The sequence below is a fragment of the Homo sapiens genome, chromosome 17 (assembly GCF_000001405.40).
Source record: "Homo sapiens chromosome 17, GRCh38.p14 Primary Assembly".
In the NCBI taxonomy this organism is placed as follows: domain Eukaryota; kingdom Metazoa; phylum Chordata; class Mammalia; order Primates; family Hominidae; genus Homo; species Homo sapiens.
Window position 1 is genome coordinate 31,810,022 of NC_000017.11, and position 243,793 is coordinate 32,053,814.

At 43.7% G+C, this 243,793-nt stretch overlaps 5 protein-coding genes and 2 pseudogenes across 18 annotated transcripts, besides 20 other annotated features; 3 read left to right on the top strand and 4 right to left on the bottom strand.

Annotated features, from left to right (window-relative positions):
- Positions 1-41,849: 41,849 nt before the first annotated feature.
- COPRS (coordinator of PRMT5 and differentiation stimulator) lies at positions 41,850-49,223 on the bottom strand. 2 transcript variants are annotated; one of them, NM_018405.4, is made up of 4 exons: positions 49,080-49,223; positions 46,778-46,844; positions 42,791-43,009; positions 41,850-42,287 (listed from the first exon to the last, which is right to left on the bottom strand). In NM_018405.4, exons 1-4 carry the CDS (start codon positions 49,176-49,178, stop codon positions 42,118-42,120), a joined length of 555 nt encoding a protein of 184 aa, NP_060875.2. In that variant the 5' UTR covers positions 49,179-49,223; the 3' UTR covers positions 41,850-42,117. The 2 variants fall into 2 exon arrangements, with proteins under 2 accessions (NP_060875.2, NP_001317105.1); NM_001330176.2 differs by lacking the exon at positions 49,080-49,223 and adding an exon at positions 48,737-48,941.
- Positions 48,210-48,884: an enhancer, noted in NCBI's record as "H3K27ac-H3K4me1 hESC enhancer chr17:30185250-30185924 (GRCh37/hg19 assembly coordinates)". NCBI's record gives its function as "activates a minimal SCP1, AML or CMV promoter by ChIP-STARR-seq in naive and primed H9 embryonic stem cells {active_cell/tissue: H9 hESC(naive and primed)}" and the evidence as "EXISTENCE:reporter gene assay evidence [ECO:0000049][PMID:30033119]".
- Positions 48,944-49,373: a silencer, noted in NCBI's record as "silent region_8414". NCBI's record gives its function as "represses an Ori minimal core promoter by ATAC-STARR-seq in GM12878 lymphoblastoid cells {active_cell/tissue: GM12878}" and the evidence as "EXISTENCE:reporter gene assay evidence [ECO:0000049][PMID:35858748]".
- On the bottom strand, positions 50,883-91,687 carry UTP6 (UTP6 small subunit processome component). Of its 4 annotated transcripts, NM_018428.3 has the most exons (19): positions 91,515-91,687; positions 89,625-89,709; positions 84,949-84,990; positions 84,624-84,716; positions 82,726-82,773; positions 82,239-82,302; positions 79,264-79,382; positions 77,215-77,292; positions 75,959-76,040; positions 74,403-74,484; positions 70,552-70,733; positions 68,681-68,760; positions 68,229-68,306; positions 65,213-65,392; positions 63,652-63,732; positions 63,357-63,466; positions 58,025-58,091; positions 55,345-55,417; positions 50,883-53,495 (listed from the first exon to the last, which is right to left on the bottom strand). In NM_018428.3, exons 1-19 carry the CDS (start codon positions 91,604-91,606, stop codon positions 53,338-53,340), a joined length of 1,794 nt encoding a protein of 597 aa, NP_060898.2. In that variant the 5' UTR covers positions 91,607-91,687; the 3' UTR covers positions 50,883-53,337. The 4 variants fall into 4 exon arrangements, with proteins under 4 accessions (NP_060898.2, XP_011523299.1, XP_047292346.1 ...); XM_011524997.4 differs by lacking the exon at positions 55,345-55,417; XM_047436390.1 differs by lacking the exons at positions 79,264-79,382; positions 91,515-91,687 and having other exon boundaries at positions 89,625-89,695.
- Positions 79,922-80,101: an enhancer, noted in NCBI's record as "active region_12020". NCBI's record gives its function as "activates an Ori minimal core promoter by ATAC-STARR-seq in GM12878 lymphoblastoid cells {active_cell/tissue: GM12878}" and the evidence as "EXISTENCE:reporter gene assay evidence [ECO:0000049][PMID:35858748]".
- Positions 91,162-91,311: an enhancer, noted in NCBI's record as "active region_12021". NCBI's record gives its function as "activates an Ori minimal core promoter by ATAC-STARR-seq in GM12878 lymphoblastoid cells {active_cell/tissue: GM12878}" and the evidence as "EXISTENCE:reporter gene assay evidence [ECO:0000049][PMID:35858748]".
- Positions 91,355-91,946: an enhancer, noted in NCBI's record as "H3K27ac hESC enhancer chr17:30228395-30228986 (GRCh37/hg19 assembly coordinates)". NCBI's record gives its function as "activates a minimal SCP1, AML or CMV promoter by ChIP-STARR-seq in primed H9 embryonic stem cells {active_cell/tissue: H9 hESC(primed)}" and the evidence as "EXISTENCE:reporter gene assay evidence [ECO:0000049][PMID:30033119]".
- Positions 91,632-91,681: an enhancer, noted in NCBI's record as "active region_12022". NCBI's record gives its function as "activates an Ori minimal core promoter by ATAC-STARR-seq in GM12878 lymphoblastoid cells {active_cell/tissue: GM12878}" and the evidence as "EXISTENCE:reporter gene assay evidence [ECO:0000049][PMID:35858748]".
- Positions 106,687-107,344: an enhancer, noted in NCBI's record as "H3K27ac-H3K4me1 hESC enhancer chr17:30243727-30244384 (GRCh37/hg19 assembly coordinates)". NCBI's record gives its function as "activates a minimal SCP1, AML or CMV promoter by ChIP-STARR-seq in naive H9 embryonic stem cells {active_cell/tissue: H9 hESC(naive)}" and the evidence as "EXISTENCE:reporter gene assay evidence [ECO:0000049][PMID:30033119]".
- Positions 107,345-108,000: an enhancer, noted in NCBI's record as "H3K27ac-H3K4me1 hESC enhancer chr17:30244385-30245040 (GRCh37/hg19 assembly coordinates)". NCBI's record gives its function as "activates a minimal SCP1, AML or CMV promoter by ChIP-STARR-seq in naive H9 embryonic stem cells {active_cell/tissue: H9 hESC(naive)}" and the evidence as "EXISTENCE:reporter gene assay evidence [ECO:0000049][PMID:30033119]".
- Positions 126,877-127,336: a silencer, noted in NCBI's record as "silent region_8415". NCBI's record gives its function as "represses an Ori minimal core promoter by ATAC-STARR-seq in GM12878 lymphoblastoid cells {active_cell/tissue: GM12878}" and the evidence as "EXISTENCE:reporter gene assay evidence [ECO:0000049][PMID:35858748]".
- Positions 126,877-127,662: a biological region, named in NCBI's record as "H3K27ac hESC enhancer GRCh37_chr17:30264117-30264702".
- SUZ12 (SUZ12 polycomb repressive complex 2 subunit) lies at positions 126,986-191,017 on the top strand. 7 transcript variants are annotated; one of them, XM_047435704.1, is made up of 16 exons: positions 126,986-127,499; positions 130,233-130,311; positions 130,401-130,465; positions 137,596-137,664; positions 156,126-156,175; positions 163,125-163,210; positions 165,461-165,692; positions 166,500-166,593; positions 172,978-173,083; positions 178,299-178,476; positions 183,221-183,312; positions 183,844-183,987; positions 184,543-184,700; positions 185,543-185,741; positions 186,777-186,856; positions 188,637-191,017. In XM_047435704.1, exons 3-16 carry the CDS (start codon positions 130,431-130,433, stop codon positions 188,980-188,982), a joined length of 1,869 nt encoding a protein of 622 aa, XP_047291660.1. In that variant the 5' UTR covers positions 126,986-127,499; positions 130,233-130,311; positions 130,401-130,430; the 3' UTR covers positions 188,983-191,017. The 7 variants fall into 7 exon arrangements, with proteins under 7 accessions (XP_047291660.1, NP_056170.2, NP_001308136.1 ...); NM_015355.4 differs by having other exon boundaries at positions 130,265-130,311; NM_001321207.2 differs by lacking the exon at positions 137,596-137,664 and having other exon boundaries at positions 130,265-130,311.
- Positions 127,077-127,662: an enhancer, noted in NCBI's record as "H3K27ac hESC enhancer chr17:30264117-30264702 (GRCh37/hg19 assembly coordinates)". NCBI's record gives its function as "activates a minimal SCP1, AML or CMV promoter by ChIP-STARR-seq in primed H9 embryonic stem cells {active_cell/tissue: H9 hESC(primed)}" and the evidence as "EXISTENCE:reporter gene assay evidence [ECO:0000049][PMID:30033119]".
- RNA5SP437 (RNA, 5S ribosomal pseudogene 437) lies at positions 153,784-153,912 on the bottom strand (annotated as a pseudogene).
- Positions 169,117-169,218: a non allelic homologous recombination region, noted in NCBI's record as "sub-region R268011', recombines with sub-region R268011 within the SUZ12P1 PRS4 recombination region". NCBI's record gives the evidence for it as "EXISTENCE:nucleotide sequencing assay evidence [ECO:0000219][PMID:22837079]".
- Positions 169,117-170,993: a biological region, named in NCBI's record as "SUZ12 PRS4 recombination region". NCBI's record gives its function as "recombination_partner: LOC108783652".
- Positions 169,346-169,420: a non allelic homologous recombination region, noted in NCBI's record as "sub-region R53327', recombines with sub-region R53327 within the SUZ12P1 PRS4 recombination region". NCBI's record gives the evidence for it as "EXISTENCE:nucleotide sequencing assay evidence [ECO:0000219][PMID:22837079]".
- Positions 170,161-170,385: a non allelic homologous recombination region, noted in NCBI's record as "sub-region BR5', recombines with sub-region BR5 within the SUZ12P1 PRS4 recombination region". NCBI's record gives the evidence for it as "EXISTENCE:nucleotide sequencing assay evidence [ECO:0000219][PMID:22837079]".
- Positions 170,741-170,993: a non allelic homologous recombination region, noted in NCBI's record as "sub-region BR6', recombines with sub-region BR6 within the SUZ12P1 PRS4 recombination region". NCBI's record gives the evidence for it as "EXISTENCE:nucleotide sequencing assay evidence [ECO:0000219][PMID:22837079]".
- LOC124903972 (uncharacterized) lies at positions 191,623-197,686 on the bottom strand. 2 transcript variants are annotated; one of them, XM_047437248.1, is made up of 4 exons: positions 197,355-197,686; positions 196,586-196,684; positions 193,087-193,304; positions 191,623-191,737 (listed from the first exon to the last, which is right to left on the bottom strand). In XM_047437248.1, the coding sequence occupies exons 1-4, from the start codon at positions 197,684-197,686 to the stop codon at positions 191,733-191,735; spliced, it is 654 nt and encodes a 217-aa protein (XP_047293204.1). In that variant the 3' UTR covers positions 191,623-191,732. The 2 variants fall into 2 exon arrangements, with proteins under 2 accessions (XP_047293204.1, XP_047293203.1); XM_047437247.1 differs by lacking the exon at positions 191,623-191,737 and having other exon boundaries at positions 193,003-193,304.
- Positions 196,363-197,285: an enhancer, noted in NCBI's record as "H3K27ac-H3K4me1 hESC enhancer chr17:30333403-30334325 (GRCh37/hg19 assembly coordinates)". NCBI's record gives its function as "activates a minimal SCP1, AML or CMV promoter by ChIP-STARR-seq in naive H9 embryonic stem cells {active_cell/tissue: H9 hESC(naive)}" and the evidence as "EXISTENCE:reporter gene assay evidence [ECO:0000049][PMID:30033119]".
- Positions 197,328-197,377: a silencer, noted in NCBI's record as "silent region_8416". NCBI's record gives its function as "represses an Ori minimal core promoter by ATAC-STARR-seq in GM12878 lymphoblastoid cells {active_cell/tissue: GM12878}" and the evidence as "EXISTENCE:reporter gene assay evidence [ECO:0000049][PMID:35858748]".
- On the top strand, positions 197,362-243,466 carry LRRC37B (leucine rich repeat containing 37B). Of its 2 annotated transcripts, NM_001321350.2 has the most exons (15): positions 197,362-198,111; positions 207,951-208,033; positions 210,676-210,782; positions 211,372-212,804; positions 214,690-214,761; positions 217,748-217,819; positions 220,635-220,706; positions 221,357-221,437; positions 224,889-224,960; positions 225,544-225,618; positions 235,679-235,797; positions 237,740-237,880; positions 239,081-239,373; positions 239,982-240,086; positions 243,245-243,466. In NM_001321350.2, the coding sequence occupies exons 4-15, from the start codon at positions 211,372-211,374 to the stop codon at positions 243,305-243,307; spliced, it is 2,598 nt and encodes an 865-aa protein (NP_001308279.1). In that variant the 5' UTR covers positions 197,362-198,111; positions 207,951-208,033; positions 210,676-210,782; the 3' UTR covers positions 243,308-243,466. The 2 variants fall into 2 exon arrangements, with proteins under 2 accessions (NP_001308279.1, NP_443120.2); NM_052888.3 differs by lacking the exons at positions 197,362-198,111; positions 207,951-208,033; positions 210,676-210,782 and having other exon boundaries at positions 211,087-212,804.
- Positions 197,418-197,767: a silencer, noted in NCBI's record as "silent region_8417". NCBI's record gives its function as "represses an Ori minimal core promoter by ATAC-STARR-seq in GM12878 lymphoblastoid cells {active_cell/tissue: GM12878}" and the evidence as "EXISTENCE:reporter gene assay evidence [ECO:0000049][PMID:35858748]".
- SH3GL1P1 (SH3 domain containing GRB2 like 1, endophilin A2 pseudogene 1) lies at positions 230,315-232,811 on the top strand (annotated as a pseudogene). Its single transcript, NR_033412.1, has one exon. The product of NR_033412.1 is annotated as an SH3 domain containing GRB2 like 1, endophilin A2 pseudogene 1 (transcript).
- Positions 233,081-233,164: a non allelic homologous recombination region, noted in NCBI's record as "recombines with the NF1-REPa UWA160-1 recombination region". NCBI's record gives the evidence for it as "EXISTENCE:nucleotide sequencing assay evidence [ECO:0000219][PMID:15236313]".
- Positions 243,467-243,793: the final 327 nt, after the last annotated feature.

Genomic DNA, 243,793 nt, shown 5'->3' on the forward strand with positions numbered 1-243,793 from the left:
CCAATGTAAGCCTTTGTAAGTGAAAAGGCACAGCCTCCTAAGGTTACTAAATGCTTGTCTATTCTTGGCCTGGAGTGATCAAGTGAATAACATGCCCAGCTGAACTCGGGGAATGCAATCAAACTTTTTTTTTTTTTTTGAGACGGAGTCTTGCTCTTGTTGCCCAGGCTAGAGTGCAATGGCGTGATCTCAGCTCACTGCAACCTGCACCTCCCGGGTTCAAGCGATTCTCCTGCCTCACCCTCCCAAGTAGCTGGGATTACAGATGCCCACCACCATGCCTGGCTAATTTTTGTATTTTTAGTAAAGACGGGGTTTCACCATGTTGGCCAGGCTGGTCTTGAACTCCTGACCTCGTGATCCCCCTGCCTCGGCTTCCCAAAGTGCTGGGATTACAGGCGTGAGCCACCATGCCTGACCAACAATGAAACATTTTACATAGAGATATAGTTGATGAACAGTGGTGGAAACATGGGTAACTTGTTTCTTTCTGCTTTACTTTATATCCCAGATTTTTAAAAATGACCTTTTTCTTTTTGAAGAGAAAAATATATAAAAAATATTTTTAAATCAGTCACCATAATAACACTTTTTAATCTAAAATTATATTCCCCAACTTAGTAGCTCAACAAATTGCTTCCTAGAGAAAGAACATGGTCAAGGACCAAGCAGAGGCTTTGCGTTCAGACAGACCAGAGTTTGAACCCCAGCCCTATTACTGCAACCCTGCACACTGGGCAAGCCCTTACCCTCTCTCAGCCTCAATTCCTTCCTCTGGAAGGGAACTTATGTGTCTTCCTTCTTCACACTCCTTTATTAGAAGATGCAGTGTGGGTAAGCCCTCTCATTCCATTTTGTGCTGGGAGTTTCTAAAAATCAAATCTACATTCAGAAGACAGACAGTGGCCATAGCTGAAGAAATTCAAAATAATGACCTGGGAAAGTCCCCAAAATGAGTTCTAAAAAGCTCTTTGGCAGCAATTCCTCTTGCAGGCATATGCCCAAAATAATGGAAAGCAAGGACTCAAATATCTTTGTACGCCCATGTTCTTAGCAGCATTATTCCCAGTAGCCAAAAGGTAGAAACAATCCAAATGTTTATTGACAGATGAATGGATAAACAAAATATGATATGTACATACAGTAAAATCGTATTTGGCCTGAGAAAGGATGCATGTTGACACACACTAGAGCATAGATGGAGCTTGAGGACATTGCGCCAAGTGAAATGAGCCAGACAAAAAAGGACAAATGGTATGATTCCATTTACATGAGGAACAGCACATAGTCAAATTCATAGAGACAGAAAGTAGAATAGAGATTGCCAAGGACTGGGGGGAGGAGGAAAAGGGAAGTTAGTGTTGGATGGGTATCAAGTTTCAGTTTGGGATAAGAAAAGTTATGGAGATGAACAGTGGTGACGGTGGTACAACTATGCGAATGTACTTAATGCCACTCAACTGTACATTTTAAAATGATTAAGGCTGTGGTTCACGCCTATAATGCCAGCACTTTGGGAGGCCGAGGCGGGAGGATCACGAGGTCAAGAGATTGAGACCATCTTGGCCAACATGGTGAAACCCCGTCTCTACTAAAAATACAAAAATTAGCTGGGCGTGCTGGCGAGCGCCTGTAGTCCCAGCTACTCAGGAGGCTGAGGCAGGAGAATCGCTTGAACCCAGGAGGCAAGCTTGCAATGAGCTGAGATCTTGCCACTGCACTCCAGCCTGGTGACAGATTGAGACTGCATCTAAAAAAAAAAAAATTATTAAAATGGGCCGGGCATGGTGGTTCACGCCTGTAATCCCAGAAGTTTGGGAGGCCGAGGTGGGCAGATCACCTGAGGTCAAGAGTTCAAGATCAGCCTGGCTAACATGGTGAAACCCCGTTGCTACTAAAAATAGAAAAAAAATTAGCCAGACATGGTGGCGGGCGCCTGTAATCTCAGCCACTCGAGAGGCTGAGGCAAGAGAATCACTTGAACCTTGGAGGCAGAGGTTGCAGTGAGCTGGGATCATGCCACTGCACTCCAGTCTGAGCAACAGAGCAAGACTCTGTCTCAAAAAAAAAGGGGTGGGGGTTAAAATGGTACATTTTATGTTATGTATATTTTACCAAAAATTTTTAAATAATTTTTTAAAGCCTCCTTGCAATGCAGCATTATTATTAATATTATTATTATTGAGACAGTGTCTTTCTCTGTCACCCAGGCTGCAGTGCAGTGGCACAATCTCAACCCACTGCAGCCTCCACCTCCCCAGGCTCAAGTGAGCCTCCCACCTCAGCCTCCTGAGTAGCTGGGACTGCAGGCGCAAGCCACCACGTCTGGCTAATTTTTGTTGCTTTTCGGTTTTGGGAGGGGTGGGTTTTGGTAGAAGAACGGTTTCTCCATGTTGCCCAGGTTGGTCTCAAATTCCTGAGCTCAAGTGATCCTCCTGCCTTGGCCTCCTAAAGTGCTGGGATTACAGGCATAAACCACTGCACCTGGTCACAACACAATATTATTATTTGAAACACATGCAGGAAATAAAGCTGAGCTACAAAAGATGTTTCTCATATAGAGAAGCAACTTGTGAAATTCGTTGCATTTTTTATAAATTCAATTATAAAAATAAGAAAGTCATATGATTTGGCTCTGTGTCCCCACCCAAATCTCACCTTGAATTGTACTCCCATAATTCCCATGTGTTGTGGGAGGGACCCAGTGGGAGATAATTGAATCACGGAGGCAGTTTCTCCCATACAGTTCTTGTGGTAGTGAATAAGTCTCATGAGATCTGATGGTTTTAAAAAGGAGGCCAGGCACAGTGGCTCACACCTGTAATCCCACCACTTTGGGAGGCCAAGGCAGGTGGATCACCTGAGGTCAGGAGGTCAAGACCAGCCTGGCCAACATGGTGAAACCCCATCTCTACTAAAAATACAAAAATTACCTGGGCATGGTGGCACATGCCTATTATCCCAGCTACTTGGGAGGCTGAGGCAGGAGAATCACTCAAACCCAGGAGGTGGAGGTTGCAGTGAGCCAAGATTGTGCCACTGCACTCCAGCCTGGGTGACAGAGCAAGACTCCATCTCAAAAAAGACAAAAAAAAGGAATTTCCCTGCACAAGCTCTCTTCTCTTCTCTGCTGCCATGTGAGACGTGCCTTTCACCTTCCACCATCATTGTGAGGCTCCCCCAGCCAAGTGGAACTGTAAGTCCAATAAACTCTTTTGTAAGTTGCCCAGTCTCAGGTATGTCTTTATCAGCAGCATGAAAATGGACTCATACAAGTCACATGACAGAAAATTTTAAAAATTAATAAAGAACCTTATACCTTCATTTCTTCCTTACAAGATGTTTTTAACCTACTTGTAATCATCACCTATAAACCCTACGCCTTCTGAAGACAAGTCCCCAAAATCCAGATGCCCCACTGGCAAGGCACAGGAGCAAAATGGACACTGTGATTCTTCTCCAGACATTCAGCTGTGCTTCCCCCAGGGTGGGAAGCCTCCAACACTCTTGTAGATGTGAAGGCAGGGCAGCCATGGCATGGTGGTGGTGGGAGAGGAGGCTTGGAAAAGAGAAAGCTAATGGCTGTCTATGTTTCCTCTATCCTGGTGTGGGGACATTGGTGCACCCATGCACACGTGCACAGTCCCTCCATGCTGAGGCTCTATTACCTCCCATGGCTCCTTCAGAATGGAGTCCACCAAGAAGAAGGAACTGGTTGTTGAGGCAGCCCCAGGCCCTTGGCCTGAGAAGCATCTGGCTGATCGCTGAGGCCCCCTGTGAGGAGCCCAGGACCAGGTCCCTGGGGGAAAATGAGGCAGAACTATGGCCTCTAGTTCAGTCTCACTCCCATCAGGATAGCAGAGGGCAAGTCTGGAACTGGGCACATTCAGGTTTGAGTCTTGGTACAGCCTTATGCAAGTGACTTCAGTTCTCTTGAGCCTCGGTTTCCCTAGCTTTACAATGGGAATTCTATTTCCTACCTCTTGATGGTATGACAAGGGCTGAGAGAAAAATCTATATGAAGTGCTAACCAGATGGAGTGTGTGCTCACTAGATGGAGGCTCCATCAGCTACAGCCCTCCTAAGGCTCCAGAAGCAACTTCATTGAACCAACCCATGAACAAATTCTGAGAACATTTCCACCATGAACCTGGTTGTGAACTCATTAGAAGAACTCACTGAAATGGGCAGGGTGTGGTGGCTTGCACCTGTAATCCCAGCAATTTGGGAGGCCGAGGCAGGCAGATCACTTGAGGTCAGGAGTTCAAGACCAGCCTGGCCAACATGGTGAAACCCCATCCCTACTAAAAATACAAAAATTAGCCGGGTTTTGTGGTGGGCACCTGTAATCCCAGCTACTCGGGAGGCTGAGGCAGGAGAATTCCTTGAACCTAGGAGGTGGAGGTTGCAGTGAGCAGTGATGGCACCACTGCACCCCAGCCTGGGCGACAGAGCAAGTCTCCATCTCAAAAACAAGAATAAAAGAAAAAGAACTTACTGAAATTATTTTAACATTATAAAGGAGGGTGGGTGCAGTGGCTCACACCTGTAATCCTAGCACTTTGGGAGGCCGAGGCAGGAGGATCACTTGAGCCCAAGAGTTCAAGACCAGCCTGGGCAACGTAGTGGGACACTGTACCTACAAAAAAAATAAAAAAATTAGCCAGCCATGGTGGCATGTACCTGTGGCCCCAGCTACAAAGCAGGCTGAGGCAGGAGAATCACCTGAGCCCAGGAGGTGGAGGCTGCAGTAAGCCATGTTCGTGCCACCGCACTCCAGCCTGGGTGACAGAGCAAGATCCTGTCTCAAAAAAAAAAAAAAAAAAAAATTTGCAAAGAAACACTTGAAAGACTTAATAAAATGTTTAAATATATATTTCCCCAAACTAGATTATCATCAATTTCTTAACAAATAAATTGATCTGGTTGGAAGAACAAATTCTGGAAATTGCTTCAGATGATCTCTTGAAACAAAATATATTGAACAGAAGTCACATGTATCAGTGTGATTAGAAATTTATTTATTTATTTATTTATTTATTTATTTAGAGACAGAGTCTCACTCTGTCACTCAAGCTAGAGTGCAGCGGCACAATCTCAGCTCACTGCAACCTCCGCCTCCTGGGTTCAAGTGATTCTCATGCCTCAGCCTCCCAAGTAGCTGGGATTACAGGCACGTACCACCATGCTCAGCTAATTGTTTGTATTTTTAGTGCAGACGGGAGTTTCACCATGTTGGCCAGGCTGGTTTCAAACTCCTGGCCTCAAGTGATCCGCCCACCTCCGCCTCCCAAAGTGCTGGGATTACAAGCATGAGCCCTCGTGCCCTGCCTAGAAATTTATTTTTAGTCTCTATGTAGACTGACACATAGACTCCAGAATGTCAGTGTCTTAACACAATAGAAATGTATTTCTCACTACTGTTAATTTCAGTGGCCCTGGTGGACAGGCAGCTTTTCTCCACGTGGGGTTTAAGGGACACAGGCTCCTTCCTGTGGCTCTACTGTCCCCTGGGGCCTCTTTATAGCCAATGTAAAGATAACAAACAAGTGGAAAAGCTTCATTATGTCTTAAAAGTTGACCTAAGAGTCACACATATCACTTCCACTCACATGTCATTGATGGTTCCTGAACTAGTCCTATTGCCACAGTAGGAGGCAAGACTAGGAGAAAATATTACAAAGCATATATCTGACAAAATTTTTATATCTAGGATATATAAAGAACTCTGGTAACTCAATAATAAGACAGACAATTGAGTTAGAAAATGGGCAAGAGAGGCTGGGTGCGGTGGCTCACACCTGTAATCCCAGCACTTTGGGAGGCCGAGGCAAGCAAATCACGAGGTCAGGAGATAGAGACCATCCTGGCTAACACAGTGAAACCCCGTCTCTACTAAAAATACAAAAAATTAGCCTGGCGTGGTTGCGGGTGCCTGTAGTCCCAGCTACTCGGGAGGCTGAGGCAGGAGAATGGCATGAACCCAGGAGGCAGAGCTTGCAGTGAGCCAAGATCGTGCCACTGCACTCCAACCTGGGTGACAGAGCGAGACTCTGTCTCAAAAAAAGAAGAGAGAAAATGGGCAAGAGATTTGAACAGACACTTCACCAAAGAAGATATACAGATGGCAAATAAGCTCATGAGAAGAGGCTCAACATCATTTGTTATTAGGTAAATTCAAATAAACCACCATGAGATACCACACACACCACTAGAATGACTAACATTAAAAATACTATTTCAAGCCAGGTGCGGTGGCTCACACCTGTAATCCCAGCACTTTGGGAGGCCGAAGCGGGTGGATCACGAGGTCAGAAGTTCAAGACCAACCTGGCAAGATGGTGAAACCCCGTCTTTACTAAAAATACAAAAAGATTAGCTGGGTGTGGTGGCAGGCACCTGTAATCTCAGCTACTTGGGAGACTGAGACAGAGAATTTTTTGAACCCGAGAGGCAGAGGTTGCAGTGAGCCAAGATCGCGCCACTGCACTCCAGCCTGGGCAACAGAGTGAGACTCCGTCTCAAAAAATAAATAAACTAATAATAATAATAATAACTATTCCAAGTGTTGGCAATGATATGGAAAAACTGGAACTTTCATATGATGCTGGTGGGAATGTAAAATGATGCAACCTCTTTAGAAAACAGTTTGGAAGTTTTCTTATATATAAGATGTTTAACTTTTTAAAGTGATATAAATCACTGCACCCATCTATTTTAGAATATACATTTCCCAGAAATACATAGAATACTTAAGAAATTTAATTACATTCAGGTCTCAACAAATTTCAAAGGACTGGTATACTGGTATCCTATAGACCACTTTCTCCAACAACAATTAAAAATGCAGAAATCTAATTTAATGGTGAAGCATTGAATACTCTCCCTTTGAGACCAAAGAAAAGAGTGCCTGCTTATAACATTTTTATTCAATATCATATTGGATGAAGAGAAGAATAATAAAGGCATAAGAATTAGAAAAGAATAAAATATTCGTTATTCATGTATATGATTGGGCTACATAGAAAACACAAAAATCTATAAAGAAATTATTAGCTTTAATAAAAAAGTTTAGCAAGTTGCTGAATAAAAAAATTAATATACAACAGTCAATGAATTTCTACAACCAGCATCAAATTACAAAAGTAATTTTTAAAAAGATAATCATCGGTTGGGCATAGTAACACATGCTGTTGTCTTTACTCAGGAGGCTGAGGTGGGAAGATTGCTTAAGCCCAGGAATTTGAGTACAGCCTGGGCAGCATACAAAGACCCCATCCCTTGAAAATAAAAAAAAAAGATAGTCATGCTAAAAAGATAAACTGAAATGAATAAATCTAACAAAAGTGATTTATGGAGAAAATTATAAAATCCTTTTGAAAATCATTAAAGAAACCTAAATAAATGGGGAGCTTCCTGGATATCTTTTAATTTTAATATACTTTCTTCTAAAATATTCAAAATTAAAGCTAGGCATGGTGGTTAACGCCTGTAATCCCAGCACTTTGGGAGGCCGAGGCAGGTGGATCATGTGAGGTCAGGAGTTCAAGACCAGTCTAGCCAACATGGTGAAACCCCATCTCTACTAAAAATACAAAAATTAGCCAAGCATGGCGATGCACACCTGTAATCCCAGTTACTGGGGAGGCTGAGGCAGGAGAATCACTTGAACCCAGGAGGCAGAGGTGCAGTGAGCCAAGATTGTGCCATTGCACTCCAGCCTGGGAGACAAAAGCGGAATTCCATCTTGAAAAAATAAAATAAAATGAAATATTCAAAATTAACTTTTGAAAACACATATTAAAACAATTTTAAGTTTTTATGTTTTTATTATATTCATTCAAACATCACTGGTCCATTTACAGAACATCCAGACACAACTATGATTAAGTTTGGTCATGTTGATTATCTTTCCAATTTCAGTAATGTGAATTACAGAACTTTATATATTGTTTCTTTTTTTTTTTTTTTTGAGACAGGGTCTTGCTCTGTTGCCCAGGCTAGAGTGCCATGGTGTGATCATAGCTCACTGCAGCCTTGACCTTGTAGGCTCAAGCAATCCTCCCACCTCAGCCTCTTTGAGTAGCTGGGACCACAAGTGCACACCACGATGCCCAACTAATTTTTCAATTTTTTGCAGAGACAAGGTCTCGCTATATTCATCAGGCCTCAAACTCCTGGGCTGAAGCGATCTGCCTACCTTGGCCTCCCAAAGTGCTGGGATTACAGGCATGCACCACTGCGCCCCGCCTAGCTAACGAGTTTGGGGTTCATCATCCCATTCATTTTAAGGGCGAAGGAGTGACATGAAAAGCACAGCCTTAAGCTTCATTTGTCTCCTCTGTGCCAGGTGAATGGAGGGGGCACAACTAGGGGCAGGGTGACAGTGGGCCAGTGAGGAAGTGCCCAGCATGCAATGATCTGGCCTTATGGCAGGCTGTTGGCAGTCAAGATAGGAAAGAAAGGATGGTTACAAGAGCTGGGAAAAGATGGATGGAATGGGCTCACAGCTGGTTGCCTAGTTGAGGGAAACTAGTTAAGATAAAGACTAGAGGCCAGGCCTGGTGGCTCACACCTGTAATCCTAGCACTTTGGGAGGCCGAGGTGGGCTGATCACTTGTGGTCAAGAGTTTGAGACCAGCCTGGCCAACATGGTGAAACTCTGTCTCTACTAAAAATACAAAGATTAGCCAGACGTGGTGGCAGGCACCTGTAATTCCAGCTACTAGGGAGGCTGAGATGTGAGAATCACTTGAACCCAAGAGGCAGAGATTGCAGTGAGCCAAGGTCTCACCACTGCACTCCAGCCTGGGCAACAGAGCAAGACTCTGTCTCAAAAATAAATAAATAAATAAAGACTCGGAATAATACTAGGGTACTGCCACAAAGGCATTGTAGCCTTTACAAATGATAGTTATAGGCTTCCCTGGTCACACTGCCTATGGGTAGCCCTGCTCCAGAAGGAGCAGTTAGAAAAAAAAATGATAGTTACAAGAACTACATAGCAATATGACTGGGCGTGGTGGCTCATGCCTGTAATCCCAGCACGTCAGGGGGCCGAGGTGGGCAGATCACTTGAGGTCAGGAGCTCGAGACCAACCTGGCCAACATGGTGAAAACCCGTCTCTACTAAAAACACAAAAATTAGCCAGCATGGTGGCATGCACCTGTAATCCCAGCTGCTTGGCAGGCTGAGGCAGGAGAATCGACTGAACCTGGGAGGTGGAGGTTGCACTGAGCCAAGATCGTGCCACTGCACTCTAGCCTGGGCAACAGAGTGAGACTCCATCTCAAAAGAAAAAAAAATGCTACATAGCAATATGGGAAAATGCTTATAATATACTAATAAATGAAAAGAAGAGAGTTTTTTAAATCACATGTACCTATGGTTACAAATATCTTTTTAAGACATGAGAGAAAAATAAACTCAAACAAATTAATCATTCTACCCCAAAAATGTATTCCTACTTTGTTAGTGTCAGGGTTGAATTGTGTCTCCCCACAAATTTATATGTTGAAGCACTAACCACTAACGTAACTGCATTTGGAGAGACCACCTTTAAGGAGGTACATGAGGGTTAATGAGGTCATAGGGATGGGGCCCTAATCCCACAGAACTGGTGTACTTATAAGAAGAGGAAGAGACACCAGTGATCTCTCTCCACACAAGCAGTGAGAAAAGGCCATATGAGGACACAGTGACAAGGCACCACGTGCAACCTGAGGCGTCAGCAGAAACCAACCCTGCCGGCACCTTAATGTTGGACTTTCCAAGCCTTCAGAACCATGAGAAAATGAATTTCTATGATTCAAGCCACCTAGTCTGTGGTATTTTGTGATGGCAGGCTAAGCCAACTAATACAGCTAGCCAGCCAGTCACCAAGTCCTACCAATTATTCCACTGCAATTCTCCTTGCAACCATTCCTCACCATTCCGCACCGTTCCACTGCCAACCTGGCTCAAGATCGTCTTGTGCTCAGATGAATACAATAGACTCCTTTCTCTTCCCTGCCTTTATACTTCCTGACTTGCTTCTCATATTCCCAGCACCAGTTCTTATCTTGCCTCATCCTATCATTTCAAACGTCTGAGATGTTTGAATCTGACAAGGGATATTTTCTCCTAGTACCAACCCTTGGTTCCCTCTCTCTGGAATTCGCTGTGCTCATCTCAGACGTGAAGTTCTCTGGCCTCCCCTGGTGCACCAGAGTTCTTCCATTATAAGTGCAGAAGGAAATCCAGGTCGATGAGCACTCAGATGACTAGCATAAAGACCATCCCTTTCCCCCTGTCCTGCCTCGCCTGTGTGTCTTTTCTTAGTTTCATATTCCCAGGCTTCTACTGCAGGCAGCTTTTTCCACATGGAGGAAAAGAGACCAGCCAGGCACGGTGGCACATGCCTGTAATCCCAACACTTTGAGAGGCCGAGGCGGGTGGATGGCTTGAGCTCAGGAGTTCGAGACCAGCCTGGGCAACATGGTGAAACCCTGTCTCTACCAAAAAAAAGAATACAGAAATTAGCTGGGCATGGTGGCACACACCTGTAGTCCCAGCTGCTTGGGAGGCTAAGGTGGGAGGATCACTTGAGCCTGGGAGGTAGAGGTGGCAGTGGGCTGTGATCATGCCACTGCACTCCAGCCTGGGTGACAGAGCCAGATCCTGTCTCAAAAAAAAAAAAAAGAGGGAGACCACCAAGAGCTTAGGCCTAAATCATCCCCCATTACCAAGCTTCATGGGAAATCTAAGTTTCTTTCTCTCAGCATACGTATGTCAAATCTCAGGAAGGACTGACTGGTCATTCTTGGGTCATACCCACCCATGAGTCAGTCATGCTAGCCAAGAAGAAAGGGGATTCTGGTAGGTCAGGGCTAGCTCATGACACAGTAGTTCGAAAGGAAGAAAGACACCCCTCTCAAGAGAAGAGGAAAGAGATGTCGAGCAGATATAAACAAGTATCTGTTCTTTCAGGTAACACCCATTCTGATGCAGCCCAGCACACAAGACCCTTCCCAGTGTCACCCTTGCTGACTTTGCCACGTCCCATTGAGAGTGAATCAGACAGTACCTTCCTAGGCAGAGTGCCGCCCCACACCTCCATGGACATAGGTAATCTATTCCAATTGGTAATACAGTTGAGAAGCATTTGAGCACTTGTTGGAACAATGGCAATCTTTTTTTTTTTCTGTAATGATTCATACAAACTTGGCCATGGGACTTTACAAAGGAAGGAAAATAGACATCAACATTTCTGATGCAGAACTCCTAAGTTCTTCCAGAATAAAGTCAGGCCTCAATTTGACAGGAAGGATTTGTTTTGCAATACAAACCTGGCTTTGAAGGTTAGGTTAATACTGGATTAGAGGACAGAATAAATCTACAGAAGCTACATCCTGGGAGATTTTTTTTTAAATATGGTAAAGCCAATGCTGGCAATGGAAAGGGAATTGAGTACACATGTACGTCGTTGGTGGAGTTGTAAAGCAGTATAAGCCTTTCCAAGAGCGATTTGGCAATCGTGTCTTTAAAAGTCCAATACCATTTGATGGGCTAATTTCATTTCTAAGCATCTGTTCTAAGAAAATGGGCTGGGCACAGTGGCTCACGCCTGTAATCGGAGCACTTTGGAAGGCTGAGGCAGGTGGATTGCCTGAGGTCAGGAGTTTTGAGACCAGCCTGGCTAACATGGTGAAACCCCATCTCTACCAAAAATACAAAAATGAGCCAGAAGTGGTTGCGCACACCTGTAGTCCCAGCTACTTGGGAGGCTGAGGCAGGAGAATCGCTTGAACTTGGGAGATGGAGGTTGCAGTGAGCTGAGATTGTGCCACTGCGCTCCAGCCTGGGTGTCAGCAAAACTCCGTCTCCAAAAAAAAGAAAACGATCCAGGCCAAGATGGGTGGATCACCTGAGGTCAGGAGTTCGAGACCAGCCTGGCCAACATGGTGAAACCCCATCTCTACTAAAAATACAAAATTAGCTGGGTGTGGTGGTGCACGCCTGCAGTCCCAGCTACTCGGGAGGCAGAGACAGGAGAATTGCTTGAACCTGGGAGGCAGAGATTGCAGTGAGTCGAGACTGTGCCACTGCATTCCAGCCTGGGTGAGTCAGAGTGAGACTCCGTCTAAAAAAAAAAAAAAGAAAGAAAAAGAAAATGATCCAAAAAAACAGAAGCAGACAGAAGATATATGCAAAAAGATGACACTAGGTATTATTGATAACAGTGAAAGTTTTGAAACAACATAAAAGAATTATTAGATACACTTTGGTAAATCTCCACGGGCTATTTCTCAGCAGTTAAAAATGATGTCTAGTCAGTTCACAGAAATCAAAATGTAAGTGGCTTTGAAAGATTATTCAGCCTTTTTTTTTTTTTCCGAGATGGAGTCTTGCTCTGTTGCCCAGGCTGGAGTGCAGTGGCGCGATCTCAGCTCACTGCAACCTCCACCTCCTGAATTCAAGCAGTTCTCTGGCCTCAGCCTCCTGATTAGCTGGGATTACAGGGCACGTGCCACCAAACCTGGCTAATTTTTTTTTTTTTTTTGAGATGGAGTCTCACTCTGTTGCCCAGGCTGGAGTGCAGTGGCTCTGTCACCCAGGCTGGAGTGCAGTGGCATGATCTCTGCAACACCTCCTGGGTTCACACCATCCTCCTGCCTCAGCCTCCCGAGTAGCTGGGACTACAGCTGCCCGCCACCATGCCCAGCTAATTTTTTTGTATTTTTAGTAGAGACGGGGTTTCACTGCGTTAGCCAGGAATGTCTCGATCTCCTGACCTCATGATCTACCTGCCTTAGCCTCCCAGAGTGCTGGGATTACCGGCATGAGCCACTGCACCCAGCGACGCCTGGCTAATTTTTGTATTTTTAGTAGAGACGGGGTTTTGCCATGTTGTCCAGGCTGGTCTTGAACTCCTGACCTCATGATCCACCCACCTCGGCCTCCCAAAGTGCTGGGATTACAGGCGTGAGCCACCGTGCCCAGCCTATTCAGCCTTTCCTATAAGAAAAACTTATATTAAAACAAAACGGGAATACCATTTTTACCTTTCAGTTTGTCAAAGATCAAAGATGTTGTTTACCCTCTGCTGGTATGGAGAAACAGGCACTTTTATACATTATTGGGTAGAGTTTGAAGGCAATCTGATAGTGTCTTCCAAAATAAAATGTACATTTTAAAATGCATTTGCTGACCTAGCAAAATTTCAGTGCTAGGAATTTATCCTACAGAGACTACTCACACACGTGCCTAAAGGGCAAGACTGCTGCTTGCAACATAGTCTATAGAAACAAAAGCAAGGACTGGATAATACATTATGGTACATCCACACAATATATACTATTAACTATTAAAAAGAAAGTCCATGTTAAAACCGTATGTGCTGTTATGGGATGGTGTCCAAAATATATTAAGTGAGAAAGACAAGAAAGCAAAGTGCAAAGCAAGATGAATGGTATTCCAATCTTTATTTGTGTAGAAAAGCTCGCTTCTGTTTGTATTTGCATAGAACATCTCTGGATCCACAAGGAAATGGTGACCACAGGACTGTGGGGAGGATTACTGAAGCCAAGGGTGGAAAGGAGACTTTTCATTGTTCTTTCTGCACTATTTGAATTTTTTAAAATCATAGGTATTTTCTTTCCAAAAAGAAAATAAAAAATAACAAAATACGTGGGCTGTCAAAAGGATATCTATATATGCTTATAATTATATAAATACCTGTATTGTTATGTTAAATGGAAAAAGATAAATTGAAAATTGTTTATATAGTATAGTCACAGCTATACGAAAGGAGAAAAATGTTTGGAGAAAAAACATTGGAAGGGGGCTGGGCGAGGTGGCTCACACCTGTAACCCCAGCACTTTGGGAGGCCAAGGCAGGTGGATCACTAGAGGCTAGGAGTTCGAGACCAGCCTGGCCACCATGGTGAAACCCCATCTGTACTAAAAATACAAAAATTAGTCAGGTGTGGTGGCATGCACCTGTAATCTCAGCTACTCGGGAGGCTGAGGCAAGAGAATCACTCGAACCCAGGAGGCAGAGATTGCAGTGAGCCGAGATTGTGCCACTGCACTCCAGCCTGGGCAACAAAGCGAGACTCTGTTTCAAAAAACAAACAAAAAAAATTGGAAGAAAATGAGGATATGTGCCAAAATGTTAGCCTTGGGATGATCAGTGATTGCATATCTTTCAACTTTTTCTATAGTTTCAACATGTCTTTACTAATCACATTTTACTCTTTTTTTTTTTTTTTTTTGAGTCAGGGTCTTGCTCTGTCGCCCAGGCTGGAGTACAGTGGCACAAACACAGCTCACTGCAACCTCTGCCTCCCAGGCTCAAGCTGTCCTCCCATCTCAGCCCCCAAGTATCTAGGACTACAGGCACACACCACCGCACCCAGCTAATTTTTGAATTTTTTGTAGAGAAGGGGTTTTGCCATATTGTCCAGGCTTGCACATTTTACTCTTGTAATAGAAAAAAATAAACTTTTTAAAAATTATGTTAAATTAAAATATAACATCCATCCACCTTTATAGTTCAATTGCAGATGGTAAAAATCAGGGGGAAGAAAAAGTTAATAGTCTGCTCAAGATCTTTTTCAACACCATGATTCTGCACTAATGAAGTTTGTTGTAGTTTCTCAACTCCTTTTAACTTTTTTCTGGTTTGGCAACTGATGCTGATAAAGACAAGACATAGCACATAAGTCAGCCCCCCCCAAAAAAAAACTGTATTTATAATACCCAATACCAATAAATATGCAGCTGGATGAGCATTTACAGGCATGACTACACTGCAAATTGATACCACCCTTTTGGAAAGCAATTTGGCTATACGAATCTGAAGCTATAAAAAGTGTTTACACCGTCTGACCCAGTAACTTGACTTCTGGAATCCATCCTCAGGAAAAAACGGGAAATGCTGGAGAGCTTTATTCATAAAGGTCATAATTAAGGATGGTATGCAGCCATAAAAAAAATCACAATTGCCAATAACATGTAGCCACATGGGGTAACATTTATGATATGCCGCTAAGTAGAAGAAAAAGAATACAAAACTGCGTATATCCTGTAATTACGACCACTTAATAAAATGCATGTGGAAACCCTGGAAGGAAGTGCAGCAGCATGCTTGCTCACAGTGCTTACATTCAGGTGGTGGGATCGTGAGTGAGTTTTTCCCCCTCCTTTTCTCTTCTCCAAAATGTTTATCATGTATTCTTTTTTAAAAGAATAATGTTTATAAAAACTTGAATATGTGAAGTCTGGACTGTTCCACAGGAAATGAGTCTTCTCTATGTCCCCTGTCTATATCCTTTGAGAAAAAAAAGTAAGTCCTTGCATCTCATATAATAATAACATTCACTAATATTTATTGAGCAACTCTGTACCCTTTACATATTTTAGATCAATGAGCCAAATGAAGTAAAAATCCTTACTACCATTTTGCAAATGGGAAACTGAGGCCCAGACAGGCTAAATGACACAACTCAGAGGTGACAGCATCAGAACTGAAACCCAGGTCCACCACATCACAATAAGCACCCAAAACAGTTCTTGGGGTCCTGGGTGTGCCAGGAAGGGTGCTAACACTCTGTGCACATTTTCTCATTCAATAATCCTGTAGATGTAGATGGTATCCTCATTTTACAATGGGGAAACAGCAGCTAAGGGAAGTCATGTTACCAGTACTAGATGCCAAAGTTAGTCAGAAGTCGAACTGGGATTCGAACCCAGGTTGGTCTGTGTTGGTAGCCACTATGCTGTCGTGGTTACCAAGACAAGGAAAACCCAGAAACTCTGAGCCTGGGACACAGGGAACCATCCCTGGTGCAGGCACCATCAGAAAAAGGAGCATCTGGGCCAGCCACAGTGGCTCATGCCTATCATCCCAGCTCTTTGGAAGGCCGAAGTGGGAAGATTGCTCGAGGCCAGGAGTTTGAGACCACCCTGGGAAACATAGTGAGACCCTCATCTTTACAAATAAATAAATTTTTTTAAAAAAATAGGAGCATCTGATAGGAAGGTGAAGGCAAAAGGAGTGGGCTCTGGGGCTGTCCTGAACTGGGTGGGGCCTGGCTCTGTGCACACCCGTGCACCTGACGCCTGGGGCCGGATGAGCTGGCTCTGTGCAGAGACGTCCATGTGGCCTGGCCTAGGGCCAGCACAGATGTCACGTCCTCCTGCCAGTACTGACAGTTCTGGTGTTCACCAACCAAAAGGCCTCAAAAAAAACCATGAAAGCCCTCTTAAGGATTCCTGGTTCTCAGGGCAGGAAGAAGGCAAGGGGATGGGAAGACACTGTCTCCTGCATGATGGAAAATTCCAGTGCCACCTTGCTTGGGTCTAACTTCCTTGACCACTCTGGAGACACAGAGCCCTACCAGGACCCAGAATCTGGAGCCAAGGCTGGAGCTCTGTGCCCGGACCCAGGGCTGGAGCCAACAACACAAGCACGGGCTTAAACGCTCAGGGAAGCCGGAAGTCCAAGTGACTAAGCTAGAGATACTCAGGCCAGAGGCCAAGTAAGGCCTGAGCGCTGAGTACGGCCAATGGCCTCTGAGATGTCGACATAGCTGAGGTGAAAGACAGACCAGCACCAAAGACGGCTCTGAGGATATGGAGGGGTGAGGACCCTCATACATGACTGGTGGGAGTGGAGACGGACCCAAGCCTTTGGAAAACAGTTTGGTATCACCTGGAACACATACTCTATGATCCAGTAAATCCACTCTTCATAAGACAGCTGGAGAAACTCTCCCACCCATGGGCCGCAGAATGTTCTTAGCAGCACTGCTTATAAAGGCAAAAACTGCAAACAGCCCAAACCCCCACGGCCATGAGAATGGATTAAAAAATACAGACCATATTCATACAATGAAATACTGTATAGTGGTGAAAATGAATAAGCTAAACTGAATGAATGAATCCCATAAACACAATGTTGACTGAAAGAGGCAAATCATAACATAATGTGCATTGTGACCTCACTCAATAGAAGCCCAACAATCTCTCCAGACTAAACAACATATTGACGTATGGGGCATATGCCTATGTGGTAAAACCACAGAGAAAAGAGAATGACAGACACAAAATTCAGGATGGTGATGACCTGCCAGGGACAAGGGGAAAAGGTGGGACTTAAGGGGAAGGGAGCACCCAGGGAGGTTTAGAAAGTATTGAAAACATGGAATTGTTCGGTTAGGTGCTGGGAACATGGGCATTTATTTTCATTATTATCCTTCAAACTGACCCCATGCGTTATATACACTCATGTATGTATAAAATGTTTCAAATTGTTTAAAATTAAGAAAAGTTTTTAAAGACCAGGCACAGTGGCTCACACCTATAATCCCAGCACTTTGGGAGACCTAGGTGGGAAGATTGCTTCGGCCCAAGAGTTCAAGACCAGCCTGGGCAACATGGCGAAACACCATCTCTATGAAAAATACAAAAATTAGCTGGATGTGGTGGCATGCGCTTGTAGTCCCAGAGACTCAGGAGGATCACTTGAGCCAGGGAAGTTGAGGCTGCACTGAGCCATGATCATGCCACTGCACTCTAGCCTGGGTGACAGAGGGAGACCCTCTCTGATAAATAAATAAATAAATATTTAAGAAAAATCTCGGTGGAGAGCTACTGCCTGCTCCATGGAGGTGGCCCAGCACCCAGCACCTGCCTGGCTCCGACCCACCCAACTGACTGTGAATGGTCCAAGAGGAGGGTAGGGACACCAGCTCTGGTTGGCCTGCATAAAAGGAGTGTGGAGGAGAAGGTGCAAGTCTAAATCAGAAGGATAAGTTCAAATCCCATCTTTGCCATTTATTGGCTATATGACCCTGGGCAAGTAACTAAAACTCTCTGAGAGTCAAGTCCTCATCTGCAAAATGAGCACAAGCTAAGAACCTAGGCTTTGTTTATGAATTCCTAGCACTTAGCATCTTACTTGGCAGACAGTAAAAAATAGACATCAAGCATCGGTCTTGTCGTGAGAAAAACAGACAAATTCCAATAGTGGGAAATCTTACAAAATATCTGACCAGCACTCCTCAAAACTATCAATTTCAACAAACAAAAGAAGAAAAAGAGAACAAATCTGCAATGATTCCACTTATATAGGATACCTAAAATAGTCAAAGACAGCAGAAAGAGGCATGCTTACCATGGGAGGGGCAGGAGGAAACAGGAGTGTTTGATGGGTACCAAGTTTCAATTTGAGATGATGAAAAAGTTCTGGAGATGGATGTGGTGATGGCTCTACACAACATGAATGTGCCACTGAACTCTACACTTAAAAATTGTTAAAATGGTAAATTTTATGTTATACATGTTTTACCCGATTTTTTTTTTTTTTTTTTTTGAGAGAGGGTCTTGCTCTGTCACCCTGGCTGGAGTGCAGTGGCACCATCTCAGTTCACTGCAACCTCCACCTCCCATGTTCAAGTGATTCTCATGTCTCAGCCTCCCAAGTAGCTGGGATTACAGGCACGTGCCACCACGCATGACTAATTTTTGTATTTTTATTAGAGACAGGGTTTCGCCCTGTTGGCCAGGCTGGTCTCGAACTCCTGACCTAAAGTGATCCACCCGCCTCGGCCTCCCAAAGTGCTGGGATTTCAGGTATAAGCCACCACACCCGGCCTAAATTTTAAAAATCAAACAAAACAAAATAACCAATTAAAAAAAGTCTGAGAAGCCACCACAGGAGGCTAAAGGGATACAACAAATTGTAATGAGGTATCCTGGACAGGATCCTGAAAGTGAAAAGAGACCAGGTAAAATGTAAGGAAATCTAAATAAACCATGGACTTCAGTTAATCATAATGTATCATTCTTGGTGCATTAATTATAACAAATGTATTATACTAATGTAAGATATTAATAATAGGGGAAATTGGTGTAGGGTATATGGGAACTCTGTGTGGTGGTTTCTCAGACTTTTCTTCATTGTTTTGTCTGAATTTTTTTCTTTTTTTTGAGACAGGGTCTTGGTCTGTTGCCCAGGCTGGAGTCCAGTGGCACAATCACGGTTCACTGCAGTCTCAGGCTCAAGCAAACCTCCCATGTCAGCCTCCCAAGTAACTGTGACTACAGGTACATGCCACCACGCCCAGCTAATGTTTTTATTTTTTGTAGAGATGGGGTCTCACTATGTTGCCCTGGCTGGTCTCAAACTCCTGGGCTCAAGCAATCCTCCTGCCTCAGCCTCCTGAAGTGCTAGGATTATAGACATGAGCCACTGTGCCTAGCTTTTTGTCTGATTTTTGAAAACAATGGTAAAACATATGTAACATAAAATTTTCCGTTTTAACCACTTTCAAGTGTACAGTTCCGGGCATTACGTACATTCACATCGTTGTGGAGCTATCTTCTCAATTTTTCTGAAAATCTAAAAATCTATTCATTAAAATTATATATGAATATATATCATTTTTTTTGAGACAATGTCTCACTCTGTTGCTCAGGCTGGAGTGCAGTGGTGTGATCTCAGCTCACTGCAACCTCTGCCTCCTAGGCTCAAGAGATCCTCCCACCTCAGCCTCCTGAGTAGCTGAGATTACAGGTGCACGCCACCATGCCCCTCTAATTTTTGTATTTTTAGTAGAGACGAGGTTTCACCATGTCGGCCAGGCTGACCTCAAACGCCTGACCTCAAGTCATCCGCCTGCCTCAGCCTCCCAAAGTGCTGGGATTACAGGCATGAGTTACCATGCCCAGCCTAATATATATAATTTTAATAAATATATTTTACTTTAGATTTTCAGAAAAAATCATTTAAATTATATATGCTTAATAATTTTATAATTCATTCATTAAATATTCACATTTATTAAAATTCATATTCATTAAAATTATATATGTATATAATATATAAAATTATATATGGATATATGGATATAATTTTAATGAATACATTGTATTTATATATTATTATTTTATATATACATATATTTCAAATGAAAGCTAAAAGAGACTAAAGACTAAAGAACTAAGGGGAGGGCCAGGCACGGTGGCTCATGCCTGTAATCCCAGCACTTTGGGAAGCTGAGGTGGATGGATCACCTGAGGTCAGGAGTTCGAGACCAGCCTTGCCAATGTGGTGAAACTCCGTCACTACTAAAAATACAAAAATTAGGAAGGCGTGGTGGCTCATGCTTGTAATCCCAGCTACTTGGGTGGCTGGGGCAGGAGAATTGCTTGAATCCAGGAGGTGGAGGTTGCAGTGAGCCGAAATCGCACCACTGTACTCCAGCCTGGGCGACGAGTGAAACTCCGCTCAAAAAAAAAAGAAAGAGAAAACAAAATAAAACAAAACTAAGGGGAGGAGCAGGGGGGTGGGGGGATGTTGGGTGAAACTCTTTGGCCAGGCCCTGAGCCTGAGTTCCAGGGGCCTGGGTTACAAGGCTCCCTGCCCAGTGACAGACCCTCACCCACAGACTTACCATGCCCATACTCTTGTCCCCACCCACCCATGAACAGTGGCCTTTGTCTCATGCATGATGTCAGCTCTTCTCTGCTTCTCTCAAGATCTTGGAGGAATTAATTAGTTGTTCTTTATTTTCTATTTGTTACCTTTGATATTCTATATCTGCCATCTCTTCTCCTGAACCAGGGCCTGGTAGGTCACTGAGAAAATACAAAATGGCCACCTGAACTGGGAGATTTTGCCTCGCACAGTCACGAGCTCCATTAAAACAGAGAAACACTAACCCTAACTTACAATCACCGAACCCATGAGGTCACCCTATCTCCCAGCCCTCCTTCACCAGGTAAGAAACTGAGGCCCAGGGGTCCACGTGACTTGTCTAAGATCACAGCTGTTGAGACTGAGCTGGGATGGGGACCCGGGGCTCCTGAGACCTGCCTGGCATTTTCTCCTGTAACATGCTGCCTTCCTAAAGCGGTATTTAATGGACTTCTGTTTCTGGCAATGGAACAGACTGGGCGCTCTGTTTCCTGCTGAAAACATTAACAATGCTGGGTAAAATGTTTTCAGTCCTATAAAGGCACCAAATGAGCTCGCAAAAGGGTTGAACATAGGAATAGGCCAAGAAAGAAGAGAAAGCAGGAACCCAGAGAGGATGTGGAAGCTGGCTTTCTCCCTGAGGAAATGGACCAAAGCCAAGCGATCCTGAGCTTCAACTCTTAATCCCCCATAGAGTGCACGAAAGAGGAAACAAACCCCAGCCCATCAAGCTGGAGATGGAACAGGAGAGCCCGCCTATAAAGCTGGGCCACATCTCCAGTACAAATAAGGGCAGGCTAGAAATAGACACATGTCCCACAAAAGAGCAAGGAAAATGGCCCATGTCAAACTTTGAAAATATATGGAAAGAAAAACATGTTTACCCTTATGTAAACCACAAGCCAGCCCTTATGTTTAAATTCACAGATACAGGCAGAAACCCTCAAGCCAGCTGAGCAAGGCTTTACGGAGGCAAGGGAGTTAGCCATAAGACTATCTGTGGTTGAGCATTCCAGGCAGGCAGCAGCAAGAGCCACCACGAAGGCCAGAAGGCAGGGTCATGCCTGGCTCGCTCCAGCAACACGAAAAAGGGGTGGAGTGTGGAGAGCCAAGCAAAAAAGATGAAGTCACATAAGTAGCAGAAGACCCGGTTGTACAAGGCCTGGTGTGCCACCGTAAAAACATGGACTCCTCCTCGGAAATATGGAGCCACTGGGGGAGTTTGAGCAGGGGAAGAAGATCTAACAAAGAACTTTCACACTTCCTGTGGGAGTGCAAATTGGTACAATCTTATATAGCAAAACGATCACCCTGGCTTCTCTGCTAAGAATACATGAATGGAACAAAGACCAAATAGGAAGCTATTCCAGTAATCCAGGTGAAAATTAATAGTGGCTCTGGCAAGGATGGTAGGTAGCAAGAGAAGGATGAGATTGTATTGGGATGTGTTGAAAGGCAGAAACAAATCGATTCCTGACACTGGATTTAAGGTATGAAAAAAGGGGGGCCAGGCACGCTGGGCCACACCTGTAATCCCAGTGTGTCCAAAATTGGTTCCTTCTGGTGGGTTCTTGGTCTGGCTGACTTCAAGAATGAAGCCACAGACCCTCGCGGTGAGTGGCACAGTTCTTGATGTATCTGGAGTTTGTTCCTTCAGATGTGTCCCCAGTTTTTTCCTTCTGGTGGATTCGTGGTCTTGCTGACTTCAGGAATGAAGCCGCTGACCTTCGCAGTGAGTGTTACAGCTCTTAAAGGTGGCGTATCCAGAGTTGTTTGTTCCTCCGGATGGGTTCGTGGTCCCGCTGACTTCAGGAGTGAAGCACAGACCTACATAGTGAGTGTTACAGCTCTTAAAGGTGGCGCGTTTAGTGTCACAGCTCTTAAAGGTGGCATGTCTGGAGTTGTTTCTCCCAGTGGGTTCGTGGTCTCACTCACTTTAGGAGTGAAGCTGCAGACCTCCTCAGTGAGTGTTCCAGCTCATAAAAGTAGTGCGAAGCCAAAGCGTGAGCAACAGCAAGATTTTTTTTTTTTTTTTTTGAGACGGAGTCTCGCTCTGTGGTCCAGGCTGGAGTGCAGTGGAGGAATCTGGGCTCACTGCAAGCTCCGCCTCCTGGGTTCACGCCACTCTCCTGCCTCAGCCTTCTGAGTAGCTGGGACTACAGGTGCCCACCACCACACCCGGCTAATTCTTTTTTGTATTTTTAGTAGAGACAGAGTTTCACCTTGTTAGCCACCATGGTCTCCATCTCCCGACCTCATGATCTGCCTGTCTCGGCCTCCCAAAGTACTGAGATTACAGAGCAACAGCAAGATTTATTCCGAAGAGCAAAGGAACTAAGCCTTCACACCACATAAGAGGACCCACCGGGTTGCTGCTGGGGGTCTCTGGTGGCCAGCTTTTATTCCCTTATTTGGCCCCGCCCACATTCTGCTGATTGGTTCATTTTACAGAGCGCTGATTGGTCCATTTTACAGAGCGCTGATTGGCCCGTTTTTACAGAGTGCTGACTGGTGCATTTACAAACCTTTAGCTAGACACAGAGCTAACTGGTGTGTTTACGATCCTTTAGCTAGATATAAAAATTCTCCAATTCCCCCCACCTGATCCAGAAGCCCAGCTGGCTTCACCTCTCTCCAGCATTTTGGGAGGCCGAGGCAGGAGGATTGCCTGAGGTTGGCAGTTCAAGACCAGCCTGACCAACATGGAAAAACCCCATCTCTACTAAAAATACAAAATTAGGACGGGAGCAGTGGCTCACGCCTGTAATCCCAGCACTTTGGGAGGCTGAGGCAGGTGGATCACAAGGTCAGGAGATTGAGACCATCCTAGCTAACACAGGGAAACCCCCTCTCTACTAAAAATACCAAAAAAAAAAAATTAGCCGGGCGTGGTGGCACGCGCCTGTAGTCCCAGCTGTTCGGGAGGCTGGGGCAGGAGAATGGCATGAACCCGGCAGGCGGAGGTTGCAGTGAGCCGAGATCACACCACTGCACTCCAGCCTGGGCGACAGAGCAAGACTCCATCTCAAAAAAAAAAAAAATACAAAATTAGCCAGGCATGGTGGCACATGCCTGTAATCCCAGCTACTCAAGAGGCTGAAGCAGGAGAATCACTTTAACCCGGAAGGCAGAGGTTTCGGTTAGCCAAGATAATCATGCCATTGCACTCCAGCCTGGGCAACAGAGCAAGACTCCGTCTCAAAAAAAAAGAAAAGAAGGTACATTTTAGACTTGCTGAATTTGAGGGGTTTTTTTTGTTTTTTGTTTGTTTTTTGTTTTGTTTTGTTTTGAGACGGAGTATTACTCTGTTGCCCAGGCTGGAGTGCAGTGGCGCAATCTCGGCTCACTCACGGCAACCTCTGTCCCTCAGGTTCAAGCGATTCTCCTGCCTCAGCCTCCCGAGTAGTGGGATTGCAGGCACCTGCCACTGCACCTAGCTAATTTTTGTATTTTTAGTAGAGACGGGGTTTCACCATCTTGGCCAGGCTGGTCTTGAACTCCTGACTTCATGATCCACCCGCCTCGGCCTCCCAAAGTGCTGGGATTACAGGCGTAAGCCACCACGCCTGGCCAAATTTGAGCTATTAAACATTCAAGGCGAAATGCCAAGTCAGCAGTTAGATATATGGAATTGACTGGGCACAGTGGCATATGCCTGTAATCCCAGCATTTTAGGAGGCCAAGGCACGAGGATCATTCAAGCTCAGGAGTTCAAGACCAGTCGGGGCCATACAGCAAAACCCTGTCTCTACAAAAAAAATTCAAAAATTAGCTGGGCATGATGGCATGAGTCTAGTCCCTGTAGCTATTCAGAAGGCTGAGGTGGGAGGATTGTTTGAGCCTGAGAGGTCAAGGCTTCAGTGAGCTGTGATCATGCCACTGCACTCCAGCCTGGGTGACACACTGAAACCCAGTCTCAAAAAATAAAAATAAAAAAATATATATATGGAATTAAGGAGAGAATTCCAGGCTACAGATGTAAATTTGGGAAATGTCAGCATACGGATGGTATTTAAAGCCATGAGGCTGCAGGAGCTCACCAGCAGAGTGAATATAGAGAAGAGAGTTAAAGGCTGAGCCCTGAAGCACCGCCAACAGAGAGAGGTCAGAGAGAAGAGAAACCAGAAGAGGGGGTGAAGAGGGGAAGCCACTGTGGTTAAAGGAAAACCGAGAGAGTATGGGGCCCTGGAAGCCACACTGAGAGAACTGAGACAAGGAGGAGATATGCAAGGCTGTTCAGTGAGCGCAAGCTAAGAACCTAGGCTTTGCTGGGCACGCTGGCTTACAACTGTAATCCTCGCACTTTGGGAGGCCAAGGCGGGTGGATCACCTGAAGTCAGGAGTTCAAGACCAACCTGGCCAACATGGTGAAACCCTGTTTCTACTGAAAAAAAAAAAAAAAAAAGAGCCAGCCATGGTGGTGCGCGCCTGTGGTCTCAGCTATTCGGGAGGCTGAGGCAGGAGAATCACTTGGAACTGGGAGTTCAGTGAGCCCAGGAGCCCAGATGGCACCACTACACTCCAGCCTGAGCAACAGACTGAGACTCCGTCTCAAAAATAAAAAGAAAAGAGGCTTTATCTCTGAAACAGGACTGAGCATCATATTTAGCACACAGTAATAGACATCAAATATCCAGTCTTGCGGTGAGAAAAGCAGATGAAATCCCAATAGCAGGCTATCCTACAAAATACCTGACTAGCACTCCTCAAAACTGTCAAGGTGGTGGGTCAAACGAGACGATGACTGAGCACTGACCATTGGCAAGAGCAGTCTTGGTGGAATGGAAGAGGTGAGAGTCGGCCTCAAGTAAACTTAGAAAATTGCCAGCCATCAGATTTTTTAAAATTAAAAAAAAAAAAAAACTGAAATACTGTGTGTTGACAAAGATGTGGAGCAACTGGAACTTTCACACACTTTTTTTTTTTTTTTTGAGACAGAGTCTTGTTCTGTGGCCCAGGCTGGAGTGCAGTGGCACAATTTCAGCTCACTGCAACCTCTGCCTCCCAGGTTCAAGCAACTGTCATGCCTCAGCCTCCCGAGGAGCTAGGATTACAGGTGCCCACCACCATGCCTGGCTAATTTTTGTATTTTTAGTAGAGACAGGGTTTCACCATGTTGGCCAGGCTGGTCCTGAACTCCTAGCCTCAAGTGATCTGCCTGCCTCAGCCTCCCAAAGTGTTGGGATTACAGGCGTAAGCCACTGCACCCGGCCCACACACTTTTTTTTTTTTTGAGACAGAATCTTGCTCTGTCACCCAGGCTGGAGTGCAATGGTGCGATCTTGGCTCACTGCCATCTCTGCCTCCCAGGTACAAGCGATTCTCCTGCCCCAGCCTCCTGAGTAGCTGGGATTACAGGCGCCTGCCACCACGCCTGACTAATTTTTGTATTTTTAGTAGAGATGGGGTTTCACCATGTTGGCCAGGTTGGTCTCAAACTCCTGACCTCGTGATCCACCTGCCTCAGCCTCCCAAAGTGCTAGGATTACAGGCATGAGCCACCACACCCGGCTGCCCACACTCTTCTTATGGGAGTGAAAATCGGTTCAATCTTAAGAGAACCCTTTGGCAGTATCTACTAAAACTGAACATGTTTATAATCTATGACCCAGCAATTCCCTTCCTAGGTATATATCTAATAGCAATCCATACATATGTTCACCAGATAGTAGTGAACAAAAACATTCATAGCATTCTTCATAATAACCGCAAACTGGAAATTATCCATCAAAAATAGATTAGTAAATGGTAATATATTCACATAATGATGTATTACCCTGCAATGAAACTGAGAAAACTACTGCTATCTGCAATAACGTGGATGAATCTCACATTAGAGAGTATAATATTGATGCAGGAGAAAAGAGGCAGGTTAATGGCTACAGACAGACAGTTAGGAAAAGGTGTAAGTTCTGTTGTTTGACAGCAAAGCAAAGTGACTATAGTTAACAACTGTCTATTGTCTTTTTTTTTTTTTTTTTTTGGAGACAGGGTCTCGCTCTGTCACCCAGCTGGAGTGCGGTGGCACAATCACAGCTCACTGCAGTCTCAATTTCCCAGCCTCAACCAATCCTCCCACTCAGCCTCCTGAGCAGTTGGGACTACAGGCACACACCACCACGCCCAGCTAATTTTTTTTTTTGTAGAGATGGGTTTTTGCCATGTTGTTCAGGCTGGCCTCGAACTCCTGACCTCCTGATCTCATATTAGGGAGTATAATATTGTCCTCTCTTCTAGCTACTTTGGAATACACAATAGAGACCAGTTGTGGTGGCTCACACGTGTAATCCTAGCGTTTTGGGAGCCCGAGGCAGGTGGATCACTTGAGCTCAGGAGTTTGAGACCAGCCTGGGCATCATGGCAAAAACCCATCTCTACAAAAAATAAAAATAAATAAATAAACAAAATGTGGTATAGCCATGTGATGGAATATTATTCAGCCATAAAAAAGAATGAAATATTGAGGCTAGGTGTGGTGGTTCACGCCTGTAATCCCAGCACTTTGGGAGGCCAAGGGAGGCAGGTCACTTGAGGTCAGGAGTTCAAGACCAGCCTGGACAACATGGTGAAACCCCATCCCTTCTGAAAATACAAAAAAAAACTAGCCGGGCTTGGTGGCAGGCACCAGTAATCCCAGCTACTCAGGGAGGCTGAGGCAAGAGAATTGGTTGAACCCAGGAGGTTGCCTTGAGCTGAGATTGCACCACTGCACTCTATCCAGCCTGGGCGACAGAGCAAGACTCCATCTCAAAAAAAAAAAAAGAAGAAGAAGAAGAAGAATGAAGTATTGATACATGCTACAACATGAATGAACCTTGAAAATATTATGCAGAGTGAAAGAAGCCAGACACAAAAGGCCACATATTACATATTACATGATTCCATTTATAGGAAATATCCAGAATGGTAGGTCCATAGAGATAAAAAACAGATGAGTGGTTGCCAGGGGCTGAGGCCAATGGGGAATGGAGAGTGACTGCTAATGGATATGGGCTTCCCTTTTGAAGTGATGAAAATGTCCTTTGACTAGGGAGTGGTCATGGGTGCTCAATACTGTGAATGTACTAAATGCCGCTGAGTTGTGCATTTTAAAATGGTTAAAATGGTAACGTTTATGTGTATTTTACAATAAAGTAAGATAAAATGAATCCATGGTGTAATAAATCAGGATAGTAGTTATCTTAGAGTATAAAGAAGTGTAAGTGATGGGGAGGGGGGCTGGATTTCTGGGGAACTGGTAGTATTTTTTAAAATCTGGGTGGTCCTTCCTTAGGTACATTCATTTTGTAAAGATTCATTGAGCCATAAGAGACAATGAATAGAGATGATTCTTTCAAGGAGTTTTGCTGCAGAGTGGAGCTGTGAACGTGGGCAGCAGCTAGAGGGAGAGTGGAATCAAGGGAGGGTGGTTTTAAGATGGAAGAAATGATACTGTTTTTGTGTATGTGAGAGTAATCTAGTAGAGAGACGGAAATGGGTGGTGTGGGAAAGATGAGAGAATTGCTTGAGCAGTCCTTGAGCAACGTGAGAGGATAAGGCCTCACGCCTAAGAGGGGAGATACTCGACTGGCCATCGAGAGGACCAGCAGGAGGCGGAGGCACAGGGCTGCCTGTGGTGGCAGGTCGGTAGAGCAGTGGGCATCTGTGGCAGCTCACTTCTGGTTTGGTACCAAGATTATTACCCCCAAATTACCGACGCACAATCTTAGACTCAAGGAGAGAAGGGGTTTGCTCACCATCACACAGCTGAAGCCAGAAGTGGAGCCAAGCTCTCCCGGATTCCAGGTGCACTACACCAAACTGCCCGAGTGCCTTGAGCTCAGCTCCACCATGGAACATGGCGCTTTCTATTGTTTGCCCTAAAACAACTTCTCAAACTTTCAGAAGTGCCTCTCTTTATATAGATTATACACACACACACACGCACACCATATATGTGTGTATATATATACATATATACATGTATATGTGTGTATATATATATACACTATATATATGTGTGTGTATATATATGGTGTGTGTATATGTGCGTGTATATATATATATATGGTGTGTGTGTGTGTGTGTATATATAGTGGCTGTGCTGCTATATTTGGCTACTATATATATATATATATGATAAGGATTCTGGAATTGGGTGAGTCTGGCCCACCTTGTGGATATGCTGTACCATAGAAAAGGATTTAGTTACACTCCCTGCTCAGCCTCCATCTTTCCTGGCTGGAGAACTCTAATTGCAGAGCTTGCCCTCATGGTAAAAGCCCTTCATCACTCCATTGTCTGGCCCTTTTCCAGTCCTATTACATCTTTCTTGGAATGCAGAAGCCATACAACAGAAACCACAGTGGCTTCCATTTTGAAGAGCCTTTTGCAGGGACAAGGGCCCATTTATATATTCAAACTGATGGTCAGCAAAGCTGTGGTTTTCCCACGGTCACACGGAGTGTCCACAATAGAGCCCAACCAAGAAGAATTCCAATCTCCATCACACCCCACTGCCTGCATGCAGGACTCCAGGTGGGCACGGTGTATCAGTAGGGCACATTCAGCAGCTGGTGATGGGGGCGTGGCAGATTGTGTTGAAGTGGCTTAAAGCACTAAGGAGGATTTATTGAGTTATATAACGTGAAGCCCTGAAGCAGTCAGTCTTCTGGATTGGTTGATAGGGGCTCAATGGTGTCATCACAGTCCCAATTTTGTCCTACTTTGCCATCCACAAAGGCCATAGTAGGTTGGATGGCACCCTGATACAGTTTGGCTGTGTCCCCACCCAAATCTCATCTTGAATTGTAGTTCCCATAATCCCCACGTACCATGAAAGGGACCCGGTGGAAGGTGATTTAATCATGGGGGCAGTTACCCTCATGCTGTTCTCATGATAGTGAGTTCTCACAAGATCTGATGGTTTTATAAGGGGCTTTTTCCCCTTTTTGCTCGGCACTTCTCCTTCCTGCAGCCATGTGAAGGAGTGTTTGCTTCCCCTTCCACCATGACTGTAAGTTTCCTGAAGCCTCCCCAGCCCTGCACAATGGTGAATCAATTAAACCTCTTTCCTTATAAACTACCCAGTGTCCAGCAGTTCTTTTTAGCAGTGTGAGAAGGGACTAACACAACCCCTCCCAAAATTATGTCTACTTCCTAACCCCTGGAACCTGTGAATGTGACCTGATTTGGAAAAAGCATTTTTCCAAGTGTAATTAAGAGTCTTGAGATTAAATCCTTCTGGATTACCCAAGTGGGCCCTAAATCCAGTGACAAGTATCCTTGTAAGAGATAGAGAAGGCTGGGCACAGTGGCTCATGCCTGTAATCCCAGCACTTTGGGAGGCCGAGGCTGGTGGATCACAAGGTCAGGAGTTCGAGACCAGCCTGGCCAACATGGTGAAACCCCATCTCTACTAAAAATACAAAAATTAGCTGGGCATGGTGGTGGATGCCTGTAATCCCAGCTACTCAGGAGGCTGAGGCAGGAGAATTGCTTGAACCCGGGAGTCAGAGGTTGCAGTGAGCCAACATCACACCACTGCACTCCAGCCTGGGTGACAGGGTGAGACTCAGTCTCCAAAAAAAAAAAAAAAAGAGAAAAAAAGAGAGAGAGGAGAAGACGGAGGGGAAAGCCACGTAAATATGAAGCAGTGATTGGAAGCAGCCATAAGCCAAGGAGGGCCAGCAGCCATCAGGAGCTGAAAGAGGCAAGAAACAGACTCCCCTAGAATCTCCGGAGGGAGCACAGTCTTGCCAATACCCTGATTTCAGATTTTTGCCCTCCAGAACTATGGGAGAATACATTTCTGTTGTCTTAAGCCACCAAATTTGTAGTAATTTGTTATGGCAGTCCTGGGAAATGAATACAGAGGACAAGGACTGCAATTATGAGAGTTAGCTGAGTCCTGAGCCCTGTGCCCTGCCTCTATGTGCAGGGGTGGGATTAGCTTTCCCCAAAGCTCAAGGGCTGCATGGGAAAGGGATGGTCACCAACAGAAGAGGAATGAATATGGGAGAGGCAAGCAGAGTGTCCACTCCAGGCACCCTGTGTAAGAAAAGTGCCATTCCCTGAGCATCTGCTCTGGGAGAGAGGAGAGCATGGGAAAAACAGGACCCTAGAGGCCAGACCTGGACAAGGTCAAGGCGCAGGACTACACCATCCTGGAGGTGGGGGCGGGTCTTCCAAACGCTGAGAATGCAGCAGTACATCTGGAACATGGAGCACCATCCTCTTGAAAGAGTGGATGTGAAAGTGCATATGAGTCTGGGCGTAGTAGCTCATGCCTATAATCCCAGCATTTTGGGAGGACGAGGCAGGCGGATCAGAAGGTCAGGAGTACAAGACCAGCCTCCAGCCTGGCCAATATGGTGAAACCCCGTCTCTACTAAAAATACAAAAATTAGCCGGGTGTGGTGATGTGCGCCTATAATCCCAGCTACTTGGGAGGCTGAGGCAGAAGAATCACTTGACCTGGGAGGCGGAGGTTGCAGTGAGCCAAGATTGCACCACTGCACTCCAGCCTGGGCGACAGAGCAAGACTCCGTCTCAAAAAAAAAAGAAAGTACATAATAATTATAAAAATCATTCACACTTAAGAGGTTATTCCATCCACCTGGTTGCTCCACTCAGGACCTCAAGCTCATCCCAGAGTCTTCTCTCTCCCTTGCCCTCCCCTCACAGGCAATCTATTCCCACTCCTGCCAGCTCTACCTTCTATAAATAGTTCCAATCTGTCCACCTCCTTCCATCTCCATAGCCATTACCCTAGTTTAGGTCACCATCCTCTCTTGCTAGACTATAGCCTCTAGCTTGGCCTCCCTGCCTTCAGTCTCAGCCTTTTCCTGCCACTCCCTGCCAGACACTAGAATAATCTTCCAAAAATGAAAATCTGCCCATGTCACATACCTGTTAAAAACCTTTCAAGCCCCTCAGCATGACTTTCAAAGCCCTGTGATTACCAGACTTCATCCCTCACCACCTCCCTTGCCAGTTCCCCCTGAACACTTCAACTCCTCTCACACCTGGGAGCTTTGCACACACAGCTCTCTCTGCCTAGATGACACCCCCACCACTACTTGCCCAGCAAGTCCTCAAGAATTCAGCTGAGGCTGGCGCAGTGGCTCAAGCCTGTAATCCCAGCACTTTGGGAGGCTGTGGCAGGCGGATCACTTGAGGTCAGGAGTTCGAGACCAGTCTGGCCAACATGGTGAAACCCCATCTCTACTAAAAATACAAAAATTAGCTGGGCATGGTGGCAGGAGCCTGTAATCCCAGCTACTCGGGAGGCTGAGGCAGGAGAATCACTTGAACCAGGGAGGCAGAGGTTGCAGTGAGCCGAGATCATGCCACTGTACTCCAGTCTGGGCAACAGAGAAAGACTCTGTCTCAAAAAAAAAAAAAAAGAAAAAGAATTCAGCTGAGAGACCGTCTCCTTTGAGGGGTCTCCTTTATCCCCCAACCCTTCTAGGTTCCCCCACACCCCGGGCTTACCCTCTCCATGGTTATGGATGGTGTTGTGATGACCTGTGTGCCATTGCCTCCCCACTCCACTCCGAGCTCCATGAAAGCAGGAACTACAGCCTCTACCTCTTCCTCCTCAGTACACAGCATATGGCAGGTGCCCAGAAATACGTTAATGAATAAAGATCACACCTACACTAAATTCCCTTGCTTTTCTAAAACTAAGTTCATCCTAGACTCTCGCTGAATCTAAATGTTTCCCACCTCAGTACGGCAAGCATACAAGGCTGAAAACTTGGAGTCAGCTGACTTGGGTCACAGCCTATCTTTGTGACCTTTGGTCAGTTATTTCACCTCCCTGAGCCTCGATTTCTCTTTCTGAAGTGGGAATTATAAACCCTACTTCATAAGAAAAACACCTGGCATGTGACCCGGTAGAGGGACGCAGCACAATGCCTTCCACCTTCCTTCCCATATGCACACACTTTGGCTGATGTCGGCAGGCATCTGTGAAGCGCTTACCACGTGCCGGATTCAGGCAGGTGCTGGGAGGAATGATGATGACCCTGGCCCTAGATTTCACAGTAACCGCTTCTGAGAAAACTCAGCTGTAAATCCGGAGTAAATCCTGAGGATTCGCAGGTGGGTTTGCCAGCCAGCAGGAAGCCAGCTAACAGGAAGGTAACGCTGAACCAGACTCAGCCTCTCCTCCAAAGCCCCTGGATGTGGGTCGCACCAGAGACAGCAGAGTCGGTGGGTCCTACGGAGACAGCGGAGTCAGTGGGTCTTTACTGCCACCTGCTGGACAAACAGAATAAGGCCACAGGCAGCAGCCCAGAGAAATTCAGGCGCCTGCCTGAATTCAGCTGCCAAATGCACGGCTCTAACTTGTATCTGCCACATTTGTTCAACAGCTAATGAGAGGGTATCAGAGGAGATTGCTTTTGAAATAAAAACCACCTGACCAGAAAAAAAGAAAATAAAAGGAAAACCAACTGCACCTTGCAAAGGTTACAACGTGGAGCGTGCCTCCGGGAGAAATTTCTCTTTCTGACTCAAAGGCGAGAAGGACTAGAAAACCCTGTGAGGTGGGAGGAAGTATCTTCTTTTAAAACCATGGTCATACTTTACTCCATGGGCCATCACAGAGGGCAGATCCTGGTGACATTCTCCAAACCTTGGTGCGCAGGAATCCAACTGAACTGTCCTGCCCATAAACAATGCAGGATCTAGCTCAGTCCTGGAAAACTGCCCAAAGCAGGGAGGCCGTTCTTTCCGAAGGCCTTGGCTTTGCAGCCAGACTTGCTAAGTCAACAACGTGGGAGCCAGCCCTGCCTCCTGCCTTCCTATTCCACCCTCCAACTTCTCTTCCCTCCACCCGATAGTTCTCCTCCTTGGCCTGCCACACTCAGGAGTGCACACACACACACACAGTCCTCCATTCCATTATTCTCATTTATTTGGGTGGAAAATCTTTTCTGGGAAAACTAGGAGGCAGAATCCAGATGGGCCACAGCCAGGGTTATTTTTTCTCTTTCTCCATATTCCAACCATCCTGTGAAAAGTTGGGCCCAAGAATGCAAACTCCGGAAAACCAAGGGCAGTGCAGCGCCAAGATATTTACTTAGCCCATGAGTTTACTTCCATCTCCCAAGGAGACAGTCTCAGATTTCCTCAAGGCAGCAGGGCTTTGCTGAATCCAGCAGGTTGCTTCTGGACACAGAGAGCCTGGTCTCTGCAGCCTCTACACAGTCTGCTTGTGAGAAGGCAAAGAAAGCCTCTCTGGAAAGGCCCGTCTTAGCCCAGGCACACAAGTGTGGAGAGTAAAACTTGGGGAAGCACTGCCCATCATAACCTCCGGAGGTCTTATGACCACCAACCCTACTGGAAACACAGCACCAAGCTAAGCTGGGGCTGGGATGAAGGGCTACATTGCCCCAGAATTTCCCAACAGGAGAAAAGCCATAAAACAGACAGAAACAAGTGGGAGCCATCAAAAACACATAAAACTGGCAGGATGCAGTGGTTTATGCCTGTAATCCCAGCACTTTGGGACGCCAAGGCGGGCAGATCACCTGAGGCCAGGAGTTCAAGACCAGCTTGGCCAACATGGCAAAACCCAGTCTCTACTAAAAATACAAAAATTGGCTGGGTGCGGTGGCTCACACCTGTAATCCCAGCACTTTGGGAGGCTGAGGCGGGCAGATCGCCTGAGGTCAGGAGTTCAAGACTAGCCTGGCTGATATGGTGAAACCCCATCTCTACTAAAAATACAAAAATTAGGCGGGCGTGGTGGGGGGGGCGCCTGTAGTCCCAGCTACTTGGGAGGCTGAGGCAGGAGAATCGCTTGAACCCGGGAGGCAGAGGTTGCATTGAGCTGAGAACCCACCACTGCACTCCAGCCTGTGCAACAGAGCGAGACTGTCTCAAAAAAAAAAAAAACATAAAACTACCTATACAAACTGTGAACAGCACAATCCTGTTGGTTCCACTACAGTACAAAAATTGCAAGTTTTTCATCAAAATAGAAAATAAAAACAAAAATTATTAGCACTCTGGTATTAATCAACCAATGATGATACCTCAAATACATCATCTTGATCTAGTTGATGATGCCCCCAGAACCCCAGCTGTAACACTCATGTCCAGGCTTCTGCAACTTGGCATCTCTTGCATCTTGGGGGTTCACAAGAAGCAATTCTGTCCTTCTAACTATCCTAATTTCTGACCCTGAGCTTCCATCCAGGCCTTCTGGGTTCTCCTCACTTACTTGGAGTCATGCTAGGGAGGCAAGTGGGGGTGGGCATCAGGTCATCCACCGTCCATCTTCAGAAGTCTTCCCTGGGCCCTCTGGGTCCATCAGCTTCTTAGAATGCTTAGGGTGTCTTTTTTTTTTTTTTTTTTTTTTTTTTTAAACAGAGCCTTGCTCTGTCATCCAGGCTGGAGTGCAGTGGTGTGATCTCGGCTCACTGCTCACTGCGAACTTTGCCTCCTGGGTTCAAACATTTCTCCTGCCTCAGCCTCCCGAGTAGCTGGGATTACAGGCGCCCACCACCACACCCAGCTAATTTCTGTATTTGTAGTAGAAACGGGGTTTCGCCATGCTGGCCAGGCTGGTCTTGAACTCCTGACCTCAAGTGATCCACCCACCTCAGCCTCCCAAAGTACTGGCATTACAGGCGTGAGCCACCGCGCCCAGCCAAGGCCTGGGCATTGCAAGACAGTCCCAACTGCCTACAAGCACTAACATCTATCACTCTCTGAAGACCTAGCTCCCCAGGGACACTCCAAGAAGCAGCGCTCCTGTTCCACCTGCCCTTAGCATCCCCCAATCTCTCTCTCTTCTCTACCATATCTCACAACCTAAGACTTTTTTTTGTTGTTGGGGGTGGGGGGATCCTGGGGAAAATTCTTTTCTTCCAGATTTCTTCAAGATGCACAGTCTGTTGGCCCAAAACCCCTTTGCCTCCTTACCAAAAAACAAATCAGTAAATCCATTTTGTAAAACAAAAGCCAGAGAGATTTCTTGGCTCCTTTAGACTCTGCTGCATGACTCCACTCAGGCAATGACAGAGAGCCAACTGACTGCTTGCATGGAGAGGAGAATGAAGGAGGGAAAGCAAATACACGTCTCAAACGATCATCCAGACACTGGATCCACACACATATCCTCTCCCATCACTCAAGATTTTGGCTGTGGTCAGTTGTGGTTTCTTTCTTGATGAACGATACTGTTTGAAAAAAAGTCAGAATAAAAGTTACTCTTTTGTTCCTCCTAACAGGCCCTTAGTACCTGTATTTCTCAACAGCCTCTGTCGACCTTTGTCCTTCTCCCGTTCCTTCCTTTTCTCTCCCATCACTGTCTCTTCTCAGTCTGACATTCTGAGAGGAGCTGGCCAGAAGTCACCATTGCCCAAGTCAAGAGAAGCAATGATGACAAAGGCAGCAGCTCAGGTGGCCACACATATCCCCTGTTTCAGCCCACAATGTACCTGTTCCCCCCTCCCCAGTCATGTCATCATGTGAGCACTTCCTAATTTCCACATCCCAAAATACCCCTTTTAGCCTTCATCTTACTTGGCCTGTCTCTATCAAAGATGGCCACTCCCTCTTCCTTAAAAATCTTATTATTATTAGATTTGGCTTGAAAGGCACCTTCACCCACCTGGTCTTCCTTCTCCTCTGCTGCCACAGCCTGCCTTTGTGGCCAGATCCTTCCACCTACCTTTTCACTGCCATTGCTCCCCAAAGTTCTGTCCTCGACCCCCTTCTCTCTCCGTGTGCCCTCACTAAACACCCTCAACCTCTCTTAATGCTCTAACACCTACTGAGACATCAACAATTCCCAAATTCACACCTCCAGTATCCCTCTCCGATTCTACACATGTATATGCAACTGCCTGTTGACTGTTTAACCTGGAAAACGAAAAGCTAGAGAGTGGATAAGATGGTTAATTTCCAATATTTGAAAGAGTGTCAGACCACAGAGCAGACCAGGACTAAATGGGTAGATTTCAGCTCAGCACGCTGAGGACTTTCCTTTTTTTTTTTTTTTGAGACGGAGTCTGGCTGTGTCACCTAGGCCAGAGTGCAGTGGTGAGATCTTGGCTCACTGCAACCTCCGCCTCCCTGGTTCAAGCAATTCTCACGTCTCAGCCTTCCTAGTAGCTGGGATTACAGGTGTGCACCACCGTTCCAGGATAATTTTTGTATTTTTAGTAGAGATGGGGTTTTGCCATGTTGGCCAGGCTGGTCTCGAATTCCTGACCTCAGGTGATGCACCCGCCTCGGCCTCCCAAAGTGCTAGGATTACAGGGGTGAGCCACTGCGCCTGGCCTACACCGAAGACTTTTCTAACAAACAACACTAGCCAGGGGCTAACGCAGGGCATCCTTCTGAGGTAGTGAGATCCCTGCGACTAGAAGTAGGCACAGAGGATTTCTGCAGATGGCACAAGGCCAAACTAAGCAACATCTATGTTTTCCCCAGTTCTCAGATTGAGACTTCTCAGCTCAGTAGAGGTTCAGATAAATAAAAGATTTTTTTCATTTTATTGAGTATCTAAAATTACAATTCTTCAATATAGGACACTGGTTAGAAATTACTGTGATATTTCCTTTTCATTGATTTTTTTAATAATCATGATTTGTTGTTTATCAAATAAATACTTTGGTTTTGGGGTGTTTTATTTTATTTTTTTGAGATGAGATCTCATTCTGTCACCCAGGCTGGAGTGCAATGGCACGACCTCGGCTCACTACAACCTCTGCCTCCTGGGCTCAAGTGATCCTCCCACCTCAGCCTCCCAAGTAGCTGGGACTACAGGTATGCACCACCATGCCCAGCTGATTTTTTTTTTCTCTATTTTTGGTAGAGATGGGGTTTCACCATGTTGCCTAGGCTGGTCTCAAACTCCTGGGCTCAGGAGATCCACCTGCCTTGGCCTCCCAAAGTGCTGGGATTACAAGGGTGAGTTGAGCCACCACGCCCAGCCATACTTTGCATAACAAACTCATTTGTCTTGTCATACATACACTAGTTTTTAGAGAACAAAATTTTCTTGGTCACTGACTGGAGGGTTTCAGATTAAAGCACAGTTGCAAACACACCGCTTCTAGACATTTCTCTTCATTATGTTCCCATACACTGTTTTTAAAAATAGTAAATTAGGCCAGGTGTGGAGGCTCTCGCCTGTAATCCCAGCACTTTGGGAGGCCAAGGCAGGTGGTTCATGAGGTCAGGAGTTCAAGACCAGCCTGGCCAAGATGGTGAAACCCTGTCTCTACCAAAAATACAAAATAATTAGCTGGGCGTGGTGGCAGGCGCCTGTAATCCCAGCTACTCGGGAGGCTGAGGCAGAGAATTGCTTGAACCTGAGAGGCGGAGGTTGCAGTGAGCCGAGATCGCACCACTGCACTCCAGCCTGGGCAACAGAATGAGACTCAGTCTCAAGAAGAAAAAAAAAAAGGTAAGTTAATAGATAAGGAATTATAATTAAATCCAAATCATATTTAACACAAAGACTTTTTAAAGGTTCTTCAAATACCTTGTTATTTTTTCATCACCAGCCTGGGATGTTATCAGGCAACCCTAAATACAGTTAAGGCAAATACTGCACCATTACTAAAGGTAAATGAATTTGTGGCGATATTCACTGAACATTTTCATGCTGGGCCCCATGCCCAGCATGTATGAAACAGGGATGTTGAGTAAGTCATAGTCCTGCCCTCAAAGAGCTCTTGGCCTAAAGAGGGAGGCAGACGCATGAGCCAATGATCACAGTAGAATAAGGTAAGTATTGTGATATTTGTCAGCGAGAACAGGGAAGCCTAGACAAAGGACACTTACGACTAAGGTCTTGGCCGGGCGCGGTGGCTCACTCCTGTAATATCAGCACTTTGGGAGGTCGAGGTGGGCAGATCATATGAGGTCAGGAGTTCGAGACCAACCTGGCCAACATGGTGAAACCCCGTCTCTACTAAAAATACAAAAATAAGCCGGGTGTGGTGGCACATGCCTGTAATCCCAGCTACTTGGGAGGCTGAGGCAGGAGAATTGCTTGAACACGAGAGGCGGAGGTTGCAGTGAGCTGCCAAGATCATGCCACTGCACTCCAGCCTGGGCAACAGAGCAAGAACCTGTCTCAAAAAAAAAAAAAAAAAAAAAAAGAATAAGGTCTTGTTTAAATACCTAACTGCAGGGGGGTGAGGGATAAGAGACTACACATTGGGTAAACTGTACACCGCTTGGTGATGGGTGCACCAAAATCTCAGAAATCACCACTAAAGAACTTATCTATGTAACCAAACACCACCTGTTCCCCAAAAACTATTGAAAGGTTTAAAAATAATACCTAATTGCAAAATCTTAAAATAACAAAAATGTAAAAGCAAAATTTTTACACTTCCATCATCTAATCAAATTGTTTCCACTTCTCCATCTTACCTTCTAATCTTTATACATATACATGCAATTATTTCATACATGCAATATTATGAAAGTAGTTTGAGAGTCCACCTTTTCATGCCTTATATCATTAGTATTTTTCCATTTCACTTTTTTTTCTTACTCCCACTTCATCCCCTTGAGATAACCAATACTCTACATCTTCTTTCTCTTGATCGAATCACCCAGTGGTAGGGCACCAGAATAATATTCAAATTAGAACAATTGGGCCAGGCACAGTGGCTCATGCCTGTAATCCCAATACTTTGGGAGGCTGAGGCAGGCGGATCACCTGAGGTCAGGAGTTCGAGACCGGCCTGGCCAACATAGTGAAACCCCGTCTCTACTAAAAATACAAAAATTAGCTGGGTGTGGTGACAGACGCCTGTAATCCCAGATATTTGGGACGCTGAGGCAGGAGAATCGCTTGAACCCAGAAGGCGGAGGTTGCAGTGAGCCGAGACAGTACCACTGCACTCCAGTCTTGGCAACAAAAGCGAAACTCTATCTCTAAATAAATAAATAAATGGCCCGGCGCGGTGGCTCACACATGTGATCCCAGCACTTTGGGAGGCTGAAGCGGGTGGATCACCAGGTCAGGAGATCGAGACCATCCTGGCTAACATGGTGAAACCCCATCTGTACTAAAAATACAAAAAATTAGCTGGGCGTGGTGGTGGGCACCTGTAGTCCCAGCTACTCAGGAGGCTGAGGCAGGAGAATGGCGTGAACCCGGGAAGCAGAACTTGCAGTGAGCCGAGACCATGCCACTGCACTCCAGCCTGGGCGACAGAGCGAGACTCCGACTCATAAATAAATAAATAGCAAAACTGAGGCCTAGATTGACAACTCCTCCATGGATCACAGCAGCAACATTGTGTGAATTTTCTTTGCTTAGCTACTTATGCACGTATGCTCTTCATACTATTTTTTTCTTCTCTCCCTCCCGCCCCCCTATATATATAATACCCCAACTCACAGCTTCCACCTTTACTCATAGTTTCAGCTGCCTCATAACTCCTGCTCACACATGGGCCAACACAACCTTTCAATAACATGACATTTCCATTTCAGCAATTCTGCCGTCCTCCTCAAGCCCCTAATATCTCTTGGCTCTGTTTCTCAAGTTTACCTTTTTATGCCAGACATACTCATGGTCTCATCATCTATGACCTTGAGAGGAGGAAGAAAGGGGGGTGTGGTGATATGATCTACAACTGCCCTTTTAGCAAAGACAGTGGAAGGGGCATTTTTTTCCTCCCTCCGACAGCCTTGGCCATGACTCCCCTCACCGCCAAAGCCACCACATTCCCTCACAAGGTTCTGCCTTGTTCATACACCTTGTGGGGCCTTTGAAAAAGTTTAAATGGTTAAATGCTCAATTAACTGCTATGGAGTATACTAAAATTTCACATCTGAAAGCTTTTCTTGTGTCAGCTTCAATAAGGAGGCAGGAAGAAACAATCCTTGAGCCCGTCAGACCCAAAGGTGACTTACTCTAGTGGATCCCAGACCTGCCAAGGCGAGGCCCCAGATGGTGTTGCTATTTTCTCATACATGCAGGGCCAAGAATGGACCTCAGAGTCACATATGCACCTAGGTCCCAGTTCTGCCACTCTGTGTGATCTTGAAGAGGTCAAAACCTTTTTTTTTTTTTTTTTTTTTTTTGAGACGGAGTCTCGCCCTGTTGCCCAGGCTGGAGTGCAGTGGCATGATCTTGGCTCGTTGCAACCTCTGCCTCCCAGGTTCAAGCTATTCTCCTGCCTTAGCCTCCAAAGTAGCTGGGATTACAGGCACACGCCACCACGCCCGGCTAACTTTTGTATTTTTAGTAGAAACAGGGTTTCACCATGTTAGCCAGGCTGGTCTCGAACTCCTGACCTCAGGTGATCTGCCTGCCTCAGCCTCCCAAAGTGCTGGGATTACAGGTGCGAGCCACCATGCCTGGCCTGGTCAAAACATTTTGAGTCTTGCATTCCTCATCTCCAAAATGAGGTAAAGTTTTTTGTTTTTTTTGTTTCTTTGTTTCTTTCTGAGACAGTTTCACTCTTGTTGCCCAGGCTGGAGTGCAATGGCATGATCTCGGCTCACCGCAACCTCTGCCTCCCGGGTTCAAGCGACTCCTTCTCCTGCCTCAGCCTCCCGAGTAGCTGGGATTACAGGTGTTCACCATGACACCCGGCTAATTTTTGTTTAATAGAGACAGGGTTTCTCCATGTTGGCCAGCTAGTCTTGAACTCCTGACCTCAGGTGATCCGCCCACCTCAGCCTCCCAAAGTGCTAGGATAACAGGTGTGAGCCACCGCGCCCGGCCAAAGTGAGGTAAATTTTTAAAAGTGACTTCATACAAGTAATTGTAAGGATTAAAATATTAAATGGAAAACCGAGTTTAGTGTCAATTAAGGATTATGCAATTGCTGGTTTAACTAATTTCCCATTTAGTTTTTGGCCTAGGGAAAAGCCTGTTAACTAAGTAAATGTTCCATTTTCTATCAACAGGAAAACAATCAGCTACAAAATCACCAGTGTCTCCTGGATTCCAATCCTTGGTCAACAGTGCTAGATCTACAGAAGCAAAACTAAAATTTTTTTTCTTTCACAGAGTAGTTTTAAGCCTCCAAGCGTTTGAATCTTTAAAATGTCATTCAGGGACTTTAAATGAAGTAGTGAAGGCTGGGCACGGTGGCTCACACCTGTAATCCCAGCACTTTGGGAGGCCAAGGCGGGTGGATTACTTGAGGCCAGGAATTTGAGAACAGCCTGGCCAACGTGGTGAAACCCCATCTCTACTAAAAATACAAAAAATTAGCCGGGTGTGGTGGCGAGCACCTATAGTCCCAGCTACTCAGGAGGCTGAGGCACAAAAATCGCTTAAACCCAGGAGGTGGAGGTTCCAACGAGCCAAGTTCGCGCTGCTGCACTCCAGCCTGCGTGACACAGTGAGACTGTCTCCATAAATAAATAAATGGGAAAAAAGCAGACGAAGCATACTGGTTTCTCTTTTTAACCTTTATTTACAAAGAACACAACTCCTCTTGACACAAACACACACACATTTCAAGGAGGAGCCCATTAAGAACAACAACAGACTGGCGAGAATGACGGGGCCTTATTGAACACTGTCAATAAGGAACACTGGTCTGTGTACCCCAGACTAGGGGTCACTGCAAACATTTTCTCAGATATGACTTTTCACCTCCAAGACAGGAAAAGAGATCTTGACGTGGAGGCCCGCCCACCTACAAGGCAGAAAGCTCCACACTCAATCTTCAGCATCGTCAAACTGTCCTGTTTCAAAGACCATCTTGGAATAATAGGGTATCAGTGGAGGCGGATGGTGCCAGCTGGGGTCATAGATCATGTCTCCTTGTGGGGCACAGCACACCCAAGGTTTAAGCTCTTGAGAAATGCTCTCCTGGATGTCGTCAGCATCTGCAGGCAGTTTTAAAAGACAGATTAAGGGAAGGAAGGAGGGAAGGAAGGAAGGTAAAAACGGACAGCCAAAAAGGTATGTCTAGGGGACAGATCCTTGCACTTATTTTGTTTAAAAACACACACAGTTCTCCTTTCCTGAAGAATTGTAAATGCGTTCATTCGGAACAGCTGAGAAGCTATGCTTCTCAGACAAGGGTTCTTAGCAGTGAAGAAGCAAACTGGATAACACAGCACTTCTATCTGCAGCTGCTCAATTCATAGCAGAGATTTTTGGAGAGAGTAACAGTTTTGACTTTAAAACAGTGATACATTATGGAGTCAAATGCAAAATTTGGATTTTTTCAATATAAAAGAGAAGGTGTCACAGAAATTGGAGACCTGTAACAGATACCAGCCTAAGCTCATAGATGTGGACCCCTGTTCCAAACTGCCTTCAGGGCTGGTCTGACAGGTGTGTCTGAGAAGGCCTAGTTCAGGACCCCCAGAGACTCCACACCTACCATATGGATTCCCTTGATCTGCTTTCAACTCCGAGTCCCAGTCCTCATTAAAAAGATCGCCAGGCTGTTCCTTGGGTGGACAGTTTGTCCCTTCTGACAGCTCCCAGGTATTCAGTTCTCCATCAGAGTCCTCCTCATCCATGGCAAAGCCTTCCTCTTCAGAATGGGTGCCCTCACCCCGGGCAGGACTGTCATTAGGAATGCTCTGTGTTCCACGGGCTAAATTGACAAAGAGAAGATGGCCTTAGTGACAAACCAAAGAGGACCTGCTCTGTGCTCAGTAAATTTTGGGCAGACTTACTACGAAGGTAGTAAAACAAGTGCACAGAGTCTTCTTTAGCCACCGAGCACTTTTTTAAAAATGCACTTCTTTGTATGTTTTTAAAAGAGCTGATAATTTATTTTCAATAAGACGTTTTGTCTTATACAAGGCATTAATTGTCAGGTCCTTTAATTTACAAAGAGGGCTAGGGACAGTTAACATTTTCAGGTGGTTTGTATGTCACTGAGGCAAAGGGCCTCTGATAAATAATACACTTTCACAATACAAGCCTGAATTAAGTTTTTGCTCTTTTTTTTTTTTTTTTGAGACAGAGTCTCGCTCTGTCGCCCAGGCTGGAATGCAATGGCACCATCTCGGCTCACTGCAACCTCTACCTCCCAGGTTCAAGCAATTCTCTGCCTCAGCCTCCTGAGCAGCTGGGATTACAAGCGCCCGCCACCACGCCCAGCTAATTTTTTTGTATTTTTAGTAGAGACGGGGTTTCACCATCTTGGCCAGGCTGGTCTTGAACCCCTGACCTTGTGATCCACCCGCCTCGGCCTCCCAAAGTGCTGGGATTACAGGCGTAAGCCACTGTGCCCGGTTGTTTTTGCTCTTTTATTCCTCCCTTCAGCCTCAAAGAGCATGTTAGAGGTGAGCACAGGGACAAAGGGGAGCAGGGGCACTGCAGGCAGAAGACCAGAACCCATCTAATCACAATGGGCAGCACCTAGTGCCTCCCTCTGACATCAGGGAGGCCGGAAGGTACATTTTCAAAAGGCCTCACAATAACGGAGGAAAGACTGGGGAAAGATAATGGATTTCCGAGCACATAGTGCTTTGGTGATGCCAGGTCCCAGGAGAGAAGGCAATCAGCCTAAAACAGCCATGCTCTTAATACTGGAACAACAGTAACAGTGATAAGCAATAAAGTGATAGTTCAGAGCAAGGGGTCTAAAGCCAGACTGTCTGATTTCAAATCCGTGTTTTGTCAATTACCAAACATCGGACTGGGCCGGGCACGGTAGCTCACCCTTGTAAACCTAGCACTTTGGGAGGCCAAGGTGGGTGGACTGCTTGAGCTCAGGAGTTCAAGGCCAGCCTGAACAATGTCGCAAACCCTGTCTCTACAAAAAATTCAAAAAATTTAGCTGGGTGCAGTGGCATGCACCTGTAATCCCAGCTACTCAAGAGGCTGAGGTGGGAGGATCGCTTGAACCTGGGAGGTGGAGGCTGCAGTGAGCCAAGATCGTGCCATTGCACAGAGTGAGACCCTGTCTCCAAAAAAAAAAAAAAAAAAAAAAAAAAAAGTGTGATTGAGCTGAAATTTACTTAACTAGTTCCATAACATAAATATAGAATTACCATATGACCCAGCAATCCCAGTCCTAAACATATACCCAAAAGAACTGAAAACAGCTGTTCAAATAAAACAAGGATACTCACAGCAGCACTATTTACAATCACCAAAAGGTAGACACAACATCAAATGTCCATCAATGGATGAATGGAAAAACAAAATGTGGTATATGCATATGATGGAATTATTCAGCCATAAAAAGGAATGCAGTGCTGATACATGCTACGGCATGGATGCACCTTGAAAATACGCTAAGTGGAAGAAGCCAGACACAAAAGGCCACATATTGTTATGATTCCCTTTACAGGCAACTCACATTTGCCTATCCAGAACAGATAAACCCACAGAGACAGAAAGCAAATTAGTGGTTGCCAAGAGCTCAGAGAAGGAAGGAATGGAGAATGACTACTTGGTGAGCACAGGGTTTCCTTTTAGGGTGATGAAAAGATTCTGGAACTAGGTAGTGGTGATGGTTGCACAACACTGCCATTGTGCTAAAAGGCTACTGAATTATATGCGTTAAAATGGTTACATGGTAAATTTAGGTTATGCATCTTTTACCACAATTTTTAAATTGTTTTTATTTAACTGTTCTGTGCCTCAACTTCCACATCTGTAAAATGAAGATAGGGTTGTTGTGAGAGTTAAAAGAAAAAAAAAGGCCAGGCACGGTGGCTCATGCCTGTAATCCCAGCACTTTGGGAGGCCGAGGTGGGCGGATCACCTGAGGTCAGGAGTTTGAGACCAGCCTGGCCAACATGGTGAAAGCCCCTCTCCACTAAAAATACAAAAATTAGGCCGGGAGCAGTGGCTCACGCCTGTAATCCCAGCACTTTGGGTGGCCAAGGAGGGCAGATCACGAGGTCAGGAGATCGAGACCATCCTAACAAGGTAAAATCCTATCTCTACTAAAAACACAAAAAATTAGCCAGGCGTGGTGGCGGGTGCCTGTGGTCCCAGCTACTCGGGAGGCTGAGGCAGGAGAATGGTGTGAACCCAGGGGGCAGAGTTTGCAGTGAGCCGAGATAGTGCCACTGCCTGGGAGACAGAGCGAGACTCCGTCTCAAAAAATAAATAAATAAATAAATAAATAAATACAAAAATTAGCCAGGCGATATGGTGCACGCCTGTAATCCCAGCTACTCAGGAGGCTGAGGCACGAGAATCACTTGAACCCGGGAGACAGAGGTTGCAGTGAGCCAAGATTGCGACACTGCACTCCAGCCTGGGTGACAGAGTGAGACTCCATCTCAAAAAAAAAAAAGAAAAAGAAAAAAAGGGGCCAAGCGTGGTAGCTCACACCTGTAATCCCAGCACTCTGAGAGGCTGAGGCAGATGGATCAGGTGAGGTCAGGAGTTCGAGACCAGCCTGGCTAACATGGTGAAACCCCATCTCTACTAAAAATACAAAAATTAGCTGGGCATGGTGGCATATGCCTGTAATCCAGCTACTTGGGAGGCTGAGGTAGGAGAATGCTTGAATCCAGGAGGCAGAGGTTGCAGTGAGCCAAGATTGTGCCATTGCACTCCAGCCTGGGCAACAAGAGCAAAACTCCCTCTCAAAAAAAAAAAAAAACGGCAGGGGGCTGGGCACAGTGGCTCATGCCTTTGTAATCCCAGCACTTTGGGAGCGTGGGCTCACAGTAATCCCAGCACTTTGGGAGGCCTAGGTGGGCAGATCACTTGAGATCAGGAGTTCGAGACCAGCCTGGCCAACATAGTAAAACCCCATAGCTACTAAAAATACAAAAGTTAGCTGGGTGTGGTGGCGCGTGCCTGTAGTTCCAGCTACTCGGGAGGCTGAGGCAGGAGAATTGCTTTAACCTGGGAAGCGGAGGTTGCGGTGAGCTGACATCGTGCCACTGTACTCCAGCCTGGTGACACAGCGAGACTCCGTTTCAAAAAAAAAAGATATTTTGAGAGAGAACACATTCACGTAACTTTCAGTATACTGGCATAATTGTTCTATATTACTATTGTTATTAATCACATATGCATAATTTATAAGTTAAACCATATCAGAAATAGTATATATAGGAGGAAAAAAAAGCAGTTTCAGGCATCCATTGGGGCGGGGGGGTCTTAGAATGTATCCCCTAGGAATAAGGTGAGACTGCTGTACTATTTTCACCGTTTCAAGCTGTTTCTCTCGGTAGAAGGATGGATTTGAACATAAGAAAAGTTCAGGACTTCCCTTAAGGAAGCTCCAAGCAAGGCTTCCAAAGGAGGTTACTGTTCAACTGGGCAGAGAAGGCCACTAAGCAGCAGAGAGGACTGGCTAAAAGAGAAGGTAAATGAGACAGAGGGACTATTCCTCTCCTCACATCCTTGGTCTCCCCAACTTCCGTCTCTGCCATCTACTTGCCTAGTCGATCCATAGCCTTCTCAGTCTCTCTCTCCTGACTGGAGTGGTCAGCTGTAGCAAAGCCAGCCTGCAGGAAGAAGAAATGATTACCAAGGACTTGGGTATCTGGGGTATGCCCAGTATTCAGCTATTGCATCTCAACCCCACCCACTCTTCCATACTCCCCTTGGTGATGCAGGGCTGGGACTCTGCCACCCACATTTCTACTTTGCCCTGTTAAACTGAGCAAGGCTGGAGGGAGATGGGCCTTGTTCCTTCCTATTCATGTAGGCATCACCTCATGACACTTCACCGTGGCAGCAGGAATGCCTTCCTATAGTGGCCACAGAATCCAGTATACAGTTCTGCGAACTCTTGCAGAGCCAGTCTTATCACTGCACCTTCTCTTTAGAGGTCTGGGTCTCAGGACTCTCCTCCAAGCTCAGAGACCCCCTACCATCAGCTGGGGCAGTGCCTTCTCCTTAAAGGTTGGAATTTCAGCTCTGCAGAGCCTTTTCCCTAAGCTTTTAAATTTTAATCAACTTCATCTCTTTGTTCCTTCAGCCATAGGTTGGTAGCTGTTCCCTGCGGTTGCCACCCCCAGGTACACGTTTTACCTTTTCAGTTACTTAACAACTTTATAGCTAGTAAACAACTCTATCAAATTCTCTGTTTCCTCACCAACACACTGAGGTGGGGGAAGCTTTATAATTCCTCTGCAATGCTGAGCACTGAAGGCAGTATTTCTAATCTAACTGAAAATCTTCCCGCACAGCCAACCAAATGCTTCTCTGCTCCCATCACTCAGAAGTTCCTGAAACCCTATGACCTCCAAGACCTCTTTCTAATGAATCACGAAATGTTCCCTGCCTGCATAAAAGACCTGATTTTGATCCCAGCTCTGCCATCCATTCAGAGTGTGACCTTGAACACATCACTTCAATTACTGTGCCTGAGTTTTCTTCTCCAGAAATTAGGGGTGACTGTTCTGACCCTGCAGGGGACTTATGATTAGACACCATTTATGAAAACACCTGGCATGTGGCAAGAATGTAACATTTCTTGAATTTAAATTCATCTTTTCTGCTACATCTAAACTGTACTCGGCACCTGCTCCAATCAGCATTCATTATCTAGTCATGTCTGGGTTTAATAATTCAGTTCCACTCCCTGTAGTTAGTGACAACCTCTGGTCACTGCCGCCCAAGGAGAAGTCAGACCTCTCACCTAAACCACTGCCACGGCCTCCTAACCACCTTCCCATCCAGCCATCTGGCCCAGCCTTACAGAATTAATCACTACTCTGCTCAAAACCTTCAACAGCCCTCCACTGAGAGAGCACAAAATTAGCCATGGCATTCGCACGTCCCCTCTTCTCCCACTCCCATCAACCTGTTGAGCATAGTTCTCTGCATGCTCTGAGACCCAACTCCAGGCCATGTGCCCTGCACTTTCTCATCTCCACGCCTCTGCAGACACCACCAGCCTCTCACCTTGATCCTTTCCTGCTATGCCCTGACAAAATTAGTCCCATTCTATTCTGCACTCCAAAGTAATTTTCTTTGTAAGTGTCGCTGCATTTTTCATATCTTACTTTGGCTAAGTACCATCTTTGAGGCATCATTCATCCAGTCGGTATGTCTATCTCCTGTGCCAGGCACTATGCTAGGCTGTGCAAACAGCCCTAACAGAGGGTTCCTACCTTCAAGCCGCTCAGCACCTAGCCGGTACAGACTGTAAACAAGGACAGGTAAGAACTGTAATAACGGTCTGTAACGTTCTCGGGAAAACCAGGAGCTGTCTAGCTTACATGAAAACAAGTTTCTGGAAACCCTGCGTCAAACAGGGCCTTTCTGGTTTCAGTAAGGAGAAGGGGGAGCGCGCATGTGACATCTGGGGCTCAGGGTTAGCTGGCATCCCCACCAACGGACAGAGGTCCACAGGTCTGTAAAGTCAAGTCCCTCTCCTCGCCGCCCTCACCTGGCCCTCGCCCAGGCTCCTGGCAGCGGGCCCCGGCTCTCGGTCACCAGCGTCACCTCCCATTTACCAAATCCGCAGCGGCGCCCAGCGGGCGGACAGCCGTCTCTGCTGACCCAGAGCGCCCACCCACGCCCTCGGCTTTCCCCGCCCCGCAGCCCCGCGGCCCCGCGGCCTGGCCGTTTTCAGCTCGAGCGCGAGCCCAAACAGCGCTCCGTGTCGCGGGGCGGCCCGAGGCCGGCCAGAGGCGCTTCCCCGGCCCCGCGGCCCCCGCCCAGCCCGGCCCCGCGACTTCCCGCCCCAGGCTGCGGCTGGCTGTTGCTCCTGGCCCCCACGCGGCGCTCACCTCCGGGCTGGGGGGCGCCCCCCGCGCGCTAGGCAGCGGCGGGCCCCGAGACGGCTCCGCGGCCCCCTGCGCCTGGGCCCCGGCGGCCTGAAGGTCCATGCCCTGCGGCCCGCGGCTGGTCGCCCTGGACGCCGTGGGCCACGTGACGCGCCGGCCCGGCTGCCCGCCCGAGGATCCGCCGCAGAAGCGCCAATCAGCCTGGGGAGGGGGTGGGTACCGGCCAAGAGGGCGGGGCGCGGGGGTGTCACGAGCAAGCGGGGGCGGGGCGGCGCAGGGGGCGGGGCGCGCGGCCTCGCGGAGCCCGCCCCTCCCTCCCAGCGCGAAATCTGAAACAATCTCGGAGACGGATTTTGGAAACTCCTCTCGGTGCATATCCTAAGGCTGCACGACTAGCTGCGTGTGAAACGCCAAGCGTACCCTACTCGGCCACTCGGGGTGTGCTCCAGCTTCAAAACCCCGCGTGGGTAAGACACATGAGCAACCCAGTGACCTCCACCTTGAGCTAATGATCGTCTTTGAAGTTAATCCATTAGAAACCAAGATAGATGATTAAGACACAAACTGCAATATGCAGTGGACACAGAATACAGGCCACGACGCTTACTCATAATAATCCTGAACATTCGGGATTCCTGTATTTCCATGCTCAACGCCTGATACCGACAACCTAATTATTTCCCATTTTGCCTCGAAAGGTGGCTTCTGGGGATAGGCAGGGCCTGAGCTGGGAACAGCCCAACTGGAAAGACAGCCTTCCCTGCCTTCCCCACAGTGCCTAACCTCTAATAACAAACCAGCTCAAGGTGTGCTAATCACGTCAACATCAGGACATGAGACCCTCTTCCTTCATCCCCCTCAAAGACTGTGTTGTTTGTACAACACAAAAGGCATTTGAAAAAATTTAGCATAAAACTGACACACAATATTCGATATTATTTTTGTTCTATATGTAGATGTTCCTACACAGGAGTCAGTATCCCCAAGGCTAACTGCCTCTAGGTCAGCAATGTCCAATAGAACGTTCTTTAATGGTGGAAGTGGAAATGAAAGTTCTACTATCTGTACTGTCCAATATAGTAACCATATACCTACTGAGCACTTGAAATGTGGCCAATGTGAATAAATTGAATAATTCTAATAAATTTAAATTGCTACATGTGCCTTGGAGCTACTGTTTCTAACAGTGCAACTCTAGGTGTACTAGCTAGATGTGTTTTCATAACCTGCAATATTGAGAATCAGATACAGGGATGTGATGACCCCAGGTGACCACCCTTATAGCCTTGTGTTAAGGAGACTACCACTATCCTCTTTGCTCCCTAATCTACATATCTCTTTCGTAAAATTAAAGTGCCAAATAAGATTAAGAATGTTAAACATCCCAGGACTTAAGGGACAGGAAAAAGAGGAATTTTTTTCTTATTTTAAAACAAATGACAAGAAAACAGGGGCTGGCCGCGGTGGCTCACTCCTGTAATTCCAGCACTTTGGGAGGCCGAGGCAGGCAGATCACTTGAGGTCAGTTCAAGGCTATCCTGGCCAACATGGTGAAACCCCATCTCTACTAAAAATACAAAAATTAGCCAGGCGTGGTGGCACACACCCATAATCCCAGCTACTCGGGAGGCTGAGGCAGGAGAATCACTTGAGCCCGGGAGGTGGAGGGTGCAGTGAGCAGAGATTGCCCCACAGCACTCCAGCCTGGGCGACAGAGTGAGACTTGGTCTAAAAAAAAAAAAAACCAGAAAGAAAAAGAAAACAGTACAAAAGCTTAAAATAAAAATGTTCTAAAGTAGACTCTAATACTCATAGAAATTTAATATATAATAAAGGTAACATCACAAATCAGCAGAGAGAAACATAACTGCCCAAATAGTGTTGGCAAAATTAACTGCTTGGGGAAAAAGAGTTGTTCTCAGCACCAGGAAGAGCTTCCAAAGCATTTTAAAAACAGACATCACACATACACACACAAAATACCTCTGGGCATCAAAAATCGCCACAAAAGGTGCCTATAATCCCAGCTACTTGGGAGGCTTTGGCAGGGAGAACTGTTTGAACCTAGGAGGCAGAGGTTGCAGTAAGACCACACCACTGCACTCCAGCCTGGACCACAGAGCAAGACTCTGTCTCAAAAAAAAAAAATCACCACAAACAAGGCTGGGGGTAAAATTATTTGCAACAAATGAGAAACAAGATATTAATATTCTGAATATGTTTTTAAAAACTCTGGCCAGGCACAATGGCTCATGCCTATAATACCAGCACTTTGGGAGGTTGAGGTAGGAGGATTGTTTGAGCCCAACTGTTTAAGAGACCAGCCCTGGCAACATAGCAAGACCAGTCTCTACAAAAAAAAATTTAAATTAACCAGGCATGGTGGTGTGCACCTGCAGTCCCAGCTACTCAAGAGGCTGAGGTGGGAGGATCTCTTGAGCCCAGAAGTTAAGGCTGTAGTGAGCCATGATCACACCACTGCACTCTAGCCTAGGTGACAAAGCAAGAACTTGTCCAATTTAAAAAAAAAAATTAACTCATAAATTAGTAAGAAAAAAAATTTTTAAATAGTCTAAGGATGTAAAAAGATGAGAAACATAAAATACACTAACTTCACTAATATCAAAGTATGGTAAAACAATGACATATCACATTTCACCTATAAAATGGTAAAAATAAAAGATATAATTACACCAGTACAGGTAAGGGTACTGACACTTTCATGTATTGCTTGAAAGAAGGAGCAAACCAGCAATACATATCAGTATTCTCTAAAAGCAGTATCCTTTGATCCAGTAATTCCACTGTCGGATGTCAATCTCCTAAGGAAATGGCCAGGGATGTGAACAAAGATTGACAAGAATCTTCATCAACAGCATTTATCTAATTTTTAAAAAAATTAGAAATGACAGTCCAGGCCAGGCTTAGTGGTTCACGCCTGTAATCCCAACACTTTGGGAGGCCAAGGCGGGTGGATCATGAGGTCAGGAGTTCGCAACCAGCCTGGCCAATATGATGAAACCCCCGCACTACTAAAAATACAAAAATTGGCTGGGCGCGGTGGCGGGTGCCTGTAATCCCACCCAGCTGCTCGGGAGGCTGAGCCAGAACCACTTGAACCCGGGAGGTGGAGGTTGCAGTGAGCCGAGATGGAGCCACTGCACTCCAGCCTGGATGACAGAGCAAGGCTCCATCTCAAAAAAAAAAAGACAGTCTAACCAGAGGATTAGTAAAATATATTATGGCTCATTTTTACAATGTAATGTTACGAATTCATTAAATGTTTTTAAGGCTATTTAATGACACAGAAAAACAATACTAAGTGAAACGTAACAATAAGCTACACTGAAAGCTTCTCCCAGTGACAGGATGCTTTTTTTTACCACACTATTCTATTTCCTCCATATTTTCCAGAACAAATGCATACCACGTATCTTTTATAATGAGAATAAACCAACAAAACTGTACTTTCTCCTTTTTTTTTTTCCTTGAGAAGGAGTTTCGCTCTTCTTACCCAGGATGGAGTAGCAATGGCATGATCTCGGCTCACTGCAACCTCCGTCTCCCAGGTTCAAGCAATTCTCCTGCCTCAGCCTCCCAAGCAGCTGGGATTACAGGCACCCACCACCACACCTGGCTAATTTTTGTATTTTTAGTAGAGACGGGGTTTCACCATGTTGGCCAGGCTAGTCTCAAACTCCTGACCTCAGGTGATCCGCCTGCCTCAGCCTTCCCAAAGTGCTGGGATTACAGGCGTTGAGTCACCATGCCTGGCCACTTTCTCCTTCATTTTAACTGGCTCTTAGGTCGAGATTAGAGATACTCATGCTTGACCTGGGATAATTTTAAAAAAACCCAGTCGTATGCTATCCATGTATTTTGGGAAACATTTAGGACCTGTGGAAGATCGGGCCTCAACATTAAATCAGCAATTCTCTTTACTGGAATCAGATTAGCACATCAAACTGAGCAGTGTCATGCACCTATAATCCCAGCTACTCAGGAGTCTGAGGTGAGAAGGTCACTTGAGTCCAGGAGTTCAAGACCAGCCAGGGCAACAGAGCAAGACCCAGTCTCAATCATAAAAATTTTTTAATTTTTAAAAAGATTTAACAAGTTAACATAAAATTAAAGTGTGTCTCAAAACCAGACAGCCATCTTGTCTGCCATCACTGAGCAAATTACAGATGGACTCAATACAAATTTGCCCACGGGGCTTGCTTGCAATACTATTTCACAAAGCTGACTGTATTCTTCATCTTCATAAATGGCCAGTCTGATGCATAGCATGTTTAGCTACAAATGCCTCTGCTGACTCTCCCTGCAACATTTTCATCGCTCGCCAGTAGATCTGTCCACAGTTCTCAGGTCTACCAAGGGGGTGGTTCAATTCTTCTTTCATATAATCCATCCAAAGATCTTTTAAAAAAAAAACATACAATTAGATAACTGACAGAGTGTTATTAGGTAACCTTATTAAATATCAATTCAACTCAAGATTTCTAAGAAACTTAACTTCTCATTGTTACTTCCCTAGGACGCTTTGTTTAACAATACCTCTCTTAGCTTCTTTAAAGTATAGTGGCAGGTTTTGGTTTGTTTTTGTGTGTTTTTTTCTTTTTTGAGACAGGGTCTCACTGTGTTGCCCCGGCTAGAGTGTAGTAGCGGGAACATGGCTTACTACAGTCTCAACCTCCTGAGTTCAAGTGACCCTCCTGCCTCAGCCTCCAGGGCAGCTGGGAACACAGGCACACCACCATATTAGGCTAATTTTTTTATTTTTTGTAGAAACAGGGTTTCACTATATTGCCCAGGCTAGTCTTGAACTCCTGGGCTCAAGCAATCCTTCTACCTTGGCCTTCCAAAGTGCTGGGATTACAGGCGTGAGCCACTGTGCCTCATCAGTTTTGTTTTTTTGTTTTTTGTTTTTTTTCCCAGTAGAAAACCTTCACATCAATCATAAAAGTCTATTTTATTCAATGAACTCAAAAATACTAAACTTTTTGGCTAGGCACAGTGGTTCACACCTGTAATCCCGGCACTTTGGGAGGCCAAGGCGGGCGGATCACCTGAGGTCAAGAGTTCAAGACCAGCCTAGCCAGCATGGCGAAACTCCATCTCGACTGAAAATACAAAAATTAGCCGAGCATGGTGGCACGCGTGCCTGTACTCCCAGCTACTTGGGAGGCTGAGGCACGAGAATCGCTTGAATCTGGGAGGCAGAGATTGCAGTGAGGCAAGATTGCGCCACTGCACTCCAGCCTGGGTGACAGAGTGAGACTCTGTCTCAAAACAAAATAAAAATAAACAAATCAATGTTTATGAGTTCACAAAGTCCACAGATTTTACATGACATACCTATACCCAGAAGTATGTTGTACAAGTCCTACAAATGAGGGCAATGTGGAGATAGTCAACAACAGACGCCAATTAGCATCTCACGTTTACCCCTTTCATGTAACTCTAAATACATTTTTTTTAAGAAAACAAAACCATGCAAATCTTTCTCTAATCCAGAGGGGGTGTTTTTGGTTTTTGTTTTTGAGACAGGATCTCATTGTATTGCCCAGGCTGGAGTACAATGGTGGCATCACAGTCATTGCAGCCTCAACATCCTGGGGCCCAAACAATCCTCGCACCTCAGCCTGCTGTGTAGCTGGGACCACAAGCATGCACCACCATACCCAGTTACTTTTTTTTTTTTATTGTTTGTAGAGATGGGGATCTAAATATGTTGCCCAGGCTGGTCTCAGGCTCCTGAGAAATCTAGGGTTCTTAACAGACGACCCATGGACCCCTGAACTTATGATCCTGAAATGATAGTATACACAAAGCAAGTGAGGAGGCAGAGGAAGGAAACAAGTTTTATTTTAAAAGAGGGTTATGATGCAAATCAAAAAACTAAGAAACAGTTTTGTTTGTTTGTTTGTTTGTTTTTGAGACGGAGTTTCACTGTTGTTGCCCAGGCTGGAGTGCAATGGTATAATCTCAGCTCACTGCAACCTCCGTCTCCCAGGCTCAAGCGATTCTCCTGCCTCAGCCTCCCAGGCAGGGATTACAGGTGCGCACCACCATGTCCAGCTAATTTTTATTTTAGTAGAGACGGGGTTTCACCATATTGGCCAGGCTGGTCTCGAACTCCTGACCTCAGGTGATCCGCCTGCCTTGGCCTCCCAAAGTGCTGGGATTACAGGCATGAGCCACTGTACTCAGCCAAGAAACACTGTTCTAACCATACTAATTGGTCACAAATTAAGGGTTTACTTACCAGAATCTGCGGATCCAAACTCTCTCAAAGCTCTCTCATAATATTCTCTTATGTTCGCCATATTGCAGGATTCCTGACAAAGATAGACAATCTTGTCTCAAAAGCCTGATTTATAACATAACAAATTCATTCCAACCATATTGTTAAGCAGCTACTGTCTGTCAGGTATTTGAAGGGAAGAGTTTAACATGAACACAACTTGGCTCTCAACTTTTCTAGGAAAAAAATCAAAGCCACTCAACAGAGTGAAGTACATATGTGAAACATAAAAGCACTTTGCTGTAGTAGCATGGAGAAAAGTGCTATTAGAAAAAAGTGGGGGACATGGGCAGCTTCACAGAAAACAGTATTTGAAAGTCTTGAGGAATGAGTGGGAATTAAATAAAGAAACAGCGAAGGTTCTATTCGCTTTGAGTAAGGATTTCTTCCTTTTGAATATCTGGGCTCTGGTACTTATTTGTTATATCCACCTTAAAATAAATACTAGTTATATGACCTTCAGCAAGTTTTTGAACCCTTTGACCTTAAACATTTCCTCACCTATAAAACAAGCTTTAATATCTCTTAGCACAACTATAAGTATTAGATTAAAATGCTGATGAATTATGTACCTAGCAGAATAGCTGTAACTAACTTTACAACCAAAAACTGCTCATTCTCCACCTATTTTTAAAAATGTATTCTTGCCGGGCACGGTGGCTCACACGGTCAGGAGATCGAGACCATCCTGGCTACAACAGTGAAACCCCGTCTCTACTGAAAATACAAAAAATTAGCCAGGCGTGGTGGCGGGTGCCTGTAGTCCCAGCTACTCAGGAGGCTGAGGCAGGAGAACGGCGTGAACCTAGGAGGTGGAGCTTGCAGTGAGCCGAGATCGCGCCACTACACTCCAGCCTGGGCGACAGAGCGAGACTCTGTCTCAAAAAAAAAAAAAAAAAAAAGTATTCTTGCCGGGTGCAGTGGCTCATGCCTGTAATCCCAGTACTTTGGGAGGCCAAGGCAGGCAGATCACAAGGTCAGGAGTTGAGACCAGCCTGGCCAACGTGGTGAAACCAGTCTCTACAAAAAATACAAAAATTAGGGCCAGGCGCGGTGGCTCACACCTGTAATCCCAGCACTTTGGGAGGCTGAGGCAAGGCAGGTGGATCACAAGGTCAGGAGTTCAAGACCAGCCTGGTCAACATGGTGAAACCCTGTCCCTACTAAAAATACAAAAATTAGCCAGGCATGGTGGTGCATGCCTGTAATCCTAGCTACTCAGGAGGCTGAGGCAAGAGAATTGCTTGAACCTGGGAAGCAGAGGTTGCAGTGAGCCAAGAGTCCAGCCTGGGCGACAGAGAGAGACTCCGTCTAAAAAAAAAAAAAAAAAATTAGCCAGGTGCGGTGGCAGGGGCCTGTAATCCCAGCTACTCGGGAGGCTGAGGCAGGAGAATCGCTTGAACCTGGAAGGCAGAGGTTGCAGTAAACCAAGATCGCGCCACTGCACTCCAGCCTGGGCAACAGACAGCAAGACTCTTGTCTCAAAAAAAAAAAAAAAAAAAAAAAAAAGTCAATTTAACCTCATATTTTAGACATGCATGAAAAACAGAATCACACCTGTTTAATGGCTCATATGTGCACGGCATTATGCAACGTCCTTTCTATCCAGTATCCCATTTGGCCTTACAACTCTCATACCCCTGAAACAGGTATAATGACCTCCTTTACAGATGAGGATGGGAAGCTTAGAATTAAGTGACTTGCTCAAGGCACCTAACTATCATGTTATAAATCCAAAGCCTGGCTATTACATATTAGGCTAGACTATCTCCTATACTATAAAACTGTTCTATACTGTAGAATAAGAACAGATACTTGGCCTGCCAGGCGTGCTGGCTCACACCTGTAATCCCAGCACTTTGGGAGGCTGAGGGGGGCGGATCACCTGAAGTCAGGAGTTTGAGACCAGGCTGGCCAACATGGCAAAACCCCGTCTCTATTGAAAATACAGAAATTAGCAGGGCGTGGCAGCCCGTGCCTGTAATCCCAGCTACTCGGGAGGGTGTGGCAGGAGAAGCACTTGAACCCAGGATGCAGAGTTTGCAGTGAGCCGAGATCACACCACTGCACTCCAGCCTGGGCAACAGAGTAAGACTCTATCTCAAAAAAAAAAAAAAAAGTAACATGTAAGTTTTCTATTCCCCAAACATATACTTTCTCTTTGCTTGATTACCGTTCTTAAACCAGCTCTATGGAAAAGGGATTAGACCAAGGGATCAGAAATTTATACTGTATTATAATGAGAGCTTTTTACATAACAAAACACTCCCGGGCCAGGCACGGTGGCTCACGCCTGTAATCCCAACACTTTGGGAGTCTGAGGTGGGCACATCACGAGGTCAACAGATAGAGACCATCCTGGCCAACATGGTAAAACCCCATCTCTACTAAAAATACAAAAATTGGCTGGGCATGGTGGCGTGTGCCTATAGTCCCAGCTACTCCGGGGGGCTGAGGCAGGAGAATCACTTGAACCTGGGAGATGGAGGTTGCAGTGAGCCAAGATCACGCCACTGCACTCCAGCCTGGCAACAGAGCGAGACTCTGCCTCAAAAAAAACAAAAAAACAAAAAACAGTCTGATAGATTAGTAACCACTAATCCATTTTCCCAGACAAGAAATGCTGAAACAGAACACTTACTTGCTCCTTTTCAAACTGAATCATTTTCCTGAAAAAGTCAACTGAAAATGGTCGGCTCTCCTGTAAACTAAAAAGGAAGGAGAAAACGTTATCTTCAACAATGACAAAAAGCCTCTTACATCTCATAACTGTAAATACCGAGACCAGTGCCTCCACAACACATGGTTTAATAAAGACTTGACTTCAAATCAATGCAAGGACTTGACCTGATGGCCAGTCATTCTCACGATTCTATGACCACTAATGACTTTCTCTTCATACCCAGTTCTTAGTTTTTTGGTTTTTTTTTTTTTTTTTTTTTTGAGACAGGGTCTCACTTTGTCACCCAGGCTGGAGTGCAGTATTGCAATCATAGCTCACTGCAGCCCTGAATTCCCAGGCTCAAGCAATCCTCCTGCCTTAGCCTGTAGAGTAACTGTGACTACAGGCATACATAACCACACACAGCTTATTTTTGAAATTTTTTGTAGAGAAGAGGTCTCACTAGGTTTCTCAGGCTAGTCTCAAACTCCCGGGCTCAAGCAATCCTCCCGCCTCAGCCTTCCAAAGTGCTAGGATTACAGGCATGCACCACCATGCCTGGTTTAATTTTCTTACTGTACTCTTCTTTATCAATTGTAGAGTTTTCAAGTTCCCTCAACTACATGTCAAAGTCTTTTGGGAAATCAGTAATTCCATTTCTAGGAATATATTCTAAGGAAATGATTTCTAATATGGACAAATATTTGTGCAGAAATATTCATCAAAACAGTATTACTGTGGCCAAAAAAGTTATACTGCATCCACGGCCGGGCATGGTGGCTCACACCTGTAATCCCAGCACTTTGGGAGGCCAAGGCAGGTGGATCACCTGAGGTCAGTTCAAGACCAGCCTGACCAACGTGGTGAAACCCTGCCTCTACTAAAAATATAAAAATTGGCTGGGTGTGGTGGTGGGCACCTATAATCCCATCTACTTGGGAGGCTCAGGCAGGAGAATCACTTGAACCTGGGAGGCGGAGGCTGCAGGGAGCCAAGATCAAGCCACTGCACTCCAACCTGGGTGACAGAGTGAGACTCCATCTCAAAAAACAAAAACATAAAGTTATACTGCATCCACAGAGTGGTATATCATACAGCTTTCTCTTTTATTTTTTCCTTTTAGACAAAGTCTCCCTCTGTCACCCAGGCTGGAGTACAGTGCTGAGATCATGACTCACTGCAGCCTAGAATTCCTGGGCTCAAGCAATACTTCCACCTCAGCCTCCAGAATAGCTGAGACCATAGGTGCAAACTGCATCTGGCTAATTGCTTTTCATTTTTAGTAGAGAAAGGGTCTCGCTATGTTGCTCAGGCTGGTCTTCAACTCCTGGGCCCAAGCAATCCTCCCACCTCAGCCTTGGCTTCCCAGAGTTCTGGGATTACAGGAATGGCATGAGCCACCACGCCTGGCCTCTTTATTTTTTTTTTTATTTTTTGAGACAGGCTCTCCCTCTGTTGCCCAGGCTGGAGTGTGGTGGCACAATCATAGCTCACTGCAGCCTCAAACTCCTGGACTCAAGCAATTCTCCCACCTCAGCCTCCTAAAGCACTGGGATTACAGGTGTGAGCCACAGTGCCTGGCCCATCAGCCATGTATTGTTTTAATTTCAACTTTTATTTTAGATTCAGGGGAGTACATGTGCAGGTTTGTTATGTGTGTATATTGCGTGACACTGAGGTTTGGGATAGACTGACCCTGTTACCTGGGTAAGGAGCACAGTAATCGATAGGTAGCTTTTCAGCCCTTTCCTCCATTCCTCCTACCCTCCTTCCCCCTATCCTGTAGTGTCTACTATTTCTGTCTTTATATCCACGTGTACCCAATGTTTAGCTATAATTGCAAGTGAGAACATGTGGTATTTGGTTTTCTGTTCCTGTGATAACTTGCTGAGGACAATGACCTCCAGCTGTATCCACGCTACTGCCAAGAACATGATTTTGTTGTTCTTTATGGCTGCATAGTATTCCATAGAGTATATTTACCACATTGTTTTTTTTCCAATCAACTGTTGATAAGCACCTAGGTTGATTCCATGTCCTTACTATTGTGAATAGTGCTGTGATGAACATACGAGTACATGTCTTTTTGGTAGAATTATTTGTTTTCCTTTGGGTATATATCTAGTAATGGGATTGCTGAGATAAATGGCAGATCTGTTTTAAGTTCTTCCAGAAATCTCCAGCTGATTTCCACAGTGGCTGAACTAATTTACATTCCCACCAACAGTATATAAGGTTTACCCTGCAGCCTTGCCAATATCTATAATTTTATGACTTTTTAATAGCCATTCTGACTAGTGAGATGGTATCTCATTGTGGTTTTGATTTGCATTTCTCTAAAAGTTAGTCATCTTGAACATTTTTTCACATGTATGCTGGCTGCCTTCAATACAGCTATTATGTTTGTTTTGTTTTGGGTTTTTTGTTTTTGTTGTTGTTGTTGTTTTGGTTTTTTTTTTTGGTTTTTTTTTTTGAGACGGAGTCTTGATCTGTCGCCCAGGCTGGAGTGCAGTGGCGCAATCTCAGCTCACTGCAAGCTCCGCCTCCCGGGTTCATGCCATTCTCCTGCCTCAGCCTCCCAGGTAGCTGGGACTACAGGCGCCCGCCACCACATCTGACTAATTTTTTTTGTATTTTTAGTAGAGACAGGGTTTCACCATATTAGCCAGGATGGTCTCGATCTCCTGACCTCGTGATCCGTCTGCCTCGACCTCCCAAAGTGCTGGGATTACAGGCATGAGCCACCGCACCTGGATGTTTTTGTTTTGAGACAGGGTCTCACTCTGTCACCAAGGCTGGAGTGTACTAGCACAAACACGGCTCACTACAGCCTCAACCACCTGGACTCAAGTGATCCTCTGACTTCAGCTTCCCAAGTAGCTAAAATCACAGGCACATGCCATGACACCCAACTTTTTAAGTTTTTTTTTTTTTTTTTTTTGAGATGGAGTCTTGCTCTGTCGCCCAGGCTGGAATGCAGTGGCGCGATCTCAGCTCACTGAAAGCTCCGCCTCCCAGGTTCACGCCATGCTCCTGCCTTAGCCTCCCAAGTAGCTGGGAATACAGGCGCCTGCCACCACGCCCGGCTAATTTTTTGTATTTTTTTTAGTAGAGACGGGGTTTCATCGTGTTAGCCAGGATGGTCTCGAACTCCTGACCTTGTGATCCGCCCGCCTCGGCCTCCTAAAGTGCTAGGATTACAGGCATGAGCCACCGCACCCGGCCTTTTAACTTTTCATAGAAATGAAGTCTCGTTGTGTTGCCCACGCTCGTCTCAAATGCTTGGGATCAAGCAATCCTCTTGTCTCAGTCTCCCAAAATCCTGAGATTAGAGGCCTTGAACCACCGTGCCCAGCTCATATAGCTATGTTTAATAAATGATGTTTATAAAGAATTTTTGGCTGGGCACAGTGCCTCATACCTACAATCCCAGCCCTTTGGGAGGCCAAGGCAGGAAGATCACTGGAAGCCATAAGGTCAAGATCAGTTTAAGCAACAAGGCGAGACCCTGACTCTGCAAAAAAATTTAAGAATTAGCGGGGCATCGCCAGGCATGGTAGCTCATGCCTGTAATCCCAGCATTTTGGGAGGCTGAGCTGGGCAGATTGCTTGGGCCCAGGAGTTCAAGACCAGCCTGGGCAACACAGTGAAACCCCATCTCTACTAAAAATAAAAAATTACCTGGGTGTGGTGGCACACACCTGTAGTCCCAGCTACTTGGGAAGCTAACGCACAAGAATCACTTGAACCAGGAAGGCAGAGTTTGCAGTGAGCCAAGATGGCGCCATTACACTCAGCCTGGGCAACAGAGCAAGACTCTGTCTCAAAGAAAAAAAAAATATTTAGGCCGGGCACAGTGGCTCACACCTGTAATCCCAACACTTAGGGAGGCCGAGGCGGGCAGGTCACCAGAGGTCAGGAGTTCGAGACCAGCCTAGCCAACATGGCAAAAACCCTTATCTACTAAAAATATAAAAAATTAGCCGGGCGTCGTGGCACATGCCTGTAATCCCAGCTACTCAGGAGGCTGAGGCAGGAGAATCGCTTGAACCCGGGAGGCAGAAGTTGCAGTGAGCCGAGACTGTACCACTGCACTCCAGCCTGGGCAACACAGTGAGACTCCATCTCAAAAAAAAAAAGAAATTTTTTTTAAATCATAAATAAAATTACAGTTATACTATAATCTCAACTACATAAAAACAAATTTTAAAATTATGTGTTAACAGTAATTTTTCCTTCGATGATGTAATAAATTATCATGGTTATGTTTTCCCCCACCACAATGAACTGCTTTTATTGTTCAAAAAAAAGAAAAAGAAGGCCAGGCATGGTGGCTTACACTTATAATCCTAGCACTTTGGGAGGCTGAGGCAGGAGGACTGCTTGAGCCCAGGAGTTTGAGACCAGGCTGAACAATGTTGTGAGACTCAGTCTCTACCAAAAAAAAAAAATGTTTTAAGTTAGCTGGACATGGTGGTACATGCCTGTAGACCCAGACATTTGGGAGGCTGAGGTGGGCGGACTGCTTGAGCCCAGAAGGTCAAGGCTTCGGTGAACCATGATTGTGCCACTACACTCTAACCTAGGTGACAGAGCGAGAACCTGTCTCAAAAAAGAAAAGGAAACATTACTTTTTGAAAAAGTTCACTGGAGGCCAAATGCACTGGCTCATGCCTGTAATCCCAGCACTTTGAGAGGCCAAGACAAGCAAATCACTTGAGATCAGCAGTTCGAGACCAGCCTGGCCAACATGATGAAACCGTCTCTACTAAATTACAAAATTAGCCGGGCGTGGTGTCACACATCTGTAATCCCAGCTATTCAGGAGGCTAAGGCGGGAGAATCACTGTCTCAAAAAAACAAAAAAAAAACAAAAAAAAAGGAAAATGAAACAGTGTATTGGGTCAGGTGTGGTGCCTCATGCCTGTAATCCCTGCACTTTGGGAGGCTGAGGTGGGCAGATCACCTGAGGTTAGGAGTTTGAGACCAGCCTGGCCAACATGGTGAAACCTTGTCTTTAAAATCTAAAATTTAAAAATTAGCCAGGCGTGGTGGCAGGTGCCTGTAATCCTAGCTACTCGGGAAGCCGAGGCAGGAGAATCACTTGAACGCAGGAGGCGGAGATTGCAGTGAGCAGAGATTGTGCCACTGCACTCCAGCCTGGGCAACAGAGCAAGACTCCATCTTAAAAAAAAAGAAAAAGTGTATCAGATTACTCCCTCAGATGCTATCTGTGATTCAAATAATCTGGGTATGAGCGGCTGAGCATGGGGTAGAGGGACTAGTAACAACTATGAACGTCTGTGAGTACCTTTTAAACACAGCTCTGGCCTTTTTGTAGCCACCACTTCGATAAGCCCAATCCAGGTACTTATTCTTCAGGGTTACTGAGTCGGCACCTATGACAGCTAAGAGAGCTTTCTACAATTTAAAAGAAAAAAGAAAGAAGCTATGTGAGAAAACTTATAGATACCAAAACAGATTTTCCCAGAACCACCTGAGGCCACTCCATAGTGCTTTAGGCGCACCTGCAACACTAGAGCTGACCAACCAGGGAACCTTCTGCCATTCCCCACACCACAAGACTTGGAACACGGAGCCTATACCTTAAAGACTGCCTCAGTGTCTTCTTGGCTTTTGGCACCTTCACTCCACTCTGCCCAGGAAATCCACAATGGCAGACAAACCTACTCCCAGTTTAAAAAATGTTAGTTAGAGAACAGCATATAACAAAACATCGCATGTACCCTATAAATATGTAAAATATTATGTATCAATTTTTTTATGCTATAAAATGACAGTTTAGTCCTATGCTCTGAAAACTAGTTAAAAAGGCAGGTTCCTCCTAAGATAATCAACATGTAAAATAGGGATTCATTCCCAAACAGTCCTCATTGTGACAGAATTCTCATTGCCCAGCAGGAATGGCACTCCAGAACACAGCCAGCCTTCTGACCAAGTCACTCAGAGCAACACTCTTCTGTGAATTTTAGTTCCTTTCTATTGGGAAATATTTCATGTAGTTATCATCAATCATCTTTTAGTTAAGTAAGTAATTAACAGCCCACACAGTTAGACCCACAGCTACCCAGGTCATGTCTCTGCTGTCTAAGACCCACAACACAAGAACTAATTAATCTAGGCTGAACTATCTGATCTTCATTCATGTCCCAGAGGTACGTACAAATGAGCAGCAAAAGCGAGGCATGGTGGCGCACATTTGCAATCCCAGCACTTTAAAGACGGAGGCAGGCGGATCACTTGAGGCCAGGAGTTCAAGACCAGCCTGGCCAACATGGCAAAACCCTGTCTCTACTAAAAATACAAAAATTAGCTGGGCATGGTGGTGGGCACTTCTTATCCCAGCTACTTGGGAGGCTGAGACAGGAGAATCGCTTGAACCTGGGAGGTGGAGGTTGCAGTGAGCCAAGTTTGCACCACTGCACTCCAGCCTGGGCAACAGAACAAGACTTCATCTCAAAAAAAAGGAAAAACCACCAAATGAGCAGTAGTTTTTTTCCTACTTTATCTTCTGGAATACGTTTTACCTACTAATATAAAAAATTCACTGCAAAGTGAATCTGGCCATACACCGTGGCTCACGCCTGTAATCTCAGCACTTTGGGAGGCCAAGGCGGGCAGATCACTTGAGGCTAGGAGTTCCAGACCAGCCTGGCCAACATGGAGATATCCTGTCTCTACTAAAATAGAAAATATTAGTCAGGTGTGATGGCATGCGCCTGTAGTCCCAGCTACTCGGGAGGCTGAGGCAGGAGAATTGCCTGAACCCGGGAGGCAGAGATTGCAGTGAGCTGAGATCACGCCACTGCACTCCAGCCTGGACAACAGAGCGAGACTCCATCTTAAAAAAAAAAAAAAAAAAGGTTGGGCTTATATTCAGCAAGTGACATTAATATTCTACTGGTATTTCTAACTTTATAAGATATCTAAATAGAATAGGAAGTTTTATTTAATTTGGTTAACTTTCAAATAAAGGATATTAAATAGAAGCAAATTCTTCTACTCTTAACCTATGAACCATCACCACTGAATAGCAAATGCCACTCTAGAGTTGGCTCTCAATAGACAAGTACATTCCAAATGAGCCTTGGCTAGTCTTAAAAGGTTTCCCAAATATAATGAATACAAAAGATCCAGCTCACTGACCTGGGGTTTCAGGTGCACAAAGGCTTCTTCAAAAAGCATGGCTATGTCAGGGCTCTTTGACTCGATCAGCACCTGCAGCTTCAGCTGCCACATTGTCCCAGAGTCTCTAAACAATTCAGTTCCAGCTACTGCCACTTCCAGAGCTTCCCTCAGGAAGTTATAACACAGCAACGAAACACTCTAGACAAGATGAAGGATGACTGGAAAATTAATTACTGAAACCCAAACAATCTATGTAAATGTAAACCTATGCCTCATTTGAGGCAAGAATTTCACCAACCTTTCCACTACAATTTAAAATAAAAAAGAGGCCAGGTGTGGTGGCTCACACCTGTAACCCCAGCACTTTGGGAGGCCCAGGCGGGCACATCACGAGCTCAGGAGATCAAGACCATCCCGGCCAACATGGTGAAACCCCGTCTCTACTAAAAACACAAAAATTAGCTGGGTGTGGTGGTATGCATCTGTAATCCCAGCTACTCGGAAGGCTGAGGCAGAAGAATCGCTTGAATCCAGGAGGTGGAGATTGCAGTGAGCTGAGATCACACCACTGCACTCCAACCTCGGCGACAGAGCAACTCTATCTCAAAAAAAAAAAAAAAAAAGAAAAGAAATGAGCTATGTGATAACTTATAGGTATCAAAACAAATTTTCCATGGCTGTTAAACAGGCACGAAGTGAACAATTTAGAATTTCTCCTATTTTCACTGCTCCTACCCATGAGGGTTATCCAAAAACAGGGAAGACGTAAAAACCAGAGAACCTAAAGAATTTAGACTGTAAGTTAGGTTTTTTTGTTTTTCTTTTTCTTTTTTTTGGAGACAGAGTTTTGCTCTGTAACCCAGCCTGGAGTACAGTGGCGCAATGATCTCGGCTCACTGCAACCTCCAACTCCTGGGTTCAAGCAATTCTCCTCCCTCAGCCTCCCGAGTAGCTGGGACGACAGGCGCCCATCGCCACGCCTGGTTAATTTTTTGTATTTTAGTAGAAATGGGGTTTCACCATGTTGGCCAGGCTGGTCTTAAACTCCTGACCTCAGATGATCCACCCACCTCGGCCTCCCAAAGTGCTGGGATTACAGGCGTGAGCCACCATGCCCAGCATATAAGTTTTTAATAAAACAGTTCACAGCCAGGCATGGTGGCTCACGCCTGTAATCCCAGCACTTTGGGAGGCTGAGGCAGGCAGATCACCTAAGGTCGGGAGTTCAAGACCAGCCTGACCAACATGGAGAAACCCTGTCACTACTAAAAATACAAAATTAGCCAGGCGTGGTGGTGCATGCTTGTAATTCCGGCTACTCGGGAGGCTGAGTCAGGAGAATTGCTTGAACCCAGGAGGCGGAGGTTGAGGTGAGCCAAGATCATGCCATTGCACTCCAGCCTGGGCAACAAGAGCGAAACTCCGTCTCAAAAAAATAATAAATAAATAAAAACAAAACAGTTCACTATGCCAGAACACATGCTCACCAAACAGAGGATGAAAATTAACAAATAGGCTGCGCTCAGTGGCTCACGCCTGTAATCCCAGCACTTTGGGAGGCCAAGGCAGGCAGATCACCTGAGGTCAAGAGCTCAAGACCAGCTTAGCCAACATGGTGAAACCTTGTTTCTACTAAAAATACAAAAATTAGCTAGGTGTGTTGGTGCACGCCTGTAATCCCAGCTACTCGGGAGGATGAGTTGGGAGAATCACTTAAACCTGGGAGGAGGAAGTTGCAGTGGGCCAAGATCATGCCACTACACTCCAGGCTGGGTGACAGAGCAAGACTCTGTCTCCAAAAAAATTTTAAAAATCAATAAACAAAAATCAATCCACAAAATCAGTATTTGTGGAGTGTCAAGGAAACAGGTATATTCAAACAGAGTTGGACATAACATAAACTAAAGCAAATTTTTCTGAAATTCAATTTGACAGTTTGTAGCAAGAGTCATGAAAGTGCTCAACGCTTCAATTTGGGACTTCTACATTAACAAATATGGTCCAAAAAATACATGAATGAAAGGAAATTTTACCTGTTCAAAATGCTTATACCTACATTATTTGAAAAAGAGAAAAAACCTAAAAACAATCCAATTGTACAAATTTGTGAAAAATTAAATGACAGTATATAATCAGTACATTCAGCAAGCATTTTTATTGCACACTATATGTGCTAGATTCAATAGTGAACAAATCAGATGCATTCCCTACCACCCATAGAGCCTCCAGTCTAAGAGACAAAACGGTTTGATATGTTTCTTCCGACAGAAGATGAATCATCTAGGCTGGGCACAGTGGCTCACGCCTGAAAGACCAAGTTAGAAAGCCAGGCACGGCCAGGAGCAGTGGATCATGCCTGTAATCTCAGCACTTTGGGAGGCTGAGGCAGTCAGATCGCTTGAGGTCAGGAGCTCAAGACCAGCCTGGCCAACATAGTGAAACTCTGTCCCTACTAAAAATACAAAAATTTGGCCAGGCATGATGGCTCATGCCTTAGTCCCAGCACTTTGGGAGGCCGAGGCAGGGGGATCACTTGAGGTCAGAAGTTAGAGACCAGCCCAGCCAAGATGGTGAAATCCCGTCTCTACCAAAAATACAAAAATTAGCTGGGCGTGGTGGCATGCACCTGTGATCCCAGCTACTTGGGAGGCTAAGGCACAAGAATCACTTGAACCCAAGAGGCAGAGGATGCAGTGAGCTGAGATCGCGCCACTGTGCTCCAGCCTGGGCAACAGAGTGAAACTCCGTCTCAAAAAAAAAAAAAAAAAAGGAATGGGTGGACAAACAAAATAAACCCAAATCATGACTCTTGTTCTAAGTGCTTTTCACTGTATAATACTCCTCCCTTTGCTAGTACAGATTTCATTTTTTGCATAGGCCAAATACTGGGAAACACATATAAACACACTTCACATACCGAACTCCCAAGTGGCCTTCATCTTAAGACTATATATATTTAAAACATGACTCTGGCACAAAACAACTGGAATAAGGTATTTGTAACTGGCACAGAATATTTTCTCTATGTTCTTACCAACTGCTTGTATTGGCATTCTGACAGAAGCTTCAGTTCATGTGCCTTCCTGAATACAGTCATGGTTCTTTCCAACCTCTGAAAACAGAAAAATCCCTCAGTTCATTACAAAGATCCCAGCAGGGGCCTCTGGCCTCTGACATGAACAAAAGCAGTTTTGCGCATTTCTTAAAATTCAAAGAAGCTGACTTGCTCCTGCATGGTGGTTTCACTTATGAATAGATGCAATGGGCAGCTGCACCGAACAGAGCCCAGTTACACGAGAGCCCCTCCTAACCTGGCGGCAAACCAGACTCAGACCTTTAGAATGTCACGTCACCCACAAGGAGAGAGAGAGTGGCTAAACATAAAAGTTCTCAGAAACTGTGCCAGACACCAAAAGATCTGTGCTTCTGTTCTTTCAGAAGGCAGTCACTATCTAGTCAACCACTGTAACCATGTAACAACCTCACCTTCCCTCTAAGGAACCCACTATTTGACTTCTTAGTAAATCTTTCCAAGCAAAAGGTGATGTAACACTTCCACATGGCCTCTGGAAAAGTCAGAAAGATTGTGTTGATCAGATCACTTAGTTCAACATTCATCACATCAAAGTTATTAAAAGATAAGGAAAAAAACAGTCATCCTACACCTTTACTTCAAGGGGAAAACTCTCCTCTGAAGAAGAGTTTAAATCAGCCTGATTTTAAGAAGTGTTATGCTGACTACAGCCAATCAAACACCTCAAATATTGGGGGAAAACAACTGAGTAACAGCTTAAATATAAAAATTGAAAGCCTTATCCAGGTTATATATCCCCTCTGCCTTTATTCTACATTATTACAAAATAAAAATTAAATCACTTTCCAAAGATAATTAAGGGCGAGGCAGTGGTTCACATCTGTAATCCCATCACTTTGGGAGGCTGAGGCAGGCTGATCACCTGAAGTCAGGAGTTCAAGACCAGCCTGGCCAACGTGGTGAAACCTCATCTCTACTAAAAATACAAAAATCCATGGGGCATGGTGGCATGCACCTGTAATCCCAGCTACTCGGGAGGCTGAGGCAGGAGAATTGCTTAAACCTGGGAGGAAGAGGTTGTAGTAACCCGAGATCGTGTCACTGTACTCCAGCCTGGGCAACAGCGTGAGACTCTGTCTCAAAAAGATAATTAAGGATGTCGGTAATCCTAGCAAGTTGGGAGGCCGAGGCATGCAGATCACTTGATTCTAGCAGTTCAAGACCAGCCTGGGCAACATGGCAAAACTCCATCTCTACAAAAAATACATTAAAATTGGCCTGGCGTGGAGGCATGCGCCTGTAGACCCAGCTACTCAGGGGGTTGAGGCGGGAGGATTGCTTCAACCCAGGAGGCAGAGGTTGGAGTGAGCTGAAATTGCGCCACTGCACTCCAGCCTGGGTGACACAGCAGGATCCTGTCTCAAAAAAAAACATAGATAATTAAGAAATAATAATTGAAGAATCTTAGAAATTATTTCCTAAGCTTCCCCCAAAATAGATGAACATAAATACCACTACTATGGAGGAAGGTCATAAAAGTTAGAAAGCCAAGACCAAGTTAGAAAGCCAGGCACGGCCAAATGCGGTGGCTCATGCGTGTAATCCCAGCACTTTAGGAGGCCAAAGTGAGCAAACCACCTGAGGTCAGGAGTTCAAGACCAGCCTGGCCAACATGGTGAAACTCCGTCTGTACTAAAAATACAAAAATTAGCCAGGCATCGTGGCACACGCCTGTAATCCCAGCTACTCGGGAGGATGAGGCAGGACAATCGCTTGAACCTGGGAGGTGGAGGCTGCAGTGAGCCGAGATCACACCATTGCACTCCAGCCTGGGCAACAGAGTGAGACTCTGTCTCAAAAAAAAACAAAAAACAAAAAAAACCCAGGCACGGTGGCTCACGCCTGTAATCCTGTAACCCTAGCACTTTGGGAGACCAAGGCAAGTAGATCGCCTGAGCTCAGGAGTTCGAGACCAGTCTGGGCAACACAGTGAAACCCCGTCTCTACTAAAATACAAAAAAATTAGCTGGGCATGGTGGCGGGCACCCGTAGTCCCAGCTATTTGGGAGGCTGAGGCAGGAGAATTGCTTGAACCCGGGAGGTGGAGGTTGCAGTGAGCCGAAATCGAGCCACTGAACTCCAGCCAGGGTGACAGAACAAGACTCTGCCTCCCAATAAAAAAAAAAAAAAAAGGCCAGGCTCATCGTAAACTATGTTACAGAGACATCCCCAATATTGATTTTGGCAATGGGAACAGGAGCTTAAGTTTCACAATCAGGGATACTATTCCTTCTATATCACACCATGGTTTGGTGAAGTTCACCTGTTGGCAGAGTCTTCACTGCCTCTTCATACACAGCACAGCACCTCTCCTCCTTCCGGCCGACCTCCACTGCTTTGGCTTGTTTCGTTGTAGGCTGCTCTTCTGTCTGTGACTCAATCTCTAATTCTCGCCTTGCCACATAATCCCAAGTGAGAGGATCATCTGTGTGTAGAGCCTGAAGGCTGAAAAATACAATTTACTGTTATCAATCCCACAACAAGAAACTGACTCAGAATATCAGAGAAACAGTTACCTGTGCTTAAAAAATCTACACAGGACATCCCTGTAACAACTGCAGTACCATAAAAACTATTTCCCAGGCCGGGCCCGGTGGCTCACGCCACTGGGAGACCAGCACTTTGGGAGTCTGAGGTGGGTGGATCACCTGAGGTCGGGAGTTCGAGACCAGCCTGACCAATATGGTGAAACCCCATCTCTACTAAAAATACAAAAATAAGCCAGGCATGATGGCATGTGACTGTAGTCCCAGCTACTAGAGAGGCTGAGACAGGAGAATTGCTTGAACCCAGGAGGCAGAAGTTGCAGTGAGTCGAGATCGCATCACTCCAGCATGGGCGACAGAGCGAGACTCTGTCTCAAAAAAAAAAAAAATATATTTCCCAACAGGCTCTCCAGAATATGTTCACTAACTGTAGAAATTTTGTCAATGGATCAGAATTGTCCCACTTTTTCACTTTTTTTTTTTTTTTTTTTGAGCCAGAATCTCATTGCCACCAAGGCTGGAGTGCAGTGGCACAATCTCAGTTCGCTGCAACCCCCATCTCCTGGATTCAAGCAATTCTCCTGCCTCAGCCTTCCAAGTAGCTGGAATTACAGACGCATACCACCACGCCCAGCTAATTTTTGTATTTCTTTGGGAGAGATGAGTTTTCACCATGTTGGCCAGACTGGTCTCAAACTCTTGACCTCAAGTGATCCTCCTGCCTTGGGCTCCCAAAGTGCTGGGTGGGATTACAGTGTGAGCCACTGCACCTGGCCAGAGCTGTCCCACATTTATTGAGTTTCAGAATATTTCAGGTATCATTCACAAATGTTAACTTTCAAGTTAGCTCTCAAAGTCAAATCAGCAGTTATCTGTGACAACACAAGACTCCAAGAGACCTGAAGAACTTTTTTTTGTTTTTGAGATAGGGTCTGTCACCCAGGCTGGAGTGCAGTGGTGCCATCATGGCTCACTGCAGCCTCCACCTCCCAGGCTCAGGTGATCCTCCCACCTCAGCCTCCCATGTAGCTGGTACTACAAGTGCATGCCACCATACCCAGCTAATTTTGGTAGTTTTATTGTACAGAGTTTTGCCATGTTGCCCAGGATGGTCTCCAACTCCTGGGTGCTCAAGCAATAGTCCATCCCAAAGTGTTGGGATTACAGCCCCTGTGCCCAGCCTAAAGAACTTTATTATAGCTGAGCTCTTCATTTTCGTTTGTGTGTGTGTGTGTGTTTGTGTGTGTGTTTTAAGACAGAGTTTCTCTCTTGTTGCCCAAGCTGAAGTGCAGTGGCACGATCTCAACTCACTATAACCTCCGCCTCCTGGGTTCAAGCGATTCTCCTGCCTCAGCCTCCGGAGTACCTGGGATTACAGGCATGTGACACCACACCCAGCTAATTTTTGTATTTTTAGTAGAGGCGGGGTTTCACCATGTTGGCCAGACTGGTCTCAAACTCCTGACCTCAGGTGATCCGCCCGCCTCGGCCTTCCCAAGTGCTGGGATTACAGGCATGAGCCACTGCATCTGTTTTTTTTTTTTGGAGACAGAGTCTTCTCTGTCACCAGGATGGAGTGCAGTGGGACGATCTCAGCTCACTGCAACCTCCACCTTCCAGGTTCAAGCGATTCTCCTGCCTCAGCCTCCTGAGTAGCTGGGATTACAGGTGCATGCCATCACACCAAGCTGATTTTTCTATTTTTAGTAGAGACGGGGTTTCACCATGTTGGCCAGGATGATCTCAATCTCTTGACCTCAAGTGATCCGCCCACCTCGGCCTCCCGAAGTGCTGAGATTACAGGCGTAAGCCACCACACCCAGCCCAGGGTTCTTCATTTTCTAAATAATAGAGAAAAAGCACAACCTACTCCTCTCTCAAAACCCTGAAGATATCCAAACAACAGATTGATTCAAGTTCCATTTCCCCTCCTGTCAAAGGAAGAGGTGTTACCAAAAAACGGAAGTACCCACAAGGTAGGCTAAAAATATTTTTTTTTTCTTTTTTTGAGACAGGGTCTCACTCTGTCACCCAGGCTGGGGTGCAGTGATGCAATAACAGCTCACGGCAGCCTCAACCTCACAGGCTCAAGGGATCCTCCCACCTCAGCCCCGCAAGTAGCTGGGACTACAGGCACATGTCACCATACCCAACTAATTTTATTGTTATTTTTTGTAAAAACAGGTCTCGCCATGTTGCCGAAGCTTACAAATAATTGTTAAACCATATAATCAGACATTAAAGAATAAAATTACCAGCCAGGTGTAATGGCTCACACCTGTAATCCTTGCACTTTGGGAGGCTAAGGCAGGAGGATCACTTGAGCTCAGGAATTCAAGATCAACCTGGGCAACATAGTGAGACCTCATCTCTATAATTAAAAACATAAATAAATAAAAATATAATAAAGAAATAAAAAGAATAAAATTACCAGCACTCAACTATAAACATATGAGTATAACTCTCATTTTATGGATAAATGCCAGGAAAATAGAATTTAGAATTTTATATAAGCTTTAGATTTTTTTTTTTTTTTTGAGATGGAATTTTGCTCTTGTTTCCCAGGCTGGAGTGCAATGGCACAATCTTGGCTCACTGCAACCTCCACCTCCCGGCTTCAAGTGATTCTCCTGCCTCAGCCTCCCGAGTAGCTGGGATTACAGGTATGCGCCACCACGCCCGACTAATTTTGTATTTTTAGTAGAAACGTGGTTTCTCCATGTTGGTCAGGCTGGTCTCAAACTCTCGACCTCAGGTGATCCATGCATCTCGGCCTCCCAAAGTGCCGGGATTACAGGCTTAAGCCACCGTGCCTGGCTAGATTTTTTTTTTTTATTGAATAAACTATTTCCCCCAGTAAGTGAATCAAAGAACTCAATCAGGAAGATACTTTTTTTCTGAGACACGGTCTCACTCTGTGACCCAGACAGGAGTGGAGTGGCAGGATCACAGTTCACTCCAGCCTCAACCTCCCAGACTCAGGTGATCTTCCCACCTCAGCCTCCAGAGTAGGTAGGACCACAGGCATGCACCACCACACCTAGCTTATTTTTTGTAGAGACAGGGTTTCACCGTGTTGCCTAGGGTGGTCTCAAACCCCTGAGCTCAAGGGATCCACCTGCCTTGGCCTCCCAAAGTACTGGGATCCCAAAGTGTGAGCTACTACACTGGGCCAGGAAATTTTTTTTTAACGTAATATGATATTAATTTTTTTTTTTTTTTGAGATGGAGTTTTGCTTGTCACCCAGGCTGGAGTGCAATTGTGGGATCTTGGCTCACTGCAACCTCCGCCTCCCAGGTTCAAGCGAGTCTCCTGGCTCAGCCTCCCAAGTAGCTGGGATTACAGGCATGCACTACCACGCCCAACTAATTTTGTATTTTTAGTAGAGACGGGGTTTCACCATGTTGGTCAAGCTGGTCTCAAACTCCTGACCTCTGGTGATCCACCCACCTCAGTCTCCCAAAGTGCTGGGATTACAGGTGTGAGCCACTGCACCCGGCCAATATTAGCTTTTATTCCAGGGATTTAGTGTGGTATCTTCTTTCTCTTCTACTAAATATCCAACCTCAAACCCTTAATCTCAAGATCAGAAATAGATATATTCACCTTTCTACTAACTTTACTTACTCATCATAAATCTCTTTTTGTAGATCTTTGGCAAAGTCAAATAGCTGTGCAATCGAAAGCAGTGACACGTGAAATTCTGCACCTAAATTTAAAAAGCAGGGGAGGGGAAGTTTATTGCCAATAAGAATCACTTTACTTTAAAAGTAGCATTCTTTTCATGTACTGGAGTTAATCTTCTTGTTTTTTGAAATGAGAAATAGAATAAAATAGAAGAAAAGTCATCCCATAGTCCCCTCACCCCAGTGTCCCCCTACTCAAGCAAAGCTATTGTTAATCTTTGGAGTATTCATAAAAAAAGAACTAATTTTCAACTCCCCACGATTTAATTACTCCATGAGAACTTACTGAGGATTGGTGCAATGGCTCACACCAGTTATGCCATCACTTTGGGAGGCCAAGGCAGGAGGATCACTTGAGCTCAGGAGTTCAAGACTAGCCCGGACAACATGGTGAAACCTCATCTCTACTACAAGTACAAAAACTAGCCAGGCATAGAGGTCCATGCCCAGCTACTCAGGAGGCTGAAATGGGAGAATCACCTGAGCCCATGAAGTCGAGGCTACAGTGAGCCATAATTGTACCACTGCACTCCTGCGTGGGTGACAGAGTAAGACCCTGTCTCAAAAAAAAAACATGGAAGGATAAATGAGTACACGCTGGGTACAGTATACACTGCTCGTTGATGGGTGCACCAAAATCTCAGACATCACCACTAAACCTGTTCCCCAAAAACCTATTGACATTTTTATTTTTTTGAGATGAAGTCTCGCTCTGTTGCCCAGGCGCTCTCAGCTCACTGCAACCTCCACCTCCCGGGTTCAAGCAATTCTCCTGCCTCGGCCTCCCAAGTAGCTGGGATTACAGGCGCCCACCACCACACCCAGCTAATTTTTGTATTTTTAGTAGAAATGGGGTTTCACCATGTGGGCCAGGCTGGTCGCAAACTCCTGACCTCAGGTGATCCACCTGCCTTGGCCTCCCAAAGTGCTGGGATTACAGGCATGAGCCACCATACCCGGCCCAAACCTATTAAAATTTAAGGGAAAAAAATGGGAGTAGAATATAAATTTTAAAAAGAGACTTATGCCAGGCATGGTGGCTCACGCCTGTAATCCCAACACTTTGGGAGGCCAAGGCGGGCAGGTCACAAGGTCAGGAGTACGAGACCAGCCTAGCCAACATAGTGAAACTACGTCTCTACTAAAAATACAAAAATTAGCTGGGCAGGGTGGCACACACCTATAGTCCCAGCTACTTGGGAGGCTGAGGCAGGAGAATCACTTGAACCCAGGAAGCAGAGGTTGTGGTGAGCCGAGATCACGCCAATGCACTCCAGCCTGGGCAACAGATCAAGACTCCATCTCAAAAAATAAATAAGTTACTGAAATGTTCAATTATAGCCTAGGAAAAATAAGTATTTTCTGAAAGAAACAGGACACTATTCCTACAGAGTTTTATACACATTCTAATGGAAAATTTCAAAACTAGCTAAAGATCTTCATTAAGAAAAGAATGTTTCACTTTCCTACCAAAAATAATGTTCAAAAGATACCTACCTTTAATTATGCTTACAGAATTTTTGTAGATGATCCATGCCAACTCGCCCTTAAGGATTTCTTCAGAATAATCAGGATTCTCCTAAAGAGTGTTATATCAAACGTAACTTAACAGGTAGTACAAGGAGGAAAAGCACTAGGACGAAAATTAACAATCCTAGACTACCTGTGCCATATGACCACTGGTAAATCATGTCTCTCTCTCCGGGCCAGTTCCCTCACTTGTAAAGTGTGCAGCTTGAACAAGATCACTGACCTTCCAACTGTGTTCTCTGAGGCTCCAAGAGTGGTGGCAAGATCACATGGCTTAAGGCCTCACTCTCCATTTGGACCAAAACAGGTCAGATTTTACATGTCTTGTTTGCGCTTCTCTGTAACATTTTATTTGAATAAAAAAGTCCTGGCCTGGCGTGGTGACTCATGCCTATAATCCTAGCACTTTGGGAAGCCGAGGCAGGCGGATCACTTGAGATCAGGAGTTCATGACCAGCCTGGCCAACATGGCAAAACCCCATCTCTACTAGAAATACAAAAATTAGCCGGGAGTGGTGGCGGGCACCTGTAATCCCAGCTACTTCGGAGGCTGTGGCAGGAGAATCACTTGAACCCGGGAGGCGGAGGTTGCAGTGAGCCAAGATCGTGCCAGTGCACTCCAGCCTGGGCGACAAGGAGCAACACTCCGTCTGAGAAAAAAGTTCTAAGCTGGAAACCACAATAACAGACAATAGCAAAGTTTCTTCTCAGCTCTAACATTCTAAATCTTTTAATTATTCTGTCATATAAAAAATTATATAAAAAGGGAAAGAAAGAAGGCCAGGAAACCACACATTTCACAACCTTTCTCAAGCTCCTTGAATCCATTAATATATCACTTTATGAGATCATACAGCGTTAAAGAATAGTATTTGGCTATTCTGTAAGTAACAATTTTGAGAACCACATTAATTAGTCCAAATATCTATTTTTATAGCATAAAGCTTCATTTTCCTAACTAAGTCCATTTATAAGTAACACTAACTCATCTGGAAGTTTCAAAATGTAACAACATTAAACATTAAAGCTTGAACCCGGAGGCAGAGGTTGCAGTGAGCCAAGATGGTGCCACTGCACTCCAGCCTGTGTGACAGACCGAGACTCCGTCTCAAAAAAAAAGAAAAAAAAAGAAAAATATATTCCAAATATTTTCTCTTACTCCTAAGCAGGCTCAAAATGTTATACATCGTTAGCAAGTGAGAATAAAATAATTAGAACCTTACCACATCCATACTGGCTTTTTCAAATTCTTCCTTCTCCTTCCTCAGTTTTTCAGCATGCATCAGCTCCATCCTAAAGTACTACAGAAGAGAAATAAACTGAAAATCTTTGGAGATGCTTTTTAAAATTTTTTTGAGACAGGGTCTTGCTCTGTCACCCAAGCTGGAGTGCACTGGTGATGACAGCTCATTTCGGCCATGAATTCCTGCACTCAAGTGATCCCCTTGCCTCAGCTTCCTGAGTAGCTAGGATTAGAGGTGCATTCCATCACACTCAGATAATTTTTTTATTTTTATTTTTTGTAGAGACAGGATCTTGCTACGTTGCTGCCTGGCCTGAAACAACTGACCTCAAGTGATCCTCCTGCCTCAGCCTCCCAAAGTGCTGGGATTAAAGGCATGAGCCACCACACCCAGGCTTAACTTTCATTTAAGAATTAAATAGCAGGCTGGGCACGGTGGCTCATGCCTGTAATCCCAGCACTTTGGGAGGCCAGGCGGGCGGATCACTTGAGGTCAGGAGTTCGAGACCAGCCTGCCCAACATGGTAAAACCCCATCTCTACTAAAAATACAAAAGTTAGCGGGGCATGGTGGTGCACACCTATAATCCCAGCTACTTCGGGGGCTGAGGCAGGAGAATCGTTTGAACCCCGGGCGTGGAGGTTGCAGTGAGCCAAGAACACACCATTGCACTCCTGCCTGAGCAACAAGAGTGAGACTCCATCTCAAAAAAAAAAAAAAAAAAAAAAAGAATTAAATAGCAGTTTCTCTTTTATCCTGACAAATGACTCAGAAAACAGTGCAGCTTCCAATACATTCTTTCTCTTATTTGGGATTTTATCTAAAGCTTGGCCCTCAAATGTTCTAAGGCACCATCCATAAGGGAGTAAGTCCCCGAAGAGAGAAAGGAAGTACTACCAGGTATCTATCTCAAGAAAAGGAGACAGAAAGAACATGGAGAAAAGAGGAAGACAAGGCAAAGAAGCCAGAAGAGGGCTTCTTTGGAGAACCAAGGGAACAAGAAAAAAAAATAAAAACAAAAGTATAAAGAGGCTAAATCTGGCTCCCAGCTAAAAAAATGTTAGAGTCTAGTTCCCTATTCCTTCCAACCACAGGAAGGAGGCGGGGGTTCCAACCTCTCAACTAACTTAGAAGCTGCAGTGTCAACACCTACAAAAAGATGTTTTTCCCTGGCCGGGCATGGTGGTTCACACCTGTAATCCCACCACTTTCAGAGGCTGAGGCAGGCAGATCACCTGAGTTCGGGAGTTTGAGACCAGCCTGCCCAACAGGGCGAAACTCCATCTCTACTAAAAATACAAAAATTAGCCGGACGTGGGATCCCACCTACTCAGGAGGCTGAGGCAGGAGAATTGCTTGAACCCAGGAGGTAAAGGTTGCAATGAGCCAAGACCGGGCCACTACACTCCAGCCTGGGAAACAGAACGAGACTCCATCTCAAAAAATAAAAAAGATGTTTGTCCTTACCCACACCTCCACACTTATTCCTAGCCTCCATAAATTGAAGCCTTTTTTATTTAATAAAGAATACATGGGCCGGGCGCAGTGGCTCACGCCTGTAATCCCAGCACTTTGGGAGGTGGAGGCGGGCGGATGACCAGGTCAGGAAATCGAGATCATCCTGGCTAACATGGTAAAACCCCATCCCTAATAAAAAATACAAAAATTTAGCCAGGCATGGTGGCAGGCACCTGTAGTCCCAGCTACTCGGAAGGCTGAGGCAGGAGAATGGTGTGAACCCAGGAGGCAGAGCTTGCAGTGAGCCGAGACCGTGCCACTGCACTCCAGCCTGGGCAACAGAGCAAGACTGTCTCAAAAAAAAAAAGTGAAACCAGCCTGGCCAACATGGCAAAACCCCGCCTCTACTAAAAATACAAAAAAAATAGCCAGGTATGGTGGCGGGCACCTGTAATCCCAGCTACTCGGGAGGCTGAGGCGTAAGAATTGCTTGAATCCAGGAAAAAAAAATATGTCTCCAGAGGACCAAACTGAAACATCACTGTCTCATCCTATGTGCATACACACTCACTTCTTTATAAAGTTTTGGGCACTCTGGATGAAAGCGCAGTGCGCGAAGAAATAGTTGCCTTGCGCTTTCTGAAGACAATCGATCTTCCATTTCCCATTTGGCTGCCATAATCCACAAAGCTGTAAGTGAAAAACCATCAGATTTCATTTCAATAAATTAATCAAGTCAGACAAGAAAAGAACCAAATGATCCAATTTTAATACTCGCACAATTTTTTTTTTTTTTTTTTTTTGAGACAGTCTCACTCTGTCGCCCAGGCTGGAGTGCAGTGACGCAATCTCGGCTCACTACAAGCTCCGCCTCCCAGGTTCATGCCATTCTCCTGCTTCAGTCTCCCGAGTAGCTGGTACTACAGGCACCCGCCACCATGCCCGGCTAATTTTTTTTGTATTTTTAGTAGAGACGGGGTTTCACCATGTTAGCCAGGATGGTCTCAATCTCCTGACCTCGTGATCCGCCCGCCTCGGCCTCCCAAAGTGCTAGGATTACAGGCATGAGCCACTGCGCCCGGCCCACTCAAACAATTTTTTAAAAAAACCTTTAACAAAAGGGGAAGCAGTTCGGACAGACAGTTTCTAACTGCAAAGCTTGGCTACGTTATCTAAAATTAGAAACAGTATTCTGAAGCAAATGAGTAAATGATAACAAATGTTCAATTTAGAGGATGAGTACCTAAGTGTCTGTTACTGTTTTCATCAGATCTAAGGACATTATTGTAAGTCACATACAATTTTTTTCTTTTTTTGAGACAGGGTCTTGCTCTGTTGCTCAGGCTGCAGTGGCACAAACAACAGCTCACTGCAGTCTTCACCTACCAGAATCCCACCTTAGCCCCTCAAGTAGCTGGGACCACATGCATACACCATCACGCCCACCTAAATTTTGTAACTTTGTAGAGATGGGTTTTCACCATGTTGCTCAGGCTGGTCTCAAACTCCTGATCTCAAATGATCTGCCTGCCTCGGCTTCCCAAAGTGCTGGGATTATAGGCATAAGCCACCGTGCCTGGCCCACATACAAATTTTAAAGGTAGTAAAATGCCAGAAAAAGGCCAGGCACAGTGGCTCACACCTGTAGTTCCAGCACTTTGGGAGGCCGAGGCAGGCAGATCACTTGATGTCAGGAGTTTGAGACCAGCCTGGCCAACATGGTGAATCCTCGTTTCTACTAAAAAATACAAAAAATTAGCCAGGCGTGGTGGCACCCTCCTATAGTCTCAGCTATTACGGAGACTGAGGCAGAAGGATCACTTTAACCTGGGAGGCAGAGGTTGCAGTGAGCTGAGATCACACGACTACACCCCAGCCTGGGCGACAGAGCAAGACTCCATGTCAAAAAAAAAAGTCCAGAAAAAACTGCTTATCTTACCACAAATAAAATTATTTTTTGCTCTTTTCTCAATATTTAGAGAAATTATAGGGCAAGCCACAGTGGCTTACTCCTGTAATCCCAGCACTTTGGGAGGCTGAGGTGCACAGATCGTTTGAGGCTGGGAGTTCTGAGACCAGTCTGGCCAACATGGCGAAACCCCATCTCTACTAAAAATACAAAAATTAGCCAGGCGTGGTGGTGCACATCTGTAATCCCAGCTACTTAGAAGGCTGAGGCATGAGAATCACTTGAACCCAGGAGACAGAGGTTGCAGTGAGCTGATATCACACCACTGCACTCCAGCCTGGGCAACAGAGGCAAGACTCTGTCTCAAAAAAATAAAAAATAAAATAAATTATAATTCATAATTTTCTCTAAAACCCTTTGTCCTTCTACATGGGAAATTAACCCTGAGTTAACATTCTAGCTATTTCCCTAGACATTTAATAAAGGTCACCTATCTTATCAAGATTGCTTTTGTTAAAAATGACGCCTGATTGGTAACCACACCTGGAATAGAAGGGTCAGCAATGGTGGCAAGCAATTGCTTTGGGCTTCCTTGAACATGTGACTCCTAAAATTGAGCATGACCTTTCTAGGATCTGTAGAAGCCATGCCCATCCATGGGGCTTCTAAACCAGACTGGATCCCCTACCTACTGATATGATCTCATCTCCTCATACCTGAACAGTCACCTTAGGAACCAGAGGCTACCTCCATTCTGCTAAGAGCATTCTGCAGAAGGAACATACCTAAGGCTATCCTGCTATATTTCTGAGTAAACTGGTGCCAAATGTAGTCTATTTGAGTCTTGTGTGGTATAAGATATCTGATTAAGCCTAATACCCTGAGAATAGGTGCTGAGGCCCCTCCACTATCAACTAGACCATTTATACATTATTCACAAGAGAAATATTTCTCTTACAAAACATGAGTCTACTCTGTACCAGCACTCTTCTAAAATTTATATTGATATTTTCCCCTTTAAGCTTCTAAAATTCCTCAGATTTGACTGCCTCCAAATAAAATGTCCCACAAAGGATTCAAAAGTTTATTTTGCCATCATCTAAAAAGAAATACAGTCTGGCCGGGAGTGGTGGCTCACGCCTGTAATCCCAGCACTTTGGAAGGCCAAGGCGGGTGGATCACGAGGTCAGGGGTTCGAGAGACCAGCCTGACCAACGTGGTAAAACCCAGTCTCTACTAAAAATACAAAAATTAGCTGGGCGTGGTGGCGGGCACCTGTAATCCCACCTACTCAGGAGGCTAAGGCAGGAGAATTGCTTCAACCTGGGAGGCGGAGGTTGCAGTGAGCCAAGATCACACCACTGCCCTCCAGCCTGGGCGACAGAGCGAGACTCCGTCTCAAAAAAAAAAGAAATACAGTCCTTCTTGCCTGCAGATACAACACCTAGGACAGTAACTAGTATATAGTAGGCAGGGGTGAACTATGAGGCAGCTATTCAGTAAGAAAAACTGCTGAGGCCAACTGCCTAAGCTCAAGTCCTCAAAATAATTTCTCTTAGATTCATCAATCGAAATAAAATCCAAAATGGCTTGAGTCTAAATAAAACATAGAAAAATTGACAAAGATTTCACCATACCTGGTTTGTTGGAATGAATCGCCAACATGGCAGAGAATACCTTGCTAAGTCGAGTTTTAGTAGCCTGTAAAAAAGGAAAATATTTCTACTTCCTGCACAGATAAATCATTGATCTTACTCTCTAAGTAATATGTACCCTAACTTTACCAACTGTAAAATCCAATGGAGCATGACATGCTATTGCTAGGGATATATAAACGAACACAGACCCTCAAAATTTTCTACCTCAATTAAACCACTAAACACTTTAAATATCTTTTTAAAAAGTCAACTGTATTGAACAAACACACGTAAAAATTATATTCTTTTCAATTGAATTGGAAACCATAGTCATTCAGATATCCAATGTTATATTGATGTTCCGCCTTCTTGGGTTCTTTTTTCATGTTAACCCTACACTTCAGGAAAAAACATCTGGCATGAAGCTTAAAGGGCAGATTAACAAAAAGACGGTCAGAGGAAGCAAGACATGCATGGCTTTACTCACCCACTTCTTACAAAAAGCCACATAGGAGAGCCAAAGTTGAACATCGTCCTGCAAGAAAAGCAATGTAGTAAGCTGCCCAAATTTGACCTTTACATATAATACACCTTTGCATTAATTAATTTTGCTAAAAACAAGCAAATTTCAGGTTGGATGCGGTGGCTCACACCTGTAATCCCACCACTTTGTGAAGCCGAAGCGGGCGGATCACTTGAGGTCAGGAGATTGAAACCAGCCTGGCCAACATGGTGAAACCCCACCTAACCTAAAATTACAAAGATTATTGGGAGGCCAAGGCGGATTGATCACTTGAGGTCAGGAGTTCAAAACCAGCCTGTCAAATATGGTGAAACCCCGTCTCTACTAAAAATACAAAAAAATTAGCCGGACTTGGTGGCAGACCCCTGTAATCCCAGCTACTCAGGAAGTTGAGACAGGAGAATCGCTTGAAGCCGGGAGGCCGAGATCGGGCCACTGCACTCCAGCCTGGGCAACATAGGGAAGCTCCAACTCAAAAAAACAAACAAAAAAAATTAGCCAGGTGTGGTGGTATGTGCCTGTAATCCCAGCTACTAGGGAGGCTGAGGCAGAAGAATCACTTGAACCTAGGAGGCGAAGGTTGCAGTGAGCTGCCGAGATTGTGTGCCACTGCACTCTAACCTGGGTGACAGAGCAAGACTCCACCTCAAAAAAAAAAAAAAAAAAAAGCCAGGCACAATGGCTCAGGCCTGTAATCCCAGCACTTTTGGAGGCTGAGGCAGGTGGATCACCTGAGGTCAGGAGTTTGAGACCAGCCTGGCCAAGATGGTGAAACCCTGTCTACTAAAAATACAAAAATTAGCCAGGCGCGGTGGTGCGTGCCTGAAGTCCCAGGTACTGGGGAGGCTGAGGCAGGAAAATTGCTTCAATCTGGGAGGCAGAGGTTGCAGTGAGCCAAGATCACACCACTGCACTCTAGCCTGGGCAACAGAGCAAAACTCCATCCCCCACCAAAAAAAAAAAAAAAAAAAAAGAAGCAGATTTCAGAAAATCCAGTCACCTCTCATCCTATCTGGCTCTTCCTCACAAAGGCCTCCGATCTCTTAACTATGATAATTCAACCTTTCCCCCAACTCCCACTCACAATGCTCCAAAAAAACTTTGTTATCTATCCAGTTGGTTTAATGCAGTTCTTAAAGAATCTCAATCTGGGGTAGCAATATAAAATTTGTCATTACCAAGAATCCAAAATACTTCTCATATAATATACCCAATCCCAAACACTCCCGTAATCCCAGCACTTTGGGAGGCTGAGGTGGGCAGATCACTTGAGCCCAGGAGTTCGAGACCAGCCTAAAAAACATGACGAAACCCTATGTCTACCAAAAATACAAAAATTAGCCAGGCACGGTGGCATGCGCCTGTGATCCCAGCTACTGGGGAGGCTGAGGTGGGAGAATCATTTGAGCCTGGGAGGCAGAGGTTACAGTGAACCGAGATCACCCTACTGTACTCTAGTCTGGGCAACACAGTGAGACCTTATCTCAAAAAAAAAAAAAAAAGAAAAAAAAAAAAATCAAGTTTCTGAGGTATTGCCCCTACATAACCATTTATTTTCTAGCTCTAAGTCTTCAGTGTACTTACAAATATATACAAATATCTCCCAAATTTCCAATCCTTAGTAATGTATCAAATACACTGTTTTCAGCACTGTCCTCATAGAATAACTATAAGGTAATAAGATCAATTTTCTTACTGGTTTGTTAAGTGGCTCAAAAAATGTTTTGAGTAATGATACCATCATTAGAGTAAGTATAAAGATACCCAAGATAAAAATAGAAAACTGCATTTGAATCCCTAATACAATATGTATAATACTTATCTTCACATCTCATAAAGTTAAGGATGCCTTGATCACTCACTTTCCATTTTGCTGAGGCACGCTGGAAAACACCTTGTACCCGGTGTACAATAGAATTCTCAATCTCATCCTTCTTAAATGAATATCCAATGCGCTAAAGGGGGACATAAAAAAACAGAGCCTCAACTTAATCATATTTGTCCAAAACAGCATTCCTACTTGACCACTTAATGGTACTGATGAAGCAAACAAATAATTACAAATATCCATTATAGGCATATCACCACAGTTTTATCAACACTGTCTCCCAAACACAAGTCCTAACTATACAGCCATACTGCTTAGTTCTGTATTTTTCTCCAACTTCTAGAAAATCTTCTACTTACTGTTCTTCTTCTCTGGATCAGCTCCAAAAGATTAATTTCATACTATGAAAGAAAAACATACAAAAAAATGAGAAGCTAGAAAATCTAAAACCTTTTAAATACTGGAAATTTAGTTAAAGTCATAAAACAAAAATCGAGAATATAAAATAAAAAATAATGTGCTATCACATAATTTACAATAAATGTCTAGAACTCACTTAAAATTCACTTAGCTATAAAACTTAAACAGAATTAACAAGCTTATAATTACATGCTTCACTTAAAAATTATTCCATGAAATATTTCAAGCATATAAAACACCCCATGCAGCTACAATGCAGCTACACCAAACCTACATTGCACTACATTTGCTTCAAATCTTTTTTAGAAATAAAACAGTTCGTATAAAAATGAAGCTACCTATGTACCTATCTCTGATTCTACTCTTCTCCCTCTCCAGAGGCAGCAATTACCTTGACTTTGTTATCATTCCCAAACATGACTTTGGACTTTATTATAATGATGTCTTGAATGCCTTTAAATTTTACATAAATGGTATCATGCTACATCCATCAATCCATAGGTGTTTTGTTTTGTTTTTTTGAGACGGGGTCTCCCTCTGTCGCCCAGGCTAGAGTGCAGTGGCATAATCTCGGCTCACTGCAACCTCTGCCTCCTGGCTTTAAGAGATTCTCCTGCCTCAGCCTCCCGAGTAGCTTGGATTACAGGCGCCTGCCACCATGCCCGGCTAATTTTTGTATTTTTAGTAGAGATGGGGTTTCACCATGTTGGCTAGGCTGGTCTTGAACTCCCGACCTCGAGTGATCCACCCACCTTGGCCTCCCAAAGTGCTGGGATTATAGGCATGAGCCACCGTGCCCGGCCCATCAATCCATATTTCTACTCAACATTATCCCTTTAGCTATATCCCTATTCACCGAGGCTGGTGGTGTGTGCCTGTAATCCCAGCTACTTGGGAGGCTGATCAGGAGGTAGAGGTTACAGTCAGCCGAGATCATGTCACTGCACTCCAGCCTGGGTGACGGAGCGAGACTCCATCTCAAAAAAGAAAAAAAAAAAAAAGTTTGCTCTTATAATGAATATAAAGCAGTCCTACACCTGGTTTTTTTTTATTGTTTGTTTTTTTGAGATGGAGTCTCGCTCTGTCGCCCAGGCTGAAGTGCAGTGGCGCAACCTAGGCTCACTGCAACCTCCGCCTCCCGGATTCAAGCAGTTTTCCTGCCTCAGCCTCCCCAGTAGCTGGGATTACAGGTACGTGCTACCGTGCCTGGCTAATTTTTGTATTTTTAGTAGAGATGGGGTTCCACCATGTTGACCAGGCTGATCTCCAACTCCCAACCTCAAGTAATCCACCCGCCTCAGCCTCCCAAAGTGCTAGGATTACAGGCATGAGCTACCGCGCTCGGCCCCTACACCTTGTTTTAATCTTTATTTAACTAATTACTGATAAGGCTGATGTCTTTTCATAAGTTTAACTACAAGTGATGTTTCCCCTTTGTGACTTTCACGTTCACATGATTTGCCCATTTTTCTTTTTAGTTTTCATTTTCTTCTCGATTTACAGTTCTTTATATATGTGTATATGTAGTTCTAATTATGTGTTGTAAATATTTTCTCACATTTTGTGGCTTGTATTTTCACATTATTTGTAGTGTCTTTTTTGCACAGAAAAAAATTTTTTTTTTTTTTGAGACAGGGTCTCTATCACCCAGACTGAAGTGCAATGGCGCCATCATGGCTCACTACAGCTTCCACCTCCCAGGTTCAACTGATCCTCCCACCTCAACCTCCAGAGTAGCTGGGACTACAGGTGTGCACCACCATGCCCAGCTAATTTTTGTATTTTTTGTAGAGATGGGGTTTGCCATGTTGCCTAGGCTGGTCTTGAACTCCTGGGCTCAAGCGATCTGCCTGTCTCACACGTGAGCCGCCACGCCCCTCCAGAAATTTGTATTTTGAACACAATCAAATAAATCAGTCTTTTCTCTCATGGTTTGTGCTTTCACAGTCTAATTTAGCTTTAAGAAATCTTTTGGCTGGGCACACTGGCTCAAGTCTGTAATTCCCAAAACTCTGGTACGGCAAGGCAGGAGGATCACTTGAGCCCAGGAGTTCAAGACCAGCCTGGGCAACATAAGGAGACCCTATCTCTACAAAAAATAAGAAAATTAGCCAGCCATCTGGCACAAGCCTGTAGTCCTACCTACTTGGGAGGCTGAGGCAGGAGGATCATCTGAGCCTAGAAGTTCGAGGCTGCAATGAGTGCTCGCACCATTGCACTCCAGCCTGGGCAAGAGTGAGTGTATTATTTGGAAAAAAAAAAATCTATTTTTGACATAATATGGTCTTGGCTCATTTTGAGTGAGCAATCTACTCATAGGACCTCTTCCAAAAACAATAGCTTAGCCAAGGTTCATATATTGTTTGTTCGGCTGTCTTTTGTCTTTTTAAATCTAAGCTCAAAACTTCTAGTCTTTTTTTTTTTTTTTTTTTTTGAGATGGAGTTTCGCTCTTGTCTCCCAGGCTGGGAGTGCAATGGCACAATCTTGGCTCACTGCAACCTCCACCTCCTGGGTTCAAGCAATTCTCCTGCCTCAGCCCCTGAGTAGCTAGGATTACAGGCACCCAACACCACACCCGGCTAATTTTTGTATTTTTAGTAGAGATGGGGGTTTCACCATGTTGGCCAGGCTGGTCTCGAACTCCTGACCACAGGTGATCTGCCTGCCTCAGCCTCCCAAAGTGCTGGTATTACAGCATGAGCCACCATGCCCAACCAAAACTTCTAGTCTTATAAACATGTGATCTTGTTATTGGTTCTTTCTGAATCCTGATTCCGTCATCCAACATATTAGCTATTCTCCCCCACTGGAAAATTGGTCTGACATAATTTTTCTTTATTCAAACCTTCCATGCATTTACAAGATGAAAAAATCTTGCAGTACACCTCTTTCCAAGTGGACAGACAATAGATAAACAAGCAGTAACTTTTCAATTCTCTACACTCATCACATTCACTCTCCTCTATCTTGCTCACCAAGAGGCAAATCTCTTGCTGAAGTCCTGATACACACTATGTCTCTGACAATCTCTGATCTACAAACCCAGTAGAAAAAAAAAAGAAAGAAAACGACAAGAGAGAAAGAGGAGGGGAAAAGTAAGTTCAGTTTGGCCAGGACTACAGTCTTAGTGGAGTAATGCTACTCCCAATGCTACTCCTGTTCAGAAATATCTATCTAATGAACGTTTCTGGAATTCTTTTAATTTTTTTAAAAAACTGATGTTGGCCGGGCGTGGTGGCTCATGCCTGTAATTCCAGCACTTTGGGAGGCCGAGGCGGGTGGATCACCAGGTCAGGAGTTCAAGACCAGCCTGGTCAAGATGGTGAAACGCTGTCTCTACAAAAATTAGCCTGGCGTGGTTGTGGGCACCTGTAATCCCAGCTACTCAGGAGGCTGAGGCAGATAACTGCTTGAACCCAGGAAGCGGAGGTTGCAGTGAGCCGAGATCGCACCACTGCACTCCAGCCTGGGCAATAAGAGTGAAACTCCATCTCAAAAAAAAAAAAAATTTGATGTTAAGCTCATCATTCTAGAACTGATTTTAAATTTGTGAAGGAATGGGAGGCTGAGGCAGGAGAATCACTTGAACCCAGGAGGCGGAGGTTGCGGTGAGCGTGAGCAGAGACTGTGCAACTGCACTCCAGCCTGGGTGACACAGAGAGACTCTATTTCAATTAATCAACCAATCAATCAATTTGTGAAGGGATTAAAAAGTAAGGCTAGGACCGAGCATGATGCCTCATGCCTGTAATCATAGCACTCGCTTTGGGAGGCCGATGCTGGTGGATTGCTTGAGGCCAGGAGTTCGAGACCAGCCTAGCCAACATGGCAAAACCCAGTCTCTACTAAAAGTAGCTGGGTGCGGTGCCATACGCCTGTAATCCCAGTTACTGAGGAGGATGAGACTTGAGAATCACTAGAACCCGGAAGGCAGTGGTTGCAGTGAGCCAAGATCGCGCCACTGCACTCCAGCCTGGGTGACAGAGCAAGACTCTTGTCTCAAAAACAAAAATAAAAAAAGTAAGGCTGGGCCCGGTGGCTCACAAACACTTGTAATCCCAGCATTTTGGGCGTGGGCAACATGCCGAAACCCTGTCTCTACAAAAAACACAAAAGCTAGCCAGCCATACTGGCACACACCTGTAGTCCCAGCTACTCCAGAGGCTGAGGTGGGAGGATGGCTTCAGCTCAGGAGGTGGAAGCTACACTGAGCCATGATGGCACCACTGCACTTCAGCCTGGGTGAAAGGCGAGCCCCTGCCTCAAAAAAAAGTAATGAAATTATTAATTATTGGCCGGGCACTGTGGTTCACACCTGTAAGCCCAGCACTTTGAGAGGCCAAGGTGGGTGGATCCCTTGAGATCAGCCTGGGCAATGTGGCAAAACCCAGTCTCTACCAAAAAATTAGCCAGGCATGGTGGCATGCATCTATGGTCCCAGCTACCCAGGAGGCTGAGGTAGGAGAATCGCTTGAGCCTGGAGGGCAGAGGTTGCAGTGAGCAGAGATCACACCATTCACACCACTGCACTCCAACCTGGGTGACAGAGTGAGATGCCATCTCACCAAAAAACAAAAAAGAAAAAAAGAAAGAAATTATTAATTACACACTTACTTGAACATAATTGATAAAGTCTTCCTTGAAAAGGGTTCTTCTCTGGATTTTGTACTCTAGATCGGAAGCCTTCTTAATGATAGCCCTGAGGAGAAAGCCATTTAAACTTCACTTGAAAACTGCAAAAATTAAACGTTTAAGTTTATTTTGAATATATTTAAAACATGTTTTTCAAAATACGAAATTCCTAGAGTTATCTTTCATAAGAAAGTATTATCGGCCGGACACAGTGGCTCATGCCTGGAATCCCAGCACTTTGGGAGGCTGAGGCGGGTAGATCAAGAGGTCAAGAGACTGAGACCACCCTGGTCAACATGGTAAAACTGCATCTCTACTAAAAATACAAAAATTAGCTGGGCGTGGTGGTGCGTGCCTGTAGTCCCAGCTACTCGGGAGACTGAGGCAGGAAAATTGCTTGAACCTGGAAGGCGGAGGTTGCAGTAAGCCGAGATCGCGCCACTGCCCTCTGGCCTGGCGACAGAGCAAGACTCCATCTCAAAAAAAAAAAGTATTCTCTTACACAATTACTTTTGTGTTCTTAAGGGTTCATTTTTAAACTTTCAGGAAAATCATCTTAATCAACTCCCAAAACCAATGACATTCCCACCAGCAAAGCAAATACAATTAAGAACTTTATACCATTTATGTATGGTGTTTTTTTTGTTTGTTTTTTTCTCGCTCTGTCGCCCAGGCTGGAGTGCAGTGGCATGATCTTGGCTCACTACAACCTCGGCCTCCCGAGTTCAAGCGATTCTCCTGCCTCAGACTCCCGAGTAGCTGGGACTACAGGCGCTCACCACCACGCTCAGCTAATTTTTGTATTTTTAGTAGAGACGGGGTTTCACCATATTGGCCAGGCTGGTCTCGAACTCCTGACCTCGTGATCCACCCACCTCGGCCTCCCAAAGTGCTGGGATTACAGGCGTGAGCCACAGCGCCTGGCTGGTATTAATAAAGACTTCTTTTACTCCAAGTTCAGGTCACTTAAATTTTAATAATAAATTTCTTTCCGAAATTCCTCTTATTTCTGAGTTCTCAACATGTAAATTTTTTTAAAAATCTAAATTGCGTCTGCCTTAAAAGACTTATTACTACGAAGGACTTACGGGAGAAGATTCAGAGTCCTTAGCTAAGGAATGAACATATGACAAATATATATTAGGAGAATTTAATGCAAGATGTGCAAGACAGGTGTCTTTAGTAATGGTAACATTAACCTTAACTGAGCACTTTCTAAGCGTCCACACTGCTTTGTTTTGTGTTTCATTAACGAATGCTTACTTTGAAGCTCTGAGTCACATTACTACATTCAGACGTTGCAAAACAAAGCAACAGTCACAGAAACCATTAAAAACTATTAAACATAATTTTAACACGCTACTGAATGTCTACCATGTGCCAGGCGCTGTAGTTAGGCTCTGGAGTAGCATATGAAACTGATTTCAATGGTCCCCACCTTCAAGTCTAGTTAGGAATTTATCCACTCCCCCTGGGCTCTCACAGCACTCTGTTCCCATCCCTACAGCAGTACAAGGTACTACAATCAACTTACAGTACACTGTTATCAAAATATTTAATTTGTCTGTCTCCCCCACCACACTCTGCCCAATTAGCTCCTAATGAGCAGGAATCCTGGGTTTATCACCTTTACAGCCCTAAGACCCGGCTCCATGAAGGGCTGTCAAAACGTCTGATGGGTAAGTAGACGGACGGATTACCTTGCAACGAATGAAAAATTAATTCTGGACATCACCGAAAACGAGAAATGGGCTTCCACCACGTTAGGAAAAGTAAACACAGGTCGAGCGTCCCCACATCTAGCCCCTGCCACACACTCCCAACCTCCCCTCAGGCCGCCTCAGCTCTTCCCTCTCCCCAACCCTCTCTCACTTAATCTCCGCATGACTGAACAGTCCAATGCGCTCCAGCTGTTCCAATTCCGGGAGCCGATCTTCTATGCGTTCCTGAATTATCTCTGCCATGAGGTCCGAGGTCTACAACCCCGCGGGTAGCTTCTCAACAGCGAACACGAGCAGGAAGCTCCCGGTTTCAGGTTCGGAGACCCAGCCCTACCACCGACGCGTCCGGACGTAACGTGCTCCCTAGGTCCCGCCTTTTCCGCTTCCGCCACCTCCTACTTAGGGGAAGGCCCTTCGGCTTCTACAGCCACCGTCCCCTCCCTGTGGCCGATTGTGGGATTGCAGCGAGAACCCGCCCTGGTCTTGGGCAGGACGACTCTAGCGGACAGGAGTTGAGGGGCGGGGCTAGACGGGAGGGAGGGGTTAAGTGCGCGCGCCGCTAGACTTGGACAGCCATCAGGAAAAGCGCCTCCAGGTGTAGAGAGGTGGGCTGCTCAAGCCTGAAAGGGACACGAGATGCATTTTCTTCAGAATATTGTCTCCCATCCCACGTCCTGACTTCCCAACACCAAGAACAACAACAAAAAAAAAAGCAAAGGAGGAGGATATTGTACAATTAAACATTTTTGAAAGCCGGTCGCGGTGGCTCATGCCTGTAATCCCAGCAGTTTAGGAGGCCGAGGCGGGCAGATCACCTGAAGTCAGGAGTTCGAGACCATCCTGGCTAACATGATGAAACCCCGTTTCTACTAAAAATGCAAAAAAATTAACTGGGCGTGCTGGCACGCGCCTGTAATCCCAGCTACTCGGGAGGCTGAGGCAGGAGAATCGCTTGAACCTGGGAGGCCGAGATCGCGCCATTGCACTCCAGCTTGGGCAACAAGAGTGAAACTCCGTCTCTAAATAAATAAATAAATAAAATAGAATTGTTTATTATTTAAATCAATATCCTGTCTTTGTAAGCAATAGCTTTCAAAATATATGTCCCTAGGTGAATATCAGACACTATAAATTCTTTTTAGAAAAGGAGATTTTTGTATTGAAAAGTTTGAGAATTACCAAAATAAATCACTAAGGTATAGACACCCTCCTTAAACCATTGCCCAAGCAACTTAGCATTTCTAAGAGAAACACCAGGCAACACAGCTTGGAGGCAATATTGCTGGTATAGTTAGTAAACCTCAAATGATAACTACATGGTTCAGTTCTTTTTTAGTTCTGGATATAAAAAAGCCAAAGCAGCAGTTCTTGCTAAATCTGCTTATTTCAACATTCACATTAGCACCTGGATCCTGTGTGTGATTTATGAAAGGAGAATGGGCTCAGCAAAACCATGTTCCACCTCTGTGCCTTGCATTTCTTTCTTTCCTTTCACATTTTACCCACTCATCTCAGAACTGAGACGAGGGTTGGCTTGTGCTACACCATTTCTTGAATCCTTCAGCTGTAAGACATGTCAGAAGTGGAAGGAAATCACGAATGTAAGACAAAGATAGAATTTATTTGTAAAAGTAAAATCTCTGGGGCTGTGTTAACAGTAAGAGTGGAGATGACACTAGATAGTAAACTCCATATGGGCAGGGAATTTTTTCCTTTTTGACTGGCTAGATACTCTACAGCTTATAGCAGTGCCTACCATATAATAAGTACTCAGTTAATAAATGCATGACACTAAGAAAAGGTACTTGCTAAATTTCTTTAGGTACAAGGAAGTCAGCAAGTTATGACAGACTGTAATCATTTCAAAGTAAATTTGATAGAGACCTTCATAAATTAACCATGATTTTTATTTTATTTTATTTTATTTATTTATTTAGAGACAGAGTCTCGCTCTGTCACCAGGCTGGAGTGCAGTGGCGCGATCTCGGCTCACCACAACCTCGACTCCCCTGGTTCAAAGGATTCTCCTGCCTCAGCCGCCCGAGTAGCTGGGACTACAGGCACGTGCCACCACACCCAATTAATTTTTGTGTTTTTCGTACATACAGGTTTTCATCATGTTGGCCAGGATGGTCTCAATCTCCTGACCTCATGATCCACCCGCCTCAGCATCCCAAAGTGCTGGGACTCCAGGCGTGAGCCAACGCGCCCGCCCAATTTTTAAATCAAACTAACTATAAATACGCTCCTCCTTTATATTGTTTTGTTTTGTTTTGTTGTTCTTTTTAAGACCGAGCCTCGCTGGCCAGGCACTGTGGCTCACACCTGTCATCACAGCACTTTGGGAGGCCGAGGCCACGGATAACCTGAGGTCAGGAATTCAAGACCAGCGTGGCCAACATGGAGAAACCCCGTCTCCACTAAAAATACAAAAAAATTAGCTGGGCCTGGTGGCCTCTCTCTGTTGCCTAATGGGGAGTGCAGTGGTGCGCTCTCGGCTCACTGCAACCTCCACCTCCTGGGTTCAAGCGATCCCCCGAGTAGCTGGGATGACAGGCGTGAGCCACCATGCCCGGCCTAATTACGTTTTTGTTTTGTTTTGAGACAGGGTCTTACTATATTACCCAGGCTGGAGTGCAGTGGTGTGACCACAGCTCACTGCAGCCTCAACCTCCTGAGCTCCAGCAATGCTCCCACCCCCGCCTCCCAAGTAGCTGGGACTACATGTGTGCCCCACCGCACCTGGCTAATTTTCCTTTTTTCTTTTTTGTAGAGACAGGGGTCTCACTATGTTGCCGAGGATGGTGTTTTTGTTTTTGTAAATAGAGACAGGGTCTCACTGTATTGTCACCATGGTCTTGAACTCCTGGCCTCAAGTGATCATCTTGTTTCCCCTTCTCAAAATTCTGGGATTACAGGCATAAGCCAGCACGCCCAGCGATCCTCCCTTATTTTGAAATTTAGCTTTTTTTTTTTTGAGATGGAGTTTTGCTCTTGTTGCCCAGGCTGGAGTGTAGTGGCGTGATCTTGGCTCACTGCAACCTCAGCCTCCCAGATTCTAGTGATTCTCCTGCCTCAGCCTCCCGAGTAGCTGGGATTACAGGCGCCCACCACCACGACCAGCTAATTATTGTCTTTTTAGTAGAGACGGAGTTTCACTATGTTGGCTAAGCTGGTCTCGAACTCCTAACCTCAGGTGATCCGCCCACCTCGGCCTCCCAAAGTGCTGGGATTACAGGCATGAGCCACCACGCCTGGCCAAAATTTAGCGTTTATGTATATATTCTTGTTGTTGTTGTTGTTGTTGTTGTTGAGACGGAGTGTCAGTTTGTTGCCCAGGCTGGAGGGCAGTGGCATGATCTCGGCTCACTGCAACCCCCGCCTTCCCGTTTAAACGATTCTCCTGCCTCAGCCACCTGAGTAGCTGGGACTACAGGCGCACGCCACCACGCCCAGCTAATTTTTGTATTTTTGGTAGAGACGGGGTTTCACCATGTTGGCCAGGCTGGTCTGGAACTCCTGACCTTGTGATCGATCCACCCGCCTCCACCTCCCAAAGTGCTGGGATGTGAGCCACCCCGCCCTGCCTAGCTTTTATATTTACCTTCAAGAATTATTATGATGGGCCAGGCGCAGTGGCTCACATCTGTAATCCCAGCACTTTGGGAGGCCGAGGTGGGTGGATCACAAGGTCAGGAGTTCGAGACCAGCCTGGCCAACATGGTGAAACCTCCGTCTCTACCAAAAATACAAAAATTAGCCGGGCATGGTGGTGCGTGCCTGTAGTCCCAGCTACTCGGGAGGCTGAGGCAGGAGAATCGCTTGAACCCGGGAGATGGAGGTTGCAGTGAGCCAAGATCACGCCACTGCACTCCAGCCTGGGTGACAGACCGACACTCTGTCCCAAAAAAGAAAGAATTATTATGATGTTTTGGAGGCCAAGGCAGGTGGATCACCTGAGGTCAGGAGTTCACAACCAGCATGGCCAACATGGTGAAATACCCCCCCACTAAAAATACAAAAATTAGCTAGACATGGTGGCGGGAATCCCAGCTACTCTGGAGGCTGAGGCAGGAAAATTGCTAGAACCTGGGTGGCGGAAGTTGTAGTGAGCCATGATCACACCACTACACTCCAGCCTGGGAGACAGAGCGAGACTCCGTCTCAAAAAAAAAAAAAAATACTTGGGAGGCTAAAGCACAAGAATCGCTTGAACCCGGGAGGCAGAGACTGCAGTGAGTCGAGATCGTGCCACTACACTCCAGCCTGGGCAACAGAATGAGAATCTGTCTCAAAAAAAAAAAGAATTATTATGACAGAAATGACAAAGCCTTCTTTTCACTTCTGCATCTCATAATAATAGCTGTCATTGGCCCGGCGCAGTGGCTCACGCCTGTAATCCCAGCACTTTGGGAGGCCAAGGTTGGCAGATCACAATGTCAGAAGTTCAAGACCAGCATGGCCAGCATGGTGAAACCCCATGACTCTGTCTCAAAAAAAAAAAAAAAAGCTGTCATTATGTAGGGCTTATTGTGTGCCCAGCTACTATGTGCACTGTTCTAAGTCCTTTATGTTTTTTTGTTTTTTTTTTTGTGAGCCGAAGTTTCGCTCTTGTTGCCCAGGCTGGAGCACAATGGTATGATCTCAGCTCACTGCAACCTCGGCCTCCCAGGTTCAAGTGATTCTCCTGCCTCAGCCTCCTGAGTAGCTGAGACTACAGGCGCCCGCCACCACGCCTGGCTAATTTTTGTATATTTAGTACAGACGGGGTTTCACCATGTTGACCAGGCTGGTCTTGAACTTCTGACCTCAGGTGATCCACCTGCCTCGGCCTCCCAAAGTACTGGGATTACAGGCATAAGCCACCATGCCTGGCCAAAGTCCTTTATGTATTAACTCACCTAATAGCATCACATAAATATTTTGAAATATCAACTCATAGAAGGAGCCCTCAAAAAGAGAGATAGTACCTGAGATTGCACCACTGCACTCCCACCCAGGCAACAAGGCGAGACTCCCCTCAAAAAAAAAAAAAAAAAAAAAACTACCTACTGGAGAAAGCCCAAGACAGAAGAAGAAACTGTTTGCATAAAGCCCGCAATGTCTCAAAATCCTGGCCAGGTGCGCTGACTCAAGCCTGTAATCCCAGCCCTTTGGGAGCCCGAGGCCAGTGGATCACCTGAGGTCAAGAGTTTGAGACCAACCTGACCAACATGGTGACACCCCATCTCTACTAAAAATATAAAAATTAACCGTGTATGGTGGCGTGCGCCTGTAATCCCAGCTACTCAGGGGGCTGAGGCAGGAGAATTGCTTGAACCTGGGAGGTGGATGTTGCAGTGCTGGGATTACAGGCATGAGCCACCATGCCACTACGCTCCAGCCTGGGCGACCAAGTGAGACTCCATCTCCAAAAAAAAAATCTACACTTTATGGAAGTTACACTTTAATTAACAAAAAATTACTTACCAGACTCTCTCTTTCAACATATTGAAGCTCTTCAAGAGCTTCAATTGTTATTTTTATGTGTGTGGCAGGGTCAGAAATATTGAAACTCAAATGGTCAATGTCTTTTTCCCTTTCCAAAAGAGTTTATGATAATTTTGCTTTCTAGCCCATGATATATTAGTATTTGCTTTAATATAAATTATTTTTTTTCCAGATTGTAAGATTGATCACAGAAAGATGTACCCTGATCACCCCATGGTGACCAAACACTTGGTCCCCACTGTGGTGCTCACGAGCCAGTCTGGAAAATGAGAGGGGTCTCAGGGTGCCAACAGAATCTTTTAAGAAGATTGCCAGATGAACACTAGCCAGATGTTTGCAAATTAAGTTAAAATTTCTGTTCTTGCCTTCAAAGTACTTAAAAGTAAACTTCAAAGTAAACTTGAACTTTTCCTTGGAATATTCACATTGTCACATTTGAAGTTCTCAGACAGCTCCGTGGTTAAAAACAGCAGAGAAAGAGATGCTCATCTTTTTTTTCATTATTATTATTTGATAAAGGGAAGTACCTAGTTTGAGCCATAATAAGAGGCAAGGCACCTGGAATCCCATCCCCCTGCCTTGTTCCAAGTCCCCTGCCTGATTCTCCCATACAGAGAGCGCTTGTAGACTTCAAAGTCAGAGAAGTGATAGACGCAGACTGGTCTTTGATGCCTAAGAACATCAGAGCCCTCAGTTTGATGCGAATGCAAAGCATCTGTACTTTTCAAACCTTTCATGTTATCTCACATTGCCAACAACAAAAGCTGAAAAGTTTGAGGTGACACACTTTACACACATTAAAATATTTGGAACCAGTAACTTTTCATTTCTTTTTCTATTATTTATAGCTTCTTTTACTTTGCAAACCGCACTGGATAGTAAATTACTTCTGGCACGCAGCCTTGTCAGCTTGCCAAATTTCAACTGGAGCAAGTTTCTACAGCCAGGCTAATATGCCCAGAAAAACAGGAGGTAAGTATAATGGAAATAATGACATGATTTTTAACTGCAAAGAGCGTTGAATGATAACGCAAGATCTTAATAGATTCTATTTTTAAGCTTTTTTTATTCTAATGAAATCTTTACCTTTTTTAAGGCTATTTTAGTTTAAAACACATGTAAATAGAAAGGGTTCCTTTTAATTGGTGAAAAACAGTTTTGTGCTTTTTTCCCTGTGGCTTAAGTTACTGCTTTTTGCAAACTTGAAAAAAAAATACAAAAAGGAAAACTAAGAATATGGTAGTTTGGGTATAACAACCTACTATTAAAACAAACTGACATCTTGAAAAAACATATTCTGAAATGATTGGGCTTCCAGAATGGTGCCTGGGGATTGTTGTGTGCGTGAATATGTCTCATGAAAGCCATAGCTGATTAGCTACATCAGCTTACCTCCAGTTTGCCCTAGTCCAGATAGAAATCCAGCTCCAGCTTAAATAACTTTTAGGTTTTATTTGAACAAGACTTCCTAAAATTAAAAATGGCTATCACATCTGATTTCTATCACTGAAAAAACTTGTTAGGAGGCAGTATTTGTTTCCCTAAATTTAATGCTTACATTTGTTCCCATTCACAATTTACAAGTGACAAGGAAAATTCTTTCTCCCCTTCTCATTCTGCCTTCCAATTAGACCTAAACTGATTAGCCTCAGCACCACATGCTCAGTCCCAAAGTGTTGAAGCAAAGAAGAGGTTTGGAGTTGGGTGTGTGTGGGTGTGTGTGTGTGTGGGTGTGTGTGTAACTATACTAAAATAATGTGGCCTTGCTCCAGAAATGCCAGCTTTCTTACAGTTCCCCAATCATATCATTTTATACCTCTATTAACACACACTATTCCCTTTGCCTGGAATGTCTTTTGCCCCCTTATCCACTTAGTAAGCACAGTTCATTTAAAAAAATAAATAAATAAAAAGGAAGCATGCCCTTACCACCTCATCATCCCACCCTCACCACCAATTTGTATATTTAAGTACAGAAACATAAAGGCTTCAGTCTTTGAATCTCTTTTTCCCTTAATATCAATTTTATAAGTGATCTTTTACAGACTCATGACTTCAAATGTCACCTACATCAGTGCTGTTCAATAGAATTTTGTGTAATAATGGAAGTGTCCCACATCTGCACTATCCAATACAGTAAATACAGTAGCCATTAGCTACATGTGGCTATTGAGTACTTGAAATATGGCTAGAGCAACTGAGAACTGAATTTTTTTTTTTTTTTTGAGACAGAATCTCACTCTGTCGCCCAGGCTGGAGTGCAGTGGCATGATCTCGGCTCACTGCAACCTCTGCCTCCTGAGTTCAAGTGATTCTCCTGCCTCAGCCTCCTGAGTAGCTGGGATTACAGACACCCACCACCACACCCAGCTAATTTTTGTATTTTTAGTGGAGACAGGGTTTCCATGACCATGTTGGCCGAGCTGGTCTCAAACTCTTGACCTCAAAGTGATCCGTCCACCTCGGCTTCCCAAAGTGCTGGGATTGCAGGTGTGAGCCACTGCGCCCAGCCGAGAACTGAAGTTTTAATTTCATTTAATGAATTTAAATTTAAATTTAAATTGTCACATGTAGCTAGTGGCTGCCATGTTGGACAACACTGACCTATATAACTTCCAAATATATTAGTAGTGCCAATCCATAACTGTCCCCTGAACTCCAGACTCATGCCAGTATATCCAGCTGCCTACTCAACATCTGCACTTGGAGAGCTTACAGGCATTCCAAAATTAGTATGTCTAAAAACAAGTACCTGATGCTCTCCCACAAACCTGTTCTTTCCGTAGTCTTCCCCATCTCAGTGAAAGGCAACTCCGTTCTTCCAGTTTCTCAGCCCAAAAGCCTTGGAGTTGTCCCTGACTCTATATTTAATTAATCAGCGATCCTCTCTGCTCTACAAAATATAGCCAAAATATGACCACTCCTCATCACAGCTACTGCTGTCACCCTAGTTCAAGTCACCATTATCTTTCACCTGGATTATTCCAGTAGTCTTCAACTGGTCTCCCTGCTTTCACTCTGGCCCCTTTAAGTCTATTCTTAACACAGCAGCCAAAATGATTGTGTTAAAATATGTCAGAGGACAGCATTCTCTTGCTTAAAACCCTGCTGTGGTTGACTCACTCAAAGCAAAAACTAAAACCCTTTCATGGCTGGGTGCGGTGGATTACTCCTGTAATCCCAGCACTTTGGGAGGCCAAGGCAGGCAGATCACCTGAGGTCAGGAGTTCGAGACCAGCCTGATCAACATGGAGAAACCCCGTCTCTACTAATACAAAATTAGCCAGGCAAGGTGGCAAATGCCTATAACCCCAACTACTCGGGAGGCTGAGGCAGGAGAATCGCTTGAACCCGGGAGGCAGAGTTTGTGGTGAGTCAAGATTGCGCCATTGCCTGGGCAACAAGAGTGAAATGTTGTCAAAAAAAAAAAAAAAATCTTTTTGTTTGCAGAAAAGTTCCCATATGATCTGGTCCCGGTACCACACTCCTGCCATATCTTACCTTATTTCCCACTCTGATCCCTTGCTCCCTCCACTCCAGATCCACTAGCCTCTTTGGTATCCCTTCAACATGGCAATGCAGGGCCTTTGCCCTGGCTATTCCCTGCCTGGAATTCTCTTCCCCAGATAAATGTATGGCTCATTCCCTCACCACCTTCAGATTTTTCTCAAATGTCACTCTCTCAGGGAGGCCTCTCCTATTACCAATTGCAGCCCCTCACCTCAATACTTCTTATTCTACATTCTTACTTTTTGTTTCTCCATATCACTGATCGCCATCTAACATACTATAATAGTGTTTATTATTTGTCTCTCCTCATATGTACATTAAAGCATAAGCTCCATGAAATTGAAATTTTTTTTTTTTTTTTTGAGACAGAGTCTGGCTCTGTCGCCCAGGCTGGAGTATAGTGGCACAATCTTGGCTCACTGCAAGCTCCGCCTCCCGGGTTCACGCCATTCTCCTGCCTCAGACTCCTGAGTAGCTGGGACTACAGGCGCCCCCTACCATGCCCAGCTACTTTTAGTAGAGACAGGGTTTCACCGTGTTAGCTAGGATGGTCTCGATCTCCTGACCTCATGATCCACCTGCCTTGGCCTCCCAAGATACTGGGATTACAGGCGTGAGCCACCGTGCCTGGCTTTTTTTTTTTTTTTTTTGCAGAGGGATTTTTGCTGTTGTCACCCAGGCTGGAGTGCAATGGCGCGATCTCGGCTCACTGCAACCTCCGCCTCCTGGGTTCAAGCAATTCTCCTGCCTCAGCCTCCCGAGTAGCTGGGATTACAGGCACCTGCCACCATGCCTAGCTAATTTTTGTATTTTTAGTAGAGATGGTTTTCACCATGTTGGCCAGGCTGGTCTCAAACTCCTGAGCTCAGGTAATCAACCCGCCTCGGCCTCCCAAAGTGCTGGGATTACAGGCTGAGCCTCCAAGCCTGGCTGGAACTGAAATTTTTGAATGTATATTTGTATAATTGTACAGTACTACTTAGCTTGTATTATAACATTTCTTTTTTTTTTCTTTTCTTCTTTTTTTTTTCTTTTCTTCTTTTTTTTTTTCCTGAGACGGTGTCTTGTTCTGTTGCCCAGGCTGGAGTATAGTGGTTTGATAACAGCTCATCTCCTCCCAGGTTCAAGCAATTCTCCAACCTCAGCTGCCTGAGTAGCTGGGTTACAGGCATGCACCACCGTGCCTGTCTAATTTTTGTATTTTTATAGAGATGGGGTTTCACCCTGTTGGCCAGGCTGGTCTCGAACTCCTGACCTGAGGTGATCCACCCGCCTCAGCCTCCCAAAGTGCTGGGATTACAGGCATGAGCCACTGCCGATTACAACATTTGTGGTTTTTTTGTTTGTTTGTGTTTTTGTTTTTTGTTTTTTCAGATGGAATCTTGCTCTGTAGCCCAGGCTGGAGTGCAGTGGCACGATCTTGGCTCACTGCAACCTCTGTCTCCTGGGTTCAAGCAATTCTCCTGTCTCAACCTCCCGAGAAGCTAGGATTACAGGTGCCTGCCACCACATCCAGCTAATTTTTGCATTTTTAGTACAGACGGGGTTTCACCATGTTGCCCAGGCTGGTTACAACATTTCTTGAATCCATATGTCTGTATTTAGTGACACTGTGACTTCCATGGATACTTTATTTATCTTTGAATTCCCCAAAACCTAGCATTGGAAAACATTAGGTATGTACTCAATAAACACTATCTGAAAGGAAACTACTGGACATTTAGCATGCCACCTATTGTAAGAATCCCAGTGTCTAATATGCCCAAAATGCTTCCTGAAGGAAACTGATGAACCTACAGCTACTTTAATCTGACCACTTGATCCTGGGCAATTTGCCACTATGGCTAAGATCACAAGTAAGCTCTTGGCTCAAGGGCAACCAATCCACTGGTTGGCCAAAATCCTATAATGTACCCTGGTATGAAAAGATGAACTGAACTAATCTAACTCTCCCTCTCTGGACTCCGAATTACCATTAGTTAGAGATAGGAGATTGAGGAGCTTGACAAGGCAAAGATGTAACGGAGCAATAAATATGAGTATGTAGGAACTATGAAGTATAGAAAAGATATACAGGGCAAAGTGCAGGAAAAAGGAACACGGTACCTAAGAGAAAATGGAGAGTCAATGAATCACATTAATAAGAGCACCCTGGAGTGAAGATCCACAAACTGCAGTTAAGGTCTCATTTGAGCTGTCTTGAATCCAATTCTCTTGAAGCTTTGTGCTTCTTGTTATTCTCTGTGTCAATTTACAATAATGCCAAATTGCTGAGGTGCCTTAAGGGAGTGTCTTTTTTCTTTACAACTCCCAAAACCTAACAAAAATGCCATTCTTAGTTTATATAATTGCTGTCACATCTAGAAGAGCCAGGGTATTTCATTTTCGTATTTTCTGCCAAATGATACATTGGCGATATTCTTCACATCCTAAGGTGATTGACCCTTGGAGCTTTGAACAATTATTAGGAAGCACAAAGGAGTGTTCTTTTTGTAGCCATTTGGTTCTCCTTTAAAGGTTGCCCTCCTGTGGCAAGCTAGAATACAGTTACAGTGTGAATGCAGCTTGCTTTATTTTTTTATTTTTTTTTTTTTATTTTTTTTTGAGACGGAGTTTCACTCTTGTTGCTCAGGCTGGAGTGCAATGGCGTGATCTCGGCTCACCACAACCTCCGCCTCCCAGGTTCAAGTGATTCTCCTGCCTCAGCCTCCCAAGTAGCTGGGATTACAGGCATGCGCCAACACACCCGGCTAATTTTTGTATTTTTAGTAGAGGTGGGGTTTCTTCATGTTGGTCAGGCTGTTCTTGAACTCCCGACCTCAAGTGAACGCCCGCCTCGGCCTCCCAAAGTGCTGGGATTACAGGTGTGAGCCACCGTGCCCGGCCACCTTGCTTTAAATAAGTTCAAAACTCTGGATTTACAGCAACAGATCATTCAGCCACTTTTAACAATTATTTATTTATATTACCACAAAAGTAGCATACTGTTAGAAATTCAAATACTGGCCAGGCGCAGTGGCTCATGCCTGTAATCCCAGCACGTTGGGAGGCTGAGGCGGGCAGATCATGAGGTCAGGTGATGGAGACCAGCCAGACCAACATGGTGAAACCCCGTCTCTACTAAAAATACAAAAATTAGCCAGGCATGGTGGCAGACATCTGTAATCCCAGCTACTCAGGAGGCCGAGGCAGGAACATCGCTTAAACCCGGGAGGCGGAGGTTGCAGTGAGCCGATATCGCGCCACTGCACTCCAGCCTGGGTGACAGAGTGAGACTCTGTCTCAAAAAAAAAAAAAAAGAAATTCAAATACCATGTATTTTGAATAGTGAGAATTTACGAACCACAAGAAAGCCACAAACCCAAAGTTAACCTGCAAAGTTTCAGTTAATACCATTGCCTTGGATAAACACAAAATATCTAAGGAAAAGGGCTTTCTGCTTCAAAGACTTGTTCACAGTCTTTCTCTTTTTCCTTCTCCATGAGAAGCTCACCCCTATGAGTCCACATAGCTGCCACCACCACAAAGGAAGCCAGCTATTTTAAAATGTATTCACTACTTTGCTTGAGGGGCAGTGGGGCATAACGGTTAAGACCACCAGCTTTATTTTAAGTATACTTTGGCAGTATCTACCAATATTTTAAACATACATACTTTAAGGCCCAATAATTCCAACATCTACAAATCTGTTCTACAGAAATACTAACAAAAGTGCACAAACATATATAAGGATGGTCACTGAAGCAATGTTGATAAGAGCAAAAAATCTGAAAGATCCCAAATGGTGTATAAGAAAAGTGGTTAAATAAATTATAGTACATCCATGCAATAGTATACTATGCAACTATTAAAGAAAGTAAGGAGTGTGTGTATCTAATGGGATGGAAATAGGCTTAATTTACATTGCTTAATTTTAGAAAGGCAAGTTGCAGAACAGTATATTGAATAATCCATTTTAAATATGTGTATGTGTATGTGTCATAAAAAAAAAAAGAAAGAAAAAGCAGCCAGGCACTGTGGCTCAAGCCTGTAATCCTAGCACTTTGGGAGGCTTAGTGGGGTGGATCACCAGGTCAGGAGTTCAAGACCAGCCTAGCCAAGATGGTGAAACCCCTCTCTACTAAAAATACAAAAATTAGCCGGGCGTGGTGGCAGGCGCCTGTAATTCCAGCTGCTAGGGAGGCTGAGGCGGGAGAATTGCTTGAACTCGGGAGGCAGAGGTTGCAATGAGCTGAGATCTCACCACTGCACTCCAGCCTGGACAAAGAGTGAGACTCCATCTCAAAAAAAAAAAGGTTGGAGGATTGCCCACCAAACCATTCATATTGATAAACTCTGGGAAGTGGAAAAGGGACTTTATACCTTGCTATATTGTTAAGTAATATAACAAAGGCATATCATATTTGTAATTTCTATTTATTTATTTATTTATTTTTTGAGATGGAGTCTCACTCCATCTACAGGTTGGAATGCAGTGGCACAGTCTCGGCTCATTGCAACCTCTGCCTCGCAGGTTCAAGAGATTCTCCTGCCTCAGCCGCCCGAGTAACTGGGACTACAGGCGTGCACCACCATACCCAGCTAATTTTTGTATTTTTAGTAGAGATGGGGTTTCACCATGTTGGCCAGGATGGTCTCGATCTCTTGACCTCGTGACTCACCCACCTTGGCCTCCCAAAGTTCTAGGATTACAGGCATGTGCCACTGCGCCCAACCTATTATTATTATTTTTTTTTCGAGATGAAATTTTGCTTTTTTTACCCAGGCTGGAGTGCAATGGTGCTATCTTGGCTCACCACAACCTCCGCCTCCCAGATTCAAGTGATTCTCCTGCCTCAGCCTCCCGAGTAGCTAGGATTACAGGCATGCACCACCACGTCCGGCTAATTTTGTATTTTTAGTAGAGACAGGGTTTCTCCGTGTTGGTCAGGCTGGTCTCGAACTCCTGACCTCAGGTGATCTGCACCCCCACCTCGGCCTCCCAAAGTGCTGGGATTACAGGCATGAGCCACTGCGCCTGACCTGTAATTTCTATTTAAATAAAACATTTTAATGGAGACCAAAAAAAAAAAGTAAGAAGAGGCTTCAGAATCAAACTCTGATTCAAATCCTAGTTCCATCAACTTTTTAGGGTTCAGTGGAATATTAAGATGAAAATTTCCTTTACCTTAACTTCTGATTGTCACTTCACAGCAAATGACTGAAATATCTGAGCTTTTCTCTTATACATTGTTTTTAAACACCAGAGACAACTCCCTCTTAAGAGGCTTGTGATTCATCTTCCATTTTTTGTAAAGTGAATCATTTCCCTAATTTTTCTACTTGCTAATAAGATAATAAATATAGCATATTCTGTCTCTTTCACAAATTCCACCCCCTTTTCTCCGTATCTGACTTCAAGAGTCCACAACCTGGGAGCTGTCCAGGTACCAATTAACATTTAAAAAGCCCTCAAGTTGTTCACACAAATAGTTCTATTATTGCTTTCCTTTACAGCCTTGGTCTGCTCAAAAACCCACATTCAAATTGGATCACATAAACTCCAGCCCTTAAGCACACAGGTATTGTAGGCTAGAGGCCGCTTTTGGCTACAAACCCCCTTATTCATTTAAAATAACTTCATTCACAAGGTTCATTGAACAGCTGGTTTGTGCCCATCACAGGCCCTGACAAAACACTTCGCCTAACTTGTCACTAATCCTTACAGCAACTCTGGTTGAGTGTTACTAGTATCATTTAACAGATAAGCAAACCAAGGCTCCAAAGGATAAAATGGCTTGACCAAGATCTCACAGCCAATGAGTTGGGGAGCCTGCTGGGAAATCTAGGATTCGGGGTAACTAAAGGTCACTACGGTTCTTTTTTAAAGAAAATTTTATTTTTATTTTATTATCTATTTAGAGACACGGTCTCACTGTGTCATCCAGGTGGGAGTACAGTGGCGGGATCTCGGCTCGCTGCAACCTCCGCCTCCCTGGTTCAAGCCATTCTCCCTCCACAGCCTCCGGAGTAGCTGGGCTTACAGGTGCCCGTTACCACGCCCAGCTAATTTTTGCATTTTTACAAAATGCACCATGTTGGCCAGGCTGGTCTCGAACTCCTGATCTCAGGTGATCCGCCCACTTCGGCCTCCCAAATGCTGGGATTACAGGCGTGAGCCACCGCGCCCCACCAGGAAACTTTTAATTAACTAGTTTTAAAAGCCAAACAGTAAAGAAAAACAGCATTCCCCTCCCCCATGCATCCCCTCTCTGGAATTTTAACTTTCCTGTGCAATCATGTGGTATTTTTTTCAGGTATTTCTGCTGGTTTCCCGCCGTCTTTCTAAATAACCGGTTTAACTGGTGTGTGGCACAGACTTAACTACGATGTAACTAAAACGCCACTCTACAGTTAACTCCCTCTATTCCTTAGATTTCATTCCCGGGGTCACCTCTTTGGCCTAGGTGCACACACCGCGGGCTCCGCTCTAGGTGGGGCACAGGCCTTCGCCCGCCGCATGCACCCTGGGCTGCGCAGCCCCAGCCAGCCCGACCCGGGCTCAGCGACCCCTGCCCCCGGGACCCCGCACCGGGGCTGAGCGCTCGCCTCCTGCCGGCCGCGGCTCCACGCCCTCGCCCCAGACCCTTTGTCAGAGAGCGAGGGTCGGGGAGCGAGAGCCAGGGTCCGAGGTGACCGTCGTAGTTGGGGCCGAGGTCCGTGTGGTAGGGGACTGGGACAGGAGTCGGAGTCGCAGGGCGAGGGCCCAGATCGGGGCTGGAAGCCACAGGCCTCTCACCTCGCTTGGCCGAGCGGCCGGGACTCCGGGCCCGCAGCGGATGGAAGCGGGCGCTGCCCTGCCCGGCGGCGGCCGGGGCCTTCTGGGGTTTTCCCGCGGGCGGCTCGGCAGGGCGGCAGCAGCTGCCGCGGAGAGGACGACCGCCACCGGTGCAACCAGGTCCCCGCGCCCCTGCCCGGCCTCTGGGGCGCCCAAGCGGGCCGTCCTCACCGCGGCAACTCCACGCCCGCCCCTCCAGCCCAACCTCACAGCCTTGTCCTGTCCCCAAGCAAGGAGTCGGCCTCCCTGTCCACAGGGAGGGAATCCGGCGCAGGTCGCAGCCGGCCTCTGGCTTTCGTGGGGAGGGCACCAAGGCTTCAGGTTTCCCAGCTCGCGCGTTACCGTTCAAAAGCCCCTCCTGGAGCTCTGAATTGAGGGGAGCACTCCATGCCCCTTCCTCCAAAGAGGGCGGGAGTCGCAACACTGAAGCCTTGCTCCAAACAAACCCCCCTACCAACCCTCTCTACTCCTCCCTCCTGACCCCCTTTCTCTGTCCATTATCCGTCTGAGGGGGTCCAGGACTTGAGCAGTTTCTGATTTCCTTTATCTTTATGGTGGGGGATCTGTTTCCCACTAAGTATGGTATCATCCTCTTTTTGGCCTCTCACCAACTCTTCCTGCCCCCTCCCTACACACATTCATCCCCCAACCTCCCCAAATTGCGGGTTAAACCGATTTTGAACTTACGTTATTATGAGTTTGAAAATACTTTTCCCCGCCGGGCGCTGTGGCTCATGCCGGTAATTCCAACACTTTGGGAGGCTGAGGCGGGCGTATCACCTGAGGTCGGGAGTTTGAGACCAGCCAGACCAACATGGAGAAATCCCATCTCTACTAAAAATACAAAATTAGCTGGACGTGGTGGCGCATGCCTGTAATCCCAGCTACTCAGGAAGGCTGAGGCAGGAGAATCGCTTGAACCCGGGAGACAGAGGTTGTGGTGAGTCGAGATCGCGCCAGTGCACTCCAGTCTGGGCAACAAGAGCGAAACTCGGTCTCAAAAAATAATAAAAATAAAGAAAATACTTTTCCCAGTTGGTTTGTGTAATATACTATGATTACATTTCCTTTTTTGTTGTTGTGGAGACGGAGACTCGCTTTGTTCCCCAGGCTGGAGTGCAGTGGCTGGATCTCGGCTCACCACCTCCCGGATTCAAACGATTCTCCTGCCTCAGCCTCCCAAGTAGCTGGGATTACAGGGGCCCAGCAGCATACTCGGCTAATTTTTGTATTTTTAGTAGAGATGGGTTTTCACCATGTTGGCCAGGCTGGTCTCAAACTCCTGACCTCAAGTGATCTGCCCGCCTCGGCCTCCCAAAGTGCTGGGATTACAGGTGTGAGCCATCGCCCCCAGCCATATTTCCTTTCTTATCAGACTTTTTTTTTTTTTTTTTTTCCTTGTGGTTAGTGATTGTCTCAATGGTTGGTTTGTTAAGGCTTCTATGTACCCATCATTAATTTCCACCCCCCACCCCACAAATGCTTTGCCAGAATTGCAAGGCTCCATTCATTCAAACTCATCAAATAATACACCTATTTTGTTTTTTCTTGGAAATATCCCTCCCATGCCAATCTTAACTGTTGCTCACTAGACGAACTGCACAGCTGTTCTGGGAATTCCCTTCTTCACCATCCTGGGAATTTTCTTTACTTCTTTGTGTGAGTCCCCTTTGTCCTGGATTCCATGTTTGTTTTTCTCCCTCACTTTGGTAGAATATGTCCTCCAGTAGCTTTCTGACAAAGGGTGTGGTGAAGGGGAAAATTTTTTGAGATGTTGCGTGTCTGAAAATATCTTTTTTTTTTTTTAAGGGACGAAGTATTGCTATGTAGCCCAGGCTGGAATGCAGTGGCTATTCACAGGCACCAGCATAGCCACTGCAGCCTCAAACTCCTGGCCTCAAGCCGTCCTCCTGTCTCAGCCTCCTGGGTGAAAGATATCTTTATTTGATCTCACTTGATTAATGTGATAATTTGTCTGGTTACATAATTCTAGGTTGGAATCCATTTTTCCTTAGAACTATGACTTGTCTTCTCATTTCTGTGTTATTGCTGAGAAATCTAAGGAAATCCTTACTTACAAAAGAACATAACTGTATACCTTTTTTGTTTGTTTGTTTGTTTTTTGAGATGGAGTCTCACTCAGTCACCCAGGCTGGAGTGCAGGGGCGCGATCTCAGCTCATTGCAACCTCTGCAGCCCGGGTTCAAGCGATTCTTCTGCCTCAGCCTCCTGAGTAGCTGGGATTACACACGCCTGCCATCACGCCCAGCTAACACAACTGTATACCTTTTGTATGACCCTAATTTTATTATTAATTCTGGAAACTCTGAGGATCTTCTATCTTTGATGTTTTGAAAATGCAAGTGACAGGCCAGGCGCAGTGGCTCGCGCCTGTAATCTCAGCACTTTGGGATGCCGAGGCAGGTGGATCACCTGAGGTCAGGAGTTTGAGACCAGCCTGGCCAACAAGGTGAAGCCCCATCTCTACTAAAACTACAAAAATTAGCTGGATGCGGCGGCAGGTGCCTGTAATCCCAGCTACTCGGGAGGCTGAGGCAGGAGAATCGCTTGAACCTGGGAAGAGGTGGTTGCGGTGAGCCAAGAGCATGCCATTGGACCCCAGCCTGGACGACAAAAGCAAAACTCCATCTCAAAAAAAAAAAAAAAAAAAGAAAAGAAAAAGAAAATGCAAGTGACATGCCATGCTTTGATGTGCATTTTCACTCATTGTGCTAGACAGAGAGCCCTTTCAATTTAGAAACTGTTGCCCTCGGTTCTGGAATTTTTTTTGCTTTATTTTTCTTGCATTACTCATATCTTCCACCTCCACACACTCATACCCCACTCCGCTCCACCCCATGCATCTTTGTTCTTTCTTTCTTAAATTCCTGTTACTTGTATATTGGAATCTCCAAGTAAGTCTAATCCTCTCAACTTTTCTCTCACACTTAACTTTCTTTTTTCCCCCACGGTCTGCAAATTTCCTCAACTCTATTTTCCAAACTTTTCATTGCCCTTTTATCAATGTTGCCTTCTAAACAATAGTGTGCTAGGCCGGGTGCTGTGGCTCATGCCTGTAATCCCAGCACTCTGGGAGGCTGAGGTGGGTGGATCAACTGAGGTCGGGAGTTCAAGACCAGCCTGACCAACATGGAGAAACTCCACCTCTGCTAAAGATACAAAAATTAGCCAGGCATGGTGGCCCATGCCTGTAATCCCGGCTACTCAGGAGGCTGAGGCAGGAGAATTGCTTGAACTCAGGAGGCCGAGGTTGCGGTGACTCGAGACTGTGCCATTGCACTCCAGCCTGGGCAACAAGAGTGAGACTCTGTCTCAAAAAAAAACCAAAAACCAAAAAACAAAAAACAGTGGTGTGCTACTCAATTTCTAACAACCAACTCTCAGAAGCAGGGGGAAGAAAGCCTTGATTTGTAGTGTTTGCCTATTTTGATAGTACAAATATTTCCATCATGGTTGCTTTCAAGCTACTAACATTATATCACTAAAGATGGAGTCAGGAAGAGATGCACAGTAGCATATCATAGCATTCCCACCATATAGATAGAACACACATAAATAATCTCAAGAGCATAGATAATAATAAAATGTAGAAAAATAATCTGGGGCCCGACGCAGTGGCTCACGTTTGTAATCCCAGCACTTTGGGAGGCCGAGGTGGGCGAATCACCTGAGGTCAGGAGTTCGAGACGAGCCTGGCCAACATGGTGAAACCCTGCCTCTACTAAAAATACAAAAATTAGCCAGGCATGGTGGCGGGTGCCTGTAATCCCAGCTACTCAGGAGGCTGAGGCAGGAGAATTGCTTGAACCTGGAGGCAGAGGTTGCAGTGAGCCAAGATCATGCCATTGCCCTCCAGTCTGGGCAACAACAGTGAAGCTCCGTCTGCAAAAATAATAATAATAATTTGGAAGTAATGAGTTTTGAGTATTTATTTTGGTTTTTAATATAACTGATTTAATTGTAACTTTACATAATAATTTAACAGTGACAGTGTTTTAACAACTGGCTTTTAAAATTTCTAAAAATTCAACAGTTGATTCTTACAACCTGGTATGAGCCAGCTCTTGTAAACTATTGCTTCAAAATAATCATGGTCTCTAATGTAATAAAGGTAAATCAGGGGTCGGGCACGGTGGCTCACACCGGTAATCCCAGCACTTTGGGAGGCCGAGGCAGGCAGATCACGAGGTCAGGAGTTCGAGACCAGCCTGGCCAACATGGTGAAACCCCGTCTCTACTAAAAATACAAAAATTAACTGGGCTTGGTGGTGCATGCCTGTAATCCCAGCTACTGGGGAGGCTGAGGCAGGAGAATGGCTTGAAGCCAGGAGGCAGAGGTTGCAGTGAGCCGAGATGGTGCCACTGCACTCCAGCCTGGGTGACAGAGCAAGACTCCGTCTCAAAAAAAAAAAGGTAAATCAGAATAATCTTCCAAATGCAGTTCTGATCATGTCACTCCCTTGAGTAAAGCTCTATATTGCTTCTGTGCTTACTGAAACCCTCAAGGCTCAATTCACATTCCACCTTTTTTTTTTTTTTTTTTTTTTTATTTGAGAAGGAGCCTTGCTCTATCACCGAGGCTGGAGTGCAGTGGCGCGATCTCGGCTCACTGCACCCTGCACCTCCCAAGTTCAAGCAATTCTCCTGTCTCAGCCTCCCCAGTAACTGGGACCACAGGTGCCCGCCACCACGCCTGGCTAATTTTTGTATATTTAGTAGAGATGGGGTTTCACCATATCAGTCAGGCTGGTCTCGAACTCCTGACCTCAGGTGATCCACCCGCCTCAGCCTCCCAAAGTGCTGGGATTACAGGCGTAAGCCACCGCACCCGGCCCACATTCCACCTTTCTTATTAGTTACTCAAACAAATATTGATTAGGTATCTGCTATGGGCACGGTCTTAAGCAAGCTTAAGCAAGCTGCTGAGGATACAAGGATGAGTAATATACATTTCTTTTCTTTTTTTCTTTTTATTTTTTTATTTTTTTGAGACGGAGTCTCACTCTGTCACCCAGGCTGCAGTGCAGTGGCGTGGTCTCGGCTCACTGCAACCTCTGCCTCCCAGGTTCAAGCAGGTCTTCTGCCTCAGTCTCCTGAGTAGCTGGGATTACAGGCATGTGCCACCACGCCCAGCTAATTTTTGTATTTTTAGTAGAAACGGGGTTATACCATGTTGGCCAGGCTGGTCTCAAACTCCTGACCTTGTGATCTGCCCGCCTTGGCCTCCCAAAGTGCTGGGATTATAGGTGTGAGCCACCGCGACCGGCCATTTCTTTTCTTTAAGGCACTCCATGATGTAGTAGGAGAAACTTAAGTATATATTACTCAATGTGATAAGAACATGAAAAATATATGCACAAACTATTATAGGAATGACTAGCAAATGACTAATTCAGTCTGGGGGAATCTGCCATGGAAAAACCTAGCATGTCTTCCCTTGTCTTTTAGGTCTCCTAGTGGGTTGGGGTTTTTATCTTATTTTATTTTATTTTTTTGAGATGGAGTTTTGCTCTTGTTGCCCAGGCTGGAGTGTAATGGCATGATATCGGCTCACTGCAATGTCTGCCTCCTTGGTTCAAGCGTTTCTCCTGCCTCAGTCTCCCGAGTAGCTGGGATTACAGGCATGCGCCACCATGCCTGGCTAATTTTGTATTTTTAGTAGAGATGGAGTTTTTCCATGTTGGTCAGGCTGGTCTTGAACTCCCGACCTCAGGTGATCTGCCTGCCTGGGCCTCGCAAAGTGCTGGGATTACAGGCATGAGCCACCACACCCAGCTGGAGTTTTTATTTTATTAAGCGTTATATACTTAATACAAGCCATAAAGGTAAAGTATAGTGTTCATTTCAAAGACTGCTAGTCGATTTTTTTTTAATCTACAAGATATGTCCTCAGAAAAAACTGCTAGTTTATTCAGTTTAGTGCCAACTTTTTTTTTTTTTTTTGAAACGGAATCTTGCCCAGTGGCCAGGCTGGAGTGCAGTGGTGGGATCTTGGCTCACTACAACCTCTGCCTCCTGGGTTCAAAAAAAAGGTAAATCAGAATAATCTTCCAAATGCAGTTCTGATCATGTCACTCCCTTGAGTAAAGCTCTATATTGCGGGCAGATCGCAAGGTCAGGAGATCGAGACCATCCTGGCTAACACAGTGAAAACCCGTCTCTACTAAAAAAATACAAAAAATTAGCCGGGCATGGTGGCAGGCGCCTATAGTTCCAGCTACTCGGGAGGCTGAGGCAGGAGAATGGCGTGAACCCAGGAGGCGGAGCTTGCAGTGAGCCGAGATTGCGCCATTGCACTCCAGCCTGGGTGACAGAGTGAGACTCCGCCTTAGAAAAAAAAGAAAATGTAGAAAATGTTCACGGAATAATGCTGAATGATCAGAGAGCAGTATGGCCAGGAATGGAAGGAGTTAAGGTAGGAAGCACTCATTCTGCAATGCCTTTATCTGAGAAATTAGGGATATTTATTTACTTGCAAAAGGCTCCATCTTAGTGTTCTTTGAAGGAGGAGTCAGTAGCTTAGGCTCTTGAAAAGGTCTTTAAGACTCAGATTTCCAAACTATTTATTATAAGCCATGCTTCTCTCTGAAAAACTCTTGATGTAACAAGAGTTTCAGAATATAACAAGTTCCCCAATTCTGTTTGGGAGTTTTATGGTGAACTCAATGTCTATTCATGACATATTCTGTTCTCCCTTCTTCCGCTCAGACACGTTGGTAAAATTTAAAGATTTCTAAGTAATGAAAAGTAGCTTCTAATGAGGAAAAGGGAACTGTGCTTTTTTTTTTCTCTTGGTCTCACTCTGTTACCCAGACTGAAACACAGTAGTGCAATCATGGCTCACTGCAGCCTCAAACTCCTGGGCTCAAATGAGTTTCTTACCTTTTTTTTTTTTTTTCCTGAGATGGAGTGTTGCTTTGTTGCTCAAGCTGGAGTGCAGTGGGGCAACCTCGGCTCACTGCAACTTCCGCCTCCCAGGTTCAAGCAATTTTCCTGCCTCAGTCTCCAAAGTAGTTGGGATTACAGGCATGCGCCACCACGCCCAGCTAATTTTTGTATTTTTAGTAGAGACAGGGTTTCACCATGTTGAAGGCTGGTCTCGAACTCCTGACCTCAGGTGATCCGGCCATCTCGGCCTCCCAGAGTACTAAGATTACAGGCATGAGCCATTGCACCCGGTCCCTCATCTCCTCTTTCAACAACATTTGCTGGGAAGGGCAATGAGCAGTGCCCCCTTTCCTTTTTTTTTTTTGTTTTAATTTTATTTATTTATTTGTTTTTGAGATAAGGTCTTGCTCCATCATCTAGGCTGGAGTGCAGTTGAGTGATAAAGGCTCACTGCAGCCTTGACTTCCTGGGCTCCAGATATTCTCCCACCTCAGCCTCCCAAGTAGCTGAGACTACAGACATTGAGCCACTGCACCCAGCCTTCTTTTATTTTTTGTAGAAATGTGTGTCTCGCAGCTGGGTACAGTGGCTCATGCCTGTAATTCCAGCATTTTGGGAGGCCAAGGCGGGCAGATCACCTGAGGTCAGGAGTTTGAGACCAGCCTGACCAACATGGAGAAACCCCTCTCTACTAAAAATAAAAATTAGCCGGGCGTGGTGGCATGCACCTGTAATCTCAGCTACTCGGGAGGCTGAGGCAGGAGAGTCACTTGAACTCGGGAGGCAGAGGTTGCAGTGAGCCGAGACTGCGCCATTGCACTCCAGCCTGGACAACAAGAATGAAACTCAGTCTCAAAAAAAAAAAGAGCCGGGTAAGGTGGCTCACGCCTGTAATCCCAGCACTTTGGGAGGCCGAAGCGGGCAGATCACGAGGTCAGGAGATCGAGACCATCCTGGCTAACACGGTGAAACTCCATCTCTACTAAAAATACAAAAAATTAGCCAGGCATGGTGGCGGGTGCCTGTAGTCCCAGCTACTCGGGAGGCTGAGGCAGGAGAGTCACTTGAACCCGGGAGGCAGAGGTTACAGTGAGCCGAGACTGCGCCATCACACCCCAGCCTGGACAACAAGAGTGAAACTCAGTCTCAAAAAAAAAAAAAGAGCCGGGTGAGGTGGCTCACGCCTGTAATCCCAGCACTTTAGGAGGCCGAAGCGGGCGGATTACGAGGTCAGGAGATCGAGACCATCCTGGCTAACACGGTGAAACTCCGTCTCTACTAAAAATACAAAAAATTAGCTGGGCGTGGTGGCAGTCGCCTGTAGTCCCAGCTACTCAGGAGGCTGAGGCAAGAGAATGGTGTGAACCTTGGAGGCGGAGCTGGCAGTGAGCCGAGATCATGCCACTGCACTCTAGCCTGGGCGACAGAGCGAGACGCTGTTTCAAAAAAAAAAAAAAAAGAAAAGAAAAGAAAGAAAGAAAGAAATGAGGGTCCTGCTGTGTTGTCCAGGCTGGTCTCAAACTCCTGGTTTCAAGTGATCCTCCCGACTTGGCCTCCCATAGGCATGACCCATGGCACCTGGTTCCAGCTTTCCTTTTCCTCTAGTATTTGGTTGTCATCTCTTACCTCCCTAACATTTCAAGGTTCCTGGGAAAATGAAATTAGTTCTTCCTCACTAAAATGTGGCAACAGGGCCGGGCACGGTGGCTCATGCCTGTAATCCCAGCACTTTGGGAGGCCAAGGCAGGTGGATTGTTTGAGATCAGGAGTTCAAGACCAGACTCACGAACATAATGAAACCCCATCTCTACTAGAAATACAAAAATTACAGGTGTGCCATGGTGGTGCGCGCCTGTAATCCAAGTTACTCAGGAAGCTGAGGCAGGAGAATCGCTTGTGCCTGGGAAGCGGAGGTTGCAGTGATCTGAGATCGCGCCACTGCAATCCAGTCCGGGCGACAGAGTGAGACTCTGTCTCAACACAAATAAATAAATAAATTAATTAATTAATTAATTAAAATGTGGCAACAATTGTTAAACACATGAGTAATTATATTAACAGCACAAACTTGGATCCCCTGGATTAAGTACTCTGGAAAAAGACAGACAGATTGAAAAAGAATATGACTACTCACATTAAAAAACCAAAGACCACAGCTGGGCAGGGTGGCAGTGCACAACAGGAGCCTGAGTGAGGCAGAAGGATCCCTTGAGCCCAGGGTTTGAGGTCAGCCTAGTCACCATACTGAGAGTCTATCTCAAAAAAAAAAAAAAAAAAAGGCTACTGGATTACAACAATTCACGTTTAGCTTACTATAGATAGAGATGGATATTTACAGAAATAAATATAGATTTGTGTGTATATATGGGTTAGTATACATACATATATCTTAGCTCTGTCTACTGGGAGAGGCTGGAAGCAATGACACCCCAGAAGCAATGAGTGTACCCAGCAACCACATCTTGGTTTCTTTTTCTCTGTTTTTTTTTTTTTTTTTTTTTTTTTTGAGATGAGCCACTGCACCAGGCCTTGGTTTCTTTTTAATTTTTTTTTTTTTTTTTTGAGATGGAGTCTTGCTCTGTCGCCCAGGCCGTAGTGCAGTGGCGCGATCTCTGCTCACTGCAAGCTCTGCCTCTCAGGTTCACGCCATTCTCCTGCCTCAGCCTCCCAAGTAGCTCGGACTACAGGCGCCCATCACCACGCCTGGCCTGACTTGAGGTCAGGAGTTAAAGACTAGCCTGACCAATGTGGTGAAACCCTGTCTCTACTAAAAATACAAAAAAAAAAAAAAAATAGCTGGACGCGGTGGCTCACACCTGTAATCCCAGCACTTTGGGAGGCTGAGGTGGGTGGATCACCTCAGGTTGGGAGTTCAAGACCAGCCTGACCAACATGGAGAAACCCCGTCTCTACTAAAAATACAAAATTAGCAGGCCATCGTGGCACATACCTGTAATCCCAGCTACTTGGGAGGCTGAGGAAGGAGAATCGCTTGAACCCCGGAGGCAGAGGTTGTGGTGAGCTGAGATTGTGCCATTGCACTCCAGTCTGGGCACCAAGAGCAAAACTCTGTCTCAAGCAAAAAAACAAAACAAAACAAAACAAAAAATAGCTGGGCGTGTTGGCAGGAGCCTGTAATTCTAGCTATTCTGGAGATTGAGGCAGGAGAATCACTTGAAGCTGGGAGGCAGAGGTTGCAGTGAGCCGAGATCATGCCACTGCCCTCCAGCCTGGGCTTCAGAGCTAGACCCTGTCTCAAAAAATATATATATATATAGTATTAGATTATACCCCAAAGTATAAAATAAATACCCATGAATCCATACTGATATAAAGTATTGAATAAATATAGAAATGGAAGAGAAGGTAAATATCCACTTCACGAAAGAATTCCAAATTATTCATACAGATACTTAGCCATCAAGGTGGTAGAGCTTAATTCACCACAACCACTATTACCACACCTTGAGTGTAGTGCTATACTTGGGGACTTGCTTCAAAAGAATATAGGAGAGAAAAAGTAGGAGAGAAAGAGTACAGCAGAGAAAAAGAGTACAGGAGAAAAAAGTATGGAGAAGGTTGAGAAATGTTGGACAGGTGATCAAGATTAACGTCATCAATAACAATCATATGGATATCAACCTGGATATGGTATGATAACAATGGTACTTCCCTTTTGTGATCTCCCTCCATAAAACCTATAAGTGAACTCCAATCATTAGAAAAACATCAGACAAGGCCGGATGTTGTGGCTCATGCCTATAATCACAGCACTTTGTGAGGCCAAAGTGGGTGGATCACCTGAGGTCAGGAGTTCGAGACCAGCCTGGCCAATATGGTGAAACTCCATCTCTACTAAAAATACAAAAAATTAGTCTGGCATGGTGGCAAGTTCCTTTAATCCCAGCTACTTGAGAGGCTGAGGCTGGAGAATTGCTTGAACCTGGGAGGCAGAGGTTGCAGTGCGCCAAGATGGTGCCATTGCACTCCAGCCAGGGCAAAAAGAGCAAAACTTCCTCTCAAAAAAAAAGAAAAAAGATAACTTTTAAATTACTATATGGTAAGTGTAATGCAAAGTTTAGTTTTTAATTTTGTTTCACTTCCTAAGTGTTGTATATTTTCTTACCAGGAACTCTTCTTGTGTTTTTTTTTTTTTTTTTTTTGAGACGGAGTCTCGCTCTGTGGCCCAGGCTGGAGTGCAGTGGCGCGATCTCCGCTCACTGCAAGCTCTGCCTCCCGGGTTCACGCCATTCTCATGCCTCGGCCTCCCAAAATGCTGGGATTACAGGCTTGAGCCACCGCCCCGGCCGAACTCTTCTATATCACTTGACATGTTTTGAGCTAAATTTGTAACCCTTTTTTGCACCCATTAGAAGATAACACCATTTGCCTTTTATTTTTGGATAATTCAGGAATAAAAAATGGATCTCAAGCTTTATAAAACTTACAATTCTAGGCTGGGCGCTGTGGCTCACACCTGTAATCCCAGCACTTTGGGAGGCCAAGGCCGGCGGATCACACGGTCAGGAGGTCAAGACCATCCTGGCCAACATGGTGAAACCCTGTCTCTACTAAAAATACAAAAATTAGCTGGGCGTGGTGGTGCGAGCCTGTAATCCCAGCTACTCGAGAGGCTGAGACAGGAGAATTGCTTGAACCCAGGAGGCAGAGATTGCAGTGAGCCGAGATTGTGCCACTGCACTTCAGCCTGGCAACAGAGTGAAACTCCGTCTCAAAAAAAAAAAATTATAATTCTATAGAAAAATAACATTTGTATAAATTTAACTTTGGTGTAAAAAAGTGAATTTAACTTTGGTATTGCACACTGGTAATTTCTGTGAGTTCTCAGAATTAAAGAACTGAGGTAACTTTAACAAGAACCTACATTAAAGCTTAGACTTTACCACTACATAATATATGCCTTTAGGAAATATGTACTTCTACACCCTAAATACGTTTTTTGCTTTCTTTTTGAGACAGTCTGGCTCTGTTGCCAAGGCTAGAGTGCAGTGGCATGATCTCCACTCACAGCAATCTCCACCTCCTGGCTTCAAGCGATTCTCCTGCCTCAGCCTCCCGAGTACCTGGGACTACAGGCACGTGCCACCAAGCCTGGCTAATTGTTTGTATTTTTAGTAGAGACGGGGTTTCACTATGTTGGCCAGGCTGGTCTCAAACTCCTGACGTTGTGATCTGCCCGTCTCGGCCTCCCAAAGTGCTGGGATTACAGGCCTAAGCCACCATACCTGGCCCTAAATATGTTGTTGTTGTTGTTGGTTTGAGAGAGAGTTTAGCTCTTGTTGCCCAGGGTGCAGTGCACTCCAGCCTGGGCAACAGAGTGAGACTCTGTCTAAAAAATAAATAAATAAATAGATAAATAAATAAATAAATAAAATCGTATTATGAAAATAAGAACAATATTTGTAATAATAACAACTAGCTGGCCGGGTGCGTTGCTCACGCCTGTGATCCCAGCACTTTGGGAGGCCGAGGCGGGTGGATCACGAGGTCAGGAGATCGAGACCATCCTGGCTAACATGGTGAAACCCTGTCTCTACTAAAAATACAAAAAAATTAGCCAGGCATGGTGGCGGGTGCCTGTAGTCCCAGCTACTCGGGAGGCTGAGGGAGGAGAATGGCGTGAACCCGAGAGGCAGAGCTTGCAGTGAGCCGAGATCGCGCCACTGCACTCACTCCAGCCTCGGTGACAGAGCGAGACTACCTCTCAAAAAAAAAAAAAAAAAAAACTAGCTAAAAATAAAGGTCTGCATCTCTTAATATGTTCTGCTTAACAGCAGTAAATTAGCAATTGCAAAATAAAGGTTAATTTATAAACTCTGAATGGAAATCCAGATATCCAGACTATAGTAGTATTATAGAAGTGATGGCTGGGCACAGTGGCTCATGCCTGAATCCCAGCACTTTGGGAGGCCGAGGCGGGCGGATCACCTGAGGTCAGGAGTTCAAGACCAGCCTGACCAATGTGGTGAAACCCCGTCTGTACTAAAAAATACAAATTTAGCCAGGCGTGGTGGCGCATGCCTGTAATCCCAGCTACTCGGGAGGCTGAGGCAGGAGAATCGCTCGAATCTGGGAGGCAGAGGTTGCAGTGAGCCAAGATCGTGCCACCGTACTCCAGCCTGGGTGACAGAGTAAGACTCGGTCTCAAAAAAAAAAAGAAGTGATGATAATACCTGACAGGTTGACCCTAATAATCATGTTGACATGATTTATGAAGTATGATGACATAATAATGCTGTTTTTTTCCCTAGAAAATGAAGAAAACATAAGTTCACACAAAGATTAGCGGTATTATCAGCAAAACTAATTTTTTTTTTCTGGGCAGGGCATGCATGAAATATTTACAGAATTATCTTTTTCATTTTCTTTTTCTTTTTTTGAGATGGAGTTTTGCTCTTGTTGCCCAGGCTGGAGTTCAATGGTGTGATCTTGGCTCACTGCAACCTCCGCCTCCCAGGTTCAAGCGATTCTCCTGCCTCAGCCTCCCCAGTAGCTGGGACTACAGGCATGCGCCATCACGCCTGGCTAATTTTGTACTTTTAGTAGAGATGGGGTTTCTCCATGTTGGTCAGGCTAGTCTTGAACTCCTGACGTGTGGTGATATGCCCACCTCGGCCTCCCAAAGTGCTGGGGTTACAGGCATGAGCCACCACACCCAGCCAGAATGATCTTTTTCATCTGCATTTCATTACCATGAAACAAAGTAATCTTCATTAGTCTTGTCATAGGTTTTTATTTTTTATTTTATTTTATTTTATTTTATTTTATTTTATTTTATTTTATTTTGAGACAGAGTCTTGCTCTGTCACCAAGGCTGGAGTGCAGTGCTGCAGTGGCGCGATCTCAGCTCACTGCAACCTCTGCCTCCCAGGTTCAGGCGATTCCTCTGCCTCAGCCTCCAGAGTAGCTGGGATTACAGGCGCCTGCCACCACTCCCAGCTAATTTTTTTTTTTTTTTTTTTTGAGATGGAGTCTCGCTCTCTCGCCCAGACTGGAGTACAGTGGTGTGATCTCGGCTCACTGCAAGCTCCGCCTCCCAGGTTCACGCCATTCTCCTGCCTCAGCCTCCCCAGTAGCTGGGACTACAGGCGCCCGCCACCATGCCCGGTTAATTTTTTTTTGTATTTTTTAATAGAGACAGGGTTTCCCCTTGTTAGCCAGGATGGTCTCAATCTCCTGACATCGCGCTCCACCCACCTCGGCCTCCCAGAGTGCTGGGATTACAGGCGTGAGCCAACACGCCTGGCCTAATTTTTTGTATTTTTAATAGAGACGGGGTTTCACCGTATTAGCCAGGATGGCCTTGATCTCCTGACCTCGTGATCTGCCTGCCTCGGCCTCGGCCTCCCAAAATGCTGGGATTACAGGCGTGAGCCACCATACCTGGCCAGGTTTGTTTTTAATGCTGTCAAATTTTGAGATGAGTATATCCCAGAATACACTATTGGTGCTATTTTAGCTGGTTATTTCTCATTATCAGACTTGGGAAGACAGCATAGTATACTGTGGTGATTTTCAAAAAAAATTCTTTTTAGCAAGTAGAACCATTATGTTCAAACAAATTATAAAACAGTCACAAGTAGAACATCTCTGATGAAAGACAAATGGGAATGCAGAGCCCACCATATTGCAGCTTCCTCTTCTCCCGGAGGGTAGCTTCCTGAAACTCTGGGGTTCCAGAAAGACAGCTTGGATACTTTAGTCATACTGGAAAACATGGGGTTTTGAGCCCCCTATAGCTGGGTTTAAACTCCAGCTCTCTCATTTGTGGGATGGTGTAATGGTGGGGGAGTTACTTAATCTCTTTGAGATTCAGTGAGAAGTATCTGAGGGGGTTGACTAATACTAATAGTAACTAACATTACTGTTTATGATTGTTGTGTGGACAGGTTGCTCAATAAATGGCAACTTACTTCACATTTGTTTAAAGTTAAATGTAAAACAACTTGTCCCACAGTCTGAAAAACAGCCATAATAGTTTTTTTTCCAGACATAGGCCTCCAGAAATTCAGGTTTAGATATTTCCACTTTGGCTCAGGTGGTTTTTTTTCTCCCCAGGTTATTAGTGTCAAGTTTCTTCCTGTCCCAGGAGTTCTAACTATGGCTTACTAACATCCTTATTATATCTTGTTAACTCTAGATAAACACACATACACAAATCAGTGGTTTATTATGAAAACCCTATAATATACAGTGAATGTTCCATGGTTCTCATGCTTTTCTTTCTTACACAAAGAAAACAAAAATGAGTAAACTTTTGGTTTTAAGAGTTGAACAGGACTGTTAAAACTGTTCCTTCAAACTACATTTTATTAGGCAGGTCATTACTATTTTTATCTTGGAGGCCTTTTTTTACTTATTATTATTTTTGAGATGGAGTCTTGCTGCATTGCCCGGGCTGGAGTGCAGTGGCACGACCTCAGCTCACTGCAACCTCTGCCTGCCGGGTTCAAGAGATTCTCCTGCCTCAGCCTCCTAAGTAGCTGGGATTACAGGCATGCACCCCCATGCCCAGCTAATTTCTGTATTTTTACTAGAGATGGGGTTTCACCATGTTGGCCAGGCTGGTCTCGAACTCAGGACCTCAGATGATCCACCTGACTTGGCCTCCCAAAGTGCTGGGATTCCAGGCATGAGCCAACACACCCAGCCTTTTACTTATTTTTATTTCTTTTTCTTTTTCTGTTTTTCCTATTCAGATAATCAATCACCAGTTGACATTCTTTTTAAAAAAAATCAAATTTGATTCTATTTCTTTAAGAACTTATCAGCTAATATAACATGTCAGTTTCCTCAAGCAAGACAAAATTTTTTTTCGGATATAGCCTTTGTTGACTTTTTTTTTTTTTTTAAGATGGCATCTCACTCTGTCGCCTAGGCTGGAGTGCAGTGGCATGATCTCGGCTCACTGCAACCTCTGCCTTTCGGGTTCAAGCGATTCTCCTGCCTCAGCCTCCCAAGTAGCCAGGACTACAGGTGCATGCCACCACACCCAGCAATTCTCATGCCTCAGCCTCCTGAGTAGCTGGGATTACAGGCACCCACCACCATGCCCAGCTAATTTTTGTATTTTTAGTAGAGACAGGGTTTCACCATATTGGCCAGGCTGGTCTCGAACTCCTGACTTTGTGATCTGCCCACCTTGGCCTCCCAAAGTGCTGAGATTACAGGTGTGAGCCACCACACCTGGCCTTGTTGACTTATTTTAATAGTCTCAGCGCTAAATTTTAAGGAAATGAGGATGAATGGAGGATAGACACTGTACAAGTAAAAGGGAGGCTTGATACCTTGGTTATTTTAAGTCAAGTGCATTCATACTGATGATTATTCATTTCAGCACATCAGAGGCAATTTTTTTTTTTTTTTGAGACGGAGTCTTGCTTGTCACCCAGGCTGCAGTGCAGTGGCGCAATCTCGGCTCACTGCAAGCTCTGCTTCCCGGGTTCACACCATTCTCCTGCCTCAGCCTCCCGAGTAGCTGGGACTACAGGTGCCCGCCACCACACCCGGCTAATTTTTTTGTATTTTTAGTAGAAACAGGGTTTCGCCATTTTATCCAGGATGGTCTCGATCTCCTGACCCCGTGATCCACCCGTCTTGGCCTCCCAAAGTGCTGGGATTACAGGCGTGAGCCACAGCGCCCAGCCTTAGAGGCAATATTTACTGATTTTTTTTTTTTTTTTTGTGAGATGGAGTCTCATTCTGTCCCCCAGGCTGGAGTGCAGTGGCGTGATCTCGGCTCACTGCAAGCTCCGCCTCCTGGGTTCACGCCATTCTCCTGCCTCAGCCTGCTGAGTAGCTGGGACTACAGGCGCCCGCCACTACACCTGGCTAATTTTTTTGTATTTTTAGTAGAGACAGGGTTTCACTGTGTTAACCAGGATGGTCTCGGTCTCCTGACCTCGTGGTCCGCCCGTCTTGGCCTCCCTAAATGCTGGGATTACAGGCTTGAGCCACCGTGCCCGGCCTTTTTTTGTTTTTTGTTTTTTGAGACGGAGTCTTTCTCTGTCACCAGGCTAGAGTGCAGTGGCACGATCCAGGCTCACTGTGACCTCTGCCTCCCGGGTTCAAGTGATTTCCCTGCCTCAGCCTCCCCAGTAGTTGGGACTACAGGCACATGCCACCATGCCCGGCTAATTTTTTGTATTTTAGTAGAGACAGGGTTTCACTGTGTTGGCCAGGATGGTCTTGATCTCCTTACCTTGTGTTCCAACTTAGCCTCCCAAAGTGCTGGGATTACAGGCGTGAGCCACCGCACCCAGCCTACTGATCTTTCTTGACTTAGACATGACATATGCTACAACTTTTTTTTTTTTTTTTTTGAGACGGAGTCTCACTCTGTCGCCAGGCTGGAGTGCAGTGGCATGATCTCAGCTCACTGCAACCTCCGCCTCCCGGGTTCAAGCAATTCTCCTGCCTCAGCCTCCCGAGTAGCTGGGACTACAGGCAAGCACCACCACGCCCAGCTAATTTTTGTATTTTTAGTAGAGATGGGGTTTCACCATGTTGGCCAGAATGGTCTCAATCTCTTGAACTCGTGATCCGCCCGCCTCAGCCTCCCAAAGTGCTGGGATTACAGGTGTGAGCCACCGTGCCCGGCCTGACATATCCTACATCTTTTATCTTTAAAACTCTTGGCAAGGTGTGGGGCTCACTTCTGTAAGCCCCACATTTTCGGAGGCCAAGGCTGGTCGACCACAAGGTCTGGAGATCCTGACCATCCAGGCTAACAAGGTGAAACCCCATCTCTACTAAAAATACAAAAAATTAGCCAGGCATAGTGGCATGCACCTGTAATCCCAGCTACTTGGGAGGCTAAGGCAGGAGAATCACTTGAACCCGGGAGGCTGAGGTTGCGGTGAGCCGAGATTGTGCCACTGCACTCTAGCCTGAGCCACAGAGTGAGGCTCCATCTCAAAACAACAACAACAACAATAACAACAAACAAAACTCTTTATTTTTCTGGCATGATAGTGAAGCATGAGGGCTCCAGAGACACTGCCTGGGTTAAAAATCCCGGTTTGTGCAAGCTTCTTAACAAGTCTTGCTGTTATTTCCTCATCTATGAAATGGAGATATTAATAAATGTCTACCTCAGAGGATTGGTGTGAGAATTGAATGTTAAGCTTGTAAAAACTTAAAGTATTGCCTGGCACATAGTAAGCACTCAGTCATTATTATCCTAATTTATATTTGTGCGCTGGTGTCCAACTTTATTCATCAAGACTCATTGGATGAATCCTGATTCTATGCCAGGCACAGTGATAGACACCTCAGCTACCAAAGCATCCATCATCCGTGCCCCAAGAGCTTAACAGTAAAGTAGAAAGAAAAAGACTTGCTGCTATAACACAAAGGTTCTTAACTTGAACAGGCTTCAGGAAGTCTGAGAACTTGAATGACAAAAAATATATATATTTATTTACACTAACCTCTAGCTAGAATTTAGCATCTCCTTCAACTACTAATAGGTGACAAATCATAGTAGTGTTAGCAGTGCCTGTGGCTTTGTTACCAAGAGAACTTACTGGTATTTCTCTCGGGAGGCCAAGGTTGCAGTGAGCCAAGATCGCGCCCTTGCACTCCAGCCTGGGTGACAGAGCGAGAATCCGTCTCAAAAAAAAAAAAGACTACAGAGGATAGTGTAACAAACAAGAGGGGATTCTGAACTTTTTGTCTGAATATAAAATATAGCTTGTCCTTAACAACAGGCATTCCTTATTTCAGGTAAGAAGGTATACCTAATTTCAGATGTGTTCCTGAAATGCCAAATACTATATACGTCATTTGCAGAGATCACTTTCTTAAGTAGCAAAGGCTTTGATAAAACCTGTACTTTAGGTATTTAATCATTACAAAGATAACTAGTTTTGTAAACAACTTGAATAACCATTCCAGAGACACTTGTTTTGTAAACAGTGTTTTGCAGTTAACTATAGAGAACCCAAGTAGACATTTAAAAAATGCTGTTTAGAGTATGAAATGGTTCTATGTTTATAGGTTGGGATTTTTGAAATTTTAACGTAATATAAAAATTGGAAGAACATCCTTAGAGATCATCTTGTCCAACCTGAAATTCAAATCATTAGCTCAACTCCAAACCAATCTGTGCCAGAAGACTGAAATGGGCCTATGTGTCTATCGTTCAAAGCAAGACCTGGCCAGGCGCGGTGGCTCACGCCTGTAATCCCAGCACTTTGGGAAGCCGAGGCAGGTGGATCACGAGGTCAGGAGATCGAGACCAGCCTGGCCAAAATGGTGAAACCCTGTCTCTACTAAAAACACAAAAAATTAGCCAGGCGTGGTGGCGAGCGCCTGTAATCCCAGCTACTCTGGAGGCTGAGGCAGGAGAATCGCTTCAACCCGGGAGGCGCAGGTTGTAGGGAGACGAAGTCGCGCCACTGGCACTCCAGCCTGGGCGACAGAGGGAGGCTCCGTCTCAAAAAAAAAAAAAAGCAAGACTCGCAAAACACCGGATTCCTTCTCAGCTTTCTGAGCTGAAAAGGTATAGATCCTAAAGAAGAGAAGAGTGTATGTAAGTACTTCTCAACCAGTTTACCTCTCTGACCACTCTTACGGTGTTTGGGGGCAACAAACTAAGGATCTAGACTCGCTAAACCGCTCGCTGGGTCCTTCTCTCCCCACAATGCACCGGGGCCAGCAGGAAGGCCGCTCCGACCCCTAATTTTCCCGCGAATTCAGTTCAAAGAGGCGGCCGGGCCCGCGATCGGCAGCGCGCACGGGCCAACCAAGCCGCGCCTCCGCGAGAAGCGCCTCCGCGTGACTGACGGGGGAATCCGCGGGCCAACGGGCTGGGCGGCCCGGCGGTGCGCGCTCCCGCCGGCCAATCAGAGCGCCGGGCGGGGGAAGTGGGCGGAGCGAGGCCAGGGTAGGGTGAGCGGCCTCCGAAGCGGAGCGGGGCTCTGAGGAGACACTTTTTTTTTCCTCCCTCCTTCCCTCCTCTCCTCCTCCCTTCCCTTCCCCTCTCCTCCCCTCTCTCCTCCTTCCCCCCTCGGTCCGCCGGAGCCTGCTGGGGCGAGCGGTTGGTATTGCAGGCGCTTGCTCTCCGGGGCCGCCCGGCGGGTAGCTGGCGGGGGGAGGAGGCAGGAACCGCGATGGCGCCTCAGAAGCACGGCGGTGGGGGAGGGGGCGGCTCGGGGCCCAGCGCGGGGTCCGGGGGAGGCGGCTTCGGGGGTTCGGCGGCGGTGGCGGCGGCGACGGCTTCGGGCGGCAAATCCGGCGGCGGGAGCTGTGGAGGGGGTGGCAGTTACTCGGCCTCCTCCTCCTCCTCCGCGGCGGCAGCGGCGGGGGCTGCGGTGTTACCGGTGAAGAAGCCGAAAATGGAGCACGTCCAGGCTGACCACGAGCTTTTCCTCCAGGCCTTTGAGAGTGAGTGTGTGCGAGGCTTTGAGGGCAGGAAGACCCACTCTGCCAACACCGGGGATGGGACACTCTGCTGGGCCCCCTTCCTCCTCGGGAGTCCACTTGTGTGGTAGTGGAGGGAGGAATTGAGGGGATGTCCCCCTTTCGGAGATTACGTCTCCAGGGGATCCGGAGTCCAGGGCCTTGGGAGAGCTGGAAAAGAGGGTCCGGGCGGGTTCTTGACTCCCCCAAGATTGACGCAAGAGGCTCGGGACTGGGGCCCCACGTTCAGAGCAGGCGGCTTTTAGATGAGGAGGTAGCAGTTGAACTGAGCCGCAGTCACATCCCGAGACTGGTTCTTGTTTTCTTTCATGCCTTTCGGACTCTAGAAATACAGGGGTTTCGGTTGTAGCTTTTGAGGGGCAAAATGAAGCCTGTGAAGGGATGAGTGCAGTGGAACCGAAGAAAGTGTCCTTAGTCTGAAATGCCTTCGCGCTAACTTGGTGCTGCAGGTTCCTATGGCACCTTTGGATGCTTAAAACCCTTCAAATCTATCCACCCATTTTGTGGATATGTAAACTGAGCCAGAGAGTGGTCAAGCATCTTCTCTGGAGACGACCCCGGAATTCTGCTTTTTCTACCTGGCTTACAGAACATTTTCTTGCGTCAATTTCTGTTTCTAAGTTCTGTCTGGAAGGTGAAACTGACTTATTTGGAAAGGAGAGCAAGGTGTCTGGAAACAAACAATAGAATTTATTAAAAACATCGTGACTATGAATAATCCTGATTGTTCTTTAAGGAATGTTATATCCTGATTGGTTCCCTTTTTTGCTTTTGTGTGTTATAATTTGGGTGATCTTTAATAGCTAAATAATCTTACAGAAACTTGAATAAACTTGGCTCTACCGCCCAGTGTCCTTATTTACAGTTTCACTGTGGCATATGTTAAGGGCATGGTATCAGCTGTGCTTAGAAAGACGTATTACGTTGTTTAATACCCTTCCTTCATTCTCTCTCATTAGTGCTTCATGAAATTCTAATTGGAACTTAATAGAAGGAATTTCAGTTTTTATGGAAACGAATATTGAACCTGCTTCAGAGAGATTCACATTATTCACGTATTTCTTAGTATACTTTGAAATATCTAGAGAGGCTTTAATTGGAAATAGGATGTAGAACTGAAGGGCAGTGGTGACAATAATGATACTTGTTTGTACCCCTTCTAAAGTATCTCATCTCCCTTTAGTTAATTTAAAATAAAACCAATTGAAGATTTAGGTGGAAATTTTAAAAGTTCTTTCTGAATGTTAAGACACATCCTCCAAGAAAGTTTTAACTATTTGCGTTCTGATGAGTCGACCTCAGGGAAGTCAAGTGTCATTAAGAGCTAGATCTGGTCATAAAACAACTCGAAGTTGTTTACTGGAAAGTTTAAATACTTGAATGTAATTATTCACATAGTTATTTCTATTTGGTTTATTCTGATACTGCTGTATAATGACCTAACGTGACACTAATAGGTCATTAATGTAACTGATATAATAGTATATGTATTTTTCATCGACTTAAGTCCTGTATAACAAATTACATTTTAACTAATTTGAAATTTAATTCAACTCATTTTAAGCGTTAGAAAGACTGTTTTGTGAACCTGTCAATTGTGTAAAAAATGTATTGAGGTAATATTTATATTGAACAAAATAGATACAACTTTAAATTATAATTAGGAATATTTATTGAGAATTTTTGCTGCAGTTTGTGTCCGAGATTCATTTCAATATTGACTGACTTTTGAGTGCAGTGGATCCCACCTGTAATCCTAGCTACTCTGGAGGCTGAGGCAGGAGGATCTGTTGAGCCCACGAGTTTGAGACCAGCCTGGGCAACATATCAAGACCCCTTTTCAAAAAAAGAAAAAAAAAATCTTGACTGACTTTCATCATACCTGTATTAGGAATGTCTGGATCTGTATTAGGATGTCATCATATCTGTATTAGGATGTATTAGGATTCTGTTTTGGCTGACTACAATTTTTTTTTTTTTTTTGAGACGAAGTTTCGCTCTTTATTGCCCAGGCTGGAGTACAATGACGCGATCTCGGCTCACGGCAGCCTCCGCCTCCCAGGTTCAAGTGATTCTCCTGCCTCAGCCTCCCAAGTAGCTGGGATTACAGGCATGCGCCGCCCCTATGCCTGGCTGTTTTTGTATATTTGGTGGAGACAGGGTTTCTCCATGTTGGTCAGGCTGGTCTCGAACTCCCGACCTTAGGTGATCTGCCCACCTTGGCCTCCCAAAGTGCTGGGAATACAGGCATGAGCCACTGCGCCTGGCCGGCTGACTACAGATTTTTTAAGTGACCATTTAAAAAGTGAAATTTTCATCTTGTTTGGCATCAATCAATAGTTCTTTTGTTGACTCCAGCTGCCTATTACAGCTGCTTTTTGGAAGAAAATCGGTAATAAATAGTTTAAATTAGCTAAGTTAAATGAGTACAACTACTTCTCTTGAGTTCTGCTCGGTAACAATAACTATCTTAGAAAGGCTTAAGAAAAATATTGTAGAGAACCTTCAGTATAAAAAGCATAGATGAACTTTGTGAATGTATGCCATTGATTGAATACCTTTTGATCTTACTGTGCATACTTTCTTGATGTAAATATTTAGTGCGATATAAATAGTGCGTGATTTCCATAGCAGATGATAAGTTTATATTGATTATAACATGGTCTCGGTTGATATTTTTCTGACAAGTAAGTTTAGATCATGTTTGGATTTTGTTTCCTATTACCTAGAGCCAACACAGATCTATAGATTTCTTCGAACTCGGAATCTCATAGCAGTAAGTAGTCAACAAAATTCATCAATATTATTTCTCTCTTATAACTGCATCTGTATTCAATTTTAACATTTTTAAAACTCTTTTTGTAGCCAATATTTTTGCACAGAACTCTTACTTACATGTCTCATCGAAACTCCAGAACAAACATCAAAAGGTACATTTTATGAATCTTATTTCAAGCTGATCAAACCATGTTAGTTTTATTTTAAAGTACTATTTCTCAAAATTAAAAAAAAAAACGAACAAAAATAAGTACTATTTCTAACTAAAGATTTAAGATGAAAACTGAAGTGAGAGAGTGACTGGTTGAATTGGTTGCACAGTGGTTTTCTATAGTATAATCTTTGTAAGTCTCAGGTTGTTATTAGCTTTTTTTTTTTATCCTCTAATAGAAATGAGGCTGGGTGTGGTGGCTCATACCTATAATCCCAGCACTTTGGGAGGCCAAGTTGGGCGGATCACTTGAGGTCAGGAGTTCGAGACCAGTTTGGCCAACATGGGAAAACCCTGTATCTACTAAAACAAAAATTAGCTGGGCGTGGTGGTGTGTGCCTGTAATCCCAGTTACTTGCGAGGCTGAGGCAGGAGAATTGCTTGAGCCCGGGAGGTGGAGGTTGCAGTGAGCCGAGATTGCGCCGTTGCACTCCAGCCTGGGCAACAGAGCGAGACTCTACCTCAAAGAAAAAAAAAACAAAACTGATTTTAGTAGTGAAGTGAATAAAGTGATTTTACTGATTATATTTTTACTCTGTGCCATGGGTTATTTCTCTTTTTTTGTTTGTTTGTTTTTTTTTGAGACAGAGTGTCTGTCCAGGTTGGAGTGCAGTGGCGTGATCTCAGCTCACTGCAAGCTCCGCCTCCTGGGTTCATGCCATTCTCCTGCCTCAGCCTCCTTATTTTTTTTTTTATTGTTGTTGTTGTTTTGTTTTTGGTGTTTTTTTTGAGAGAAGTCTCACTCTTGTCCCCCACGCTGGAGTGTAATGGTGCAATCTCGGCTCACTGCGATCTCTGCCTCCTGGGTTTAAACGATTCTCCTGCCTCAGCTTCCCAAGTAGCTGGGGTTACAGGCGCCTGCCACCACAGCTGGCTAAGTTTTGTATTTTTAGTAGAGACAAGGTTTCCCCATGTTGGCCAGGCTGGTCTCGAACTCCTGACCTCAGGTGATCCACCCGCCTCGGCCTCCTAAAGTGCTAGGATTACAGGCATGAGCCACCGTGCCTGGCCTTTTTTTTTTTGAAACGGAGTCTCGCTCTGTCTCCCAGGCTGGAGTGCAGTGGCGCAACCTCGGCTCACTGCAACCTCTGCCTCCCAGATTCAAGAGATTCTCCTCCTTCAGCCTCCTTAGTAGCTTGGACTATAGGCGCGTGCCACCATGCTCGGCTAATTTTTTGTATTTTTGGTAGAGATGGGGTTTCTCTGTGTTAGCCAGGATGGTCTCGATCTCCTGACGTCAGGATCCGCCTGCCTCGGCCTCCCAAAGTGCTGGCATTACAGGAGTGAGCCACCATGCCCAGCCTGACCTTCTTTTTCTTTTTTTGAGATGGAGTTTCGCTCTTGTCTCCCAGGCTGGAGTGCAGTGGTGCGATATCGGCTCACTGCAACCTCCGCTTCCCGGGTTCAGGCAATTCTCCTGCCTCAGCCTCCCGAGTAGCTGGAATTACAGGCTCCCGCCACCACACCCAGCTGATTTTTTGTATTTTTAGTAGAGATGGGGTTTCACTATGTTGGCCAAGCTGGTCTCAAACTCCTGACTTCAAGATCTTCCCGCCTTGGCCTCCCAAAGTGCTGAGATGACAGGCGTGAGCCACTGCGCCCGGCCTCCGCTGGTTATTTTCAAGTTTGATAGAAGTTGAGGATTTAAATATTTACTAAAGGGCTCAGGGTAACTATATTTGTTACGTAAAATTTAAGTTAATTTTTGATTATTATGTGTAATTTGAATTAGGTCCTGTAATGGTGGGTTCAGAAAGTCTCATTTTATATCTTTGGTTTTTTTTTTGTTTTGTTTTTATTTTTTTTTGAGACAGAGTTTCACTCTTGTTGCCCAGGCTGGAGTGCAATGGCGCAATCTTGGCTCACTGCAACCTCCACCTCGCGGGTTCAAGGGATTATCCTGTCTCAGCTTCCCAGGTAGCTGAGATTACAGGTGCCCACCACCACGCCTGGCTAATTTTTTGTATTTTTCATGAAGTTGGGGTTTTACCATTTTGGCCTGGCTGGTCTTGAACTCCTGACCTCAGGTGATCCACTCACCGTGGCCTCCTGAAGTGCTGGGATTACAGACCTGAGCCACAGCGCCCGGCCTTGGTGGTGGTCTTATTGAAGGGGAAACACTTTTGAAATCAATAGGATGAAGGTTTTTTAAAAACAATGAAGTCTTAAATCATTAGATTTTAAAGTGGGGTCTGGAGGTGGAAGACAGCTTATTTTTGCTGTGTAACATTTAGTACTTAACCATACATAATTATCAATGCAAGTTTTTTGTCCTAGGTGCAAGATTATATTTATTTGAGAGTATCAGGTGAACAAGTTTACATTTAAAGGCGAGAATTGTGTTAAGCATTTGGTATTGTCATTATAGTTTTAGTAAAACCATCAAGTTATCTCGATAGAGTTTGAAACTAAGCTCTTTGGTGGACTGCTACTGTTTATTAAGTAGGTATCACATTTCTATAGCAAGACATAGTTGAGTTGTGTAAATCTTGTATTTTGAAGGATTGAATTGTGAAAATTATTTGTCTTTTGGCAATCTTTCTGAATAGAGAGCGTGCATGAGCAAGTTTGCATTGCAGTTAATAGGTGAAAATTGCTGAGCACCTAAGTAACTAAAAAGGAGGTGATGAATTAGGTTACAGAATTAGTTTTGTCCACCCTTTACCTGTCTACTCCATTATTTGATTTTTGCCAGCATTCAGCATGCTTTTTCTGTAAAGGACCAGTAAATAGTAATTATTTTAGGCTTTGCGGCCAGGGTGCAAAATTGAGGATATTATGTAGGTACTTAATTTTAAAAGAAAGAAAAAATTTACAGTTTTTTAAAATTTCAGTCCGAAATGTCAATCTGTAAATTTTTTGTTGATTAAAATACAACAATATAAGATAGAACATTTTGTAATACAGGCCTACAAATGAGAAATGAGAATTTTATTTTTGTGAGGGTAGGGGAGATAACATTTAGCTGAATTGGGGTTCAGAGTTAGTGTTTTCTGTAATCAAATCGATTGCTAATGTTTATCTGTAAAAACCGTTCTTACCTTCCGGGCTGTACAAAAACAGGCGATAGGCCAGATTTGACCATGGTCCATAGTTTCCCCACCCTTGATTTATTCTATAAAACTAGTAGAATTCGACTAACTGTTTTGTTTCATCAAAGCTTTTTTTTTTTTGAGACAGAGTCTTGCTCTGTCGTCTAGGCTGGAGTGCCGTGGCGCAATTTCGGCTCACTGCAGTCTTCGCCTCCCAAGTTCAAGCAATTCTGCCTCAGCCTCCTGAGTAGCTGGGATTACAGGCGTGTGGCACTACACCCAGCTAATTTTTGTATTTTTAGTAGAGACAGGGTTTCACCATGTTGGTCAGGCTGGTCTCAAACTCCTGACCTCATGATCCGCCTGCCTTGGCCTCCCAAAGTGCTGGGATTACAGTCGTGAGCCACCGTGCCTGGCCATCAAAGCATTTTTAATATAGAAGGTCAGTTGAGTTGCTGCCTAGGATGCAACCTGATCTTAATTTACAAAGTAATTAAATTATTATAAAATAAGTTTGCATTCATAGATTAAAAAGTACACATTTATTTTATTATTATTATTTTTTTTTGAGATGGAGTTTCGCTCTTGTTGCCCAGGCTGGAGTGCAATGGTGCAATCTTGGCTCACTGCCACTTCCACCTCCTGGGTTCAAGTGATTCTCCTGCCTCAGCCTCCCGAGTAGCTGGGATTACAGGCATGCGCCACCATGCCTGGCTCATTTTGTATTTTTAGGAGAGATGGGGTTTCTCCATGTTGGTCAGGCTGGTCTCGAACTCCCGACCTCAGGTGATCTGCCCACCTCGGACTCCCAAAGTGCTGGGATTACAGGTGTGAAACACCACGTCCTGCTAAAAAGTACACATTTAAAATCTAAGTTCCATTTTCCCGTCATGTTTATTAATTTGTCCCATTGCAGGATATGTTTCTGTTGTCCGCATGGGTAGAGATAATTTTAAAAGCTTGGTTAAGTAAGAACTGATTTTCTTAATTATTGCCCTTTAGGTTAAAAAAAAAAAGTCTGGGGAATTTTTAAGCAATCTGCCAGCCAAGAAGCAAATTTAAGTCCCACCTAGTTTAGTTCCTACAGAAATGGGTAGGAATAGGCTAGGCATGGTGTTTCAGACCTGTAATTTCAGCATTTCGGGAGACTGAGTTAGGAGGATTGCTTGTGTAACATTTAGTACTTAACCTTACGTAATTATGAATGCAAGTTTTTTGTCCTGGGTGCAAGATTATATTTATTTGAGCGTATCAAGTGAACAAGTTTACATTTAAAGGCGAGAGTTATAGGTCAGCCCTGGCAACATAGTGAGACCCTATATCTACAAAAATTTTAAAAAATTAGCTGGGCGTGGTGGCTCATGACTATAGTCCCAAATACTCAGGAGGCTGAGGCAGGAGGATCACCTGAGCCCAGAAGTTCGAAGGTTGCTATGAATGTGCCGGTGCACTCTAGCCTGGGCAGTAGAGGGAGATGGTGTCTCAAAAAAAAAAAAAAAAAAAAAAAGTATGGGAATCATTTAATCATCTTGTTAGATGCCTGATCTTATTACTTATTAGGACTAATTATTAAGAAATTAAAGCACAACTCATTTGCTGTTGTCTTCAGCGTAGTTGGTGACTTTGGAAGGTGGCAGATTTAGCCCAGTGATTGTCGTTTCTCAAAATGTTTTCAGAACTCGTTTTTTACTATTACAACAACATAATATCCATTGTTGGAATAAGCATATCACTCCCTTTAAAGTCATACTCTCAGTCGTGATATTAATTCTGGTATATTTATTAAAGTCAGCTTGTGCTTTACTCTTTCTAGAAGTATTCAACTTCTATAGGCTAACACTGCCCCAACAAAGTAAAAATATAGGTCACGAGAAGGGCATCTTTTATTGAATCCATTTTGCTAGATTTCGTGTGAGCTGTTTCTGAAGTCTCCCAAGAAAATTTTCTGAAATTTCTTGAATTTTTAAATATGCTCCTTTTCGATGACCTTTTGATAATTATTTCCTTCTTTAAATCTGACCTACAGTAACATTACCTTTCTAAAGAACAGAAATCCTTGGTGTTGGGGGAGGAGCAGCTTTTATATAGTTGCTTATGAGGTTGGTTTTGTTTTTTTCCTAAGGAAGGCTGGGTTGCTTTTGTGATCTTATCTATTTCAAATGGTTAATCAATTCTATTCACTTCTCCTGTATACAGCTTCATAAAGGTAGAAGAGATGAACCTTAGAACGTACAGTCTTTTTCTGCAGACAGAATTTCTTAATCATTACATAAACATTATTCGGAAAAGTTTTCAGTAGTTTCATGGCCCTCCTCAATAGTAACTTTCAGTATTTATACTGAATAGCTCTTTGCAACTAGCCTAAAAGAGTCCTTTATTTTTGTTCTTTTTTCTCTCTTATCTGTGGAGATTGAAAATATATTGCCATCCTTCAGAAAGCGCTTCTTACTATACTCTATTGGATGAAACTTTAATATTGAAGTTTTCAGTAACTCTAAAGGTAAAGAGAGAAGCTTTTTTTCCCTTAAGATCTTTACTATGGAGGCTCTTCTCATTCACTTGAAATATAGATTGTATCAATTCTGCTCTAATATCAGTAGTTTACTATATTTACATTAACATTTCTCTACTGATAATTTTTACAGTAGTTGAATACAATAAATAGCTCTTTTTTGGCCAGGCATGGTGGCTCACACCTTTAATCCTAGCACTTTGGGAGACAGGGGTGGATAGATCACCTGAGGTGAGGAGTTCAAGACCAGCCTGACCAACATGGTGAAACCCTGTCTCTACAAAATGCAAAAATTAGCCAGGCGTGGTGGTGCACACCTGTAGTCCCAGCTACTCGGGAGGCTGAGGCAGGAGAATTGCCTGAACCCGGGAGGTGGAGGTTGCAGTGAGCCGAGATCACGTCATTGTACTCCAGCCTGGGCAACAAGAGTGACACTCCCATCTCAAAAACAAAACAAACAAAAACAAACAAACACAAAACTCTCTTTGAGGAATGAGATTATTCGTAATTTTTGGTGTCTGCATTCAAGCATTATAAAGTAATAAATTGATGTGGAGTACATTTGGCTTTTCAAGTCCTAAAGAGGAAGGGACTATATGAGTATAAAGAGAAACATTTTTTCTAATTAAATTATATATGGGTATAGATTTTTAGACTCTTATCTCTAGAACATGTCATAGACCACCTTAAGAACTAAGATGAGGCTTGTTTTTACAATCCATTCATTCTTTAATTGCTTTGAGAAGTTATACTTAAGTTTCTATTTTTTGGGAAATAGCTTTTTTCTCTTAAACTTGTCAAGTTAAAAGGTAGTAGTTTTATTACGATTTGATGGATCATTCCCTAACTTCAAAATTTTTTCATGATGTCAACAACTGTCTCTTTAATATGACATATCATTGAGCTTTAGGCTTTGCTGATAATCTTTGAGGATACCTTGTGAACTTCAAATATATTTTATAGAATATTTCTTTTTTTATGTGATGGTGCTAGTACATATTTGTTGTGTTGCTTAGTAGACGTGTTAAGTGTTTCAGAATACACATAATTTATATTTGTTTGGCTTAATTCAACAGATACTTGAATACCTACCAAGTATAAGGCACTATGCCAGCACTGCATAGCTTTCCTTGAAGAAGAGCAATTACTGCCCTTCAGGAATATATAATCTAGTAGGAGAAATAAAATATTTACATGAGTTTTACGTGTAGGAAACTGAATGAAAAGTAAGTGTCAAAATAAATATAAACCAAGTACCATGGGTAAGGAGAAATCACTGGTTTGGGAATAATTGGGTAAAAGGTTTAATGAAAACAAGTTAGCGTTTTAGATGGGGCTTGAAGGCTCGTGTGCTGTATTATACACCGTCTCCATAGTATTCATTGTTATGGCTAATCATCCATAATTTATCTTACTAAAAATAATCAAAATCTGGTTTCCATCTTGCCTATTAGAGTGACAATAAAGTATAATTTGTTTCTTTTTCCCAGTTGAGAAGTGATTATTTTGTTTATCTGTTTCTTCCAGGAAAACATTTAAAGTTGATGATATGTTATCAAAAGTAGAGAAAATGAAAGGAGAGCAAGAATCTCATAGGTAAGATAATCTATCAGTTTACATTAAGTGATATACTTTAGGAAAGAGGAAAAATTACAGTGATCATTTTCCTAGTGATCACCTTGATATAAGGAGTTAGAAGGAATCTTAGAGGTCAGTTTGGTCCAAACTCACACACAAGTCAGAAATTAATTTCTGTAGCATTCCTGGCAGAGAATACTTAAGCTGTGGCTTGAATACCTCCAGTGTAGTTGTATTTATTATTGTTTATCTTTATTACCAGTTTCTTCCATTTTGAGTGAAACCTCTGACTTCTGCCGTTGGTCTTAACTCTACCACCTCATTTAAAGAGGGATACTCACATTTATAGTATATGTGCTAGGTACTGTGGCAGGGACTTCACAATATCACGTATCTTGTAAGTTATTCTCAAATATGAGAGGGGTTCTCTTTTTTTTCCATCTTTTTCTTCTCATTTAAATCTATCAGGCAACATATTCATAACTTTTATTTCATATTTGAAATATGTTTCTCACATAGTTTCAGAAACTTGAACATTTGGACAGAATCTACTTGTTGTACATTATCAAATATATACCTAGAACGAATCCCTAAATGTTCTGACTAGTCTGATATCTGTCTACTCTAGATAGTATGCTTCTATTTATTTTTTGACACGTAAACTTTATTTTTTGATATTTTTGATAGAAAATTGAATATTCTAAGGAGAAACAGCAGCTTGGGTGGTGTTTGTTCATTCATTAACTCCTTTAGAGAGTGCAGAACTAAAAATATTAGATTCTTGAAAAAATAGAGTTGGAAAATTTGTCACAATGCATTTTTCTTTTCCTCCTAGTTTTAAATCACAGCTTACGAATTTAGATAGGATATACACTTAATGATGCATCATTTATGCATCTCATTGTTTTCCCATTGTTCTGTTGACTGGTAAAAGACTTCCTTTTTTTCAGTTTGGCTTCCTTCTATTTTAAGTTTGGCTTTGGAATTAAGTGATTTTTTTACTTGGATTATAAAATGATATTTTTTATTTTATATCCTGCAATCTTGTGGGGTTGAAGTATAATTTATATTTCCATGTCTAGGCAATCCTGACTTGTAAATAAACTGTGATAGTCCATTCTAGAAGCTGAGATCCTGAATTGTTACCTGTTATATCTGTTAATGCCCAGGGAGACCCTATAAGATAGAACTGAGAATATTCGCAGTGCACGCACATTTTTCTTTACTAGAATTTATATTCCAGATTCTTGTCTGGTCACCCACCCTAGACAGAGCTCTTGGGATCCTCAGGGCCTTTTTTACTTAAAATACAGACTGTAGTAAGATCCTGGTCTGACCTCCCTGCTTCTTTTCTCCTGACCACATTAAAAGTTTGCCCTATAGTCATTTCAGGGTTCAAGTGAGAAGGAAGCATGAACCAACAACAGGAACACTGGACCCTTCTCTTCATCTTCCTCATCAAGGTTTACCTTCACTACTAAACCCTATTACTATCTCATTGTGACATTGGGTTTGAAATTACAGAGCTTCCCTAAGTAAGAGTGTGTGGGAGATACATACTGTTCAATTCTCTCTGAACAATTGTTTCCCCAGTAATTTTGTTCCTTTTGACCTGGTGGGTTCAATAGCAACTCAAACATTAAAATCAGAGGGTTACATAAATTCCTGCTGGTAGTTTTGGAAGAGAATTTTTTGAGTCTTTAGGGTCTAGCTAGGACCAGTGAGTTGGCCATTTAAGCCTCTCAAGATTCTTATGAATGTCTCAGTATTGCTCCCAGAGGCACTAAGATGAATTAAGAAAGTGTGTCATTTTAAATTTACTGCTAAGACCCTACATTATTAACTTTCTTTAATCTATTTCTTTTTTTTTGAGATGGAGTCATGCAGTGGTGCTATCTCAGCTCACTGCAACTGCCACCTCCTGGATTCAAGCAATTATCCTGCCTCAGCCTCCCAATTATCTAGGATTACAGGCACCTGCCACCACACCCAGCCCCCCCCCCCCCCCCTTTTTTTTTTTTTTTTTTTTTTTTTTTTTGAGACCAAGTCTCCCTCTTGCTGAGGCTGGAGTGCAGTGGCGCGATCTTGGCTCTACAGCCTCCACCTCCCGGGCTCAAGCAATTCACCTGTCTCAGCCTCCTGAATAGCTGGGAATACAGACGTGCACCACCACACCCAGCTGATTTTGTATTTTTAGTAGAAACAGAGTTTCACCATGTTGGCCAGGCTGGTCTTGAACTCCTGAGCTCAAGTGATCTGCCTGCCTTGGCCTCCTGAAGTGCTGGGATTACAGGTGGGAGCCACCAAGCCTGGCCAATTTTTGTGTTTATTTATTTATTTATTTTGAAACGGAGGTTTGCTCTTGTTGTGCAGGCTGGAATGCAATGGCGTGATCTCCGCTCACTGCAACCTCTGCCTCCCGTGTTCTCCTGCCTCAGCCTCCCAAGTAGCAGGGATTACAGGTGCCCGGCATCACACCGAACTAATTTTTTCTTGAACTCCTGACCTCAGGTGATCTGCCCACCTCAGCCCTCCCAAAGTGCTGGAATTATAGGCATGAGCCACTGCGCCCAGCCTCCTTTAATCTATTTCTTATTTCAAATTAAGGTAATCTTATTTTTCTCCTAAACCTATCACACAGGGTTGTAGGAAGGACCCTAAACACCAGTATATGATGCCAGCAATATAAATATTTGCTTCTAAAATCTATTGTCAAATTCTTAAAAGATAACACAGGCCGGGCATAGTGGCTCACACCTATAATCCCAGCATTTTGGTGGCTGAGGTGGGTGGATCACTTGAGGCTAGGAATTTGAGACTGCCCTGGCCAACAGGGGAAAACCCTTTCTCTACAAAAAACACAAAAATCAGCCAGGCGAGGTGGTGTACACCTGTAATTCCAGCTACTTGGGTGACTGAGGCAGGAGAATCCCTTGAACCCGGGAGGCAGAGGTTGCAGTGAACTAAGATTGTGCTACTGCACTCCAGCCTGGGCAAGAGTGTGACTCTGTCTCAAAAAAAGAAAAAAGATGATAAATCTTTGTTGTTCCATAACATTAGTTAGTAGAAGTTAATATCTTAAATCGTACACAAAAGTATCTCTCCTCCATTTATGTTCTTTTTTTTTTTTGAGACGGAGTCTCGCTCTGTCACCGAGGCTGGAGTGCAGTGACGCGATCTCAGCTCACTGCAGGCTCTGCCCGCCGGGGTTCACGCCATTCTCCTGCCTCAGCCTCCCGAGTAGCTGGGACTACAGGCGCCCGCCACCTTGCCCAGCTAATTTTTTGTATTTTTAGTAGAGACGGGGTTTCACCGTGTTAGCCAGGATGGTCTCGATCTCCTGACCTCGTGATCCGCCCATCTCAGCCTCCCAAAGTGCTGGGATTACAGGCGTGAGCCACCGCGCCCGGCATATATTCTTTGTACTATTTCAGTTTGACTGGGTCCCAGATCTGTACAGGTCTAGTCTGGGAGTCTTCCACTAGAATTCATATTCCTTTAGCACTGCCAAAGTTATAGTATGTCTGCTCCTGAGCCCAATATATTTCATTCCTCAAAGTTCAAGGGGTATCAAGATAAAAATACCATAGTAGTATAGCCCAAAAGTTAGTTCAGTCAAATAAATGCCTGAGTTTATTATGACATTTGTAGTAATTTATAAACTAAACCAAGATATGAGCATTATCTGTTCAAAAGAAGTTGGTGTTTCACGGTCTTTTATATTTTAGACCTACAGTTGTCTTAAGTCACTTGCAGAAACTTGTTGGTGGAAGGAGGTGATAGAAAAACATGAGCTATTAAATGGTGGTTAGTTCTTTTTTTTTTTTTTTTTTGAGACGGAGTCTCGCTCTGTCACCCAGGCTGGAGTGCAGTGGCGCCATCTCAGCTCACTGCAAGTTCCGCCTCCCGGGTTCACGCCATTCTGCCTCAGCCTTCTGAGTAGCTGGGTCAGGTGCGTGCCACCACGCCTGGCTAATTTTTTGTATTTTTAGTAGAGACGGGGTTTCACCATGTTAGCCAGGATGGTCTCGATCTCCTGACCTCGTGATCCACCCGCCTTGGCCTCCCAAAGTGCTGGGATTACAGGTGTGAGCCACCGCGCCCAGCCTTTTTTTTTTTTTTTTTGAGACAGAGTCTCACATTGTCGCCCAGGCTGGAGTGTAGTGGTGCGATCTTGGCTCACTGCAACCTCTGTCCCCCAGGTTCAAGAGATTCTCCTGCCGCAGCCTCCCTAGTAGCTGGGATTATATGCATGCCCTACCACGTCCAACTAATTTTTGTATTTTTAGTAGAGACAGGGTTTCACCATGTTGGCCAGGCTGGTGTCAAACTCCTGACCTCAAGTGATCCTTCCACCTTGGCCTCTCAAAGTGTTGCAATTACAGGCTGAGCCACTGCGCCCAGCCTTCTTTTTCTAAGAGACAGGGTCTTGCTCTGTTGCCCAGGCTGGAGCACAAGTGGCTGCTCACTGCAGCCTCTAACTCCTGGCCTCAAACCATCCTCCCATCTTAGCCTCCTGAATAGCTAGGACTACAGGTGCATGCCACCATGCCTGGCTAATTTTTAAATTTTTGTAGAGGCAGGATCTTGCTATGTTGCCCAGGCTGGTCTCAAACTCCTGGCCTCAAGTGATCCTTTCAGATTGGCTTCCCAAAGTTCCGGGATTACAGGTGTGAGCCACCACGCCTGGCCTTTATTTTCTTTACAGAAGGTCTGATATAATGCCTTACATCCTTTCCAGCTCTTGTTTCTGGTACTCCAGTTTTGAATTTTTCATGGATTTTGACCAGGCACTATGGCTGATTAGAATAAATCTCTTGCCTTTGTGTAGTGGTATATGCTAGCAGGATTCTAGGGATTCTTATGCTGTCCTACCAATTTTGGAATTATCTTTTTTTTGTTGCTGTTTTTTTGAGATGGAATGTGGCTTTGTCGCTCAGGCTGGAGTGCAGTAGCGCGATCTCGGCTTACTGCAACCTCCTCTTCCTGGGTTCAGGCAGTTCTCATGCCTCAGCCTCCTGAGTAGCTGGGATTACAGGCATCTGCCACCACGCCCAGCTACTTTTTGCATTTTTAGTAGAGACAGGGTTTTACCATGTTGGTCAGGCTGGTCTTGAACTCCTGACCTCAAGTGATCCGCCTTCCGTGGCCTTCCAAAGTGCTGGGATTACAGGCGTGTGGCACCGTGCCTGTCCCCAATGTTGGAATTCTCTGGTAACAACTCTTGAGTGCTGAGTGCATCTCCATGGACTAAAATGCATCATGAAAAGATTTTTAAATCTGAGTTGCTTCCAAGTGTTTACCAGGGCCAAACGAAGCAAAATGTCACTTCTCTCTTGCCCTTATTCCTCTTCTATTCCTGGTCTTCTGTTAGTAGCTGGAGAAAAATCCCCTCAAAGGATACCTGAATTAGAACTTTTATTAGGGTTATTTTCAAGCATATATTTTTATTTTTTGAGACAAAGTCTTGCTCTGTCACCCAGGCAGGAATATAGTGGCATGATCTTGGCTCACTGCAACCTCCGCCTCCCAGGTTCAAGCAATTCTCGAGCCTCAGCTTCCCCAGTAGCTGAGATTACAGGCATCTGCCACCACACCTGGCTAATTTTTGTTTTTTGTTTTCCAGTAGAGACAGGGTTTCACCTATTGGCCAGGCTGGTCTCAAACTCCTGACCTCAGGTGGTCCATCCGCCTCGACCTCCCAAATTGCTGGGATTACAGGTGTGAGCCACCATGCCTGGCTTTATTTTTATTTTTTGAGACAAGGTCTCGCTTTGTCACCGAGGCTGGAGTGTAGTGGCACAATGATAGGTCACTGATGGATTGAACTTGTGGACTAAAGGGATCCTCCTGCCTCAGCCTCCTGAGTAGCTGGGACTACAGGCATGTACTGTCACACCTCACTAATTTTTTGAATTTTTGTAGAGTCAGGGTCTCATCATCTTGCCCAGGCCAGTTTTGAACTCCTATCCTCAAGTGATCCTCCCACCTCGACATCCTGAAGTGCTGAGATTACAGGAATGAGCCCGCATGCCCAGCCTCAATTTTTTTTTTTTTTTTTTTTGGAGACTGAGTCTCGCCCTGTTGCCAGGCTGGAGTGCAGTGGCGCGATCTCGGCTCACTGCAACCTCTAACTCCTTGGTTCAAGCAGTTCTCCTGCCTTGGCCTCCCGAGTAGCTGGGATTATAGGCACGCGGTGCCACTCCCAGCTAATTTTTGTATTTTTAGTAGAGAAGGGGTTTCACCATGTTGGCCAGGATGGTCTTGATCTCCTGACCTTGTGATCCACCTGCCTCAGCCTCCCAAAGTGCTGGGATTACAGGTGTGAGCCACCGAGCCCGGCTCATTTTTATTTTTAGTAGGTTGATAAGTCAGTGTGCCTTTTTTGACTATTTATTTATTTATTTATTTTTGAGACAGAGTCTTGCTTTGTTGCCCAGGCAAGAGTGCAGTGGTGCCATCTCGGCTCACTGCAACCTCCGCCTCCTGGGTTCAAGCTATTCTCCTGCCTCAGCCTCCTGAGTAGTTGGGATTACAGGCACACACCACCACGCCCGGTTAACTTTTGTATTTTTGGTAGAGACGGGGTTTCACCATATTGGTCAGGCTGGTTTCGAACTCCTGACCTCGTGTTCTGCCCACCTCGGCCTCCCAAAGCGCTGGGATTGCAGGCGTGAGCCTCTGCGCCCAGCCAACTTTGTTTTTGATGCAACCTAAGCTTTTGAATTAGTAACCTTCCTTTTCTAAACCTCCCCCTTTTTAAGCATTTATTTTTACAATAAGAAGGCCTGCATCTATATTCTTGGGGGCGCGTTTCATTTATGTAGTGTGCAATGTCCTAGGCACTATACTAAGCCCTCGGGTATATAAGGGTGAACAAAATGGATGAAGGCCCTGCCTTTATGGAGCTTAGTGTTAGGGGAGAAAGACATAATCATTTAATAAATATGAAATAAGTGCTGGGAAAGAAAAGCATAAGAAAACTGTGAGTGTATAAAACAGGAGAACCAGCTTTCATTTGAGGTGTTAGATTTGGGAATAATGACGATCAGGGAAGGCATCTCTGAAGAAATAAGCTGAGATTTGAAAGAAGTGTACAGAAGTAAAATGGGGTGGGAGGATGAACAAATAGGTGGTTCTAGTTAAAGGGAATATTACATATAAAGCATTTGATGCCAGAGTAGCTGTGTAGAAAGAGCAAGTCTCCTTGAGAGTGGTATGAGAAGAAGCTGGAGCAGATGGCCAGGGCCAGACAGTGCATTGTCTTCAAGGTAATTTAAGGATGTTGGTCTTAAGAAAGTCGTTTGTTCGTTCTTTTTGTTGTTGTTGTTCTCTAAGAGGTGGGGTCTTGTTCTGTCACCCACACGGGAGTGCAGTGATAGGTTCATAGCTTACTGCATCCTCGAACTTCCAGGCTCTGTTGTCTTACTTTATTTTTTATTTTACTTTTTAGAGATGAGGATTTGCCCTGTCGCTGAGGTGGCAGTACAGTGGTGTGATCATGGCTCAACTACAGCCATGAACTCCTGGGCTCAAGTAACCCTCCTGCCTTAGCCTCCTGAGTAGCTGGGACTACAGGCACATGCTACCATGTCCCACTTATTTTATTTTATTAAAAAAAGGTTTTTTTAGGAGACAGGGTCTCACTTCATCAGCCAGGCTGGATTGCAATTGTGCGATCATGACTCACTTTACCCTTGACCTCCTGGCCTCAAATGATCCTCCTGCCTCAGCCTACCGAATAGCCTAGGACCACAGGCGCAAGATACCATGCCTGGATGATTTTGTAAAATTTTGTAGCCGGGGCACGGTGACTCATGCCTGTAGTCCCAGCACTTTTGGAGGCCGAGGCGGGCGGATCACGAGGTCAGGAGATTGAGAACAGCCTGACCAACATGGTAAAAACCCCATCTCTACTAAAAATATAAAAATTAGCTGGGCAGAGTGTCGTGCACCTGTAATCCCAGCTATTCAGGAGGCTGAGGCAGGAGAATCGCTTAAACCTGGGAGATGGAGGTTGCAGGGAGGAGAGATCGCGCCATTGCACTCCAGCATGGGCGACAGAGTGAGACTACATCTCAAAAAAACTTACAGTAGAGATCCATTGTCTTGTCATGTTGCCCAAGATGGTCTCAAACTTCTGGCCTCTAACAGTCCTCCTGTCTCAGCCTCTCAAAGCATTGAGATTACAAGTGTGAACCATTACACCCAGCCTGTTGTTTTTAAAGTTGTATATTATTATTATTATTATTTTTTGTTTTTGAGATGGAGTCTCGCTCTGTCGCCCAGGCTGGAGTGCAGTGGTGCGATCTCGGCCCACTGCAAGCTCTGCCTTCCCGGGTTCACGCCATTCTTCTGCCTCAGCCTCCTGAGTAGCTAGGACTATAGGCGCCTGCCACCACGCCCGGCTAATTTTTTGTATTTTTTAGTAGAGATGGGGTTTCACCGTGTTAGCCAGGATGTTCTCAATCTCCTGACCCCGTGATCTGTCCGCCTCGGCCTCCCAAAGTGCTGGGATTACAGGCGTGAGCCACCACGCCCAGCCAGTATTACTATTTTTTTGAGAGGGAGTCTCACTCTGTCGCCAGCAGTCTCGACTCACTGCAACCTCCGCCTCCTGGGTTCAAGCAATTTTCTTGCCTCAGCCTCTGGAGTAGCTGGGACTACAGGCGTGTGCCACCATGCCTGGCTAATGTTTTGTGTTTTAGTAGAGATGGGGTTTCACCGTGTTGGCCAGGATGGTCTTGATCTGACCTCGTGATCGGCCCACCTCAACCTCCCAAACTGCTGGGATTACAGGCATAAGCCGCCGCACCCAGTCAGTTTTTAAATATATATAGTTATTGTTTCTGCATTGTTCTGTTTCTTCTAACATTAGACCAGTAGTACATATGATGGTTAGGATTGTAATCTGAGTTCCAGGAGCAGGATGCTGCTCTTCGGTCACTTCAGAACCTCGAGATATCACCGAAAACCCTCCCTACCCACCTCTGCTATTATTGCACTTCTCGCCTAGTATTGTGGTATGTAAAAAAGTCATTAAATTCTTAAATTATTTATTTTATTTTCTCTCTATATATACGTGTGTGTGTGTATATATATGTATATATGTATATATATATATTTTTTGGTTTTTTGAGACAGTCTCATTCTATGGCTCAGCAATGTCGCCATCTAGGATCACTGCAACCTCTGCCTCCCAGGTTCAGGGGATTCTCATGCCTCAGCCTCCCAGGTAGCTGGGATTATAGGCATGTGCCACCACGCCCAGCTAATGTTTGTATTTTTAGTAGAGACTAGTTTTCACTGTGTTAGCCAATCTGGTCTTGAATTCCTGACCTCAAGTGATCCACCCACCTCGGCCTCCCAAAGTGCTGGATTACAGGCCTGTGCCAGCGTGCCTGGCCTTATTTTATTACTATTATTATTTTTGAGATAGAGTCTTGCTCCATTGCCCGGGCTGGAGTGCAGTGGCACGATCACTGGCTCACTGCAGTCTCAACCTCCTGGGATGAAGAGATCCTCTCTCCTCAGCCTCTTGATTAGCTGGGACTACCTGGCTACATTTTTTGTTTTTTTTTTTTCTCTTCCAGATGGAGTCTTGCTTTGTTGCCCAGGCTGTAGTGCAGTGGTGTGATCTCTGCTCACTACAACCTCCACCTCCTGAGTTCATGTAATTCTCCTGTCTCAGCTTCCTGAGTAGCTGGGATTACAGACATGCACCACCATACCCGGATAATTTTTGTATTCTTTTTTTTTTTGGTACGGAGTTTCTTTCTTCTTGCCCAGGCTGGAGTACAGTGGCGTGATCTTGGCTCACTGCAACTTCCACCTCCCAGGCTCAAGCGATTCTTCTGCCTCAGCCTCCCGAGTAGCCGGGATTACAGGTGCCTGCCACCACGCCTAGCTAATTTTTTTGCATTTTTAGAGACAGGGTTTCAACAGGTAGAGCAGACTGGTCTCGAATTCCTGACTTCAGGTGATCTGCTCGCCTCAGCCTCCCAAAGTGCTGGGATTGTAGCCGTAAGCCACTGCCCCCAGCCAGTTTTTGTATTTTTAGCAGAGATGGAGTTTCACCATGTTGGCCAGGCTGGCCTCGAATTCTTGACCTCAAGTTATCCACCAGCCTCAGCCTCCCAAAGTGCTGGATTACAGGTGTGAGCCACTGCACCTGGCCCTGGATTACAGGTGTGAGCCACTGCACCTGGCCCTGGCTCACCTTTTGTCCTTTTTTTTTTTTTTTTTTTTTTTTTGAGACAGAGTCTTGCTCTGTCGCCCAGGCTGGAGTTCAGTGGCGCAATCTCCGCTCACTGCAAGTTCTGCCTCCCGGGTTCATGCCATTCTCCTGCCTCAGCCTCCCGAGTAGCTGGGACTACAGGCGCCTGCCATCACGCCCGGCTAATTTTTTTGTATTTTTAGTAGAGATGGGGTTTCACCGTGTTAGCCAGGATGTCTCAATCTCCTGACCTCATGATCCGCCCACCTCAGCCTCCCAAAGTGCCGGGATTGCAGGCGTGAGCCACCGCGCCCAGCCCCTTTTGTACTTTTTGTAGAGATGAGGTTTCACCGTTTTGCCCAGTGTGACCTCGAACTACTGAGTTCAAGTGATCTGCCCACTTTGTCCTCCTAAAGTGTTAGGATTACAGGCGTGAGCCACTGCATCCGACCTATTAAATTATTTTTAAGAGAACTATTGTATTAATGATTTTTCCCTACTTTTCTATTTTGTACATTTAGCTGCAGTTTAAAATCTTTAGGCTGGCCCAGGCATGGTGACTCACGCCTGTATCCCAGCACTTTGGGAGGTCAAGGCAGGTGGTTCACTTGAGGTGAAGAGTTCAAGAGCAGCTTGACCAACATGGTAAAAACCCCATCTCTACTAAAAATCCAAAAAATTAGGCCAGGTGCGGTGGCTCACGCCTGTAATCCCAGCACTTTGGGAGGTCAAGGCAGGCGGATCATGAGGTCAAGAGATTGAGACTATCCTGGCCAACATGGTGAAACCCCATCTCTAGTAAAAATACAAAAATTAGCTGGGCGTGGTGGCATGTGCCTGTATTTCTAGCTACTCGGGAGGCTGAGGCAGGAGAATTGCTTAAACCTGGGAGGCAGAGGTTGCAGTGAGCCGAGATTACACCGCTGCACTCCATCCTGGCTACAGAGTGAAACTCTGTCTCAAAAATAAATAAATAAATAAAACATTAGCTGGGCATGGTGGCGTGCACCTGTAATTTCATCTACTCGGGAGGCTGAGGCAGGAGAATTGCTTGAACCCAGGAGGTGGAGGTTGCAGTGAGCAGATATCGCACCACTGCACTCCAGCCTGGGTGACAGAGGGAGACTCCGTCTCAAAATAAATAAATAAATAAAATCTGTAGACTACCTCTTAGGTTGGTTATGTGTCTTTCCCACCATTAATAAGATCTGATGTTTTCCCTTTCTTTTTTTTAATACACTTTGCCTTGACTATAAGCTTTGAAGTTGTTTTCAAATTGTCATCTTTTCAGTCTTGAGTTTTTGTTCTTTTTTCAGAACCTGGCTATACATTTCTTTTTGCATACTTACTCTTGAAGGTGCCTCATCAGTTGCCACTTAAGCATATCTGATTCTTAAAAATTTGAATATTCAAGAACAAATTGTAAAAATATTCCTTGTATAATTTTTGGTTTTGTAGTAATTCCTTTGTTTGCTTCACAGTACTTCTGCAGAGTGATCCATTTGTAATTAATAGACACACACACATCATCCACCATTGAGCTTTATCTTCTCATTAGAAAGTGCGTCTAACCCCTATATTTTGAGATCCTGGATTTCAGAATATTGGACTTGATGTAGACACGAGTTTCTCAGCTTTACATATCATAGGATGAAATGTATATAACAAAAGTTGAATAGCTAACATCTAACTATAGAAACCAAGTAGATTATCAGACTTGTCCTGTTTTGAGGTAATACTGCCATGCCCTTAAAATGAAGCCTTATTCCTGCTGCTAGCAGATTCATGTATATAAATTAGAGGCACTAATCTTGGTCTCCTCTTGTCATAAAAATTACTTCCTCTGTGGGATCTGGCTGTTCTTAAAATGGGAGGCTCTTCCTTGAATTAGATTTCAAAGTGTTAGTCTCTTATGAATTAGCTTAGCATCATTTTCTGTAGACTGTATCAGAACTGTCAGATGTTTGTGCTTGGAATGCTGAAATTTGCATCTCAAAATTTCAAATTCTTTACCTGATTTCTTGTTATCATGTGTCTTACTTCCTGAGAAGATGCAGGGAGCACATGACATAGATGAACTAAGTTTCTTATATCTTATTCTGGTCATGTAAACTAGATTTTTTTGTGGCCTAAAACCAAATAGTCCTGACCAACCTTACGTGTTTCTTTTCCTCCCGTTCATCTGGTCCAGCCTAACCAATTAAGATGTGGACAAAGTAGCTGCAAGAGAGGGCAGAGGGAAGGGAGAGAAAACTTTGCCCTTTTCCTTGGAACAAACCACCTATGGAAGGGATCATTGGTACACTTTATTCTAGTACATATCAGAGTGTTTACTTTTTTTTTTTGAGACGGGGTCTCGCTCTGTTGCCCAGGTTGGAGTGCAGTGATGCAATCTCGGCTCACTGCAACCTCCGCCTCCCAGGTTTAAGCGATTCTCCTGCCTCAGCCTCCTGAGTAGCTGGGATTACAGGTGCCTGCCACCACGGCCAGCTAATTTATGTGTTTTTAGTAGAGATGAGGTTTCACCACGTTGGTCAGGCTGGTCTCGAACTCCTGACCTTGTGATCTGCCCGCCTCGGCCTCCCAAAGTGCTGGGATTACAGGCGTGAGCCACTGCGCCCAGCCAGAGTGTTTACTTTTAGGTGAGGAAGGGGAAATCATGCATAGCAAGTCACATTCCCAATGTCACCTTTATTTATTATTTATTTATTTATTTTTGAGACTTGCTCTGTCACCTAGGCTGGAGTGCAGTGGTGTGATCTTGGCTCACTGCAACGTCCGCCTCCCAGGTTCAAGCTGTTCTTCTGCTTCAGCCTCCCGAGTAACTGGGATTACACGCGGGTGTCACCACGCCTGGCTAATTTTTTGTATTTTTAGTAGAGACAAGGTTTCACCATGTTGGCCAGGCTGGTCTCCAACTCCTGACCTCAAGTGATTCCCCCTGCCTCCTTCCCAAAGTGCTGGGGTTATAGGTGTGAGTCACCGTGCCTGGCCCCAATGTTGTCTTTTAAAATTGGTTAATTGAAATTTAGAATTCTTTCTCAAAGTCCGGGCATGGTGGCTCACACCTGTAATCCTAGCACGTTGGGAGGCTGAGGCAGGTGGATTGCCTGAGCTCAGGAGTTTGAGACCAGCCTGGGCAATATGACGAAACCTCTCTCCACTAAAAAATACAAAAAATAAACTGGGCATGGCAGCATGTGCCTGACTCCCAGCTATTCAGGAGGCTGAGGCAGGAGAATGGCTTGAACCCTGGGAGGCAGAAGTTACAGTGAGCCGAGATCACGCCATTGAACTCCAGCCTGGGTGACAGAGCGAGACTCCGTCTCAAAAAAAAAAAAAATTCTTTCTCACAAAGAAACACTAGTATGATAATGGCTGGTTGGCTGGGCATAGTACTCACACCTGTAATCTCAGCACTGGGAGGCCGAGGTGGGTGGATCACCTGAGGTCAGGAGTTCTAGACCAGCCTGGCCAACGTGGTGAAACCTCATCTCTACTAAAAACAGGAAAATTAACCTGGCATGGTGGCGGACACCTGTAATCCCAGCTACTCAGAGACTGAGGCAGGAGAATCACTTGAACCCAGGTGGGAGGTTGTGGTGAGCTGAGATCGCACCACTGCACTCCAGCCTGGGCTACAGTAAGACTCCGTCTCAAAAACAAAACAAAACAAAAAAAGCTGGTTATACAGGCTATCCTATGTAAGGTATAATGTACCATTTAAAACTGTCTCAAATCACCTGTGGTGAAAGATCATTTTGTTTATTTGTTAATTTTCAGTGTGTTGTTAGTAGTAGTCTCAATTTCTTGAGTTGTAGAATGGTAACATTTTTCTTAATGACCTCAGTTTGTAGACAACATTTTAAGTAACACTGATTTAAAATATTCTCTGGGGTAAATAAATGTAAGATCTTTCTGGCATTTCAGAGTTGGAGCTTACCCTCACACTTCTCAGAAAAGTAATGTAAATAATACTAATAGTACTGCAGTGTAATGGGCCATCATTCCTGACCTTTAAATTTGTATTACTCTAGGAGGACATTATCTTATGAAAAAAATTTGTTGGGTCACTTTCTGTAAGACACTGCTAGGTGCTAGGGACACTAATAAAAAGATGTATATGGAAAAATAGTGACTAAAAAGTGGTAAATAAGAGTGCTTGTAAAGGGATAAAGTGGTCATTTAGCTCTTGATTGATTGGGTTTAGGGTCTTTGTAGAAGAGGGAGAGAGTATTTTGCTGGATACTTTATTATTTTCTGCAAGCCTGACCAGGCACAGTGGCTCATGCCTATAATCGCAGCACTTGGGGAGGCTGAGGTGGGATGATCACTTGCACCCAGGAGTTCATTACCAGCCTGGGCAACATAGCGAGACCCTGTCTCTAAAAGAAAAAAAAAATAATTGAATTAAAACCTTAAACAGGCCAGGCGCAGTGGCTCACACCTGTAATCCCAGCACTTTGGGAGGCTGAGGCAGGTGGATCTCTTGATCTCAGGAGTTTGAGACCAGCCTGGGTAACATGGCAAAATCCTGACTCCACAAACATGTAAAAATTAGCCAGGCATGATGGTGCATGCCTATAGTCTCAGCTACTCTTGGAGGCTGAGGTGGGAGAATCGTTTGAGCCTGGAAATTGGAGGTTGCAGTGAGCCTAGATTGTGCCACTGTATACCAGTCTGGGTGACACAACGAGACCCTGTCTGAAAGCAAAAAACAAAATCTTAAGCCTCACACTCTCTGTGAGAGAAAATATCCTCATTTTATAGATAACAGACCGCAGCGAGTAAGTGGCACCAGAATTCAAACTTGGATTTTCTGACTCTATAAATTCAATTCTATTTCATATGTAAGGCTTTCGTAGAACAGGAAATGAGAACCATTTCAGCAGTTAGACAAAAGATTTGGTAGGTGGGGTCTCAGTAGATGTGGAGAAAGGAATGATAGATAAAAAGTAGATTCTTATGAAAGTTAATCTGGTCTTAGTATGTAGTTTTAATTGAAGCAACAAAGAGTAGGATAGATTTGTTGTGACTGGTGGATTATCTTCTAATGTGAGAATTGTAGAATATTCCTCTTTCACTTATGTTTTGGGTTTTAGCTAATTCTGCTATGTAAGGTAGTATTTATGGAACTTCTTCTAGAATAATGCTGTCTTTTTAGTAAAATAGCACGTAGAAATCTGATTCATGTAAAAATGTTTATAATATATGAATTGCTTATACAGAATAGGTTTTTAAGACTCCTGTTGTATACGATTATTTATTATTATTATTTTTTGAGACAGTCTTGCTCTGTCGCCCAGGCTGGAGTGCAGTGGCACAATCTTGGCTCACTGCAGCCTCCACCTCCTGGGTTCAAGTGATTCTCCTGCCTCAGCCTCCTGAGTAGCTGGGACTACAGGCGCATGCCACAACGCCTGGCTAATTTTGTATTTTTAGTAGAGATTGGGTTTCACCGTGTTAGCAAGGATGGTTCTTGATCTCCTGACCTCGTGATCCACCCGCCTCATCTCCCATCCCGCCTCATCTCCCAAAGTGCTAGGATTACAGGCATGAGCCACCACGCCCAGCTGATACTTAAGTTGTGGTGGTGGTTCTTAGGTATTTTTTTTGTTTTGTTTTGTTTTTTGAGACAGAGTCTCACTCTGTCGCCCATGCTGGAGTGCAGTGGTGCGATCTTGGTCACTGCCACCTCCGCCCTCCGAGTTCAAGTGATTCCTCTGACCTTTGAGTTCAAGCAATTCTCCTGCCTCAGCCTCCCGAGTAGCTGGGATTACAGGCGCCTGCCACCACGCCTGGCATTTTTTTTTGTATTTTTAGTAGAGACGGGGTTTCACCATCTTGGCCAGGCTGGTCTTGAACTCCTGATCTCATGATCCACCCGCCTTGGCCTCCCAAAGTGCTGGGATTACAGGCGTGAGCCACCGTGCCCGGCCATTCTTAGTTTTTAACTTTATATTTTTGCTTTCTCCCATCCAAGTACCAACCAGGCCCAACCCTGCTTAGCTTTTGAGATTTGGCGCGTTCGGGGTGGTATGGCCATAGGCACCGGCCCTCTGCTTTCTAACTCTGCTTGGACCCTTATAGTTCTACTCTTCCATAATAATTTTGTCCTCTACTGATAGCATACTTTTTTGTTGTTTGTTTTTTGTTTTTTTGAGGCGGAGTCTTGCTCTGTTGCCCAGGCTGGAGTGCAGTGGTGCAATCTCGGCTGACTGCAACCTCTGCCTCCTGGGCTCAAGTGATTCTCCTGCCTCTGCCTCCCGAGTAGCTGGGACTACAGGCACACGACACCATGCCTGGCTAATATTTGTATTTTTAGTAGAGATTGGGTTTCACCGTGTTAGCCAGGATAGTCTTCATCTTCTGATCTCTTGATCCTCCTGTCTTGGCCTCCCAAAATGCTGGGATTACAGTTGTGAGCCACCGCACCCAGCCCCTAGCATACTTTCTAGAACATACTTTTCTAGAACATACTTTCTGTACTACTGTTCTAGAAATGCCTGTCAAAATCCCAACTCTGTAGGTTTTTTTTTTTGAGACTGAGTCTCCCCCTGTCACCCAGGCTGGAGTGCAATGGCGCAATCTCGGCTCACTGTAACCTCTGCCTCCTAGGTTCAAGCGATTCTCCTGCCTCGGCCTCCTGAGTAGCTGAGACTACAGCCATGTGCCACCATACCCAGCTAATTTTTGTATTTTTAGTAGAGACTGGGTTTCACCATATTGGCCAGGCTGGTCTCGAACTCCTGACCTGGTGATCCCCTGCCTCGGCCTCCCAAAGTGCCAGGATTACAGACGTGAAGCACTGCACCCGGCCCACACTGTAGTTTTTTTAGCAGACAGTTTCATGGCCTACTTCACTAAGTAGATGGAGATATCCCCCCATCTTCCATGGAAATGTCTTTCTTACTTGCCTCTTATTTCTCTATCTTAGAAAAAGAGGAATCCAGTCGGGCTCGGTGGCTCACACCTATAATCCCAGCTACTTGGGAGGCTGAGGCAGGAGAATCGCTTGAACTCGGGAGGCGGAGGTTGTAGTGAGCCAAGATTGCGCCATTGCACTCCAACCTGGGCGAGAAGAGCGAAACTTCATCTCAAAAAAAAGAAAAAGAGGAGTCCTGGTCAAATTTACAGGGCAACCTCTTCATAATATGTCCTTATTTCCAGTCATTACTTGTTCCTTAGTACTCTCTTGCCACAATGTCTTTCTGTAACTGTTCCCATCTGACTATAAAAATGCCTAGATTGTCACCATCATTTAAAAAAAAAATATATATATATGCCCTTTACTAGTCCTTAGTGCCCAGCAACTATTTCATTAGTAAATGCCTTATGTAAGGGATCAGTACTGCTTTCCTTTCCCCACCATCTGTTCTGTATAGCCCTCCATAATCTGGTGTCTGTACATGTCACACTATGGAAACTATGCTCAGGAGAGTTATGAATGTCTCCTGATCAACAACTGTATTGTGTTTTGCAGTTTAAAGGTACTTCAAAAGCTTATTGATGCTTCTGTTTATTTTATCCCATGCTTATTGTTTTTTTCTATTGTTAATAGATGTTTGTGAAAATAGAAGGAGCACTAGTTCTAGTTCATGCTTGCTTTTGCTTTTCCATAGCTTCTAAAACTAACAGTGAAAATGATATATTGAAACAGTAAATTATAGATCTATACCAGATTTGTAATTGTGTATTTCATTGCTATTTGAAGTATAAAGTAATGGTTCTGTATCATTTATTGGGAAGGTTGAATTTCCATAGCTTCAAAATATTCAAATTTTTTTGCATGGATTTAGCTACGCTTTTCAAAATTTCCTTTTGATGAAGTCATTGACTAAAGCGTCATTAAAACAAAACAAAAAAAGAATTCCAAAAACCCTCCAAAATTCCTTTTTAAAGATAGGAAGGCATACCTGCTGTCATTTTATAGGTAGAACACTAAAACACAGTAAATTACCTGGCCTCCAACTTGGTAGTCTGATTTTTTTCTGCCTTGGTCTGGTGTTTTTGTGGTTTTGTTCTTACTTTTTGTGAGTTGTGAGGGGTTTTTTGTTGTTTATTTTTTGTTAGGTGTATAGACACACTTTTGGATGTCATATTTAACAGGGAAAGCATAGAGTCATGGGCCTGAATAACAGTTGAGTACAAATATTTATAAATTGGTTGAAGTAACTTTGATTTCAATGTTATATTTTAAAGTCTAGGTTATTTTACTACAGAGCATTACAATGATAAAATATTTCCTTTTTTTTTTTTTTAGCTTGTCAGCTCATTTGCAGCTTACGTTTACTGGTTTCTTCCACAAAAATGGTATGTATTTAAAAGTAAATAAAGTGGCATTTTAATAGCAAGATACCTTTGTGAATGTAAAAAAAGTGGGGCTTCTGAGTGTAAATTTATAAAATTAAGTTTAATGGAAAATATGTTGGTTCTGATGTTTTTGAACTTTAAGGTATGAAGGCTAATGATGAAATTTGTTTTTGGTGGATGGGGGTGCAGAGTGAAGGCTGGAGTGCAATGTTATGATCTTGGCTGACTGCAGCCTCCACCTCCCGGGTTCAAGCGATTCTCCTGCCTCAGCCTCCTGAGTAGCTGGGATTACAGGCACGTGCCCCATGCCTGGCTAATTTTTTGTATTTTTAGTAGAGACAGGGTCTCACCATGCTGGCCAGGCTGGTCTTGAACTCCTGACCTCGTGATCCACCCGCCTTGGCCTCCCAAGGGGGCGTGAGCCACCACGCCTGGCTAATGATGAAGATTTTAACAAATTGTCTTAGAACTTCAATAGGTAAAGAATCTCCTCAGTAGAACCTTTTATGCATAAACATTTTGAATTAATGATACTGTATCATGTTTTAAAAAAACACAGTAAAACAACTGAAATAACCACTATTACCAATGGCATATATTAATATTTTAGATATTATTCAAAGGAAATTATATGGTATATTACTCCAGTAAAAGCTCAAAGCATGCTGGAAAGAATTAGAGTTGTTTTAAAAATGGAAAAATACGGCCAGGCGCAGTGGCTCACGCCTGTAATCCCAACATTTTGGGAGGCTGAGGCGGGTGTATCATGAGGTCAGGAGTTCAGGATGTTCAGGAGTTCAGGAGTTCAGCTGGCCAATATGATGAAACCCCATCTCTACTAAAAATATAAACATTAGCCAGGCGTGGTGGTGGGTGCCTGTAGTCCCAGTTACTTGGGAGACTTAGGCAGAAGAATCACTTGAACCTGAGAGTCGGAGGTTGCAATGAGCTGAGATTGCGTTACTGCACTCCAGCCTGGGCGACAGAGCGAGACTCCATCTCAAAAAAAAAAAAAAAGGGAAAATCACTTATCAGCTTATCCATCATAAGTCTGTGTATATGGCATATCTTTTTATTATGCAATGGAATAAAACCATTATTAGAAACATGCCAGGTTGGTTGTCTTGGTATCGTTTAGTAAGAAACAAAGATTGAAAATGAGTCCTGGTGGGCCGGGCACGGTGGCTCACGCCTGTAATCCCAGCACTTTGGGAGGCTGAGGCGGGTGGATCACAAGGTCAGGAGATCGAGACTATCCTGGCTAACATGGTGAAACCCCGTCTCTACTAAAATACAAAAAAACTAGCTGGGTGTCGTGGTGCACACCTGTAGTGTCACCAGTGGCACTCCAGCCTGGTGACAGAGCGAGACTCTGTCTAAAAAAAAAGAAAAAGAAAATGAGTCCTGGCCTGGTGGCTCATGTCTGTAATCTCAGCATTTTGGGAGGCTGAGGTGGGAAGATGACTTGAGGCCAGGACTTCAAGACCAGCCTGGGCAACACAGACCCCATCTCTACAAAAATTAGCCAGGTATGGTGGTATGTCCTGTAGTTCTAGGTACTTGGAAGTCCAAGATGGCAGGATGGCGTAAGCTCAGGAATTCAAGGTTACAGTGAGCTATGATTGCACAACTCTACTCCAGGCTGGGCAACAGAGTGAGACCTTGTCTCCAAAAAATCCCAAATATTAGACTGGGCGTGGTGGCTCACAGCTATAACGTCAACACCTTGGGAGGCTGAGATGGAAGAATAGCTTGAGGCTTGCCTGGGCAACATAGGGAGAACCTGTCTGTAAGAAGTAAAAAAAGATTAACTGGGCACAGTGGCACATGCCTGTAGTCCCAGCTATTCTGTAGTCTCAGCTACTCAGGAGGCTGAGGTGGGAGGATTGCTTGAGTCTTGGAGGTTGAGGCTGCAGTGAGCCAAGATCACACCACTGTACTCCAGCCTGAGTGACAGAGTGAGACACTGTCTAAAAAAGACAAAAAGACAACCTTGCCAATTGGCCAATTGTCAAAATGCTCTAATATAACCATTTTTTAATGACTCTTTGGGGGTTGTTTGTTTGTTTAGACAGGGTCTTGCTCGTGTCACCCAGGCTGGAGTGCAGTGGTGTGATCAACTCCTGGGCTCAAGTGATCCTCCTGCCTCAGCCTCCTGAGTAGCTGGAACTACAGGCGTTCCCACCATGCCTGGCTAATTAAAAAAAATTTTTTTTGTTAAGATGGAATCTCACTACATTTCCCAGGCTGGTCTCAAACTCCTGGTCTCAAGTGATCCTCTCACCTCAGTCTCCCAAAGTGCGGGGATTACAGGTGTGAGCCACTGAGACTGGCCCTAGTTAGGGTTTTTATGTAAGAAATTTGAAATCTCGTATTTGTATTAGCAGCTAATGTAACTTCTAGTTTTTACCTTAGATCTGGTCTATTTTTTATATAGAAGTAACCTGGGTAGCATTACGGTTTTTGTTTTCCTTAAATTATTTGTAATGGTCTGCTTAGAGTCCTTATTTCTAGTCATCGTATTTTGTTTTCTGTGGTACTTCTGACGTGTCTAGACTTTAATTCTTCAGAAACTTATAATTTGAATTTTATACATTCATTAGCCCTTTGTTCTCAGGGACCTGTGTAGAACACATAGTTTATCCATCACTGAAATTTTTGGAAAGTAGTCATATTAAGCTTTTTTCCTATCTTCATGACAAAATATATAAAGTTCAACAATTGCTCAGATTTACTTTGTTTTTATTTTTCTTGATATTGAAGTAAAAGAGATAGTGAACTCTGTTGATATCTCTGTTTCCAGAAAATAATTCCTCTGTCACCTAGGCTGGAGTGTAGTAGTTTGATCTCAGATCACTGCAGCCTCTGCCTCCAGGTTCAAGTGATTCTCATGCCTCCACCTCCCAAGTATCTGGGATTACAGGCGGGTGCCACCACACAAGCTAATTTTTTTTCTTCTTTTTCTGAGATGGAGTTTCACTCTGGTTGCCCAGGCTGGAGTGCAATGGCGCAATCTCGGCTCACCACAACCTCTACCTCCCGGGTTCAAGCAATTCTGTTGCCTCAGCCTCCCAGAGTAGCTGGTATTACAGGCATGCACCACCATGCCCCGCTAATTTTTTGTATTTTTAGTAGAGATGGGGTTTCTCCACGTTGGTCAGGTTGGTCTCTTGAACTCCCGATCTCAGGTGATTTGCCCACCTCGGCCTCCCAAAGTGCTGGGATTTCAGTAGGCATGAGCCACCGAGCCCAGCCCCTAATTTTTATATTTTTAATGGAGACAGGATTTCATTTCACCATGTTTGCCAGTCTGGACTCAAACTCCTGGCCTCAAGTGATTCACCCACCTCGGCCTCCCAAAGTGCTAGGATTATAGGCGTGAGCCACCACGCCTATGTTGAAAATAACTATTCTATTTTAACTTTGAAACTAGTAGAAGTTGGAAGTAGATATATTGTGTTTCTTTTCCATCCAAGGTTTATTTGTACCTTTTTTGTTTTCAATAATATTTTTAAGAAACCAGGATAGAAAACCAACATCAAGTTCTCTAAAATGTACCAGGAGCAGTGATGCTTGCCTGTATTTCCATCTACTGAGGAGGCTGAGCTGGGAGGTTTGCTTGAGCCCAGGAGTTTGAATAGAGTCTGGGCAACATAGTGGGACCCTCTCTCAAAACAAGGAAAAAAAAATTTTTAATTCTTAAAATGTGATTTTTTCTTCTTATTTTCTTACTATTAATTATTTTTTAGACAGAGTCTTGCTCTGTCACTCATGCTGGAGTGCAGTGAGCAGTCTTGCTTCATTGCAGCCTCCCGGGCTCAAGCGATCCTCTCACCTCAGCCTCCCAAAGGGCTAGGATTACAGGCATGAGCCACTGCATCCGGCCTCTTGTTTTTAAATGAAAACTTTTGTTTGGCAATTACTACTTGAAACTGCTTCTTAGAATGAATACACAAAGATTATTTGGGTACTATTTTCATGATGAGTATTGTTCGGCAAATATTTTTGTTACTGCATTTAGACATTGGACTATTTTTTGCTGTATTAAGGTGTTTTTATCCTGGATGCAACTTCCGAAGAAACTGATCAAATGTGTTTTACACACACACCCCCAATAAGAATGTTTTTAAGTAGAAAAAAAGTGTTGCCGGCCAGGCGCAATGGCTCACGCCTGTAATCCCAGCACTTTGGGAGGCCGAGGCAGGTAGATCACCTGAGGTAGGGAGTTTGAGACCAGCCTGGCCAACATGGTGAAGCCCCGTCTCTACTGAAAATAACCAAATTAGCTGGGAATGGTGTTTCATCCCCATAATCCCAGCTACTCTGGAGATTGAATCATGAGAATTGCTTGAACCTGGGAGGTGCAGGCTGCAGGGAGCCGAGATTGTGCCACTGCATTCCAGCCTGGACAACCGAGTGAGGCTGACTCAAGAAAAGAAAAAAAAAAATTACCCAGGCTTGGTGGCTTGTGCCTGTAGTCTGTAGTCCCAGCTACTCGGGAGGCTGAGGCAGGGAGAACTGCTTTAACCCAGGAGGCGGAGGTTGCAGTGAGTCAAGAACATTCCATTGCACTCTAGCCTGGGCAACAGAGCAAGACTCTCTCTCTCAAAAAAAAAAAATAAAGAAAAAATGTGTTGCCCAGTGCCTTAGAACAAAAAATTTTTTTTGTGTGTTCATGGATTCATCTATTATAATAGTTCTGGATGTTATTGAAGCTATTTGATGAATTAGTGATTAAATATTCAGTTATGAACTGTTAATACCTTTGGGACTTTAAAAACAAGTTATGGAGGACTACTCTAGAACCTTAATTTGTAAAGCCTGTGTTAATTTACATAGAGAATATAGACTATGGTATTCAAAATTAACACCCCTAAATTTTTTGTAAGCCAAGATATTCTAGATAGTAAATAATATCTTGATTTTTGTTATCCCATTTAAACTGTAGAGAAATTCTGGGGAAAGCATCTAAAAATAGCTCTGATAGCTCTGTCTCTACGTTTTATAATGTTTAATGTTTTTTGAAATCCATTTTTTATCCTTTTGGCCACAAGTCTTGGTCAGATCAAGAACTTTTTAGTTTAGTTGTCTCTGTGCATTCATAATGAAACATGTATAATGGTAACTGATTTAATTCAAATGTTATCTTAATACTTTTTCTAGTAGATTTTAGGAGAAGAAAAAAATTGAAGATGCTTATTTTGAATGTGGTTGTCTCCTGCAACTTTTTTTTTTTTTTTTTTTTTTGGAGATGGAGTTTCGCTCTTGTTGCCCAGGCTGGAGTGCAATGGTGTGATCTCAGCTTACTGCAACCTCTGCTCCCCAACCCCTGGTTCAAGCAGTTCTGCCTCAGCCTCCCAAGTAGCTGAGATTACAGGCATGCACCACCATGCCTGGCTGATGTTGTATTTTTAGTAGAGACGGGGTTTCTCCGTGTTGGTCAGGCTGGTCTCAAACTCCCGGCCTCAGGTGATCCACCTGCCTCGGCCTCCCTAAGTGCTGCGATTATAGGCGTGAGCCACCACACCTGGCCCTCCTGCAACTGTTTTCATTTATGCTTTCTGCCAAGAAGCTTTAACTGTATTTGTCAAAATTACTTTTGACTAGCAGTGTATTATCATAAATGTTAAATCTTCAAGCCGGCCCAGTTGCATGTGCCTGTAGTCTCAGCTACTTAGGAGGCTTAAAATGGGAGAATCACTTGAGCCCAGAAGTTTGAGACCAGCCTGGGCAACATAGCCAGACCCTTGTCTGAAAAACAAACAAAAATATTAAATCTTCAAATTAGAAATATTCAGTAAATATGGCCGGGTGTGGTGGCTCACACCTGTAATCCCAGCATTTTGGGAGGCCAAGGCAGGTGGATCACTTGAGGTCAGGAGTTCAAGACCAGCCTAGCCAACATGGTGAAACCCCATCTCTACTTAAAATTAAAAAAATCAGCTGGGTGTCCTGGTGCGCACCTGTAGTCCCAGATACTTGGGAAGCTGAGGTGGGAGGATCACTTTAACCCGGGAGGCAGAAGTTGCAGTGAACCAAGATCGCCCTACTGCACTCCAACCTGGTTGACAGAACGAGTCTCTGTCTCGAAAAGGAATTAGGAAATATATATATGTGTATATATATGTATGTATGTGTATATATATGTGTATATATATATATGTGTATGTATGTGTGTTTGTGTGTGTATATATATATATATATATATAAATAGAAATGTGTAGATGTGTTTTAGAGACAGGATCTCACTCCTTCGCCCAGACTAGAGGGCAGTGACAGGATCATAGCTCACTGCAGCCTTGAACTCCTTGGCTCAAGAGATCCTTCCACCTAGCCTCTGAGGTAGCTAGGACTACAGGCACATGACACCCACCACACCCAGCTAATTTTTTCACATTTTGTAGAGACGAGGTTTCTGTGTTGCGCAGGCTGGTCTTGAACTCTTGGCCTTAAGTGATATTCTTGCCTTGGCCTCCCAAAGTGTTGGGATTACAGGCATGAGCCACTATGCCTGGCCAGTGAATATTTTTTATACTTACAACCTGGGCATGGTGGCTCACGCCTGTAATCCCAGGTACTCAGGAGGCTGCCGTGCTGATGTGTGAGGATCACTTGATCCCAGGAGCTTGTGATTGCAGTGAGCTGTGATTGTGCCACTGCACTGTACCTTGGGCAACAGAGCAAAACCTATATCTAATGGAAAAAAAAATTACAGCATATAGGACGGTAATTATATTTGTTTTGTGAGTGGTTTATTTACACTATATATAAAGGCTTTTAAAGAGTTTGCTGTAAGTTTGGAACTGATTTGAGGAAAAAAGAATGAGTGAACTTTTGAGAAGTCTTACTGTGGGAAATCTCTGTTTGAAGTTCCCTGACTTGTTAGCAAAATGAATACCTTGTTCATATATTTTTTAAATATATTTTAAAATACTGATTTTCTATTTAGATAAGCCATCACCAAACTCAGAAAATGAACAAAATTCTGTTACCCTGGAAGTCCTGCTTGTGAAAGTTTGCCACAAAAAAAGAAAGGTAATGTCAACAAAATGATATTGGTAGATTAAATGGAATAATTTGCTTAATTGGACATCTTTATGCATATATATTGTATTTTAAAGCTTAGTTTTAAATTTTGAAAGCTTAAGAAATGTGTTGATGGCCTAATTATAAAACTGATAACCTCTTTTGCCAACTCGCATATCTGTGTAGTTTTTCTAGTCTTTTAATAAGTGTCTGTACAAAACTTTCTCATAGGAGTCTGGAAATGGAGAAGCTATGTTTTAGCATCTGGCATAAATTCAGTTGCTGTTCTACCATTTCAATCTGTTAGCGTATTTCTTAGCTGTTTGTACCCATTGACATTTTAGGTAAGGGCTAAGAGAGAGTTTTTTCCACAAGATTATCCTTTGTAACACTGCTCTCAGGCAAAGAAATTTTGTTGTCAGCGTTATTAGCCATTCACTTATTAGTACATTGCTTCAAATTTTTATAAGGTGAAGTTATTTCACCATAGAAACAAGTGTTAAGATGTTTCCTGGTCAACCGATCAAAGCCAACATATGTACCTTTAGTTGCCTCAAGTCCTCGAGTGTTTCAAGAGGAGTAGGAGCTGGTCTGGGTCCAGGGTCCCAGTGCTGATATTCTTCCAAGACCATAGGCCATAAGGGCCTCAATCACTGGGAGGGAGTAGACTAAGGCACCATGGAGGCAGCAGTGGAACTTTATTTTTGAAAGTTTATGTAAAGGCCGGTTGCCGTAGCTCACACCTATAATCCCAGCACTTTGGGAGGCAGAAGTGGGCAGATTGCTTGAACCCAGGAGTTAAGCATCCTGGGCAACATGGTGAAACCCTGTCTCTACCAAAAATACAAAAATGAGCTAGGCATGATGGCCTGTGCCTGTAGTCCCAGCTACTCGGGAGGATTGCTTGAGCCCAGTAAGTCGAGGCTGCAGTGAGCCATGATTGCACCACTGAGCTCCAGCCTGTGCGACAGAGTGAAACTGTCTCAAGAAAAAAAAAAAATGTATGTAAAGTTAGGAAATATCACTCCTTGCCAGGTGCTGGTGGCTCACGCCTGTAATCCCAGCACTTTGAGAGGCCAAGGTGGGCAGATCACGAGGTCAGGAGATCGAGTGGCTAACACGGTGAAATCTCGTCTCTGCTAAAAATATAAAAAATTAGCCAGGCGTGGTGATGGGCACCTGTAGTGCCAGCTACTCAGGAGGCTGAGGCAGGAGAATGGTATGAACCCGGGAGGCGGAGCTTGCAGCGAGCCGAGATCGCACAACTGCACTCCAGCCTTTATCACTTCTTACTCCTACCTAACCTCCATACACATTACAACAAGTGATGATATGAAAATCCAAGATACATTACTTAGAATAAGATATGAATATAAATATAGTCATTCTTATGTTCAAAAAAATGTATCGGGGTAATCATTTTCCTGGAAGAATATACACAGCCAACTGCTAGTATTAGTCATCTCCGGAGCGTAAGACCTGGGGGGGTGGGTGAGAATTCATAGTTTTCACTTTATAGTCTTATAAAATAGAAATTTTTTTAGACTGTATGTATTCTATTTATTTAAAAGAAGTAGCTGCTGTAAGATACTGTCATAAAAGTCTTCTGATCCTTCCAGTTTTTCTAGTATGCATTTTCAGTGTAACTAATCATACAATAACAGAATATTACTCAGAATATGATCATTGGTAGATAAAACCAGTTTTGTTTTTGTTTTTTTAAGGATGATGATTCTTTCTGTTAAACAACATATTTTAACTATATGGATTTACTGTTTCATAATGTAGTTGTTGACCATGGGATTATTAGTCATTTTTTTTTATTTCTAATGGTCCTATTAGTCACTGTCATGTTAAAATAGAACATTTAAGAGATTTGATAAAAGTACATGAGTTTAACATTTTAGCATGGTTTTTTTGTTGTTGCTAAAAAGCCTTACCAGAGAGATTTAGCATGCTTTTAGTTCTAAATTTCTAATATACAACTGTTTCAGATCACTGTTAGCTAAATATTAGGTATACTGTATCATAATTTCATTATGTTGGAGAAAACCTCAATTGCTTTAATATTTGGAATATAGGTATTTCAAATGTTTATTTTTGCTTCACAGTTTGCAGAACTATGGTTAGAATTTTAACATTCCATTTGGTGATCATGGCCTATCTCCCGTGTTTCCTATAGCTGTGATTAGAAGTTTTATTATAATTCTTATTGCTTATATACAAATAAATATAAATTAATAATGTTTACCTTTGCAGGATGTAAGTTGTCCAATAAGGCAAGTTCCCACAGGTAAAAAGCAGGTGCCTTTGAATCCTGACCTCAATCAAACAAAACCCGGAAATTTCCCGTCCCTTGCAGTTTCCAGTAATGAATTTGAACCTAGTAACAGCCATATGGTGAAGTCTTACTCGTTGCTATTTAGAGTGACTCGTCCAGGAAGAAGAGAGTTTAATGGAATGATTAATGGAGAAACCAATGAAAATATTGGTAATTTTTTTTTTTACTAGATTTTATCACTGGAGACTAAGATGGTCATTGAAAATGATTGTACCAGTGTTCCTTCATGATAGTCATGGTGCTGAGTCTTAAAGCAAACAGTGAATTCACCTCCACCTCAACATTTTGTTGTGCAAATTTTCAAACATAAAGGACAATGAGAAGTATTTTATAGTGAACACCTATCTACTTACCTCTTAGATTCAACAATGAACATTTTATTATACTTGTTGTGTATTTATCCCCCTGCCCATCCCTCTTTTCTTCCAACAATTGTGAATTCATCTTTGAGGTATTCATTCAACAAACACATAGGTGCTGGGGATGATTTAATTTAATCGAAGATGATTAAAACATTCAGTCCTATCCTCCAAAGTCTCACAACCTAGTGTAGGGAAATAGACATGAAATATATCATTGCAGCAAAATGATGAGTGCCATAATACAGGTATATGTGAAGTTCAGCAGAGAAACACGTTGGAAAAAATAATCTTTGACTCGAAGTATTGTTTGAAGTTTTTGGGAGTTACCACGAGTGAGAAGGAGTTTGCCTAGCAAAGATAATTCTAAACAGAAACATTAGCATTTGCAAAGATGTGGGGTTAATGTTGTGATTGTTAAAAAGAACATATAGTAAAAATGCAAAATTGGAAACATGTGGTCTGTATATTATTGCAACTTTAGTGTAATTCGTACCTCATTTGGGATAAATGTAGCATGTTTTATGTTAAGGGACCATATATCATAACACATTTTTGTTCTAATATTTGATTTATGAGAAATGTTTGTTAAATTTAGATGTCAATGAAGAGCTTCCAGCCAGAAGAAAACGAAATCGTGAGGATGGGGAAAAGACATTTGTTGCACAAATGACAGTATTTGATAAAAACAGGTAATGTTGATGAACAAGTGAGGCTCCCACAATGTTCTGGAAATGTTTTCATTCTGAAGCAGAATATAATTATTTATATTGATTATTTCATTGCCTTTGTTTCTTTTTATTCTTACGGATGAAAAAACAAATTTGCAAACACTGAATTTTTGTCTGTTTTATAGAAAACAATAATTAAGGAACTATTCGGATAGATAGCTCAGTTAAACTTACTTATTTGGCGAATATTTTCTGAGTGTCTACTCTTTGCCAGACACTGTTCTAGACATTAAGAAGGCAACAAAATCCCTGCCTTCACCATGGAGCTTAACTTTTAGTGGAGGAAACAGACCACCACCCAAAAAATCAACTAATGTCACTTAGTGATGAGTGTTGTGAAGAAAAATAGAGAATAAATGGTTACTGTTTTAGAGAGATATCCTCTGGGAGGAGGTAGTATTTGAGAAGAGACTTAAATGGACTGGGCCCTACGTAAATCTTGGGGTTATGTGTTTATTAAAAATTAAGGAAGAGGAGCTGGTCATGGTGGTATGTACCTGTAGTTCCAGCTACATAGGAGGCTAAGGTGGGAGGATTGTTTGAGCCCAGGAGTTCAAGGCAGCAATGAGCTATGATCATGCCACTGTACTCTGGCCTGAGTGACAAAGTGAGATCCCATCTTTTTTTTTTTTTTTTTTTTTTAGAATAGTGTCTCACTCTATCACCCAGGCAGGAGTGCAGTGGCGCAATCTCTGCTCACTGCAACCCCTCTGCCACCTGGGTTTGAGCAAGTCTCCTGCTTCAGCCTCTGGAGTAGCTGGGACTACAGGTGCGTGCCACCACGCCCAGCTAATTTTTTGTATTTTCAGTAGAGACGGGTTTCACCGTGTTAGCCAGAATGGTGTCGGTCTCCTCATCTCGTGATCCGCCTGCCTTGGCCTCCCAAAGTGCTGGGATTACAGGCGTGAGCCACCATGCCTAGGCGAGACCCCATCTTTTTTAAAAAAAGAAAGAAGGCCGGGCGCAGTGGCTCACGCCTGTAATCCCAGCTCTTTGGGAGGCTGCAGTGGGTGGATCACGAGGTCAGGAGTTCGAGACCAGCCTGGCCAAGATGGCGAAACCCTGTCTCTACTAAAAATACAAAAATTAGCCAGGCACGGTGGCGTGTGCCTGTAATCCCAGCTACTCAGGAGGCCGAGGCAGGGGAATCGCTTGAACCTGGGAGGCAGAGGTTGCAGTGAGCCGAGATCACACCACTGCACTCCATCCTGGGTGACAGAGCAAGACTCTTGTCTTAAAAAGAAAAGAAAAGAAAATCATGTATAATGATTGTGTACCTCTGTGCATTTGGTACAGGATGGCAAGAAACACAGACTTATTAAATATTTCTGCAATTTCTGTTTGGAAACGAAATATTTTAGTGAAAATATCACCAGTGAAAGAATGTCTGGGAAGCAAATCCAGCATTTTTTCTTTTTGGGATTGGAGAAAGAAACCTATGCCGTCATTTCTTGTACCAGGCTGCGTGCTGGTAGTTAACAGTTTATTGTCAGGTATAGGACAAAGAACCAGGGAAAGTAACTAGGCCATTCCTCCTATTGTTTATTTTTTATTTATTTATTTGTTTATTTTTGAGACGGACTCTCGCTGTGTCACCCAGGCTGGAGTTCAGTGGCATGATCTCAGCTCACTGCAACCTCTGCCTCCTGGGTTCAAGCGATTCACCTGCCTCAGCCTCCTGAATAGCTGGGATTACAGGCACCTGCTACCATGCCCAGCTAATTTTTGTATTTTTAGTAGAGATGAGGTTTCACCATGTTGGCCAGGCTGGTCTGGAGCTCCTGACCTCACATCATCCACCTGCCTCAGCCTCCCAAAGTGCTGGGATTACAGGTGAGCCACCGTGCCCGGCCAGTGTCTTTTTAAAGTCAGAAATTTTATTGTGGATCGAAGATTTAAATGGAAAACAATAGAACCATAAATGTACTAGAAAATAGTGGTCATGTCTGTGGGGGAAACAATTAGAATGAGGCGCATTGGACTTCATCGATGCTGTTAATTGTTCTATTTTAGGCAGCATGGGGTATGTTCTATTTTCTTTTTTAATCACTGTACCTGACACATATGTTTACACATTTCTTGTAAGAAAAAGATAATGCTTTTATTTTAAAGAAAAAGTGCCAAGAAGAAACTGGGAGAATTTCCCCACAGCAGCTTATTTTGAAAATATTCACCCGGGCATGGTGGCTCACGCCTGTAATCCCAGCACTTTGGGAGGCTGAGGCGGGCGGATCACGAGGTCAAGAGATCGAGACCGTCCTGGCCAACATGGTGAAACCCCATCTCTACTAAAAATACAAAAATTAGCTGGGCCTGGTGGTGCGTGCCTGTAGTCCCAGCTACTCGGGAGGCTGAGGCAGGAGAATCGCTTGAACCCAGGAGGCGGAGGTTACAGTGAGTTGAGATCGCGCCGCTGCACTCCAGCCTGGTGACAGCGAGACTGTGTCTCCAAAAAAAAAAAAAAAAAAAAAAGAATTCAAAACGATAGGAAAGTTGAAAGAATACTAAAGTCATTTAATATCCACATACCCTTCATCTAGATTGTATCTGTTGTTAACATTTTGCCACATTTGATTTATTTATGAGGCTATATTTTATTTTTGTGCTGAATAATTTGAAAGTTTGCTTTATTCCTCATTTATAAACTCTCTTGCATGTATCTCCTAAGAACGAAGACATTTTCTGATATAACCACCGTACCCTTATGAGGAAAATTAAAATACAAATACAATACTATCTCCCCAGTTGACCTCAATAATGTCCTTTATAATTTGTCCTGTCCCCACCCCGATTCCATAGCTAGATGTCATAGTTCTTCAGTCTCCTTCAATTTGGAATAGTCCCCCTAGCCTTTCTCCCTACCTTCTGTGACATTTTTCCCCCAGTATAGGCCTGTAGTTTTGCAGAATGTATCTCAATTAGGACTTCTGTGGTGATTTCCTCTTGATTAGCTTCAGGTTAAATATTTTTGGCAGGGATTCTAATGAGTGATGTGTTCTTTACGTACTACATCACAGACAAAAGGTAATATTAGGTTTGATCACTCAGTTAAGATGCTGTTCACAATATTTCTCCATTGTAACAGTACTTTTTTCCCTTTTATATAAATCAGCATATAATTCTTATGCTAATACATGAAGCTGAGTAAATATCCATTTTCTTCCCATAGCCTTTCACCCAATAGTTTTAGCATTGATTGATTATTTTTGCTTGAATAAATTATTCCTTTGGCAGTTGGAAAATGGTAATTTTCTAACATTTCTTCCACATTTATTTGCATTTTTATATAAAGAAGAGCATTCGTTCTCTGCTCCCACTGCTTCACTTGACTAACCCTAAAAAATATATATATATGTATAGAGAGAGAGAGAGAGAGAGAGAGAGAAACAGGCAGGCATGGTGACTGATACCTGTAACCCTAACACTTTGGGAGTCCAAGGCGGGAAGACTATTTGAGCCCAGGAGTTTGAGACCAGTTTGGGCAACATAGCAAGACCTCGTTCCTAAAAAGAAAAAAAAAATTTTTTTAAAGTTACATGTAAATTTAAAAAGAAGAGCATTCCTTTCCCTAGCTTTGATATTTTAAAATCAGTATGGATTAACAAATTCTATTTATTCAATTAGTTTTAATCTATTGATACTGTTATTTTAATGCTCAAATTGTCTCATATTTTGTCAGGAGGAGCCCTTCTAAGTAGGCTTCTGTGTCCTGTTTTGTTGCTGCTATTTTTTCCTGATTTTCTAGAATAGTAAGATATACCAGAATCACCTTCTCCTTTTTTTTTTTTTTTTTTTTTTTTTTTTTTTTTTTTTGAGACGGAGTTTTGCTCCTGTTGCCCAGGCTGGAGCGCAAAGGCACCATCTCAGCTCACCGCTACCTCTGCCTCCCGGGTTCAAGCGATTCTCCTGCCTCAGCCTCCCGAGTAGCTGGGATTAAGGCATGCGCCACCATGCCTGGCTAATTTTGTATTTCTAGTAGAGACAAGGTTTCTCCCTGTTGGTCAGGCTGGTCTTGAACTCCCGACCTCAGGTGATCCTCCCACCTCAGCCTCCCAAACTGTTGGGATTACGGGCATGAGCCACTGCGCCCCGGCCTACCTTCTTCTTTTCTTACCTCTGCTCTGAAGTTGTGATTTCTTCAAGGAGTCCTGATTCCTTATAGAAGAATAGTATTTTTAAGCCAAAATCTGCATGTTAGATGTGTAAAAATTGTTTTTAAAATCTCACAGAGGGCTGAGTGCAGTGGCTCACACTTGTAATCTTAGTACTTTGGAAGACCAAGGTGAGAGGATCTCTTGAGCCCAGGAGTCTGAGGCTGTAGTGAGCTATGATTGTGTCACTGCACTCTAGCCTGGGTGACACAGCGACTGTCAAAAAAAAAAACCAAAAAATCCAGTTAATTCCTTGAAATAATAACCAATATTCAAAAGCCTTATAGGAAAAGAATGCAAAGTTGAACAAAATAAAAATCAAAAACTTCTTCAGAAAACAAAAAAGCCACCATAACCAAAGTCAAAAATGACAAGATGGGGAGAAATTATTTTCAACTTGTCTTTCAGGTAGATGTCTGTCATTCTTGAATGTAAACAGGTCATACTAATTTTAAAAGACCACTGCCCAATAGAAGAATGGGCAAAAGAAACAATAAGAAGTTTACCAAAATAGATACATATGGTTCTTAAACAATTAAAACGACAAAACATCTGAATTAAAAGTACACTGAGATGCGTTTTTTCACTTATCAGATTGACAGAGACCAAAAAACTTGATAAAGCACTTGATCAGGCTGTGGGGGAAAAGTCTCCACATACATTACAGATAGGAGGGTGCATTGGATTGTAGGTATCAAATGTACACCCACAAAATGGAATAGTACGTATCTATGTAAAAGCATAAGGAAGCTCCTTTTTGATTTAGAAATATATGAATTTATTACCTCTTTGAGTAAATAAATTAGTTTTTAAAATAGTTGAATGGCTTTGCTGATGTACTATTGAAGTTGACTAAATTTAAGTAGTACAGCATAGAGAAAAGACAAAAATTCTTAAGTGTCAATCATTTGGTTTTAAGAGACTTTAGAGACAGACACCTGGATTCATTTGCTGGATCTGGCTATTTACGGTTTGATTTTAAGGCAAGTTATTTAACCTTTTCTTGCCTCAGTTTTCTCTTCTGGCAGTGGAGTAATTGTACATAGTTCATAGCATTGTTGGGAAGATTAAATGAACCATGTAAAATCTTTATAATAGTGCCTGGCACATAGTGAACACTCAATAAATGTCAGCTGTTTTTACCTAATAGAATTTCTCTAAGAGTGATGAAGAGAAGCCAGTTTCTTGATATATACAGTTAATTACTGAGCATGGTTGAAGAATGGTGTTTAGAGTAGTAGTGGTTACTAGTGTTTAAAGTATGGAAAAAATAAGTTATACATAGACACATATGTACACACACCTTAAAACTATATTGTGTGAATATATTTGAATTATTTGATTCAATTAGTATTCCATGAAGTGTTTATTGAGCACCTATATGTGCCAGGTGCCCCCAGAATTCCGTAGTTACCAGATTCGTCATTATAATAATCAGTTTACTGGTCAAGTATAAAAGTAAAGGATTCTAGTTCAAACAATTACAGTAGTTAAAGGTAACAGAATTCTTAGTGTTTCCCTAAGACAAGCATTGTTTGTAACACTATTATCCTATTTTTAAAAATATAAAGCCTGGGCTGGGCGCGGTGGTTCACGCCTGTAATCCCAGCACTTTAGGAGGCCAAGATGGGTGGATCACGAGGGCAGGAGTTTAAGACCAGCCTGGCCAAGATGCTGAAACCCATCTCTACTAAAAATACAAAAATTAGCTGGGCATAGTGGCACGCGCCTGTAATCCCAGCTACTCGGGAGGCTGAGGCAGGAGAATCGCTTGAACCTGGGCAGCAGAGATTGTGGTGAGCGGAGATTGCACCACTGCCCTCCAGCCTGGGTTGCAACAGAGCAAGACTCCATCTCAAATAAATAAATAAATAAATAAAGCCTGTACTTACGCTTTATATTTAATGTTGACAACGTACCAGGTTTTGAGACCTCAGGCATATTATACTTTACATGTTTAGAGTTATATCTGAGTAGCTACAGTAATGAATTCCTAGTAATACAGTTTTTAGTGTACATCATTAAAATTGCTTTCATCAGGACTGGAGTGTAGCTGTATTTTTAAAATCTTGTTGGGTATGTAAGCTAGTTTATAAATTTAATAAATGGTTTTAGTATAAATCTAAAGATGTAGAATTTGTGTACTTATAGTAATAACACAGGTTACTTTAAAGTATATGTGTTTGTCTAACAGGCGCTTACAGCTTTTAGATGGGGAATATGAAGTAGCCATGCAGGAAATGGAAGAATGTCCAATAAGCAAGAAAAGAGCAACATGGGAGACTATTCTTGATGGGAAGGTATGGACTACTTAGAAGGTTGAGCACGTTATAGTTATGAACTCCCATTTTTGACTGATGTTTTCTTCCCCAAATGCTAATTCATGTTGGAAGTAGAGTCCTTTGTTTTTTATACTTTAAAAAACACAAGTAAATGATCTAGTCAGAGCATTTAACGGAAGGTATCATTCTTTTTTTTTTTTTTTTTTTGAGGGGGAGTCTTGCTCTGTTGCCCAGGCTGGAGTGCAGTGGCATGGTCTCGGCTCACTGCAACCTCCACCTCCCGGGTTCAAGCGATTCTCCTGTCTCAGCCTCCCAAGTAGCTGTGATTCTGTGATTCTGCGTGCCACCACGCCTGGCTAATTTTTTTTTATTTTCAGTAGAGACGGGGTTTGACCATGTTGGCCAGGCTAGTCTGGAACTCCTGACCTTGTGATCTGCCCACCTTGGCCTCCCAAAGCGCTGGGATTACAGGCATGAGCCACTGCACCCGGCCACACGGAAGGCATCATACTTTGAGAGCCAGACTGCCTGATTCAAATGTCTGCTCCTAGCTATGTGGCGTTTGGCAAGTTACTTATCCATGTCTCAGTTTCTTCTCCTGTAACATGAGACATAGAATTGATGGATTAGATGAAATAATAAAATATTTAGTACAGTGCCTGGCATACAATAAGTGCTCAATAAATGTTAACGGCTATTTTAAATTCTATTCATTGTAATGGCAGGTAATAAGGGATGACTAGTAATACATTTATCAAGAAATCTGCAGAATTTAGATTAAGCGTACTTAAGATAACTCTTTTAAGAGATAAAGAGGAATCCATGCATTTCTTAAATAGGTAGATTCAAAACTGTAACGATGTCTTTTATTTCTAAATATGTTAGATCAGTGTTACCATCCAATGCAAAATCTCATAAGGATTTTTTTAAGCCTTAAAATTAGTTCCAAGTCAATCTAGAAGGATAAGTATTTAGTAATACTAAGGGAAATTTTAGAAAAATATTTTGAGAATTTTTACTTACCAGTTTTAGTATGATATACGATATACAGTAGTACATACCATAAAGTTAAGAGAACTTAAACCCTATGGTATAAGCATAGGAATAGACAAGCATATCATTCAAGCATATCATTCAGGCATAGTCCTGAAATAGTTTGATGTATATTTGAAATTTAGTTCATGATAAAGGTGGTGGTATAGCTATGTGAGAAAGAGAAACTGTTCATTAATTGTGACAACTCTTCTCCAGTCATCTGGAAATAATCTTAGACCTAATACATTCTGCAAGGCTCATAAACATGTAAAAATGAACATTCATAAGCATGGAAAAAAAATAGGTGAATGTTAATATACTGCAGTGAGGAAGACCTTTCTAAGGATGATTGAAAAGTAAGAAAGCATAAAGTAAAAATTGTCGGGTTAAAATTAGTCATTTTTATACTGCAAAATATCTAAAGTTACAAACAAATTATGGAATGGGGGAAGTATCTGTAACACAAAATGCTAATATGAATACATAATATTGTGAATTATAAAACAAGAAAAAGATACGCAGTCTAATAAGAAATATGTGTCAAGGACTCTCACGCAGTTCTTAAAAAAACAAATATAGATGGCCAGCAGACTTTTAAAGCAGTACTCAACCTTATTAGTACTCAAAGGCATGCAAATGCAGAGATACTTTTGAGAGTTCGACAAAGATTAAAAGTTTGACAGTTTCTAGTGTTTTAGGGACGTGAGGACACATATACTCTCAAATAATATTTTGATGTAACAGTAAGTTGGGGCCGGGCTCAGTGGCTCATGCCTGTAATCCCAGCACTTTGGGAAGCCAAGGCGGGTGGATCACCTGAGGTTATGAATTTGACACCAGCCTGGCCAACATGTCAAACCACATCTCTACCAAAAACACAAAAATTAGCCAGGCATGGTGGCAGGTGCTTGTAGTCCCAGCTACTTGGGTACTTGGGAGGTTTAGGAGTATTACTTGAACCTGGGAGGCAGAGGTTTCAGTGAGCTGAGATTTTGCCACTTCACTTTATCCGGGGAAACAGAGCAAGACTCTGTCTCAAAAAAAAAAAAAAAAAAAAAAAGGTTGATACAGTCTTACTATAGGGCAGACTGGCAATATATATAAAGTTAAAATTGTATATATAGTCTTTAACAATTCAAATTTTATATTTTTGTCACAGTGTAGTAACTTGTTAACAAAAGATGTAGGTAACAGGTTTTCTCAGCATTTTTTAAATAATGAAACATTAGAAACATGTTAAATCTAAAAAGCTATTAAAAAGGATGATAGTTTACAAGATTTCCATATTAAATTTTTACATAACTGTATACATATATATATATATATTTTCCCTGTTTCTAAAATTTATAATAGTGGTTAACTCCAGGTGATGAGATTTCAAATAATTTTTATCTATACTGTTTGGGTTTTCTGCATGGATTTATCTTTATGATCTTTTTCATTTTAAATTTCTTGTTTTAAAGTATGTTTTTATTCATGAGACTATAAGGATTATATATATGAAGAGTTTTTGTTGTTGTTGGTTTTGTTTTTGTTTTTTTTTTGTTTGTTTTGTTTTTGAGATGGAGTTTCACTCTGTCACCCAGGCTGGAGTACAGTGGCATGATCTTGGCTCACTGCAACCTCCGCCTCCCGGGTTCAAGCGATTCTCCAGCCTCAGCCTCCTGAGTAGCTGCGATCACAGGTGTGCACCACCATGCCCAGCTGATTTTCATATTTTTAGTAGAGATGGAGTTTCACCATGTTGGCCAGGCTGGTCTCGAACTCCTGACCTTGTGATCCACCCGCCTCGGCCTCCCAAAGTACTGGGATTACAGGCATGAGCGACCGTGCCCGGCCTGGCCTTTTTTTGTTTGTTTCTGTTGAGATGGAGTCTCGCTCTGTCACCCAGAGGTGGAGTGCAATGGCGCGGTCTCAGTTCACTGCAACCTCTGCCTCCTGGGTTCAAGCAATTCTCTTGCCTCAGCCTCCTGAATAGTTGAGATTACTGGCATGCGCCACCAGGCCTGGGGGTTTCACCATGTTGTCTTGGCTGGTCTCAAACTCCTGACCTAAGGTTTTCCACCCACTTCGGCATCCCAAAGTGCTGGGATTACAGGTGTGAGCTACTGTGCCCGGCCTATCTGGAAGCTCTTAACCCTGTAAAATGGGCATCCTTTTAAGTCAGAGCATATAGATTTACTTCTTTTTAAAAGTTCTGAGATTTTTTGTTTTGTTTTGTTTTGTTTGGGTTCCTTAATTGACTAAACCAGTGCTGGTCTAATAGATAATTGGGTTATTTGATTTTTTTTAATCTTGTCAAAAATGTTAATAGTGATTATACTTGAACCTGTATCAAGTATTTTATAAGATAAATTCCTGTGGACTGCTGTGTCCAAACTAGTCTCTGAACACACTTTTACTACATTCTAGTCTAAGTAGTTTTTTGTTTTGTTTTGTTTTGTTTTTTGAGATGGAGTCTTGCTCTGTCTCCAGGCTGGAGTGCAATGGTGCAATTTCGGCTCACTGCAACCTCTGCCTTTCGAGTTCAAGCGATTCTCCTGCCTCAGCCTCCCAAGTAGCTGGGATTACAGGCGCCAGCCACCATGCCCAGCTAATTTTTTGTATTTTAGTAGAGACGGGGTTTCACCATGTTGTCCAGGATGGTCTCGAACTCCTGACCTCACGATCTGCCCTCCTCGGCCTCCCAAAGTGCTGGGATTACAGGCGTGTGCCATTGCGCCCGGTCCTCTAATCTAAATAGTTTTAAGAGGATTACTTTGTAATAATGATATAGAAGGAGTTTAGGCCTCTGTGGCAGTAAAATAAATTGAAGCTCATTGAAGACTACTTGATCTCTCCTATATTTGAATAGGAAAGTAAAAATCAGAAGCAAGTAGAACAACTGAGATACTCTAGTAGTAAGGCAATACTGATCTATAACAAAGGTTTTTTTGTTTTTTTGTTTTTTTGTGATCCTTGAAGGACAAGGAAGAAATGATAAACATTTTAAAAAGGACTTGGTAATTGCATGAGAAACGAAAGGATAGGAGTCAAATATAATTCCAAAATTTTTAGCTTAGGGTCACTAGTAGAATGATAATGACAAGAACAAAAATAACGTGAGAAGGAAAGTGTTTTAGAAGAAAAGATACTGGATACACTTCTAAACATGTTTTAGTTCAAGGTGACATTGAGATCAACTGGCAGTGTCCAAGAGGCAATTGGAGATACGAGTTTACAGTTCAAGTGTAAGGATAAGAATGCAGAACCAATTTGGGATCATCAGCTTAATAGGTAAATTCTTGAGGATGGTTGAGTGATTCGGTCAGATGGCTAAAAGTTAGCTATTTTCAATAGCTCAGTGTTGTAAAATCAAAGAAGGGAAGCACTGGCAGTCATTGTCAGTGAAACTGAGAGAAGTCAAAGAAAATTACTAATTGAAAAGCTGTTCAATTTACAAAAAAAAAAGTAATTGGTCACCTAAGAGCAAAGGTTGCATGCTGGTGGGCTTTGGGTACCACAATTTTATTTTTAAGACATTTCAAGGCCAGGCGTGGTGGCTCATGCCTGTAACCCCAGCACTTTGGGAGGCCGAGGCAGGCAAATCACCTGAGGTCAGGAGTTCAAGACCAGCCTGGCCAAGATGATGAAACCCCGTCTCTACTAAAAACACACACACAAAAAATTAGCTGGGCGTGACGGCAGGTGCCTGTAATCCCAGCTACTTGGGAGGCTGAGACAGGAGAATTGCTTGAACCTGGGAGGGGGAGGTTGCAGTGAGCTGAGACCATGCCAGTTGCACACTAGCCTGGGCGACAAGAGTGAAACTCCATCTCAAAAAAAAAAAAAGACATTTGAACTGGTTAGCAACAACCTAAATGGGAAATTTTCCCATGATAACTTTGATTTCTGACCTATTTGGAAAAATCTGAAAATCTGTCTGTGTTGGACGAGTGTTTTCACATGGCAACAATTCACCTGTTGCTGATCAGTGGTCGCCTCTTTTAGACAGCCTGTGCTCTCCAGTTCAAGTTCTACAGTGTCTGGTCCATACTTTTACTTTGTTTGCCTAGCCGTCTCAGTCAGCATTTGGATTTTCAAGACAAATCTATTAAGGCAAATCCACATTGACTTATAATGAATTTTTTTTAATTTCTACAATTTATTTGAATTCATTATCTGAGTCTCCAGTCTTTGCATGTTTTTTATTTTTTAGAGGCTGCCTCCATTCGAAACATTTTCTCAGGGACCTACGTTGCAGTTCACTCTTCGTTGGACAGGAGAGACCAATGATAAATCTACGGCTCCTATTGCCAAACCTCTTGCCACTAGAAATTCAGAGAGTCTCCATCAGGAAAACAAGCCTGGTTCAGTTAAACCTACTCAAACTATTGGTAAGAAAACATTGCAATCAAAATAATAAAATAATGGTTTGCAGAGTTAGGTCTTGTGCTTTAGATTAATTCATTTGTGTTTTGCTTTATGTGATTCTTCTTTTTTTTTTTTTGAGATGGAGTCTTGCTCTGTTGCCCAGGCAGGAGTGCAGTAGCGTGATTTCGGCTCACTGCAACCTCTGCCTTGTGGGTTCAGATGATTCTCCTGACTCAGCCTCCCGAGTAGCTGTGACTACAGGCGCATGCCACCACACCTGGCTAATTTTTTGTAGTTTTAGTAGAGACAGGGTTGGCCGAGCGCAGTGGCTCAACACCTGTAATCTCAGCATTTGGGAGACCGAGGCGGGCGGATCACAAGGTCAGGAGATGGAGATCATCCTGGCTAACACGGTGAAACACCGTCCCTACTAAAAATACAAAAAAATTTAGCCAGGTGTGGTGGCGGGCACCTGTAGTCCCAGCTACTTGGGAGGCTGAGGCATGAGAATGGCGTGAACCCAGAAGGTGGAGGTTGCAGCCGAGATTGCACCACTGCACTCCAGCCTGGGAGACAGAGCAATACTCCATCTCAAAAAAAATAAATAAAAGTAAGTCAATAAATTAAAAAAGTAGAGACGAGGTTTCACCATGTTAGCCAGGATGGTCTCCATCTTCTGACCTCATGATCTGCCCGCCTCAGTCTCTCAAAGTGCTGGGATTACAGGTGAGAGCCACCTCTGCTGGCCTCTATGTGATTAGCCTTTCAGAATATTATCTGGCTTATTGGGTAGGTTATGAATCATGGTAAATTAAGGTTCTCCTATATTAAGTGTAAAGTCTTGTGTTGAAGTAGTAGTAAAAATTCTTTATCCAGAACCTTTGTGCCAAGTGTGCCTAGAAATTTGAATTGAAAAAAAAAATTGAAGCGTGATATGGTACATAGTATAGATATCATATATAACATCTTGAAGTGGGGTCCTCATGGTAAGTTAGAGCAAGTTTTTCCACTAAACAAATTTGCCAGAAACTTACAAGAAAACTATTGGTTTTCAGATTAGCTTTTAAGATTTTGGAATCACAACTACAAAGAGCTTTGGAACTAAGTTGTTTTTTTTTGTTTTTTTTGTTTTTTTGTTTTTTGAGACGAAGTCTCACTCTGTTGCCCAGACTGGAGTGCAGTGGCTTAATCTCGGCTCACTGCACGCTCTGCCTCCCTGGTTCATGCCATTCTCCTGCCTCAGCCTCCTGAGTAGCTGGCATTACAGGCGCCTGCCACCACGACCAGCTAATTTTTTTTTTTTTTTTTGTATTTTTAGTAGAGACGGGGTTTCACCTTGTTAGCCAGGATGGTCTCGATCTCCTGACCTTGTGATCCGCCCGCCTTGGCCTCCCAAAGTGCTGGGATTACAGGCACGAGCCACTGTGCCCAGCCCAGGAACTATGTTTTTTATAACTCACATATAAGTTTTTCTGTTTGTTTGTTTTGTTTGTTGTTTTCTTTTTTGAGATGGAGTCTCGCCCAGGCTGGAGTGCAGTGGTGCGATCTCAGCTCACTGCAAGCTCCACCTCCTGGGTTCATGCCAATTTCCTGCCTCAGCCTCCCGAGTAGCTGGGACTACAGGCGCCGGCCACCATGCCCGGCTAATTTTTTTTTTTTTTTTTTTTTTTTTGGATTTTTAGTAGAGATGGGGTTTCACCGTGTTAGCCAGGATAGTCTCAATCTCCTGACCTCATGGTCTGCCTGCCTCGGCCTCCCAAAGTGCTGAGATTACAGGCGTGACCCACCAGGCCCAGACTAACTTTTTTTGTATTTTTAGTAGAGATGGGGTTTCACCGTGTTAGCCAGGATGGTCTGGACCTCCTGACGTCGTGCTCTGCTCACCTGGGCCTCCCAAAGTGCTGAGAATTACAGGTGTGAGCCACCGCGCCCAGGCTGCAGTGCGGTGACGTGATCTCGGCTCAGCACAACCTCCGCCTCCCGGTTTGAAGCAATTCTCCTGCCTCAGCCTCCCGAGTAGCTGACATTACAGGCACACAACCACTAGGCCTGGCTAATTTTTGTATTTTTAGTAGAGACAGGGTTTCATCATGTTGGCCAGGCTTGTCTCAAACTACTGATGTCAGGAGATCCACCCATCTCGGCCTCCCAAAGTACTGGGATTACAGGCATGAGCCATCGCGCCCAGCCAGTTTTTAAGAGGAAAAAACATTTACAAATAGAGTTAACTTTCTGCTGAGTTTAAGGCCCAAGTTGCAGTGTTCTATCATTTTTATTTTACTTTTTTTTTTGAGACAGGGTTTCTCTCTCTCACCCTGGCTGGAGTGCAGTGGTGCCATCTCAGCTCACTGAAACCACCGCCTCCCAGGCTCAAGCGATCCTCCCACCTTAGCCCTCCATATAGATGGGACTACAGGCTCGTGCCACCACGCCCTGTTAATTTTTGTATTTTTCGGTAGAGATGGGATTTTGCCATCACCCATGCTGGTCTCAAACTCCTGAGCTCAAGCAATCTACCTACCTTAGCATCCCAAAGTACTGGGACTACAGGCTTGAGCCATTGCGCCTGGCCAAGTTCTGTCATTTTTGTGTCTGTCCAGTAGGTACATTGTCCTTGACCTGAGAGAGCACTCATGTGTCTTTATCTGCCTGTTTAAAGAAGGCAGAAGGCGTAAGTTGTCCTCCTTGACCACTCATGTACACTCATTGTGTGCAGGTGACAGTAATGGTCAGATTAAAGAGATATAAGAAATGGGGCCGGGCGCAGTGGCTGACATCTGTAATTCCAGCACTTTGGGAGACCAGGGTGGGTGGATTGCTTGAAGCCCAGGAGTTCAAGACCAGCCTGGGCAACATAGTGACACCCTGTCGCTTATAAAAAATAAAAAATATAAATAAAATAAGAAATGGCTTGTGTCAGGGGAAAGGTTTTGCAAGTAAACTGTAGTATGGGCACTTCTCAGAATACTCAGAAACCAGTGAAATAGGTAAAAGGTTGCATCAAAACTAAGAAAAAGTTCTATACAAATTATACCTAATTGTTAATTATGTAAGGAAATATAAATACCTTTTTTTCTTATATCTGAAAGGAAATATACCAGAATCATTTGTCACTATCTTTTTAGATTTGAAATAATTATTTTTTTTGGAGACGGAGTCTTGCTCCGTCACCCAGGCTGGAGTGCAGTGGCGAAACCTCAGCTCACTGCACCCTCTGCCTCCCGGGTTCAAGCAATTCTCCTGCCTCAGCTTCCCAAGTAGCTGGGACTACAGGTGTGTGCCACCATGCCTGGCTAGTTTTTTTTCATAGAGATGGGGTTTCACCATGTTAGGCAGGCTGGTCTCAAACTTCTGACCTCAGGCAGTCTGCCCACCTCGGCCTCCCAAAGTGCTGGGATTACAGACATGAGCCACCGTGCCCAGCCTGAAATAATTTTAATATAATAAGTATAACTTACTTTCTGATAAACCAACACTTAGTGCCTGCTCACACCTGGGATCTGAGAATACAAACACCAATTAAAACCACACTCTGGGCTGGGCACGGTGACTCATATCTGTAATCCTAGCAATTTTGGAGGCCGAGATGAGCAGATTGCCTGAACTCAGGAGTTCAAGACCAGCCTGGGCAATATGGTGAAACCCTGTCTCTACTAAAATACAAAAAATCAGCCGGGTGTGGTGGCGGGCGCCTGTAATCCCAGCTACTCAGGAGGCTGAGGCACGAGAATTGCTTGAACCCAGGAGGTGGAGGTTGCAGTGAGCTGAGATTGTGCCACTGCACGCCAGCCTAGTCACCAAAGTGAATCTGTCTCAACAACAACAAAAAAACACATTCTGACCTCAGAGTGCTTAAAACAGCATGGTAATGACATATAATTACTTGGAGTTACTTTTATAATTGTTTAGGACATAGGAGGTGGTTTTTTGTTTTTGTTTCTGTTTTCCTTTTTTTGACAGAGTCTTCCTCAGTCGCCCAGGCTGGAGTGTAGTGGTGCGATCTCAGCTCACTGCAAGCTCTGCCTCCCAGATTCACGCCATTCTCCTGCCTCAGCCTCCCGAGTAGCTGGGACTACAGGTGCCCACCACCATGCCCAGCTAATTTTTTTGTATTTTTAGTAGAGATGGGGTTTCACTGTGTTAGCCAGGATGGTCTTGATCTCCTGACCTCGTGATCCACCCGCCTCGGCCTCCCAAAGCACTGGGATTACAGGTGTGAGCCACCGCGCCCGGCCCTGTTTTTGTTTTTTGAGACGGAGTTTTGCTCTTGTCATCCAGGCGGAAGTGCAGTGGTGTGGTCTTGGCTCACTGCAACCTCCGCCTCCCGGGTTCAAGCAATTCTGCTTCCGCCTCCTGAGTAGCTGGGATTGCAGGTGCCCGCCACCACGCCCTGCTAATTTTTTATATTTTTAATTAGAGATGGGGTTTTGCCACGTTGGGCAGGCTGGTCTCTAACTCCTGACATCGTAATCCTCCTGCCTTGGCCTCCCAATGTGCTGGGATTACAGGCGTGAGCCACCGCGCCCGGCCAGAGGTGCTTTTTAAGGAAAAAAATAAGTCCTGCCAATAGACCTTAACATCAGATTAGGGATGCTGAATTATGGGTATTTTTCCTGCGATCATCAGTTGAGGGAGATAACAGAAATATATTTAAATACCACAAGTAGAATTCTGTGAAACCTTTAATATTTAATAGTTTTTGTGAGGTATGTTATTTTGCTTTTCAAAAGCAATGTTTTTATTGAATATAAAAGTGTATGTTTTCAGCTGTTAAAGAATCATTGACTACAGATCTACAAACAAGAAAAGAAAAGGATACTCCAAATGAAAACCGACAAAAATTAAGAATATTTTATCAGGTAAACATAGCTGACCCTTCTTAAAGTAATTATGAAATGTATTTGTTTTTTGTATGTCAAACATGAAAATTTTTTGTTCATTTTTATTTTATTTATTTATTTATTTGAGACAGGATCTCACTTTTTTGCCCAGGCTGGAGTGCAGTGGTGCAGTCTTGGCTCACTGCAACCTCTGCCTCCTGGGTTCAACCTGATTCTCACGCCTCAGCCTCACGAGTAACTAATTACAAGCACATGCCACCACTCCTGGCTAATTTTTGTAGTTTTTGTGGAGACGAGGTTTTACCATGTTGCCCAGGCTTGTCTTGAGCTCCAAGCGATACATTTGACAGTGTCTGCCTTGGCCTCCCAAAATGCTGGGATTAACAGGCGTGAGTGACCTCGCGTCACTGGGCATATTTAATTAAAGAGAATATCTCTAATTTGATTTTCCGCTTAAATTTTTTAAACTATTTTTAGAAGTGATATTTAAACAAAATATCTTGTTATGCGTAAATTGGAGATTTGCTTTTTTTTTTTAATTGTTTTTAGTTTCTCTATAACAACAATACAAGGCAACAAACTGAAGCAAGAGATGACCTGCATTGCCCTTGGTGTACTCTGAACTGCCGCAAACTTTATAGTTTACTCAAGCATCTTAAACTCTGCCATAGCAGATTTATCTTCAACTATGTTGTGAGTAATTTTTCATATTTTCTCAATTTGTGTTAAGAAATCTCTTGTACCCCATAAATATATACATCTATGTACCCACAAAAATTTTTTAAATTAAAAAAGGGAAAAAATATGCATTAAGTACAAGATAGCATGACTTTCAAAAATTGTACTTTGTATAAAAAACAAATTTCTGTATTTGATAGATTGCCGTATATATGGATTACAGTGAATGATTCAGAGTTGACATATATTTGGAATTATAATTAATGTTTGTGTAGTGTCTCTAATTGACTCACAAAATCCTCAACCAACTCTTTGAATTAAATGATAATTTTCTTATTCTTGCTCAACCAAGAAATAATTTGTACAAAGTCACCAAGCAATAAATGACATAGTTAAGATTTTAACACATTTTGTTGACCCCAGGTCTTCTGACTGCCTGTTTACCATGCTGGTGTGCCTGGCCTATTTTAGTTTTCTAAATATTAAGAGCCCACAAATTCTTTAATTAAATTGGAGGGATATTTAGGATAGGATACTTAATATATTTTTTTTTTTACATTTTTGTTGCAGTATCATCCAAAAGGTGCTAGGATAGATGTTTCTATCAATGAGTGTTATGATGGCTCCTATGCAGGAAATCCTCAGGATATTCATCGCCAACCTGGATTTGCTTTTAGTCGCAACGGACCAGTTAAGAGAACACCTATCACACATATTCTTGTGTGCAGGTAGGTAAAAAGGGCATATAAGAAAAGTTTAAGCTCTGATTTTTACTGATGTTGGAGGAACAAAGGAGCCAGATGAAGCTACTAGTTCGTTAGGTGGAAATTATTATTTTTCAGTATTAGGTGTCTATGGGGTTGTTAACTACTTTATAACACTTGATAGCTCCTATTTCTACAGAGAAGTTTTCTCACTTTTCCTTTGAACTTTATACTTAAGTTTTAATGATGTTAATGTCACTACTGCTGCAGTGGTTTGGGATTAAAGAATTCTGTCAGAAGTTTCTGGATAATTGGTTGAACCTGGGAGGTCGAGGTTGCAGTGAGCCGAGGTTGTGCCATTGCACTCCGGCCTGGGCAACAAGAGCAAAACTTCGTCTCAAATAATAATAATAGTAATAAAAAAATTACAAAGAGGGAATTTTTAATCTTAGTAAAACTGAAAAAATTTTTAAGGCAGGTGTATGCATATGTAACCAGTGTTAACGGCTTTTCTGCTTTGTGAATATACATGAGTTAGAATACACAGTTTTGACATGTAGGATTTTATATGCATATTCCTATCTGAATGTGCCCTAACTAGCACTTCATTTCTTTTTCCTCCTTTTTAACTGTAACTTTTCACACCCAGAAAGACAGTTTGTGTTTGAATTAATATGTAATAGGTTTGATTTACATTATGTACCAAAAGAAAATAACTAGTGGGGGTGTGCCTCTAATACTATTGTTTTATGGTTAGTTTTATAAAAGGGTGATGTTGCAGATTATCACAGATCTCAACTCCTAGTCGTGAGGTTAGATGGTATACATGTAGAGGCCATAAATCAACATTTATTTCTTTTCATTAGGCCAAAACGAACAAAAGCAAGCATGTCTGAATTTCTTGAATCTGAAGATGGGGAAGTAGAACAGCAAAGAACATATAGTAGTGGCCACAATCGTCTGTATTTCCATAGTGATACCTGCTTACCTCTCCGTCCACAAGAAATGGAAGTAGATAGTGAAGATGAAAAGGATCCTGAATGGCTAAGAGAAAAAACCATTACAGTAATTATTATTATCTTTATTGGCAATTATCTTGGAATATTATTTTGTTTTGAAAATTGCTTACTATGAACTAGACTTTTATTGTAAAGGAACTTTTTTTAAAAAAAAAAAAAGGAATCCGGAAATGTACAGGTTTTAAAATTATGTCACTTTAAAAGTTAACCAAGTTAGGCTGGTGGCGGTCGCTCACACCTGTAATCCTAGCACTTTGCGAGGCAGGCGCATTGCCTGAGTTCAGGAGTTCAAGACCAGTCTGGACAGCATGGTGAAACCCGGTCTCTACTAAAAATACAAAAAATTAGCCAGGCATGGTGGCATGCACTTGTAGTCCCAGCTATTCAGTTGGCTGAGGCAGGAGAGTCGCTTAACCCCAGGAGATGGAGGTTGCAGTGAGCCAAGATTGCACCACTGCACTCCAGCCTGGGTGACAGAGGGAGACCCTGTATCAAAACAAACAAAAAAGTTACCAAGTTAAAGGGAATATGGATTTTCTTCAAGTAAATTTGTATTGTGTGTTTTCATTTCTATATTTATAGGTAATCGTAATTTAGGCTTTCCCTTTTTAAATGACGGCAGGTGTGCTGGCTCACACCTGTAATCCCAACACTTTGGTAGGGCGAGTTGGGCTGATCACCTGAGGTCAGGAGTTTGAGACCAGCCTGGCCAACATGGCAAAACCCCATCTCTACTAAAAGAAAATACAAGAGTTAGCTGGGCATGGTAGAGCGTGCTTGTGATCCCAGCTACTCGGGAGGCTGAGACAGGAGAATTGCTTGAACCCGGGAGGTCAAGGTTTCAGTGAACTGAGATCGTGCCACTGTACTTCAGCCTGGGCGATAGAGCAAGACTCTGTCTCTAACTAAATAAATAAATTAAATTAAATGACTACTTAAATAGAAGTTAATTTTAAGAAATGTTGCCACTTTGCTGTATAAATATGTTGTATTTTTAGTTCCAAAACATTCTGTTTTTGACATTCTCACAAGTTTTTCTTAAAATATGTGTTTAATAGGTGTTTTTCTTTCTTTTTCCCAGCAAATTGAAGAGTTTTCTGATGTTAATGAAGGAGAGAAAGAAGTGATGAAACTCTGGAATCTCCATGTCATGAAGCATGGGTAGGGTATTTCTAAATTAATTTAAATATTTTATTATTCTTTATGGTCTTTTGCTGTTTCACATTCTAGAAATCTTACGTGTGTTAGAATCTTATTTAAAATTCCATTAATGTATATTTGTCCCAAATTTTATTCTATTCCAATGTTTTTTGGTTTGGCAGGTTTTTTTTAGGTACAAAGACGTTCCTTTTGGTATTATTTATAACAATGAATTAATATTATATTCATTAGTATTAATAAAATCAAGGCAAAAACCGGGCCTTGCCTTTAGAACTTGTTGCACAGATGTGAGTCATCGCAGCATTATTTATCAGGGTTGTTGATTCTGTCAGCTTTCAAGAGGAAACAGGCTGCTGCAACCCTGGTGTCCGTAGGAAAGGGTGTCATCATCATAGAACCTCCTCAGAAATCACTGGTGCCCATCCTAACTCTCGTAGTAGTGTTTCTCCCATGCTTGCAAACTCTATCAGGGTTGACTCGTTCACACTCAAAACATTTTATAGAGCTGGGTACAGTGGCTCATGCCTGTAATCCCAGTACTTTGGGAGGCCAAGGTGGGTGGATCACTTGAGGTCAGAAGTTAGAGAGCAGCCTGGCCAACATGGTGAAACCCTGTCTCCACTAAACGTACAAAACTTAGCCGGGTGCAGTGTCACACACCTGTAATCCCAGTTACTCGGGAGGCTGAGGCACTATAATCACTTGAAGAACCCGGGAAATGGAAATTGCAGTGAGCCAAGATTGCACCACTGCACTCCAGCCTGGGCAACAGAGTGAGACCCTATCTCCAAAAAAAAAAAAAAAAAAAAAGGCCACCTTGGTGGGACCCACGACCAGGGAGCAGCAGAAGGCAAGACAGAGCTGTAGGTTCATTTAATGACCCAATTTTCATGCCTTTTAGTGCCACGTGTTTCATGTCTGGAAATCCTGAAAATTACCACAGTTATTACCACAATTTTTAACCATTGGTTAATTTTTCAGAATAAAACGTGGCTTTTTGGATTTGTTTACCATTTCATAGAGGTGAAAGGAGAACAATTTTTGTTTCTTATTCCTTTGTGGCTAAAAGTATGTTCCCGGCTTGGTGTGGTGGCTCACACTTACAATGCTGGCACTTTAGGATGCCAAGGCAGGAGGATCACTTGAGTTGAGGAATTCAAGACCAACCTGGGCAACACAGTGAAACCTTGTCTCTACTAAATTTTTTTTTTTTTTTTTTTGAGACGGAGTCTCTCTCTCTCGTCCAGGCTGGAGTGCAGTGGTGTGATCTCGACTCACTGCAAGCTCCACCTCCCAGGTTCACACCATTCTCCTGCCTCAGCCTCCGGAGCCGCTGGGACCACAGGCACCCGCCACCACACCCAGCTGATTTTTTGCATTTTTAGTAGAGACGGGGTTTCACAGTGTTAGCCAGGATGGTCTTGATCTCCTGATCTTGCGATCCACCCACCTCGGCCTCCCAAAGTGCTAGAATTACAGGCGTAATTACCTGGCCCAAATATTTTATGCTTTTAAGACTGCTTATGTAATTGAAGAACAGAAATTATATCTGCTGTTCTAATGGTACCTGTTTAAGCTTAAGTTAGATTAAATCTCTTGAAATTTTTAAAATGGTAAGCTCATTCAGATGATTGAATTTCAGTTTCTCTATAGTTTTACTGCTTCTTTAATCATCTTTTATTTTACTGGAATTGGATATAGTCTTATTATAATGGTTATCACTGTTGCATTTGACAAAAATGCTTTGTATTGCTATTCATATTCTGTTTTTATTAAATAGGTTTATTGCTGACAATCAAATGAATCATGCCTGTATGCTGTTTGTAGAAAATTATGGACAGAAAATAATTAAGAAGAATTTATGTCGAAACTTCATGCTTCATCTAGTCAGCATGCATGACTTTAATCTTATTAGCATAATGTCAATAGATAAAGCTGTTACCAAGCTCCGTGAAATGCAGCAAAAATTAGAAAAGGGGGAATCTGCTTCCCCTGCAAACGAAGAAATAACTGAAGAACAAAATGGGACAGCAAATGGATTTAGTGAAATTAACTCAAAAGAGAAAGCTTTGGAAACAGATAGTGTCTCAGGGGTTTCAAAACAGAGCAAAAAACAAAAACTCTGAAAAGCTCTAACCCCATGTTATGGACAAACACTGAAATTACATTTTAGGGAATTCATCCTCTAAGAATTATGTTTTTGTTTTTAATCATATGTTCCAAACAGGCACTGTTAGATGAAGTAAATGATTTCAACAAGGATATTTGTATCAGGGTTCTACTTCACTTCATTATGCAGCATTACATGTATATCACTTTTATTGATGTCATTAAAACATTCTGTACTTTAAGCATGAAAAGCAATATTTCAAAGTATTTTTAAACTCAACAAATGTCATCAAATATGTTGAATTGATCTAGAAATTATTTCATATATAAATCAGAATTTTTTTGCATTTATGAACGGCTGTTTTTCTACTTTGTAATTGTGAGACATTTTCTTGGGGAGGGAAAATTGGAATGGTTCCCTTTTTTAGAAATTGAAGTGGTCTTCATATGTCAACTACAGAAAAGGAAAAAAATAGAAATTGAAGGATTTTTATGAAATTATATTGCATTACTATTTGCAGTCAAACTTTGATCCTTGTTTTTGAAATCATTTGTCAATTCGGAATGAAAAATTATAATGTAATTTTACATTACATAAGTTCCTTTTACAATTAAAAAATAGCACTTCTTCATCTTATGCCTGTTTGAGAAGATATTAAATTTTCACATTGTTGACAGTGAAATGCTATGTTGGTTTATAAGATTACAGACCATTTGTTTTCATGTGGATAATTTTAGTGCATTGCTCACCCGGTATGTTTTTTTTTTTTAACTTGAACATTTTGCTTGTTTTGTTTTTCTTTTTTAATTAGATAATCACACGGAAAATTAAGCTGTTCATATCTTTAAATTAGGATTGCAAACCAAGGAAAGAACGCATTTGAGATTTTAAGATGTCACTTATAAGGGGAGAAGTGTTCTTAAAAAGTCAACCAGAAAACTGTTATGCCTTTTATTTGTTTGCAAGGATGTCTTTGTAATGTGTTTCATGAATAGAATATCCAATAGAGATAAGCTGACTTGAATCATTTTGAGCAATTTTGCCCTGTGTTATATGTGTTTCACGCACATATTTGCAGTTGGATTTTCTCCAACAGAAAGTGGATTCACTACTGGCACATTAACAAGCACCAATAGGTTTTTATTCCAACTCCGAGCACTGTGGTTGAGTAACATCACCTCAATTTTTTATTATCCTTAAAGATATTGCATTTTCATATTCTTTATTTATAAAGGATCAATGCTGCTGTAAATACAGGTATTTTTAATTTTAAAATTTCATTCCACCACCATCAGATGCAGTTCCCTATTTTGTTTAATGAAGGGATATATAAGCTTTCTAATGGTGTCTTCAGAAATTTATAAAATGTAAATACTGATTTGACTGGTCTTTAAGATGTGTTTAACTGTGAGGCTATTTAACGAATAGTGTGGATGTGATTTGTCATCCAGTATTAAGTTCTTAGTCATTGATTTTTGTGTTTAAAAAAAAATAGGAAAGAGGGAAACTGCAGCTTTCATTACAGATTCCTTGATTGGTAAGCTCTCCAAATGATGAGTTCTAGTAAACTCTGATTTTTGCCTCTGGATAGTAGATCTCGAGCGTTTATCTCGGGCTTTAATTTGCTAAAGCTGTGCACATATGTAAAAAAAAAAAAAAAAAGATTATTTTAGGGGAGATGTAGGTGTAGAATTATTGCTTATGTCATTTCTTAAGCAGTTATGCTCTTAATGCTTAAAAGAAGGCTAGCATTGTTTGCACAAAAAGTTGGTGATTCCCACCCCAAATAGTAATAAAATTACTTCTGTTGAGTAAACTTTTTATGTCATCGTAAAAGCTGAAAAAATCCCTTTGTTTCTATTTATAAAAAAAGTGCTTTTCTATATGTACCCTTGATAACAGATTTTGAAGAAATCCTGTAAGATGATAAAGCATTTGAATGGTACAGTAGATGTAAAAAAAATTCAGTTTAAAAGAACATTTGTTTTTACATTAAATGTTTATTTGAAATCAAATGATTTTGTACATAAAGTTCAATAATATAAAAGCTGTATTCTGTTTTGGGGTTTTTTTGTTATTATGCATTGTTAACATGTACATTAAAATTTTGATTTAGATAGCATAGTAAGATTTCAGCCTCAAATGAGTCAGAGCTAATAAGAAATTAGGAAAATCTTAATGTGAAATCCTGCTTTCAGCAGTTACAACTAATATGTCATTTATGGTATTACATAAATATTTAAAAATTTATAGTTCAGAGTAATGAAGGAGAGAGATTCATTTTTCACAGCATACCTTTTTATACTATTTAAACTTTTAAGGTATATATGTTTTTAAAACCTAAAAAAAAATGAAAAGCAGAGTTGAGTGACAAATAAGGTGACATTGAATTATAACCTAATAAATAACCAGTTATAACCCAATGAGTATAAAATATCCACAAATCTATACTCAGAAATAAATGTCTGAAAAAATAAATGAATAAACAAATCTGTGCAGAAAACTTCCAAATAATTTATGTAGATATTGCCCCTTCAAGAAGGTAGAACATAACTCCCCACCCAGTAAGTGTGGCTGTTTACAGTGACTTACAGTATTGGAGGTTTGAGGAGATGGGGGAGGATGTAGGGAAACCTGACAAACACTGCCTCACCCAGAGGACCAAGGTTAACATCATCAGTGATAAGTCACGACGACGGCATGCACTCTTGATAAGACGAGAACTGCACATCACCTCTGTGGTCTTCCTCCCCAAAATGCAAAAACCTAGGCTAACCATAAGAAAAACCCATAAGGAGGGCTTTCTACAACATACCTAACCAGTACTCCTCCAAACTGTCAAGGCCATCAAAAACAAGGAAAGTCTGAGAAACCGACAGTCTAGAGGAAAACATGATGACTAAATATCATGTGGTATAGGATCATGAGGCAGAAAAAGGACGTCAGGTAAAAACTAAGGAAATCTGAGTAAAGTATGGACTTGAGTTAATAACAGTGTGTCAACACTGGCCCATTAGTTGTAACAAATATCCCACACTAATCTAAGACGTTAATAACGGATAACCAAGTACAGGATATACGGAAACCCTCTACTATCTTTGCAACTTTTATATAAATCTAAAGCTATCCTAAAATTTTAAAGTTTTATTTTTTAAAAGCAAAAAGTTCAAAAAGAATATTTCTTAAAAGCTGGAATGCCAAAAAAGTTTAATAAGATACTTGAATTAAACTAACATTTTGGGGAATATTAGTAATGACCCAAGGCAGAAATAAAACACTAAAATATATAGCATCCCTAATTTATGTGGGAATGAACAAGGTTCTCTTGGGAAAATGAAATACGGAGAACTAAAGTAAAATATACACACAGTCATGCACTGCACAATGTTTCAGTCCACAAGGAACCACATACATGACGGTGATCCCATAAGATTTTATGTAGTACCTTTTTAAATGTTTAGATATGGTTAGATACACAAATACCTACCGTTGTGCTACAGCTGATCACGGGATTCAGTACAGTCACATGATGTGCAGGTTTGCAGCCTAGCAGCAATAGGCTATGCCGTATAACCTAGGTGTGTTGGAAACCCTACCATCTAGGTTTGTGTAAGTGTACTCTATGATGTTCACACAATCGGGACATCGCCAAATGACACATTTTTCAGAATGTATCCCCATCATTAAGCAATGCATGACTGTACTTGAAAATTTTAATCTATTTTTGGCCGGACACGGTGGCTCAAGCCTGTAATCCCAGCACTTTGGGAGGCCAAGGCAGTTGGATCACGAGGTCAGGAGATCGAGACCATCCTGGCTAACACGGTGAAACCTCATCTCTACTAAAAATACAAAAATTTAGCCGGGCATGGTGGCAGTGGGCGCCTGTAGTCCCAGCTTCTCAGGAGGCTGAGGCAGGAGAATGGCGTGAACCTGGGAGGCGGAGGTTGCAGTGAGCCAAGATTGTGCCACTGCGCTCCAGCCTGGGCGACAGAGCGAGACTCCATCTCAAAAAAAAAAAAAAAATTTTTTTTAATCTATTTTCAAATTTTGCAGTGATTTCATACCAACAGTTTAGCTCAGACTTAACAAAAATAAAATGAGAAAATGACCCTCTCACCATTAGCTGTCACCAGAAAGGATTTGTTACTGCCCTGAGCCTTATCGGTCAGGTCTTCAGTTATGTCCATGTGTCGGATTTCTTCATGCATTTCTTCCAGAATTTTGCAGAGTTCTGCTTCCCAATAATCTTTGTCTAGACAGTCAATTAATTCTGCAAGCTGGACCTTTGTGCTGTAGTACCAAATTTTATTTTCATTTTCATTTTCTGTATCTTCTCTGTTTAAAAATGGGGAAATACTTTATATGTTAGACATAATGCCACTTTTCTGACAGTTTCATCTACCCAGTGAAAAGTTAAAGCTTATGCACTAAAACTCAATATATGTGCTCACAAGAGATCCCTGCAGGTCTTACTCAAACTTGATTTACTCTGAGAAAGGACATCTAAAAAACTTGATACAGAGAAAGATGACCTCAAAATTCAGAACCATATGAGAGTACTTTGTGGAAGCCAGTTTCAGCTACATCTCAATCAACTTTAAGATCATCAATGTAACAATATGATGAGCCGAATGTATTTAGAATTATTTTATTTTAATTATTTATTGAGATGGAGTTTTGCTCTTGTCACTCAGGCTGGAGTGCAGTGGCGCGATCTCGGCTCACTGCAACCCCTGGCCTCCCGGGTTCAAGCGATTCTCCTGCCTCAGCCTCCAGAGTAGCTGGGACTACAGGCATGTGCCACCATGCCCAGCTAATTTTTGTATTTTTAGTAGAGATGGATTTGGCCAACATGTTCTTGATCTCCTGACCTTGTGATCTGCCCACCTCGGCCTCCTAAAGTGCTGGGATTATAGGCATGAGCCACTGCACCCAGCCTAGAATTATTTTAGAATAAAATAAATGTATTTTAGAGACAGGGTCTCACTTTGTCACCCAGGCTAGAGTGCAGTGGCACCATCATGGCTCACTGCGTACTCAGACTCCTAGGTTCAAGCAATTCTCCTGCCTCAGCCTCCCAAGTAGCTAGGACTACAGACATGTGCCACCATACCTGGCTAATTTTATAATATAGTTTAGAAATATTTCCATCAAACTGGTGTAAACGCTTTGCTAAGTTCTGGTTCTTGAAGGAGTTATCTCAAATAATATCTCATCCCTTTTCTTCGGGACAATCGAAGCCCAAAATGAAGAGAAGAGCTTCCTCTCCAGCCTAAAACTCTCCTAAGGTTCCATTCACTTTTAATGGATTTAAAGACTTCAACAGAGATGGTCACTAACTTAAAAGAAACAAGGCAAATTAATGTCTAGGACTAGATGTAGAGGAACACACATAATGGTATTTCTGTTCCCACTCAAAAGCAATTCAAGAGTATGTGTGAGGCAATTGATGACAGTGAGTCTGATTTTCCTGTTTCCTCAATGGCAAACTGAGGGAACTGAAAAAACTGGGCTTTTGGAGAGATCTGGCTTTAAATAGGCTAATGTGCTTAGAAGATATGTGGACATGGACAAAACACAACCTCTCTGAGTCTCTAAGACATTTTATTTATCTCACTTGTAAAATGAGGATATAATAAAACCTGCCTGTGTGCCACTATAAGACTTAAAAGTATAATGATGAGGCATCTACCATAGTGCCTGGGCACATTAGTGATCAATAAATGTTAAATATTATTGTTAAGGTAGTAAATGAATAAAAATTCAGCAGCATTACAGGAATGAGTCACTCAGTAATTCTGAAGAAAGAAGGGCTATATTAAATCATAGATAAAAGGATACTGGTGGAGTACCCTTATTCTGAAAATCTGAAATCCAAAATGCTCCAAGGTCCAAAAGTTTTTGAGTGTCAACATGCTGTTCAAAGGAAATGCTCATTAGAGCATTTCAGATTTTCAGATTAGAAATGATCAACTGGTAAGTAGAATGCAAATATTCCAAAAATGCCCAAAACACTTCTGATCCAAAGCATTTTAGGTAAGGATGCTCAACCTATACAGTATTCACTGACTTAACATTTTTCTTCTTGAAGCCACAGAAAGATAAATTCATTAAAGCATAAAGGAGCAAAACAGCAAATACCTGCTAATCCATTCAAAGAAGAGTTGGGTTTTTTTGGTCTATTTTGTTTAACTTTTCTCTTTTTTTTGGTGGGGGGGAGGGGGTGGTGAAGGAGTCTCGCTCTGTTGCCCAGGCTGGAGTGCAGTGGCATGGTCTCCGCTCACCACAACCTCCGCCTTCCAGGTTCAAGCGATTCTCCTGCCTCAGCCTCCTGAGTAGCTAGGACTATGGGCACATGCCACCATGCCCGGCTAATTTTTGTGTTTTAAGTAGAGATGGGGTTTCACTATGTTGGCCAGGCTAACCTCGAACTTCTGGGCTCAAGTGATCCACCCACCTGGCTTCCTAAAGTGCTGGGATTACAGGTCTGAGCCACCACACCTGGCCACCCTCTTCAAACAAAATATGAGCATTTCCATTGGCCTAGGTCTTCACCTTGTCTACTTTATTGACTTACATTACTTACCTAGTCCCTGAAGACATAACACACATTTGCCACCCTTAGAGCTCAACCAAACTGTATTGAATGCATGTATTTGGCAATTAGTGCTTGTATTTTAATTTTCATTTCACATATGTGTTCCATTTTCCTAACTAGATTGAAATAAGCCATCTCCTATTAGGTATTTTTCTTTCTTTTTTAAAAATTTTGAGACAGGGTCTTGCTCTGTCACTCAGGCTGGAGTGCAGAGGTGCAATCATGGCTCAGTGCAACATCCACCTCCCAGGCTCAAGCGATCCTGCCCCCTCACCCTCTGGCGTAGCTGGGACCACAGGTGCGCACCACCATGCCCGGCTAATTTTTCAATTTTTTTCTAGAGACGAGGTCCTGCTATGTTGCCCAGGCTAGTCTCAAACTCTTGACCTCAAGCAATCGTCCGGCTTTGGCTTCTCAAAGGGCTGGGATTGCAGGCATGAGCTATCGCGCCCGGCCAAGTATTTTTGTTTAAATTACTTTTTGGTTGTCACTTATCTCAATAAATATTAACATATGTTTACGAAACCTTTCTTTTTCTTTTTTTTTTTTTTTTTTTTTTTTTTTTTTTGAGACGGAGTCTCGCTCTGTCTCCCAGGCTGGAGTGCAGTGGCGCGATCTCGGTTCACTGCAACCTCCGCCTCCCGGATTTTACGCCATTCTCCTGCCTCAGCCTCCCGAGTAGCTGGGACTACAGGCGTGCACCACCTACGCCCGGCTAATTTTTTTTGTATTTTTAGTAGAGATGGGGTTTCACTGTGCTAGCCAGGATGGTCTCGAACTCCTGACCTTGTGATCCGCCCGCCTCGGCCTCCCAAAGTGCTGGGATTACAGGCGTCAGCCACTGTGCCCGGCAAACCTTTCTCTTATCTGAAGAACTGACCTCAACCACTCAGGGTTGAGTCCCTGTGATAAGGTTTGAGGGTGCCTGAACTGTCACCATGATTCGTCCCCTGGGCTGAGCTCAAACCTAGTGATTTGTCAGGTAAATAAATTAAGGTTATTTCCCGATAATACAGACCTGTAACACCGTGAAGTAGGTTTTAGGCAGGATTCCCTCTTTTCCACTGCAAAGGAGAGGTAAGTTCTTGCTAAGGTGGTCAGGCTCCTAGCTGGGACACTGGGAAGGTGGCGGGAGATTGGAACATGCAGTAGTTGCATTCTGGAGTTTACTGAGGCTTTCCGAGTGGGGATCCCATGCAACAGGTCTTAGGGACCCCCCTCCCTCCAGGCGTGGCAGCCCGGGGTGTGGCTCCTGGCACAGATCCGGAGCAGTTGTCATCGGAGTCAATTCAGGACTCCACTTCCAAGCTTCGGAGTTTCCTAAATTCTGGGGGCTTGTCTCCCTGTACCCCACCCCGACTAATTTTCCTCGGTCGCTGGCGCTGCCCCGTCCCTTAGGTCGCTCGGGCCGCCCCCCTCCGCGACTTTTTTTTTCTTTCTCTCGCTGCCTCTTTCAGCCTCAGTTTCCCTAGAGGGCGGGAGGGGAACGATATTTGGGGGCTCTCCTGCCTTCCTCTCCGAGCCGCGGAAGGGGAGTCGCGGGAAGGAGACCCGGCAGGCTTTGGGCTCCAGCCAGGGGTCCGCGGAGACTGTGGTCTCCGAAGGCCTTAGACGCGGGGCTTGTCAGGAGCTGCGGGCCTCTTTCAGCCGCGCCACCCGCACCCGGAGCGCCGTGCTGCGCCAAGTCCAGGCGCCCCGAGCTCTCCGCCCCCGACTCAATGCTCCCGCGCTCCCCCTAGCGGCCGCCGCGCCACCTCGCCCCCTTCCCAGGCTGGGCGGCGGCGCACCTCACGTGACCGCGCTCCTGTAGAGGGAAGAAACAAGGTGGCGGTTGAAGGCGATCTTGAGTGGGGCCCCAGCAATTCGGTTGAGCCTTCTCCCTCCACTCGCTTCCGCCGGCCGGGCCCCTCCCGCCCAGCCCCTCGGGCCTCCCAACCCGGCCCCGGCGCTCCCCACCGCCGCCACTGCGCCCGGCCCTCCCCGTCAGCTTTCCCTTCTCCCGCCGCCTGGGCTCCAACAAGAGGGGCCGGCGGGGCAGGCCGACCAAGCAGCCCGCGGCTCCCGCTGCGGAGCGCTGCGCCCCGGCCCCGCCGCCGCCGCCGCCCACGTCCGGACCCATCGGGGGCTCCCCTCGCCGATACGCGGTAGTAGCCGGGGCAGGTGGGCAGCCGCCAGGCTGAGGTGGCGCCCAAGACGCGGCTGAGCTCGCCCAGGGTGGGCAGCAGTAGCCGGAGGAAGCCACCGCCGCCGGCCCGCCCCGCGCCGGCACCAGCGCACGGGCCCGGCGGGGGCGCGGGGGCAGCCACCTAGCCCGGACCACCGCAGCCCGGAGGGCTGTCAACAGAGTGGTGTATGATGACTACGAGAGCGAGGAGGAGGAGTAAGAGGAGGGGGGCGGCGATGCCGAGGAGACCCAGGAGTCTGAGGACAACTAGGAGGATGACATGGAGGAGGACGACGATGACTCCGATTATCCGGAGGAGCTGGAAGATGACGACGAGGACGCCAGTTACTCCACGGAAAGCAGCTTCAGCAGCACTCCAGGTACCCACCCAGCGCAGTTGCTGCAGACTCATTCCCCACCTCCTCTCCCCTCCCCCCTTGCTCACTTATGTGCTGTGCATCCCGCTCCGATCTCCCGCCAACCCCGCCGACCCCTAAACTTTAGAGGGGAAATGGGAGGGCACATCAAGTGGCAAAAAACTAGATTTATAAGAGGAAAGAAGCACATTGTTCAAAATGGAGATTGCATTGTTGCAGGCCGCACTCGCTTGCTCCCCGTCCCCCCAACTCCCTTTTTTTCTCCTCAAAATTTGTGCCAGTGCAGTGTCTCCACCGGGCAGGATTGAAACTTTGGCAAACACATATCCATTGCATTCATTTTTCTCCCCTTGTTTTGGTGTGGTTTTCTGGAATGAAAGAAGCCTCTTGTTTTGCAAACCTCTTTGCATTTCTAATGTGTTTCCTTTCGGATTTTCATTATATATCTGTTCCTTAAAAGGGAATTAAGGATTTGTACAGATTGTGGCACACAGACACACAGAAAAACATGCCTGTGTTCACACCCCTAGCTGTGGTTTTTAAATTGTGTTAAGGAAACGGATCATTTTGGTTAGTAGGGGAACTTTACCTGGTCCTGTGTGTTTGTTTTTATTCTTCGAGTGCTGACGGGCTAGTGCAACAGTTGCTGGTAAATGGCTGATTAAAAAGCAAAGCAGAAAGCCAAACAAGATCCAACCAAATTTGGTAATTCATCCGATTCAAAATTGTTTTGGTTATTTCTAGTTTTTGGCAGCTATGAATAAAGCTGCCCCAAACATTTCCATCATGTTTTTTGTATGAACGCAGACTTGTTTCTCTTGAGTAAATACCTAGGAGTATGATTTCCGGGTTGTATATTTATAAGAAACTGCCAAAACTGTTTTCCAAAGTAGCTGTACCATTTTTCATTCTTACCTGCAAATGTATGAAGAGTTCCGGTTGCCCTGTATCCTCCCTAGCACTTGATATTGTCAGTTTTTGTTGGTTTTTTTTTTAGCCACCTTAGTAAGTATATGGTGGTAGCTCCTTGTGGTTTTAATTTGCTTGTCCCTAATGACTAATGGTTCTGAGCCTCTTTTTATGTGCATCTTTTTATTTGCCATCTGTATATCATTGTTTCTGGAAAAATACTAAAATCTTTTTTTTTTTTGAGGTAGAGTCTTGCTCTGTTGCCCAGGCTGGAGAGCAGTGGCACAGTCACCACTCACTGCAGCCTCCACCTTCTGGGCTCAAGCCATCCTCCCACCTCCCAGTCTCCCAAGTAGCTGGGATTGCAAGTGTGCACCACCATACCTGGCTAGTTTTTTGTTGGTTTGTTTGTTTTAAATAGAGATGGGGTTTTGATATGTTGCCCAGACTGATTTTGAATCCTGGGCTCAAGCGATCTGCTGCCTCGGCCTCCCAAAGTGCTGAGATGACAGGCATGAGCCGCCATGCCTGGCCAAGATACCAAAATCTTTATTTAAGATGTTTAATTGGGTTGCTTTCTTTATTGTTATTCTTCTTTTATTTTATTTTTTTAAGACAGAGTCTCGCTCTTTCACCCACGCTGGAGTGCAGTGGCATGATCTTGGCTCACTGCAGTCTGTCATTCCCCTCGACCCTGGGCTCAAGGTGATCCTCCCACCTCAGCCTCCCAAGTAGTTGGGACCACAGGTGCATGCCACCACCATGTGTGGCTAATTTTTGTATTTTTAATAGAGATGGGGTTTCGCTGTGTTGCCCAGGCTGGTCTTGAACTCCTGAGCTCAGGCAATCTGCCTGCCTTGGCCTCCCAAAGTGCTGGGATTAGAGACATGAGCCACCATGCCTGGCCAATTTCTTCTTATTGGGTAGTAAGAGTTCTTTATATATTTTGGATATAAGTGCTTTGTTAGGTTCTGTGATGCTCATATATTTTCTCCCCATCTGTGCCTTGTGTTTCATTGTCTTAGCAGTGTCTTTTTCCCAGAGCATAAGTTTTAAATTTGGATGAAGTCTGCTTTACCACATTTTTTCTTTTACAGATTTGTTGTTCATCTAACAACTCTGCCTAACCCAGATCTTGCCAGACTTTTTCTGTAAAAGGTCAGATAGTAAATATTCAGCCTTGCTGTCCCTGTTGCAGCTCTGCCATTGTAGCAATGAAAGCAGTCGTAGACAATATGTAATGTCTATAGAATGAGAATAGCTGTTCCGATAAAACTTTATGAACACTGCAGTTTGAATTTCACATAATTTACAAATTATCAATTATATTGTTATTCTTTTGATTATTACAAAAACGGGTAGTGGATTGGCCATGGTTTGCTGATTCCTGGCCTGACCAACCCAAGTTCACAAAGATTTTCCTCTTTGATTTTGTTGTGGTCGTTGTTGTTCCACACCTTCTTTTTTCACTGTTTCCTTAAGGTAGAGTGTACATATTTATAAGGGTACATGTAATATTTTGATAGATTCATACAATGTGTAATGATCAAATCAGGTTAATTAGGGTATCCATCATCTCAGATGTTTATCCTTTTTTTTGTATTGGGAAGATAACAAATGTTCTAGCTATTTTAAAATATACACTAAGTTATTGTTGACTCTAGTTACCCTACTGTGCAAACAAAAACTAAAACTTATTCCTTCTATCTGACTGTGCTTTTATGCCCATCAATCAACTTGTCTTCATCCCTACCTGCTTCCCAGCCCCCAGTAACCATCATTCTACTGCCTATCTCCATGAAATCAACTTCTTAATCTCTCACATATGAATGAGAATATGCGATACTTGTCTTTCTGTCCTTGGCCTATTTCACTTAACATAATGTCCTCCAGTTCTATCCATGTTGCTGCAAATAGGTTTTATTTTCCAAACCTCTAGCTTTATAGATGAAGGATTTCACTTTTTTTTTTTTTTTGAGATGGAGTCTTGCTCTGTCACCTAGGCTGGAGTGCAGTGGCACAATCTCGGCTCACTGCAACCTCCACCTCCTGGGTTCAAGCGATTCTCCTGCCTCAGCCTCCCAAGTAGCTGGGACTACAGGCACCCGCCACCACGCCCCGCTGATTTTTGTATTTTTAGAAGAGACGGGGTTTCACTATGTTAGCCAGTCAGTTCTCGAACCCCTGACCTCGTGATCCGCCTGCCTCAGCCTCCCAAAGTGCTGGGATTACAGGTGTGAGCCACCATGCCCGGCCCGGATTTCACTTTTTTAATGGCTGAATAATATCCTATCGTGCATATATACCTCATTTTCTTTGATTTTTCTTTCTTTCTTTTCAAATAGAGATGAGGTCTCACTATATTGCCCAGGCTGGTCTTGAACTTTAGGGCTCAAGCAATCTTCCTGCCTTGGCCTCCCAAAGTGCTGGGATTCCAGGCTAAACCATTGTGCTCCTTTATGCATTTTTCTTTTTTTAAGACAGAATCTAGCTCCGTTGCCCAGAATGGAGTGCAGTGGCACGATCTTGGCTCACTGCAGCCTCCACCTCCTGGGTTGAAATGATTCTCGTGCCTCAGCCTCCCGAGTAGCTGGGATTACAGGCACCCACCACCACGCCCAGCTAATTTTGGATTTTTAGTAGAGATGGGGTTTCACCATGTTGGCCAGGCTGGTCTCAAACTCCTGACCTCAGGTGTTTCACCTGCCTCGGCCTCCCAAAGTGCTGGGATTACAGGCATGAGCCACCGCGCCCAGCCCCTTTGTGCACTTTTAAAAACATATCTTAGAATTTGTGATATATGTTTTATTTTCATTTTCATTTGGTTCACAATATAGTAAAATTTCTATTATGACTTACTCTTTGACCCATGATTTGTTTTAAAACGTATTGTTTAATTTTCAAACATTTAGGGATTTCCCAGATATCTTTGTTGTTGGTTTCTAATTTGATTCCATTATGGTTAGAGACCATACTTGGTATGATGAATTAAAAAAAAAAATTTAGAGGTTTGTATATGGCCTGAAACATTTTTTAGGTGAGTGTTCAGTTTGTAATAGGAAAGATGTGTCCTGCTGCCGTTAGGTAAAGTGTTTCATAAGTAATAATTAGGTCAAGTTGGTTGATCGTGTTAAGGTCTGCTCTATCCTTGCTGATTTCCTGTCTGCTTGTTCTAGTGATTACTGAGAAAGGAGTGTTGAAGTCTACAACGATTGTTATGGGTTTGTTCTCTTTCTCCTTGAAATTCTGTCTGTTTATGCGTCCTGTATTTTGAGGCCCTGTTGTTAGATGCAGAAACATTTACAGTTTTGTCCTCTTGATGATTATTTGACCCCTTTATCATTCTGAAATAACCTTTATTTCTGGTAATAATCATTATACTAAAAACCATTATTTGGCCAGGCATGGTGGCTCACGCCTGTAATCCCAGCACTTTGGGAGGCCAAGGCGGGTGGATCACCTGAGGTCAGGAGTTCAAGACCAGACCGGCCAACATGGCGAAACCCCGTCTCTACTAAAAATAGAAAAACAGCCTGGTGTGGTGGCACACGTCTGTAGTCCCAGCTACTTAGAAGGTTGAGGCAAGAGAATCACTGGAATCCAGGTGGTGGATATTGCAGTGAGCTGAGATCACACCACTGCATCCCAGCCTGGGAAGCAGAGCAAGACTCCATCTCAAATAAATACATACATACAGGCCAGGTGCGGTGCCTCACGCCTGTAATCCCAGCACTTTGGGAGGCCGAGGAGGGTGAATCACCTGAGGTCAGGAGTTCGAGACCAACCTGGCTAAGATGGTGAAACCCCGTCCCTACTAAAAATACAAAAATGAGCCAGGCGCGGTGGCAGGCACCTGTAATCCCAACTACTTGGGAGGCTGAGGCAGGAGAATTGCTTGAAGCCGGGAGGCAGAGGTTGTAGTGAGCCGAGATCGTGCCACTGCACTCTAGCCTGGGTAACAGGGCAAGACCCCGTCTTGAAAACAGACAGACAAACAAAAAACCATTATTTAATACTAATATAAAATTAGTGTTTTATATTAGTAACATAATACTGTTTTTGACTAGTGTTAGAATGACATATCTTTCCCTACCCTTTTGCTTTTAATCTATATATCATGATATTCGTTTACTTTCAATTTATAAAAATAGAGATGGGGTTTTGCCATGTTGCCCAGGCTGGTCTTGAATTCCTGGGCTCAAGGCATCTGCCCACCTCAGCCTCCCAAAATGCTGGGATTATAGGTGTGAGCCACCATGCCTGGCCACATCATTATATTTTCAAATGGTTTCTTGTTTTTTTTATTTTTCTTTTAAATGTAATCTGACAGCATCTTTTAATTAATGTGTGTTGGACCATTTACATTTAATACGATTGATAATGACTGGATTTAGGTTTCCTATTTTATTATTTGTTTTCTGATTATCTCTTTTTTGGGGGGTTTCTTCTGTTTCTTTTTTCTGCCTACTTTTGGATTAATTGAATATTTTTTAGTGTTTTGTTTTATTAAATGGCTTTTGGTCATATCTGGGCTATGTTTTTGCTGTAGGAATTACAAAATATACACCTAACCTACCTACTTAGAGTTAGCCTTTTACCTCTAAATACAACGTCAAAGTATTGCAACCATATAGGTTTCTTTATTCTAGTCCCCCTCCCTTATAATTGTATATGTGTGTGTGTGTGTGTGTGTGTGTATCTATATACACTTTCAATGTATGTAGGTATATAGATATGTATCTATACTTTCAATGTATATCTACATGCATACATTGTATATGTATGTAGACATATATCCACATACATTGAAAGATATATATCTATATACATATACAATGCATGTATGATACCTTTGGCCACTACATCCTTCTTAAATTTCCTGTTGCCACTCATGACCCAATTTCCTTGACCAGTTATTCCTCCTTCAAACATCCCTCTTACATGTGATAGTCCTCAGCATTTAGTTTCCTCAACTTTCCCCTAATTATCAGTTGACTCAATTACCACCAAAATATCAATGACTTCTAGATCCATTTTCCTACCTAGACCTCTCTTCTAAACTCCAGTTATGTATTTCAACTGCCTATGTTGTCCCCGATAAACTCCACATTGTAGGAAATAAAAAGAAAGGAGTTACAAAAGTTAGGTTCAAAGCAAAATTTAAAAACTCCTAAATGAAACAAAGATCTAGTGATGATAAAGGCTATGGCCCACAATGAAGATATAAAAGTAATGAACCTTTCTGTAAAACATGTGTGTGATAGAGCCGGTCCCCAGCTTTAAGCCTTTCAGCGATTCAAGTAACTGCAGAACATCTTTAAAGTACTGAGAGAAATGTCAATCCAGAATTCTATATCCAGCAAAAATACCCTTCAACAATTAAGGCAAAAAGAAAAAAAAGACATTTCAGATGAAGAAAATCTAAGAGAATGTGTTGTCAGAAGTTCTGCTCTAAAATAAATGTATAAGCAGGTCTTTAGGCCAAAGGAAAATTATACCAGTGGTAATACTAGAACTTCAGAGATAAAGAAAGAGCAGCAGAAATGGTATCTGGGAAAATTTTAAAACACAAATGGTTGTTTCTCCTCTTACGCTCTTTAAAATATGTATGGTGGTTGAAAGCACAAGTTAGAACCCTGGTGAGACTTCCAATGTATGTAGATATAGATAGATAGATAGATAGATAGATACATATATCTATATACATGTAGAGGTAATAATGGTAGCTATTTTATGGAGCTGATCTGAGGATAAAATAAGATAATGCACTTTAAAGTGCTCAGCACAATGTCTGGCAAATAGCACTCTATAGGCCAGGCATGGTGGCTCACACCTGTAATCCCAGCACTTTGGGAGGCCTAGGTGGGTGGATCACTTGAGGTCAGGAATTTGAGACCAGCCTGGCCAACATGGTGAGACCCCATCTCTACAAAAAATATAAAAATTAGCCAGGTGTGGTGGTGGACTCCTGTAATCCCAGCTACTTGGGAGTGAGGCAGGCAAGTGGCTTGAACCTAGGAGGTGGAGGTTGCAGTGAGCCAAGATTGCACCACTGCACTCCAGCCTGGGCGACAGAGCGACTCTGTCTCAAAAAAAAGAAAGCACCTGTAAAAGCTAGCTGGTGATTTTTATATTATTACTGACACAGAAGATAGGGATTGGGGGCAAATGGAATGTACTCAAAGAGCACAGCCTTGTTCAGTAATAATGTTAATACCAGATTGGGACACTATTCCACATCAAAAGGTGAATCCTTGTAACATTTGACAAGTAAGTTTCATAATTTTTAAAAGATTTCAATGCATCACAGATTATTCCTTCTTGATATGCCATTCATGGTTTATAGATGTGTAATAGCAGATTAAATAATTAGATTTTATTAGTTCTGGAGTATTAACTTCTGCTGGAAATGAACTTCCCCCTTCCCTATACCAATATTGAGTGAGGCCTCTTTTCTCAGATACCAATTAGAAACAAGGGGACAATGTTACACTTTTTCCTTCTAGAAACATACATTATACAGAGAGTTGTCTTTTGAAGTCTAGAAGTCTGAAAACACTGTAATTTTTTTTAAAGAATTAATACAATAAATGTATGGGTCAACTCGGAAAAATCTACAATGGTTTCTGGGATTTAATCTTGGCATGACTTTACCTCTGCACCTCTGCCCTCGGCGGGTACTTTTGTTTATGGGTGTCATTGGTTGAACAAATATTGTTTTAGTTACTACCATAACTGAAACATGATCTGTGCTCTAAAGGAGTCAACAAATGAGCCAGGGGGGCATGAGTAATTGCCTGTAATATAATCGTGCTCACGCTGTCATGGAGGACCGTACAAAGTGTCAGAAGCACAGCGCCAGGAGGCACAGCAAAGGGTAGTAGAGGTGACATTTGAGCCCGGCCTTGAAAACCGTCTAGGATTTCTCAGAATTTCAGCAAAGTAAGATAATTTCTGTCTAAAATATATAGGCAAACTTTTTATTAAAAATATGAGAAATTAATTAAATAACAGATTATGACCACAATGCAGATTTAAAACCCAAGGCATGATGAGTGCCGTTGACTAGTTCATCCAAACAGTTCAGAGAAGAGAACATCCATGTAGATCCTTCTTGTGTTACAGAATACAAAGGAACAGAAAATTTTGCCTCAGTAACTGCCAGGTCATTCTAATTAAAGTACCTATACATTGTAATATAATTCCTCCATTAAGGTAATAACCGATCAGGTGGTCCAGAGTCTGTGTCATTCAGTCAAGAAATTCACTCCCTTAACCTGGGGCTGTGCTGGAAATTCATTGACAAATTTTGGTCTTTGGTTCTCCGTTTTTCTTCAGAATTCATGCAGACCACTTGACTTCCTTAGCATTTTCTTTTGTAGGCGTATATTAATGTCCGTGGTTAAGCTTTGGCTTCCGTTTGCATCAATCCTGTTGTAATCGTGCCTCCTGAGGCATCTTTTTGCTTCCCTTGCATGAGTTTCCAAAATCCTACTTTCCACTTGGTAAGGGGAGTATCCATTTTCTTGAACGCAGTGGTTTTCAAACTTGCCTGCACATCAGAATTATTTGGGGAGAAGGATAAAAATACAGACTACTGAGCTTCACCTGGGATTCTGTAAATTTGGGTTGCATTTGAGATGACTTTTAACAATTTACCAGATGATTTTTGCTGCACCTCCACTTCAGTTTTAGGAAGGACTGTTTCAAGGCAGCTTTTCAAACTTTCATGACCATAGAAATCACCTGAAGATTGTGAGAAACTGCAGATCCTAATTTAGTAGGCCTGGGTTTAGGCCTGTGATTCTGAATTTCTCTCAAATGTGATAGTATCAATCCCTTGTTGAGTAGCAAGGTTGTTTCTTGTTTTTTTCTTTTGTTTCCAGGATCTTCATGACATTCAATGAGTAGCAAAATTTGAAGATAACTTCTGGAATTTCATCTAATGTGTACTCATCTGGATCTTAGGGGAAATAACCTATCAGGTTATAGGGAAGGAGGACCTTTAATAACCAAGCTAAATGTGTGGGCTGTTTACCTCTCCCTCTTATGCAAAGGTATCCCTTGCACACACTGAAAACTTCATAGACCAAAAGCATTATAGCTCTAGTTTGCCTTGAAGGAAGTTGTATTGTCTGTAGAGCATGTGGGCCATTTTCTGCCAATAAAATGTTCAAATGTTCTCTCTCTCCGAAGCTTTGTTCACTGTGTCTGGTGGAATTTTGGTTCTCAGGGAGTAGATGATACCTAGCCATGCTTCTAATGTGAAGTGTCTACCAGCCCATGGTCTCTATTTTGGATTTGAACTTACTTCGACCCCCCACCTGATGCCTTACCATTTAATCATATTGTGATTGAACATTTTTGTGTCCACATTTTTCATTTCTTATGTTATTATTCCTTAGTTCTTATCTGTAAGATCATAAAGTCCTTTGAACCAAACACAGTTGATATTTCATACATACGTTAAAAACTGAGCTGTGAGACCGGACATGGTGACCCACGCCTGAAATCTCAGCAATTGGGGAGGCCAAGACAGAAGGATCACTTCAAGCTAGGAGTTCGAGACCAGCCTGGGCAACAAAGCAGGACCATGTCTCTAAAAAAGAGAATTAGCCGGGCAGAGGGGAGTAGTCCCTGCTACTCTGGAGGCTGAGGCAAGAAGATCACTTGAGCCCAGGAATTCCAGGCTGCAGTGAGCTATGATAGTGCCACTGCACTTCAGCCTGGGTGACAGAGTGAGACCCAGTCTCCAAAAAAAACAGAAAACAAACAAAAAAACGAAGCATATGATGAGGAAACTTCCAGGAAAATGCTCTTATTTTCTGCTTTTAGAAACCAAAAGAATGTCTCATTGTGGGGTGCTACCATTATATTCAGGAAGTTTTAGAATGAAAAAGATTCTGAATTGATACTTGCTTACTTTATTTCAGAAAGTGGTAAAATAGCTGTGGAGTGCAGACCCAGTGAAGAGATTGTAGATGTCAGATGGGAAGAACTACACAGTTTAATTCAAGTATGTGGAGATAAAAACTCAAAGGTAACATGGCTGGGCGCAGTGGCTCACACCTGTAATGCCAGTGCTTTGGGAGGCCAAGGCGGGTGGATCACCTAAGGTTGGGAGTTCAAGACCAGCCTGACCAACATGGGGGAAACGGTGGTGCATGCATCCCAGCTACTCTGGAGGCTGAGGCAGGAGAATCGCTTGAACCAAGGAGGTGGAGGTTGTGGTGAGCCAAGATCATGTCATTGCACTCCAGCCTGGGCGACAAGAGCGAAACTCCATCTCAAAAAACAAACAAAACAAAACTCAAGGGTCAGATAACATAGCCAGTGTAACCATAATTCAAAACAAGCAGCAGAATTTGGAGGATAATTTGTTTCATTCTCAGGAAAATGTGAAACTCTGAAACTGCTTTTTGAGTGCAGGGTATTTCTGGGGCTTTTCCTAAAGTCTTGACCCTTGGTTCTGACCCCTTATTTGAAGTTTGGAGAGCAAAACTGAGGACTGTATTACTACAGTTGTGGACACAGGAGAGGGGTTAGTCTCCCCCGGCCCCAGGAGTAAGGGATGCTGGGCTGCTTGAACACAGGCCTTTTTAGAACTCCCTTCAAACAAGATACCAGAGATGTGGGGGGAATGTAACTGGCCTTAAGACTGATTGTGCTACAGCTTTCAAAAACTATAATGCCTTTCAAATGTGGCTTACTGCTTGGATCTCATTATCTCCCGTATACCTTGGGTGGACTATTTTGCTGAAGATCTTTCTGTCAATCATTTACAATCACGTGCTGCAAAATGAGGTTTCGGTCAACAATAGACCACATACATGATGGTGGTTCCATAGGAGTATAAAGGAGCTCTCCCTACACAGGCATACCATTTTTATCTTTGTTGTTGTTGTTGTTATGGAGTCTCACTCTGTGGCCCAGGCTGGAGTGCGATGGCACGATCTCAGCTCACTGCAACCTCTACCTCCTGGGTTCAAGTGATTCTCCTACCTCAGCCTCCTGAGTAGCTGGGATTATAGGCACGCACCACCATACTCAGCTGATTTTTGTATTTTTAGGAGAGACTGTTTTTCGCCATGTTGGCCAGACTGGTCTCGAACTCCTGACCTCAGGTGATCCACCCACCTCTGCATCCCAAAGTGCTGGGATTACAGGTGCGAGCCGCTGCGCCTGGGCCCCATTGTTATCATTTATACAGTATTTTAACTACACCTTTTCCATGTTTATATACACAAATACCTGCCATTGTGTTACAGTTGCCTTTAATATTCAGTACAGTAACATACAGTACAGGTTTGTAGCCTAGGCTATACCGCATAGCCTAGGTATGCTGTAGGCTACACCACCTATGTTTGTGTAAGTATACACTATGATGTTAGCACAATGGTGAAATCACCTGACACATTTCTCAAGCTCTTCACATGGCAAGCAATGCATGACTGCATATGAAAGCTCTTAAATAGGGATTAAATTTCTAAATTAATCTCAAAAGAAAACAGTAATTATTTACTATTTATGGATTTTTTTTTAAAAAGGGAGCAAAAGTTTCATTTCAATGGGAACTTAATTTGGGGCTAGAGTGTTTTATTTAACTTTCACTCCAAAGTTGCAAAGTGTTTTGAAGTTTTTCCCTGTAAAATAATTATTTTAATTCAATTTAAATCAAACCCACCAAGGAAACTTCCAGCTTTAAGAAGTCTAGCTTCCTGTGAAATGTGAGAGGAAGTTAGCACTGATTTCAGAAATCTGATTATAACAATAGATCCATCCCTAAATGAGGCGAATCTTGGAATCCCTTCAATTTTATTTTATTTTTTTGAGACGGAGTTTCTCTCTTGTTGCCCAGGCTGGAGGGCAATGTTGCGATCTCGGCTCACTGCAACCTCTGCCTCCCAGATTCAAGGGATTCTCCTGCCTCCTGAGTAGCTGGGATTACAGGCATGCACCACCACGCCTGGCTAATTTTGTATTTTTAGTAGAGACGGAGTTTCAGCATGTTGATCAGGCTGGTCTGGAACTTCTGACCTCAGTGATCCACCCACCTCGGCCTCCCAGAGTTCTGGGATTATGGGTGTGAGCCACTGTGCACAGCCCCCCTTCAATTTTAAAACCATCACTATGCACCCCGTGCCTGTGCTAGGCACTGGAAGAAGATGAAGCTCCTTCTTGGGGTTTACATGCTGATAATTGTGCCAGACAGTAATAAAATAGGTAAGGGCTGTGGGGGAAGTCAGCTGGGTTCTAGTTATAGTCGCATTTCAGGAAATGATTTAACATGCTGACTTTAACAACCTAAGCCTCTTCTCCATGTGTGCACACAGGGTAGATCTCTGAAGGGTGGCGCTGTAACTTCGAGGGTAATGGCTGTGTTGAGTTAAGGCAGGATGACAGTTCAGCCTCCTCCCAGGCTGGTGCAAAGGGCTGTTCCCTCGGATTGAAGCCTTCTCTCCCAGACTGAATTGCCCACCCCCAACACCCCTCCTACAGAAAATCTGGAGTCCTCGCTTATTCCCTGGCAGCCCCTACCTAATAGGGTGGTGAATTAATTATCAAACATGCGACAGTTTAGCGAAAACGGCAACATTTTGGAATAAATGACTGTAACGCGCGTCCTGCCTGCCACCCTAACTGGCGCCCATTTTGCAGGTCAGTTGCTCTCCCCTGAAGGAAGAGTATTCTCGGATTTCACCTCAGAGGAGGAAGAATTCAGGCTGCCAGAACTGGACTAGCACTTCTGAAGATCCCAAGGCCAGGTCCCGTGACTTCCTTGGGAAGCTCTGCCGTGCCCCCACCCCACCCCACCCCACCACAGCAGGCCGCTGGAGTCCTGGGACCACCCCGGTCTGCGGCCCAAATCCTTCCTCACTAAGGGGAGGGGAGGGGTGTTCCGGCCTGGCGGGGTGGGAAGGGGCGCTTGGGCGGGATTGTGACATAAGGTTGCCCTGGTAACATGGAACAGATCTGGACCCAAGCCTAATAAAGGTGACATAAATAAAGGTGTCATAAAGACAGGGCATGGCACACGCTTATAAGGGGCATGAGCATCTCAGGGCTGCCAGAATGGCTTTTGCTGAGTGCATAGCACCAGCGTGTGTCATGTCTTGGCTGCGTTTCTGGGGCCCATGGCCCCTCCTTACGTGGCAACTATTGTCTTTACTAGTCAAGGAGGCTCAGCCTCTGGTGTGGGTCAAGGACCCGCTCCAGCTGACCTCTAACCCCCTGGGGCCACCTGAGCCCTGGTCTTCCCGCTCCTCCCATCTCCCATGGGAATCTCCCCATGCACCTGCTCCCCCAGCAGCCCCGGGGGACTTTGATTACCTGGGGCCCTCTGCTTCTTCGCAGATGTCAGCCCTGCCTCAGGAACCAACTGAAAATTTGGCTCCATTCCTGAAGGAATTGGATTCAGCTGGAGAGCTGCCCCTGGGGCCAGAGCCGTTCTTGGCTGCACATCAGGACTTAAATGACAAGCGGACTCCAGAAGAAAGGCTCCCAGAGGTGGTTCCGCTTCTCAACCGGGATCAGAACCAGGCCCTAGTTCAGCTTCCTCGCCTCAAGTGGGTTCAAACTACAGATCTAGATCGGGCTGCAGGTCATCAGGCAGATGAAATACTTGTTCCACTAGACAGTAAGGTTTCAAGACCAACCAAATTTGTTGTTTCGCCCAAGAACCTGAAGAAAGATCTAGCTGAACGTTGGAGCCTTCCTGAGATTGTTGGGATTCCACACCAATTATCCAAACCTCAGCGTCAGAAACAGACTTTGCCAGATGATTATTTGAGTATGGACACACTGTATCCCGGCAGCCTACCTCCAGAACTCCGGGTGAACGCAGATGAGCCTCCAGGGCCTCCTGAGCAAGTTGGACTTTCTCAATTCCATCTAGAGCCCAAAAGTCAAAATCCAGAGACCCTTGAAGACATCCAGTCCTCTTCACTCCAGGAAGAAGCCCCAGCGCAGCTTCTACAGCTCCCTCAGGAGGTAGAACCTTCAACCCAGCAGGAGGCCCCAGCTCTGCCTCCAGAGTCCTCTATGGAGAGTCTAGCTCAAACTCCACTGAATCATGAAGTGACAGTTCAACCTCCAGGTGAGGATCAAGCTCATTATAATTTGCCCAAGTTTACAGTCAAACCTGCAGATGTGGAGGTTACCATGACTTCAGAGCCTAAAAATGAGACAGAATCTACCCAAGCCCAGCAGGAGGCCCCAATTCAGCCTCCCGAGGAGGCGGAACCTTCTTCTACAGCCCTGAGGACTACAGATCCTCCTCCAGAACACCCTGAGGTGACACTTCCACCTTCAGACAAGGGTCAGGCTCAGCATTCACACCTGACTGAAGCCACAGTTCAACCTCTGGACCTGGAGCTTAGCATAACTACAGAGCCTACTACAGAGGTTAAACCGTCTCCAACCACGGAGGAAACCTCAGCTCAGCCTCCAGACCCGGGGCTTGCCATAACTCCAGAACCCACTACAGAGATTGGACATTCCACAGCCCTGGAGAAGACTAGAGCTCCTCATCCAGACCAGGTTCAGACTCTGCATCGAAGCCTGACTGAAGTCACAGGTCCACCTACAAAGTTAGAATCTTCGCAGGATTCATTGGTGCAGTCTGAAACTGCACCAGAGGAACAGAAGGCCTCCACAAGCACCAACATATGTGAGCTCTGCACCTGCGGAGATGAGACTCTGTCATGTGTTGGTCTCAGCCCAAAGCAGAGGCTCCGCCAAGTGCCTGTGCCAGAGCCCGACACCTACAATGGCATCTTCACCACCTTGTAAGAATCACCTTTCCTCAATCATCCTCTGTGTCTTGCCTGACATGGCAGCCTTTTCCTGGAGGCCTTCCTGGGCCTTCTTTATCTCCCCAAGCCATACTGACAAGTGACTTTCTGCTTTCACCTTTGCCTGTCAATTCTCCCTTCTCCTCATTCTCCTTTAATGTTAGACCCATTCTCCAGTCTTTTACTTTTTCTCCAGTCTTTTACTCTTACTCGTTTTCTTATCCGTTCTTATTTACCCCATCACATCATTGCTTAACCGCTGCTCTGCTCCTATTTTCGCTTCACCCTCTTTTTTTTTTTTTTTTTTGAGACAGAGTTTTGCTCTTGTTGCACAGGCTGGAGTGCAATGGCATGGTCTTGGCTCACCGCAACCTCCGTCTCCCGGGTTCAAGTGATTCTCCTGCCTCAGCCTCCTGAGTTGCTGAGATTACAGGCATGCGCCACCACACCTGGCTAATTTTTTGTGTTTTTAGTAGAGACGGGGTTTCTCCATGTTGGTCAGGCTGGTCTTGAACTCCTGACCTCAGGCGATCCACCCACTTTAGCCTCCCAAAGTGCTGGGATTACAGGCGTGAGCCACCGCGCCTGGCCCGCTTCACCCTCTTTACAGCAGCCTGTCACTCTCCCAATCTCAGTGATGATGCTCTAAGTGGTTAAGAGTTGATTCTGGAGCCAGGCTGCCTGGGTTTGAACCCAGGTCTGTTTATTAGCTTGGTGATCCAGAGCAAGTTATTCTGCTCTGTGACTCAATTTCCTCCTTTTAAACTGGGGATTATGCTAGTTACCATTTCATAGGATTGTTGTGAAATTTAGGTGAGTGAATACATGGAACACTTCATCAGTGCCTAGCATATGTAGGAGTGTTGGCTGTTAACATGATTACTCTGTCCTTTAGTTATGTCCAGAACTCCTCTTTGTCCCTGGCTTTTTATATGTAGCACTCATTTTGTGTCAAACCCAGGACCAAGTATGCTATTGTCCGCAGAACATTAAAATGATAGGAGGGAAGAGAGAGAATACGCATAAAAAGGGCGGTGTATATAATTAATTCCTGAAAGATAATGCATACCATCGGTGCTAGAATTTACCAGAATCTGTGGTCCTTGAGGTGTGGAGATCAGGGAAAGCTACATGGATAAGCTAAAAGTTTACTTGGGTCTTAAAGAGTACACAATGAGGTATGGAAAGCCATTGAAAGTTTCCAAGCAAGAGAGATTAAATGATTAAAACAGGAAGATTATTTTATTTTATTTTGTTTTTTTTGCTTTATGTTCAAGTATAGACATGCAAAGGATTATTTTAGAATCCATATGTAGAGTGCCCAAAAGGAAAAGCTTATTTCAGGGAGACAAAATAGAAAGGTCTAGCAAAATGTAGGAGTAAAGTGTGAAGGGGCTAAATCAGATCAGTTGTAATAAGAGTGGAAAGAAAAAGCCTAGGATGTTTCAAGAGAGGGCAAAGCTTTGGTGTTGCCTGGCATGGGGTTTCTTTCTACTTATTTATCGATAAAGATAAGCTTATGCCCATTTTTCTGTTGAATTATTTACCATTTTTGTGTTGATTTGTAGGAGTTTGTTTAGACACATAAGTGCTTTTGGATAAAATACTTACATTCAAAGTAATTAACTGGCATCGTCTGTCCAAGAGATGGGATGGATAGGAAGTTAAGCTTCCGGGAGATGCCTCATCATTTGTGCCAGTGGCCCCGCATTATTTCTTGATGAAGTGTGCAAACTGGGAAGCTGATAGCTCTGGAAATGAGAAAGCAGGTGTTATTTTCTGTTTCCGAATATCCCCGACAAGGTTGCCATGATTCTTTTATTTATCCTGTTCATTCTTTGCGTGCCTATTCAAGGATATAAACTGTCTTTCTTTGCAGAAATTTCCAAGGAAACTATATTTCATACCTTGATGGAAATGTATGGAAAGCATACAGTTGGACCGAGAAACTGTGAGTATATTCTCTCCAAATATGACAAAAAACTAACTGCATTGTAAGATCCTTCTTGGTCCAGAATTTTGAGGTCCATACCTCTGAGAAAAGATATTTCCCCTCCATACCCCAAATCAGCCTCTGTGGATTGCAATCCTATGGTTATTTTAAAATTAAATTTGGTAGGCTCTCTCTAAAATAAGAAGCAATTTAAATTTATTTTTTATCATACAAATAATACATGGTTATATTCTTTTTTTTCCTCGTTTTTTTTTTTTTTTTTTTTTTCAGAGACAAGGTCTTACTTTGTCCCCTGGGCTGGAGTGCAGTGGCATAATCACATCTCACTGCAGCCTTCACCTCCCAGGCACAAGTGATCCTCCCATCTCAGCCTCCCAAGCAGCTGGGACCACAGGTGCATGCCACCGCGCCCACCTAATTTTGTATTTTTTGTAGAGACGGGCTCTTCCTATGCTGCTTAGGCTGGTCTTGAGCTCCTGGGCTCAAGTGATCCTCCCACCTTGGCCTCCTAAAGTGCTCATATTATAGGCATGAGCCACCACCCCCAGCCCATGATTCTATTTTTAATGTATAAAAATGCAATAACAGGTATAACAAAAACCCTCCTTGTGCCCTACTCCCTCATCCCTGAGGTAATGCTACTGTGTGTTTAGTATACATGCTTCCAGACTTTTCCCCATTTACCTACATACATATTTACATAAAGCAAAATAGATTTGTTGTGTGGTTTTTAAAATCTTTTTTCTTTTCATAAAGGGTAACATCTTGCAACTTGATTCTTTCACTTCATGGTATCACTTATATGATATTCTTTCACTTCATAATTTCTTTCCTTCCTAGGACTTAGAGGGTCACCCCATTCATTTAAACTCCTGCATAATCCATAGTATGGATGCATCATAGTTTATTTAATAATTTCCCCATTGATGAATGTTGAGCTTATGCTTAGTGGGCAAGTATTCCTGTAGCATAGATATCTAGAAATGGAAGAGTTGGGGTGAAGACTATGTAGATATAAAATTTTAATTGTCCTCAAAAATGTTGTGCCAACTGACTATATTGTCAGCAGAATATGACAGCATTCATTTCCCCACACCTTTTCACTGTTGGGAATTTGCCAGCTTTTTGTTGAAGTTATGGATGAATAAAAGGGATTCCATCCAAATTTGAATTTTTCTGATCACTCATGAATTTAATTAAATATCTTTATATGTTTATTGAACATTTGTGTTTCTTCTCTGAGTTTTCTGTCCTTTGTTCATTTTCCTGTTGAATTGTTTTATCGTTTTCTTCCTGATTTATAGAAGGAATTAGTTGAGACACATAAATGATTTTGGAAAAAATGCTTACATTCAAAGTAACATTTTTCACAACAGTTTGTGTCACATCATTAGTTTGACTTATATAGACAAGACATACATGAGTTCTAAATTAAAAATCAAACACATGCCATGTGCAGTGGCTCACGCCTGTAACCCCAGCACCTCGGGAGTTCGAGGCAGGTGGATCACCTGAAGTCGGGAGTTTGAGACCAGCCTGGCCAATATGGTGAAACCCCATCTCTACTGAAAATACAGAAATTAGCCAGGCATGGTGGTGGGTGCCTATAATCCCATCTACTTGGGAAGCTGAGGCAGGAGAATTGCTTTATTTATTTTTCGAGATGGAATTTTGTTCTTGTTGCCCAGGCTGGAGTTCACTGGTGCGATCTTGGCTCACTGCAAGTTCCACCTCCCGGGTTCAAGGGATTCTCCTGCCTCAGCCTCCTGGGTAGCTGGAATTACAGGTGCCCGCCACCATGCCCAGCTAATTTTTCTATTTTGAGTAGAGACAGAGTTTCACCATGTTGGACGGGCTGGTCTCGAACTCATGATCTCAGGTGATTCATGTGCCTTGGCTTTCCAGAATGCTGGGATTACAGGCATGAGCCACCAGGCCAGGCCAGGACTACATTTTAAAAGCAAGAAAATCATTACAAAAGTCAGGGTAGTGGTTACCTATTAGGGTTAGAGAGAGGAATATGATTGGAAAGGGGCACACTGGGGCTTCTGGGATGCTAGCAATAATCTTTTGTAACAATGTTTACATGGGTATCTGCTTTATAATTATTAAACTGAATATTTGGCCAGGTGAGGTGGCTCATGTCTGCAATCCCAACACTTTGGGAGGCAGAGACAGGAGGATCACTTGAGCCAGGAGTCTGAGACCAGTGTGGGTAACAGAATGGACCCTGTCTCAGAAATTAAATTAAATTAAATTAAATTAAATATAAACAACATTTATGTTATGTGCACTTTACGCACATTGTAGTTCTCAAATTTTTTTGATGGGGGAAAAATGTTGAATGGCTTCACTTGCAGCCCTGACATGGTCCCATGTGGGGCTTTTGTAATAAGGTTTGGGAGAAGAGAGGAGGAAATGGAGGTTCTGCAGATCTTGGTGCCACCCAGAGATGGATTCTGAAAGGTATATTATGATCTAGAGAGGAGTCATTAAAGATACAATTTGGTGGGAAGAGTGGAGCAGTGTGCTTGTGTGTGTGTGCTTGCACGTGTGTGCTTGCTTGTGTGTGTGTGCTTGTGTGTGTGCTTGTGTGTGTGTGCTTGCATGTGTGTGTGTGCTTGCAAGTGTGTGTGCGTGCTTGCCTGTGTGTGTGTGCTTGCCTGTGTGTGTGTGTGCTTGCCTGTGTGTGTGCTTGTGTGTGGGTGTGCTTGTGTGTGTGTGCTTGCCTGTGTGTGTGCTTGTGTGTGTGTGTGTGCCTGCAAATGTGTGTGTGCGCTTGCCTGTGTGTGTGTGGTGGTGGTGGTGGAGAGGGATGAACACAAAAAGGAAAATGGAAGAAAAGGTTTGAACGAAAGCAGAGCAGATCCCACCATCTTGAAATGACCATGACCCAGCTTTCCTCCACATGCAGGAGATAGTCCTGTGTAGCAAATAGTTGTAGTTTGCATTTTAACCTAGAAATAACTTTTTCATTTTCCAGAATTCTCAGTGAAAATTATTTGACTGAATTACCTAAGGATTCATTTGAAGGCCTGCTATACCTCCAGTATTTGTAAGTTAGTTAATCATATTTTTGAGTTTTTAGTCATATTATCTTTAAAATGAATAAGAGGTTCAAATTAGATAATCTCTAAGATTTCTTCCAGCAATAAAATTCTGCAATTCTGTAAGTTTGTATAGGGTCTCAGCCCATCTCTAGCATTAGCTACATCCTATGCATTTTCAGTTTTTAAATTGTATAGACAAAATACAGACAGAAAAAATTTCACATGGTAAGAAGATCTGAGCAGTGACTGACACCCATATGAACCTTGTTTTATAAGGGTTTACATACCATCTTCTTCTATTCAGTCTACAGCCAGTAGATCAAATCTAACCTAAGGTCTATTTTTTAATAGCCTATTAAGAATGGTTTTTGCATTTCTAAAGGACTGTGAAAGAAAAAAGAAAGAGAAATATGCGAGAGAGATCATATGTGGCCCACAGAGCCTTAAAATATTTACTGTCTGACCTTCACAAAAAACGATTTGAAAAAGTTGGTTTAGTAGGATGAAAGGAATTAAAGTTAACTTCAGATTGTTGCCTAAAGGAGAAGAAAATATAGACCACCTACATTCATTTGAACATCATTAATCCAGAATTTTTTGGTAATTTAATCGCATTAAATTAACATTTAAATATTTGAAATCAGCTGAATTATAGAAATAATATTATCAAGAATATTAAGCTACCAAGAGAATAGACTAGTATTAAGGATTTCATTTCAGGAATTGTTATATTAAAACAGATGTTTAAAATGATGGTTAAGTGGTAGAGCTAGAAATGTTTACAGTAAGAAGCATATCAGAAATGCCCCTAACTCTTCACTAATTACACAGTAACTATCTCCCCAGCCCTGTTACCAAGAAAGGGATACCTGCATAGTATTTCTGTCTGTTTAGAGACAAGAAGATACTATGTTCAATTGCTATGAAAGCTTGATTCTTATCCTCTGTCCGCAGAGGTGTGTATGTCATTAATCCTTATTAGTGATGCTCTTTTGCAGACAGATTCTTTCAAATGTGAAAGGCTTAAGGAAAGTGGGTGTAAAGACCCTCAAGTGGATGCCAAAGTGCTACAGAGGCCATGAAGTAATAAAACTACATTTGCTTTAAAATAATCATTTTCCTACTACTCACTCCCCCAGCTATTCATTTATTTATTTATTTATTTTTATTTATTATTTTTTTTTGAGACGGAATCTTGCTCTGTCACCCAGGCTGGAGTGCTGTGGTGCGATCTCGGCTCACCACAAGCTCTGCCTCCCTGGTTCACTCCATTCTCCTGCCTCAACCTCCCGAGTAGCTGCAACTACAGGCACACGCCGCCATGCCCAGCTAATTTATTGTATTTTTAGTAGAGACGGGGTTTCACCTTGTTAGCCAGGATCTCAATATCCTGACCTTGTAATCCACCCGCCTCAGCCTCCCAAAGTGCTGGGATTACAGGCATGAGCCACTGCGCCCGGCCAGCTATTCATTTGTTTTACAAATATTTTAATTTACTTTATTTCCATGTGTCAGTTTTAAACATGGTGGGCAATGCAGATGATCAAGACCTAGTCCATGCTTTCAAGGAGTTTATGCTCAGAAAAAATGGGATGAACAATAACTACATTAAGAAGAAGAAATGGATGTGGGCACTAGGAGGGATAAATTGTTTCTGAAGCATAGAAGAGGGGAAAATGACTTCAGTTTGGACCCAGGAAGCTGTTACTAGAACAATCCCATTTGAATAGGACTTTGAAGGGCCATTGTGTAGCATCGGACAGACATCTTGGGGACAATATTCTAAACTTGCAAAAGGGAAATGGGAGAAGGGCAAAACACAGGAAAGTATTCGAGGAATGCCATGAGTACCTGTAGATTACAAGGAGGGAGAGTAGGAAATTGGAGCCAGATCTTCCAGGGCTTTGAATGCCAAGCTGAGGAGCCATCATGGGGAACCATGTTATCACAGCAGTGCTGTAAGATGGATCTGCATCACAGTCATTGAGAGGGCACGTTAGAACTCAGTTCTGGACTCCGCCCTCATAGTTATTGATTCAGTTGGTCTAGAGTGGGACCAAGAATTTGCATCCTCAATAATTTCCCAGGAGGTGCTGGTCTTTGCAAGCCACTTCTGGAGAGTTTATATGATGACTGTGTGGAGGATAGTTTAGGAAGGGAGAGACTAGAGATGGAGACATCAGCCAGACAACGTTACACCATCCAGGTAAAGAGGGAGGGAAAAGCCCCATCTCTGTATAACTGAAGAAACTGCTTTCATGAAATATTAAAGCAATATAAAACCAAAAATGAATTTCTATTAATATGATAGAAATTAATTGTATTAATATGATTTGAATATTAGTTCAAAGTTATGTATTAAGTAAAGGGGTAACTTCCTTTCAAATGCTGTTGAAAGGATGTCTTTTATTTCTTCTGATACTGAACTGGCTTAGGAAAACAAAGCTAAACTAGGAAGGTGTATAAATGTGAGGCTATTCGTTTTAATATTAGAAACTATATATAGAGATAAAAGCTTTGAGCTCATAATCTAGGATTTGATGAGACTACAAAAGGGCATCTAATCAAGTCTACTGCTCTCAGGAAAAATTAATTCCAAAGTCTATTAAGTTGTATATTTTGTTTATTAAAAGTATGAAGGCGAGACTCTAGGAGAGGTACAGGCAGGGTTAGGAGCTCTGGAAAGTTCAAATACAGGTCCAAATGTTTAGAGTCGAGATGAAAAATGTGTATTCAATATTATTCTAAACTCTTGCTATTATTCATACCAGTCAACACTGATAACTTATCAAGGCAATATTTTCCTTTTATTTTTCCTAGAGATTTATCCTGCAATAAAATACGATATATTGAAAGACAAACATTTGAATCACTACCATTTTTGCAGTATATGTAAGTTACAAATATAACTTTATTACATTTGGAATTTTTATAAAACTTAATTATAAACCTCTTTGCTATTCATTTTGAAATATGATTAAAATTTGACCAGTAGAAAGGTACTAAAATTATATAGCAAGTCCTTCTTGTCTCTAGCAAAGATTAGTGTGAGAATTATTACACAGATCATAGTGAATCATCAGAGAGCAGTGGTTCTCAACTGGTGTGATTTTGTACTCAGGTGACATTTGGTAATGTCCAGAGACACTTTTGCTTGACAAAACTGTGGTTGTGCTCCTGGCATCTGGTGGGCAGAGGCCAGAGATGCTGCTAAACATCCTGCAGAGTATAAGACAAACCCCCACGGCAAAGAGTTATATAGTCCAAAATGTCGATGGTACTGAAGTTGTGAAATCCTGTTCTAGAGAAATGAAGATCACTTAACACAGGTATTTACTGAGCGTTCACTGTTTTGTAGCTAATGCACCACATGTGCAATGTTAAAGTATAAACCATAAGCCAGTATCTTCCACAGTGAGATTGCCTTAGTGCACAGAGAAAAGATTGAGGTGATGTTCCATCCTATGTAAATTAGACTCACAGCAAATGATAAATGTTCTGAAATAATTTTTTTTTCCTTTGGCTTATGTCTTTTTTTGTAGAAATCTGGGCTGCAATTTAATTACAAAACTGAGCCTTGGAACATTTCAGGCCTGGCACGGAATGCAGTTTTTACACAACTTGTAAGTGAAATAGAAGATGAATACGTGTAAACGACTATTTTGTATAAAAACTCATACAATTATTGGTTAGCTGGGTATAAGCCCATTATGAACTCTGAAAAGTGTGTCTTAAGATCCATTCGTTTTTCTCAAATGGGGAAACTAAGGTACAAAGCAGCCAAGAGACTTACACAGTTTATATATGACCTGCTCTGCTTGTCCTAGTTCTGACCTATGGCATGGGCAAGAAAAGGCATCAAACAAGTGACCCTCAAATTAGCCTTGTTGCTGGGCAGGTGGCTCAGGCCTGTAATCCCAGAACTTTAGGAGCTGAGGGGGGCGGATCACCTGAGGTCAGGAGTTCAACACCAGCTTGGCCAACATAGTGAATCCCCATCCCTACTGAAAATACAAAAAAATTAGCTGGGCGTAGTGATGCAGTTTTTTGCTCCCTGGAGGACTTTGTGTTAAGCTTTCTTCCTTGCAGCTAAATGTTGCAGACATTTAAGCAGTTTGAAACTCTGCATATGAGCAGGAATCAAAGTTAAATCCAAAGTGTAGGGCTGGGCGTAGTGGCTCATGCCTATAATCCCAGCACCTTGGGAGGATCACTTGAGGTCAGGAGTTTGAGACCAGCCTGGCCAACATGGCGAAACCCCGTCTCTACTAACGATACAAAAATTAGCAGGTCGTGGTGGCAGGCGCCTGTGATCCCAGCTATCGGGAGGCTGAGGGTCGAGAATGGCTTGAACTCCAGAGGTGGAAGTTGCAGTGAGCCGAGATTGTGCCACTGCACTCCAACCTCCCCTCCAGGCTGGTCTCGAACTCCTGTGACCTCAGGTGATCTGCCCACCTTAGCCTCCCAAAGTGCTGGGGTTACAGGCGTGAGCCACCATGCCTGGCCAAAATGGTGTTTATGTTAAGCTATTGTGCAAAAAAAAATTTTGTAAAGAAAATACATCGCTCTACTTTAATTCCATATACTTTCCTGACTACTCTTCTACCGTAAGTGCAAAAATTCTATGATTTCTCTGTATAACATACCCAGCAAATCAGAGTGGGTATATTCAATGGCCTGAAGGGGACTTTAGACTCAAGGTGAAGATTCTCCTCTACATCTGACTTTAGAAAATACTTTCCACCTTTCTTGTGGTTCAGAAATCTAGTTTCACACAGTTCATTTTGAGGTAGAGGGAGGTGTTCAGGATGTGTCTGGATTAGAGCAGCAGTTTCTGCAGATGCTCCTCTCTGTCTTCATTAATTTGCTGATGCTTAACTTAGGGAAGACACACTGAGGGTCTGTTTTTCTTTTGCCCTCACACCAGAGAACAGGCTCATTAGGTCCCTCCACCAAGAGGTTTGGGTAGCATCAATACAAATGTCTTAAACTCACCACCTTTACTAAGCACTTTATAACAGTGGGAGTCCCACATCAGAATCTGGTGGCCAGGAGCGGTGGCTCATGCCTGTAATTCCAGCACTTCTGAAGGCTGAGGTGGGTGGATCACCTGAAGTCAGGAGTTCGAGACAAGCCTGACCAACATGGTGAAACCCCGTCTGTACTAAAAATACAAAAATTAGCTGGGTGTGGTGGCGGGCACATGTAATCCTAGCTACTCAGGAGGCTGAGGCAGGAGAATCACTTGAACCCAGGAGGCGGAGGTTGCAGTGAGCCAAGGTCATGCCATTGCACTCAAGCCTGGGCGACAGAGCAAGGCTCCAACAGAGATGGGGTTTTACTACGTTGGTCAGGCTGGTCTGGAACTCCTGACCTCAGATGATCCACCCGCCTGGCTTCCCAAAGTGCTGGGATTATAGGCCTAAGCCACCAGGCCCAGCCAATAAATGGAAACTTTAACTCAAAAGAAGGAAGGAAGGAAGGGAGGAAGGGAGGGAGGGGAGGGAGGGAAGGGAGGGAAGGGAAAGAAGGAGGGAGGGAGGGAAATGAGGAAAGAAAGAGAAAGAAAGAAAGAAAGAAAAGAAAAAATTGTAAAACCATAAGGTTAAAGTAAACCTTTTTTCTTCATACAGAGTAAGCACGTGAGTTCAGATTACAGCTTTGCTTCTTCATAGCTTGGTGACCTAGGACAAGTTATGTAACCTCTCTGTGCCTCAGTTTCCTCATTTATAAAATAGGGCAATAATAATATCTACCACATAAGGTTATTGTGAGGATGAAATGTGAAATGCTGATCACAAATACGTAGCAGCCTAATAGATGCTCACTGTAAGAATTATTATTTTTATATTTTCTGCAAAAGTACAGTGATGATTCTTGGGTTAACCTAAAGCGTGATTTTCTTTTATTTCTTCCTGTTTCTTTTCTTTTTCTTGTTCACTTTAAAGAATTAAAAAGAAAATAGATTCCAGCATTTTGGAATAAAAATTCACATCAAAATGAATTTATTCATTTTATTGACAGATAAACAAAATGTCATTTGTTTATTCAATAAACATTTATTAAATCCCTAGTAAATTTCAGACATCATACCAGGCACAGTGATGACAATGACAATAAGATGTGGTCTCTGCCCTCAAGGAGCTGATAGCCCAGGAGACTGACAAGTAGACAGGTGGTTACATGCAGTGTAACGAAGGCTGTGATGTCATACAGGAAGACAAGTGGGAGTATGTGATGGGAGTATGGTTTTGACCAGTTCCTCCTCTTAGATTTATCCCTTTTTCTTTGGGTATAAAGCAAAAGAATTGGTCCTATTTTTTTTCCTTAACTGTGCAAATTAAACCATAAATTTAAAAAACTTTATAAAGATAAAAGGCAAGCAGTCAGGCGCAGTGTCTCAGGCCTGTAATCCTAACACTTTGGTAGGCCGAGGGGGGTGGATCACCTGAGGTTAGGAGTTGGAGACCAGCCTGTCCAACATGATGAAACTCCGTCTCTACTAAAAATACAAAAATTAGCTGGGCGTGGTGGTGGGCAACTGTAATCCCAGCTACTCAGGAGGCTGAGGCAGGAGAATTGCTTGAATCCAGGAGGTGGAGGTTGCAGTGAGCCAAGATGGAGCCATTGCTGTCCACCGCCTGGGTGACAGAGCAAGACTCCATCTCCAAAAAAAAAAAAAAAAAAAACAACTTGAATTATAGATGAACAACTTGTATTATGGAGGACACTAGAAATAGTGTTTCCTACAGAGTCAGGGCTTCCTACCAACATTGTCATTTCTAGGGTTTTTGACCTGAAAAGTTCTGTGGCATATTTTTTCTTTCCTATCCATTTCTTGTGTGTTTTTTTTTTCTATTTCTTCCCTGCTTTCTCTCCTCTACTTTATCTTCTAGAGACCTAGGTAGTTCCCAAAGGAATAGTGCTTTATGGAGTCTAATGGTGATTTATTATGTAAAAGCAGAAAATTATTTTTTTTACCTAAAAGTTCCATACCAAAAAATGAATATAGACTTTTTATGCAGTTTCACACATTGAAAATGCAGGTAATTTTAATTTCATTGCATTTTTCAGAATTCTCAATCGCAATCCTCTGACTACTGTCGAAGATCCATATCTCTTTGAACTGCCGGCATTAAAATATCTGTAAGTACTATAGTACTCTCATGAGTCATGAGATGATTTATGCTTTTTAAATTTGTCATCAAAGATAAAGTATTTTGCATTTAGGCTAAAAAGTCATAATTTAAATTTTAACTGAGTTATTGAAAAAAGTTATTGGCAAAGAAAAGGATTAAGAAAGGATGTATAATGGTCAAGACAGCCAGCGGGGGAAGAGATTAGTGTTGAAGAAGCCGTATAGATTTGGAACATGTAGACACATGGAGGAATATTACTTAACCAAGAAAGCAAAGAGAAATAGGTGTTCATTATTCTAAAAAGAAAGAAAAGAGTAAATCAAGATGGGTGAATGCAATATGAAATGAGAAGTAAGATAATGGTAAAAAAAAAAGTGTAAGTTCTCTTAAATATCATTAATTTGATGACGTAGATCAACTTAAATTTCTTTAATAAGATCTCTCTGGAATTTTACGGCAAATAAACTATTGAAGTGGCTTGTTTTATAGAGAAGCCAAAATAGAAGTAATCACATGTCCTTGAATTATCTTTTGAAGTACAGAATTTTGTAATGGGTTCATATCATGAATGTTTCGGCTTTCTTCTTCAGAGACATGGGAACAACACACATCACACTTACAACACTTAAGAACATTCTCACGATGACTGTTGAACTGGAAAAACTGTAAGTTATTTTTTCTTAGATTTATTTTTACTTAGTTGGTTTTTTAGGTTTGTTTTATTATTTTCTTAAGTCAGGTTTATTGAGATTTAATTTTCATATAACATTCACCCTTTATAAGTGTATAGTTTGATGAGTTTTGACAAATGTATAGTTACATAACCACCACCACATTCCCAATATAAAGCATTTCTGTCACCTCAGAAAGGCCCCTCATTTCCCTTTGTAGGCAATCCCTTCCTCCCACCATCAGCCCCTGTTAGCTACTAATCTGATTTCTGTTCCTAGTTTTGTCTTTTTCAGAATGTCTTATAAATGAAATCATGTAGCATGTAGCCTCTTGTGTTTGACTTCTTTCACTTAGTATTGTTTTTTATTTTTTTTGAGACGGAGTCTCACTGTCACTCAGGCTGCAGTGCAGAGGCATGACCTCAGCTCACTACGACCTCCGCCTCCCAGGTTCAAGTGGTTCTCCTGCCTCAGCCTTCTAAGTAGCTGGGATTACAGGTGTGTGCCACCATGCCCAGAAAATTTTCATATTTTTAGTAGAGATGAAGTTTCACCATGCTGGCCAGACTGGTTTCGAACTCCTGACCTCAAGTGATCTGCCCACTTCGGCCTCCCAAAGTGCTAGGTGTGAGCCACCTCGCCCGGCCTCACTCAGCATAATTTTTTTTGAGATTATGCTACCATCCATGTTGTTGCCCCTATCAGTACAGCTGGCCCTCCATATCTACATGTTCCTCATCCATGGATTCAACTAACCATGGATGGAGAATATTTGGAAAAAATAAAATATATAAAATAATACAACAATAAAACAGTAGAAAATTTAAAACACGGTACAATTATTTACATACCATTTACACTGTACTAGGTATTTAAAGTATACCCGAGGCTTATGTCATTTATTATATCAAGTATTATGTCATTCCATATAAAATATTTCAGCATCTGTGGACTTTGGTATCTGCAGGGGGTCCTGGAGCCAATCCCCTGCAGACACCGAGGGACAACTCTTCACTCCTTTTTATTGCTCAGTAGTATTCCAGTTGTGTGGATGTATCAATTTGTTTATCCATTCATCAATGTATAGACATTTGGGTAGCTTCCAATTTTTTGCAATTATGAATAAAACTCCTAAAAACACTCATATACAGGTCTTTGTGTGAACCAATGTTTTCATTTCTTTGGGTAAATACCTAGGAGTTGGATTCTTCACATGCTTAGTGTATATTTAACTTTTTAAGAAACTGCTGAACTGTTTCCTAAAGTGGCTGTGCCATTTTACATTTCCACCAGCGTTGTATGAGAGTCACAGTTGTTCCACATCTTCAGCATTTTTTTTTTTTTTTTTTTTTTTTTTTTTGCAACACAGTCTTGCTCTATCCCCAGGCTAGAGTGCAGTGGTGCCATATCGGCTCACTGCAACCTCTACCTCCTGAGTTCAAACAGTTCTCCTGCCTCAGCCTCCCAAGTAGCTGTAGGCACCCGCCACCACACCCAGCTAATTTTTATATTTTTAGTAGAGATAGGGTTTCACCATGTTGGCCAGGCTGGTCTTGAACTCCTGACCTCAATGGATCCACACCCCCTGGCCTCCCAAAGTGCTGTGGTTACAGGCGTGAGCCACCATGTCCAGCCCAGCAGATATTTTTTTGAGACAGAGTCATTGCTGAAGTGCAGCAGCAAGATCTCAGCTCACTGCAACCTCGGCCTCCCAGGTTCAAGTGATTCTCCTCCCTCAGCCTCCTGAGTAACTGGGATTATAGCCACACACCACCATGCCCAGCTAATTTTTATATTTTTAGTAGAGATGGGGTTTCATCTTGTCGGCCAGGCTGGTCTCAAACTCCTGGCCTCATTTGATTCACCTGCCTTGGCCTCCCAAAGTGCTGGGATTACAGGCGTGAGCCACGATGCATGGCCCAGCCCAGCAGATTCTTATATTTGAGTTTTTAAAGAAATGTTCACCTTTCTACTGCTAGATGTGTAGTGGAATCTCACTGGTTTTAATTTGCATTTCTTTAATAGCTAGTGATGTTGAATGTTCATGTGCAAATATCTTCTTTACTGTACTGTTCAAATCTGTTCCCATATTTTAATTGGATATTAATATTTTTATTGAGGCTTTTTTCCCCTGTTATCCCATTGGAGATTCATTATTATTGAGTTTTAAGAGTGCTTTAGGCCAGGCATGGTGGCTCATGCCTGTAATCCCAGTACTTTGGGAGGCCAAGGCGGGTGGATCACAAGGTCAGGAGATCAAGACCATCCTGGCTAACACAGTGAAACCCAGTCTCTACTAAATACACACACACACACACAAACACACACACAATTAGCCGGGTGTAGTGGCGGGCACCTTTAGTCCCAGCTACTCGGGAGGCTGAGGCAGGAGAATGGCGTTATCCCAGGGGGTGGAGCTTGCAGTGAGCAGAGATCACGCCACTGCACTCCAGCCTGGGCGACACAGTGAGACTCCATCTCAAACAAAAAAAAAAGAGTGCTTTATAGATTCTAGATACAAGTCTTTTCAGGGACCAGGTACAGTGGCTCATGCCTATAATCCCAGCACATTGGGAGGCTGAGGCAGGAGGATTGCTTGAGGCCAGGAGTTTTAGACCACCTGGGCAATATGGTGAAACCTTGTCTCTACCAAAAACATAAAAATTAGGCAGGTGCAGTGGTGCTCACCTGTGGTCCCAGCTACACGGGAAGCTGAGGTGGGAGGATTGCTTGAGCCTGGGAGGTCGAGGCTCTGCAGTGAGCTGTGATCACCACCGCACTCCAGCCTGGGTCACAGAGTGAGATACTATCTCAAAAATTAAATAAGTAAATAAATAAAAACAAAAAACAAGGCCTTATAGATATGTGTTTGGTAAATATCTTCTCTCAGATTGTGGTTTGTCTTTTCATTCTGTTAAAAGTGTTCTCTGGCTGGGCATAGTGACTCACACCTGTAATCACAGCACTTTGGGAGGCCGAGGCAGGTGGATCACCTGAAGTCAGGAGTTCGAGACCATCCTGGCCAACGTGGCAAAACCCCAATCTCCACTAAAAATACACAAATTAGCCAGTTGTGGTGGCCCATGCCTGTAATCCCGGCTACTCAGGAGGCTGAGGCACAAGAAGTGCTTGAACCTGGGAGGTGGAGGTTGCAATGAGCCAAGATTGCACCACTGCACTCCAGCCTGGGCAACAGAGTGAGACTCTGTCTCAAAAAAATAAAGAAAGAAAGAAAATAAATAAATAAAGTTTTGTGAAGAGCAGAAGTTTTTAATTTTGATCAGCTTTAAGTTAGCAATTTTTTCTTATATGGCTTGTGCTTTTTTGTTTCTTACCTAAGAAATCTTTAAGAACCTGTTGTTTAATCCAAAGTGGAAAAGATTTACTCTATATGTCTTCTCCCAGAAATTGTGTAGTTACATTTAGATCTATGATCCATTTTGAGTTAATTTGCATATATGGTGTGAGGTTTATTGTTTTTTTGTTTTTTTGCCATTTTATTTTTATTTTTTGGAGAAATGAGGTCTCACTGTGTTGTCCAGGCTGGTTTCGAACTCCTGGCCTCAAGTGATCCTCCGGCCTCGTTCTCCCAGAGTGCTGCAATTATAGGCATGAGGCATCATGCCTGGCCTTCTTTGTAGATATAGGTATAGATATATATCCGTCTATATCTATATATATCTTCACCAGGTGTGATGGCACACTCCTGTAGTCCCCGCTACTGGGGAGGCTGAGGCGGGGGTATCGCTTGAACCCAGGAGGTAGAGGTTGCAGTGAGCCAAGATGACACCACTGCACTCCAGCCTGGGTGACAGAGCAAGAACCTGCCTAAAAATATATATATATATATATATATATATATATATATATATATATATGTATGTATTTTTATATATATTTCTATATATATATTCTATATATATATTTCTATATATATTTTATATATTTATATATATTATATATATATATATATTTCTGCAAGGCCCTATTGTGAGTTTGTTACACAACTTACTGCAACTTAAATTGTGCCACCACCACCCCCCACAATATGGCAAGCTAAATAGAAACTCAGTTATGCTAAGGCTGGTTGAGGGCATTATGCAAGATTAGCATGGAAAGGGCCCTTCATTTGGCACTCTGCTCCGTTCATTTTTGTCAGGTCACTTTCTTATCTTCACCGGGCTGTCAGATCTGTTTTACTGCTCTAGCCTCACTTTCCTCAGCCTCCTACAGCATCTTCCCTGTAAGCTACATCCCTTCCTCTCTGGATGAAGTCCTCTTCATTGACCAACTTTCTCACTTAGTTCTCTAAGATAGTGAGGATCTGTCTGCTTTCTTCTTGACCATTAGTGGATAGGAAAAAAATGCTCTGATTTTCTGTAACCATTTGTCACCAAGGCCATAAAGACATTGAACTAATTTCCTTATTGGAGTTCATTATTGGAAGTCTTGAGGAGTTTACACATTTATCTACAAAGTAAGTAGGCCAGCTCATTTGTCTTGGCTCATGTGTAATCTTTAAAGCATATTGAAAAATTACTATTCTCAAGTAAGGATAATGTATATCTCAGGTCACTTACAGTCTCAAAGTTTTGTCAGTATACTTTAAAACAATCCTGCGAACAGATCTAGATTGAAGGAGACTAAAGAATCATGAACTCGAGGTGGCCCCGGGGCAGGCGCAGAGCTGGCAAGCACGTGGTGGGGCCCCTGAGGCGTGCAGAGGGTCACGCACCTGGGAGCCTGTTGCTGGCACGGTCCGGGCGGAGGTTCTGCGGCGGGAGGCAGCCTGTCGGTTGCAGGGCTGAAAAAGCAGTTCTACAAGGCAAGCCAGCTGGTCAGTGAGAAGGTCGGAGGGGCTGAGGGGACCAAGCTGGACGATGACTTCAAAGAGATGGAGATGTCATCAGCAAGGCGGTGACGGAAATGCTGGCAAGGACCATCAAGTACCTGCAGCCCAACCCAGCCTCACAGGCTAAGCTGACCATGCTCAACACAGTGTGCAAGATCCAGGGCCAGGTGAAGAACCCCGGCTACCCGCAGTTGGAGGGGCTCCTGAGCGAGTGCCTGATCCGCCACCAGAAGGAGCTGGGCAACGAGTCCAACTTCAGTGACGCACTGCTGGATGCCGGCGAGTCCATGAAGCACCTGGCAGAGGTGAAGGACTCCCTGGACATAGAGGTCAAGCAGAACTTCATTGACCTCCTCCAGAACCTGTGTGAGAAAGACCTGAAGGGGATCCAGCACCACCTGCAGAAGCTGGAGGGCCGCCGCCTGGACTTTGACTAAAAGAAGCGGCAGGGCAAGATCCCCGATGAGGAGCTGCGTCAGGCGCTGGAGAAGTTTGAGGACTCCAAGGAGGTAGCAGAAACCAGCATGCACAACCTCCTGGAGACCAACATTGAGCAGGTGAGTCAACTCCGGGCCCTGGCGGAGGCGCAGCTGAACTACCACTGGCAGGCCATGCAGATCCTGGACGAGCTGGCAGAGAAGCTCAAGCGCAGGATGCGGGAAGCTTCCTCACGCCCCAAGCGGGAGTATAAGCCCAAGTTCTGGGAGCCCTTTGACCTCGGAGAGCCTGAGCAGTCCAATGGGGGCTTCCCCTGCACCACAGTCCCCAAGATTGCAGCTTCATCCCCTTTCCGATCTTCCGACAAGTCCATCTGGACTCCTAGCAGGAGCATGCCGCCCCTAGACCAGCCAAGCTGCAAGGTGCTGTATGACTTCCAGCCTGAGAACCATGGGGAGCTGGGCTTCCATGAGGGTGACGTCTTCACGCTGATCAACCAGATCAACGAGAACTGGTACCAGGGCATGCTGGACAGCCAGTTGGGCTTCTTCCTGCTCAGCTACATGGACGTGCTCATGCCTCTGCCCAGTGACTCACTGGTGCCCCCGCCCCGCCCCTCCATCCACACTGGGTGGCACCCCCGCCAGGTCTCCTGCCTTCCATGGGCTCCTGCTGCCAAGGCGGTGTCCAAGCCTGCCGGCGCCACCCAGGCCCGGGCCCTTGAGGTACTCCCTCAGCAGGGAGCCACACTTGGGTGGGAGGCTTATCTGGGTGGGTGGGGACGCTTGTTTAAACTAGCGCTGACCCCTAACGGTGACGGCTCCCTTCCTCACTCCATGGCGCCGGCCTCCTCCCTGCTCCCCAACTCCTCACCCAGCTGGCCCAGACGGGGCAACACTAAGGTGCTCTCAGAAACACTAATGTTCCTCCAGGGCAGCCCCCACCTCCGTCCTGACCCCATGGGGGCCCAGCCCACAGCCTACCCTCGAGTTCCACGGCCTTAACAGGCTTGGATCGAGTGTCCCTGTGGGGTGGCTCAGAGACAGGACCCTGGTTTTAAATCCCTCCACAAGCCTGCTCCTGGCGATGAACCCTAGCCCCACTCCAGGGCCACAGTACCCCAGCCTCACACATGCACTCCTTCTCCCCAAGGCCAGGGCAGAGGGCCTCACTGTTTCCCTGGCCTGCTGTCAGCTTGCAACCAGGAGACAGAGGCCAGCTGGGATCTGCCCCACCTTCCCCCCCATACTGCTCCCCTCAACCAGGACAGAGAACATGGCCTCCTCTAGGGCCCTGCCTCCCAAGCCTTACCCTCACACACCAAGTACCTTTTCAGCTTTTTAACTGCCCCCAGCCAGGCCCACGGAAGCCTGTGTCACTCTGGCACAAGCTGCCACCACCAGCCACCTACACACCCCCCCAGCACACCTCGCACGGGACCACAGCCCCAGCCGTGCTGCTAAGGGCCAAGCACAAAGGCTCCAGTGAGCAAATGTTCAAGCCCCTGGTAGCCAGGCCTCCCCTTGCCAAGCCGCTGCCACCCCACCCTGTGGGAAGTGGCCCCCAGCCATCTCCTCTAGACCACGGCAGGCAGCCCCGGGGTCCCCAGACCCCTGTCCAGGCCAGCATGTCTGCAGCCCCGACATCTGCTTCCTCTGTCGCCCAATCCAAAATCGACGAAATGGAGGGTCCTCTGGGCTGGGCCACATTCACATTCCCTTCCCCCTGAGGCCCAGCAAAGCCTCCGGACCCCAGGCTCTGCTCTGCACCCTCGTGGTCGGCAGTACATGAAGGGCACAGACACCCTGGCAGAGATGAGCACACAGCCTTGGGCACGGTTCAGGGCAAACTGAAATGTATGCCCGAATTTTGTAAACAGAAGTATTAAAGGTCTTTCTACAAAAAAAAAAAAAATCATGAACACAAAATGCAATGTCTGATGTTTGATTGGATTCTGAATTTTTTAAGCCATGTTATGATTGGGACAATTGTGAAAATGTGTATATGGAATGCATAGTAGGCAATGATAATATTAAGTTCCATTGGGTGATGAGAGTCTTCTGGTTATGGAGGAGAATGCATTGGTTCTTAGGGGCTGCACACTGAAGTCTTTAATGGTGAAGGGTCATTATGTCTGCAACTGACTCTCAAATGGTTTGTCCAGAAAATGTATAAACATACACACATGGAAAGGAAATGTGGCAAAGTATTAGCTACTGTTGATTCCAGATGAAAGTTATACAGGTGTTCATTATACCATTTGAAAATGCTTCCTAGCCATCCTAAGCCTTAAAGGAAAAAAAGAAAATGTTTAAAATCAAAAGCTGGAGGCAGGAAGAGAATAACAAAACCTTTGGGCTCATGCCTGTAATCCCAGCACTTTGGGAGGCCAAGGAGAGGGGGTTGCTTGAGCTCAGGAGTTTGAGACCAGCCTGGGCAACGTGGTGAAACCCCATCTCTACAAAAAATACAAAAATGAGCCAGGTGTGGTGGCACGCACCTGTAGTTCTAGCTACTCAGGAGGCTGAGGCGGGAGGATCACTTGAGCCCAGGAGACAAAGGCTGCAGTGAGCCGAGATTGCACCACTGCACTCAACCTGTGTAACAGAGCGAGACTCAGCCTCAAAACAAAAGAAACATCTTTGTGTCAGAGTTAAGGTTGCTATATAAGTAAAATGCTAGGTTATGGTTCTGGGTACATTCAATCTATATGAAGATCAGAGGCTTCTATTGGACCCAAAGGAATACGAGTCACTTGTGATTATTCCTCTATAGGTTTGAAAGATGTATCAGGCCAACTTACTGGATACAGTTTTAATTTAAAACTCTATACATCATACCCCCAACTCACAGACTTCATGTATCCATTGAATACTCTTCTGTTTCCACAGTCTTAATGTGGCCCTAACAAAGTCATCCTTTTAGAGGACTCAAAAGAGGCCCCCCCTACAACTTCTATAATGTAATATTTACAGTAGTTAACATTTATTGATCACTCAGTGTGTGCCAGACATTTTTCAGGTAGGGATTCATTTAATCCTCAAAACTCATTTGAGGTAGGTACTATTATAATGACAAGGCCAAGGAACAGAGATTAAGCAATTTGCCCAAATTTACATTATTCACAGAGCTGGGATTTAAGCCTAGTCTGGCTGTGGAATCTGTATTCTTAATGACCATGCTATACTGCTTAAGATTAACCTTGAGAATTTATTCCAGTTACAGAGATTGTTTTTATTTCTCTGAAACTGCCCCCAAGAAGCCATAACAATAAATTAATCAATTATCTTGGTTATCTCTTTTGCCCAAATTTATATTTTGAAAAAAATTCAAACATGCCAGAAAGATGAAAGAATACTACAGAATCCAGTCAAAGATCAGGCACTGCATGTCATGTCTTCATTTCCTTTAATCTAAAACATGCCTCTACTTTTTTTGATCTTTCATGACATTGGCATTTTTTGAGTCAAAGATAGTTGTCTTGTAAGTTGTCCCACAATCTGGATTTCTCTGTTTCCACATGAGATTCAAGGTAAGCATCTTTGGGAAGAATACTGCATAGGTGACGTATCTTTCCTGCCTCGTGACCCCAGGTGGCTCATAATGCTAAGTTTGATCACTTGTTTAAGGTGATCTTCCAGATCTCTCCACTGTGGTTATTTTGCTGGGTGTGGTGGCTCACACTTGTAATCCCAGCACTTTGGAAGGCCGAGATGGGCAAATCACTTGAGTCCAGTTTTAGACCAGCCTGAACAACAAGGTGAAACCCTGTCTCTACTAAAAATAACAAAAATAAAAAACTAAAATTAGCTGGGGTGGTGGTGCAAGCCTATAGTCCCATCTATCTGGGGGGCTGAATTTGGAGGGTCACTTGAGCCCAGGGGGTCGAGGCTGCAGTTAGCTATGATTTTGCCACTGTACTTCAGCCTAGGTGACAGACTGAGACCTTGTCTCATAAAAAAATAAAAAATAACTTTTCCCTTTGATAATTAATAAAAAATCTGTGGGGTGGTACTTTGAGATCAGTGAAGATCCTGTTCTCAAATGTCTTTTCACCCAACTCCATCAGTGATAATCTTTGTCTGAATCTATTTTTATTACATTGGTGGTTGCAAAGTGACACTTTTTAAAATTCTGTCATTCCTTCTACATTTATTAGCTATCATTATTTCATTAAAGAACAACTCCCCCTCTTTTAAAATATCATTCTTCATGGATTTTTTATATATTATGTTGTAGCTTATTGTTGTTATTCTTTTGAATGCTCAAATTGTCCAGATTTGGCCAATGCAATCTCCGTTATTTTTTTTAACCCCACAATCCAGGTTAAGCTGAGCTATTTTTAATGCCTAGAGTAATTTCTAATACTTCCCACTCCCAACAGAAATTGAGAAAGGGCCTTCAGAAGTTGGGGGCTTATTCAGACTCTTCTTAGAAGTCTACCTTCTTCCTGTATCTTTCAGCCCAAAGTGAGACTTTTGAGTCGGGAAGAGATACCTCTGAATTTAAACTACTGATCAGTGTCACCCAATTCTAATCCCAACCACCTTTATTCTAGGCATACCATACTCACTGCCATGCTTACCCTTCAGTTGGGCACCTGTGTCCTCCTTCCCATTGGCCTTCTGGTTCCTACCCAAGTGTCCAGTCCACGGGTCTCAGTAACACCTCTTTGCCCAGCCCTGTGGTAGCGTTGGCTGCCTCCTTTACCTACTCAAGTAACCGCTTTACCACTAATTTATTGTTTTGTGTTTTCATCTATAGGATCTTACCTAGCCATATGGCCTGCTGCCTCTGCCAATTTAAAAATAGCATTGAGGCTGTCTGCAAGACAGTCAAGCTGCATTGCAACACTGCATGTCTGACTAACAGCATACATTGTCGTGAGTCCAAATTGCCTGGTGATAAATTGTTACATTATTTTAAGTATTTGTTTTTAAATTTTTATTTTTAATTGATGAAATTTTAAGCTGATGATATAATTGTTTTATTTACTCAGTCAGATTTCAACTCCCTCAACTTCTGAATGACTCCCTTGCTGGGAGTCAGGTTCTCAGTTATTATTACAAAATTTAATAATGGAACAGTTCCATATGCATAAAGGACCAAGAGAAAGAAATGGGAAGGCTAGGGAATAACATTAACATCCACACACTGTGTACTGTGCTCTCTGCTTGGTGCTTTGCCCCCAGTGATAATTTCTTCATATAGTGCAATGTAGTTTGTAAGCTGGTTTTATATCTGTGAGGTCTCAAGTACTCTCTGCCTTTTAGGACAGATGTAGATCCGGTTTTGTTTTTGTTTTTGTTTTTACAGTTTTATAAGAGTAGAAGTGATGCTGTTTTATTTGAAGCCTGAGAGCTTCTGGTTCCATAACCAGAAATTGCTACCTGGCTCTTCTATTGGAATGGGGCTTTTCCATTCTTAGTCCATCCAACTCTGAACTTGCTCTGAATCTCAAACCTTTCTATTCGCAGAACAAATGCTCAAGTTTTTTCAAGAGTTTTTCTGTAGATTAGGTTTATTAGCACCAACTTCATGACTTCTAAAATGTGACTGCTTGAATACAGGTATCTACCAGTGATATGGGGTGGATAATTAATAATGCTTGGCTACTTCTATAAAGACAGTGTTGCTTATTTTTCAAAACTTTTTCTTTTTTTCTTTTTTTTTTTTTTTTTTACCAATTATATTCTTCCCTTCTCCCCAAGAGGTGGGCAGAAAAGCATTGTTAATCTCCTTTTACAGGTGAGGAAAAACAAGATCAGAGGTGCTAAGTGCTGTAGCCTAGTGCCAGGTCTTCTGTCCCCAATTCTGGGTTCTCCCCAAGCCCATGTTTCTCCTTTCTCGCAATCTTTACTTCTTCCGCTGACCTTCAGCACCACCCAAAATACTTTTAATTCTGGAAAAGAAGCCCAGCTGCACACTGGCACACTTGACCTTCATGCAGTCAGAAGCTTTGGATGGTTCCCCATCCAAAATATTAGAGATGAATGAAAGTGAAGTAGGCATCTGACAAAAGTCACTTTTTCCCTTCTGCATTTAGGACCTCAAGTAATGTTTATCCAGAAACTGCTACCATACCATAGATTCATTGTATATTTAACAACATAGGCATACAATCTGGCAAATTAAAAATCTCTTAACCTACACCCTGGATCCCTGCCCAAATTTAAGAAAAGAACTAAGGTGGACACAGTGTTTTTTTCCATGTCGCATCTTCTGTGATGGGGCTATGATATGTGGGAGCAGAGAATGGGGTGGGTGGGTGGAGCACATGCCAGATGAGGATCTATCAGCAATGGGAGGGGGCATCCCGCCCTGCTCCTTTAGCATCTCCACCCTGCTCCTCTCAGAGGACCGCCTTTGATTGCATTCAGCTGCGATGGTAGCAAGAACACGGGCACACTGAGGATGAGGAGAGTGGGAGCCTTGTGCTCTCTCTGCATATGAGGCAGGACAGCACAGGGTATGGAGCAGTCTGCAGAGAGGCCAGTTCATCAGCTCATCAGGGAAGCACTTGTCTTCCACCTTGGGCTTTGACTGAGCACTGGGCAATTGGCCCCTGGGGATCAACGGAATAATCCTAAGCAGAGTTACTCTATGTCACACTATGGAATGTTCCAAGTAGGTGGCCATGTCTTTTCCTCCTTTCGTTGTTGCCATTTCATAGGTTTAGGTTTGGGTGTATGTTTCTCCTCTCTGAATGGCACTCGAATGTTTGCTGACTCTTACTCTGTGTGACTGGGGCATATAGCTATGGACTGAGTATGAAAGATGATCAAAGATATTTCATGATCAAAGCAGTCTCTTCTTTTCTGACAGCTGAAGAAGCATCTGTAGGGAATCCAGAAGGAGCGTTCATGAAGATGTTACAAGCCCGGAAGCAGCACATGAGCACTCAGCTGACTATTGAGTCGGAGGCGCCCTCAGACAGCAGTGGCATCAACTTGTCAGGCTTTGGGGGTGAGCAGCTAGACACCAATGACGAGAGTGATGTTAGCAGTGCACTAAGTTACATCTTGCCTTATCTCTCACTGGGAAATCTAGGTGCAGAATCAATATTGTTACCGTTCACTGAACAGCTATTTTCAAATGTACAAGATGGAGATAGGCTCCTGAGTATTTTGAAAAACAATAGAAAGAGCCCCTCACAGTCCAGCCTTCTAGGTAACAAATTTAAAAACCAAATATTTGAAAAAAAAATTAGAAACTGTGCAACCACAGGAAAACAGCCTGGCAGATTCAAAGTGTAGGCAAAAACCTGCAGAGAGTGAACAGAGTCCTCATGGGCCCAAGGAGCATCCAGGAAAGGCACTTCAAAAAGGTGGGAAAGCACAGCACTAGGAAAGAACAGGATGCCCAGGCATTTGTGGACAATGCTGCCAAAGGAAAAAGGCTTGAGGGTCCAGCCCCAAGGGAGCTGGAACAGCCTCACATAGTGCAGGGGCCTGAGAAGGTAGTGGGAAACACCATCTACACCAAGCCTTCATTCACCCAAGAGCATAAGGCAGCAGTCTCCTCTGTGCTGAAACCCTTCTCCATGGGCGTGCCTTCTGCCTCTAGCCCTGCAAAAGCCCTACCTCAGGTCAGAGACAGATCGAAAGACTTAGCCTACACCATTTTAATTTTAGAAATGGCAATGGCTAGAGTGAAAAACATGAAGGCTGCTAAACCAATCACACATTCCAGAAAAAAATACCGCTTTTATAAAACTCACTCCCGTGTGGCCCACAGAACACCGAAGGCCAAAAAGATTAGAAAGTTTAGAAAGGGCAGTTATCTCAACAGACCGATGCTCGCAAAGAGGCCGCTGTTCTCTGCAGCGAAGAGCCTCATAAATTCGCAAGGGGTTTTTTCATCCTTAGGAGACCTGAGTCCTCAAGAAAACCCTCTTCTGGAAGTAGTTGCTCCTTCAGAACGTTTTATAGAAAACACTAGTGTAAAAGACACAACTAATGTAAAAGACACAAAAGAGATGTGTTCAAAGACACATCTCTGAAAACACAAACTACAATCATCCTCCTGAGGCAGTTTCCGCTGGGACTGCATTCAACTTAGAACCAACTGTTAAACAAACTGAGACAAAATGGGAATACAACAATGTGGGCATTGACTTGTCCCCTGAGCCCAAAAGCTTCAATTACCCATTGCTCTCGTCCCCAGGTGATCAGCTTGAAATTCAGCTAACCGAGCAGCTACGGTCCCTCATCCCCAACGAGGATGTGAGAAAGTTCATGTCTCATGTTATCCGGACCTTGAAAATGGAATGTTCAGAAACACATGTGCAAGGGAGCTGTGCCAAGCTCATGTTGCGAACAGGCCTCCTGATGAAGCTTCTCAGCGAGCAGCAGGAAGCAAAGGCATTGAATGTAGAATGGGATACGGACCAACAAAAAACAAATTATATTAATGAGAACATGGAACAGAATGAACAGAAAGAGCAGAAGTCAAGTGAGGTGAGGACCACACAGAAACATGAGACCCAGATTTCCCATCATTTAGCGTATGCCAGGAGAGTGCCCACATAGGAGAACCTGGGACTCCCAGGCCATAGCTTGTCTTGGCCATGTAACTTTGGCCATGACAGTGATCTCCCACTTTGCTCATGTAGACAGTGAAATAGATTAGGGCACAAGATGAACTGTAGGCCGGGGGTGGTAGCTCATGCCTGTAATCCCAGCACTTTGGGAGGCCGAGGTGGGTGGATCACTTGAGGTCAGGAGTTTAAGACCAGCTCGGCCAACGTAGTGAAACCCCGTCTTCACAAAAAATACAAAAATTAGCTGCGTGTGGTGACACGTGCCTGTAGCCCCAGCTACTCAGGAGGCTGAGGTGGGAGGATCACCTGAGCCCAGGGAGGTCGAGTCAGTAGTGAACTGTGATCGCACCACTGTACTCCCGCCTGGGTGACAGAGTGAGATCCTGTCTCAAAAAAAATAAAAAGAACAAAAGAACCTGTAAGCTACTCAACTGGCATACTGGGGTTTTGAAAAGTTAGCTTCCATTCTCTCTCTCTTTTTTTTTAATTGTTCTTTCTTTTTTCTTTTTTTTTTCTTTTTTTTAGCTCATGAAAGAAGTTCCAGGAGATGACTATAAGAACAAACTCATCTTCGCAATATCTGTGACTGTAATACTAATAATTTTGATTATAATTTTTTGTCTTATAGAGGTAAGGACAATAATTAATTCAGGTTTTCAGAATACAATCCTGTGTTTGTGTGGATTCAGAATCCACAAACTGAAAACCAACGTCACTTTCCCACTTGACATTCTTCTTCTGTCATTTAAGGCTGAGGTGTGCTTTGTTCTTTTACTGCAATGTATATTCCAGGATTGTTAAAGGATCCTCGCTTCCAGGAGGTCTCTGTGAAATAAAACCAAGTTAATCCCACTAGACTATTTTAAGAAGTTAAGTTGATATAATAGCAAAATTTCTCCCACCCAAAACTATGTCAACAATTGGATGTACTCACTGAGTCACCCCTTACTCTGCCACTAATTTATTTCCTTGTTGCTTAAATGATGAGAGACATATAATCTCCACCCTCACGGAGTTGTAATCACCCTGGAGAGGAAGAAGACAGCCAAAAGAGAGAAGTATTGTCTTGTAGACTTATTAGATTCACATAGTATCATCCTTCTCCAGTGTGTAAGGTGTTGTCTAAATAGGTCCAGTTAAAGAACTACAGGGTAGCCATTTTTAAAAAAAAATTTTGGCCACGTTTTCAAATTCACAGGGGAGGGGGAATGTCTCATACTCCAGCCCTCCTGAGCCTAGGCCCTCTGTGAGATGTGTCACCATTTCTTGGACACCATATGAGACATTCCCCCTCGGATTAGAGATGCTCAACCTGCATCAACAAATCTAAAGCCTACATCTGGCTACCCTGGGGCGAGTCCTGTTTACAGTGCCCATTCCTGGAGCTCGCCTCTTTTTGCCTTTTGTTTGATTATGTGATGTATTACTTTTCCCAGCAGGCCAGTGCTAGCACACTGGAAGAGGGATTTAATAAGCTGGCACCCTTGATGCTATGCTCCTAATCCAACCTTATTTGCCTCATTGGCCATTTCCATTATGGTGGCAGCCCTCCATTCCAGCCACAGCAGCCCCTCAGCGTCCCCCAGTCACACCGTCCCCATTGCTGCTTATCTGTGCCTTTGTCCATCTACAATGCCCTTATTTCACTCTGCCTGTGGGAGTCCTGTGAATCTCTCCAAAGCCAACTCAGTTCATCTTTCTGCTTGAAACCTTCCCTGAATAGGCCAGGTGCGGTGGCTCACGCCTGTAATCCCAGCACTTTGGGAGGCCAAGGCAGGCAGATCACAAGGTCAGGAGATGGAGACCATCCTGGCTAACACAGTGGAACCCCGTCTCTACTAAAAATGCAAAAAATTAGCTGGGTGTGGTGGCGGGCGTGTGTCGTCCCAGCTACTTGTGAGGCTGAAGCAGGAGAATGGCATGAACCTGGGAGGTGGAGCATGCAGCCAGCCAAGATCAGGCTGCTGCACTCCAGCCTGGGGGACAGAGCGAGACTCTGCCTCAAAAAAAAAAAAAAAAAAAGAAAGAAAGAAACTTCCCTGAATATTCCAGCCCTCCTGAGCCTAGTCCCTTTTTGAGATTTGTCCCCATTTCTTGGACACCATATGAGAGACTTCAGAGGCTGAAGTGGGAGGATTGCTTGAGCCTGGGAGGTCGAGGATGCAGTGAGCTGTGGTCATACCACTGCACTCTAGCCTGGGCAACAGAGCGAGACCTTGTCTCAAAAACAGCCACCACCAAAAACTATCTTGGGATTTGAATAGGATTACCTTAAATTTGTAGATAAATTTGAGAATTGACATCTGTACGACATTCTAGAACATGGTATTTCATGTCATGAATTCATTTCTTGTTAATGTCTTTCAGAAGAGTTTTAGGGTTTCCATCATATAGATCTTACACATCTTTTGTTAGATAACAGATCTTTGTATTTTTGTTCCTAAATACTTCAGACATTTGTATTGCCATTGTAAATGGGATCTTTCTTCCATTTTCTAGTTAGTTATTGGTGGTACATCTGAAAAGCATTTGAGGTTTGTGTGCTGCTCTCTTGATTTTGTTTCTAGCCACCGTACTGAATTCTCATATTACTTCCAGTAAAATCTTAGTTGATTCTCTTAGGCTTCTTTGGCTAACATTTATTATTTTATATGCAAATAATGACAGTTTTGTCTCTTCCTTTTCAATACTTACACTCTTTCCTTCCTTTCCTTTCTTTTTTTTTTCTTTCTCAGGGCCTTGTTGTCACCCAGACTGGAGAGCAATGGTGTGATCTAGCTCACTGTAACCTCAAACTCCTGGGCTTAAGGGATCCTCCTGCCTCAGCTTCCTGAGTGGCTGGGACTACAGGCAGGCAGTGAATTTGAAAACTTTTGTTGTAGAGACAAGATCTTGCTATGTTGCCCAGGCTGGTTTTCCTGCCACTTTAGAGCAGGTTTCCTTTTTTTCATACTTTTAAGAGTTTTTTATTAGGAATTGTCCGCTGAATGTTAGCTAAAACAGTCAATAAAATGCGTTAAGTACCAGCTGCATGCAAGACCCTAAGTTAGATACAGTCAGCCCTCTTCATCAGCAGGTCCACATCTTCAGATTCAACTAGATAAGGCTGAATATTTGAAGAAAGAAACAATAAAAATACAATTAGAAAGTACAGTATAACAACTGTTGTCATTATACAATATCTATACATTTTATTAGTGATGACCTAAAGTACATGGGACCAGGCACGGTGACTCACACTTGTAATCCCAACACTTTGGGAGGCCAACCTGGGCAGCATAGTGAGACCTTGTCTTTAATAAAAATAAAAATAAAAAAATTAGCTAGTGTGGTGGTATGCACCTGTAGTCCCAGCTACTCAAGAGGCTGAGGTGGGCAGATCACTGGAGCCCAGGAGGTTGCGGCTGCTGTGAGCTGTGATTGTGACACTGCTCTCCAGCCTGAGTGACAGAGGGTGATCCTGTCTCTAAGTAAGTAAATAAATAAAGTATATGGGGGGGGGTGTGTTGGTTATATGCAGACACTGCACCATTATACGTAAGGTATTGAGCATCCACAGATTCTGGTATGGTGTGGGGGCGATATCCTAGAACCAGTCCTCTGCAAGGTAGCAAGGATGACTGAACTGTGGAAGAATCAAAGCACTGTTAAACAGCATACAATTCCTGTCTTCAAAAAAGTTATCTCATCGGGTAGATGAGACTTAAAATGAATAAAAGGAATGAATACACATTGGAGATAGTGGTTGTTGTGATAGATAACCTTAATTGTGTTTTCTTCCAAAACAGGTGAATTCACATAAAAGGGCATCAGAAAAATACAAAGACAACCCATCAATATCAGGAGCCTGAGCATGAGTTAAAGCATGTGGATGGCCTGGAGCTATGTTTTTAAAATTGTTATTAAATATTGGTTTTTTACTTAAATCAATGAAAACTTTCTTTACTTTGTGGTTGTGTTCCTCAAAATGAGAATTTTTAACAATAATAAAAATAAAGCTTGTTAGATCATTTTTAATGGTAATAAATTGGTTACTGAAGATTTGACTAAAGAGAAAACTAGGCCAATCTAAGTAGAGTCCAAATGAAGTAGAAAGTCCATAGAGAACAGGCAAAAAGGAAGTTGTGGAACCACAGACAGTAAAAGGAAAAAATTGGCGGGGCGCAGTGGCTCATACCTGTAATCCCAGCACTTTGGGAGGCTGAGGTGGGTGGATCGCTTGAGCCCAGTTCAGGCAACATGACAAAACCCCCATCTCTACAAAAAAAATGGTCAACATGACAAAACCCCCAATGTCTACAAAAAAATACACAAAACACATGAGCCAGGGGTGGTGG

Bases quoted from the DNA above. Each gene is read 5' to 3' on its own strand.
- COPRS (NM_018405.4), bottom strand. From the start codon at position 49,178: ATGGACCTTCAGGCCGCCGGGGCCCAGGCGCAGGGGGCCGCGGAGCCG. The intron at 43,010-46,777 runs GCAAGTAGATGG...TTGTCAATTTAG, and splicing joins GAAGGCTATGGATCGACTAG to CCCGTGGAACACAGAGCATT. The intron at 42,288-42,790 runs GTAGGTGTGGAG...AACTGCCTGCAG, and splicing joins AGATCAAGGGAATCCATATG to ATGCTGACGACATCCAGGAG.
- UTP6 (NM_018428.3), bottom strand. From the start codon at position 91,606: ATGGCAGAGATAATTCAGGAACGCATAGAAGATCGGCTCCCGGAATTG. The intron at 68,761-70,551 runs GTGAACTTCACC...TGACTTTTCCAG, and splicing joins AGTGAAGACTCTGCCAACAG to AGGCCATGTGGAAGTGTTAC. The intron at 53,496-55,344 runs GTAAGTAAACCC...TTTTTTTAAAAG, and splicing joins GTTTGGATCCGCAGATTCTG to ATCTTTGGATGGATTATATG.
- SUZ12 (NM_015355.4), top strand. From the start codon at position 127,226: ATGGCGCCTCAGAAGCACGGCGGTGGGGGAGGGGGCGGCTCGGGGCCC. The intron at 178,477-183,220 runs GTAAGAAAACAT...GTATGTTTTCAG, and splicing joins TAAACCTACTCAAACTATTG to CTGTTAAAGAATCATTGACT. The intron at 185,742-186,776 runs GTAATTATTATT...TCTTTTTCCCAG, and splicing joins TAAGAGAAAAAACCATTACA to CAAATTGAAGAGTTTTCTGA.
- LOC124903972 (XM_047437247.1), bottom strand. From the start codon at position 197,686: ATGGGTCCGGACGTGGGCGGCGGCGGCGGCGGGGCCGGGGCGCAGCGC. The intron at 196,685-197,354 runs GTGCGCCGCCGC...CCACCTTCCCAG, and splicing joins CAGGAGCGCGGTCACGTGAG to TGTCCCAGCTAGGAGCCTGA. The intron at 193,305-196,585 runs GTCTGTATTATC...ATTTTTAAACAG, and splicing joins CCTACTTCACGGTGTTACAG to AGAAGATACAGAAAATGAAA.
- LRRC37B (NM_052888.3), top strand. From the start codon at position 211,126: ATGTCTTGGCTGCGTTTCTGGGGCCCATGGCCCCTCCTTACGTGGCAA. The intron at 214,762-217,747 runs GTGAGTATATTC...TTCATTTTCCAG, and splicing joins TACAGTTGGACCGAGAAACT to AATTCTCAGTGAAAATTATT. The intron at 221,438-224,888 runs GTAAGTGAAATA...TGCATTTTTCAG, and splicing joins ATGCAGTTTTTACACAACTT to AATTCTCAATCGCAATCCTC.